At 33.2% G+C, this 247,891-nt stretch overlaps 3 protein-coding genes across 6 annotated transcripts; 1 reads left to right on the forward strand and 2 right to left on the reverse strand.

Annotated features, from left to right (window-relative positions):
• Nucleotides 1-5,765: 5,765 nt before the first annotated feature.
• LOC114329281 (WW domain-containing adapter protein with coiled-coil homolog) lies at nucleotides 5,766-67,255 on the reverse strand. The gene is made up of 10 exons (XM_050661721.1): nucleotides 66,948-67,255; nucleotides 66,799-66,832; nucleotides 49,339-49,558; nucleotides 45,057-45,208; nucleotides 36,726-36,942; nucleotides 35,002-35,267; nucleotides 30,345-30,747; nucleotides 22,654-22,832; nucleotides 19,762-19,889; nucleotides 5,766-8,980 (listed from the first exon to the last, which is right to left on the reverse strand). Exons 1-10 carry the CDS (start codon nucleotides 66,986-66,988, stop codon nucleotides 8,902-8,904), a joined length of 1,719 nt encoding a protein of 572 aa, XP_050517678.1. The 5' UTR covers nucleotides 66,989-67,255; the 3' UTR covers nucleotides 5,766-8,901.
• Nucleotides 67,256-68,333: 1,078 nt separating this feature from the next.
• Nucleotides 68,334-225,970, forward strand: LOC114329288 (uncharacterized). 4 transcript variants are annotated; one of them, XM_050662080.1, is made up of 14 exons: nucleotides 68,334-68,514; nucleotides 97,032-97,182; nucleotides 111,723-111,834; nucleotides 114,371-114,476; nucleotides 122,577-122,866; nucleotides 125,705-125,891; nucleotides 142,021-162,355; nucleotides 165,468-166,508; nucleotides 194,986-196,044; nucleotides 198,297-199,375; nucleotides 206,291-207,365; nucleotides 211,248-211,473; nucleotides 212,763-213,035; nucleotides 225,552-225,970. In XM_050662080.1, the coding sequence occupies exons 2-13, from the start codon at nucleotides 97,038-97,040 to the stop codon at nucleotides 213,025-213,027; spliced, it is 25,920 nt and encodes an 8,639-aa protein (XP_050518037.1). In that variant the 5' UTR covers nucleotides 68,334-68,514; nucleotides 97,032-97,037; the 3' UTR covers nucleotides 213,028-213,035; nucleotides 225,552-225,970. The 4 variants fall into 4 exon arrangements, with proteins under 4 accessions (XP_050518037.1, XP_050518038.1, XP_050518039.1 ...); XM_050662081.1 differs by having other exon boundaries at nucleotides 212,763-213,001; XM_050662082.1 differs by having other exon boundaries at nucleotides 165,501-166,508.
• A 14,567-nt stretch (nucleotides 225,971-240,537) lies between these two features.
• LOC114329283 (cathepsin L-like proteinase) lies at nucleotides 240,538-244,097 on the reverse strand. The gene is made up of 2 exons (XM_028278327.2): nucleotides 243,818-244,097; nucleotides 240,538-240,806 (listed from the first exon to the last, which is right to left on the reverse strand). Exons 1-2 carry the CDS (start codon nucleotides 243,902-243,904, stop codon nucleotides 240,588-240,590), a joined length of 306 nt encoding a protein of 101 aa, XP_028134128.1. The 5' UTR covers nucleotides 243,905-244,097; the 3' UTR covers nucleotides 240,538-240,587.
• Between the last annotated feature and the right edge of the window lie 3,794 nt (nucleotides 244,098-247,891).

A 247,891-nucleotide genomic window follows, 5' to 3' on the forward strand; every position in this document is an offset into this window, starting at 1 on the left:
GAACCATATTCACACAAGATGCTCGAGTCTAAACAAAGAATCTGTATAGGTATGTTGAAGTATCTATTCGTCAAATTATTCATGCTCATGTTGAGTGTTTCTTGTTACATTTTTAACCAGTTATACGTCTAAAAGTGGTAATCTGTCAATATAATGTAAATTTATACGTTTCTGAACTTACCGCATATGTTCTGAACTTACCAATAGTGTAAAATAGGCCCTCTGAACTATGTAGATCAGAAATTTCTGACCCAGTCAACATCAGTTAATAAAAACTTGTTTATTCATATTATTGTTGTGAAATTTTATATTGTACATATAAACCAACAATATTTTTAAAGCTTGCATCTATTAAATAAAAATTTATCTAAATAAAAGTATAATCTAGGGGTAAAGAGGGGTTTTAAAGCCGATTGAGATCCATGAGATTTTACAACCTATTTTTATGCATTTTGGCCCACTGAATCGGAATCTTTAACATTTATATTTATAATATTATATTTATAGTTGTTTAAATGTGTATAACTAATAAACTGATAAAGATATAAACTTTTTTAAAATAATGTTTTGTTTGTTTTAAAAAACAAACCAAACAAACTTTTAAATATTAAAATCGGTCCATTAGAAGCGAATATATTACAAATGTATTATTAATAATAACAAATTATCGACTATATCAGACATGTTTGTTCATAATTTTGCTTTTGCTTAACGTAAAAAGATTTAAAGCACCTCATTTTAGAGCTATGATTATAAGCATTAAAATGAGTTTTGAAAAATTACGTTTTATCAATTTTTGACGAAGTTATATCAGTTTAAAGTATACAATGTAGCTGTAGAACATAATTTAAAATGATTATAATGATTTTTAGGTGGTATGAGATCGAAAAATTTAGTATCACGTTAATGATGACTATATTACAATGGACAACGAATATTTCGAGCTTTACTAAATTCATTTTGATGCAGTTTTCGCTCAAATATAGTAATTTGAAATTGACCCAGTGTAGTGATATTATGACACTCTGTATAATTCATATAAAATATGTTTAAACTTCACTCGAAGTCAATAATCAAGGTATTATACACTGTTGAATTCAGTAGCCTCTAAGAACATTGAAATGACATGCTTGTTGTTAGTAAAGGCGATGTCGACATGACGTTGGGCTAGGTCGCGATATTATTATTGTAAACAAGTTGTTATGGTTTGGTTACCGCTTATGAATTGAAAATATAATGTATCTGAACTGAAATATAGTTTTATTTAAATAAGGACCAAAGGAGCAGAGTAATTACCATCCCTTCTGCTTCTTCAGGACACCAGCTGATGAGCTTAACTCACACATGGCGCAGTCCTGTCCCAATTCCTGTCCAAAAATTGGGATTATCATGTTGAAGATTTTGATTCAGCGGGTCAAAATACACAAAAATCAGTTGTAAAATCTCATGAAACTCAATCGGCCACGAAACTCCTATTTGTCCCTAGACTAGTATGCAAAAACGTCGATAATACGAGTGTAAACAAGGATATCGCAAACCAAATATAAAATAGTACATTTTTCCTAACTAACTGCATACAGGGTTGCGAGAAAGTCTGGCAACACGTTATTTTCTCGAAAACGGCTAGAACGATTTTTATAGATTTTACTGTTTCATCATCATCAATGGTGCTACAGCCCTATGAAAGAGCCTCGACCTTCCCAAGTCTATTACGGCAGTCAGTCCTATCCATTGCCAACCGTTGCCAGTTTGCTGCGCAGATTTTACTATTTACTGTTTAAAAAAAACTTTACACAAACTGGCATATAATAGAATCGGGTTGTACTGGCTTTGTCCCCAACTTGCGCTTTCCAAGTACTTTAACACTAGCTCTGTCAGAATTTTTGATATTGAAATTTATTTCCTGGATTGTTTTAACTGGATTGAGTGTTATTATATCATTTCCTCTTGCTAGGCTTACTAAGATTATTTTGTTTGTATGTATTCGTAAACATATATCTTCACTTTGCTGGTTTTTGTTGTATATCGGCAAAAATTTCTGTACATATTGTTTCTCATGAAAAAATTTAAAATTATTTACCATGTCAGTTGAAACAGACTGTAAAATGGGTACACTTAATTCATTTATTTTATCTTGTTATTATATCATTTCCTCTTGCTAGGCTTACTCAGATTATTTTGTTTGTACGTATTCGTAAACATATATCTTCACTTTGCTGGTTTTTGCTGTATATCGGCAAAAATTTCTGTAAATATTGTTTCTCGTGAAAAAATTTAAAATTATTTACCATGTCAATTGAAAGAGACTGTAAAATGGGTACACTTAATATATTTATTTTATCTTGTTATTACATCATTTTTTCTTGCTAGGCTTACCAAGATTATTTTATTTGTATGTATTCGTAAACATATATCTTCACTTTGCTGGTTTTTGTTGTATATCGGCAAAAATTTCTGTTCATATTATTTCTCATGAAAAAATTTAAAATTATTTACCATGTCAATTGAAACAGACTGTAAAATGGCTACACTTAATGCATTTATTTTATCTTGTTATTATATCATTTCCTCTTGCTAGGCTTACTAAGATTATTTTGTTTGTATGTATTCGTAAACATATATCTTCACTTTGCTGGTTTTTGTTGTATATCGGCAAAAATTTCTGTACACATTGTTTCTCATGAAAAAATTTAAAATTATTTACCATGTCAGTTGAAACAGACTGTAAAATGGGTACACTTAAGGCATTTATTTACCCTTACCCACCAAAATCCATAAAAATCGTTCTAGCGGTTTCCGAGAAAATAACGTGTTGCCAGACTTTCTCGCAACCCTGTATATAACGTATCTACATAGTCCCTTTTTGCTTAAAAACGTAACACCGCCTTTCATTCTCACTATTTACCAAGCAAAAGTCTAAGAGTATGTTTTTATCAGTGTAGTTTTTAGCGTTACATTTTCGCGGCAAAGGAAAGACACCCAATCTTTCTTCTTTACAATTGTAAACCTGTATCACAAAAATTAAAAAGAAACAATATCAGTAAAATAATTAAGCGGCCACAGTGCCAAAAATGCTAAAAATATGTACAAAATACAAAAAACTGCTTTTTACAAATATACTTTTGTAGTAAAAAGTAAGATTCAACGTTGGAAAGTTTTTCATGAAAAAGAAGGCGTTTTGTTTTTCGTCAGTTAACAAGAACGTCTACGTCTTTCATTGAAAATTGAAAACATTCTGTTATTATTATTAGTAGTCAAAAAAGTATAGGCCTAACATGTTTCGAACATCTTGTGTGACCACTCTCACCGCCCTATAGTCCAAGAGCTGGGAGCGGATTTTGTGCGTGATAAGCAATATGAAAAAACTATACGGGGATATGTTGAATTAGTTGTGTAAATGACTTTCCCCAACGGCCGGAAACCAGAGCGGGGGACGAGGGTAGTTATAAGGGGTCAAAGTTGCGGTTTTAATTATTTTTTTTTGTGACGCTCATGTCCGCATGATAGTGCACCAAAATTTGGGAATAAGTAGGTCATGACGTAACTAAGTAAAATCTCTAGGGGCGGAACGCTGCGTGGCCGACAAAGGGGTGGGTGTAGGGGTGAATATAAAAAATATAAGGGTTTTTTTGCGACGTTTGTGATTGAGATAGTGCATCAAAATTTGGGAATAAGTAGACCCTGACATAACTAAGTAAAATCCCCAGAGCCGGAAACCAGAGTGGGGGACGAGGGTAGTTATAAGGGGTCAAAGTCGCGGTTATTATTTTTTTTGTGACGCTCATGATCGAGATAGTGCACCAAAATTTGGGAGTAAGTAGGTCATTGTTTATAAACAAATTAGCACTCCGAAATCTTTTTTCAATTATTGCTCTGTAACTCAGAAGATTTTAACGTTAAACCAAAAACACTCAACATAAAAATTCACTGTAATTTAATTTTGCACATAGATATTTTTTTTTCGATTTCCTTCGGCGGAAATTTTCCTCGGAAAATTCGGGTTTTCCAAACAAAATCTTTATTTTCAACTAAAATTTTAGGAAAGTATATAATTAAATAACTTGGTGACATAAATCTTTTTTGTTATGAGTGTCTTGAAGATATGAAAATCTGTATGTACAAAGAGGACCGGAATAAAAAGGTAATGGTTCAAAGATTGAAATCCTGTTGTTTATAACTCTGTCGCAAATGCCGGTCAAATTTGACCGGTTATACCTAGAACCACTCAATCCGACTTTTTGAAGTTATACTTCTTTAGGCGCGATTGGGAGTGAATTTTCATTATTCTGCGCGCATGCTCACAGAGACAGTATGGCGTTAGTTGCTAAATCTTTCAAGTTATGATAAATGTATCAGTGCAAAAAATAGGTGTGAAATAAATATATTAGTGTTTTTAGTAAATATATTTATAACTTTTGTGTCTTTGGACTAGTCTTCCTCGGGAGTAAGATAAGTATTGTTAAAACATTTATATTTATTATACTTCACTTCGTCTGTTTGTTACCGTGAATTGTCATTATGTCCGAGACTATAAAAACAGAGAGCTCGTAGCGTTATTGGTATAGCATTCGGCTAGAGATCGAGAGGTCTTGGGTTCAAATCCGGACCATTCCTATTCTTTTTTTTATTTTTGGAAAGTGATAGGCATTAAAATTAGTTTAATATTTAAATAAAATTAAAATAAACTGTTTAAAGTATATTTATTTCGTTTGAAATTATATAATAGAAGTATAACTTCTTACGTGCATACAAAGTACACACATTCTTTTTTTTCTTTGAAGAAGCCGTGCCCTTTTCAACAGCGTTAACTTAATTAGTTTAATCTGATATTTTCTGAGGGGTTCCATTTGTTTATAAGCCAAAAAATTGTTTCTTTGTTCCTGAGACCGCTCAAATAGTCCAATTTCAATTCTGTAAAGTACGTTGAATAGGTATAATGCTTTTTTATACGAAAATCATAGTTATTCTGGTGTATCATAATCTTTCTGGTTATTATTTTGACCAAAATTATTTAATTAAAATTTTAATTATTGCTAAACTATTGGTTAGGTTGTCGCCGGCCTCCTGATATATAATCTACTATAAAAAATTTTCATGTCATCAATTTAATTATTGATAAATAATTATATATATAGACCGGTCACTCTAGTAGAGTATAGGTCGCTCAGGTTCATGAGCTCTTTTAATCCATTTCATGCGGTGGATTGGTCCGCATAAGCCCTCTTCATTATCCTTTATAGATTTTCGTGTTTTTTTTGCTTTCTCTGTGATCTGTTTCCATTCTTTCCTATTCTGTATTTTTTCTCTCCAGCCTGTAATTTCCATATTGGATATATCCTCTCGCAGTTGATCTTCCCATCTTATTTTCGGTCTTCCTCTAGGTCTGTTTATTACTGGCGTCCAATTTGTTATCTGCCTGATTAGTTCATCCACTCCTCTTCTTTGGATGTGGCCAAACCATTTTAGTCTTTGTGCTTTAATGAATCTCACTATGTCTTCTCCTTCCATTAGATTTCTTATTTCGTGATTCATCAGAATTCGTATTTCTCCTTGATCTGTTTTAATTGGACTTCTTTCTATTATTCTCAGTTTTTCTTCATCTTTTTTTGTAAGGCACATTGCTTGTGCTCCATAGGTGATGACTGGTCTAATTGCCGCTCTATATATCTTTGTTTTTGTTTTCTTGCTCAGGTTTTTATCTTTAAGTAGCTTGTGGTATTTCCAGAATGCCCTATTCCCTGCTTTAATTCTTTCATTTATCTCAATGCTTCTTCTGTTTTGACCATCTACTATCACTCCTAAGTATTTAAAGCAGTCAACCCTTTGGAATACATTATCACTAATTCTTATTTCTTTTATTCTTTTTATTTGGTCTTGAGTTCTCGTACTTATTAAGTATTTTGTTTTTTTCTGGTTAATTATTAACCCCCTGATTTTTGCTTCTCTTGTCAATGTTAGCAATGCATCTTCTAGGCTTCTCTTGTCGCGGGCTATCAATCCTAGGTCATCTGCATACCCTATTATTTGTGTAGAGCTTTGGATTATTGTCTTTTTTGTTAGTCCTGTGTTTCTAATTACTCCCTCCAAGGCTATATTAAAGAGAGTTGTTGATAGACTGTCGCCTTGTCTTACCCCATGTTCTATGTTGATATTCTTTGTTTCACCATCCACTGTTTTAACCTTTGCTGTTGAGTCCTTCATTGTCATTCTGGTCAATCTTATTAATTTTGCAGATATATTCATATTTTTCATTTCTTTTAATAGCTGTTTTCTGTAGATGCTGTCGAAAGCCTGTTGGAAATCAATAAACAATATGTGCAGCTCTATGCCATGTTCGTAACTTTTTTCGATTGTTTGCGTGATAAATAATTACTTCCCTAAAATTTTAATTGAGAATTGCAGATTTTTTTGAGAAAACTCGGATTTTCAAGTAAAATTTTTGTTGAAGGAAATCGGAAAAAAAACTTACTAGAACTAAATTACGGTGAATTTTTATTTGAGTGTTTTTGGTTTAAAGGAAAAATCTTGGGAGTTACAGAGCACTAATCAAAAAAAAGAAGATTTAGGAGTGCTAGTTTATTTATAAATAAAATAACACACTTTCTACGGACTTGTCATACCCCATATTACTAATATATGCAATCTTAAGATTCTATTTTAGCAATAAAATAGCTGGTAAATAACTTTTCCCAAAAATGGCATTTTTTCGATAATTTTCCCAGACTATCAACAAATGTTGTGGTGGTTGCGTAGCCAATAAATCCAATAAACCGGAGCGCCAACCCAAATTTTGAGCAGTGTCAAAATGATAACGTTAATATCCCCAGTTGTAACTAATGTCGAAATTAATAAGAATCGCTATAACTTGCGACCATCATGGCGGAGTCGAAATTATATTGCGACCTCGCAATTAATTAGAATCAGGCCCCAGACTGAGGTTTTTGCTTTGGTGGCCTCCATTGATGAAGACCCTAAAGCTAAGAGAATCAACATTTACACAAATAACCAAGCGGTTATTCTGGCACTAAGGAACCCACTCACGAAATCAAAACTGGTGAGAAACTGCAAAGATCTCCTCAACAACCTGGCAAAAGACAATAAAGTGTCTTTAAAATGGATGCCGAATCATGAAGGGGTGCATAGGAACGAACGAGCAGATATGTTGGTAAAATGCCAGAACCTTTCTATGGCATCACTAAAGATGCTACGAAACACGAGGTTCAGAAATGGCTGATAATGAATCATCCAAAGAAATGTAGAACCACTCAAGGGCAAATCCAGACTAACAAAATAGTCAAGAATATTGATAAAAAAACTCTCGAACAGTTTGATGAACCTCAATACACAAGATCAAAACGGTCAATGAAATGATGACTGGACATTGTCGTTTAATAATCCATCTATACAAACTAGGTAAAGTGAATGATGAGTGAACCAAGCGAAAGAAATATAGTCGCGTAAAGTCTTTGTCCTAGACTTTTTTGAACTACTAAAATACACAGACCTTTCTTTACATGTCGTATATATCGTAGGAAAAGAATTTCGTTCATTGTTAAATTAAATTATCATCAATACGACAAACGCTATAAATTTCCGACAACTATACACCGATTTGCATGATCAGGAATTTTTATACTTATATATATTTACAATACTACTTACTATGTCCTTTAATATTTATATACACTATCCAAAATAATTGTTGACAATAAAACTGTTCATTCAGACATATGAGACTAAAAAAGGTCTGTTAACGTCAGTCTACACAGAGTAAAAGCCATCTTTAATATTACAACAAGAGAAAATACGTTAAAATGGCGAAAAGAACATAAAGATTGTATACATTCACGATGTGATGCAATACAATGGAGTGATGGGTCCAGATTTGAAGTGTTTGTTGGAGAAAGTAGGAGTCAGCAAAGTATGAGTCGGTTGAGATAGACAGCCATGACGTCACTCGCCCACCAAAACCTCCACCCTCCACAAGCCACGTCCGCCAATGAGAACGACGCTCAATGACGTCACAAAGGCCCACGCCTATTCTTTTCGGTCTGTCAAATCTTATTTTAGGTTCTCATCAAGTGACGTATGAGACGTCGAATGAAAGGGGAAGGGATATTCGCAGTTAAAAATAAGGCTTTTTTTGAAATTTAAACGTCAACGAAACTTATTTTCAAGAGTGACGAACACAGTGACAGAACTGTCACACAGTGACTGTCTTTTATTATAAAATCAAAGTATACAGGGAACATAGAAATGTCAATGTCAATATTTTAAATAGTCTATATGCCATAAACTTTCCGCACTGGTATCCATATTAAAAATTAATTGCCACTAAGCACCTCGGCGCCTGTAATTGTTTTATACATAAATAATAAGATAAAATTAGTGTGCACATAGAAACATAAAATATAATTTTATATGTACACAATGGTACTTTACGAACAGTGACCTAATATATGAAGAAGTTATTTAAAATACCCCTTTTAGTCTGGAAGCCAGAGAGGGGTTGAGTAATACAATGCATACTCAACCCCTTGGCTCTCAGACTATTTCACTCCCAACCATGCAAAAGTCTTATGACTTAAAAATATTGAATTTGTTTATAAATTAACATACGTAAAGTGCTCAGTAAGCGATATCCTCATTAAAGGCTTAAATCTAAAGTTAACCCCGTCAATAACTGCTATATTTTCAACAAAAAATCGAACATTACACTCTAAGTTGTTTTCTCTTTTTGTTTTTACAAAAACACCCTACTAGTAGGACTTAAACTTATATCGTAGAAATGGACGCCGATCAAAAGAAGATCTGATCGGCTTAAAAAACAACACAAATGGTTTTTTTCCACTCAAGTTAACTTGTTGACAATAATGACTAAAATCTTGTGATATTTGACTACTAAGTATCGTCCGACATAAACGAATTTTGTGACTTTAACTCTTCTAATTCCTTTATTTGCTGACGTAAAAATAATATTCTGAAAATAAAATAGTATAATTAGAAACATACAACACAGTCACGGTTCTTAGACATTTACTAAGGTTGCCTGCTCCGACTAACCAATGAACATTAAGCCCGCGTTTACTTCACGAGAGTACAGTAATTTGAATCGTTATATGATTAATCGATATTTTTATATCTTTGATGTGTGGAAAATAGTAAAGATAGTTGTGAAATAAAGATGTTTAGTGGATTATAATACCTAATTATGGAAAACTGTTAATATTTGGGTGGTTTGGTACTTAAAATTAATCAGGACCGGTTGTTCACGTTTATCCAACGGTTAATGCAAGATTTGCGGAAATCTAGGACTTCAATCTCATTCTACACTGAAAATTTATCGCTTATACTGAATTTACATCAATACCGGATTAACTATTGAATACATACCGTCCTTAGAGGTCAGCTAGGATTATGTGAATTAGAATTACTTGTATAATTTATTGTAAGAATTTAAATAATAGGACATAAATTTGGCCACACAACAGCCTGTACCTAGCATTCTAAAATTTCATCAACATTGTTATTACGTTAATACATAATTAAATTTCAACGTTTTAACCTACCCTATAAATATACAGAGAGAGTCTGTAATTTGGAATAAATTCAATATCTCAAATACTAATTGTTTTTTTAAAAAATGCTCAGACCCGTCGATTAGTATTTCAAATTGTCCTCTTTGACATACAATAATAATGTATACAGGGTGTCCCAATTTAGAGATATGACGTCATCGTTATTTTTTTTAAATGGCAACACTGTCATTTTGACAGCTATTTTGATAGGGTGTGTAAAGTTACACATAACTGCTAAATATAAAAATTTTATTTTCTACCATTTACAAGATAATAAAAAATAACAAAGTTATGTCTGTAATTTGGAATAAATTCAATAATTCAAATATTAATTGTTTTTTTTTGAAAAATGCTCAGACCCGTCGATTAGTATTTCAAATTGTCATTTTTGACATACAATAATAATGTATACAGGGTGTACCAATTTAGAAATATGACGTAATCATTGATTTTCCTTAATGGCAACACTTTCATTTTGATAGCTATTTTGATAGGGTGTGTAAAGTTATACATAACTGCAAAATTTCAAATTTTTATTCCCTACCATTTACAAGATAATAAAAAATAATAAAGTTATGAAAAACAAGTAATCAAATAATAATTTAATTATTTCAATTAAGCAAAGGCTCATAATGTTGCCCTTAATTATTGTCAAATAGTCAATGGGCAACATTATGAGCATTTGCTTAATTGAAATAATTAAATTCAATCTTTATTCGATTACTTGTTTTTCATAACTTTGTTATTTTTTATTATCTTGTAAATGGTAGGAAATAAAAATTTGAAATTTTGCAAATATGTATAACTTTATACACCCTATTAAAATAGCTATCAAAATGACAGTGTTGCCATTTAAGAAAATCAACGATGACGTCATATCTCTAAATTGGGACACCCGGTATACATTATTATTGTATGTCAAAAATGACAATTTGAAATACTAATCGACGGGTCTGAGCATTTTTTAAAAATACAATTAGTATTTGAATTATTGAATTTATTCCAAATTACAGACATAGCTTTGTTATTTTTTATTATTTTGTAAATGGTAGAGAATAAAAATTTGATATTTTGCAGTTATGTATAGCTTTACACACCCTATCAACGTAGCTATCAAAATGACAGTGTTGCCATTTAAAAAAATCAACGATGACGTCATATCTCTAAATTGGTACACCCTGTATACATTATTATTGTATGTCAAAAAGGACAATTTGAAATACTAATCGACGGGTCTGAGCATTTTTCAAAAAAACATTAGTATTTGAGATATTGAATTTATTCCAAATTACAGACTCTCTCTCTGTATATTCTTATTTAAGCTCCTACAATAGGTACGATGTACAACTATAATAAATAACTTTTCATGGATAATTAAAAATAAGTTTTTACGGGAAACAACACCAAAATTTCAAATACAAAAATATAAAGTAAACTAGATAATATAAGATAAATAATATACATACATACACATTCAAAGATCGAAGATCATTACCGCAACAAATTTAAAAATGGGCTTGTGTACTCTTGTGTCGTAAGTCGAACATTTAAGTCTCCCACCACAGTCGGAGTAGGCAACCGTAGTAAATGTCTAAGAACCGTGCAACACAATTTTGTTTTATATATATAATGGTATTTGATAGAGAATGATAATGTTAAAGATATCATGTGATACCGTCATGTTAGGTCTCGTTCAGATGAAAGCTTTATTAACGCCAGTTAAAAAAATCGTTTACAAGAGGCTATAGCGGAACAAGATGGTAAATTGCAATTATTCTTATTTGGGATTGATCACTCGAAAGTACAAGATTAAAAACTCTTTTGACCATATTTTTAGCTCCCTAGGTGGCCCCAACGGTCCCCTATAGCAAACAAGGTTTTTCAGAAAAAAAATTTTTTTCTGAGCGATTCTTTGCTTTAGAAAATATAAAAAAATTCATAAAGCTACATTTTCATGCCCACAAACACTCGGATTTATTTCAGATTTTTGTTGCATCAAAATTGAGTTCAGCAAAATATTTTAATTTTTCAAAAAAATTTTAGGTTATGTAGTTGATTTTTGACAAACTTACTTGGAAAAAACCCATTTTTTGCGATTTCCCCAGCACATACACTCAACTGCATGTCAATAAATAACGATTTTTGATAATTTTTTTGTTATTTCTAATAATTCTCAACCATTCGTTGGAGAAGAGCCTTTATTAGTTCGATGCCTAGCTCCTGGAGGAAAATAACCCTTCTATTACGTTTTTCTTATATTTCATTGTGGGTTGTTAATTGTAAGTAAGGAAAATGCGTTCAAGAAAGCAATGTCTAATAATGCAAAGAATGTTTATAACAGTGCAAATAGCAAAAAAACAATAAAAAATTAATAGCAGGATAAGACTAATTCCAAATGAAAGTACACATATTAGATAAGATGTGGAACATTTTTCACCAAATCTGGATGAGGGGAACATGGGTTGGGGGAGCGCTTTTAGGGGTGAAAACGGTTTATTACGATTTGCGGCAAAACGGCACATCCTATCGAAAAAAGTTAAATCACAAAGTTTTAGGCAATAAAAAGATCTACAACTTTTGTAAATAAACATTTTTCACATAACGTCAAAATATCCGAGAAAATCGGAAAATTCGATGTTTTTGATTTTGTTTTTTTTTCTCACTGAAAAAAATATTTTTTTTTTACCAAATATGGTGGATTATGTCCCAAACACGCTGTAATTTTTTTGTATAAAAATATTTTTTAAAACTCTTGTTTTTTATGTTTAAGGGAAACTGTAAGCATTTTTTCAATTGAAAAATCTCCCGAAATTTTTTTAGCTTTTTTAAAGAAGTTGGCATTTTTTTTTGTTTATTGAGACCTCTATTTTCTGATGGTGTAAAAAAATATATACGTTACTGTGGAAAATTTTGCCACAAAATGCAAAAATCGGAAATTTATTTTCAACCCCTCACCATTTTCAGATTCTCAGACGTAATGTAAGTTGCATAGCGAGTAGGTGCAGCCCAGCCGGACGCCGCTCCGCGGCCATTATGTGTACCATGATGACACATACAGTGAATCAAACGTACGTTTTAAACATAATTTTGTGAAAAGAATTTAGTGAGACTGGATGCAATAGTCAAAAATGTGGGTACCGAAAGCATGGTTTGAAATGTACCAATTTATGTTCAAATTGTACTTCTGATAAATGCTCCAATGTCGAAAAACCATTTTTTATTTGATATTAATGAATATGATGACATTATGGATGAGAAACCAACGCCAAATGAAGAAAATTTAGACGAAGACCATGATGGTCTAGAAGATTTAGAGGAAACTGCAGAATCTGTAAGCATTACCGAATGTGATGAAGAAATGCCATCAAAGAAGCAAAAACTTAATTAATTGATGAAAAATTGGCTATTAAAATTATAATAATTACTTTCTTTTGTATCAAATAAACTTTTCCGTTAAAAAAGTTGTTGCGACTTTTAATTTGGTTCATGAGAAAAAAGTTTAAAAAAAAATGTAGTTTATAGGTAAGTAGGCCGACTTAAAAAAAAATAGTTTAAAAAAAATAAAAAACACGCTTTTAAAGCACTAAAAATTTAAAAATAATTTTAAAATTAAAGCTAGTAATATTTTATTTCTAAATTTTTAGCTTTAAAAGCGTGCTTTTTATTTTTTTTTAACTATAATTTATTCACAAAATTAAAAATCACAGACAACGGCATTAGTGTAGTAAATTTTTAACAGAGGTTCGTTGGTTCCTGCTCGCTATGCAACTTATATTACGTCTGAGAATCTGATAATGGTGAGAGGTTGAAAATAAATTTCCGATTTTTGCCTTTTGTGACAAAATTTTCCACAGTAACGTATACAGAGTGGCCCAAAAGTCTGGAAACGGCCAATTATCTCGTAAATTGCTAGTCATAATTGTACAAAATTTGAGGTACACCTATTTTCGGATACGGAGATTCCATATTTGATATTTGCAATGTTGCCAGATTTGCCGTTTCTCTCATATTATTAGTAATTTTGGTTTTTCAAATTCATCATCCTGTATATTCAGTCATTATTGGAATCTCCTATTCAATACGAGTTCAACCATATGTAACACTTATGATTTTATGTAGTCTGGAAGGTCTTAAATACATAAAACAGTGCAAAATATGTAGATTTTAATAATTTTAAATATTTAAATGTAGAATGTCTGATTTTGACATTTGTTCACCATTTACATTATTGACTAAAACTGACAGTAGTTATGTTTTGAAAAGTCCTGCAAGATAAACTGCTTCTCTAAAATGGCTCTTAACGAAAAATAACGAATTACTATTCTAATGAAAAGAGGGTATGGTGACAGAAAAAGATGTTTTTCTACGAGCGTGCAAAAATGTCTACTTTCGCGCACGCATTTTAGTTTAGAAAGTTTCACTTTTCCACACGCGTGTTACTTTTCCGCACGCGGCTTTTACTTTTCCGCACGCGGCTTTTACTTTTCCGCACGCGTGTTAATTTAGATATGTTAATTAATATGGCCTTAAAGTAATTATAATACATGCAATAAACTAATATTTAGATATTATTTACTAATTTATTTCAAATATATCTTAATGTGTTCCTGTTTTAATGAAATTAACGCGACAATTCGATGAAATAAAATTATTTTGACATAATATTCGAAAGTCAAATCGGTAGACAATAACAGTCGTTTTGAATCATCGTCATGGAAACCAAGATCGTCGTCATGCTAACTAATGATGTTGAAAGTTTGGTTTTGACAACCTTGTCAAAGAATTAATTTGTGTATGTATTTTCATATTAATTAAATCATTTGATTAAGATTTGGTAATTTTTTAAAGACTCTTAGAAAAAATATTGTTCCTAACTCTTGCAGAAAGTCTCTTTTCCGCACTTGACTGCTTGCCGAACTCCCTCTTCGCGTCGTTCGGCAAACTGCAGTCGCGTGCGGAAAAGAATGACTTTCTGCACTTGTTAGGAAAATAACTATATTGTGAAGTAGCCAACTTGTTCAATGATACTTTCCCAAACCGTTCTCCTATTCATAAGGCGACGGTACAAAAAACTGTAAAGCGATTTGAGGAATCTGGAGAAGTAAAAGATAGATACCGATCAGGTATACCGAAAAGAGTTATGAATAACAACAAAACTTTAGACATAATGCAAAGTTTGCATGATGTAGGTCGCAGGGTTGCACAAGTACATGATGTAAGTCGTTCTTCAGTCTTACGTGTACATATTACGTAAGAATAAATTTAAACCATACAAAATTAACTTATTGCAAGAATTAAGTGAAGATGACTTCGATCGTAAATTACAGTTTACTGAGGTAATGATGGATAAAATTGAAAATGATGAAAATTTCGTTACAGAATATGTTTTTCCGATGAAGCAACCTTTACACTGCGTGGAAGTGTAAATCGACACAATTTAAGGTACTGGAACGACGTAAATCCACACTGGATGCGTGAAAACCATACTCAAAGACCACAAAAATTAAATGTATGGTCAGGTATAGTAGGTACTCATTTAATTGGGCCATTCTTTATCGAAGGAAATTTAACGTCAGATAGTTACGAAATGTTACTTAGAAATGACACTACACTAAGAAACTTGTTTGGGGCCAATTTTAATCAGATATGGTTTCAGCAAAATGGAGCTCCAGCTCATTTTGGTGTAAATGTTCGGCGTTATTTAGATGAGATATTTCCCGGACGATGGATTGGTAGACGAGGTAGAATTAAATGGCCTCCACGTTCACCTGATTTCAATCCTAAAGATTATTTTTATTGGGGATACTTGAAAAATTCAGTTTACAAAACTAAACCAGCAAGTCTTGCTGAGCTAAGGCAACGAATTATCGATGAATCTCGAATAATTTCTAGACAATCATGGAGAAATGTGGTAGACGCATTCTACCATCGATTAGGGTACTGTCAACTCACAAATGGAGTACATTTTGAACACTTGATAAAGTAACCATTATGTTAAAAAATGTTGTAATCTATCAATTGTTACGTTTTAATGTAGTTTAAAATAGTTAGTATTAAAAAATTTATTGAGACAATTAGGCGTTGCCAGACTTCTGTTTTATGTATTTAAGACCTTCCAGACTACATAAAATCATAAATGTTACATATGGTTGAACTCGTATTGAATAGGAGATTCCAATAATGACTGAACATACAGGGTGATGAATTTGAAAAACCAAAGTTACTAATAATATAAGAAAAACGGCAAATCTGGCAACATTGCAAATATCAAATATGGAATCTGCGTATCCCAAATTATGTCTAGCAATTTACGAGATAATTGGCCGTCTCCAGACTTTTGGGCCACTCTGTATATTTTTTTACACCATCAGAAAATAGAGGTTTCAATAAACAAAAAAAATGCCAACTTCTTTAAAAAAGCTAAAAAAATTTCGGGAGATTTTTCAATTGAAAAACTGCTTACATTTTCCCTTAAACATAAACAAGAGTTTTAAAAAAATATTTTTATACAGAAAAATTACAGCATGTTTGGGACAGAAAGAGGTGTTTCCACCATATTTGGTAAAAAAAAAATTTTTTCAGTGAGAATAAAAAATAAAATCAAAAACATCGAATTTTCCGATTTTTTCGGATATTTTGAGGTTATGTGAAAAATGTTTATTTACAAAAGTTGTAGATCTTTTTATTGCCTAAAACTTTGTGATTTAACTTTTTTCGATAGGATGTGCCGTTTTGCCGCAAATCGTAATTAACCGTTTTCACCCCTAAAAACGCTCCCCCAACCCATATTCCACATATTATCTAGTATGTGTACTTTCATTTGGAATTGGTCTCATCCTGCTATTAATTTTTTATTTTTTTGGTCCATTTTAGAGCTATCTGCACTGGTCTATAAACGGTTCGCTAAACTCAGACACAACTGGCTAGTGATTTTAATAGGTATTTTGTTAGTAATTATTAACTATTTAGTAGTCAGCGAAATCACTAGCCAGTTGTGTCTGAAGTTGTGTTGAGCCAGTTGTGTTGAGTTTAGCGAACCGACTATAACAAGTTTTACCAAGGGTAGACGTTTTGTGCCCACCCATTTATTTAACTCAAGATATTATTTTTTTTTCTCAAAAATATAGGTAGAACCACATTAACATTCGATAAAGGGTCGTCTTTTTAACAATAAATAAGTTTTGAACAATTTTGGAACACGAAATAAATATGTTACAAGGGAATACCTATTGGGTGGACATTTTTTACCCACCCTTGAGCGTTTAAGGGTTAAATGTGACAAAATAAGGATTTTTGTTTCCCTCCATCCCCTCATTCAAATGGTGATTGATTACCATTTAAACGTTATAGTTAAACGTTATGGATTGAATTAATAAAGTAATTACATTTAATTTCATAGTAGACCTTTTTTTGTTCAAATAATGAAATTTTATAAAATTACAAGGTAGTATATTTTAGGGAAATACCTATCATACTTTCCACTTGTCTTAACATATTCGTGGCATTCACGCAGCACGTCAAAGCTGTCACATTTCATATTATTTCTTAAACAGAAATGTATCCATCGTATTTCGATTAAAATACTCAAAAAGTATTTTGTGTCTAACCTGTAAACAATAAAGGTGTTAAAATATAAGGGAAATGAAACAACATTTGCAATGCGGACGACCTAGAAGACCTATAAGTTCTTATGAACAAAATCACATACCACAGTCAACAATATAGACTCAATATACACCCCTGATAAAAGAGTGACGCTATACAACTATCTCATCATCATCATCCTCCTCCTCCTCCACCACCAGCCCTTTGCGTCCACTGCTGGACATAGGCCTCCCTCATTTTTGTCCATTGTGCTCTATTTTGAGCACTTTGCATCCAATTTCTTGACATTTTCTTGAGATCGTCAGTTCAACGAGTAGGTGGTCTTCCTCTACGTCTTTTGTCTAATCTCGGCCTCCACTCAAGTAATCTCTTCGTCCACCTCCCATCACTGATTCGGGAAATTACATTGATAACTCCTGTTCTTCATCTTAAGTCTTCATTTCTAACTCAGTCACGAAGCGATATACTCAGCATTGACCTTTCAATTTTTCTCTGGGCTATTTGCAGCATTTTAGAAGTTGTAGCTGTCAATGTCAAAGTCTCGGCACCATAAGTCATCACAGGCAACACACATTGGTCAAATGTTTTACGTTTTAAAGAAATTGGTATAACGCTTTTAAAGATGTCTTTGAGTTTTCCATAGGCTGCACATGCTAGGTTTATTTTTCTTCGTAGTTCACATCTTTGTTTGTCTCTTGTGATCTTTATTTCGTGTCCAAGGTATGTATATGTATTTTTCCATTAGCTCTACTTCGTTGTCTCCAATATTGATATTTCCGCTAGGTACTAGGTTTGTCATGAATTTTGTTTTGGAGATGTTTATTTTAATACCTACACTGGTACACACTAACTGAAGTTCATGTAGCATTGTACATATCTCCTTGAGGTTGTCAGAGAATAAAACTATGTCGTCTGCGAATTTCAAATTTGTTAATCTTCTACTGTCAATATTCAGGCCTCGCTCTTCCCAGTTAAGTTTTTTACAAGCATATTCTAGTACTGCGGTAAACAGTTTAGGCGATAAGATATCGCCTTGTCGGACTCCTCTGCCGATTGGGATATGGTCCGTGTTTTTATGTAGATTCACCGACATAGTTGCGTTCTTGTATGTATTGTAAATTAACCTTGTGTATCGGTAGTCAATGTGGCATGCTTATAGTGCTTCCAGAATTTTGTCAAATTCTACCGTGTCAAAGGCTTTATGGAAATCTACAAAAGCCAAAACGAGTGGTCGATTGTATTTTTGATTTTTTATTACCGTTTTAATGCTCTGTAGGTGATCATTTGTTCCAAATCTATTACGAAATCCCGCTTGCTCCCTTGGCTGGTAAAAATCAAGTTTTTTCTCAAGACGATTCGTTATTATTCTTTGTTAAGGAGACAACTATCTCGGCACCATAATAAATGAAGAATGGTCCGACAACCAACAGATAAGAGTGAGCATCGGAAAAGTTAGATCCAGCGTCAACCAGATGGGGACCTTCTTCAAGAACCCCAACCTCTCTTTTGGTATAAAAGTAAGGATGCTGCGATGCTACGTCTTCTCTGTCCTCTTTTATGGTGTTGAATCGTGGACCTTGAACGCAGACAACTGGAAGCATTTGAGATGTGGCTATATCGAAGAATACTTAAAATCCTGTGGACTAACCAACACACAAATGAGGAGGTCTTCAGAAGAATGAAGAAGAACCGAGAGCTACTGACCACCATAAAATCTCTTCTTCTTCTTCTTCTTCTTTTTGTATAGACATGACTGTCTGTTTTTTCAATGTGCCTCTAGTAAGTTGTCGTTCCATCGTTTTCGTGGTCTTCCCACTGATTATCTTCCTATTGGGGAACTGTCTCTTGCTGTCCTGACTACCCTATTTGTTGTCATTTGGCTTATGTGGTCATTCCATTCTACTGTTCTGTTTCTTACCCAGTTATTAATGTTATACACCTTGCATATGGTATCTCCGTAGTACAGATATACAACGGAGATACCATAAAATCTCGAAAGTTATAATACTTTGGACACATTATGCGAAATGAATCCAGATAGTCCTCCTACAAGCTGTAAGGGAAAATTATTGAAAAGCGAGGTACAGGAAGAATACGAAGATGTAGAACATCCTGGTTAAAGAACCTCAGAACCTGCTTCAACATAACATCTGTGCAACTTTTCTGCGATGCTGCAGATAAGATAAAAATTGCCATGATGATCACCAGCATTCGTCATGGATAGGCACACCAAGAAGAAGACACAACACCGACCTGTTCTATAAAACTAAATTCATACAATTCCAATAGGTCATTGTTCTCAAGCTTAAGCTAGAATCATCTATTCAGGTTTGTCTATTTTGAAATATTAATTTGTTGGTGAACTACCTATCCTTTGGTTGTGTTCATGTCAAATTAATTGATAGTGGTAGGTCACATACTAGTCATACAAACAGGTTATTACTTTTACTGTTACTTTTGCTTTTTGTTCATCGTGTAGACTATTATACAGAAGCAGAGGAAGAGGGAGAAAATGATCGCAAACTATTAATTGTTTTCAATAAAAATTACCTGGTATATAATACAAAATTAAAATTACCTCTGTTCTTGTAAAGTTGCTTGTATTTCTGTAAGTCGAACTATTGACCTTGCAGATTTGAGTTCGGCTGAAACCTTGGAACATTGTATACTGCCCATTATATGCGCTTCTTCTGCCAACTTTTGAGCCTGGAAAACAACAAATAATCAGAATTGAATATTTTTAATAAAAGGTGTCTACTACAATTTTTTTTGTAAAAAAGGGTGAAAATCAATATATTTATTATTGTTAAACAAAAATAAAAGAGAGAAAAGAAAGCAAAAGATTAGATTAGATGTATCCGAGATGAAAATAATAAAATACTAGTTCACGAAAAGGATGTCAAAAAGAGATGGAGAAAGTACTTTGACAGCTTATTAAATGAAGAATTTCTCAGACAGCCTGTAGAGTCAATGGAGACAGTAGCAGCAATGGTCACCAAAATAACAAACGAGGAAGTGGCTCAAGCGGTTCAAAAAATAAAGAAAGGAAAAGCGGTAGGACCAGATGATATTCCTGGGGAACTATGGAGAGCATTGGGAGAGATAGGAACAAGGTGGCTAGCAGGTTTATTTAATAGAATTATGGAAGTTGGACAAATGTCAGACGAATGGAGAAGCAGTATACTACCTGTCTACGTAAACAAGCGAGATATACAACAATGTACAAACTACAGGGCTATAAAACTGCTTAGCCACACCATGAAAATATGGGAAAGAGTAATTGATAGACGGATACGTGAAGAGACCGAAATATCCGAGAATCAATTTGGCTTTATGCAGGGCAGATCAACAACAGATGCAATTTTCATTATAAGGCAGTTGATGGAAAAATACAGGAGTAAAGAAACAAACGCTCATATGGTATTCATTGATCTTGAGAAAGCATATGATAGAGTTCCTCGAGAGATTCTGTGGTGGGCACTCAATAAGAACGCTGTGTCTAGAACGCTGTCATATTACAAAATTACTAAAATTAGTTAGAATGTTACAGGGCGTTCGATAATATACTGGCGGACCAAACTTATGTTTTTTAAATGGAACACCCTATATTTTATTTTATGTTCGAAATCTTCTTAACTTCCATATCACAAAAACATAAAGGTTTATTATGTTATACGGGATATTTACAAAGTTATAACCAATTTTCTATGAAAATCGTAACAAGTTCAACTCCCTGTATAAATAAAAATAAACACCAAATAAAATGGTATAATTAACTTACGTATAAAAATTATTTTAGCAGTATTTTGTATATATCATGTTAACTAATATTTATTTTGCTTAACCTGAATATATACTTTTATACGCATATTGTTTTATTACAATTAAGTTTGAAACATCTGAATAATTTTGCTTCCCTTCCCCTTCCCTTAATAAAAATATTTTCTATCAAACAAACAACAAATACTAAAAATATCAAAATAGCGTGTACCAAAATATAAAGTCACCGCGCACGCTTAATAATGACGTCACTGGCTTGATGAAGTTTAATTCGCGTGTACCTAACTTTTTTATTTGCGTACACGTTAGCGTGTACCTAGACACAGCGCAATACGCTAGGAGTCCCTGGCGAATATGTAAAGATTGTGAGAGATATGTATGAGGGAGTAACGACTAGTGTTAGGACAGGTGTGGGAGAGACTGATAAATTTCATGTGAAAGTAGGATTGCACCAAGGCTCGGTGCTGAGTCCGTATTTATTCTCATTAGTTTTGGACCAGATAACAGCGAACTACAGGGTAACATTGCATGGTGCTTAATGTATGCTGATGATGTCGTATTAGTAGGAAATAGTGAAAGAGACTTAGAACAAAAACTGGCACAGTGGAGACCTGCTCTGGAGGAAAAAGGTTTAAAACTTAGTAGGAAAGAGACAGAGTATTTGCAATGTTCATTTAAATATGGAGTTACTACAAATAAAATGGTATCTTTGGATGGTGAACTGATTGTAAAAAGCAATAGTTTTAAGTACCTGGGATCGGTATTACAGAGTAATGGAATAATAGATGGAGATGCATGCAGTAGAATTAGGGCTGGATGGATGAAGTGGAAGGAAGCGAGTGGTGTGCTGTGCGACAGGAAAATTCCAATGAAGTTGAAGGGAAAATTCTATAAAACAGCCATAAGACCGGCTATGATGTACGGAACTGAATGTTGGGCAGTGAAAAACAAAGAGGAACAACGAACGCATGTGGCGGAAATGAGAATGCTTAGATGGATGAGTGGAGTGACAAAAAAGGATAAAATTAAAAATGAGTATATTAGGGGAAGTCTAGGTGTGGCATCAATTGATGCCAAAATGAGAGAGCATAGGTTGAGATGGTTTGGTCATGTTCAACGTCGAGACGCTAATCACCCAATACGAAGAATTGCTGAAGTGAAGACCTGGGGGGAGACGATTAGGCACGACATGTTGGTAAAGGGGATTAATATTGATATGACCCAAGATAGAATTGTATGGAGAAATGCAATTAGGGAAGCCGACCCCTCATATCGATAAGGCAAAGAGAATGATGATGAAGTATGTACAAAACAAAAAATATCTCGACAGTGTTACCTCACGAAACGTCTAAAGAAAATTTATGCAAAATTTCAGGTCGATCGGTTAGGTATTTTTGAGTTACAGTGTCCACCGCCTTTGAAAAAAGCAGTTTTGATTGAGAAAAACGCGTTTAATGTTTTGAGTTTTGTTTTCAATTTCTTTTTGTCTTTCAAATCGTAAAGTGATGCACACCAGAATATGTTTTTGAATCGCGGAGTAATTTACAAAAAAGAATGGAAAGAGCTGTTAAACGTTTCTCACTACGCTCAAGCGCGCTGGCGTGAACCTGGCGTGAATTTTCAGGGAGTATTCTCGAAGTTATGAAAAAAAAAACAATAAATATGTAAATAGTATAAGCTAAAACCTCACCTGTTTTTCTAACAACTCGGCCGGCCATCCCCTTACATGATTAACTAGATCATCTCTATAATGATTAACTAATGAAGGTGTAATTGTGGGCCCTTGTGGTCGTAAGGCTTGTAAAGAACTAGATACACCCTGCAGTGTTTGTAAAGTTCCAGGGGGACTACTCACAGGTACTACTGCAGCTACAAATATTTACGTTATTAACATTTGTCTAGAATTTAATGAATTTAGTATTATAATAATATCGCTAAAAACTATCAAAACTACCGGGTGTCCACTTATATTTTCCCCCATTTTAACTGCCTATAACTTCTAAACGGCCCAAGATAGAAATATGCGGTTTTCGCTGAAATGTTTTATTTTAGTAAAAGTTTTGTCTGAATGGACTGAATTTTTATATCGCTTTCAAATACGAAAAAAAAATGGCGGATTTTTGAAAAAAACGTTGTTGACTTTTTTTTAATGGAACACCCAGTATATTTTTTGTAAATTGAAAGAAAGGTCATTCACCTATCCAGTGATATAAAGTTTTTCAAAATCGGTTGTCAAATCACTGAGTAATTAATTTTTAAAATGAGAGGTGCAACGTGGATATCACATACCTAAATAACATAACTAAGCAAATTGATATTATGTTATGTGATTTCCACATTGCATCTCTCATTTTAAAAATTAATTGCTCAGTCATTTGACCACCGATTTAAAAAAAAATTATATCGTTGGATAGGGAAATGACCGTTTTTTCAAGTTTTTAGGTAAATGACCATTTTTTATGTCGCTTTTAAATAAACAATGGCGGATTTTTGGAAAAAAAACGTTGACTTTTTTATCGAAACACCCAGTATATTTTTTGTAGCTTGAAAAAACGGTCATTTACCTATCCAGCGATATTAAATTTTTTAAAATCGGTTGTCAAATGACTGAGCAAACTTTTTTTAAAATGAAAGATGCAATGTGGAAATCACATAACATATTATCATTTTGTTTGTTATGTTATTTAGGTATGTGATATCCACGTTGCACCGCTCATTTTAAAAATTAATTACTCAGTGATTTGACAACCGATTTTGAAAAACTTTATATTGCTGGATAGGTGAATGAGCTTTCTTTCAATTTACAAAAAAAATATACTGGGTATTCCATTAAAAAAAAGTCAACAACCTTTTTTTTTCAAAACCCGCCATTTTTCTTTTCGTATTTGAAAGCGATATAAAAAATTCAATCCATTCAGACAAAACTTTTACTAAAACAAAACATTTCATCGAAAACCGCATATTTCTATCTTAAGCCGTTTAGAAGTTATAGGCAGTTAAAATGGGGGAAAATATAAGTGGACACCCGGTATAATATACCAAAGCCCATACAGTTGAGTCCATGGTTCTTTACTCGTCCGTCGTCATTTAAAGCATACGAAATAAGCCGGAAATTTACTAAACGCAACAGTAAATGACAAAGTGGCTACTGCTCCGATCACGGGTTATATTAGAAAATTTGACGTTATCAATTAAATAGAAATAGAATATCAAATGTTTTGCTTTAAAATTTTGGTGTAGAATTACAGCTACATTTGAATTTGTCAGAAAGCGGCTCACAAGTAAAAGATAAGTCATAAGTGATAAGTAGAAAAAGGATTATATTTTATACTTGAATAAGTAAGTGTTATAGCTTACAATCCCATGTAAATCATAAATATCAATAAAATAATTGTTTTTTTTTGCTTTCAAGGCGGCGCCAGACATGCGGTATTTGGCAAATACTGAACAAGTGCTCGCTATTTGCATATTAGTGTGGAGGGGTTGCTTGCTATTTGGCATTTACCAATTTTAGTGCTTGTCGAATATTCGTCGTGTTCCCGTACGTTGTCGGTCTTTTCAACACTTCAAAGTAAACAAATATTCGCCGTGGTGAATCTCGAATATGTGGTGCAAGGTGCTTGCCGTTTAACGAATACTTTCATGAGCACTCAAATATTTGATATTTAGCAAGCACTTGTTCAGTAATTGCCAAATACCGCATATCTGGCGCCGCCTTCACATTATTATTTTCAATTCTCGATTGCATTTAAGTCTATAAAATTATAGCAACATAAAGTACAGTGCCGCTCGAATTATCTCGAGTGTGTACAGTTTGGCTAGTTTAGCGCGCTCAAGTTAACTCGAGTGTGCGCGTTAAGGGGTTAATAAATAAATAAACAATTTATAAAAAAATTCAATAACATATTATGTATTTTCTTCTTGTTTATTTACTTTGGCGGAAACTTGAACACAACCATTCCTTAACTGTGTGAATGAGGTTAGCTTTGTATGTTGTAAAAATTAATGGCAAAATAAAATACACTTACCATAAAATTTCAAACTCCAATATAAAATTAGTTGTGAAGGCAACTGTCTGTGTAATATAAAGAACTTCAAAATGCAAAAGTTCGACAAAAACAGCAAAAAATTCAACAGACTGACAGCCACAAAAGTAAACAAACCAGAAACGTCACAAATTGTACTTAAGCGTTTTTTTTTGTACGTATCTCTTTTCAGTGTACTGAGTCTAGAGCGTTCATAAAAATAACATGTGTTTTTACTTCGGTACACAGGTAAGGAATCATGGACTCAACTGTAAAATACAGCTATAACATGTATCCAGTATATTAGTTTATTTTTGGTAAGTATTTCCCAGGAAATTATTTTATGCTGTGTTAAGAAAAAATGTCCTCTATATTTTAATCTCCCATCGTCGAACAAAATAACCATTAACTATTTATTTCCAACCACCTTCGATAATTATCTTAGAACATTCCACTTTTATTATATGACCCTGTTATACCCTATTCCACGAACATACCCCTGTTTTGGATTACTTCGACAACGAATATTTTACTGTGCAACATAAGAAGTACGAAAGTAAATGGCGCTAATAATTATTCCAATAAACAACAATGTAATGTGCAATTTACTTTCGTTCTTTTTATGTTGCACAGTAAAATATTCATTGTCGAAGTAATCCAAAACAGGCATACGTTCGTGGAATGGCCCATACAATACTTGTTTGCAAATATTCTAGATAATCTCTTATAATCCTCTCCTAAAGTATTGCCGAAATGCCTCAAAAACATCCGTTTAACTTGAGATCATCCAACATTTTAAAGCTTCTTCTTGTAGGGTGAATCTTGGCTGACTGCACAACTCGCTTCCATCTCTAATGATCGTGCATGATAGTTGGGTCAGTGGGTAGCCCCATTGTCCTTAAATCTCTTCTTGTTCTTTTATATAGGCAGAACTACCTGTTTATCTTCAACAGTGCCTTTTATTTTGCCCCTAAATTGTCGTTCCATCTTTACCTTAGGCGTACTATACTTCTTTTGCCTAATAGTGACTTGTCCATGGCTATTCTTACTATCCTTGATTCAGGCATCATGCTTATATGTGTTGATTCCAATCTTATTTTCTGTTCTTTACCCAGGTATTTATATTGTCTACCAGGGTTGGCAGGTTTAAACCAACATGCTTAAAACCTTGGTTTAAACCAAGGTTTAAACCAACTGGTTTTTTAAGAAGAAAACCTGGTTTTTTTATTTAGCCTCCAAACTAGTGTTTTCGTTTAATGTTTTTAATACAACTGCCACAAATGAAGAAAATTAAGATAAATAAATTCTATTTTTTACTTTCAAACTTAGATATTTTAAATATTATTACGTTTGAAGATGTTTTTTTTTGTTATTAGTCCAGAAAGCCACTGCGGATCCGCTAGGAAAAATATTCTGATTCTGATTTTTTGCACAATCTTACTCAAAAAGGACCACTTTTAACAAATTTGCATGTTGCCAGGTCTAAAAGTGGGTCAAAAATTTTTTAAACGTTTTTTTTTTGTTTTTTCCCCAAATTATTTTTTTTTACATCGAACAAAGTTTTTTTTTAGGTTTTTTGGATCATTCCAAACAGAAAAGGTCTTGAGTGACTTTTCTCTAAAGTTGGTAGTTTTTGACATATAAGCGATTAAAGATTTAAAAAGTGCGAAATCGGCCATTTTAACCCTCAGAAACTATGTGAAAAAGTGAAAATTTTAATGTTACCAAAGTAAGTAGATATTCTTTAAACATCGATTGATGACATCCCTAAGAGTTTTTTTGCAAAACAATATCGAAAAGCCCTTTGTTTTTTAATTGATAATCAAGCGGCTGCTACACTATTTTCAACCGTTGCATGTATACAACATTGTATGTAATATGCGTAAATATATCTGTGGAAAAATATTCTGATTCAATTTTTTTTCACTATCTTGCATGAAAAGGTTCCCTATTAATAAATTTGCATGTTGCCAGGGTCAAAAATGGGTCAAAAAATTTTTTAAACAATTTTTTTTAAACAACTCTATTCCGATTACATATTATACCTACATGCAACGGTTGAAAATAGTGTCGCATCTGCTTGATTCGCAATTAAAAAACAAAGGGGTTTTCGATATTGTATTGCAAAAAGCTCTTAAGGATTTCATCAATCGATGTTCATAGAGTATTTACGTACCTTGGCAACATTGAAATTTTCGATTTTTTATATAGTTTTTGAGGGTTAAAAATGGCCAATTTTGAAATTTTTAAATTTTCAATCGTTTATATCTCGAAAACTATCATATTTACAGAAAAGTCACTTAAGATATTTTCTCTTTGGAATGATCCAAAAAACCTAAAAAAAATTTGTCCGATGCAAAAAAATTAGTTTACGGAAAAAACAAAAAAAAAACGTTTAAAAAAATTTTTGACTGCTTTTTGATCCTGGCAACATGCAAATTTGTTAAAAGGAGACCTTTTCAAGCAAGACGTTGAAAATAATTGAATCAGAATGTTTTTCCTCACAGATATTTACGTATATTACATATGCATACAACGCAACAGTTGAAAATAGTGTCGCGCCCGCTTGATTAGCAACTTTAGAGAAAAGTCACTCAGACCTTTTCTGTTTGGAATGATCTAAAAAACCTAAAAATTTTTGTTCGATGGAAAAAAAAATAATTTTACGAAAAAAAAAACAAAAAAAAAAAAGTGTAAAAAATGTTTGACCCACTTTTGGACCTGGCAACATGTAAAGGACCCCGCACAAACCTTATGGAAAATAGGTCCCAGTGGATTTCGTTCATACTTTGGGATTTGAAGCATCCTGATAAAAAGTTCTCATGCGCACAACTCAATCGTATGAAGGATTTTCAAGATATAGAGGCCCAAACTCGGAAAATTATAAGATTTACGGGGTACATATTCCAATTCCGTGAGTTACTGGTTATTTGGCAACATGTAGAAGTTTGGATCAAGGAAAAGTACTAGTAGTCTAGGATTTCTTCCTGGCTATCCAATGGCGACCTTTACATTGAACTTGACCTTCAACGGACATCATCTTCTAGAGTTTCGAGGGTTTTAGGTATTAAATTGATATAAACAGATTACTCATGGGTTTTTGGGATCGCGAAACAAGAATATGCCATCAGAATTGACCTCTGGATGACGTGGTGGCCACTGCAAGGGACGTCATCTTCTAAAGTTTCGATGGTTTTCGGCATTTAATTGATGCAAATGAATTACTGGAGGGTTTTTTGAGGTCGCTAAACGCGAATATGCCACCAGAACCGACTCCCGGAGCACCTGGTTTCCAAGGTCAATGAAAGGGGCTCCTGGAGTTTCGAGAATCTTTGGTACTACATTGATGCAAACGGATTACTCATAGGTTTTTGGAGTTGCTGAACACGAATAACCCATCAGAACAGACATCGGAGTACCTGGTGCCAAAGGCACGTCATGCTTTGGAGATTCGAGAGCTTTCGGTACTAAATTAATGTAAACTGATTACTCACAGGTTTTTGGGGCTGCTGAACGTGAATTCGATATCATATCCCATCCGCGGAGCACCTGGTGCCTAAAACAGGTCTTTTTCTGGAGTTTCGACAGGTTTCGACATTAAATTGACGCAGATGGGTGTTACTCATTAGTTTTTGGGGCTGCTAAACACAAATACACCATCAGAACAGACACCATCAATTTAATGCTGAAAACCCTCGAAACTCCAGAAGATGACGTGCCACAGTGCATGTTCGGTAGTATGCATGTATGCAGGCAACCCCAAAAACCTAAGAGTAATCCGTTTGATTCCTCCGAAACTCCAGAAGATAACCTGTCTTAGGCACCAGGTGGTCCTGTGTCTGTGCTGATCACGTATTCGTGTTCAGCAACCCCAAAAACCTATAAATAATCCATTTGCATTAATGTAGTACCAAAGAGCCTCGAAACTCCACAAGCCCCTTTCATTGACATTGGAAATCAGAAACTCTAGAAGATGACGTCCCTTGCAGAGGCCCTGGCCACCACGTCATTCGGAGGTCAAAAACCCATGAGTAATCTGTTTATAACAATTGAATGCCGAAAACCCTCGAAACTCAAGAAGATGACGTCCGTTGAAGGTCAAGGTCAAAGTAAAGGTCGCCATTGGATAGCCAGGAAAAAATCATAGACTACTAGTACTTTTCCTTGATCCAAACTTCTACATGTTGCCAAATAACCAGTAACTCACAGGATTGGAATGCCCCGTAAATCTTATAATTTTCCGAGTTTGGGCCCCTATATCTTGAAAATCCTTCATACGATTGAGTTGTGCCCATGAGAACTTTTTATCAGGATGCTTCAAAGAGTATTATCCCAAAGTATGAACGAAATCCACTGGGACCTATTCTCCATAAGGTTTGTGCGGGGTCCTTTGTTCAGTTGTTAAGAGGGGTCCTTTTTGAGTAAGATTGTGCCAAAAATCCGAATCAGAATATTTTTCCGGGCGGATTCCCAGTGGCTTTCTGGACTATATATTAATTTTTTGTGTGCGTAAATAAAAACAAAAGTTGTCTCGATAATTTTTTTCATTGTCTATTACTATTATTTTATAAAAAAATTTACTCATTTTTAAAGTATTTAGACTTATTATACTTTATATCAAAAAACCCGGTTTAAACCAAAAAACCTGTTTTTTTAAAAAAAAAACCTTAGTTTTTGCCAACCCTGTTGTCTACCTTGCGTTTGTTTTTCCAAATTGTGTTGTTTAGGCATCCGGCCGTTCTACTGGCTTTAATTATTTGGTCTTTTACCTCTTCTTCAATATTGTTGTCGGCTGATAGATTAATTTCCAGATATTTGAAAGTCATTTTGTTGTATAATTTGAATGTCATAACTCCAATTTGCATCTTAATGGTTCTTTGGCTATTACTAAGCTTTTTGTTTTTTGGGCTGATATTTTCATATTCATTTCTTTCGCGTTAATGTTGAATTCGTGCAGTAATCTTTGTAGGACGTCTTAGCCTCTAACAAGGTGTAATCAGCATATCAGCAGTGTCAGTTCCTAAATCTGACTGTACATTCTGTATCCATCGCATTCGTGGGCGTCCTAAGAGCCTTCTTCCTGTGGGGCTTCCACCCAGATAAACTTGGCAAGGCGGTTATTACGAAGTCCATGGACATGGCCAGCCCGTGGATTACACCTGAATCCTTCAGCAGTTAATATGACATCTTTTTGAGTTCTAACTTGAATACAATATAGACCCAAGTATATTGACTGTGGAACCGGAAAAGCGCGAGAAAACTGAAATTTACTACCTGCTGTAAACAATTAACCACAGAGTAAGTTTTTCTGTAATTGAATACAGCAGATACTTATCAACCTTATATAAATCCTCACCCTTTGCACAATCCGGTGTTTCAGAGTGAGTAGGCGTAGGTGGCCCCTCAACAACACTTCCCGAATGATTAGTGTCCACACTTAGAGTAGTAAGCACTGCACTGTCCCCGATGGATGTAACGGTAGTTGTCATAATTGGAGGTCTTTGAAGTACTCCTTTCTCAGAATTTTCAGAAGTCGGCGTACTCTGGGATACCATCCTTGGTAAGGATGTAGTCAATGTTAGACTCACTGGTGGTCCTGGGGTATTTGAGATTGTTACAGTTGATGGAACTGGCGTGTTTTGCGGTGATAACTCCGTCCTCACTAGTGGATTTGATGGTATATGGATCGGATGGGAGATAAGCTTCGGTAGGGCGTTTGCTAACAGTACTGGCCCTATTGTATTTGTTTGGTCTGGTGCCTGTAACAACACAAAAAATACAGTTAATGCACAAGTTATTTGTTATTTATATGAAAGCAAAAGAAACATTGGATGTAAAACTTATCAATTTTATTATAGGCATGGATCCCGCATAACAAAAAAAAGTTTATTAATAACAAGCTGAAAATTTGTTAATAGCTTAACAGTGTCTAGTAGGACAAACTTTGATGTACAGGAACACTGGAACAGGGGAAGTTTTAATTGTGGAACAGGTTACAGCAGCGGTTCCCAAACTATTTTAACCTTAGGCACACTAACTTGAAAACTTGTCAGTCACGGCACACTTGGGTAAATAAACTGTATGAGTATAATCATAACGTATTGTTACGTGAATTTCGCGGCACACCTACAGGGACTTCAGGGCACATTGGTTGGGAACCTCTGGGTTACAGGTTTCGAACATCAGACTACAAAAACTTCCCATGTATTTTGTCAGACAGAACTTCCATTTGATTTGTTACCCTTTTATTAAACTCTCATGCAAAAATCAGACTGCTATTTAGCACTAACATAATTCATGTCATTTGACATGTTCTACATGCCAGACTTATTAAAATGTCAAACATATTTGTCAGACAAACATTTTTTCATATATTATATAAAGTTATAGTTAAGTCATATGGAAGAGAAACTGCAACAAATCGATGCCTCAGAAGCCAATCGGTGTAAGTCAATAAGTGTTTAAAATGAGATACTAAGATGTTTCAGAATGTGGTTGCAGAAATATAAGTAATTATTAAAAACAAATAAACCGTCTTTATTTATCATAATATGAGTAACATATTCATAAATACAAACAATAATAATATATGTGTGTTAAACACATAATATATATAATAATATATGAAGGGCCACGGGAAAGAACGATCAGAGTCACATTTTGTTCATTTTATACAAATCCAATTTGAAAGTTTTAGTTCGTATACTTTGGTTCAGGAAAATTAAATAAAACATTTTTAATTGTAACGTACGGTGATCGTTATTGGACAATCGAAACCATGCTTGGGTTCTTTCCACGAAAAGCTAAAATATGGTGGCAATATTTAAATTTCGACCAAAAATGGACTCTGATCGTTCTTTCCCGCGGCCCTTCATATATAATAATGTGTGTTAAACCTCAATAAGTCATTTTTAGGGAGAATTGACTTACACCGTTTGACTTCTGAGGCATCCAAATAATAAACGTTTATATAAAAGAACTAAGAAAAATGAACATGGAAATAAACACCGCTAAAAGTAAAACAATGGTTATGACAAATACAAAAAAAGTGATAAAAATTAAGGTCGAAGTACAAGTGTTAGAACAAGTAAACAGCTACAACTACTTAGGTACAATTATTGAGGGAGATGGTAAAATAGGCAAAGAAATAAACAATAAAATAGAAAAAGCAGGCACAATTTATAATACACTAAGAAATACGTTCTTTGGAAAGAAAGAGATACCAAAGAAGTAAAAACACAAGTGTACCAAAAAGTGGTAAAGCCATCAATCGTCTATGGGAGTGAGTTGTGGACGCTAACAAAGAACAACAAGAGAAAAATCAAAGCTACAGAGATCAGATTCCTCAGAAAAATAGAAGGGGTCACAAGAAGAGACAAAATTTTGTTTGCGAGCCATTTCTCTAGTGTCTATCGCTCTGACAAAGTTAATTTAAGTAACTACAATTTTAAATTAAAAAATTCGGTCACCATTCCGTTTATTCAATTTTCACTTTCTGAAGTTTTTGAGTCTATAAATGGTCTCAAGGATAAACTCAGTTATGGCCCTGATAACATTCCAACATATTTTTTAAAAAGATGCGTCTACAGTTTATCTAAACTCTAAACCTTTACATGTATTATTTAATTTATCTTTGAGACTACATACCTTCCCTAGTAAGTGGTGTGACAGTTATATAACTCCGGTATTTAAAACGGTGACTGAGACAATATAAAAAATTATAGACCTGTTGTTATGTTATCTGCCATCCCCAAACTTTTTGAATTAATTTTAAACAAATATCTTACTTGGCACTGTAGAAATCTCTTCATTAATGAGCAACATGGATTTAGGCAGGGTAAATCTACGTCTACAAATCTTGTTTTATATAATGATTACATTGTCAGGGCTTTCGAAGATGGGTACCAAGTGGACTCCATTTATACTGATTTCTCGAAGGACTTTGACACAGTGATCCATTCTTTACTCATCTTTAAATTAAGATGTATTGGTTTTCCTGAGTGGTTTCTTCCATGGTTGAGTAGTTATCTTGATGAAAGAGTTCAGTTTGTTTTTATAAAGGGTTCACTTTCGATTCCTATCTTGGTAAGTTCAGGGGTCCCACAAGGCTCACATGTGGGTCCTCTTCCCTTTAACTTGTTTATTAATGATAATTCTGAGGTAATAAAAGTTTGTCAGTTTTTGCTATTTGCTGATGACCTTAAGCTATATTTCAAAGTTTCAAATCTGTCTGATTGCCTAAGGATCCAGGAAGACTTGACTTCTTTCCAATTGTCTCCAGTTAAATAAAGATAAGTGTTTTGTTATATCCTTTAGCAAATCTAAAAATAATGTTGTGTTTGACTATCACATTAATACAAGCGTTCTATCAAGAGTGACTGAAATAAAAGATTTGGGGAGTTATTTGACAGTTCCTTGTCATTTATCCCACACATTAACAATTTGTCAAATAAAGCATACCGTAATCTAGGTTTTATCACAAGAAATTCTCGAGATCTTTCCGTACTCACATACAGAATTTTATATCTTACTTTCGTCCCTAGCGTCCTGTCTTATTCTTCTATAGTATGGTCACCATACTATTTTAACCATATTTACACCCTTGAAAAAATTCAAAATAAGTTTCTCCGGATTTGTGCTTATAGATTAAACTTAAAGAAATGTCTTCGGTGGAATTAAGGTCAAGGCTAAATATCAGTTCCTTAGAACACTACAGAACTAAATGTGATTTAATTTTTTTTCTATAAACTACTTGACCATACCACCGACTCTTCCGATTTATTAAGTTTTATCAACTTTAGATGTAGCACTAGAATTCTTAGAGACATGCCCATATTTTCTATAAAACACTATCACACCAACTATGGCAAATCCTCTCCAATTAACAGGATTCAGACACTGGAAAATGACTTAAGTCAATCTTATGATCTGGTGGATACAAGATCTGTAAGATTTAAGCACTGCCTGACTGAGTATGTAAGGAATCGAAGATAACCTTTACCTTGGAGTCTTCACTTCATTTGATTTTAATTGTCAGAGATATTTGAATAATATTTTCAGGAATTTTAATTTACTTAAATTATAATAATTTGTTTAACAATATTTATTAATTATTTTATACTTAGTTTAGTATTTGTGTCATGGTTAAGATACATTATTTTTGTTATTTGTAAAAATGGGGACATCCCGTAATAAATAAATAAATAAATAAATAAAATAAGAAACGAAACAATTAACTCTAGCTCTAAAGTTAAAACCCATAGAGACAATTATAGGGGTACGATAGTTAGGATGGCTAGGTCACATCTCACATCCATAAAATGAACGACACAAGAACAACAAAAAAAGGATATGAAGTAAGGGTACAAGGCAAAAACAAAGTAGGCCATCCAAGAATGACATGGGAAGAACAAGTTAGACAGGAAGCAGAGAAGAGAGGACTGCAATGGAGTCTGGTAAAACAATTAGCACAAAATAGAACAGCATGGAAAAGAAGTATCAAAGAAGCACCACAAGACTAAAATATATGGACAGAAAGATGTGTCAAATAAGTACTTTATATTCAGTAAACTTGTATTGTTAAAAATAAGTATTTTATAATTTTTATAATTATTAAAATGTATTGAAATGTAGGTATTGAACTAGATGTAAACAGCCCAACACCGAAATGTACAAATGGGCTTAATTGATTAAATAAAATTATATAAAGTTTGCTATTGAATACACTTAAAAACAACCTGCTAGTTTTCACAATTATAAACATATCAGGATGACACATTCCACGTGTTTAAAATTTAAAGTCACGTTCTAAAATTAAAATTTCCCCTGTTCCAGTGTTGCCATACATCAAAGTTTGTCCGACTAGACACTGTTAAGCTATGAACAAATTTTCAGCTTGCTATTAATAAACTTTTTTTTTGGTGTACACAGGTTCCAGGCCTATTATTAGTGTTAGCAAAATATTTGTTAGCAAATCGTAATATTAATGCTGTAATAATATAAAAAGACTGTACCTGTTGAGATGTACTAGTTGAATATGAAATTTCTGATGTGGGTGTACTGTCTCCCGGCGATATATCCATATCTTGCGTAGCCTGAACACTATCTTCGGCATGTTTCTGAGACAATCGAGAAGAATCCTTAGAGGATGTGTCCCCGTCATCTCGGCTACTGCTACTACTCCAATGTCGACTGACAGTTGCACTTTCACGACTGTGTTCTTTAGTGCTCGTGCTGCTACTGCTGTTAGCCGCCCGTGAGTTGGAATGTTTCTCATGTCCTGTAGTAAAAACACATATGTCAAATATTTCAAATCATGGAAAAAATTCATCAATGCACGAAAGCAAAAAGTCACAGCTATACTAGAACCTGGTAAAGACCCAGAAACGCCAAAGAGTTACCACCATATATCGCTTCTCTGCCACCTATATAAGCTGTATGAAAGACAGCTTCATACCACAGCAAGCTGGTTTCAAACCTGGGAGGAACTGCACCAGTTAAGTTCTAGCTCTAACGGAACACATCAAGAATGGATTTGAAGAAAAAAAGTTACAGCCACATGGCGATTGAAAGATTTTCAAACTTGTTCCTAGGTTGGACAAACTGTAACAGGCCTAGCTCTCATCGACCTAAGCGCTGCGTACACCCTCAACCACAGAAATCTGTTGCAGAAAGTCTATACCATTCTTAAGCACTACAAACTTGTCAAAAAATTGGAATCACTACTACAAAATAGACGATTCTACGTGAGTCTTGTAGGAAAAACGTCGCTGGCGAAACAAAACAAACAGCTTGGCTTAGGGTAATGTGCTAGCACCTATACTTACACCAATGATCAACCAACGCCAACTTTTAGTAAAAACTTCTGACACGCAGACGACTTAGGCGTCACAGCCCAAGCTTGAACCTTTGAAGAGGTCAGACAAAAATTGGAAGCTACCCTGAATTTGATGCCTAATTATTATAAAGAAAATTCGTTAAGACCAAATCCGACCAAAACTCAGGTGTGTACTTTTCACCTTCAGTCCCGACTGGCAAAAGGAAACTCAACATCACCTGGAACAATATGTCACTAGAGCACACCGAAAAGCCAATGTACCTTGGAGTCACACTAGACCGCTCATTATCATACAGGTTCCACTTAAAAAAACCCGAAAGAAGGTGAGAAAACTTAGCAATAGTAAATACGGCGGCAAACCTATGGTATTAAGCTTAACATGACATGCGTTGGTTCTCAACAGCGGAATATGCATGCCCGGTATGGAAGAAACCCTGTTATCCACCCACAGAAACTCCACAAAGCGAGATTTCAAGCCACTAGTCAACATGGCGCATGCTGAATCGTTTAAGAACTGGCGTAGCACCGACCAAGTCAAACCTCATTAAATGAGGTCTGCTGAACAGGAATGACAAGTGTGACTGTGGAGTCATAAGGAACATGAAACATCTCCTAGCTTGCCAAAACTGGCCGCATAGATGCACACTCAATGACTTAAAGACAGGAGATCAACTAGCATTGGACATAGTCCAATACTGGGCTCAGAAACTATAGTTGTCAGGACACGAAAAAGTAAAGTAAGTCAAATCAATGCAAACCAGTAAATATCGAAGGCAAAACAGGTAGGTACAAACCCCACAAGATTCACACATTTATTGTGTACATAGCAAATAGTACAAAAATATTTTATTTATACTATAAAAAAATATAATAAAATAAAAAATATGTCGAAGTACTTACTCAAATTTGAACGGCTACAACTGCTGTAACTCCTATCTGAATCTCTATCTCGATCCCTATTTCTAAATCGATCACGATCTCGTTCCCTTTCTATCCATTCTCTTGGTTTCTCCCACTGGGATACTTCTGTTTTGCAATTATAATAATACTTCTTACCAGATGAACTGACATGTTCAGACCAATCCCCTACTCTTACTATTCTGTCTCTGTCATCTCTCTGAAAATTAAACGTTGCATCATTAAGGCAAGTACAACTGTACAGAAATATCTGGAACCGCGAAGGTGACTCAGGTAGCAAATCAAGGGGAGGGGACTTAAATAGGGAACTTACATAAAATGTTAAATTCGAAAAAATGGTATAAATCACAACAGAACATAATTTAGAACCTGTATCAAAGATAAAAAAGTTTTGTTTGTCTTTCGTTTGGCCCCTAAAGACGACTAAAAATTCAACTTATACCAGCCACCCCAAAACGCGTCGTGACGTCACGGGGTTGTATGTTTACATTCTACACCAATTGTATATATAATTTTAAATTAGACATACACGTCAGTAAAAAATACAGTTATGTGACGTTAAAAGTGTTTTTGATTGTTTGAACTATTCATAGAAAATTTGTACTTTTACAAAATGGTTTTATTTTCAATAGTAAACCTTCTTTCCTTTCCTTCAAAAACTGTATCAAACTCCAATCTCAACAAACTGGTATATATTATTACAACAACATACGATAAATGTCATTAGAATATAAATATTTTTCCTTTATTCCCCGATGACGAGCTGGCCAAATATCCAAGTAGGTGGAGGCCAATAAACTAAAGAAGAAGAAGAAGAATATACGTAAATATAACCATAAACGGAACCACATAGTTAAACTCTGTGACGTCACGGGTCGTTTGAACTATTTTAAGATAAAGAAGACTTTAAATTTGTACTTCTAAGTTATTATGCGTTTTTGAAGCGTGAAATTTTGCAAATGCTATTGAATGCGTTGGGGCAAAGGGTAAACATCCAATTAAAATACATTGTGCACAAAATAAGTGGTTTTGTGACATTGCCAAATAAAATCGACGAATAGTTCTTTATTTAGAGTACATTTAATATTTATTTAATAAACATGAATGTTACAAAATAGTGAAGTGAAGTGCCGTGAAATATAGGACACTAATGGCCGGTATTACCAACGACAAATAAAGTTATTCAACCAATAAAACTGACACATATCTATGTTTTACCAACGTCAAATAAGACTTATTTTATTTATTTATCAAATGAAAATTTTTCTTCGAATAAATTGAGAAGTTAACCTCGATTTAAATATATATAACAAAGAAAATTCGTGAGTTTAACTTTCTTCTTCTTTTTCTTTTATATAGGCAACACTGCCTGCTATACTTCTGCTTAATGGTGACTTGTCCCTGGCTACTCTTACTATCCTTGATTCAGGCATCACGCTTATGTGTTGATTCCACTCTTATTTTCTATTCTTTACCCAGCTATGTATTTATATTGTCTACCCCACATATGCGTCTGATTTCCTCACTTCTTACCCTGTCCTGTAGTCCTTTTCCAACAATCCTTCTTAAGATCTTCATTTCATTTGTCTCCTGATGTCTTTTTGTTTTGCTTGTATCTGGTCTTGTTTCGGCCGTGTAAGTCATAACTGGCCTAATAACTGACTTATATATTCGGGCCTTTGTTTCCACTCTTAGGTGTTTGTTTTTCCAAATTGTGTTGTTTAGGCATCCAGCCGTTCTACTGGCTTTAATTATTCGGTCTTTTAACTCTTCTTCGATATTGTTGAGAGTTGATAGAATAATTCCCAGGTATTTGAAAGTCATTACTTGTTGTATAACTTGATTGTCTAACTCCAATTTGCATCTTATTTGTTCTTTGGCTATTACTAAGCTTTTTGTTTTTTGGGCTGATATTTTTATATTCATTTCTTTTGCGTTAATGTTGAATTCGTGTAGTAATCTCTATAGGTTGTCTTCGCACTCTGCTATCAACATGGTGTCACCAGAGTAACAGAGTATTTTTATCTCTCTATCGCCCATTTTTTACCCTCTTTTTTTCTTCACTTGTATTATTATTGCATCCGACATAAACAGTAGAGGTCTTAGTGAATCTCCTTGCCTGATTCCCGTGTTTGCTTCTATGGGTTCTGTTATTATTCCGTTGACTTTCATTTTTATTTTATTTCTTACATATCGCTGTCCCGGTGGAACAATGACGCAACTACAAAAGTGTAACTTTTCAGGAGGGCCAAAAACATAAAATTATTTTACTTAATACCTCATGCAATGAAGCATAATGGAGATACTGGATTAGTATTGCAGTAGTACTTGGCCACCGTGATATACTGTAACTCTACTACACATTCGAAATGAATTCTTAATTTTTCATCCCTAAATTTGATCCCAATTGCAATTTCGTCATTGTTGCCACAGTCATTTTGTGGCAACAATGACGTAATTGCAATTGGACATCAAAAGGGATGAAAAATTAAGAATTTAGAATTTAGTTGTAGAAAGAAAAATTTAGAATTTAGTTTTAAAGATAATATCTTTAAAATAAAATTCTAAATTTTCATATAAAATTCTAAATAAATTTCACAGACATACTCATTTTATAAAATTTTTGGTTATCTAGCTAGTTCTGAAAGGTGGCGTGGAAATAAGGACAAAAAGTCATTGAACAACTTTATTAAACAAATTGAAAATTGTAGTAACATTAGTATAACAAAAACATTTTTAATAAAAAAGAACTTAAAAATAAAATTGAAATTACAAAAAAAGTATCAATGAAAAATTAAATCGTAAAAGGCTTAAAAAAATCCGGGAATTATGTGTTTTGAAAGCAATTGTTTCAAATCTTTTAGTTTGTTATCACCTAAAGGAATTTTTGAAGAGTAAGCCCTACGCAGCTGGCATTTTGGTGAAAACTATTCGGACGAACTCTGACTCTTTCTTTTTTGGCAAACATCAACTTTCGTCCATGTTGGTTGTTTATAACATAACTTTCTTTATACAGGAAGTAATATTTCCCTTTTAAGATTTAAACTAACATTACTTCAGTTATCATTAAGTTAACATCCAGTACATTTCATTGTACAGCGTTTTTTTACATCGTAAAACTCAGTGAAATCCATTTCTTTAACCGTTAAAGGAGCTCCTGTTTGTTTAGCATTCCTAATTAATTCCTTCTTCACCAAGAGAGCATTACCAAGTATTGGTGTTTGGGGATCTTGGTGTATATTTATGTCTGCTTCTTCTTCTTCTGATGATGATGATACCTCAGTAGTGGAAGGATGATAGTGTTCACTGGAACATTTATCATGCATTTAAATCTAATAATATCATAAAAATAGTACTTACATAAAATGCACTTACGTCAATGTTGCCCCACAATAAGGAGAAATCCAGATGAAAAATAACACAGAATACAGTTACGTCAAGGTTTCAATAACATAAAATACAACTGCGTCAATATAGCACCGTAGGTACAAGCACATACTCGACTTATCGAAGCACAACTGTACATTATGTCATTGTTTCTCCGAGGTCGGCTGATTTTTCAACTATGACGCATCTGCTCCCTGGTGGCTAAAAGCTGAACAACACGTCTGGCAGTGATCTGCCGAATGGGGTAACCAAGTTTGGACCCAGTGACGACATAAACTCATTTTCTATAAATTTGCAGTTACGTCAATGTTCCACCGGGACAGCGATATATGTTTGAGTTTAACTTTAAATTATCAAAATTATAATGAAAAAATATAATCAACTAATAAATTTTATTTGGCGAATAACTATTCACCAATTTATTTGTTGTTGGTGAAAGTGCACAATACTGTGAAATTATACACAATGTTTTAAAATTTACGCAGGAGGAAGCAGAAGAAAATTTTACTGTGAAACAGGTAAGGGTCATTTCATATGAAATCAACCAATAAAATGGTGACTTTGGATTTTCATCTTCCCGATTTTGATAATTTTTGGTACACTTATTCTACTTATAAAGTAGATGAAAAATCTGAATTTTCAAATTTTTTGGTCCAGTAGTTTTTTTGTAATTAATTTTTGAAAATTACAAAATTACCAAATTTTGCTCTTACATAGGTATAGAAAAATAGGAATATCTGTAAAACTACTTATTGGATATGCATGAGCGATACCTTGTTAAAAAGGTCTTTTAAAGGCCTTTCAAACGATGTGTCACATGACACATTTTCAAAATAAAAAAATTGAAAAAAATTTTGAAAAAATTTTTTTTTTTTATTTTTTTCAAAAACACCATTTTTATTTTTTTTTCAAAAAAATATATATTTTTTGCCAATATTTTAGTGAGATACTGACCAAATTTTAAGATGGAGAAATCATGGGTTTAGGTACAAAAAATAAATAAAGTTTTCAATACACATGATTTTACCTTAAAAAATTAACTTTTTATTAAAGCTAATTTGGTTTCTCTTGGTTTTTGTAAAACTTATTTTGTTTCTATGAACCACTTTTTAAACTAGATACAAAAACTTGCATGTTCACGTTTTAGCTAGGCCACACCTCAATTTCCCTGATTGGTCAGTCTTAGAAATAAATTAGAATGCATGTTTTTGCAGAAAAAATCCTGCATAAAAGAAGCACAGGGGTAAACTCATTTTTAATTTATTTGAGCTCAACAAATAGACGTTGGCGTATCTATTGTGGTGTAAGAGTACGTGTTTAAAACTGTAAAAAAATTGCAAGTGTTGTTTTTTGAAAAATAGTGATTTAGGGGTTACGGCAAAACAATGTCTGAAAACCAGGCAAAAGAATGGTACAAGTATTCAACTAAGTGTTGTGATCCATTTAAAACTGGAAAACATTCAGGAAAACTTAGAAATGTTACTGAAGCCATGTGCAATCGCGTCGACATAAAAAAAGGAATGAAGATTTGTGATGGGTGTAGGCTAAAGTACATGAAGCCTTTGAAAAATGCTGAATCTCCTGAAGCCGGGTAAGTTTTAATTTATTATTTTTTTTACAAAAGTAAACATCTACATTGGATTTTTTTATTATATAGACATGAACTTTATTTATTTATATTAAAAAATATTTTTTATTTATTTTATAATTTTTTTGTAACTTTCAACACTTATTCAGTTCTTTTTTTTTCAGACCTTCAACAGAAAATCCATCCCCCAATTTTAAAGCCGAACCTAAGGTTGGACCAGACCTGTCTTTAGAGCTACTTAACCAATCACTTGAGCTTTTAGGAGAATCACCAATTAAAAAGAAACGATTGACAATGCAGAAAGCGGAAAAGGTAAAAACTGTTATTGAGAAAAAATTAAGAGAGGAAAGACGAGCTGAAACTGAAGAGCCACCTGTTGAAGCTGTAAAAGAACATGAATGCGAGATGGTACAGCAATTAAAGAAGAAATTTAGGGAACTTACAAAAAGGAGCGAGAAAATGCATTTGCTATCCTGCCTGCCTATTAGTTGGAGTAGATCAAAAATAGTGAAAGAATTCGGAGTCAGTCAGTATATGGCAAGGGCTGTTAAGCAGATGGTAAAAGAAAAAGGGATTCTATCCACCCCAAATCCAAAGCCAGGAAAAACGGTTTCCCCTGAAATAGTCAAGTTAGTTACAAAATTTTATTTAAGAGATGACATAAGTCGTATGATGCCAGGAAAAAAAGACTGTGTTGTGGTCAAGCAAGAAAACCAGAAAGAACACGTTCAAAAACGCTTACTTTTAGCCAACTTAAAAGAAATTTATGCCCTATTTAAACAAGAGAATTCTGAAGTTAAAGTTGGATTTACAAAATTTTATGAGTTAAAACCAAAAAATTGCATATTAGCAGGACAAAGTGGAACACACTCAGTATGTGTTTGCACTATTCATCAAAACATTAAATTAATGATTAATGGTTCAAAACTGAATAAAATAATTGTTAATGAAAATAACAAACCTAGCTATCCGGATTACTATGCTTGCTTAACCAAAATAATGTGTAATCCCCCAAATATTGATTGTTATTTGGACCGATGCTCAACATGTCCTGGCATAGAAAATTTGAAAAATCATCTTATGGAAAAGTTCAATGAATCCTTCATTGATAATGTTTCCTACAAAAAGTGGATTTCTGTTGACCGGTGCAATATGGAAACGGTGATTAAATCTATAGAAGATTTTGTTGAAGACTTTGGTGAAAACCTTTTAAAATTAAAAACACACTCATTTATTTCAAACATTCAAAAGGAATTTTATAATGAGACCAAAAATAATTTAAAAAATGGAGAAGCGCTCATTACGTCAGATTTTGCAGAGAATTACTCATTTGTTTTACAAGATGAGGTACAATCGTACCATTGGAATAATTCGCAAGCCACCCTGCACCCATTTGTGATTTACTACAGAAATGAGCAAGGAGAAATAAAGCATATGAATTATGTTTTCATATCTGATTGTTTAATACATAATACAATAGCTTTTCATTTATTTCTAACTGTGTTGATAATGGAATTGAAAAATGAAATTATGAATCTATCAAAAATATTCTACTTTTCTGACGGATGTGCCGCTCAATATAAGAACAAAAAAAATTTTTTAAATCTGTCCTACCACGAAAAAGATTTTGGTCTTACAGCTGAGTGGCATTTTTTTGCCACATCACATGGTAAAAGTGCCTGTGATGGTCTAGGAGGCACAGTCAAAAGATTGGCCACTAAGGCCAGTTTGCAAAGGCCTTACGAGAATCAGATACTAACACCAGAGCAATTATTTCAATTTGCCACCGAAAATATTCACGGAATCACTTTTAAGTGCTGTTCAACTGAAGAATATAATGAACATACTCAAAAATTAGAACCAAGATTTGCTAAAGCCCAAACAATACAAGGGACACAAAAAGTGCATGCGGTTATTCCTTTTTCAGAAACACAAATCATAACCAAAAATTATTCATTAAGTTCTGATCAACAAAAACAACTAATTCAGAAAGATTTGTCAGAATTAAATCAAATAGAACTTAAACTAATTGAATCTGGATTTGTAACAGTAGAGTATAACAATGCTTGGTGGGTGGCTTGTATTATAGGCAGAAATGATGAGACAAATGAAATTAAAGTTAGTTTCTTGCATCCAAACGGGCCAGCCCCCTCCTTTTATTACCCCAAACCTAAATCAGATATTCTAATTATTGAAAGAAAAATGATTTTAAGAAAAGTTCAACCCATTACCGCTACAGGTCGGACTTACACACTGACAAAGGAGGAAATGTCAGATTCCACCCACATTTTGGAAAGAAAAATAACTTTAAAAAATATTTAATTTATTTGAAATTTAGAGAAGCGTTTGTGTTACTTATAAAAAATTATTGTTTTCTATATTATAGCATGTATCTTTGACTTTTATGTGTTTTACTTAAAAAAGCTACCATTTTTTACATGTTTGAATATTGTTTTATTTTTTTTTTCATATGGAACCCATCATTTCTCCATCTTGAAAATTGGTGTGTGTCTTAGTAAAACATTGAAAAAAATATATATTTTTTTCAAAAAAATAAAAAATGGTGTTTTTGAAAAAAAATAAAAAATACTTTTTTCAATTTTTTTGAAAAAAAAAATGTAATTTTAAAATGTGCCATGTTATACATTATTTAAAAGGTTTTTAAAAGACCTTTTAAACAAGGTATCGCTCATGAATTTCTGATAAGTAGTTTTAGAGATATTCCTATTTTTCTATACTTATGTAAAGGCAAAACTTGTCAATTTTATCATTTTCAAAAATTAATAACAAAAAAACTACTGGACCAAAAATTTTGAAAATTTAGATTTTTCATCTACTTTATGGATAAAATAAGTGTACCAAAAATTATCAAAATCGGAGAGGGTGTCTGCCAAACCCCTGGTTGATTTGATATGAAATGACCCGTAACAAATAAAAATCTGGACAACCTTTGAAATCCTATTGATCTGACGACCTTTAAAATTTTTCTTTGTATTCTGATTACTTAATTGTATTACAAAGTTAATGTTTAAAGAGTTTCATAGTCGATATCTGTATCATAGTAGAACTTGCAAAACTGAGTGACCCATATGATTCAACTTATTTATTTATTTAATAAAATAGTAAATTACTACAATCGAACCCGCTTATTAGAATACCGGTTATGGGAATATTCCGGTTTAAGGAATAGAAATTTGAGGTCCCGAAATGATTCTACTAGCCCCCAATGATCGGTTATTAGAATATCTCAGTTATAGGAATACTTTTAATTGGCACGAAGGCTATTACAATAAGCGGGTTCGACTGTAGTAAAAATTCGGAAAAATGAGGATATTTACCTTATCTACACAATTATTATGCATCGGCTTTCTATCCCTTGACGATAATTGAGAAGATTTTATCGGATGCAAGATACTTTTTTCATCATTTCTATCAGATCCCATCCTATGTTCATCTCTACTACGCTTGTCCTTTGGTGACCTGGCACTATCTGTAAATCGAAACATTTGTTAGTTACCATTCAATTAGCTAATTGCATTTTGCAGATGAAAATTGAACTGTATAGCTATCAAGATATTTTGAACACCTTACTCATAACCTTACTCGTAAGCCTTACAAAGTCAGAGAGAAAAGATTAGCCCACAACCTTTCCACCCATGTAGTCTTTATAGATCTTACAAAGGCATACGATAGTGTACCACTTTCAATGCTCTGGGCAGCAATGGAAAAACAAGGGATAAGCAAAAAAATATACAAGCAGTACAACAGCTTTACAAAAATATGACAGTAAACATTAAAAGCACCTACACTCTTTAAAATATATTTAAATGAGGCACTCTCACAGTGGAGAAGAAAGTGCTGTAATATGGGCATCCCAATCGATGATTATAGATTGTACACAATACACTTCGCTGACGACCAAGCTATTCTAGCTGAAGACGAGAGTGATATAGACTATATGCTCAGAAAACTGGAAGAGGAGTACACTAAGTGGGCCTTACAATTAATATACAAAAAACCGAATACTTAGCTGTAGGAGAAACACCAGAAAACCTACAAATTGAAATGGGAACTATAAACCCAACCGAAACTTATAAATACTTAGGAGTCTAAATAACTTCAAAAGCAGGGAGTAACAACGAAATACATTCCAGGATTGGCCAAGCAAGATCAGCCACCAGACAGCTACATGTGCTATTACGGAATAAAATAACAAAAGAAAATAAAAGAAGAATATATAAAACAATAATAGAAAGTATTGGGTTGTACGGCGCCAAACTTTCAGAAATAAACAAAAGAAATAAATCAAAAATTAAGGCCATGGAAATGAACTATTGGAGACGATGTTGCCGGTTCACTAGACTTGATAGGGTGAGAAACGAAGATATAAGGAGAAAAATGGAAATCAATCTAGATATAATAGACACAATCGAAGCCAAAAGACTCAACTGGTATGGACACCTTCAGAGAATGCCTGAAAGAAGATGCCAAAAAAAATAGAAAAATGGACTCCACCCACAAGAAGAAAACGAGGTAGACCAAGATGATCCTGGAGAGAAAATGTCGAAGATGCAATGACCGCCAGAGATTTAAAAACTGAAGATTGCTTCGACAGAAAACGCTGGAAATTAGGATGCGAGAAGCGGCGTCAGCTGTAGAAGACTTGCTTATTATATTATACAGGGTGTCCCGAAAAGATTGGTCATAAATTATACCACACATTCTGGAGTCAAAAATAGTTCGATTTAACCTAACTTACCTTAGTACAAATGTGCTCATAAAAAAAGTTATAGCCCTTTCAAGTTACAAAATGAAAATCGATTTTTTTCAATATATCGAAAACTATTAAAGATTTTTTATTGAAAATGGACATGTATCATTCTTATGGCAGGATCATCTTAAAACAAAATTATAGTGAGATTTGTCCACCCCATAAAAATTTTATGGGGGTTTTGATCCCTTAAACCCCCCCAAACTTTTGTGTATGTTCCAATTAATTCAATATTGTGGTACCATTAGTTAAACACAACATTGTTAAAACTTTTTTGCCTCTTAGTACTTTTTGATAAGCAAGTTTTTATCGAGATGCAGCTTCTTTTTTAATATATTTACATAAAATTTTTATGGGAGTTTTGTTCCTTTAAACCCCCCAAATGTTTGTGTACGTTCCAATTTAACTATTATTGTGGTACCGTTAGTTAAACACAGTGTTTTTAAAACTTTTTTGCCTCTTAGTTTTTTTTGATGTCACCTTTTATCGAGATGTGGCTTCTTTTTCAAAATATACCTAAAAATGTAAATTATAAATACATATTTTCAGATTATTAACAGGTCTCTATAATCGTATTTAACCATATTATACAAATATGTGGTGGATTCGATAAATATTCAAAATATCTCGATAAACACTGGCTTATCGAAAAAATCCTACGAGGCAAAAATGTTTTAAAAACAGTGTGTTTAACTAATGGTGTCACAATAATAATTAAATTGGAACGTACACAAAAGTTTGGGGGGTTTAAGGGAACAAAACCCCCATAAAATTTTTATGGGGTACACAAATTTTACTTTAATTTGTATTTAAGATGCTGCTGCCATAAGAATGCCACATGTCCATTTTTAATGAAATATCTCTAAGAGTTTTCGATATATGAAAAAAAATTGATTTTCATTTTATAACTTCAAAGGGCTGTAACTTTTTTTGTGTGGACTATTGTATACAGGTAAGTGAGGTTCAATCAACCTATTTTTGACCCCAGAATGTGTGGTATAATTTATGACCAATCTTTTGTATATTGATGCCTCAGAAGTCAATCGGTGTAAGTCAATAAGTGTTTAAAATGAGATACTAAGATGTTTCTGACAATAGTTAAAGAAATATAAGTAGTTATTAAAAACAAATAAATTGTCTTTATTTATCATAATATGGGTAACATATTCATAAATACAAACAAGGAAATAATAATATTATTATATATAATAATAGTTATATCTCATAAGTCATATTTAGGGAGAATGTGACTTACACCGTTTGACTGCTGAGGCATCCATATATACAAAGTCATTCTATTTGAAGGGTGTGGTTCAGTTTTCAGCCCAGGTAGAAATTAATAAATTTTACTCTAATGTACTTTCAATTATTATACAGTAGAGTGTCGATAATCCGAACTAATTGGTAAAGGGGTAGTTCGGATTATCAAATTGTTCGGATTATCGAACATATGTTCAAAATACATACAAAGCTCATAAACATAGTACATATTTACATATGTACATACGTTTTAGTTACAAGGAATAAAAACCTACATAATATATTGTATGTATTTCTGCATAAACAAAACAAAAATCCGCGGTCACATTTTGCCCATATTGTCATATTAAACCCAAAAATTCGGTCCCCGATCTTTTTTTAAATTTTATAATTTTTTTTTTCGTTCGGAATAGCGATCGTTCGGATTACCAGGGTTCGGATTATCGACGCTCTACTGTACTTGCTATTCAGTATATTCACCTCTCAAAATTTAACGATACTACTCCAATACAAATCAAATTACTTTGTAATAGGATTAAGATACAGTTTCCTAAAATATCTTGATATGTAGGGGAAGGTTGTCAAGGTTGGCCACTTGTCAAGGTTGGCCACTTTAAATATTTAATAATCAACTAGTAGTGCCATCTGTCTACAAGCGTAAAATGACTTATGTGAGTAACTTCAAGCTTTTCATACCGCGACTAACTTCATGACTTGTCTCTTGTCATGTTTTGTTTTTGTTGTGGCCAACAAGTGACGCAAAAAGTGTTCCCGCAGTAAAAGTGATATAAATTGGTTTGGAGACATGTCATCAAAGAGATAAGCATATGAATACAATCTGTGTTCCTCATAGGATAAAATACTGAAAACAATTAGTAATCCCGTGGACAGTTTGGTTATGACACTGTGCAAAAGCAGTATGATGCTTATTGTCAAGGTTGGACACTTTGTGTTGTCAAGGTTGGACACACCTCATTTCTGTCGTACATCCAAGTTTTTTTTGCGATTTTTGATGCGATTTCTAAATATAAATTCTATATTTTTTGGACATAGTCAGACAGCATTGTTAGCGCATGCGCAAACAACGCTGCCTCTATCTTTAGCGAGGCTTCTTTTAAATTTGAATATTAAAAAATATTTTTAACGAAAAGTTATTTCATTTGTAAAAACTGCGAATCTGATTAAATTGTTTTTTGAAATTTAATTCAAAATTGTGTTTTACTTTGATAAACATGAACATGTGACTAACTACAGTTGATTCTATTCCAGGGTGTCATAAAATCATTTTTTTTTAATTTTCAAAAAGTGGCCAACCTTGACTACAAATTTTTTTTCTTTTGGTAATGCCCGCAAATCGTTTGTAATTGATATATTTTATAGCATGACAAATCAATGATTCCTCTTTCTTCAACCTTTCCAACACTTACTGAAAATTGAAAAAATTTGTATTCAAACGATAGTTATAGGATAAAGTTAAAAAAGTGGCCAACCTTGACAACCTTCCCCTACTATATGTTAATTTTTATTATAAGTCTAGTATTCAAAAGAATCTTTTGAACACTTTTTTGTCATTTCTACTCGTTCCTTACCTGAATACTTATCCCTCGACATCTTATAGTCTCTATTTTCTCTCTCCTTTTCACGGATTTTCTGTAGATAGGAGTTTTTCGATTGATAAGATCTGTCACGGTCCCTGGGCGATTGAGAGTCCGGACTGTCCGACCTGTAATTGCCATTGGGTGAATCCCGAATCCTCTCATATCTGTCACTACTCGATCCATAACTCTTCGATGAACTGTACTTCGAACTCTGAAATAAAAAAAATATGATTAAATAAACATTAAAAAAAGTTATTGCACTAAATTTTAGGAAACGAAAGACATCTCTTTTATTTGCTAATTGTGATTGTGTTGCGAGTAATAGTCCAAGAGGCAGCGCTGAAAAATGTCTCTGAATTTACTAAAGCTAAATTTTTCACAGTTGATTACAGTGATTGTGTAGAGAAACATACTGCGGTCGGTCAAGCAAAACGTAGAACAGGGGTTACTGAGAGAGCATCAAAGTTGCTTTCCTGCGTAGGTAATTAAATCCATTTACTAATGCTGAAAATCAGTACACACATTCTAAATTAAATATAAATAAAAGTTATTATAGTCGGTCAGCTGTATGACGGGACAGAGCCGGTCGATGGGCCTCAGTGAATGTACAGGGTTATTCAATATATTTTGACCCCCTTGTAAACTGCTTTATTTGCTTTCTGACATATATACCATACTAGTTACGTCATCCATTTTGGGCGTGATGACGTAATCGACTATTTTTTTTAATGGGAATAGGGGTCGAGTGCTAGCTCATTTGAAAGGTTATTCAATTCCCTATTCAGTAATATAAACATTAACATGATTAATTATACAGGGTGTCCAAAAAATTTTTTTAATTCAATTGTTTAATTAATAATTCAAAAAAATTTTTTGGACACTGTATAAATAATGATCTTAATGTTTATAGTACTGTATAGAGAATTGAATAACCTTTCAAATGAGCTAGCACACAACCCCTATTCTCATTTTAAAAAATAGTCGATTACGTTATCACGCCCAGAATACGATATATATGTCAAAAAATCATAATTAAAAAATCGAATAACTTTTGTATTTTACATTTTTTTCTAATTCTGTAAATAAGCAGTTTACAAGGGGGTCAAAATATAGTGAATAACCCTGTACATTCATTGGGGCCGACCGACCGGCTCTGTCCCGTCATCCAGCTGACCGACTATAATAACTTTTATTTATATTCAATTTAGAATGTGTTTACTGATTTTCAGCCTTAGTAAATGGATTAATTACCTTCGTAGGAAAGCAACTTTGATACCCTCTCAGTAACCCCTGTTCTACGTTTCGCTTGACCGACCGCAGTATGTTTCTCTACACACTCACAGTAATCAACTGTGAAACATTTAGCTTTAGTAAATTCAAAGAGATTTTTCAGCGCTGCCTCTCCGTCTATAATGTTGACATAAACGATATGACGAAAAAGCTAACAAAAGACTTAACAGAGAGCGCTAAAAATGGCTTAAAAGGAAAAACAAAGAAGGCAAGTTACCACAAGAAAAAAAATGACAAAAGGCAGGTCACTATAAAAAGGGAAAAAACATAGAACAAAATAAAAATATTAAATAATTAGGAAAAAAAGGAAAGATAATAGAGGTAAAAGATGAAAGAGGTAAAGAACACAGAAATAAGGGAATTGCTAATAATCAAAAGGGGAGACTGCACATTAGTAAACAACTACATACCAATAAGCCTACTATGCCATGTCTATAAATTACTTTAAAAAATTATCACAAACAATAAAAAAATCTGTGGACTAGTCCACAGGTTTAACATAAGAGGAAAAGAATTCAATACGACAATTTTATGTCAGAAAACTAAAACAATAGTAATCAGTACAGAACCAATCAGGTGTAAAATGGAAATTGATGGCATCAGTATTGAAAAAGTAATGAATAATTACACTTTTATAAAAAAGAACTTTTTATAATAAAACGTTTTCATTATTTATAGGACCCAATTTAAAATTATAAACTATTTTGTTGTTTCAATTTCTGCCATAACAGAATTTTGTAATCAACTATTTTAGAGGCATATTTTCTCTAGCAGATTTAAACTCATATAAACCAAAGAAAATATTTAAAATGGTATATATAATATTTATACAGTGCTAGTCAAAAGTCCGTACCCCCCTCGTATCTTTTGAATGGTTATACCTATAATAGTGAAATTTGGAGGGAGGAAATAAACGGACGTGAGCTTCTTAACTAGTCATGACAGGTGACGTAATAGTGACAGATGACGTTGCAGAGCCACTGTGACTGACAATTTTAAATGGGACCCTATGGCAAGTGATACCTCGTTTGAAAGGTATTCAAAATACCTATTCAGTCATACTAATTTTTTTGGGTTTTAGTTGATTTGAATTTTGGTGAATAAATTAAATGAATATAATATTTTAGTTTCGCATTTAATTAATAAAAATTCAACTGTCCGCCTACGGTTTTTTGTCAAAAAGGTTGACGTTTTTCAATTCTCTAGTAGTTTTAACGCCAACGTCAACCTTTTTGACAAGTAATTAAATGCGGAATTTTGAATTTTTATTAATTAAATACGAAATTCCAATTTTATATTTATTTCATTTATTCATCAAAATTAGCTTAAACTCAAACACAATTAGTATGACTGAATAGGTATTTTGAATACGTTTCAAACGAGGTATCACTTGCCATAAGGTCCCATTTAAAATTATCGGTCACAGTGGCTCTGTAACGTCATCTGTCACTGTTACGTCACCTGTCATGACTAGTTAAGAAGCTTACGTCCGTTTATTTCCTTCCTCCAAATTTCACTATTATAGGTATAACCGTTCAGAAGATACGAGGGGGTACGGACTTTCGACTAGCACTGTATATAATAGTTACCTTATAAAATATGAACTTTAAGTATATTAACTTTTAAGTATTTATTTAAAAAATTAAAAAAAGATATGCAACAGCCGGGACCAATATGAACTCGGGACATCTCGATCTGCAGTCTAATGCTCTACCACTGAGCCACCATCAATTTGTAATATAATTATCGATTTTTTCACGTACTTTAAAATGGAACCTAAATGTCAATGCATTAGTCACATTTTTAAAATAGTTTGAAATTAAAAAAAATCGATTTATCCATAATGAAAAACTGGAACCAACATGTTAACCGAATGGAACCATATAGATCAGCGAACATCTGTAAAAACAACAAGCCGTATAGCAGAAGACCCGTTGGAAGGCCGCCGAAAAGGTGGAAAGACAATGTACAGTCAACAACAACTGAAACAGAATAAGAGGTAAACAAACAGGAGTAATCCTAGTCGCACGAAGAAGAAGAAGAAGATTTATACATATAATAACAGTTAAATATTGCATTGTTAGCAAGTTCTGAGCTATTCTGAAAATTTCAGGAGCCTCTAGGTAGCCTAGAACTCTGTTTAAAATGGATTATAAAATTTGCGGAGACAGTGACAAAGACGAAGCCAATAGGGCAGTCAATGAGGGTATTTGGCTCCGAATTCCATCCTACTACATCGATTTACTTGATATTTTCACAGTAAGTAGGGAATAGATCAAGAAACAAAGTCTACCCTATGCCGATGTGCGCTTTTATCTTGGGGGTGGTTCCCACCCCTTCTCGGGGGGTGAAAAATGTTTTGGTTAAAATAGCCACGGAAGAGGATAGACAACCTAATTTTAAGCAAAAACTGTTCTATAATTATTTTTTAAAAACTCGATACTTTTTCAGTTATTCATGGTTGAAAATTAGCCATTTTCATTGAAAAATGACACCTTTTCGGACGGATTTTTGCGAATACCTTAAAAACCATGCATCTAACAAAAAAGCTATATAAAATATTTCTGTAGGTTATAAAAAAACAAAGAGATTCGTTCCTTCCTAAATCTTCTAGTTAAAATACAAAGAGGGATATGGTAGGTAAGAAGAGTTTGTTTTTTTGCTGCATGCTCAAATCGGTGTATTGAACTAGAAATAACAGAAAATGTAGATTTTAGGTGTAAAAGGATACTAATGTCTTTTGTAGTGCTTAAAAAGATCTTTAAAATGAGCAAGCAATACTAAATGTCGATTATGTTCAAACTAAGTGAGATATTCTGCAAAAAAGTTTATCGATTAATGTATTTTAAGAAAAATGAGAAGTATATTTAACCCCTCATCCATCAGAATTTAAATATATCGTTTTCCTTCTACAATACTTTTTATTATAGTGTTATTTCTATGTTCAAAAAGTTGGACTGAATTAAAGTGAATGGTTTTTGAAAAAAATAAGATCAAATTATAGAGCGCATTTTTAAATTTTCTTAAAAATCTTCTTTTTCCTCCATGTAACTCGAAAAAATAAGAGATACGAAAAAAAGATACCACCCAAAAATGTAGAGCATTTTCAGATAAAAATTTCCTTTTTATTTTTCATTACTGTATCTCTTATCATTTTCAAGTTACATGGAGAAAAAGGAAGATTTTAAAAAAAAAATTAAAATGCTCCTATAATAAATTGTATCTTTTTTTTCAAAAACCATTCATTTTAAACCCGTACAACTTTTTGAACATAAAAATAACACTATAATAAAAGGTATTGTGGAAGTAAAACGATGCATTTACATTTTGATGGATGGGGGGTTAAAATTACTTCTCATTTTTTCTTAAAATACATTAGTTATCAATGTTGTTTGCAGCATATCTCGCTTAGTTTTAATGTAATGGACCTTTAATATAGCTCATTTTAAAGGTCTTTTCAAGTACTACAAAAGTTATTAGTAGCATTATACACCTAAAATAGACCGTTTCTCTGTTATTTCAAGTTGAATACACCAATTTGAGAATGTACCAAAAACAAACTATTTTCACCTACCATATCTCTTTTTGTATTATAACTAGAAGATTTATGAAGGCAAGTGTCATGTTTGTTTTTTATAACCTACAAAAATGTTTAACCCTTTGACTGCGGGAACCTCATTCCGCTCGAGGTACTTTAGGTGGGCGGTTCACGCCCATTCATTCAGAAACCATCTGATGACATTATATATTTTATATTTTGTCTATACGCAAATAATCGCTAACCGCAGCGAAACGGTTAGCCCTGTTGCATATATGCGTTTCCCGCACATCTCGTGCACTACTGAAATTACGCAAATATGCGGTTCCCGCAGTCAAAGGGTTAATATAGTTTTTTTTAGTTAGATGCATAGTTTTTAAGGTATTCGCAAAAAATCGTTCGAAAAGGTATTATGTTTCAATGAAAAGGGCCAATTTTCAACCACGAATATCTCAAAAAGTATTGAGTTTTTAAAAAAATTATAGAACAGTATTTGCTTAGAATTAGGTTCTCTAGCGAATTCCGTGGTAATTTTAACCAAAAATGTTTCTACCCCTAAGAAGGGGTGCGAACCACCCCCAAGATAAAAGCACACATCGACATAGGGTAGACTTTGAATTAAGAGATAAGTAGAGGCTAGGCCCAAAATTTCATTAAAATCCATGCAGTAGGATAGAATTCGGAGGTAATATCCTATTCTTGTTCCCACTGACTGGAGTACAAGTATAAGGTTTGTTCGTAGTACGATCCAATCGATCAGCAATCGTTGCCAACCATCAGAGGCATGCGCAGTTAACAGTTAGCGCTGCGCAGTTAACAGTTCGAGTTCGTAGACTACGAACGCGCTTGCGTCTGACGGTTGGCAACGGTTGCTGATCGTTCTACGAACAAACCTATATAAAAACGATTTAAAATAAAGTACATTGTAATACATTGTCTAGCTACGGAGACGTGGACAAAGAAGTGAGAAATCAGGTACAAAAAGCAAATATACTGCCAGGATCCCTTAATAACAACACTATATGGTTAAGCCGACATCGACATATTAACACTTAGATGAAGTCAAGAATTTATAAAGCCAGTGTAGACTAATAATGACATATGCATCAGAAACAAGACCTGATCTGATACAGCCACAACACAAAGACTACTGGAAACGGCAGAGATGAGAGTAATGAGAAGAATTACACTGTATGTTAACTTACAGTACAGGAAATACACCGAGAGATCGAAAGTGGAGTGAAGACAATAGATGAAAATGTAATGTACAGTGTATAAACAAATGGACACTAAATAGAAAAAAGAATGGAATAACCACATAAACAGATTGGGGACAGAATGGCCAAAATAGCAAGAGATAGATTACCAATCGGTAAAAATATCGGCTGATTGCGCAAAAGATGGAGTGACAACCTTCCATAGAGGTATCAATCCGCCAATGAACAAGCAGAATTGCTTATAAAGAAGAGGAAGAAGGTATTAAAAAATGAACTTCACTTCTACTAACCAGTAAAACAGGCAGTATTCAGAAAGGGATACAGCACCTGTGACCACCTTCTAACAATCAAAATTCTATTGAAAGGGTGACAGAATACAGCCTACCGCCACATATGGCTTTTTTCAACTACAAAAAAGCGTTTGACTCAAACACTGCGTAATCATGGTAGAGTTAGACAATGCACACATAGACTACATACAGGGTGTCTGCGTAACTTTGCACCATATGAGAAACTTTTTTAATATCAATTTTACAAAAAAAAAGTCATTCTTTATAAAGTGCTCTGCATAGTCTAAAACCTAAGGTGCAATCATCAGATATCAAATTTTGTCAACAGTATACGAGGTATGTCAAAAAATATTAATTTCGCTCAAGAGTAAACTACATTTATATTTCAAAATATCAAAAAAATTTGTTATGAAAAGTTATTTGTAATTAAAAACCATATTCAAATATGCAATAACAGCAATCTATGAGAAAAAAAATTTCTGAGATTTTCCTAAATTACTGATTCCGAACATAATTTTTATTTATTAGACCTGTAATAACTCTTTTATTAATAATTTTAGGAAAAAAGGTATTCTTCATAAAAATCTGTGCATGGCCTAAACCTCAAGATGCAACCATCAGTTATTTAAGTTTGTTAATTTTATACGAGGTGTATCAAATAATATGAATGTAGAAAGAATTCTTTCTAAATTCATATTATTTGACACACCTCGTATAAAATTAACAAACTTGTAAAACTGATGGTTTTATCTTGAGGTTTAGACCATGCACAGATTTTTATGAAGAATAAATTTTTTTCCTAAAATTATTAATAAAAGAGTTATTACATGTCTAATAAATAAAAATGATGTTCGGAATCAGTAATTTAGGAAAATCTCAGAATTTTTTTTTTCACGTAGAAGGCTGTTATTGCATATTTGAATATGGTTTTTAATTACAAATAACTTTTCATAATAAAATTTTTTGATATTTTGAAGTATAAAGGTAGTTTGCTCTTGAGCGAAATTAATATTTTTTGACATACCTCGTATACTGTTGACAAAATTTGATATCTGATGATTGCATCTTAGGTTTTAGACTATGCAGAGCACTTTATAAAGAATGACTTTTTTCGTAAAATTGATATTAAAAAAGTTTCCCATATGGTGCAAAGTTACGCAGACACCCTGTATATAAAACTCATCAAAAAAATCTATGAGACAAACTTCACGACTACACAATTAGAAGAAGACCAATCCATTATCAATAAGAGAAGTATTGGGTAATCAGAAAGAAGATTTTTAAACAGCTAAACTGAGGGACTACAGAATGAATATAAATGGTGAAGGATGAATAATCTTACTTGCTGAAAACAGAGAAGAAAAATCAAGAGATAGATCTAAAAATGAATATGGAAAAAATAAAAGTGATGAGACTGAAATGTAACTGAGTACATTTATTTAGGCCAAAAAATAACAACAGGAAAAGAAAATAAAGATACTTATTGAAGTAACAGGAGAGTGAGATTGGAGTGGCAGCCTTTGATATAATGAAATATTTATTTATTTATAAAGCTCAACAGGCCCAGGCCTGAAAAGTTTACATTTTCCATTATTTATTTATTTACAATTACTATTTACCTTTTTGTTTTAATTATATAAAATACATTTAATATTTCTTATCTTTCCATACTTTCCATAATGATGAGCAAAAGTTGTGAAGCCTCAGTGATGTTGCCAACATGTTTGGTAAATCAAAATCGAAGTTCCATTGTTAAATATTGAAGAGCAACTGATGAATATATTATAAATCGAGATCAGAATAGATAACGCTCAACCACAGCTGTAGATGATCAAACATGTGGTTAAGTCAAACGGGAAAAAGAAAGCACCAAAACTCACAGATGTCATCCACCAGAATTCCTTGTGGATAATCTCATTTATCTTTTTGGATATTCCCTGTATGTTTCATGTACCTATAATCATTATGGTGACAACCACATAGGATTAATTTTACAATGAACAGGCAGAAAAGCCAAGGGCCTCTAAGGCCTGTAGGGCTGTTATATATATGAACAGGCAGAATTGCTTTAAAGGGGAAGAAGTGGAAGAGCATGGGATATGACATGATTAGAGTAACGAAACCAAACAAACATTAAACAAATTCAATAGTACACTGGGGTGCAAAATTAACCGGACACCTTAAAAATGGGTCATTTTTGATGTCTCGAATTTCCTAAACCTGTTGTCCGATTTAAGTGATTTTTTAATATATTATAGGCTTATTCTTTAGCAATATCGCTGTAATAGTGTTGTTGCTAAACAGTTAAATTTTCATTGTATACCGGGTGTATCAATCAAACTGTTTTTTTTTCTCAAAGTTCGCATCACCCTGTGAAATATTCTAGCCTTTATAAAATATTGAAATTAAATTCCAACTATAGCGTCATGTTTTCTCAACATTTTGTTTTTTGATTCATGTTGGATTATGTTGGATAATAAAAAAGTTAGGTATTTTAACCCTTAACTTGGCGGTGTGTACTCCAGGATACGTTGTTTATTATAATTAATTTCTCTATATATACGTAAAGTTGCCGCGAGATTTTAAAAGTACCCTCTCCACAAAGTATTCGCCTAACCAATAAATTAATTTGAATGTCATACACAGAGATTTCCACCAATGAGAGAGCGTTTTATGTAAGCGTGCTAAAAATGGCTTCCAAAAAAGGTGTTAGTTTGTGTCATTCGGAAAGTAAATTCATTTTTTAAATGTTTTAAGTTATTATATGAATTGGTAAACTATAGTTCTAGATAAATAGGCCTGCAACAAACAATCGTATAAAATAATATTCAGGATTTGTTTATAAACAAACAGATAGGATCACTTTGAAAAGTAGTATCTCTGAAAATACATTGCCAGGTTAGCGGCAATTTAGATAGTATCCTTGAATATACATTGGCAGGTACTGATGAAAATTGAATGAGTATCTTTTTGGATACATCACCCGGTATACGGACAAATACTAACTGTTTCTTATTAGCTACTTTGCCCATTAGAGAATTAACAGAAAAGTGATAAAAACATTGGGTATATTATGTTGTAATGATTTATCGTATGTTCTTATCTACTCCAAAAGCTTGTATGTATGTCCCAGCTTGTATGTATGAATCATATATGTATGTCCCGTCAATATTTCTTGAAAGTATTTGTATAAAAAAATGTTACAGTATGTTATCATATTATCAAATTCTATTTTTTACATATTAGGTATATACAGTGCGACTATAAAGTAACTAAGTAACGCATAAATTCATTAGATATTATCTAAATACACATAGAAATTCCCGAAACATATCGATTTTTATTTTTAAATTACGATTTTTTGGCATAATACTAGTGACGTCATCCATCTGGCCGTGATGACATTATCGATGACACCATTATCTACATTCGTAGAATATACCTGGAGAAGATGTCAGAAGAGATCTTTTCGGACACTTTCCAACTTTTACAACCAAAGGACGATGCCGAAACTGTTGCAAAGGACAAACAGCAATGAGTTGTACAAAATGTAGGGCGAGATTATGTTTGACGGAATCCCGTAATTGTTTTTATGATTTTCATAATAACTAAATTTTGTAATTTTTTATACTTATAATTACTTTCTACTTTTATTTTTTGAGTGTTCCAAGTTTTATTTGAAGTTTTGAATTTAAGTTTTAAAAATAAATGTTTGATCATCATTGTAGTTTATTTATAATTTATAAATGTACATGATTATATATTAATTAATACAATACTATGTGTATGGTTGAAACTCCTACACAAAAAGACATCTATTCATAATTATTGAAGTAACACAAAATTCCACAAAATAAAATGACAACATTAAACAAATCTACAAATGTTTCGCTAAAAGTCTTGAAAATTCTAAAGACTTTTAGCGGAACAATTTATTGTAGATTTGTTTATTGTTTTCATTATATTTTGTGGAATTTTGATAATTTTGCTTTAATTCAATGACCCAATAATATTTAATATATTGGTCCAAACTACAAATATACATCTTGGCAATGTATCTTTCTAGATACGGAGGTATTTTTTTAATAACCTGGCAATGTATCTATGGGGCATCAGTACTTGTTTTATAGTGTTCCTGGCAATGTGTCTTGCGAGGTACATTGTAATGTACGGTACGCCTAGTAGTGTATCTTATGGGATACAATGTCAATAAAATGTCAAAAAATTTAAAATAGAAAAAAAACTGTAATTGACTCTGATAATGGAGCCCTCCAAAAATGATATCCAGTAAGCAAAAACATTTTTCCCTCAGCGGTTATAGGCGCGCCAAGTTAAGGGTTAACAACTAGCCATGTTGTTCATTAATACAGCGTGTTATTAAACAATAATTGGCAAACTTTAAGGGGTAATTCTGCATGAAAAAATAATGACAGTTTGCTTTATCAACGATATGTCTGCAAATGCTTCGTTTCCGAGATAGGGGGTGTTGAAAGTTTTCTTACAAACTGACGATTTATTTATTGCTTTAAAACCGGTTGAGGTATGCAAATGAAATTTGGTGGGTTTTAAGAAGTAGTTATTGCACATTTTTTGACATACAATTAAGAATTTAATATTCTTCATTGGCGCGCATACGGGTAATATGAGGGCTTATATTACCCGTATGCGCGCCAATGGTGAATATTAAATTCTTACTTGTATGTCAAAAAATGTACAATAACTACCCCTTAAAACCTACCAAATTTAATTTGCATATCTCAACCAGTTTTAGAGCAATAATATATCAACTGGTTTTTAAGCAATAAATAAATCGTCAGTTTGTAAGAAAAATTTCAACACCCTCTATCTCAGAAATGAAGCATTTGCGGACATAGGTTTATAAAGCAAACAGTCATTATTTTTTCATGTAGAATTACCCCTTAAAGTTTGTCGCACTTATTTAGAAACACCCTGTGTTGATAAAGAACATGGCTAGTTGTTAAATTTCCTAACTTTTTTATGGTCCTACTTAAGCGAATGAATCAAAAAACAGAATGTTGAGAAAACATAAGGCTATAGTTGGGTTTGAATTTGAGTATTTTATAAATGCTAGAATATAGTATTTTATAAATGCTAGAATATTCCACAGGGTGATGAGAAGTTTAAGAAAAAAACACAGTTTCATTGGTACACCCGGTATGCAATGAAAATGTACCTGTTTAGCCACAATATTATTACAGCGATATTGATAAAGAATAACGCTATAACATATTAAAAAATCACTTAAATCGGACAAGTTTAGGAAATTCGAAACATCAAAAATGACCCATTTTTAAGGTGTCCGGTTAATTTTGCAACCCAGTGTATATCTGGAGTTATCAATAAAAGTCTAGGAAATGATACAAAAGAAGATACACAGATAAAATTTTATAAAACAATTGCTATACCAACCCTGGCATATGGAAGTGAGATGTTGACAAGACTAAAAGTCGAATAAAAGCAAGTGTTCAATAAAAGAAACGAAATTGATGGGACAGCATGTTAAAGGTTTTACTAAACTAATCTGGATATAAAACAAAATGATATAATAAAGAGTTGAACTGAATATTTATGATCTATATGAGAAAATAATAATATACAGAAATTTTCAAATTCAAATATTACGAACAGCCACTACACTTATTTAAATAAGAATAAAAAACAACATATATGTTTTCCTGGATCTCCCATACAGTAAATGAATTCATTAGCATTTATAGTACAACTTCTGTACAATTTAATATAATAACTTAAAAGCATACTGGAATAAGTTTTGTTATTTACATAAACGCAAGTTACAAACAAATACAAATAAATGAATAAGTTTTACTTAAAACTTATGTTCAACCAAAACAACTAATTAACAAAAATTATATAAACAAAATCGAAGATAAGGTTATCAAAATTTTTAACCACCATCTGTTAGAGAATGTTGTTGTGAATTTATGTTACTGACAGTATGCTTTATCATAGGCATCCTATTGTAAGATTTAGAACATTATAAATATAAACTATATTTCACGAATTTGTGACAATTTTGGATTACCCCTTGACACTTGACAGTCAATGGTCACACTCTACCGTACAACAGAAGAAGTACAAAAGTAAATTGCCTTAGTAATTAAAATATAATACAAGTAATTTCTAAATTTAGTTTATCCTTTTGAAATCCCCTTTTACAGTATTAATAAGAAGTTATCTATAGTAAATCCATTTCATATATTTTACGCGTAAATGTTTGTTTGCCTAACAGCTTTACCTTTTATGCTCAACATTAAAGACAGTTCTACATTAACAAGGTTATGAAAAGGTTTAGAATTTTAAAATATATTTTTATTTTATATTTACCTGCAAAATATTTGTTACAACCAGATTAATCATAATAGTGATTGGAAAGAGTTTGTATAGGACGACTGAAACCACCACTTTGAAATGTTATCAAATTTTGTTAACTATTTTGTTAATAATTGTTTTATTTATTACTCAATTTTGATGTTTGGACAAGTACAAGGAAAATCATCCAAGGTTAACTCATATCTTTTAGTTTTTGAATACCTTAAATGCAGCTGTTAGCTTTTCAATACAGAATCCGAAATGAAAATCAAATAGAAAAATCAATCAAGAAATAAATGAATATCAACTAAAGAAGAATGTTATCGAAATGAATACAAAGAAAAAAGAAAGTAGCAGACCAATGTTGCAAAAACAAAAACAAGAGCTGTGGATGGAAGAGTTGTTAAAGGACCTAGAAGAGAATAGTCACGACAGCACTAAACTATTTGGATATCTAAAAGTTCAACAAAGGAAATTATGTAGAACAGTAGAACAAATGTAGAACAGTCGATCATGGGAAACACACTTTTAATGATTATACTAATAATAAATAATACTAACTATAATGGAATTATATTAGTATTTAAGAAAGGAGAAGTAATAGACTAAGAACTATAATAGATGAATCTCTCTAGTCTCTAGTAAGTACAACATACAAAATTCTCATAGCCCTCATCAGACAAAAACTCACTCAATTCACAGAGAAAAATATTGGGGGCTACCAGCAAGGCTTCAGGGAAGGCAGATTCACTACAGATGTGATTCACATAATTATATAAACAATCGAGAAAGGCCATGAACACAACATAAGACACCTCTTCATAGACCCCAGACAAGCCTTGGTTTGTATTGGAAGAAATAAATTACTTATTGAAATGAAAAAGCAAGATTAATAATAATACTAAATTAATCAAGAAAAATAAAGCTAATCAGATTAACAAAAAGAGTATGAATAGATCTCAAGCTAAAATAACAGGAGAAGGTAGCACAAACCTAATTGCAATAGAAACAGGAATGCGACAAGGCGATTCCCTGTCATCCACATGATTCAACATAGCAGTAGAACGAACAATTAAGGAGAGCTGAAATAATAAAACTATAAGCCCACTCCTCAACACAAATAGTAGCATATGCAGATGATATAGTTCTTATAGGAAGAAACAGAAAGATTAAAAGAAGCGGTAACAATCCTAACAAATGAAGCACAGAAAAGAGGTTTAGAAATAGAGAAAAACTACAAAAAGGATAAACAAAATATCTACTCTGCTCTAGAAGAGAACATAACAAGACTGAACAAGTGTTGATAAACGAAAGGCTGTTGTTCTAAACCTTTTCATGGAAAACTTTGAATACCAAACCCTACAATTAGGAGAAAAAAGCCAGTGTGCTGTTTCCATAATGTGGATGACACTTTTATGATCTGGAGCCATAGGAAAATTCTAAACTCGAGATCCAGCGTGTCGCTGTTTACTGTGTCTTCCCAGCACTTCCTTGGCTTTCCAACCAGTATCTTTCCCTGCACTTTAGCATTCAGTGCCCTTTTTGGTAGCGTGTCCTCTCCCATTCTTATCACATGTCCAGCCCATTGCCATCTTTGTATTCTAAAGAAGGCTGACAGGTGTGTTTCCTTATAAAGTTGATAAAGATCGTTGTAGTATCGAATTCTGAAGATTCTGTTTTCCCTCACAGATTCTAGTATTCTCCTCAGTACTTTCCTTTCAAATGTGTCAAGTTTGTTTTTGATGCTTCTTTCAGGATCCATGCTTCACTGCCTTAGCTTGCTCTTGGTTGAATTAAGGTTTTATAGATTCTCATCATTGTATTTTGGTGGGCACTTTTAGACTGAAATATAAGGTTGGGTCCTGCCTGAATAAAATGAGTACCTTGGGTAAAACCAGGGGTAATAATAGAGGGTTGAACCGTAGCACTGGCCCTGTTACCTTCCTTGTATACCGTAGGCCCTAGAGACAGCAGACTACCCAGCTATAATCCCAAAGCCACGTTAGCAGTATAAAATGGAGACTATTATTACTATCTCTTTCTAATCGGCAGGGTCGAAGTGGGAAAGTAATGTGGTCGATAAAGCCAATTCAATCATTCAATTAGAAAGAGATGCCTACCCGAATATTACAAACACTTTTCTCTGTTTCACTGGGGGAACAGTTTGCAGCATGCAGTCTATGTATTATATGTCTACAGAAGAAACTATCAGCTGCAGCACCACCACATTCTTATAAGGACTATGTTTATGTAGTCATTATATTAAAAATACAATGAATATATTTAAATATTGATATTACTTTCATTAATTTGTTATTTTACATGATCTATGAAAATTAATTTATATACAGTCGGAAAAATGAAAGAATACCCATGAACGATCATATCAAGCACACATTTTGGATTTGCTGCCTTTTTCTATAAATAACAAACGAGAGAGATAGATTATTAAGTGTTGTCTACTAACCAAAAACGTTATCCAAGACATACCCAGTTACATATTTATAATTGACAGAGTGAGACGGCGATACAACTGTTCAATGTAGTTATATTAATTTAGTAGAAAATTTAAACTCGCACTTTACTATTTCTGTACTTCTGTCATTCTTAGAAAAATATTCAACATGAGTAGAGATAATGATTGTATAAACTACTATTCGAGTAATCGTGCTGGTCAACTATAATCTGACAGATTCGATTTCTGTCACTTTGACAGTGAAACTGGGTTAGGTTCGGTAGAGTTTATAAATCTTAATAATCAGTCGTATTTACTTAAAGTAACACAGTTCTTTGAAGAGCTATTTTGATATATTATATTTTTGGTTTGGTAAGTATTTAGTTAATTAAAATACGTCAATAAAATTTGTAAGTAATCATCTGTCAATATGGTTAACTTCTGTCTATGAATTCGCCAAACATGTACATATTACTCTGACTTTTCAATCATAATGTATGAAATTACAGATTAGTATATTTTTACGAAAGTACATTTATTTGCAGATAACGTTTGAAAAATGATCTGAATACCTAATGATCTGAATACATTAAGTTTACTTTCATTTTAAATCACTTAATGCAGCTGACATAAATGACATTTTTTAAATTCCTGTTACTATTTACGTCCACTGGCAACTTTAACATGGAGAAATTCATAATCCTATATTTGCTTACTCATTATTTTTGTATTATTAATCTATATCAAATAATTAATTACAATAGTAATAGTAACACATTTATCACCAATAAATATATATTATCAGAAAAAGAATAACATCACAAAAATTAATTTTTTGACACATCCTCACCTAGCGAAAAATCATACAGTGTATTAACTTGGTTTAGACTTTGTTTTGACTAGAAATTTTTGATTTGATTCGTATGCATATCATCGATGACGCATGGGTATTCTTTCATTTTTCCGATTAAATAACATTTTAGTAACAATTAGCACACTCATTGCTAATTATGTTTGTATTTATCATAAATCTATGTTGAAACATTCTTTAACCCTATAATAATAAACTTTAAAATAAAATAGCAAATTTACATACAGAGCAATGTTTATGTTTATCTCCCTGAACATTTTCGATAAAATAAATGAGTTAGTTATGGGCCATTCCACGAACATACGCCTGTTTTGGATTATTTCGACAACGAATATTTTACTGTGCAACATAAGAAGTACGAAAGTAAATGGCGCTAATAATTATTCCAATAAACAACAATGTAATTTGCAATTTACTTTTGTTCTTCTTATTTTGCACAGTAAAATATTCGTTGTCGAAGTAATTCAAAACAGGCGTATGTTCGTGGAATAGGGTATAGCTCTCGGACAAAGATTTATTAATTTGACATTTAATTCTCAAATTATGACAACTTATATTAATGTCAATTAAATTTATTAGTGTTTTGAGAGAATTTTGACAATTAAATTTATTAGTGTTATGAAAGAATTTTGACAATATTTTCTGCATTATTATATTTCCATTTAAAAAAAATTAGTCTGTCATTACATTTTTCAGTATTATTTTGATGGCAATGACCTCATTAGGTGGGTATTCATAACCTAAATGTTTATTTAAAATTACAATCAAAACACTGGTTACCTTAACTTAGAGTAGAATACTGAATAACAAAAGGAGACAATTTCCAAATCAATGTAAAAGGAAACTTAGATCAAACAGAATATATAAAGGTTGATGCTGAATATTTCTGAACAAATACATGACCGCATTACTCCATTATATAGGAATAAACAGAGGCAGTAACAAAAAAGACATAAAAGCTGAATATGGAGCCAAACATTCCTGATGACACAAAAAACAAAACTCCGTGTTTTACTTACGAGTAAAACATAATAGAGTTCATAAGGATAGTGAATGAGTGAAAAAGAAAAGAAATTACACAGAAAAAGGACTGAAAGTGTTTCAAGAGATAAACAATATTAACATCCTGAATTAGTGATAAAGACAGTTAGGTAACCAAGAAAACCCAATAAAAACATGTGGATGAAAATTTACTAGAAATTTTGGTATGTTGATTAAAACAATGTAATTTTTTCTCCAGGGTGTGCAAGGCCTGTTGAGCATTTTAATGAACAATTACAAGTTCATTCCTTTTCAAAACCTCATAAATTGCAAATAAACGTTTTAAAAACGAATTATATATTGATTATACGGAATAATACGAGGGAATTTATAAGTGTCTTGAACCAATAATTTTAGACAGCAATGGAAGTGTAATCTTACTCTTTACCAATATTTACCTGATACGGATGGGCTTGGTGCTTCTCGAAGTACCTGTATAACAAAAGAATAAACTATTAGAAAAACGTATAAAACATAGATTAACGAAAATAAAATACTTTAGCTACAATGTTACATCGAATCTGTAGCCAAAGACCTTAATGCCTACCCATCGTTCATCCGCTGAGTTTTCCTTGCATGCATTACCATCAATGCAAATCTCTAGAAAATACTTGTGGCTTCTACGATAAGCCGTTTTTCCAAATGATGTCATAAAAACAATAATAACGCTTCAATTTCTCTACGAAGAAACTTTTCTATCAGACGCCATGTCACATAAGGGAACAAATCGCCAATGTTGCCATGTCAACTTTTCATAGTTTTCCGATAGTACATTGACATTTGCCCGGTTTTCAATCTTTTATTTATCGCAGTCCTGCAGTCCATAAAAGCAAAAAAATTGATTTATACTGATAGTTTACATAGAGTACGTTTCATAGATGTCTTATACATTATATTAAAAGTTTTTATTCCTATTATAAGTTCTTTCGTAGCTACCGCATCTGCGTTTATTCGCTTTTTATCGCGTTTTTTCCTTTTTTTTACTTCTACTTCTTATATCTTGTTTGCCGATCTATTTTACACAAACGGGCAAAAATATTTGCCTTTATTTTGATACATTTATTCAGTTATCTATCACCAAAATTATTATGTATCTATACATACCTTACTGTAGGATTCAAGCCACTGTTTTGTTGGTTTTGTATGAGCTACAATTCTTAAATAGATACTGGCATCATAATTCTCGATTTGTTTTTAAATTTGATAGTTTATCTCTTTATTTTTTACCAATGATGGTGTAATATCATGTAATATTATGAATGTACTGGCTATATTAAGATACTTTTTCATATTTTGTTATTATTGATTTTAGATATTCGTAGTTTTCGGATATTGAATTTTATTAAATAATAATATAGGTATCTTTTTTTTAAATTATTATTTCAAATCTTATTACCACAACCATTTTTTTGATTAGACTACTTTACATTATACTTACGTATATTAAATCAATTTTGGTCAGTATTCAATTTGTACCTTTAACCCTGTTCTATTCTCTATTAAAAAAACTTTTATGACTAAACTTTATGTCCAAAAAGCGGCCAAAAATAAATAATTCGGTTTGTTCAGGTATTTTTAATGCGATGTACTCATAAAATATTATTATGATTCACAATTGGCAACGGTGTAATTTTTAACTCATTTAGCAAATTACTGGCTTGGCTCATTGGCTGCACTACATGACGTAAGGAGAATGTCAGGAAGCCAACAATAACAAACGAAAAACCCTATACAAATATAATCAAAAAACTCTCTACCAGATGCTTAATTTGCTTATTTACAAATTTCTAGCTTATTAAAATTTCTGTTGGAATATATTTGTAATGTGAAATTCCAAATAGCTTGTAGATTCTTTATATAGGTTTTGACATATATAATTTGTAGGTTGGTAGTAGTGTTGGAAAAACAAATCTACCTACTGCAATGTTGGTACTTCTGATTTTCTGATTGCAATAGAAGATTTTTACTGCGACAGAGAAAAGAGAATGAATAATTTCTCATTTCCATGGAAAATGGTAGTAAAAAAATACGTTTTCAGTTTAAACAATCTAAGATTAAGTGCTTAGTGAATCAATTTATATCCTTTTGAAACACCAACTATTAGATAATAAAAAGTAAGTACACTACAGTTATCTCCAATGTTGCTATGAGGGAATTGGTGTGTTCAAATGTGATCTAGAAATTGAGCTACTTGTGTACATATTTGGTTTTTATTTATTTTTATATAGAACACCTTGACATGGAAAACCAATTTTCATACCTTATTATTTACAGGACATGGAAATTGAACTGTTGTTGTTATTAATAACTATTAAATTTTGTTTGTTGTGATTATTTGTTATCATTATTATTGTCTTCACAGTAAATCAAGAGCAAAATATGATAACTTTGAACCGTTATTTTAAATTAAAAGGGGGTTAATTTCAGTGAATGGTCCTATCAAGTATATGACCTTGTCAATGAAAGTATCCCTTTTAATACAAACGATATGTTTATAAATATTCAGTATTTTCATGGTTTATTTTTGACACTTGTATTGATAAAATTGGTTGGACAATAGATTATTTTTAGCCTTCTATAATGTTATGCAGTTTTTATTCTTTAATTTTCTGTCTCCCTGTTCCAAATTATTTTATGTTCATCTTGGTTCATGGTCCCTATCGAAATAGTCCAGTTGGGAAGGGAAAATTCATACATTTTAAATTATCATTGCAGACTTCTTTCATTGTAAAAAGAAGAATTATTATAAATAATGGGAGTGTATACTACACCCCTAAAAATTTTCCATATATCAACACTCTTACAAGTTCCACCAAAAAGTTGCTCACCACTGGTCTAAACTTTCCACTACACCTGGGCTACAGTGGTGCTACACCTAGGCTACATTGGTGTCCAAGATTGTTGGAAAATTCTCGAGAATGAAAAATCAGAGAATATTCTCGCTATGGAGAATTTTCTGAGAATTTTCTGAGAATGAACCCTATGACACACTTAGGGATATTGTTGAAGATGAAATAGGGTATTAAAAATCATAAAATGTTCAAAAATCATGAAATCAGTGTTCTTTATATATAAACAAAATACAAAAACAACAGAGAACATAAAATTTATTTGATAAAAAAATGAAAGTTTCCTCTTAACAACAAATAATGCAAGTAATGGATGTGGTGATTTAATCAGAAAAACATGAGGCCTCAGGTTCAGAATCTATTTCTATCATTAGCTCATTCTGGTCATCTACATTCTGCATTTCAATGTACTGATGAGAAGTTGTGGGATTTTGTTTTTCACGAGTCGCCAGCTCAGTCATGGATTGGTCTATGTCTAAAGGGGCATTTAGACGGGCTACTTTTTGAAGCAATATGTTGCCAAAAATATATATTTTAGCTCTGGATCCCACGTATGAAAAAAAAGTTGATTAATAGCAAGCTGAAAATTTTTTAATAGCTTAAGGGTGTCTAGTTGGACAAACTTTGATATATGGGAACACTGGAATAGGGGAAGTTTTAATTGTGGAACAGGTTAAAAATTTGGAACGCTCAGACCACGAAAACAGCACATGTATTTTGTTTGACAGAACAGACTTATACTCTCCGAACAGAGATTAAACTCTCATGCAAAAATCAGACTGCTATTTATCACCAATTGGGCGTTTTAATGAGTGGAACATGTAGAATATGTCAAATGACAGGAATTATGACAGGTGATAAATAGCAGTCTGATTTTTGCATGAGAGTTTAATCTCTGTTCGGAGAGTTTAAGTCTGTTCTGTCGGACAAAATAAGTATGCCGTTTTTGTGGTCTGACCGTTCCAAATTTTTAACCTGTTCCACAATTAAAACTGCCCCCGTTCCAGTGTTCCTATATATCAAAGTTTATCCGACTAGACACCCTTAAGCTATTAACAAAATTTCAGCTTGCTATTAATCAACTTTTTTTTCATACGCGGGATCCAGACCTCTTTGGTATGTTCCTGACAACATTACAGCCATCTAACCAAAATATCGCCATTTGGCTGAGCCATGTGGCCAAAATCTTACTGATATTTGAACACTATTGCAGTGCCTGATGCGTTGCCGATAAAGTCGAACTGCTGTGGAAAGTTTTGCATGGTGCTCTGTATTTCTTCTTTATTTCCTGTACTCTGTTGAAATTTAATTTGGTTTTGTCAAAATATACAAAGAAAAGATGAATACGTGGTCAAATGAAATCACAATAAGGTTTAATGCAGTACATCCAGAGTTGTGGAACTTGGCATACATCTGGAACCGGAATGGGACGTTTCGATGCCGCCGGTTCATCGCCGGCCGTTTCGATGCCGCCGGTTCATCGTCAGTCCATTTCATCGCCGTCATATCTCGCATTTCCTAGAATTCCTAATTAATACTAAAAATAACTAATAATTGTAACTGTCGAAAATTCGGAAATATATCAGATAGCGATTAATTGACTGGCGATGAATCGGCCGGCATCGGCATCGAACTGGCGGCGATGAAACGTCCTAGACCCTCTGGAACTATGAGACAAATGGAAGAGTAGTGCACCCTGAATAAATATATTTAACTAAAACTTTTAGTATATATATAAATGACAATTGCTAATCTTGTTGAAATTGGTATTCTTGGCCCTATCATAATTTATTGTTAATAGTTCAAAATCACTTTTTGACATTCTTGGAAAATTCTTAAACAAACAATTGTCTAGCATTATTTCCATAGTTAAATTACTCATTGTTTCGCATTTACTTAGGAAAGCCGTATCCACATTTTCCATTTTTTATTTTTCATTTTTGTGTATCGTCTTAGCACGATTAAGGACGCAGCAACTGTCAAGAGAATATTCTCGTGAGAACGAGAATATTCTCTTCTTACATCACTTCTTAACTTCATTATTATTCTTATTATTATTATTATCCAGATTTAGCCATACGGCTCACACTCCCTCTAAGGGGAAAATTGACTCATCCTAGATACCTACGGTATCAAAAGGATTGAGCTCTGGTGGGACTCTTTCCGTGTTTTCGAGCCCTAGGTGACTTGGTATGCTGGAGTTTCTCCCAGAAATTTTCGTATGCATCTGGCCGTCGCAAGTAGTACAGCTTTCTGCATGGTCTTATAAAGGTGTTCATTTAGACCCAGCTTTTTTATGCTTTCGAGGAGGGTCTTCGGAATGACTCCAGTAGTAGAGATAATAATTGGTATCGTCTGGGTACTTTGCATTCTCCATTGCCTTCGTATTTGAATTTCCAGATCTCTGTACTTGGCGATCTTTTCAGTAAATTTACTACGTAGATTATTATTGTTAGGTATCGCCACATCAATTAGTGTTGTCTGTCTTGTTAATTTATTAACTAGTACGAGATCTGGTCTATTATTTGCCAATGTTTGGTCTGTGAGCACAGTGCGGTCCCAGTATAGCTTGTAGTTGCCATCCTCAAGCATACTCTCAGGGACGTATTGATAATACAGGAGATGATCTGTTTGGAGAAGTCCCAGCTTGATAGCTATCTCTTGATGAAGGATTTTTCCCACTACGTCATGCCGTTCCTTGTATTCAGTTGCAGCAAATGCCTGGCAGCCCCCTGTAAGATGTTGGATGGTTTCTTGGGCTTGACATCCATATCGGCATCTGTCGTTTTGAACCTGAGGGTCTTTGATAATATATTTCAGGTAATTTCTGGTTGGTATAACCTGATCCTGAATGGCCAGTAATGAACCCTCCGTTTCAGGGAACATCTTTCCTGATGTCAACCAATAGTTCGACGCTGTATTGTCGACATAGTCTTGGCTGACCTCATTGGGATGTCGCCCGTGCAGAGGTTTACCCATCCAGGTGCGCAGTTTTTCGTCTTTAGTGAGGTGGTTTATGCGCATTTCTGGTTCCCTCAGTTTGATCGGTGTTGTGTCATCTACTGCGCAAATAGCTTGATGTAGAGTAGATGTCTCAGCTTGCATCTGAAAATAAGTTCTTAAATTAGCAATTTGTTTATCTAATTGCTCACCTATATCCATAAGTCCTCTTCCTCCCAGATTCCGTGGTAATGTTGTTCTTTCTACTGCACTTTTAGGATGGTGTTTTTGTGCCTTTGTGAGGTGTGTTCGTACTTTTCGCTGAAGATTTTCTATATCTGTTTTTGTCCACTTAGCAATACCAAATGAATAGCTAAGTGCGGAACAAGCGTAGGTGTTTAGTGCCTTAAACAAATTTTTACTGTTAAGCTGTGAACGAAGCAGCTGTTTTATTCTTCGTATAAACTCGGTAGTTATTTCAGTTTTCATTTGCTTATGGTCAATTTTCCGCGCCTGCTTTACTCCAAGATATTTGTATATATCGTTTTCACCCATGGCCTCGATGTTCTGGCCATTTTGCATATCGAATCCACCGGGCTGTACCTTTCCTCTGACTGTATTCAAAACACGGCACTTGTCTAGGCCGAACTGCATATTAATATCATTAGAGAATGTTTCTACTGTTTTTAGCATCTGCTCTAGATTGTCTCGAGTAGAAGCCATTAATTTCAAATCATCCATATACAACAGATGATTAAGCTTCGCTACTACAGTATTGTTGTTTTTAATGCTAAAACCTGAGTCAGTGGAGTTTAATAGCTGTGATAGAGGGTTCATAGCCAAACAGAACCACAATGGACTCCGCGAGTCTCCTTGAAACAGGCCCCGGTTGATTGCGATATTTTCCGTTTCGATATTGTTTTCACCAGGTATTTGGAGGTGAATTTTAGTCTTCCAACTTGTCATTATATGCCTTAAAAAAGTCACTATGTTATCATCAACTTTGTATATTCTTAATATATCTATAAGCCATTCATGCGGCACTGAATCAAAGGCCTTTTTGTAGTCAATAAAGGCAGTAAAGAGGTTCCTTTTTTTGGTGAATGCCTGGTTAGAAATGACTGAGTCGATGATAAGTTGTTCTTTACAACCCATAGAACCCTTAGCGCATCCTTTCTGTTGAGGCTCTATGATATTGTTTAGAGCACATTGTTGGTAGATACGCCGGGTTATACAGGATGTGACCAATTTATACAAAGTTGGAAGACAAGTAATTGGGCGGTACTTGGCTGGATCTTGGGTGTTATTTTGATCCTTCGGTATTAAATAAGTGGTTCCCTGAGTTAGAAATGATGGTATTTCCTGCGGGTTAGAAATAACATGATTAATTAATGTTGATAAGCACTCATGAATGCTCCAAAACTTCTTAAGCCAGAAGTTCTGGACTCTGTCTGGTCCAGGAGATTTCCAGTTGTGAAGCTCTTTGATGTTATTTGAGACTTCTTCAGTCGTGAATGGTTCGTAGTTAGCAGTGACGTAGTGGTGACAGTTGTGCGTAGTATCTTCTATCCAGCCAGCATTGTTGTTAAGAGCAGCTGGTGTGGAAAGTTGATTTCCCCAAAACTCATGAATTTCTTCTTGGCTTGGGTAAAACCTGTCGACACTTTCTACGGTGGAATTGATTTTTCGGTAGAACGCCTTCTCAGAGTTCTCAAAAAGTGCATTGTCACATTTTCGGTTGTTACTATCTTTATACCTTCTTTGAAATTCTTTATTGAAATAGAAATCCTACTAACAATATTTAAATATGAATTTGCTTAATTAAATACAATATACAATACATGCAATATTATACAACACATACAGATTTATTAAAAATTATTTTTTTATCTAGGTAAAATATATGTCTTTAGTAATTTTTTAAAAATTTGAACTGTCAGTGCATTCTTAACACTGGGGGGAAGATGGTTAAATTCATTCATACATTTGTAAAACAGGGATGTCATTGTGCTATGTTTATTAGTTTTTTGAATATCAAAATCTTCAATATTTCTCATGGTATATGAATGAACTTGACCCCTCAATGTAACATATTCATTAAAATATGCAGGCAGCATTCCTTTTTTTAATTTAAAAATGAAAACCATAGTAAGGTAGTAAAGCCTTTGTTGAACTGAAAACCAACCTAAAGTAGAGTACATCATCTCAATTGGCGTGTAGCGATTGCATCGAAGAATTGTTCTCATACCTCTGTTATACAAAATTTGCAATGATTGAATTGATCCTTTATCACCTAAATATAAAGCACTTGAACAGTAGTCAAAATGGGGCTGAATTATACTTCTAAATACAGTGATCCTTGAAAATAATGATAGATCTTTGCTAATTCTATTAAAGAAAAATAATTTTTTAGATATTTTCTTGCAAATATATTGAAAATGAGGTTTCAGAGAGAGTGTGCTATCCAGTAGAAATCCAAGATATTTAATTTCATTGACCCATTTGATGCATTCATTATTAACTTTTAGTTTCAAATTTTCCATACTTATATTATTTAATTTATATCGGCTAGAGACTATCATTGACTTTGTTTTACTCGCATTAAGTTTTAACTTGTTAGCATCCAAAAATACCTCAATTCTTTTTAACAAACACTGCATCCTTCTAACAACCTCCACAATATCATCACCACTGCATACAATTAATGTGTCATCTGCAAAAAGACTAATAAATTCCAGACCCTCAACATAATTTACATCATTGATGAAAATAATAAATAATAATGCTCCAAGTACACTGCCTTGTGGTACACCAAAACAATTAGGTAGCTCTGTTGATTTACTTTGGCCTAACTGCACATAATGAGTTCTTTTTGTGAGATATTCGTTAAACCATTTTATAACACTTTGTTTAAAACCGTAGTACCTCAATTTTTTAATTAACAAATCTATGTCTATAGTTTCAAAAGCTCTTCTAAAGTCTAAGAATACAGCTACTACAAATTTATTGTTATCAATAAGTAGTTTCCACTTCGAGATGGTAAGTTGTATTGCTGTTTCACATGAGTGACCCTTTCGAAACCCAGACTGATTGCCGAGAAAAAGATTATTTTTATTAAAGTATTCAATTATTTGGTTGTAAACGGCTTTTTCAAGTACCTTCTCTATACAAGGCAGTGTATTGATTGGTCGATATGCAGATACTTCTGATTTCACTTGGGTTTTTGGGACCGGTGTAATAGAGCTAATTTTTAAGTTTTTAGGAAAGCTTCCATTCTTTAATGAAGAATTAACAAAATTAAGAACAGCATAGCCAGTTGTCTCAAAAGTTTTCTTTAAAAATTGTGAATTGAGTACATTATCTAAATTTTTGCAGGTTTTTAAAGAAAATATTATTTGTTTTAGTTCACATATTGTTAAGGGCTGAAATTCACTCATGTAGAATTTAACTTCAGGTAAACTATTATCAGACCATTCATGAGAGTTGGTAAAGCTAGATACTATCTCCTCAATACTCTTTGTAAAATAAGTATTAAACAAACATGCAGCCTCCCTTTCATTCTTTGCATTCACTCTACTTTCATCCATTCCAAAGTTAATTTGTTTATAATTTATATATTGGTCTTTATTTTTTATTAATTTCTTTAAGCATTTCCACATTTCCTTTGAATCATTTTTATTGTTATCAATCATACTTTCATAATATTTAACTTTTTTTTGCTTTAGCAAGTTTACAACTACATTTCTCTTCATCTTATATTCGTTCCATAAATTTATACTATTACCACCATTACTATAGTTTACATAATTTTTATATACCCTATCACGCTCAAATGCCTTTGCCCTAACATCATTATCATACCAAGGAACATTTTCATTCTTACAGGTTATTTGTCTTATAGGATACTTATTTTCTATCACAGCTTTACATTTATCATATAAATCACTATATATCACATTAACATCAGTAGAGTCGTAATTCCAATCACAGTTTATAATCTCAATATTTAATTCATAAAATGCCTGATCACTTAAACACCTAGTTAAAATTTTTTTCTTATTACTATTTACACTATCAATATTCTCTAGCCTAATACCTATAATTAAGTGATCAGTGATCTTTGGTGTATAAAATACTTTATATTCTAACTTATTAGTATTTGTAAGGACAAGATCAATAAGAGTACTCGACTTTTCACAAATTCTTGTACTTTCCTTGATCACCTGCTCTACCCCCAGTGATTGTATAAGAGTTATTAGTTTTTTACAGTAAAATTCATCTTTATTAAAATAATTTATGTTAAAATCTCCTACCAATATACATTTTTTATTTATGGTCATATTTTCTTCAATAATATCCTCCAACTTACTTAAGAAAGCTGCCAAACTACCATTAGGTGACCTATATAGACAACCGATCGACAAACTTACGCTATTAATTTTCACATGTATAAAAGCACACCAACAATTACTATCTTCAGAATAAATACATCCATTTTCATAAATTGTATCATTTCTTATAAACATTATCACTCCTCCTGTATAGCGGTTAGGGGCATCACATCGAACACAGGAATAGCCAGGTACATTGATCTCATCATCATCCATATCCACAGTAGTTCTTGTTTCTGATAGAGCTAGGATATATGGTTGTTTACTAAGTATTTGAGCAGTTATTTCATCTTTGTGGGCAATCAAGCTTTGAGCATTGAGGTAGATAATATGACATTGATCTATTGTCTCCAGTTTCTCCCTCGATTCCTCATGAAAAAATTTCTACGATTTCCAAAACTACCATTGTTGTTATAATGATTGTCTGAGTTTTGCAAATTTGGTCTACGGAAAACAAAATTCTTACAATTTATAAACGGAGGCCAGAAGTCTTCAGTCTCTAATTCCGTACTATATTTGCTTTCAATACCAACTTTGAAAGACTTGGTGTTTCCTTTTGTTGAGAGTTGACTCACAATAACGGTTTCATTGTCAGCTATCTTGGCTTTTTCTTTAATATATTTTATGACTGCTTGGTTTGTAACATTACTTGAAACCTGCCCTAAATAATACCACTTCTTATTAGGGACCCCGCTGAGCTGAATGTTTGCGTTTTCCTCCATATTTTCTATATTTTGCTGCACACCAATAAGTTCTGACTGTACCATTCTTGAATTACTTCTATTGGAAGTCTCATCCACATCTACCACAAGGGCTGAGTTAACAGCTCGTTGCACTTGGCTCAAAGTGATCTCATAGCCATTATTTTTTCCATCACAGTTATCAGTATTCTGCATGTTGTTTTTTATGGATGACGAATTTCCATGTAGATTATTGGGCAACAAAATTTGTTCATCACTTTTGATGGAAGATTTTTCCTTTTGCATAAACTCGTCAATCATTACAACTTTAGATGCCATGTCGTCCACCACTGCTTTTATTTTCACATTTTCTGATTTCATTGTGCCAACTGTTTTATTCAATGTATCTATGTGTTTTAATATTTTATCATTTTTGTCATTTCTGCTAAATTCGGCTCTTATATCATCAAATCCCTTTTGCATAGCTTTGAGAAGGGATGATTCTAGATCTACTAATGATGTCTTAGTTTTCCCTTTATTTTCACCTTTTATGGATTTTAGACACTCACAACAACTGTATCTGATACATGGTGACCTTTTTTTCAAACAGACTCCTTTGTGTTCAGATGCCGATAAGTTGGAGCAATTAACACACAGTAAGGCATTACATTCATCGCATTTAGCGTGAGCATACGTTTCAGTCTCCTCAGCACTACATTTACTACACATAACCATCGTAATATTCTTAATCGTCCTGAATAGACGGAGAGTTTTTGTTTTAATGTATCCAGACACTGTTGGGCTGTGTTATTTTCTGGATCGTATCTCGAGTGTCTTGCAGTGCTCCGCATTATTTCTTCAGCTCTCTTAATGACTTTTCTACTTGTTACACCTCTTATATATTCTGTGACTTGACCAATATCCCTACGCAGTAATTCAATTTTTCCGAGAAGTCTTTTTTCCCAGGGTGCAATTCTGTTACCAGTCCTTCCGTTATTAGTACCCCGTCGTGTTCTGATCTTAACTCCCATTACATTGACAATTGCTGTTGCTGCACAGTAGATTAGCATATGCAGATATTCCAATGTGTGGGCTTCTACGACATAATTGGGTAGGACTTCAGTGTTCACAATTTGTAACAGCGCACCTAGTTTCTTACAAGAGTTTATTCGTGGTAGCGGTGGTCTGCTAAGTGGATTTGTTCCATTAAACTCCTGTACGGCACGAGCCATTTTGTTTTCTAGACTATCGCACAACTCGTTGTTTTCCTGCTGTGTATTGTCAGGTTGAGTTTCTGGTATGGTAATCTCAGGAATCTGCTCATCAAGGATTTCATTAGGGACTTGATCTAAAACTAGCTCTTGGTTATTAATCTCCCGTTCGACTTCGCTTTTGATCGTATTGCGTCTAGTCTCTGGGATAAGGTTGTTTCTTATGATTACCCGGTATTGATCTGATACTCTTTGCTCCGATACTTGAGTATCTGGGTATTCCCTGCAAAATTCGGCATACAGCTGTTGTCTGTAGCCGATCGTTTCTTGACCGAGGTTTGTCACCTTATAATAGAAGCGCAAAATGCTTTCGTTAATGCACACAGTCCATTTCATGCGCAGTCTCGGTCGTCCCGCTTGAGTGAGCGCCGGCTGATGTTCCAGCGCAGCACCTTCAGCGAGTGGAGCTCTTGCTGTTGTTTGGCTCGCTTGTGGTTGTTGTTCTTGTTGTTGGGCTGTAGCTGTTTGTGTGACAGGGGCCCGCCTCCTCAACACCCTGCCACCGATGTCCCGCATGCTGTCACGTCCAGCGCCGGCTCCAGACGTGCCCTGGCGATCCCCAGGCAGCGATCCTAAACATAAACGCAGTAAAACCTGTGTCAACAGCCACCTGTCAAAAACGGCCACTTGTAATAATGGCCAGTTTCAAAATTTCCCAGACCGATTATAATGTAGATTTTCTTAAATTTATGGCCTGGTATTTCTATCTCTCAAATTTATGACCTTTATAATACCGACGTGGCCAAATAATCTCTTAAATTTTTAATTTTTTAAGTCCATTTCATAGAAATTTACCTACATCAGCCAAAATATTTTTGTCTATTTGTTGTTAGAAATACACAATGCTATGTATTACATAACAGGAACTGAAGCTTTTCACCTCGCAATTTTTACAGAATGAATCGATTTGCTTGAAAATTTGAGAACAAGTAGTGCATAGTCCAAGGATCAAAATCTATATGATGCGGAAAGGCGCTTTTACCATGGGGGTGGTTACCACCTCATCTCGGGGGTAGAAATTTGTATTATATTTTGGCCGCAAAACTTATAAAAACGTTGATTCTAAGCAAAAAATAGTCTAAGCATACATTTTTTTGATAAAATTAATAGTTTTCGATTTATTCGCTATCGAAAGTGTTAGTTTTATATCGAAAAAATCAATGTTTTACCAATTGTACTCATTTACGATTCACTCAATTTTTACCGTAGATAAAATTTTTTCAAACCAAGTTCTTCGGAATTAAATAACCTACAATTTCATATTTAAACATTTTTTCGTATCTCTGATGCTAATCTTTCTATTCTGAAGAAAATTGTTATGTTTCTATTTTGTTTCTATTCTGAAGAAAGTTGATATGTTTGTCAAGAAAAATAAAAATTCAAGACATTTGAAAAGTCAATCTGGCAACAGTGGAGCTGTCTCACCTTTGACAGCAACTTTGACATATGCCAACGTGACACAACAAAAACAAAGCAAAACCCCTAACAAATCATCGGGACAAGCAGCAGTACCCCAACAAAATACATCAAAAAATTCCACTCTGGGAAGTCAAAAACAAGTCTGGACATCCAATAAATTCATTTCGTCCCAGCAAGTAAGCGCGGCTGTAATGCAGGCCCAAACAGCTCACAAAATATATGAAATTCAGCAGCTAAATGAAGAGGTTCAGGTCGCAAACATTAATATGTTTGTTTGTGACCGATTCCTCTGACTCATTTGATTATGATATTTGTTAAATAATTGCTAATTAATGGTAAACATATAGACCGGACAGTATCGTCGCCCCCGCTAGCGAAATTATTCCGATTCGATTTTTTTTGCACAAACTTACTCAAAAAGAGGTCCTTATAACATATCCACAGGGTGCCGGGCGGTGCCGTGGTCGAAAAATTGTTTAAACAATTTTTTTAAACAAATTCACAAAAATATTTTTTTCATTTCGAACAATTTTTTTTAGATAATTTGGGTCATTCTGAGCAAAAAAGGTCTCCTGTCATTTTTCTCTAACATTGATTGTTGTCGAGTTATATGCGATGAAAAATGCGAAAATAGCTATTTTAAAGGCCTAATAACTCGATTAAAAATTATTATTTTGAAATTCAAAATGTAACTAAATCAAGTCTCAAACCCCTTCTTCAAGGTCCTGAAGAGACTTTTGTCATTATTTTATTACAAAGCTGCTATTTTTAATTATTAACAATTAGCGCTATAGTCCAACTGTACCTATCCCCCGTTAGCGAAACTATTTCGATTATATTTTCTTGCACAAACTTACTCAAAAAGAGGTCTTATAACACATCCACAGGGTGCCGGGCGGTGCCGTGGTCCAAAAATTGTTTAAACAATTTTTTTTAAACAAATTCACAAAAATAATTTTTTCATTGCGAACGATTTTTTTTTTGGAAAATTTGGGTTATTCTGAACAAAAAGGTCTCTTGTGATTTTTCTCTAAAATTGATTGTTGTCGAGTTACATGGCCATTTTCGCATTTTTCAAATTTTAAATCGCTTATAACTCGACAACAATCAATTTTAGAGACAAACCACAAGATACCTTTTTTGCTCAGAATGTCAAAAACTATCTAAAAAAAAGCATTTCTCGAAGTAAAAAAATTATTTTAGTGAATTTGTTTAAAAAAAATTGTTTAAACAATTTTTCTACCATAGCACCGCCCGGCAACCTGTGGATATGTTATAAGTACCTCTTTTTGAGTAAGTTTGTGCAAAAAAATCGAATCGGAATAATTTCACTTTAACGGGGGCGACGATGCATCCTGGACTATAGCGCTAATTGTTAATAATTAAAAATAACAGCTTTGTAATAAAATAATGACAAAAATCTCTTCAGAACTTTGAAGAAGGGGTTTGAAAATTGATTTGGTCACTTTTTGAATTTTATAATAATAATTTTTAATCGAGTTATTAAGCCTTGAAAATGGCTTTTTTCGCATTTTTAAAAATTTTTAATCGCATATAACTCGACAACAGTCAATTTGAGAGAAAAATGACAAGAGACCTATTTTGCTCAGAATGGCCCAAACCCAAATTATCTAAAAAAAAATTGTTCGAAATTATTTTTGTGAATTTGTTTAAAAAAATTGTTTAAACAATTTTTAGACCACGGCACCTCCTCCGGCACCCTGTGGATATGTTATAAGGACCTCTTTTTGAGTAAGTTCGTGCAAAAAAATCAAATCGGAATAATTTCGCTAGCGGGGGCGACGATACTGTCCGGTCTAATAATATATTAGTATACTTCGGTACATTAATATTTACTAATTTGATTTTAATTGTATTTTAAGTTGTAATTACTTGCAATAATTTAAAAATGATTGTGTGATATTAATAGAAAGTTTACATTATTTATAGTGATAGTACACTTCCTGTAAGTACAGATTCAAATAGCTGATTTTAAGATGCACAAAGCTGAAAGCAATCATAAACGATAGTCACTGTCTTTTAGTCTTTTGTTATTAAAATTAAACAGTATACCGATAACAGTACTTTTTAATCCGTAAATAATATTTGACCAGGTACTTAGTTCTTCCACTGTAGAGTAGATATCTTCGTGAGTTGATAGGGGGAAGATTGATAAAATATTGAATATTTTGTGAATTTAATAACTAAATTAGATGGGAAGAATAAAGGTAAGTTGTTTTTAAGAAATATTAAATGTTTAAAGATTAATTTTGATCCAAAATCCTTCGCTTAGGTTCAAAAAATGAGGTTATTTATTTACAGACTTAAACTTTTTTATAATGTTACTTATTCTGTATTTAAGGTGCAAAATTTTTGATTACGTTCATGAAGGTCTTTATTTTTTTTTACTAATTGTTTTTTATGTTACGTACCATCGTGTTTGGCCCATCGGTTTTCTTAAGAAGTTGTTATTCTCTTTTCTTCTTCTTTTATTTAGGCATATTGCTTCTTTTCCTTTAAAGTTGAGTTTCCTCTGGGTATTCTAATTATTTATTTGTGAGGAACAATCTCTTCTTATTTGCATTTCATGTGCAAAATAATATTTCGAAATATATCATTAATTTCCAATGAAATAAAAATATTCTATTATTGTAGTTAATTATTTTTATGTGGGGTAGTTGTTTTAGAAATAAATATGTTTTATGTCAAATATTGCTGTTTTTCCTCAAAGTTGAGTTGTTCTTTTCACGCATTTTATAAAAAATGTCTCGAATTTCAAACGTACAACCCTCAGGAAGATCTTTAGTCTTAGGGCGTGGTCTAGGTTTAGGTTTATATTGTGCAACCTCTCCTTCTCTATTTACACTTGTTCTGTTTTTAAAACTGACTTTTTAGTACACAATACGAATTGAACTGGTCGCAAAAGACCTCCATTGCAGGGGCGTCATTTGATAGGGGGCAGGGGGGCATTTGCCCCCCCCTAACCCTAAAAATTACTGAAATTTACAAAAAATAGATCAATTTTGTATTATGTTTGCATATTATAAATGTATTGTATATATAATGCTTGCCCCCCCTATTAAAATTTCAAATGACGCTCCTGCTCCATTGGCTTTTTCAGCAGTAAAATAAGCCTGCAAATCAAATACTACTTGATTTATATCTAAAACAGTCTCATCATTTTCGCTGTCAATACACAATAGGTCTGGATCCCGCGTATGAAAAAAAGTTGATTAATAGCAAGCTGAAAATTTGTTAATAGCTTAAGGGCGTCTAGTCGGATAAACTTTGATATATGGGAAATCAGGTGATTCCATATAAGTTTGGGTGTGTATGTACATAAAATACATTTTGATATAGGTACATAGTAAATTATTTGCGTTAATTCTAATACCCCAGTAATTGATTTTCTCCACTTTCAAGTTGGATTGGTACCGTAGGCGTTGGTTGCTTTTAGTTGGGAGGTGAAAGTCACCTCTTCTCCGGTGTGAAAATACAAACGTTTAAAATAAGCCCGGAAATGAATAAATTGACGAATCCTATGCAACTTTTGTTCTATAGGTAGAGTTTTTTTAACTATGTCAATACTTTTCGAGTTATTTGTGAGATAAAATGTTTATTTTTCAACAAAAAAAAAACAGAACATAACTCCAAAAGTAAGTATTTTATCGAAAACTTACCAAAATTTAGCAAATAAAAAAACGAAAAATTGTGTATTTTTAGTCTATAGACCCAATAAAAGCAAAGTTGTAGCTCATGAGATTTATCGAAAATATATTTTTAGAAAAAATGTAGCATATAAAACGAGAAAAATGGTATATTCGTAAAGTCTGTACATACTAAAGACTCTGTAGAACCAGTAAAAGCGCAAAAGCTAATTTGTAGCTCATGAAAAAGACGTTCTTATTCGTCAAATTCCAAATCAAATATTTTATCGTGAAATAACCAAAAAATGAAGCACTTTTCGAGGAACATCCATTAAAACTTTTTTTTAAAGTGTTTAAAAAAAAAGATTTACTTTTGTCCAGTTGGCCTATTTTTTGGTAAAAAGAAATCGTGAAAATCCTCCTTACTTTAACACCTTAAATGAAATTAATCGTTACCGGTTTACCATTTATTTGATGTGCTTGCTGCACTCTCTGCACTGATTGAACTGGAATAATGATGCGGCTGTAGTTTCGTGTTGCAACGAAATTGAAAATGGTTATTCATTTTTGATTCACATGTTTACTCTGATTGGAGTACGAAGGGAACCGTTCTCGTTGGAATTTTACCGCGCTGAGCATATGGAACGTGAATTATAAATTGTAAAATTCCCTCATCTTCCTTAGTCTCAGCATCCGTTATGGCTTGCAAATTGTAGAAGCCTTGGAGGTGTTACCAGAGAAGATTCCCATTGTTTTCAGTCTGGTAGGATGTAGAGTAACATCTTTGGATGTTGTTTTATATGCTATTTGATTGAAAACTTAGTTTTTCAACGAAAACTTTTCGTTTATAAATTTGCAAAAGTCTGTGTGTTATTGCGTTGCCGCTCCTGCAATACTGAGAGCAGGTGTATCGATTGATTCTTATGTAGTTTTGCCTTCTGAATCCACATCTGAAAACGGCATTTCGATATATCTAACCGTCTTCGAGATAATCGACCTCAAAGTCTAAAATGTGACGTCACAATTCGGTTATCTCCTACAGACGCACTAAACGTCAGCTCAAATAGTTGATTAGGAAGTAGGCTACTTTTTTTTAAATCTCGATTTGCCAAGCATAGGTTATTTACATTTGAGTTTGACACTTCGTGAATGTCAAACTAAATTTTATAAATAAGTATTAATAAAACATCAATGACATTTGATAGTGAATTTAATTATTATATGTATAAAATAAATAAGATGTTCAAAAATACAATTTGAGTATAAATATTTTAAAAACAATAATTTATTAACAGTTTTAAAAAGGTTTATACCAGTATAAATACGGCCTCCCCTTTATGATAAATGGACTGTTCCATTTGCTATAAAATAAATATTATGTATACCTAGTCGTTCCCTAAACTCGACACAACTGGCTAGTGATTGTAGAAGGTAATTTTTTTGTTTTTTGAGAATTTTGCCGAAATTGACAAAATTACTAATTATTTAGTAATAATTATTAACTACAGTGGAACCTCGATAACTCGGATTAATCGGGACCGCGACCGATCCGGGTTATCGAAAATCCGAGATAGCCGGAGAATATGGTAAAAATTAATAAAATACGGTATACTTACAGATAAACTCCGTTAGAATTGAAATAACATGAAATATATTTATAAATATGCACAGTATTACCTACTCATTAAAATTACTAAAAAAAACCAAACCCAAACGTAAGCAAATGGAAGCGAACAATACAAGACACACAATACTAAAGACCATTGTTTATAAAAGAATTTTTTAAATAGTCTTTCCTAAACAATGCTGACAGTTTGAAATAAAAAGGAATAGATACTACAGACAGGTGGCTGTTGTTTCTGCGGCGTGTGCTATGAGTCATTTTTAATATCGTATAGTTCAAATTACACACATAAGTACACATTATCTCTCAAATATTATATTACATACATTTTTATTGTTGAAAGGTTTGTCTGATAATTAACTATTTTGATTGGAAATAGGCCACAATTAAATTGAAAAATACAAAATATTGAAAATCAAAAAGTTTATCTGATGAAAATCGGTCCGGGTTATCGGGGGCCGACTTATCGGGGTTCCACTGTATTTAGAAATTATTTTTTTGTCGAATTGGCAAAATTATTGACTAAAATCACTAGCCAGTATCGTGTCTGTGTACATCCTTCTAATAGAAAAAAATATTTGAAGATTTTTCTCAAATTATGGATACCAAGAACATTTTCATTTATAACTCTTTTATTTTTAATTTGACAAATAAAAGTTATTCTTCATAAAAAGCTCTTCTTGTTCTAAGATTTATGATGCAACCGTGTCCCAAAAGTAGGGGAACGGTCGAATATTTCGCGAACTAAACATCGGATGGAAAAACTGAAAAATACGTGTTCAATCATTTTCAAAAATCTATCCAATGACACCAAACACCAACTCCCACTACACCCCCTGGAGGTGGGGTGGGGGGTAACTTTAAAATCTTAAATGGAAACCCCTAGTTTTTCTTGCAGATTTGCATTCGTTACGTAAAAGTAAGCAACTTTTATGCAAGACATTTTTTCGAACTGTGGATAAATGGCGCTATAATTGGGAAAAACGATTTATCCTGATACCATAGGTAAATTATAGAAACGGTCTAATATCTCGAGAAATACACTTCCAAATAAGAAACCAAAAAACAGGTTTTTAATATTTTTCGAAAACCTATCGATAAACACTAAACATGACCCTCCAACCCACCCCCTGGAGGTGGGGTGGGGGGTAACTTTAAAATCTTAAATAGCAACCCCCACTTTTTATTGCAGATTCGAATTCGTCATGAAAAATTAAGTAACATTTATTCGAAACAATTTTTTAAAAATGCTGATAGATGGCGCTAATAAATCGTATATTTCCAATTAAAGCGCCATCTATCAACAATTCTAAAAAATGTTTCGAATAAATGTTGCTTAGTTTTTCATGATAAATCCGAATCTGCAATAAAAAGTGGGGGTTGCTATTTAATATTTTAAAGTTACCCCACCCCACCTCCAGGGGTGGAGGGTCATGTTTAGTGTTATTCGATAGGTTTTCGAAAAGTACTAAAAAATTTTGTTTGGTTTCTCATTTGGAAGTGTATTTCTCGAGATATTAGACCGTTTCTATAATTTACCCATGGTATCAGGATAAATCGTTTTTCCCAATTATAGCGCCATCTATCCACAGTTCAAAAAAATGTCTTGAATAAAAGTTGCTTACTTTTACGTAACGAATCCAAATCTGCAAGAAAATCTAGGGGTTTCCATTTGAGATTTTAAAGTTACCCCCCCCCCCCCACCTCCAGGGGGTGTAGTGGAAGTTGGTGTTTGGTGTCATTGGATAGATTTTTGAAAATGATCGAACACGTATTTTTCAGTTTTTCGATCCGATGTTCAGTTCGCGAAATATTCGACCGTTCCACTACTTTTGGGACACCTTGTATAAAATTTTATTAATTTTATACGAGGTATATAAAAAACATGAATTTCGATCAAGAGTAAACTACCTTTATAGTTCATAACATTTAAATTAGAATGATATAATTGCACATTAAAACATAATTATTAATTCTAAACTACTTTTCATAATAGAAATTTTCCATATTATGAATTAAAAAATATACAAAGTTTTCGTTATGACAATGCTCGCATTTTCAGCTTGTTTATATTAATTTCGTTGAAATCATAATAATTGAAGTGTAACTTCTTACGTGCGTACAAAGTACACACGCACATTCTTTTTTTTTTTAATGTTCAGTTGAGAAATCACTGGTGTTATATTTTCTTTACTAGAGCAATTTACTTTCGTACTTCTTGTGTACTGGAGAGTTATCATTGACTGTGGAGTGTCTAGGGATAATCCAAAACAGCCGTAAATTCGTGAAATATAAATCATTAGAAATTTTAGATCCGAAAATCTTGGAATAGAGTTTTCTATTCCATCTCTTCTATTGTTGGAACCAAGTTACTGGTGACAACCAGAATTCATGCCTTCAAAAATTTGCAAGGCAAACGAACGATGGGTAAAGCAGACTAGGGGGAATTTAAGATTGCATTCCGCAACCCCTCAATAATTCATCTAGGTACAATTTCATCGAATCTTGGTTCCTTGTACTCAGATAAGAGTAAAACCATAGCCATTTTTACTTAACAAGCCATGAAGTTGAAATTTGGCAACATCTATTGGTAGACCGATTAATTCTGACAGTTCTCATTTGTTTTTAAATAATTTTCACTGTATTTACAGAGAAACTGAAATATTTTACAATATTTCGTCCTCCAAATTATAAAGAACATTTAAAGGTATGTTATTAAGATGATTTTAATTCAATATAATATATTTTTATATAAACTTGCGTGCATATAGAAATCCGTCCACTTAAAAATTTTGTCATTTTTAATGTCTTATATTTCGTAAATCTGTTGGCAGATTTAAGTGATTTTTTAATATGTTATAGCCTAATTCTTTTACAATACCGCTGTAATAATATTGTTGCTAACCAGTTAAATTTTTATGGTGTACCGGGCATTTATAAAATACTGAAATTAAAATCCAACTATAGACTCCGGTTTTCTTAACATTCTGTTTTTTTGATTAATTCGCTTATGTTTAACAACTAGATTTGTTCTTTATCAATTCAGGGTGTTTCTAAATAAGTGCGACAAACTTTAAGTGGAAAGGAACAAAATGTAAAATTTTGACGCCTGTATTTTAAATGTAATCATTTTTTTCGAATCCTGAGAAAACTAATAAGTATTTTTGAAAAATTTAAACGCAGAATGAAAGATTACTTTATTGCCGAGGGTAGAAAGTCCCTTAGAATGAATAAAATGTTTTTTTAATGACATATTTGAAACTAAAAATCACATTAAATTTTCTTAATTTTTCACCCCTGTAACTTATTAAAATAAACATAGAAGTTTTCAGGGACTTTCGGCCCTCGGTCCTAACGTAGTCTTTCATTCTGCGTTTAAATTTTTCAAAAATACTTATTAGTTTTCTTAGGATTCGAAAAAAATGAATCCCGTTTATATTCTTGTTATTGCTTTTTTTTTTTGTATAATAAACGTTACTTACAAGGAATTACTTTTAATATTATTTTGCACAAACTTCTAATTAATAATATTTTCGTGTTCGACTCAAAAAATACTATAAATTTTACCAGAATTTGTACTTTAAAATCGTAGTTTCGAAAGCGGTAGTCCGAAAGTCAGACTACGGACGTCATCAATTGCGACGTTGCCTTTTTCTCTTCATGGCTTGTAAAGTAAAGGTGGCTATGGTAAAACTAAAAGAAAATGAAAGACACTTAATATTTCATGCCGTTTCAGAGGCAACCACCATCCTCTTAAGTATATACGTTTCACCCTTTTGGGATCTTCAGAGAGGTCTGAATATAATTTTTCTCTAAAGTTGATCGTTTTCGAGTTATAGGCAATTTAAAATTGAAAAAACGAAAAATGGCGATTTTCAAGGCTTGATAACTCGATTAAGTTATTATGAAAGTCAGAAAGTGACTAAATCAAAGTTTAATCCCCCCCTACAAGATCCCGAAGAAATTTTTGTCATTATTTTATTACTAAGCTGTTATTTTTAACCCGGCACCTGCCACGTGGCTTTGCAAGGCGCCGACTGCCACGTGGGGTGCTCACAGCACCCCTTAAAAATTTTCTGTGATCTACTTGTTTAAAAAACAAAATAATGTGTTGAGTAACACAAGAATATAAAGAAGCATGTTTTATTAACTTATTAACCACTAATATGTTATAAAAGTTAAAAAATAAAATGAAAAAGGTGTTATAAGCATATTAGCATAGACCAGGGCGCATCTGTAAAAATATTAGTACATTTGGACGTTGAGAGGTGACTCAAATTTTTTTGCAGAAATTGCTTGAAAATAAATCAAATAATAATATTTGAGTTATCCTCCCTCTCAAAAAGGTCCGGAACATTGTTTAAATAATCAAAATGTCAAAAAATGAAGGAAAAATTCGATTTTTTTCTTCGTTTTTTGATTATAACTTTAAAAGTATTCATTTTCGAGAAAAGTTGTACTGGCATAAAAGTTGCGTAATTAAATTTCCTACAATATAGAGTTGGCTAACAATTTAAAAAATAGTCACCCTTTTTGCAAAATAGCAATAATTGCGAAAAAAACACAAAAACAAGTGTTCGCATTTTACGTTTTTCAACCATTTATGCTACACTTAGGACCTTCATATTTCACTCAGAAAAACTTTATGATACAGTAAAACAATATTGTAAATTTTGTTAAGATCGGTTTCATAGATTTTTCAAAATAAATTTTGCAATCCAGCTTTCGCAAAAAAAATTCATTTTTTCAAAATGTTACAGGACAGAAAATAAAGCAGATAGCAAGTTGAAATTTTTTTTTGCGTATAGAAGTTTACTGTACCTTTCATTTGCAATTTTGCAAAATTTAAATCGATCAAGAACACGGCGTCAGGAATTTTTTTAAATAAACATTAATATTGGTGCTACGCGCAGGACAGCGGATAGTTTGCTCTGATTGGACACTCCAATGACCTTTGATAATGATTAATACATTTAATTTTTATTACATTTCGATATAAATAAATAAATTTGTTTATTGCAAAATAAAAACACATACTCTATCCTTTGAAATAACACTTTAATTAGCAAAAACTTTCTTTGTTCATATATTTTAACTAAGACAATAATAGTACATTGTTTACCGGGTAGGAAAAGCTTAACATTCCTGGACGACTGTGAAGATTGCTAAGTCGAGGCGCAAGCCGAGACTTAGCAACACAGAGTCCAGGAATGTGGCTTTTCCTACGAGGTAAACATACTATTTTTCCGCAAATCGTTTAAAATTCGACAGATATTGATTGATTTAAAAAAAAAACGCGATAATTTTATTCCCAAATAAATGGTGCTTTGAAATTCCTAATAAAATTACTTAGGTTACTATGGAAACGTATTGAGGTTTTCTATCATTTATGTAGAACACTAACAACTGTACGGAAATATCATTTCCTTACAGTAAGGAAATGACATTTCCTTACAGTAAGGAAGTCCTGACTTTTTCTTCAAGAAATTTTGACAGGAATGTCAAAATTTCCTGGCGATTTGCGGAAAAAGTTTATTATTTTTAAACATAATATGCAATTGTTTAAACAATATTTCACAAACAATAATAAAATTAGTTTGATTTTTGTGGAATTAAAATATTAAAATACAACAAAATATAGAGTAAGAAAATAATATATTGGATAAAGATTGGAAGAAATGTTGGTGGAAATCAACTTGTGTGAATCGAACACCGCTGTCCTGCGCGTAGCACCAAAAACTAATGTTTATTTAAAAAAAAATTCCTGACGCCGTGGTAATTAATCGGTTTTAATTTTGTAAATTGCAAATGAAAGGTACAGTACACCTCTATAAGCAAAAAAAATTCAACTTACTATCTGATTTATTTTCAGTCCTGTAACATTTTGAAGAAATGAATTTTTTTTGCGAAAGCTGGATTGCAAAATTTATTTTGCAAAATCTATTAAACCGATCTTAATGAAATTTATAGTATTGTTTTACTGTATCATAAAGTTTTTCTGGGTGAAATGTGTAGGTCCTAAGTGTAGCATAAATGGTTGAAAAACGTAAAATGCTAATACTTGTTTTTGTATGGTTTTTTCGCAATTATTGCTATTTTCCAACTAGAGTGACTATTTTTTAAATTTTTAACCAATTCTATATTGTAGGAAATTTAATTACGCAACTTTTATGTCACTACAACTTTTCTCAGAAATGAATAGTTTCAAAGTTATAATCAAAAAACGAAGACAAAAATCGAATTTTTCCTTCATTTTTTGACATTTTGATTATTTAAATAATGTTCCGGACCTTTTTGAGAGGGAGGATAACTCAAATATTATTACAGTAGACTCGCGATTATCCGAGGTAATTGGGACCGTGACTACCTCGGATACGGAAAAACTCGGTTAACACTGTGCTTGGTTATATTGATAGAAAAACACGTAAATGACTATAACTGTGGACATTTTAATGACAAAACTGATACTTACAGTACTTTCTATAAAAGATAAAAACATTTGCCTTATCAATATTACTGTTTAAAAAAGTCTGATTGATTATTGCCTAAGCTTCATTCCTCTTTTTGAGGCGACGATGTTGCGCCATGGTTGAAAGTTGTAACTCACAGGTTATGACTTTTGCCTCGGTTAACCGAGGGGCTCGGATAACCTAGACTCGGATAATCGCGAGTCTACTGTATCTGATTTATTTTCAAGCAATTTCTGCAAAAAAATTTGAGTCACCTCTCAACGTCCATCTCAAAACAGATGCGCCCTGGACTAAAGTACCAAGCCATAATAAATGAAGTCAAGTAAAATATCTTAAAAAATTAATATTTAGTGAGTATAGAGTCTATATTAATCAGTTATTTCAATAAAAAATGTAAATTTGACCTGTTTATCAAAAATACAAAAAAAATTTAAAACTTAAAGTGCCAGATGATGACATCCCAATTCGATTTTAGAGCTATAAGTTCAGAATGACACTAAATAACCACTTCAAACACTAACACATCTATGCTATATAATATTATAGAAAGCTACTATGACGCACAGCTCCGTTACCAAACTTGAAGTACCAAAAATATTTGATAAAAATGTGTTATGGGGTGCTGGTAGTGCCGGGTCAAGTAACAATATTGAGCGCCATGCACGTGGTAGGCGGCTGTAAATGTGAGTGCAAGTAAGATGCACAATTGGACTGTCGGAGTGGCATCTCTCTCGCACTCAGCATTTACGGGCGGCTACCACGTGCATGGCGTTCAATATTATTACTTAAAAATAACAGCTTAGTAATAAAATAATGACAAACATTTCTTTTTTTATGAAAAGTTTAACTCACTTTTAGTCTAAAACGAAGTTTAATACAAATTATTGTTAAAACAAGACTATTATTAGCTTACATAACAACTGTCACTGTCAAACAAGGTCCATAGGCAACTTGTCGTACAGTAAATTATCAATAAATAAAGATTATTGAGAAAAATATGAGTGGTGCGATAATTTTGTCCAGGAGCAGTGTCGGATTTACCACTAGGCCGACTAGGCCGCGGCCTAGGGCCGCAAGCAAAAGGGGGCCGCAGCGTTTTGTAAAAAAAACTTTTTTGGTAAAAAAATTTTACTAATTGAATTGAAATCAGTAAACAATTTTTCAAATAAGAGAATGGCTATTCTACTAAACACGTGGTACGTTATTTTACAACGTTTTGACAAGAGTAGCAAAACATTAACTGCTACAGATTTGAATGTGACTTGCAACATACAAATCTCTAAAGGAGTATGCATTGAGAGACAACTTTGATTCCTATGAAAAAAGAGGAAAAGAGTTTTTTTTTTATTTTATAATGGCTTTGGCTTAGCCAATTAGCCAAGGAAAAGAGTTGTCTAGAAATGAAACCTATGTATATTCTTGAAATAAGAAGACGCCCGAAAAGAAAAGCTCTCCCTGGCTAAGACAAAGAAGATAAATCCACTGAACCCCACCTGAACCCCACTTTAATGGCAAAGAAAACTTAAAGATTCAATGTTGTAATTGACACGCTTTATTCAGAATTGAATGAAAGGTCCGAAGCTTATTTCAGTCTTAATGAAGAATATGGATTTAAAACAACTTATCATCAATTTCCAATAAAGAAATTGGGGTAAACGTTTCTATTTTGACTAAAAAGTATCGAATCGACATAGATGGTGACTTTGTAGAAGAGTGTGTACAGTTCAAAGGCTTTGTTGAAGGTATATTTCATGAAGAAAGAGAACCTCATGACAACAAGATTACCATGCCTCCGAGAAATACACTTTTGGAGTATCTGAAAATCATTCATGAAAAACAGTTAACAACATTATTTCCGAATATGAACACGGCTTTGCGCATTCTACTATGAATGATGACATCTAATGTATCTGGAGAAAGATCATTCAGTGTGTTGAAAAGAATCGTTCGGCCATTTTTGTTTCAAATGCTGAGCTTTTTCAAGCCTTAGATGTTAAAAATTAGATTAAAGATTTTGCAGCCAAAAAAGCTAGAAAAGTGAGTTTTTAGAGTTTAGATATGATATTTATTATAAGGGAATAATGAATAATGAATTGAACGATCTAGAAGTTTATTTGTTGTATTCTTATGCCTGGTTGCACCAACAGATCTTAAGCTTAATTAATTAATAAATTAATCTGCATTAACGAAACATATGCGTTGCACCATTGAGTCTTAGATCAATTTTCAGCTTGCCACAATGGATTGTCATGTGGATTGCTTTGATAAGAATTGAAAATTATGGTTCAACGTATGTGACACTTAAATCGGCCCTATCTATAAGCTGAGCTGGGTTGTAAGACACGATTAATTTTATGAAACAGCCCCACGAATGGAAGCCATTTTAATGAAGCGCGACTAATTGGATAAACATGAAGATATATAGATCTGACAAAATTCGTGCTACAAAAATTTATTAAGTACCTCGGTTGCTCAAGTCATCAAGAGATTTAAGGGAGTGGATTCTTTAATAGATGTTATGATATACTCTTATTAGCTTAGAAAAATTAGAAAGATAGAAAAATCGGAATATGGATGTGAAATAAAAAATAAAGAAAAAAAAAAAATAAAATATTGGGCGCCACTGGTTACCTAAGGAACCAGAATTTATACTAAAAAAACAGGTATTAAAAGAAAAATGGTATTAAATCAAAATAAAACAGAAAATAGTCAAATAAAAAAATATACATAATATACAGAATATTATAACGTAACTTACCTTATTTATTCAGAATTCTATACTCAGTCAATTTTTTAATGTTCTTACGATTCAAGAGAGAAGGGAAGAAAATAAATTATATGTTGAAAATCAAACATTATTTATTAAAAACAAAAAAATTAATCTCTGATCTCTCTGTTATAATTAGAGACCAGATTACCAATTAATCAAAGATGAAACGAACAGTTTTACAAATATAAAAATTATACCTTAACAATTAGTGTCCTGGCTTCTTCCTCGTAGCTTGATTCGAAAGTCCAAGGCGCTATTGCACTCGCGAAACACTTCACTGTCGTTAGTTACAGCAAACAGTACATTGTTTATAAACAAACATTATTATAGAAAAATTCAGCTTTCACTTGAAGATAAATAGTTTAAAAGTTCGTTAAACTGGATCAAATTTTACTTTTACTCGAATAAAATTATTTAGTTAGACTCGAACGTGATTATTGAAAGTTCATTAACTTTGACCAAAATAAAGTATGTGAGCATACTACATGTTTTAACTGCACTGTTAAACATAGTAATGAGAAAATTGAAACTCTTCTCTCCTACTTCTGGTTCTGACTGCTTAAAAGAAATTAGTGGATACCAAAATTGGTATAAAATGATAACGACGATTTGCTTAGAAACAGCGGGAAAATCGCCGGAGTTCACGATACACCATCACATTCGCCGGGCTGGAATCATCCTAGCCGGCTGAGAAACTGGAAAACTACATTCCGAAACCTCAATGGAACTTAACTCCTATGACGATGGCCCTAAAGGAACCAAAACTCAACTTCACTTGATGGTGACTTCTACCGAACTCAACTGAACATGATGATGGCTTCTACGGAACTGATCTCTAGGACCGCTAACTCGATCCTTCTAAAACTTGGGTTCCTTCTCCCAAAAAAAGTGACTTCCTACTTAGACCAATAGGAATCATACCAGATATTTCTCTACCAATCAAATGGTCAGAAAAACTCTCAAAACATCCCTCGAACGCCATGATGGTTTTACTTTCAACCAATTACAAATACTTAAACTTCGCAATAACAAAATCTCTTGAGTTTACACGAAATGCGATGACTCACTCATACAATTACAGTTAGTTTTTAGAACCAATATTTAAGAGCTTTACTAAAAGCAATCGACTAATCCTTCCTGCTCTAATACAACCCTCAATAAATTTGTGTCTGAGAAAGTCATAAACCTAAGACTCTAGTCTACAAATGCCATAAAAACCTTTATACTCTTGAGTCTTTACTTAACGTGGAACCTCTTTGAAAAATATTCCGTTTACAATTGTGTAGGATATAAACAATTTGGGGCACCTTTGTACACCAAATTTCAAAGAATCGCAAGAACCGAAATAAACATCCAAATCCCGTGAGAATTGAATAACGCCATACTCTGCCTATGCGGAAGATCGATATACAGGGCGTAGCGAAAGTATTACTGGGTCGGAATTTCAAATATTTAGACGGGGGTTTTTTAGACTGTTTCAGGGTTAAGCTGGAGCTTAAGATTTGTTGGTGCAACCAGGCATTAATATTTTGATTTTTCAGTACCGTAGCCTATTACACAATGCTAGTACCTACAGTTCATATTATTTTTCTTGTTCTTTTACTTATAATGTCTTTTCTACTTCGGCTTTTTCAGTTTTTTGTTGTCATCTAAACTTTTCCCTCTGAATGAAACAAATGGTATTTAATTTTAAACTACATTACTAATTATTTATAATATAATCATTTTAGCAATATTAATAATTTTCCAAATAACTGCTGTTTGCTAACATTTTGAATTTTATATTTTCTATTTTCTTCTTAAGAAATTGTTCTCTATCTTGAGCAGTTCTTAGTATCGAATGTGTGTACATGCGTGTCCAGTCTCTCACGTTCTTCAGCCAGGAGCATTTTCTTCTTCCTGAACCTCTTCTTCCTTCCACTTTCCCTTCCATTATGAGTCGTAAAAAGTTGTATCTTTCTCCTATGTAAATTATTTCCTAGATAACTCGTTTTTCTGTTTTTTGCAATATTTAGGAATTCTCTCAGTCTCCATTCTTCTCACCACCTCGTTGTTGGTCACGTGATCTGTTCAAGAGATCTTCAGCATCCTTCGAAAAACCAACATCTCAAAGGCTTCTATAAATATAGAATTCTTTCTATAAATTTTCTTTTTCAAAATTTCTATAAATATAGAAATTGTTAGAGCTGTTTTGGGGTTTTAGCCAAATTTGCAAACCAAGATTATTTAATTAGTAAATACATTTCAACCTATTTATGTCCTTATTCAAATAGAACATTAGAGGCATTTCTATTAATTTATGTTATACTTTGTATTACGAATTTTAAAAAGTAAAATTGAAATAAACGTTTTAATTATTATTATTTTTATTAAGTCTTTATGCTTTAATTACATAATCGTGAAGTTATCGGGGGCCGCTGGGGGTAATTTGGCCTAGGGCCGCAAATACCCCAAATCCGGCACTGTCCAGGAGTTTATTGACTGTTTTTAATTTTCGTGAACTGTACTTTAAATCTGATTACCTTTAATGCCTTACGCAATAAATATACTAATGAATACCTTTTTTTAAGGTCACAATGCCGGATCCACTTCCTTTGGATACGGGACCATCTATTGAGTCAAATTCAAAATCTTCGGAGCAGCGACTACTTGGAGTAATTAATCTATCAGAACCGTCCGCTTTGAGCTATCAAGAACTTAGGTCTATACACAGTCCGAAAGGTAAGAATTAGATAAAACGTTATACAGGGTGTCCAGAAACTCTACCGACAAACGAAGACAGGAGATTCCTCAGATAATTTTAAGACAATTTAACCCAATTCACTTAGTCCGAAGATGCTTCATAAGGGAGCTAGAGCTCTTTAAAGATGACGTCATGAAATTAGTTTTTCTTAAATACCTCCAGAACGCTTCTATTTAGAAAAACGAAAATTGGTATACATATTTACTTTTCAGAGTTGAATCGATTCCATCCATTGCAAATTTCTAGTACCGGTCATAGGCGTCCGTTTTGGGTAGAGCAACGGGTGTTTTATCGCATAACTTTTTTGTCCTTAACTTTTATGCATTTTTGACACCGGATTATTAAATTGTGAGGTATTCTAGTACTAAAAGGTACTCTTGCTTTAAGTCGGTAGGACACCCCGTTTTCTAGAAAAATCGATTTGAAAGTTTTTCGTTTTTGGAATTTGAAAAAAAATTGAAAGAACTTTTCAACAAAAAACGAAATATTTTACCAACATAAAGTAAGAGTAACTTTTAGTACTCGAATACCTCATAATTTAATAATCTAGTGTCAAAAATGCTCAAAAATTCAAGACAAAAAAGTTATGCTTTAAAATAACTGTTGACCTACCCAAAACGGACGCCTATGACCAGTACTAGAAATTCGCAATTAATGAAATCGATTTATCTCTGGAATATAAATAATTGTACCAGTTTTCGTCTTTCTAAAAAATTTTTTTAAAAATTTTAAAATCGATTTTTCTAGAAAACGGTGTGTCCTACCGATTTAAAACAAGAGTCCCTTTTAGCACTAGAATACTTCACAGTGTCAGAAATGCATAAAAGTTAAAGATAAAAAAGTTATGCGATAAAATAACCGTTGCCCTACCCAAAACGGACGCCTATGATCGGTACTAGAAATTTGCAATATATGGATTAGATTTATATCTTGAAAATAAATACGCGTATCAATTTTTGTTTTTCTAAATAGAAGCGTTCTGGAGGTATTTAAGAAAAACTAATTACAAGACGCCATCTTCAACGAGCTCTAGCTCCCTTAGGAAGCATTTTCGGACTAAGTGAATTGGGTTAAATTATCTTAAAATTATCTGAAGAATCTCCTGTCTTCGTTTGTCGGTAGAGTTTCTGGACACCCTGTATAGGGTATCCTGAAATCAATCGGGAAATAATTGTGATAGAAAATACAATGGCATTCATTAAACAAGATAATTTTTTATTTATTCATAAACTGTATAGTATTAGTTCAGAGAAATAAGGAAAAAAATATCCTGTTTGTGACACAACCCCCTCCAGACCGAAATTAAATTTTTTGAGTAGTATGTACATCTATAATAATAACCTATATGTTTCCTGCAGCTGATTTTGATGATATACATAGTTATAAACAAATGAAGATGAAAAAACGGTAAATTTTCTATTTTTTCGTCTATTTATCAAAAATTTAAGCATTTTAAACAAATTTGAGAGTAAGAAACTCATAAATCATATAAAAAACATCTAATACGGCGTTCGCTGAATATGTCTATCCTCATTGGTTGCCTAGAAAATTGCAAAATAAGTCATAAATTTTGAGTTTTTATAAATATTCATAACTTTTGTAAAAATTAACTTAGAACCTTCTTATTACACGGAATGCTGACTTCTGGTGCTTAAATCATACCCTAAATTTCAAAGCAATTGGTCAAATAGTCGATGAAATGAAGCATTTTGGCTCGCAATTTTTTCGTCCAGCATGGATTTACTTAAAATTTTTACAGAAGTTAGGGAATAGTCCAAGGATCCTTTTCTATATCATGCCGCTGTACGCCAGAACCTTGGGGGTGGTTGCCACCCCATCTCGGGGGCGGGAATTTTTTATTACATTTTAACCATGTAAATCGATGTAAAAAGTAATTCTAAGAAAAAAATGTTTTTTAAATTTTCTTCGTAAAACTAATATTTTTCGAGTTATTCGCGCTTGAAAGTAACAGTTTTTCGATAAAAAAATCGACTTTTTTAGAGGGGTTTTTGGGAATAACTCGAAAATATGCATTTAATCAAAAAAACTGTAGATATCAAAATTGTATCTTTTAGTAACACAAACCCAATTATTTTTCTGTAATACCTTTAAGACCAATACAAACCGAGATACGCCATGTTAAAAGTTAGCTTTTTTCGTCAAATGCATAATTTAAAATATTCAAAGTAAAATAACGGTAAAAACTTTGCATTTTTCGAGAAAAACTTTGCATTTTTCGAAGAAAACTGAAATAATCCTTTTTCAAGTATACAGTTAGGCCTTTCAAAAAATAATAATAAAAAGTCTCTAGCCTAAAAATTAGGCGACTTATGATCAAAAAAAGGTCGGTACCTGCTTTTCTCTATGAAAAAATCTGTGAAAACAACCCCCTAACTACCCTCCTAAAAAAAAATTGGTCTTCACCTTTCTGTAATTCCTTTTATATTTGTATTGTCAATACAACAAAGAAGTTTGACCAATTTAAGAGGCCTAATTGTAGAAAAATTGGAGTTTAAAGAAAAATGATTTTTTTGGAATTTCCCATTGTTCACCTTTTACTTCAAAATATCTCCGAAAATACTGAAGATACTAAAAAAATAATGGAACAGTAAATTGTAGCTTTTTTAATAAGTAAAATTTCCTTGTACACAGATTTTCATTACAGTGAACAGTTAATGAGATATAGCTGTTTGAAACCTCTATTTACGAGCAAACACCCACTTATTCGAGCCCTTTAAACCCACCCTAATTAAAAACTAAGGATCTTATGGAATTTAGTTTACAAGTCTTATAACTCTTCAAAAATCCTACAGTCATTTTTGAAAAAACTTTTTATCGCCAAAAATGAAGGAGCTATGTTTATAAAACGAATTTTTTTTTCTAAAAATTCGGATATTCCGCTTATGGATAATTTTCAATGTATGTATAATACCAGGAACCGATTCGCATACTGAAAGATGACTAAAAAAAACTATTTATATTTGTATTTGTACATATTTGTAAATTCTTATTTTTATGTAAATAAATGTTTTTGTAATTCTTTAATTCTACTTTTTTTCTGTATAGATCCATTAAAATTTCTACTTATAAAAACTGTAATGTTATTAAGGCTGGTTTTTAAGGGTTGAAATATTATGATATTATATCCTAAAGTATAAAACAATCATTATTCAACCAATCAAAACCAAATTTTATCCATATTAAAGTTTACAATGTTTTTATATAATTTTTGAAAATAAGGGGTAGTTTACACCCCTAAAAATAATAAACGCCCTTAAGCATGATATAGAATATGAAGTACAGGGTAAGACGATCCTAATCCCAAATTTTTATGTAAATCGATGCAAGCCGAAATTATTCTTTTAGTATTTAGAATTTAGTAGTAAATTTTTTATATATAGCTCCAACAAGGTTGGTTTTAAGGTTATTATGATAGTATATCTTAAGGTGATACAGTAGCGATCAACAGGTAGCCAAAACGCGTTCCAAGATTGCGGCTATAATTTTGAATATTTTTTCGAGATATTTGGCACACGTATTCGTAATATAATAAAGAATGGCGTTACAGAGCGCAATTTGAAAAATATATTAATATGTGGAAATTACTCTGTAATTAAATACAATATTAAAAAAACGAGCCTGTACCGCCATTAAGAAGAACAAAAAAATACACTTTCTTCAAATAAACTTTTTTATCCAATGCCTAGATTTTGTGTCATTTTGGAACTACTAATGAAATAAAAAATTTTAGTAGTTCCAAAATGACACAAAATCTAGGCATCGGATAAAAAAGTTTATTTGAAGAAAGTGTATTTTTTTGTTCTTCTTAATGGCGGTACAGGCTCGTTTTTTTAATATTGTATTTAATTACAGAGTAATTTCCACATATTAATATATTTTTCAAATTGGGCTCTGTACCGCCATTCTTTATTATATTACGAATACGTGTGCCAAATATCTCGAAAAAATATTCAAAATTACAGCCGTAATCTTGGAACGCGTTTTCGCTACCTGTTGATCGCTACTGTTTCCTCTTAAAGCACAAAACAATCATTATGTAACTAATAAGAACCAAATGTTGACAATAGTAAAGTTTAAAATGTTATTTTATAATTTTTTACAATTAGGGGTAGTTTTCACCCTTAAAAAACCAAAAGCGTACAACGGCTCAATATAGAAAATGAACTAGAGGGTGTAATGAGCCTAATCCCAAATTTTTGTTCAAATCGATGCTGGACGAAAAAATTGCGAGGTTTTGCCATTTTTTCAGCTTTATTTCCTCGACTAAAATAGTTTAAAGGTTATTTAATTTGTTTATCCCAAAGTATTTTTTTTTTGCAACACTATAAGTCAGAAAATGAGGAACTTAAAGTAATATTTTGGATAGTTTATGAAAGAAGAAAATTTACACTAATAATTTAATTTAAAAAAATGACAAAAATAATTATAAATACATATTGCAAAATTATTTTGCAAGAACATGTGAATTAAAAAAAGGGGGGGGGCTAACTTTGTCCCTAATTGCTCTAGGACAATTGGTTTTTTTTTCTAAATGTGTATAAAATTCAGTCTTTCTAAATATGAAAAAATAATTTTTCTACGGTTAACGGTTAAAAAGTTATTCTAATTGTTTATAAGTAAGCAAAAAAAATCGACATGTTTTTGCAAAATAATTTTACATCGTTTAAAATTACTTTCCGTTTAAAATTACTTTTTGTCAATTTTTTTAATTAAGTTAATAATATAAATGTTCTTCTTTCATAAACTGTCCGAAGTATTGCTGTAACCTCATACTTTTCTGACTTATAGTGTTGCAAAAAAAATGAATTTGGAAAAACAAGTTAATTAACTTTTAAACTATTTGACCAATTGCTTTGAATATTAAAATATAATTTAAGCTCAAGAAGTCTCAGCATTCCGTGTAATAAGAAGGTTCTAACTTAATTTTTACATTAATTATGAACATTAATAAAATCTCAAAATTTATGACTTATTTTGCAATTTTATAAGCAACAAATAAGGATAGACATATTCAGCGGACGCCATATTGAAATTTTTTATATGGTTTATGAGTTTCTTATTCTCAAAGTTATTTAGAATGCTTCACTTTTTAGTAACAGACGAAAAAAGAGAAAATTTACCGTTTTTTATCTTCATTTGTTTATAACTATGTATATCATCAAAATCAACTGCAGGAAACATATAGGTTATTACTATAGATGTCCTTACTACTCAAAACAATTGGTTTCGGCCTGGAGGGGAATGTGTCACGAAAAAAATCTTATTTGTCTGGACTATATAATATGGTTCTTGTACAAATATATCTTTTTCTTCACATACCATATCAGAATTATCCGACATTGGCGACAACTATTGCAAAGGCTTCTCCATCTTCTGCAATATGGAATAATTATAATTGTCCTGAATTTGATATCTGAGTCCATTCACGAAACCTGGGAGCAGTCGCGCCGTTAGAAAAAATCTAACATTTTACCCTTTTTCGTGATAACTCGATGAAAAATTTTGCAGCATAATTTTCCACTCGTAAGTGCCTCGAGGAAGGGCGTAGGTTTATTTTTTAAATTTTTTTGTCTTCTTTTTTTTTTGTGAAATTTATGGCTTTGGTCAGAACCAATTAGCATTAATAATTATTGTTAGAAATAATATTTCTAACATAACAAGTAAATAAAAATACTATAAAATAAAAATTTGTTGTAAATTCAAATTTATATTCGTATTGTTAGATAAAATCCAATGCGAGACTGCTGACGTGACAGAAGTGAGCGCGACTGTTCCCGAGTTAACCAAGAAACTTGATTTCTTCATTTACCTGTACGGCTCTATTTTGCCTTTAAGGATCAGTTGTAGTATTCTATATCGATTTCCCCTCACTATATGTCCCAGATGAGATAGTTTCCGGTGTTTTTAACAGTTTTTAGCAGTTCTTTCTTTTTTGGCCCTCTTTAGTACTTCCTCATTAATTTTTCTTGCTGTCCAAGGTATCTTCAGCACCCGTCTTCCCGTTTATGAATCTACATTTCTAATGCTTCAATTCTGTTCATGGTCGATACTTTTAGGGTTCACAGTTCTGCTTCATTCAAAAATACAAACCAAACATAGCACTTAACCATTCTTTGATTTAGTTCTAAACTCAGATGATTATTGCAAAGAAATGAATTTATTTTCATAAAAGCAGTTTAAGTCACTGCTATTCTACGTTTTATTTCTATGTCTGGATTTAGTTGGTCCGTTGTCACAGTTCCCAGATATGTCATCTTGTGAAGTTTCTTAACTTGGAATCCATTTAATTGAAGATCTGCATCTGACTGTGGGTATGGACTATAAAATTGCGCAATTTGCATCTGTGATTTTGCAGACGCAGATCAATTTTTTTCCAAATATTTCTGGTTTCTTTGGTACTGTCTTTAATTCCATCTTCTGAGGGTTTTCATGGACTTACCCCAATAAAACCTTCTTCTTAGGGTGCCGGTCCGTTCCGAACGTTGGCGATCATTCTGCCTATGATGATTTTGTTGGTTGCTATACGGAATAGATGTATTGAGGTCTTTCTATTCTATACCATGCTCTCAGGTTAGCAAGCCAGGATATTCTTCTTTAAATAGTCTAGTCTCAACAATGGGGGGTCCCTTGAGCACTTTTAGCTCGCCGTGATTTGATGGTGGTATTATAGGTTTTTTTGGGTCGCTGAATCCAATGGAAGTGGTCTGGAAGCCCAAATGTGCTGCGTTTAATTGTTATTAACAAATTATGGTAAAATTATGTGTTTTCAGGAATTATTAGAAGCCCTGTAAATAAATTGATAGTGTTAAGGTCTTCTCTGGTCTATTTTTGTTCGCTGAATCTAGTGATGAGCGAGACTGGTCTTGGTCTTGCGGTCTTGGTCTTGCAGCAAGACCAAGACCAAGACCGCCTTTTGGTTGCAAGACCAAGACCAAGACCAAGCTTGCAAGAACAAGACCAAGACCGAACCTTGCAAGACCACGCAAGACCAAGACCAACCTGCAAGACTCTTGCACTTTTTTTGAGAAAAATTGGTTTTTATTATTTAACTTTATTCTTTTAGTTCAATAATATATACTGACATTGTAAGAAACCTTAAATCGAATTTTTAAAATACATAATATTTTGGTTATATTTTTAAGTCGTTTTGATTAAGTCAAACGGTTTGCATTTTCTCAACCTTCAAAGTGTCCAGAAGGCAAGTTTTCAAACGGCGACAGTTCAAGGACAATTGAAATTACTTGTAAGACAAAAAAATGTAATTATAGATAGGGTAATCCATTTAAAAAAAAAATGCAATTAAAAACGGTTTTTATGTACCAGTAGTTTTCGCTTTTTTGTCTAATAAAAATAAAATACTGACACTTATTTCAATTCTTTTCGCATAATCGAGGAAAAATGTAGGTCGCTAAATTTAAAATTAATACAAAAAATATCATAATAGATTTTGAAAAGGGATTCACAATGCTGTGAAAGCATTGTGGCCTGAATAAAAAATAACTGGTTTTCGATTGTAATGTGTCAAGCTTGGTATCGCAAAATCCAAAGCTTAGGTTCAGTTTCTGAATATAATGACAAAAATTCCGATACTGGGAAATTTTTAAAATTATTTTTTGGATTAATTTTTTACAATCAACGAAAGTTGGAAGTTGAATTATTTGTGAAAATCCCGGATGACAAACGCGTAAAGAATTTTACTGATTTCATAGTTGAAAACTATTTGGAAGAATCTAGGTTTTCCCCAGAAAGGGCCAGTACTACAATTATTAGTATGTGCCGCACTTGAAATGCATGCGCATCATTTCAGTGTGTTTTAAATTCTAGTTTTTACTACCCACATCCGAATATTTTCAACTTTTTAAATGTCATAATGGGTATTCAATCCAAAAATATGTGAAAATAAAAAGTGCGAATAACTCGTGTTACGAGAGCAACGTAGATTAAATAAAATTAAAGAACTGCAAGATAACAAATTACAGAATTATTTAAGCGTTTATAACTCCCCATTAGGTTTAGTTATTATGTTATAGTATTCCCTAATAGCACAAGGACGTCCATAGGACGTCCTTCACGGACTTTAAGGACGTCCCTTGGACGTCCGTTTTCGTCCAAAAAACGTCCTTTATACGTCCTATTTTGGTCCAAATGTCGCGCTACCGAACGTCCATCTAAGGTCCGAGGGGACTTAAATTGAACCTTAATCGGACGTAAATTGCACCTTAATCGGACGTCCTAGGGGACGTAAATTGGACCTTAATCGGACGTCCTAGGGGACGTAAATTGGACCTTAACAGGACGTCCTAGTTTGGTCCAAAGCCACATTGCCAAACGTCCAATGGACGTCCAGCTAACGTCCGAGGGGACGTAAATTGGACCTTAATCGGACGTAAATTGGAACTTAATCGGACGTAAATTGGACCTTAATCGGAAGTCCTAGGGGATGTAAATTGGACATCTTAGTTTTTAGGGAAAAGGAACTTTTATTACAAATTACATTATAATATATTAATTTATTGATATTTATTTATTAATAACAAACGGGACAAACAAACTTTCAAAATTATACATGAATGCAGCATTAAAGAAATACATAATATACAAATATTACCTATTACTATCTATATAAAATTATAAATAAAAATAAAATAATAAATTAATACAATAAAGTAGATACACATTTATTGAAACAATGTAACATTTTGCATTTTAGTGCTTCAAATAGTACCTAAAGATATTGATATTGCTACTGTAACAAATCAACAATGGCACAGTATATATAGGTCCCTCTTTATACTGTGACAATGGTACCTAATTTATTATACCTCCGAGTTACAGAAATAAGCAAATTTCTATACCAAATAAATAACATACAGTTTGTTAATACCGTTTCGTATTATTCTATGAACGATGGGTGGATATTGACCATCAAATACGGAGAATTGTTTGAATTCTGCACTTGAAGACAATAACGACGCTTCCGCAGGTAAAAAGATTTAGTGACAAATAAGTCAGAAAATAGGAAAAACATTGTGAGATGTATAATAATAAATAAATTAAAAATTCAGCAAAACTGCGTAGAAGATCGTAAATTATCAAAAAAAAGTATTTAAAATTGGATAGAAAATATACATGAGGTATAAAAAAGTATCAAATAATCGAAAAATGTGCTAAAATGCAAATATGTATAATGCAAAATTGTAAAGAAATTTTTTGTTTATTAAAATAAGGTTTGGACAACACAACACAAAAATTAAAAATCTCACTGTTTAAAATGTTTGGATGTCATCCTCCTCGGCGTTTGTCCTCCTCTAGGTCATTAAGAATCCATAGGCTATGTCCAGACGGTGGTAGCAGAGTCTGAATGCTCTTCGGCGTTCAGTTACCAGAAAGTGACAGGCTACCCCGGTAAACTCCATGAGCTGTATGGGGTTGATGACTTCCAAAACTCCTCATCCGGTCGAGGAATCAGGAACATGGACTGCTTAGGCACTTCAGAAAAACTCCAGGAACAGGAATCCTCAGCGTAGTTGATTAAAATGTTGGGCGCCTCATAGGGGCACATTATAATCCATTGGATTGACCTATTCATTGATGCTCTAAATGGCCCGATGAGGCAGTCGGACGCTGTGTTATGCTGTGAAACAGCGTCTTCATTTCTTTACATAATAATATACAATGTAGTATATTTATAATATTATACAATTCGTATAAATAGGTATAATATAATTCCTTAAATTATGAAAATAAGTGGTTGATGAATAAAACTCTAGGCGGGAGCCCTAACGACGACAACGACTGAGAGATCAGCTCTCGAACTTCGAATTGATATGGGTGAATCGAAAATCTATCGCCTATCGTTATAGTTTTTTGAACAGAGAAACCAGGTAGTGGGGGCGATTTTCAGACGTCCAGAAAACGTCCGTATTTCGTCCAGTAGAAGGTCGTCCAACATCGGACGTCCGAAGGACGTACATATTTAGTCCACCGAAGGACGTCCAAAGGACGTTCATATTTATTCCACCCGAAGTACGTCCAACGTCCATGGACGTTAGGACCAAAAATGGACCTATTTTGGACGTCCAGAGGACGTCGTGTGCTATTAGGGTTAGGTCTATAAAAAGGTAAGGTAAATATGTACGTATTTACTAAAAAGTATGTTTTAGTTAGTTTATAAAAAAAGTTAATTATATTAAATAATGATTAAATAGAGTAAAAATATTTGATTTTTGTGTTCTCTTAAAAAAATTTAATTTATGTTCTTAAATTTGACCCTCCTAGGATAAATACTACACTGTTCGAGTGAAAGGAGCAGATCATTATCTGTTAACAACTATAAACCGTTTATCCATTTTCGTAAAATCCGTGAATTGAAGGTCACCGACCATTTGTGGCACCTTTAAGAAGCTCTTTTTCTTTAACATTTTATTAAAATACAGGGGCAATAAACAATAATCCACACTCAAGACGTGGTCTGAAGGCAGGCGGCAGGTATCGACAGCATGCAAAACACAACGTGACACAACCGAAGGCCGGCAATTGCAACAAGGGTTGTAAATGCAGGTTTTTTCTACTGATAAACATTACCATTATAAAAATATACTCTAATCTCTTTATATAGAGAGAAATAATTAGGTCATTAGGTGAATGTATAATGTTAAAATTGGTATCCGTTTGAAACTACATTCTACATTCTGTTAAAATTTTAAAGCAAAAAATATAGTTTCATTCTTCACATCTTTATTTATTTCAATGTATATTTTATTCGAAATTGTTTGGTTCAAATTATTACTACCAAAAAAGCAAGACCAGCAAGACCAAGACCAAGAACAAGACCGGCTAGTGCAAGACCAAGAACAAGACCAAGACTGCCTTTTAGCTGCAAGACCAAGACCAAGACCAAGCTTGCAAGAACAAGACCAAGACCAAGACTAGCCTGGTCTTGGTCTTGTTCTTGTTTTGCTCATCACTAGCTGAATCGAATGCGACTAGTCGCGATTACTCAAAATGTGTTCTTATTTTCTTATTTTGTTAATAGCAAAATAATTGTTTATTCGCCGAAAAGCTCGAAATGCGTTATTTACAGCAAGTTTGTACTCTTTTTCCTAGTATTTTTATACGCTAAATCGATTGTCATTAGTCGTGATAGCTTAAACCACGTTCCGACTTTGTTATTAATAAATTATTGCAAAAATAACGGTTTATAGTACGTTTACTCACGGTTTTTGCTCTAAATTTTAAAAAACCACTTGGAATGACATGAAATTTGGCATGCATGTAGCTAACATGTCAAACAAAACAAGTGATATTGTGCCGATGTGTGCTTTACCCTGGGGGTGAATTTCACCCCGTTTGGGGGGTGAAAATAGAAACCTTTAAAATAAGTCCGGAATTGAATAAACTGATTAATTCTAAGCAACTTTTGTTCTATAGAGTTTTTTCACTAAGTCAATACTTTTCGAGATATTTGCGAGTGAATATGTTCATTTTTCAACAAAAAAACCAAATAACTCGAAAAGTATTGACTTAGTCAAAAAACTGTATAGAACAAAAGTTACTTAGAGTTTATCCACTTCCGGACTTATATTAAAGGTTTCTTTTTTCACCCCCAAAAAGGGGTGAAAGTCACCCCCAGGGTAAAAGCAGACATCGGCACAATATCACTTGTTTTGCTACGTTTGTGATGTTTGACATGTTAGCTACGTGTTTGCCAAATTTCATGTCAATCCAAGTGGTTTTTTAAGATTTAGAGCAAAAACCGTGAGTAAACGTACTATAAATCGTTATTTTTGCAATAATTTATTAAAAACAAAGTCGGAACGTGGTTTAAGCTATCACGACTAGTGGCAATCGATTTAGCGTATAAAAATACTATGAAAAAGACTACAAACTTGCTGTAGATAGTGCATTTCGAGCTTTTCGGCGAATAAACAATTATTTTGTTATTAACAAAATAAGAACATATTTTGAGTAATCGCGACTAGTCGCATTCGATTCAGCGACCAAAAATACACCAGAGAAGACCTTAACACTATCAATTTATTTACAGGGCTTCTAATAATTCCTGAAAAACACCTAATTTTACCATAATTTGTTAATAACAATTAAACGCACCACATTTGGGCTTCCAGACCACTTCCATTGGATTCAGCGACCCAAAAAACTTATAATACCACCATCAAATCGCGGCGAGCTAAAAGTCTCCACGGGACCCCCTTTGTTGCGACTAGGACGAGACTAAAAAAGCCAGGAATAAAACCAATTAGTCCATTCATTAACGGTAAAATATTGCAAAACCTTTAAATTTTAAAGAACCGCTTGGATTGACATGAAATTTGGCATACACACAGCTAACAAGTAAAAGAAAAAAAGTGATATTGTGCCGATATGTGCTTTTGCCCTGGGGGTGGTTTTCACCCCCTCTTGGGGGTTAAAAAATATTCGTCCAAACAAAGTCAGGAAATGGGTAAACTGGCTAATTTAAAGTAACTTTTGTTCTATAGAGTTTTTTCACTAAGTCAATACTTTTCGAGTTATTTGGCAGTGAATATGTTCATTTTTTCAACAAAATAACCACGCTTTTAGACGGTTTTTCGCAAATAACTCAAATTGTAAGTATTTTGTCGAAAAAGCATTCTTAGCAAAAATATAGCCTATAAAAAATTTAAAAAAATTGTGAATATATCACGTTTTTTTATTTAGTAGAAGCAGAGTTATAGCTAATGAAATATAGGTTCATATTCGTCAAATTCCAAGTGGAATAGTTTAACGTGAAATAACCAAAAATGAAGCACATTTCGGGGAAAACTCATTTAAACTTATTTAAAGTGTTTAAAAAAAGCTGCATTTTTGTTTTATAAAAAAAAATTTCTAGCATCAAAATTAAACAAGTTACGCTCAAAATAAAGTTAGTCCCTTTTGGTTTTGGTAAAAAAATCGAGAAAATCACCCCCTAATTAGTATCTTAAATGAACTTAATCGTAACGACTTCACAAGTTTCTTGACTCGTGTATATATTGTTTATATGATCTGTAAGTTTCATCGGTTCAAAGTCCTTATTATTGAAACGGCTGTAGTTAAAAGGGGTTGAATCACTGATCACGAATGTATGCAAATTTAGAAACACCAAATCTTGATCAATTTTTGTCTAACAGTAAAACAAAAAAATACATGATATTCAGAAAAGCAAATCTGACTTTTTTTGTATTTCGAGACTTTTGGTATCTCTAACAATTTTTAAGTTATTTTGAAAAAAAGCATATTTTTCAAAATTTAAATTTTTAAAAATTTTACTTTGAAACCAAATTTTTTCAAAAATAAACACTTTGAATCGATGAAACTTACAGATCATATAAACACAATATAAGTAAAATAATTTATGGAGCGGCAACGATTAATTTCATTTAAGTTGCTAATTAGGGGGTGGTCTTCCCGATTTTTTTTTTGCAAAAACAAAAGGGACCAACTTTATTTTGAGCGTAACTTGCTTAAATTTAATGCTAGAAACTTTTCGTAAAAACAGAAATAAAGCTTTTTTTAAACACTTTAAAAAAGTTAAAATGGGTTTTCCCCAAAAAGTGCTTAATTTTTTGGATATTTCACGTCGAAATATTCTATTTGAAATTCGGTGAATATGAATCTATATTTCATTGGCTATAACTCTGGTTCTACGAGATCCAGAGACCTAACGCGTACACCATTTTTTTTACTTTTTTATAGGCTATATTTTTGCTAAGAACGGTTTTTTCGACAAAATACTTACTTTTTGAGTTATTTGCGAAAAACCGTCTAAAAATGTGGTTATTTTGTTGAAAAATGAACATATTCACTCGCAAATAACTCGAAAAGTGTTGACTTGGCGAAAAAGCTCTATAGAACAAAAGTTACTTAAAATTAGTCAGTTTACCCATTTCCGGAGTTGTTTTGGACATATATTTTTTCACCCCCAAGAGGGGGTGAAAGTCACCCCCAGGGCAAAAGCACACGTCGGCACAATATCACTTTTTTTCTTTGACATGTAAGCTATGCGTATGCCAAATTTCATGTCAATCCAAGCGGTTCTTTAAAATTTAGAGCAAAAACCGTGAAAGAATGGACTAAATACAAAGTAACTGCGTTAAAGCACATCAACCAACAGCCATTGGATTACGTAAAAGGTACATCTGTACCTATATTAGCTTGAAATGGTTGTATTATTTGTATGATGCAGTGCATTGCATATCTAAATATCTAAAGGCACGTATCTACTATGTTCGCCAACCTCTTGCGCTCCGCGCTCCCTTCAACTGCTCCAATGAATACGGCATGCGCTCCTCTACATATAAACCGCCACCGATTGGAGCACACCGTTTCACAGTCCGGGAGCTTGAACGTATCCAATATGTGAAGCAGAAGATATACTAAATATACAAGCCTGCATACCAAATTTTATTAAAATAAAACATGTATAATCGTATTAGGATTTATATTATGTAACTTAGTATATTAAATATATCCGTAGGGCGAGTTGTAAGCAATGTTAAAGCGTTATCTAAAGAAGAAATTCTGGAATCATATCTCGAAAGTGAATTCTACGCAGCTTCTTCCAAAAAAATCACTCTTGATTTTGTAAGGTATGTATTTAAATGCATTCGATTCGTTTGGAGTACTCACCTACTGAATTTTTAGCAGAAATTTACAGATTAAGAAAATTTTTGTATTTTGTTGAAGTGCCTTCAATATTAAGTCATTGTTATAATCCCTAGAGTTGCAGCAGTTTATTTAAACTGTGTTTATATGTACATAATTTTGTCTTCTTAAAAGTAATAGTTATGTTTATACAGAGTGGGTCAAAGAAAACAGTCAACCTCGATATTTGGCAGTATTTATTAGATTTTAAAGAAATGACTAAATAGGTCGATTTTTGATCTAACACATGCTTACGATACATGCATCTGACATTTGTCAACCCTCTCCCTTCCATCTCCCCCACCTCTTATTTTAAAATAGGGAATAGGGGTCGTGTGCTACCTCATTTGAAAGGTTATTCAATTCTCTACTCAGTAATATTAACATTGACATAATTATTTATACAGGGTGTCAAAGAAAAATTATTTTGAATTAAATTATTTGACATAAAAAGAAGAATGTATGCAATTTATTTAACTCAAAATACATTCTACTACTGACAGAAAACAGAGAAAAATGTTTATTTGACAAATACATATTGTTTTTCGCTTAAATTCAATATTCAACCTACAAAAACGCAATTTTTATTTGTCAAAAAACATTTTTTTCTGTTTTGTGACAGCAGTAGAATGTATTTTGAATTAAATAAATTACGTACATTCTTCTATTTGTGTCAATTAATTTAATTAAAATATTTTTTCTTGGACACCCAGTATAAATAATTATTTTAATGTTTATATTACTGGATAGAGAATTGAATAACCTTTTAAATGAGCTAGCACACGACTCCTATTCCCTCTTTAAAAATAAGGGGTGGGGGAAGTGGAATGGAGGAGGTTGACAAATGGCAAATGTATGTATCAAAAATCGACCTGTTTCGTCATTTCCTTAAAATCTAATACTGCCAAATATCTAGGTGGACTGTTTTTCTTTGGCCCACTCTGTATAATTCTTATATAGATTTGTTCATATAATATGGTTGTGTGTGAGACACTGTGTAGTGCGAATTGCAGTTTTTGTAATAATTTTGACTTTAAGTACCTACTTGAAAGAGTATGTATTTTCTTTGTTTTTATTTGTTAGATATTATATTGCAAACATGTGCGGGCTATGTAATTTAGTTGATTGTTACAAATCGTAAACAATAATTCGGGCAATTGCACATTTAATTTGATGATCGAATATATTTCTTCGTTCTCAATATTTTGTAAATATACTCAGCGCGTGGGTTGACCCAGAAAATACATACTGCCGCTAAGAAAGAGTATACAATTTAGAATGATTCCTTCGAGTCAATTCAAACAGTTAAGATGAGCCTTTAGACTCATTCGAGTCACTTCAATCAATCAGCAATTATACAGTCGTTCTCAAGTTATTGCAGACATATAGATGGATAGAGGGCATATCTGTTTATTTCTCATAATGTGTCTTGTATTGTAACTATCGAGATTGGATGTTGATCATCCCCTATCGGTTCTTCTTCATTCTTCTCAGAACCTCATCATTTGACTCGGTCAGTCCATGGGATTTTAAATTTTCTCCGATATAGCCACTTCTCAAATACTTCCATTTTTCTTCACATTCAAGGTTCACGATTCAACGCCATAAAAAAAGACACAGAAGATGTAGCATCGTAGCATTCTTACTTTGATTCCAAGAGAGAGGGTGTGGCTCTTGACGAAAGCTCTCATCCCCCATACGGTTGAAGGTGGATCTAGCTTTTCCGATGTGCGCTATTATCTCTAGGTTGTTGGCTCATTCTTCATTTATTATGATGCCGAGGTACATAATTGTAATGTGTCCCTCTTTTTACAGGAGTTTGGTCGATGCAGAGTTGACCTTCTCTTATCTTTTTCTTGCTAATGATCATAGGCTTTGTCTTAGTTTAGTAAAAATTCTTAATCTGTTAAATTCTGCTAAATTTATTGTTGTTTTAATATAATTTTTACTCACAGCACACCTAGAAGAGAATATTGTACAATTCATTTGCAATTTATAAAAAACTATTTACTAAATTGTTCACTTTTCGTTTTATCATCAAATACAACTAGACTCGAGGTAGCATTTTATTATCATTTTTTTTATAAACTGTGAAGATTTGGAGAGTTGAAAGAAATAGAAGATGAAGAAAGAAGCAAAAGAACAACAAGAAAAATGAAGATCAGAAGAAAGAAACATTGAAGATGCCTGAAATATTAATTTGGAGCTTTTCGATATAATCATTAATTTAATTAAAGTTTTTATTTAAATTATTAATTTAAATCAGTTTAAATTCAATATTTATCAAATATCATGAAGAAAATGTAATTTTTGTTATGAAAAATATCAGTTTCACTTCATTAATCGTTATCAGTTAATTTTAAATAATTTCCATCGACCAAATTTGAAAAACTTCCAAGATCAGAAGAAGTTTCTATGGCAGGAGGAGTATTGTTTTTTTCCAAAGTAAAATGAGTATGCTAACAGTTCGATTGTTTATAGGAAAATCAAGTCAAGACGAAAAGTCCTTAAAGAGACCAAGGAATACCTTCATCTTGTGAGGAGTTATATTTCCTATGTGCACAAATACAATTTAAAACTATTTTGGGTAAGTCATATTACACTATTTTTTTACCACGATATACTTATCACTTATTAGGAGGATTGCCTTTTTAGTCTTGCATATAGCCCTAAAGACAAAAAATATGTACTTTATTGCTTTTCAAAATATGTCCCACCTATACACTTTTGCACACGTTCAAACTAATTGGTAAAACAGTTACTCCAGTGTATAAAAAAAAGGTAAACAGTTTCAATTTCTTTGCAACACAAAAATGCAGCAGCCGCATAATACTCTGGTTAAATCGGAGAGTGCAGGAAGAGTCTATACCGGTTTCGGAGGTCTTTTCCCCCTCATCAGTAGTCCCACATTCTCTTCTCTCCGATTTCTCCAGGTATCACACTTTGGGCCTTTCCGAATTGCAAAGAAAGAAATGTCACGGATGAACTAGAGCCATCTACCGAAAAACAAAGTAAGTTATCAATCGAAGTAGCACACCAGATTGACAACTGGTGGAATACTTTCTTTGGTTAAAAATCCACAAGGAAAAAGTTTTCCTGTAGTTGGCTGTATACCATGTAATACAAAAAATAGTAAATCCTTTATAAAAGGTATATATTTAAAATCCCTAAAAAGGGCTACATCACAATCACATAACTAGTTTTCGACTGGTTTACCAGTCATCATCAGTGCTTACGTGAAGTTTAAATGCTAACCACCAAGATATAATTTAACAAAAATATGTGGGTCAAAACCCTGTATAAGTGGTCCGTTAAGGAAACATCAGTTAAAAATGCCAATTAAAGCATGGATGTTTAAACTATTTTAATATTATGCCCCAGGTAACATCTGAGCTGTGGTGTGACTTGATTACATGGTGAAAGTCTGGCAGCAAATGACATAGCTCAGATGTTACCTGGGGCATAATATTAAAATAGTTTAAACATCCATGCTTTAATTGGCATTTTTAACTGATGTTTCTTTAACGGACCACTTATACAGGGCTTTGACCCACATATTTTTGTTAAACTATATCTTGGTGGTTAGCATGTAAGCACCTCCACGTAAGCACTGATGATGACTGGTAAACCAGTCGAAAACTAGTTATGTGATTGTGATGTAGCCCTTTTTAGGGATTTTAAATATATACCTTTTTTTTCTTTGGTTACACCTCCTGAGATTTTCAAAATTTATAAATCAAACAGGATACCGAAGAAATTAAGATGAGAGAATTTTAAATAATTCTCAACTCATCTGCTCAGCGTGGTAAAATTCTCTCATCTTAATTTCCTCAGCATCCTGTTTGATTTATGAATTTTGAAAATCTCAGGAGGTGTAAAAAAAGAAAGTATTCCACCTGTTGTCAATCTGGTGGTATGGGAACGATATTTATTGTCGTTTTCTAAGCTACTTCGATTGATAACTTACTTTGTTTTTCGGTAGATGGCTCTAGTTCATTCGTGACATTTCTTTCTTTGCAATTCGGAAAGGCCCAAAGTATGATACGTGGAGAAATCGGAGAGAAGAGAATATGGGACTACTGATGAAGGGGAAAAGACCTCCGAAACCGGTATAGACTCTTCCTGCACTCTCCGATTTAACCAGAGTATTATGCAGCTGCTGCATTTTCGTGTTGCAAAGAAATTGAAAATGTTTATACATTTTTAATTCATTTCTCTTTTGTAGGAGTATTAAGGAATCTTTCTTGTTGGAACTTTTACCACGCTGAGTAGATGAGTTGTGAATTATTTAAAAATCTCTCATCGTAATTTCCTCGGCATCCTGTTTGATTTATAAATTTTGAAAATCTCAGGAGGTGTAACCAAAGAAAGTATTCCACCTGTTGTCAGTCTGGTGGTACGGAGACGATATTTATTGTCGTTTTCTGTGCTACTTCGATTGATAACTTACTTAGTTATTCCAGTCTTCAGTTGACATCTGCAAAATCGTTGTTTTAAAGGCATCTATGGCTTCTTCTGGCGACTGGAATCGCTGCCCACGCATCGAATTCTTGATCTTTGGGAACGTGAAGAAGTCGTTGGGACTTAGGTCGGGGCTGTACGGTGGATGGTTTAACAATTCGATGTTTTGAAGCTCAAAAAACTATTGTCGTTTGGGCAGTGTGTTGATTGCATTGTCCTGTGGTTCTGAAGCTATTTCCTTGTGGCATTTTTGTAATAAGCCATTCTAAATGGGAAATAAGCGACAACTTAACTAAAAAAATTAATTTTATTAACAATTGATGGATTCGACCGTTACTTGATGGAAGTTCATTTTATATAACAATAAAACACTGAAAACGTTTGTTTTCTATACTTCCACAAAATTTATTATAACTAAGTGACTACAGCGGTTTCGGCAGAGTGCCTTTCTCAAGTGATATAGTTTACAATGTGTTTGCCTTTTTAAGTCTTCAACTGAAGAGGTTGAGGAGTGGGGAGCTGTTTGTCTCGAGTTGGTCATTCAGAATTATATCTGTATTTTTCAGTTTATTAATTTCCATAAATTCTAAAAAAGATAGCTTAAGGCCTTTATTTTACAACTATACACAATTCATCATCCCATCCTACACAACACAAATTAGCAGCCTACCATAGCATGATACATAGACTGACAGAAATTCCCATGACAAAAAATAACTTCGAGATAGAACTAAACATCATTAAACAAATAGCAGTAAACAACGGCTATAACGAACAAACAGTTAACAAAATTTTAAACCAAAAACTCCATAAGAAAGCCCTGAAATTAGTGTATCCACCACCACAGAAAGAACCCAGTACCTTCTGCTCTCTCACATATACTAGCAAGATAACAACAAAAATAGCCAGATACATAAAAAAGAAAGGAATAACACCAGCTTTCAGAACTAACAACAACTTAAGCAAATATATTAAGAACAATAAAAACCGAAAGAGAAAGCAACTACAGAGTGGTGTGTACAAACTAACTTGTGGTGACTGTCCGAAAACGTACATCGGTCAAACTGGCAGAACTTTGGACAAACGGATAGCAGAACACAAAAGGGCATTCAACAATAGAAAAACAGACACTTCTACATACGCACTTCACCTTCTAGATCATAATCATTCTTCAATGAAGAGTTTCAAATTCTGCATATTCAAAATAAAGGCCTTAAGCTATCTTTTTTAGAATCTATGGAAATTAATAAACTGAAAAATACAGATATAATTCTGAATGACCAACTCGAGACAAACAGCTCCCCACTCCTCAACCTCTTCAGTTGAAGACTTAAAAGGCAAACACATTGTAAACTATATCACTTGAGAAAGGCACTCTGCCGAAACAGCTGTAGTCACTTAGTTATAATAAATTTTGTGGAAGTATAGAAAACAAACGTTTTCAGTGTTTTATTGTTAGATAATTTTATTAACGTTTCGATATTAATGTAGAATTGTAAATATTTTACCTTATGTTTTTAAATTCCCCTGTATATATTTTTTTCCTAATTATTATTACGAGCACGGAATAAGAGTCTCACACATATGGACCTGCGTCCCGTCGGCCAGATGGGTGGAACGAATTGGGATTACTACGGTAGCCGGTGCGAAATACTTCTAACTTTGAATCTTTAAGACCTAATTAAGTAAGAATAACATTCGCAACTTCGAACCAATTTTAATAGGTTAGTTCTCAAGAAAGCGAATTAAACCACGAGAAGAGGAAATTAGCAGAGAATTTTGGTTATTGTGGGAAGAATACGGTAGTCGATTTTAACATCAGAGCCACGACGGACGTGTTTTGGGGTAATCAAAAAGACGCTTTAAGACGTACTTATATATTGACAATCCGGTCATATATTAAGTAGATAAACGCGATTATTTCAAAGACATTTTCTTTTGTGGGAACTCGTAAAATTTTAGTCGTAATTACACAAACACCATTTCGTCAATTTAATAGTATCTATAATTTAGTTATCTATTTTATTAATTAAAACTGTTAAAACATCACACGGACTTTTATTACGATTGTCTTTAATGAATACTACATTAATATTTTGTATTTTGACAACGACATCCGATGTGGACGTCGAAACGTTAATAAAATCAATTTTGTTAGTTAAATTGTGGCTTATATCCCATTTAGAATAGTTCCTTGCATTGTCCTGGTGTAGGATGATTAGCCGTTGTGTGTTGCTTTGTCGGAATTTCGCGATAACTTCTCATAAACAAACGGTTTCATGTCAGCTAATGTATTTTTTATGTTTCAACAATTTTTTCTTTAACTCTGGACCGGGTTACCGGGGGAATTCGCCTATTCCTCCCGTAGATCCGCCACTGTTCAGGAGTTTTCTAAAGATAAGGCGTACCTGCAGCTATGCTGGCATTTTATAAGTGTTAAACATTCATGAAAACATGATAATTCTTATGTCGTTCTAGCAGCACATTTTCTATCTTCTTCTTCTTCTACGGCACTACAGCCCAAATTGAGCCTTGGCCTCCTTTATTTTTTGCCTCCACCCTTGCTTGTCTGTGGCTGCTCTTCTCCATACACGGACTCCTAAAAGTGCTTGTGCGTCGCTGTTTACTGTGTCTTCCCAGCGCTTTCTTGGCTTTTCAACCGGTCTCTTTCCCTGCATTCTAGCATTCAGTGCTCTTTTTGGTAGCATATCCTCTCCCATATTTTGGTAGCATATTCTTATTACATGTCCGGCCCATTGCAATCTTTGTATTCTAATGAAGTCTGACAGGGGTGCTTCCTTATAAAGTTGATAAAGTTCGTTGTTGTATCGACTTCTGAAGATTCCGTTTTCCCTCACAGGTCCTAGTATTCTCCTTATTACTTCCCTTTCGAATGTGTCGAGTTTGTTTTTGGATGTTTCTTTCAGGACCCAGGTTTCACTGCCATAGCATGTTATTGGTCGAATTAAAGTTTTATAGATTCTCATCTTTGTATTTCGGTGGACACTTTTAGACCGAAATATATGGGAGAGGGTAAAATAAGCTCTGTTTACCTGCGCTATTCTCTTCCGTATTTCTCCATCTTCTGATTCGTTGACATATATTTCTACTCCCAGGTATGTAAACTTTCCAACCGCTTCAATGTCATCTTCATGTATAATGTTTTGTGAGACTATATTTCTTCTCGTCTGAGTCATTATTTTTGTTTTTTGTGTTCTGTATGTTTTTTGTGTTCTGTATTCTGTTTTGTATGTTTCCTGTGCTCCTGTTGATGCTCTACTCATAATATTAATATCATCGGCATAAGCGGCCAGTTGAACCGTTCGGTTGGTCAGTAGGTTTCCTCGTCCAGTTTGCATTTGCCTAACCGCATACTCCAGTGCCAGGTTAAACAATGTTGGGGCCAGCCCATCTCCCTGCTTTAGTCCCTGCGAAATTTTGAAAAAATCTGTCGGGTGGTTTTGTATTCGTACACATGCCTGAGTTTCATCCATTGTGGCTTTAACGAGTCTTATTAGCTTGTGTGGTATTGCCAATTCAGCCAATATATAGTATAGTTTGTTCCTTTTGACTGCGTCGTATGCCTGTTTGAAGTCTACAAACACGTTGTGAACATCAATATCGTATTCCCATGATTTGCTCAAGATCTGTTTGACTGTAAATATTTGATCCAGTGTCGATCTTCCCCGTCGGAAGCCCGTCTGATACTCTCCAATAATATTTTCTGCTAGTGGTTGGAGCCGCTGGTTTATAATATACGTGAGGACTTTATATATATGCTGTACATAGTAGAGATTCCACGGTAGTTTTTGCACCGGAGTTTGTCTCCTTTTTTATAGATCGGGCATACTATACTTTTCTTCCAATCGTCGGGTATTTTCTCTTCTTGCCATATGTCTTTGATGAGCGCGTGGATGTGACTTGCTAGGTGGTCGCCACCTACCTTATACAGTTCTGCTGGTATTTCGTCAACTTCAGGAGCTTTATTGTTTTTCTGGGCCTTAATAGCTTAGAGAACTTCCTCTATAGTTGGACCTTCTACTCCATTATCTACTGCATTCTCTTCTACGTAGTTCATACCCATTTCACCTTCCATGTCTACTTGTGTTCCAAGTAGGGTCTGAAAATAATGCTTCCAGGTTTCTGTGACTTTCTGTTGGTCACTGATTATTTGCCCACTTTCATCTTTACATAGACTTGTTTGAGGTTTATGCCCACTTCTTATCTTTTTTAGGTATTCGTATCTATTTTCTATTTTTAACGTTGTTTTCGATCTATTTTCCCCTATTTTCTATCGCATTTCTTCAATTTTCTGAAGGCTTTTCGGAGGTTTTCTGAAGACTAAAATACGATGCATCTATTGTTGACTACAAATTCATATGCAACACGCAAATATGTATGAAGAAATTAAGTCTGTCTTTCAATAATAAATATATTCGCTCATTTGATCGTGAATTATTGCACTTAACGTAAACCGAATACCTGAATCCAATAACTTCAGAAGGCTGTAGCTTCAGAATAATAGTTTTTCAGACCTAGGTCCCATGGACTTTTTTAATCTACGCACTGAGAGCTATCGTTGACCGAACTTTCGTTAAATTTGACCTCGGCCACTTTTCTATAAGGAGTGATACGGGGTCCTTTAACCTTTAGAATAAATAAATAACATCTTCCAAATTGCTCCTGAATTATTTTTAAATTGACTTCTTAAATTCTCTTTTCTTTCCAAAAAAAAAACGAAGAATGAACAATTTTTTATAAGTGTTCCGTGAATAAAACAAAAGAAGAAAGCTTAGCAACGCCAATACACAGATCATCCAGCATCCAAGATTCCAGCATCCTAGATCCTAGCATCCAAAATCCAAGCCTTCAAAATCCAAGTGACCAAAGGGTCCCAAATTATTAACAGTATAATTAGAAATATGACCACAGAACGTGAGTAATTATTACCCCTTTTTTATTTATTAATTTTTTAATATCCATTTATTTATGTCCTTAGACATTTGTACCACCATGCTGCAAACCTCGTACCTGTTATATACATAGTCCATTCACTCACGGTAAAATATTGCCAAACCTCTAAATTTTAAAGAACCGCTTGGATTGACATGAAATTTGGCATACACATAGCTAACATGCTAAAGAAAAAAAAAGCCATATTGTGCTGATGTGCTTTTGACACTGACAGCGAATTTAATACTTTTCGAGTTAATTGCGAATGAATATCATTTTTCAACAAAAGAAACACGTTTTTAGACGGATTTTCGCAAATAACTCAAAATCTAAGTATTTTATAAAAGAAAATATTTTTAGCAAAACTATAGCTTATAAAAAAATGAAAATGGTGTATGTATAAAGTCTGTAGACCCAGTAGAAGCAGAATTGTAGCTAATGAAAAGTAGGTTCTTCTTCGTCAAATCCCAAATGGAATATTTCAACGTGAAATAAGCAAACAATTAAGCCCTTTTCGGGGAAAACTCATCAGAACTTTTTTAAAGTGTTTAAAAAATGCTTTATTTTTGTTTTTTAAGTTTCTAGCGTCAAAAGTAAGAAATTTACGCTCAAAATAAAGTTGATCATTTTTTTGGTAAAATAAATTGTGAAATTCACCCCCTAATTAGCATCACAAATGAAATTAATCGTTACCATCATCGATTTATTTCATTTGGGATGCTAATTAAGGGGTGATTGGCACAATTTCTTTTACAAAAATAAAGGGGACCAATTTTATTTTGAGCGTAACTTTCTTTGATGCTAGAAAATTAAAGAAAAAACAAAAAAAGCATTTTTTAGACACTTTGAAAAAAGTTATGATGAGTTTTCCTTGAAAAGTGCTTCATTTTCGGTTATTTCACGTTGAAATATTCGATTTGGAATTTGACTAATAAGAGCCTATACTTTTCATTACCTACAACTCTGCTGCTACTGGGTCTACAGTTCTACAGACTTTGTACATACACCATTTTTTCACTTTTTTACAAGCTATATTCTTGCTAACAATATTTTTTTCGACAAAATACTTACTATCTGAGTTATTTGCGAAAAACCGTCTAGAAACAAGCGGTTCTTTAAAATCCGGAGGTTTTGCAATATTTTACCGTGAGTGAATGGACAAGTGTCAAAATATGGAAAACTGCCAATATCGCATTTTTGTAAGCATAACCTCTGACGATTTTAATTACAAAATTCCATTACACATTTCTATAACATACCTTTGATATTTTAGTCCACACAGACGTACCCTTTTTGTGAAGAATTTACGCAACTATTGGTGCAATATGTGCTTCTGGAATGTAAAGTACTGTACAAGAGGGAAAACTATTCAAAGACCACGGAAAATTTGACGGCCCTCAGAATAATAAGACTGCTGCTCAACCTCTACGATGAATATTTTACAACTAAACAGTTTCCAAAAAGCAAAGTTTTAGGACATTCGGTCGAAGCCATCATCAGGATCTTCGTGACGATCAAGTGTCAATATAGCGCAAATTATCCAATTTTAGAAACTATGACAGTGTAAGTATTTATTTTATTTATTTTTTCGAAATAGTGCAGTAGTTACCAAGAATCTGTACTAGAAAAAAATGTTTCAAACAAGAAAAATGTAGCCGAGAAAATTTTGAACAAAAATGTTTATTAGCACTTTTTGTATAGGATGAACCGTTCTTTAATTTTGAATGACACGTTATAATGCCTTTTCAGCAATGCCACCATATTTGTTTTTTGTTTCAAGATATTCGCTATACCCTCCCCTTTCATTCGACGTCTCGTACGTCACAATCGGCTCCGGATTTATACCGGAGATACGATATAGTGCCCGTTTGGCAATGCCGCCATCTTTGTTTTTGTCTCAACATATTCATCGTCCCCTCCCCTTTCATTTGTCGTCTCGTACGTCACGATCCTACGAGTCGTTCCAGAGTTATACGACTTTCCGATCAATTTGGTATTTTGGACCTTGGCATTTTTCAATGTAAATCTCCATAAGGTTTTGAAATCAATGTTTTTGACCTTGGCATTTTTTCAATGTAAATCTCCATAAGGTTTTGAAATCAATGTTTTAAATAAAATTTGTATCAACTCAACGGTAAAAATTCGATATCTTTTGATCAGAGTGTCCTATTGACATAAATCAAAATGCATTTTAAATGTAAAGAGTATAGATTTCGTATTTCATTTTTGCATTTTGCCACAAACGAGGTCAGTATCTATAAAGCTGTTAAATAAATATTTTTTTTCCATTTTTTACAATTCTCATAAGATCAATAAAATGTATCACTTCCATTGACCAGCCGCCGTGGAACTTCCATTGTTAGAGCATATCTAATTTTCAAGCTGAGGTTACGTAAAAGCGTACGTGTGCAATTGCAAAAAAAACAGTTTTAAACGTTGTATATCAACGAATCAAATGAAAATAACAATATTTTCGGGTATAATATCACGAGAGAGTGAGAATAAATTGACAATAATGCGACAGTTTTTCGAAAATTTGTTGCCTGGCAATAGACACGAGAGCCTGCAGGGTTCGAGTGGCTATTGCCCAATGACAACAAATTTGTGAAAAAATGAAGCATTATTTTCTTATTTATTCTTACTGTCGTGTGATATTCGTAAGATTATTTTTTAATACTTACATATAAAATTCAAGTCTTTATATAAAAACAGTCAGTGACATTGATCCCAATTAATGTGACACACATTTTTCACCTTGTCAGAAAAGCACAGTTTAGCAAATATTTAGATGAAGATATTAATAAAATATTAGTTAATTTATTTATAAATACAGTTTTATTCATGAAATAATCTTACCGAAGTAAATCGAGCGCTTAAATTTGCCTATTTGTGTTCTCGTGACAATTTGACATTAGATGCAGAACTAAAAGTATATTATGGATATTTTCTTACATGTGACAGTTGTCAAAACTAGGAAACTGGTTGCAATTAAACAGAATCTACTTAAAAAAATGCTCACTGTAATTTTCTACAGCAGAAAATTACCGATGAAATAATAATCTGATTGGACAGAATTAAACACGTGATCAAAAATCTTATTATACGATTGGAAGTTAAAATCATTAAAAAATAATCACACAAAATCATATATGCTTCTCGCATTTAATTGCCATTATGATGCTCGTATTCTATACGACATTCGCCGCTTCGTGGCTCACGTCATATCCGTCATAGTCACATCATCTTCTTCTTCTTGTGCCACTCCTATAGGAGATTGGAAATCGTCAAGGCTACCCTGACCTTGTTTACAGCTGACCTAAAAAGTTCATTAGTGGTGCAGCCAAACCACTCTCTCAAATTCCGCAACCATGACATTCTTCTACGGCCTGGATTCCGTTTTCCTTCTATTTTTCCTTGCATTATATTTTGAAGTAATGCGTATTTATGACCTCATCAGGTGACCCAAATACGCGAGTTTTCTTCGTTTTATCGTTAACAAAATTTCTGGGTCTCTTCCTATCCTTCGTATTACTTCAAGGTTTGTGATTCTTTCAGCCCAACTTATCTTCAGCATTCGACGGTAGCACCACATCTCGAAACTTTCAATATTTGTTATGTTCTGTTTGAGCGTGTTATAATACGTAGCGTGTTAAATACGTAGCCTCTTAGCATTCTTAATCGTAGAGGGATGCTTATATCTCTGTTGCAGAAGAATTTTCTCATCTTTATGAAGGTGACCCTGGCAATTTCGATACGTCTTTTTATTTCGTTGTTTTAGTCTCCAGTTTCGTTTTTTAAAGTTCCCAAGTATTTGTTACTTAATACTTTTTCAATTTGAATGCCGTTTATACTAATATGTGCTGGTTGTGTCATGATTTTACTGAAGACCATATACTTGTTTTTTTTTTTTATATTAATGTTTATGCCATAATTGTAGCAACAAATATTTATGTTTGTAAGTAATCGTTGTAATTCTTCTACTGTTCTTGCAACTAATACAGTGTCGTCCGCGTATCGAATATTATTTACAACGTCTTCATTGATTACGATTCCTTCATTTGCTTGCAAAAGGGCTTCCTGGCAGATGCTTTCACTATATACATTAAATAGCAGTGGTGACAAAATGCATCCCTGCCGTACTCCTCTACGTATTTCTATTGCTTTTGATATCTTATTTTCTATTTTGATGTTAGCTTTCTGATTTCAATATAAGTTGAGAATTATTCGCAGATCTTTATTATCTATGTCTTTTCTTTCAAGAATGTCTCTTAGCCTATCGTGGCATACTCTGTCAAACGCTTTTTTGAAAAAGCGTTTCACTCGCATCATAATGAGCATTATTAAACGCTCGTTGCATAATATACTATTCTGAGCGGAAATTAAAAATTGTTGACGTTTTAGGAACCTTTTGAAAAAGAGTGGCCGCTATGAAACAGTCACTAAACTTCAAGAACAATACGCCTCAAGTTACGTACATACATATTCAGACATAGATCCCTCACTACGAGGTTTATGTAGGAATGCAAGTAGTGACTATGGAACCGATGACGGAAACTCCAATGAACCTGTTGTTATTGATGATAGTGACGTAAGTATTGGTAAAATATATAAGTTTTAAGGTTAGCAATAGTCTTTTTCTTCTAATGGCGCTACAGCCCTTTGTGAGTTTTGGCCTGCTTAATAATGTTCTTCCATTGTGCCCTGTCGGATACTTTCCTTCGCCACTGTCTGATGTTCATGGTTTTAAGATCTTCCTCTACGTCTACGTCGTCTATCCCTCTTTTACGGTAGTCCAAGCTGTGGGTGAAAAATAGGTCGATTTCAGGATATAATTCAGGAATTTTTGAAACCTACCAGGTGTTGTAAAGAACGATGGCAGGAATAACTTGTACTAAAATGTAACCAAAAATTTCAGGAGCTTTTTTATTTATGACGTTTTTCATTTGTTAAATTTGCAATTTTTAAAGATTTGTAATTTTGCAGCTTAGGATATTCATTTTAGAGAAAAACTTTTAAATAGAAAATTGTAGTATATTAATAAACCTACAATTTGAGCTATAACAAGTTGAATTTTGTTAATACGTTATTGCAAAACAGCCTGCGAAATGTCCAAAATGACCGTTTTTGCAATTGCATTGATATTATAACTTGTTTATCCCAAGGGGTCAATTGTCGAAGGCTATAACTTTTTGAAAAAAAATCGTAGAGAGTTAATCCAAGATCCACTCTCCTTCTAAAGACTTATATTTTCATATTCTGATGTAAATATATGCGTAAAACATTTTTCAACCTCTTATTTCGGGTTTGAAAATAAGGGGGCAAATTTCGTTATAAACATTTAGAACTGAAGCCGCCCCTGTACATCCTATGAGTTTGTAACTTGCAGATTATTGTTGCTGAAGACAAAATAAAGATTCAAAACAAAGTAAAACTTTCTACGGCCAACTGATTTTTTTTTTCAAAATAACTTAAAATTTATTAGAGTGACCAAAAATCACAGAGTAAAAAAAATGTAGTTTTTGCTTTTCTGAGTATTTTGGATTTTTTGTTTTTTTTTTTGTAAGGCAAAAACTGGTTAAGATATGGCTGTTCTAAATTTGCGTACACTCGTGATTATTGACTAGTTCAAGTCATTTCAACTACAGTCCCTTCAAAAATAAGCACTTTTAACCAATGAAACTTGCAGACGTAAACGACACATACACGAGTTAAACAACTTATGAAGTAAAAAAGAATTCATTTCATTTTTGATGCTAATTAGGGGGTGACTTTCCCGAGTTTTTTGACCAAAAAAAAAGAGACCAACTTTGCTTTGAGCGTAACTTGCTTACTATTGATGCTACCAAACTTTTTTAAAGAACGGATAAACATATATTTTTAAATACTTTAAAAAAGTTGTAATGAGTGTTCTTCAAAAAGTGCATCATTTTTTGAGTATTTCACTTTGAAATATTCACTTTGAAATTTGACGGATATGAACCTATTTTTCATTAGCTAGAACTTTGCTTCTGCTGGGCCTAGTAAGTTCATACATACACCATATTAATTTTTAATGGGCTATATTTTTGCTAAGAATGTTTTTTTCAATAAAATACTTACTTTTTGAAAGTAGAAAGGAAGCCACTTCAGGACACTTTGACCTTTGAACCCTAGCGATACAACATCGCGCGTGACTACAGCAGACCGCGTGACTCCGGCGTGGGTGACGTCAGTGGAGTAACTTGTCGGGACTTGTCGGGTGACGTCAGTGGGGTAACTTGTCGGGACTTGTTGGGTGACGTCATTGGGGAGCTTGTCGGGTGACGTTAGTGGGCCACAACTCCGATTAATTATTTTAATTATATTTTAAGTCATTATAATAGTCTAAGTATGTCAATAACCATTAATATTAAACAAAAAATTTTTCCTTAGGAGGGAATTGAAGCAAGTACTAACACGATAGTAACTAGATACACATTCCGCGAACCCACGCAAACGCTTGCTAGACACTGGTAATATAAGGTATAAAAAAAAAACAAATAGATAGGTAAAAATTGTAAAGAAAATTACTACATACTTAAATGTATTATAAAATTAATATATTCCTAAATTTTAGAAGAAACATTCGTAAATAGGTACATTTATACAAAACACAAAAGCATGTAGGTACCTACACATAGGTATTACTGTATATGCAGAAGGAGCAGCTGCTATAACAGGACAAAGGGATATCTTCTAAGCAGCTCAATGTACATGCAAGATATCGCTTGAAAACTTATTGCGAATAGATGAAAAATCAAACACATCATACCGCAGGTCATCCTCACATTATGACCAAACCACCGAACGTGTCTAAGTATAGGTACCTACACGGCTCTCGTCTCTCACACAGATACACACAGATGACCTACAATATTCCTATGTAATTATGGGTATTAACCAGCGAATTCTTACAGTATGACCAAACCAACAAACATCCACTATAATATTAAAAGGCAATATACAATATTCTTTTTGTGATTTAATTAATGAGCATGAACCAGTCTTACAGTATGGCCAAACAATAAAAACGTATCTTACTCGATAAAGATATCAGCTGAACGATCAGTGCTCAACATGGATCTTATATGAACGATCACTACTATACATAGGTCTCCATTGAACGCGCACCACTATTATTCTGTATATGCCTATCATTTGTATGAAAATTACTAAATCGAGAGGGTATTGTGAGCTGCATACTTTATTTTATCTACGACAATTCAGATAATATTCTCTACTGAACGTACATTACTATACTCCGCTATTATTCTGTATATGCCTATCATTTTTATGAATATTACTGAAGTATAGTGATTTGCATACTATATTTTATCTACGGCAAGTGGGTAATATTATGTTTTTACAGGTTGATATTGAACATCTTCGATAAGAAAGATATGTTGGTCATAGACGGTTCTTCGATAGCTATCAGGCAACAATTTTCCCCTGATCATGTTTATAAAACATACGGAATGCACTGTATATACTAACCCAAGCTGACAACATACTTTGCAGATATGGATCACGATCAGCTTATAGGTTTATGTACGATTCCCTTCGTAAAGGTACATAGGCGTGCATCCGCGCGGGATAAAAGTCGACCATCCTTTTTATACTCCAAACAGGAGGACCATCAAATATTTAACGTTAAATAGTGAGAAAGAAAAATAAAATTATATATAGTTTATGTGCGTAGAATATAAACGGTAATACAGGGTAATAACGAAAAAAAAAATATGTTAATGTACAAAAACGATATCCAACATCATCGTCCTAAAGAAAAGGGACGTCATAAAGGTTATACCATCTAAATAGCTTAATTTAGCGAGACATCGCTGTTGACATTTACGTGACAGTCGACTGTCATGTAAATGACACGTCCTGTGTTACACGACAATTTAAAACATTGAGTTGACAGACCAATACTTGACGGTAGCGGCAAAGAAGAAGTTGACATGAAAAACGAAAAGAAGAAGAATTGACAGCAACATGACAAACGAAAAGGAGAAGAAGAAGTGACAAACGAAAAGAAGAAGTGACAAATCGAAAAGAAGATGAAGAAGAATTGACAAACCGTAAAAAAGAAGAAGAATTGGCAGTTAATATTGAACGTTGACAGACCGCAAAGAAGAAGAAGTAAACGTGACAAACGAAAAAAAGAAGAAATGACAATGGCTCAGCACAATGAAGAAGTGACAAATCGAAAAAAGAAGAAGAAGAATTGACAGAAACATGACAAACGAAAAGAAGAAGAAGGATTGACAAACGAAAAGAAGAAGAAGGCTCAACACAATGAAGAATAATTTAAAAATCGAAAAGAAGAAGAATTGACAACATGATAAACGAAAAGAAGAAAAAGAATTGACGGCAACATGACAAACGTAAAGAAGAAGAAGTGACAATAGCTCAGCACAATGAAGAATAATTGACAAATCGAAAAGAAGAAGAAGAAATGATAACAACATAACAAACGAAAAGAAGAAGAAGAAGAAGAACTGACAGACCGAAAAGAAGAAGAAGTGACAATGGCTCGACACAAAAAAAGAAGAAGAAATTAAATACGATTTAATTAATTATAAAAAGTTACATTTCACATCTAATACTAGTATTAAATAGAACTTCATATATATATAAATCCCGTTCACAGCGTAATACGCCTTTGGGTTCCCGTTCGCCAAGCCTGTCTATTCTGCCAGTCTTCTTCAGATAGATTTCTTGCTGACATTGCTTTTGAGATTCCTTGGATCCATGTTGTTGGTGGTCGTCCTCGTTTTCTTTTCTCTGGTGGTACCCATTCTAATATCTTTTTGGGTAGTCTTTCTTCCCCCATACGTCTAACATGTCCGTACCATATTAGTTGTTGTTTTTCGATGTCTTCTATAATTGATCTTTGTACTTTCATTTGTCTCCTGATGTCCTCATTTTTCACATGTTCTAATCTAGACTTTCCCGCTGCTCTCCTCCAAAAATCCATTTCAACTGCCAATAGGTTACCTTTAAGTTTTTGTGATAACTGCCACACTTCTGAGCCATAGACGATTACTGGTTTTAATATGGTATTATATATTCGTTTTTTCGTTTCCGGTCTTATATTTTTTTGCCATAATACTGAATTCAACGCACCTATAACTTGTTTTCCTTTGGTTATTCTGTCTTTTATGGCTTCATCACTTCGTCCTGTCTTTGTCAGTTTTACCCCCAAATATGTACATTGGTCACATTTCTTAATAGTTTCATCTTCTAAGTCGAGGTCATCTGGATTATTTTCTCGAATATTCTCTATATTCTAGAATTTCATTAGTCACACAAAACGAATGTGTCAGCGGTCGTAAGGCACATTCCTCATCTCATATTACACCTGTAACATTATATTGCAATAGTAAGAATGTAGGGCAATGACCGCAAAAAAGCAACGATTATATTTTTTGCAACATCGCCAGAAACACCTTGCAAATTTCAATAGCGGAAATTAAAACTGCAAATTCTAGAAATAATATTCACATGTCGTTTAATCCGATGGTGCAAAATTAGCAAAAATGTATAATATGACAATGATGCATTAAAACCGCAAGTTCGAACAAACAAGCATCGATTATATTTTTAGTATACGATTTTAATCATTATGACATAACATTGTAGACGAACGAAACGAACAGGGAAATCAGTGTAGAGCGAGCACATCTTAAATAAGGTAAATGATTCTTATTTCTGCAATTCTTTTTTAGTAAATATGTAGTGATAAATATAATTTTATTTCTTTTAACATTTCCATTTAACATTTATTAAGATAATAGCATTTGATTTTTACGGTCTATTTCTAAATTCGGCGTTGCACCTATCCGCATATTGTTGATTGATTTTACGTTTTATTTAAAAAATAATAGCTTTAATGACACATTTCTAAAGTACTCCTTCTTTTATCGTTTCCTTGTTATGCAAATAAATGAGAGAGGTTGTTGCTATCCACAAAAGGATAATAATATTTTATTTTATGGTTTATTTTTTGTTTCTAATTTAATCTAAATGTATTTTTATGTGTTGTTTTTTTTTATAAATTGTATGTTTCATTTGTCCTTATATTTTTGATCGATTTTACGTTTTATTTAAAAAATTATAGCTTTTTATCCGTAATACTTCTTCTGTTTAGCAATATACTATCAATCACAACTAATATTTATTTTTTAATAGCGTGATAATAATAATGTTGCATTTGTACACGTCCCAGCATATTTTTTTACTTTATAAAAATATATTGACCATCCTACTAATGCATTGGGTTAGTAAATAACACTATGCGTTTTTTATTATTTTTATTTAAATTATTTCATACGAGTACATTGTTAAAGTTAGTAATAATTAAAAAACTAGCCAATTTATTTTAACATTTTCATCCATGGATCTAACGGAATAACGGTTAAATGAAGGTGTCTCGTATTCTATGTCTGTGCGCTATTTAAATTGTTGGCAGATTATTCATTACTATTACGACGTTTTTTCTAATTTTTCTATGCATTTTCAAAACGACGTCGACGACGTGTTTGCTCATTTTTAAACAAAGGTTTGATGGTTTTATTACATTTATCCCGGAATGCTTGATATGTCAAATATCCTGGAGAAACTCTATGAATACCTGTGACCTCTTATATTTTTTATAGTTGAGGCTGTCCTTTGTCGTAAAGTCTTGAGGATTCTTATAAAATAGTAAATTGTTTAGCCCACAAGTAATTTTGTGCTTGTTATCGTTAATCAGTACATTTTTAAGAGCAAATTTGATGTTTTTTTCCCATTATCCTTTTATCAGTTTTCCAAACACACTGTGGACCTTAAGCTCTATCAATATCTGGGAATAATACCAATATTTTAGAAGGTGTACATCTTCTTCTTCGTCTGTGCTCTCATCACCCTTCCATTTTTATATCTTCACCGCTTTTACGCATAAACATTCCTTTTTTCATCGTAAATTTTATTTAATGAGATAGAAGTTCTTTTTCATCAGCTTGCATTTTCCGAGAACTTTGTACTTTTCTCTCACTATTGCCGCACGTTTGTTTACCTGAACCGCTCTACTGAAGACATGTTAACAAATGAATTCTCACATGAATGACTTTGAATCTTTGTATATTTATACTTCTGTGCCCTTCTGTTAGTGTGTCTCTGATGACGTCTGAACGTCTCAGGTAATCTTTGTGGTCGTCTGTGCCTTTTGTTAGCGTGTCTCTGATGACGTCTGTACGTCTCTGGTACACTTCTATGGTCGTCTGTGCCTTCTGTTAGCGTGTCTCTGATCACGTCATATTTAACGCCAAATGTCATGTCCTGTGTCAAACGACACGTCCTGCGTCGAATGTAACGTCATTCACGTCACGTCTTTCACGTCATATTTCACGACAAATGTCAAGTCATTAACGTAACGTCATTCACGTCACATCATTCACGTCACATCATTCACGTCACGTCACACACGTCACGTCATTCATGTCACGTCATTCGCGTCACATCATTCACGTCACGTCACTCATGTCACGTCATACACGTCACGTCATACACGTCACGTCATTCACGTCACGTCCTTCACGTCACATCATTCACGTCACATCATTCACGTCACGCCAAATGTTAACGTCCTGCGTCAAACAAAGCGTCCTGCGTCGAATGTAACGTCATTTACGTCAAGTCGACTTGACGTAAATGACATTACATTCGACGCAGGACGTTTCGTTTGACGCAGGACGTTAACATTTGGCGTGACGTGAATGATGTGACGTGAAGGACGTGACGTGACTGACGTGACGTGTATGACGTGACATGAGTGACGTGACGTGAATGATGTGACGCGAATGACGTGACGTGTGTGACGTGACGTGAATGATGTGACGTGAATGACGTTACTTTAATGACTTGACATTTGTCGTGAAATATGACGTGAAAGACGTGACGTGAATGACGTTACATTCGACGCAGGACGTGTCGTTTGACACAGGACATGACATTTGGCGTTAAATATGACGTGATCAGAGACACGCTAACAGAAGGCACAGACGACCATAGAAGTGTACCAGAGACGTACAGACGTCATCAGAGACACGCTAACAAAAGGCACAGACGACCACAAAGATTACCTGAGACGTTCAGACATCATCAGAGACACACTAACAGAAGGGCACAGAAGTATAAATATACAAAGATTCAAAGTCATTCATGTGAGAATTCATTTGTTAACATGTCTTCAGTAGAGCGGTTCAGGTAAACAAACGTGCGGCAATAGTGAGAGAAAAGTACAAAGTTCTCGGAAAATGCAAGCTGATGAAAAAGAACTTCTATCTCATTAAATAAAATTTACGATGAAAAAAGGAATGTTTATGCGTAAAAGCGGTGAAGATATAAAAATGGAAGGGTGATGAGAGCACAGACGAAGAAGAAGATGTACACCTTCTAAAATATTGGTATTATTCCCAGATATTGATAGAGCTTAAGGTCCACAGTGTGTTTGGAAAACTGATAAAAGGATAATGGGAAAAAAACATCAAATTTGCTCTTAAAAATGTACTGATTAACGATAACAAGCACAAAATTACTTGTGGGCTAAACAATTTACTATTTTATAAGAATCCTCAAGACTTTACGACAAAGGACAGCCTCAACTATAAAAAATATAAGAGGTCACAGGTATTCATAGAGTTTCTCCAGGATATTTGACATATCAAGCATTCCGGGATAAATGTAATAAAACCATCAAACCTTTGTTTAAAAATGAGCAAACACGTCGTCGACGTCGTTTTGAAAATGCATAGAAAAATTAGAAAAAACGTCGTAATAGTAATGAATAATCTGCCAACAATTTAAATAGCGCACAGACATAGAATACGAGACACCTTCATTTAACCGTTATTCCGTTAGATCCATGGATGAAAATGTTAAAATAAATTGGCTAGTTTTTTAATTATTACTAACTTTAACAATGTACTCGTATGAAATAATTTAAATAAAAATAATAAAAAACGCATAGTGTTATTTACTAACCCAATGCATTAGTAGGATGGTCAATATATTTTTATAAAGTAAAAAAATATGCTGGGACGTGTACAAATGCAACATTATTATTATCACGCTATTAAAAAATAAATATTAGCTGTGATTGATAGTATATTGCTAAACAGAAGAAGTATTACGGATAAAAAGCTATAATTTTTTAAATAAAACGTAAAATCGATCAAAAATATAAGGACAAATGAAACATACAATTTATAAAAAAAAAACAACACATAAAAATACATTTAGATTAAATTAGAAACAAAAAATAAACCATAAAATAAAATATTATTATCCTTTTGTGGATAGCAACAACCTCTCTCATTTATTTGCATAACAAGGAAACGATAAAAGAAGGAGTACTTTAGAAATGTGTCATTAAAGCTATTATTTTTTAAATAAAACGTAAAATCAATCAACAATATGCGGATAGGTGCAACGCCGAATTTAGAAATAGACCGTAAAAATCAAATGCTATTATCTTAATAAATGTTAAATGGAAATGTTAAAAGAAATAAAATTATATTTATCACTACATATTTACTAAAAAAGAATTGCAGAAATAAGAATCATTTACCTTATTTAAGATGTGCTCGCTCTACACTGATTTCCCTGTTCGTTTCGTTCGTCTACAACAGCGTTTCCCAACAGGTGGGTCGCGACCCACTAGTGGGTCGCGGGCGGATTTCAGGTGGGTCGCGGAGTGGCTCTTACAGTAGCTGAATAACGCACATTATGGATGAGGGATGGGTCGCGAATAGGAAAAAACATCAGAAGGTGGGTCGCCAGATATAAAAGGTTGGGAACCACTGGTCTACAATGTTATGTCATAATGATTAAAATCGTATACTAAAAATATAATCGATGCTTTTTTGTTCGAACTTGCGGTTTTAATGCATCATTGTCATATTATACATTCTTGCTAATTTTGCACCATCAGATTAAATGCGACATAAATTAAACGACATGTGAATATTATTTCTAGAATTTGCAGTTTTAATTTCCGCTATTGAAATTTGCAAGGTGTTTCTGGCGATGTTGCAAAAAATATAATCGTTGCTTTTTTGCGGTCATTGTCCTACATTCTTACTATTGCAATATAATGTTACAGGTGTAATATGAGATGAGGAATGTGCCTTACGACCGCTGACACATTCGTTTTGTGTGACTAATGAAATTCTATTTAATACTAGTATTAGATGTGAAATGTAACTTTTTATAATTAATTAAATCGTATTTAATTTCTTCTTCTTTTTTTGTGTCGAGCCATTGTCACTTCTTCTTCTTTTCGGTCTGTCAGTTCTTCTTCTTCTTCTTCTTCTTTTCGTTTGTTATGTTGTTATCAATTCTTCTTCTTCTTTTCGATTTGTCAATTATTCTTCATTGTGCTGAGCTATTGTCACTTCTTCTTCTTTACGTTTGTCATGTTGCCGTCAATTCTTTTTCTTCTTTTCGTTTATCATGTTGTCAATTCTTCTTCTTTTCGATTTTTAAATTATTCTTCATTGTGTTGAGCCTTCTTCTTCTTTTCGTTTGTCAATCCTTCTTCTTCTTTTCGTTTGTCATGTTTCTGTCAATTCTTCTTCTTCTTTTTTCGATTTGTCACTTCTTCATTGTGCTGAGCAATTGTCATTTCTTCTTTTTTTCGTTTGTCACGTTTACTTCTTCTTCTTTGCGGTCTGTCAACGTTCAATATTAACTGCCAATTCTTCTTCTTTTTTACGGTTTGTCAATTCTTCTTCATCTTCTTTTCGATTTGTCACTTCTTCTTTTCGTTTGTCACTTCTTCTTCTCCTTTTCGTTTGTCATGTTGCTGTCAATTCTTCTTCTTTTCGTTTTTCATGTCAACTTCTTCTTTGCCGCTACCGTCAAGTATTGGTCTGTCAACTCAATGTTTTAAATTGTCGTGTAACACAGGACGTGTCATTTACATGACAGTCGACTGTCACGTAAATGTCAACAGCGATGTCTCGCTAAATTAAGCTATTTAGATGGTATAACCTTTATGACGTCCCTTTTCTTTAGGACGATGCTGTTGGATATCGTTTTTGTACATTAACATATTTTTTTTTCGTTATTACCCTGTATTACCGTTTATATTCTACGCACATAAACTATATATAATTTTATTTTTCTTTCTCACTATTTAACGTTAAATATTTGATGGTCCTCCTCTTTGGAGTATAAAAAGGATGGTCGACTTTTATCCCGCGCGGATGCACGCCTATGTACCTTTACGAAGGGAATCGTACATAAACCTATAAGCTGATCGTGATCCATATCTGCAAAGTATGTTGTCAGCTTGGGTTAGTATATACAGTGCATTCCGTATGTTTTATAAACATGATCAGGGGAAAATTGTTGCCTGATAGCTATCGAAGAACCGTCTATGACCAACATATCTTTCTTATCGAAGATGTTCAATATCAACCTGTAAAAACATAATATTACCCACTTGCCGTAGATAAAATATAGTATGCAAATCACTATACTTCAGTAATATTCATAAAAATGATAGGCATATACAGAATAATAGCGGAGTATAGTAATGTACGTTCAGTAGAGAATATTATCTGAATTGTCGTAGATAAAATAAAGTATGCAGCTCACAATACCCTCTCGATTTAGTAATTTTCATACAAATGATAGGCATATACAGAATAATAGTGGTGCGCGTTCAATAGAGACCTATGTATAGTAGTGATCGTTCATATAAGATCCATGTTGAGCACTGATCGTTCAGCTGATATCTTTATCGAGTAAGATACGTTTTTATTGTTTGGCCATACTGTAAGACTGGTTCATGCTCATTAATTAAATCACAAAAAGAATATTGTATATTGCCTTTTAATATTATAGTGGATGTTTGTTGGTTTGGTCATACTGTAAGAATTCGCTGGTTAATACCCATAATTACATAGGAATATTGTAGGTCATCTGTGTGTATCTGTGTGAGAGACGAGAGCCGTGTAGGTACCTATACTTAGACACGTTCGGTGGTTTGGTCATAATGTGAGGATGACCTGCGGTATGATGTGTTTGATTTTTCATCTATTCGCAATAAGTTTTCAAGCGATATCTTGCATGTACATTGAGCTGCTTAGAAGATATCCCTTTGTCCTGTTATAGCAGCTGCTCCTTCTGCATATACAGTAATACCTATGTGTAGGTACCTACATGCTTTTGTGTTTTGTATAAATGTACCTATTTACGAATGTTTCTTCTAAAATTTAGGAATATATTAATTTTATAATACATTTAAGTATGTAGTAATTTTCTTTACAATTTTTACCTATCTATTTGTTTTTTTTTATACCTTATATTACCAGTGTCTAGCAAGCGTTTGCGTGGGTTCGCGGAATGTGTATCTAGTTACTATCGTGTTAGTACTTGGTTCAATTCCCTCCTAAGGAAAAATTTTTTGTTTAATATTAATGGTTATTGACATACTTAGGGCCGGTTGTTCGAACGCTAATCAACAATGATCATTATCAAATAATTAATTACTGTCAATGTCAATTGTTAAAACATAATTAATTACAATTCTGAGACTATAATCAATTAATATAACAATAATTATTAACATAATTAATAATAAATCTCATAATTGTAATTAATTATGTTTTCAGCGACCCAAACAAAGTTGACATTGACAGTTTTGGTGACAGTAATTAAATATTTAATAATGATCATTGTTGATTAGCGTTCGAACAACCGGCCCTTAGACTATTATAATGATTTAAAATATAATTAAAATAATTAATCGGAGTTGTGGCCCACTAACGTCACCCGACAAGCTCCCAATGACGTCACCCGACAAGTCCCGACAAGTTACCCCACTGACGTCACCCGACAAGTCCCGACAAGTTACTCCACTGACGTCACCCACGCCGGAGTCACGCGGTCTGCTGTAGTCACGCGCGATGTTGTATCGCTAGGGTTCAAAGGTCAAAGTGTCCTGAAGTGGCTTCCTTTCTACTTTTGAATTATTGTCCAAAAACCGCCTAAAAACGTGTTTTTTTCTAGTTGAAAAATAAACGTATTTACTCGGAAATAACTCGAAAAGTATTAACTAAATGAGAAAATGTCGTAGAACAAAAGTTGCTTAGAATTAGACGTTTTATCCATTTCCTAACTTATTTTGAACATATATTTTCTCACCCATTCTAAGGGGTGAAGGTCACCCTCAGGGAAAATGCACACAGAGTCTCAATACAATTTTTATTCTTTGACATGTTATCTATGTGTTTGCCAAATTTCATGTCAATCCAAGTGCTTTAAAATTTGGAGCAAAAACGGTGATTCAATGTACTATATAGGTTGCTAACCGTTGCTAAGGGCAACCGACACAATAAATCACATTGGTACAGAATAATAAATCTACAGAATTAAATGTAATTTTCCTTTAAAATAATTTTTATTTTAAGATAATATAAGTCTTTCTTTAGTTGATGACTGTGAAATAATTTCTTAATTGTTATAAAGTCACTACGATTTAAGAAAACAAAAGCAATTATCTTGGCTTCAGTTGGTCGTAGAAAACTTTTATTTTGTTTTGAATCTTTATTTTGCCTTCAACAACAGTAATCTGCAAGTTAGAAACTCATAGAATGTACAGGGACGGCTTCAGTTCTAAATGTTTATAACGAAATTTGCCCCCTTAATTTCAAACCCGAAATAAGAGGTTGAAAAATGTTTTACTCATTTATTTACATCAGAATATGAAAATATAAGTCTTTAGAAGGAGAGTGGATCTTGGATTAACTCTGTACAATTTTTTTTTTTTCAAAAAGTTATAGCCTTCGACATTTGACCTCTTGGGATAAACAAGTTATAATATCTAAGCAACAAGTTTACCAATCGGGCTCTATACATTTTTTTATGTTTGGTATTGAAGGATCTTCATTTTAAAGCCTTAAAAAATAATTACAATAAATAATGCAATTGCAAAAAACGGCCATTTTGGACCTTTCGCAGGCTGTTTTGCAATAACGTATTAACAAAATTAAACTTGTTATAGGTCAAATTGTAGGTTTTTTAATTTACTACAATTTTCTATTTAAAAGTTTTTCTCTAAAATGAATATCCTAAGCTGCAAAATTAAAAAATTTTAAAAATTGCAAATTTAACAAATGAAAAACGTCATAAATAAAAGTTCCTGAAATTTTTGGTTACATTTTAGTATAAGTTATTCCTGGCATCGTCCTTTACAACACCTGATAGGTTTCAAAAATTCTTGAATTATATCACCCACAGCCTGGAGTACGGGGCCTTCCTCTTGTTCTATTTCCTTGGGGCTTCTATCTCTGGATGACTTTTACAACTCGATTATTAGACATTATTTCTAAGTGCCCTTGTACATAGGAACGGTGGCGGCCGGTCAGGGTCGGCAGGGTCGGCAGTGCCGACCCACACATTTATAGATATAGATTTTTTAAATATTTGTATCTGTGAAATAAAAAAAATCTATCAGATAATACAGACTAAATTTTATTCATGGTTTTTAAAAGAATTTGATCAATCCGAGCGTTAAGTGATCCCTGCGCATAACAGACTTCTCAAAAAATGAATGATCCGAGCCATTTATCTGACTTTTCGGCTAGCCGTCCCTAACATCTGTAGCTTGACAATTTACACTTAAAACTCAACGACATAACAAGTCGATGAGCAAGCGAACATTACTTCTCTCCGTGGGCAATAGCAGATACGGCATGGCAGGTTAAGAGGCAAGTACGGCACATTTCGGTCTGCCGGTCGGTGTTTCATTTGGAAGCATGCATCGGTAGAAATTGTCAAAAATAATCACGCCGTTTTACGTCGTTTAATTGATATTGTAATTTTTTTAAGTTGTCAGGCATTATCATTTAGTGGACAAGATGGATCGAAGCATTTGTTAAAAATCAAAGTAATTATAGAGAATTAATAAAATGGTTTTAGAAATACCTATTTACTTTCTGATTCGAAGTGTATTCGTAATACAGAATGAACTAATACATATAATCAAATAGTTAAATTTTGAATAACGTTGTTGAATCTGAGATTTAGAAAACCATTTGCTTTTCACTGAAAGTAGATGAAACTTCTGATTATCATGTCATTCACAATTATCAATTATTTTGTTCGATACGCGTTACGTGGTAATATTTATGAGAGGTTTTTAGGTTTTAGAGATGTGAGTAAAAGCAATAAGGCAGAATATATTTTTGGTGTTTTAAAGAACAGATTCAAATTTTTTGATACCAAAAATAAATTGGTAGGGCAAACTGGGGCAATCTTATGACGGCGTTGCTGTGATGAGTGGTGAATTGAATAGTCTCCAGGCAAAAGTTAAAACTATTGCATCACAAGCTTTATTTACTCACTATTATGCGCATATAATGAATTTAGTTTTACATGATACGTGTAAAAAAATAAAGAATATCGTCTTTTCTTGCCAGTTTAGCTCACCTAAACGGATTACTGCTTTAGAACAAATTTGTTTCGAAAAAAAAGCGAACAGTTTGTCAGACGCGATGAAATTTTAAATCTCGGTTAGTTTTATCTAAGCAGATTATCTCTTATAGTTTTAGTATCTGTAGCAGATTTTCGTGAACAGCTTTTGGAAGTTTTTGATTTTATTATCGAAGGCGATGATTTTGAAAGTGGCGATACCTCGATCCGTGAAGCAATCGGTTTGAGAACTTTATTAAATACTAATGACTCTTTCAATATTTTTTTAAATATTTTTAAGACAGAGTTTGCCCAAGATATTCCTTGTTGTTCAAAATCAGTCAACTGACATTATTTATTCTAAAAATAGAATACGAAAGCTGGTGAAAAATCTCAGAGATTTTCGTAATGATAGTAGTTTCCAATATATACGCAGTGACGTTTTGGATTCGCTTGATATTTCCGAACCACCCCAAAAAAGACAACGACATGATACATATCTCGAAAAACGAGTAAGTATATCTTGAAATTTTGGATACCTACTATTATATGCAAATAGATACTCGTTTTTCGAATTTTGAAGATTTGCAAATTTTTGACCTATTTGATGATTTAAAATTTAAAAGTTACGTTCGCCAAAGAATTTTCAAGATATTTATTATTACAAGTTAGGTACTTAAAAATTATGCTGGTCCAAATATTTTCAGAAAGTGATATAAGTTGCACAATATGTATGTATTGTACTATGTAGTAAGTACTGCAATTCATTACAACAAACTGTTTATCAATTTTATTATTACCACCAATTTCTGCCTAAAAAAAACGGGATTTACCTTGTCTCAAAAGAATCAACACGTATTGTCGAAACACCATGAAACAAGAGAGAATGTCAAGTACATCAAATAAAAAAAAAGCAAAAAACAACAAAATCTCCTATGATGAATTAAGCCTTTTAGTTTGATGGTATACCTATATGAGGAGACAAAAAAACCTTGCCGACCCTGTCTCCAAGGCCACGAGCCGCCACTGCATAGGAAGTATGATTCCTACTTTCCAATCTTCTGAAATGACTTCTAGTGTCGATATGCGGTCAATTAGTTTATGGATACGCTTCCACCATTATTTATCAGTTTTGCAATTATTCCATATATGTGCCAGGTGCTTTGTTATTTTTGTTTACTGGTACCTAATATTATAACTAAGTTATTCTTAATCAAATAATCAATATCGCTTTTTAGGAAGAATTACAAACAATAGACGAAGAAGCTCCAGAGGAAGACGATCTAGAAATCAAAGTAGAAGCAGTCGCCCAGTCGGAATATGAAGTTAACAATTCAAAAAGTAAAAATCTGGTTTATACAATTTGCTTAGACGAGAGTGGATTAGAAAGCGATGAAGAACTTGTATATTTAAGCAAAGAGTCAGAAACGAGAAGAAAAAGGCCTAAAAGAAGACCTAAAAACGGAAGAATTAATAATATACGTTCAGAACCCAGAATTGTCGATAACGATGAATTAATAAGGGAACTGGATGCTGTAATAACGCGAAATAGTAATGTGAATATTATAGAACTGAGTGATGGGGACTCACTGGATTGTTTCACTGCGACTAATGATCAACATGCTTCGTGTACGGAGGTGAAAAGCGAAGAAGAAGATTCAGGCGACGACATAATTTGTGTTGAAGATAAAACTAAAACTGACTCGGTATCCCGAGAAACATCTCAAACATTGGTGCATAATAAATCAGACCCTGCAAAAGATTCTGAAGTATCAAGCAATGCAGATTCGACAAATCAAGTAGATACAAATGAGTGCAAAGTAAGTCGCACGAATGGTGATGAATATCTAGTAATTGAACCAAAAACAACAGAGTCAAAATGTATTGAATTAGATTCAGGTATAAGTGTGCCTGATTCTGAAGCCACTACTGATGGAAACCACTCCACAAAATCAGACAAACCAGAGTCAACGTCTAGTAAAATATTTTCAATTAAAAGTATATGTGACTCGGAAGCCGTTAGTGATAAAAGTCACTCCAAAATACCGGTCACAACTGAGTCAACGTTTAGTGAAATATCTTCAACTAAAAGTGTATGTGACTCTAAAGTCACTAGTGATAAACATCGCCCCAGAAAATCTGACGCGACAGAGTCGCCATGTAGTGAATTATCTTCAATTAAGAGTATATGTGACTCAGAAGCCATTAGTGACAAAAGTCACTCCAAAATACCGGACGCAACTGAGTCAACGTTTAGTGAAATATCTTCAATCAAAAGTATATGTGACTCTAAAGCCACTAGTGATAAAGATCACTCCAAAAGATCGAATATGACTGAGTCAACATGTAGTGAAATGTCTTCAATTCAAAGTATATGTGACTCTGAACCCATTAGAGATAAAAGTCACTCCAAAAAATCTGAGACGACAGAGTCAACATGTACTGAAATAGATTCACTTAAAAGTATATGTGACTCTGAAGCCACTAGTGATAAAAATCACTCCAGAAAATCTGATACGACTGAGTCAACCTGTAGTGAAATATCTTCAATGAAAAGTAGATGTGACGCTAAAGCCACAAGTGATGAAAGTAATGTACAAAAATGTGATGAAATATCTGACCGGAATACTCCAGAAGGTTCAATATTTCATGAAAATAGTAAAACTGTAGACGTGCTAGTTTCTGCTGAGTCCCATTGTGATAATTTAATACCTCAGCTTCAAAGTAGTGCTGATAAAACAATTAGAAAAAAAGTAGGTAAACAATTAATGGTACGACTAGAAAAAATTAAACGTTTAGAAACGACTACATCCAAAATATCTGATATTAAAACTAAACCAATTAAATCGTCTGTTGAGTCTGAGTGCGACAGTGACAAACAACTGAAGAAAAATACTGAGACTTCTACTACATCTAAAAAAGAATATTCTTTGAGTTCATATTCCGATTTTGAGAAAAAATACTTAACCAATCTAATGCTATCTTCAGATTGGGAAGGAAATACTGCAAGTTCTCCTGAATCATCTGCTGAAAATGAATTAGATGCTCAGAAAATTTGCGCTGCGGAGAAAATAGAACCATCTGAACAAATCGAAAGTGGATCTAAAGGTTCAGCAGCTGATGTTCCACAGATCTTAAAGGATTACGAAACCGATGTCATCAATGAGAAAGCTGATGGTTCCAACACTGATTTAATACAAGGCATGCAAAGAGTAGAAGGTGAGGAATGGGGTATTACACATGCAGAAATAACTCGAATAACCCAAGAAATGATTGATATTGAAATCGCTGGATCAAGTGTTCAAGCTGTCCAGAGTCTGGTAGTTCCAGTGAATTCAGATTCAACTGAAACATTTCAGAATGTAGAAGTTGGCGAAGTGAGTCATCTCATTGACGAGGATAATGTTGATTCTGGTACTAATTTGACTAAAACTAGTCAGGAAGAAGTTGGTCTCATTAATGCTAAAAGTACTGATTTTCAACCTGATTCAGTACAAGCGAGTCAGGAAGAGCACGATATAGGTGTTGGTCATATTGATCACGAAACCAATAATTTGATTCAAACTACACATCAATTAGTTGAAGATAAAGACATTATTATCGAAGTTATGACAAAAACTAATAATATCCTAGAAGAAAAAGACAGTACCGTTAATGATGATAATAATAGTGCATCTTCAGAGACTGACACAGTTTGTTCAACGCAGGAAGACCATGAGGACAAATCTACCACCGTTATTGACCAGAAAACTTCTAAGTTAGTAGATGATCTGATTCAGGTTAAACAAAAAGGAAAAGATGTTGAAGAATCTAAGGTTACAGTTGAAAATACGGATCATTCAAGTAGTGACGTGGTCTCTTCAGTTCAAAAACACGAAGATAAAACGATTAATCTCATTGAACAGGAAAGTTCTAATACAGATAGAGACATGGTTCAGCTTAAACAAAAAGTTTATGGTGATGAGGATAGCAAGGTTACCAATGAAAATAGTGATGATCATTCAGATATTCACGTTTGTTCTACACAAGAACATGAAGATAAAAGTACCAATCCCATTAACCAAGAAAGTTATACTTCAGAAACTGACTGGATTGAGGTTAAACAAAAAGTTTGTGGTGATGAAGATACTAAAATTAGTGATGAAACTAGTGAACATGAAGATAAAAATACCAATATCATTGACCTAGAAAGTTATAGCTCAGAAAACGACCGGATTCAACATGAACACAATGTTTGTGGTGATGAAAATAGTCAGATTAGCGATCAAGATAGTGATCCAGTGAATGAAAATAAAGATAGAAGTACAAATCTCAGTAACCAGGAAGATTTTAATTCAGAAAGTGACCTGATTCATCTTAAAGAAAAAATAGTTGATGATGAAGATAAGATTCGAGATGAAAATAGTGATCATTCTGATAGTGACATGATTTGTTCAACACAAGAACATGACAATACCGATCTCACGAATCAGGAAGGGCCTAATTCAGAAAAGGACCTAATTCAGCCTGAACCTAAAATTACTGACGATGAGGATACTAAGGTTGAAAATAGTGATCATTTAGTTACTGATTTGGTTTGTTCACAAGAACAAAAGGAGGACGTAAATACCAACTTAAATGACGAAAGCTGTTCTAATGCAGAAAGTAACTTGAATCAAATTAAACAAAAATTAGGCGATGACGAAGATAATAAGGTTGGCAATGAAAATAGTGATAATTCCGGTACTGTCACAGTCTGTTCAACCCAGGACCAGCATGATGAAAATACAAAGGTTACCAATGAAAATAGTGACATGGAATCTTTAAGACAAGCACAAACAGTAGGTGATGTTGAAGATACTAAGAAGAGCGATGACAATAGTGATCACGTAGATAGTGACATGGTTTGTTCAACACAATCGGAACATGAGGAACTGATTCAGTTGAAACAAAAAGTAGATGATGTTGAAGATACTAAGGATAGCGGTGAAAATAGTGATCACTTAGATAGTGGCATGGTTTGTCCAACGCAAGCACAACATGAGGAAAGAAGTAACCTAAATTCAGAAAGTGAACTGATTCAGTCCAAACAAAGCCTAAGTGATATTAAAGATACTAAGGATAGCGATGAAAATAGTGATCACATAGATAGTGACATGGTTTGTTCAACACAATCAGAACATGAGGAGCTGATTCAGTTGAAACAAAAAGTAGGTGATGTTGAAGATACTAAGGATAGCGATGAAAATAGTGGTCACTTAGATAGTGACATGGTTTGTCCAACACAAGCACAACATGAGGAAAGAAATAAAGTAAATTCAGAACGTAAACTGATTCAGTCCAAACAAAGCCTAAGTAATATTGAAGATGCTAAGGATAGCGATGAAAATAGTGATCACATAGATAGTGACATGGTTTGTTCAACACAATCAGAACATGAGGAGCTGATTCAGTTGAAACAAAAAGTAGGTGATGTTGAAGATACTAAGGATAGCGATGAAAATAGTGATCACATAGATAGTGACATGGTTTGTTCAACACAATCAGAACATGAGGAGCTGATTCAGTTGAAACAAAAAGTAGGTGATGTTGAAGATACTAAGGATAGCGATGAAAATAGTGATCACATAGATAGTGACATGGTTTGTCCAACACAAGCACAACATGAGGAAAGGAATAAAATAAATTCAGAAAGTGAACCGATTCAGTCCAAACAAAGCCTAAGTAATATTGAAGATACTAAGGATAGAGATAAAAATAGTGATCACATAGATAGTGACATGGTTTGTCCAACACAATCAGAACATGAGGAAAGAAATAAAGTAAATTCAGAAAGTGAACTGATTCAGTCCAAACAAAGCCTAAGTAATATTGAAGATACTAAGGATAGCAATGAAGATAGTGATCATTTAGATAGTGAAACGGTTTGTGCGTCGATTGAACAGTACGAGGACATAAATACTAGCATGATTGACAATCGCATGTCTAGTTCTGAAACTGACCCAATTCAACAACCAACAGTACACGATGATGCAGATACTCAGATTAGTGATGCAAATACTGACATTATTTGTGCATCACCTGAACAAATTGAGAACATTAACACTAAAACAATTGCCGATGACCGTTTGAGTTCAGAGAGTGATTCGATTCAGCAACCAACTGTACATGATGATGCAGATACTCAGATTAGTGATGCAAATACTGACATTATTTGTGCATCACCTGAACAAATTGATGACATTGACACTAAAACAATTACCGATGACCGTTGTAGTTCAGAGAGTGATCCGATTCAGCAACCAATAGTACATGATGACGAAGATACTAAGGTTAGCGATGAAAATATTGAAAATTCAGTTTTGTCAACTCAGAGAGAAAATAATTTTGACCTCACTATTGACATCGACAGTGAGCTTCTCCAAGTTACACAAATGGAGGATTACGAAAAAAACACTAACGTAGAGAATAATGATTTCTTAGATAGTGGTGGTTCTTCAAGACAAGAAGTATTACATGATAATACATCTGTCAGCACGGTTGATGATCAAAATGCTCTTCCAAGCACTAATTCAGTTCATCCCACACTAGAAGTAGTAGATGATGAAGGAGCTGAGCTCATTGTAGAGGAAACTATGGAATTAGAAAGCGATTTCATAGAAGTATCACAGGAAGAAGTTGCCACTGATTGCTACTTAGAAGGTGCAAATGAATTTGTAGATCCTGGAAGTGATGATATTAAACAAATTTCTGAAGACCTTCAAACGACCAGTGTTGAAAAACAGCTACAAGAAACTGAAAACTGCAAAGATAATGACTTAGCTACTTTTTCATCTTTTACCGAAGAAGTTACTCAAGAATTTAAGGATGAACACTCTTCAGAGATGTCTAAAACACAGTCACAAGTTGAAGAGTCAAAAAAAACAATATGTCTACATGAAAAAGAAGTATTAGTTGCTTCACAAATGCACGAAACAACTGAAGATGCAGTCGAATATATACCGCACATGAAAGATAACATTGAGAAGAGTACAGGAATAGAAGAAATAAATGAAACAGTAGAACAAGCCGATTTTAACGTAATCACTGAAAATGATGAAATTATCTCTGAAGCTGAGTTGGATATTCAAACAGATGTAGTTGTCGAAATATATAAGCAAGATCCTGAAGATAACATGAATGCAGACGAACAAGAGGTGAATCCAAGTAAAGACAGTGTAGCTACTAGTAATTTGCAGCACAATACCGAATTCGGATCTGAAGAACTATTGAATCAAGATGAACAAGAAAATGTGGTGGAAGAACCAAGTCCAGAGTATGAAAGCATTATCTCACCGCAACAGGACTCGGAAAAAGAAGATTCAGATCTTCAGCAGGTTACTAATGATCTTCAATGCATTAACGATAATATCAATAAAAACACGCCAAATACGACTGTATTGGCAGAAATCGATAATAACGAAGAAAATCTCCCTGCGACTCTTGCTGACGCAGTTTTAAGTCAGAGTAACAACGGAAGTCAAGGAATAGAAGTTGGTGAGAAGTCCAGCGAACATATAGAAGATAGTTTTGTCAATGAAGTTATCGTTGGTACAAATATGGAGAAACAAGATGACATACCGTTGGAAATTGAGAATGCTTCAAACCAAATTTACACCGAAGTGACAGCAAAAGAAATCATGCACCCTGAAGATAAAGCATCGATTATATTCGAGACTCCTACCCCAGTGGTGGTCAATGAAGAAGTTTTTCCAACTTCTGCAGAAGCTGAAGGTGAATCATCGATACTATTTGAGACCCCTCATGAGGACCTTTTTCCAAGTTCTGTAGGATCGCAAGTTCACACTGTGCAGTTGCTACATGGCGCAGTCACTAGCGATTGGTCGAAAATTAACAGCCTAGATAGAAGTTTTACTTTGGAGAAACAAAACTATAACCTCAATTGGGATATATACAAAGAGGCGGTGGTGACACAAGAGGCAAGTGGCGGTTTGGATCTACTAGCCCAAACGGCAGAAAGAATACGAGATCAAGAAACAGAGATGTATGTGCCAAGTACCAAGAAAGATAATATGGCAGAAAGAATACTAGATAAAAAAACAGAGATATATGTTCCAAGTACCAAGAAAGCTGATTCGGCAGAAAAAATACGTGATCAAGTTGTTCCAAGTACGAAGAAACAACGAAAAAGTATACCCCGGAAGTTGGATTTGAAGGAGCTGGGAGAGAAAAATGTAAAGGAGAGAAAAATTGTAAGTCGTAAGCAGAAAAAAGATGTCACAAAGGAATCTGAAAATGAAGAGAAACGTGTGACCAGGAGCGCCTATAGAAGGCATTTTATCGATGATATTCTGAAACCACAGGAATTTAAGAACACTCCTCCGATCAATAATGTTAAAATTCACCAATTACCCGATATCATTACTACTAAAGACACTACTGATACCGATAGTAATGATAGTGAATGTAATAAATTGTTTATTGATGACAAGAAAGACAATGACATTAGTGTCTATGAACAAGACACAGAAGAAGAACATCTCGAGTTTCGTAGTAAGGTTCCTCCTAAAACTACTACTACCGTTTCAAAGAAAACAAAAACAACCGTAAAAATTAAGAAAGTAATTAGAAAAGCTGACAAAAAGAAGATTTCCCGCGCAGATGAAAGTGGCACTAAGCTCATGGTCAACATACAGACAGATCTCATCTCTGAAGAGACCCGAGATGGGTTTTTTGAAGAAAATACCCCCTCTAACAAACTACAGACACACGTGGAGTTACAAACTGTTAAAACAACTGAAAGTTGTAATAAAACAAAGATAGAAACTCCACGTATAACCGCTATCAAAAGTGAAAGCTGTAATAAAACCACCGAGACAAATTTTAGAAGTGATTATCAACTTTTAGGAAACCAATCATTGCATTATTCAGTTTCTACTCCACCAAAATTACGCTATAAGTTGGCTTGCAAAAACAACGTCAAATCAATTGTTGAAAGTATGGAACGAGTTAAAACTGAAGAACTACATCACCAAGTGAGTTCGTCACGCGAAAATATCCGTGAGGTTCCTGTAGATACACCTTTGATTAAGATAACACCAGGTGAAGAAAAGTATCTACTGAGGGATCTTTCCACTGTTTCATCGGACCATAAAAAAAGTATTGCTGATTCGATGAATTTAGTGGAAGCATTTATAGCGTCTGAAACTAATAAATCTATTGAATCATATAATAAAGTTTTTATTACCAATGTTGACATGGACCCTATTGTTCCAGTATCAAATATGGATGCTGTATCTGCTCAGATACCTAAAACAGAATTACGGAAACAAGAATTGGTTATAACACACAAGAATGTTAATAATACTGTTCTTGAGAAGATCACAGATGATAAAAATGCTGAAGTTACTACTAAAAACTTGGAGAAACGATGTAAAAGTCAAATATCGCAACAAGACTTGATTATGGTACCTCAACAAATCGATGATATTGATAAGATCGAAACTAAAAAACAGTCCCATGATCCAAACGTAATTTTTCAAGAACCGCATCTGGAAATTCGTTGTAAAAAGCTGGAAAGACGGCGTGAAACTGAAGTACTGGAACCACAATCAGTTGCTGTAACTGATGCTATCAATGATAGTGCTTCTCGTCAAGAGTTAGATACAAAAACACAGTCAAACGTAACTTTTGAAAAACCGAATTTGGAAATTCATTGTAAAAAGCTGGAAAGACGGCGTAAAACTGAAGTACTTGAACCACAATCTATTGCAGTACCTGACACTGTCAATGATAGTGCTTCTCGTGAAGAGTTAGATGCAAAAACACAGTCAAACGAAACTTTTCAAAAACCGAATCTGGAAATTCGTTGTAAAAAGCTGGAAAGACGGCGTAAAACTGAAGTACTCGAACCACAATCTGTTGCAGTACCTGATACTGTCGATGAGAGTGCTTCTCGTGAAAAATTAGATGCAAAAACTGAGTCAGACGCAAGTTTTCAAAAACCGAATTTGGAAATTCGTTGTAAAAAGCTGGAAAGACGGCGTAAAACTGAAGTATTCGAACCACAACCTGTTGCAGTACCTGATACTGTCAATGATAGTGCTTCTCGTGAAGAGTTAGATGCAAAAACACAATCAAACGAAACTTTTCAAAAACCGAATCTGGAAATTCGTTGTAAAAAGCTGGAAAGACGGCGTAAAACTGAAGTACTCGAACCACAATCTGTTGCAGTACCTGATACTGTCGATGAGAGTGCTTCTCGTAAAAAATTAGATGCAAAAACTGAGTCAGACGCAAGTTTTCAAAAACCGAATTTGGAAATTCGTTGTAAAAAGCTGGAAAGACGGCGTAAAACTGAAGTACTTGAACCACAATCTATTGCAGTACCTGACACTGTCAATGATAGTGCTTCTCGTGAAGAGTTAGATGCAAAAACACAGTCAAACGAAACTTTTCAAAAACCGAATCTGGAAATTCGTTGTAAAAAGCTGGAAAGACGGCGTAAAACTGAAGTACTCGAACCACAATCTGTTGCAGTACCTGATACTGTCGATGAGAGTGCTTCTCGTGAAAAATTAGATGCAAAAACTGAGTCAGACGCAAGTTTTCAAAAACCGAATTTGGAAATTCGTTGTAAAAAGCTGGAAAGACGGCGTAAAACTGAAGTACTTGAACCACAATCTATTGCAGTACCTGACACTGTCAATGATAGTGCTTCTCGTGAAGAGTTAGATGCAAAAACACAGTCAAACGAAACTTTTCAAAAACCGAATCTGGAAATTCGTTGTAAAAAGCTGGAAAGACGGCGTAAAACTGAAGTACTCGAACCACAATCTGTTGCAGTACCTGATACTGTCGATGAGAGTGCTTCTCGTGAAAAATTAGATGCAAAAACTGAGCCAGGCGCAAGTTTTCAAAAACCGAATTTGGAAATTCGTTGTAAAAAGCTGGAAAGACGGCCTAAAACTGAAGTATTCGAACCACAACCTGTTGCAGTACCTGATACTGTCAATGATAGTGCTTCTCGTGAAGAGTTAGATGCAAAAACACAATCAAACGAAACTTTTCAAAAACCGAATCTGGAAATTGGTTGTAAAAAGCTGGAAAGACGGCGTAAAACTGAAGTACTCGAACCACAATCTGTTGCAGTACCTGATACTGTCGATGATAGTGCTTCTCGTGAAAAATTAGATGCAAAAACTGAGTCAGGCGCAAATTTTCAAAAACCTAATTTGGAAATTCGTTGTAAAAAGCTGGAACGACGGCGTAAAACTGAAGTATTTGAACCACAACCTGTTGCAGTACCTGATACTGTCAATGATAGTGCTTCTCATGAAGAGTTAGATGCAAAAACACAGGAAAACATAACTTTTCAAAAGCTGAATCTGGAAATTCGTTGTAAAAAGCTGGAAAGACGGCGTAAAACTGAAGTACTCGAACCACAATCGGTTGCTGTGCCTGATACTGTCAATGATAGTGCTTCTCGTGAAGAGCTAGATGCAAAAACTGAGTCAGACGCAAGTTTTCAAAAACCGAATTTGGAAATTCGTTGTAAAAAGCTGGAAAGACGGCGTAAAACTGAAGTACTCGAACCACAACCTATTGCAGTACGTGATACTGTCAATGATAGTGCTTCTCGTGAAGAGCTAGATGCAAAAACACAGTCTGGTAGCAAGGTTGATTCAAATATTAATAATCAGATATCTAATGCTGATATTGTTACTAAAAGAGTGGGAAAACGGCGCCTAACACAAGTATGTGACGATATTGCTTCAAACATCAATCAGGTACCAAATGTTGAATTGACCGCTAAAAAGGTGGGAAAGCGACGCAAGACGACACACGAGTTTCAACTAACATCTAAGAATATAGGTATTTCTTCCCCTGTAGAATTAGAAGCTAAAAAACAATTTGATAACAGTATTGATCCAAGTATCAGTCATGAGGTACCAAATGTCGAATTTACCCATAAAAAAATAGGAGCACGACGTAAAACAATTGTATTGGAACTAGAACCAATTAATGCACCTGAGAATATAGATGATGTTTCTTCTCGTGAAGAGTTAAATACCGAAAAACAACCTGATACCAACATCGATTCAAGTATCAGTCATCAGGTATTAAATGCAGATGTTACCCCTAAAAAGGTAGGAAGACGACGTAAGACACAAGTGTTGCAAGTAGATTCAATTATAGCACCTGAAGACATAGATGCTATTCCTTCTCTTGAAGAGTTAAATACCAAAAAACAGCCTGATACCAACATCGATTCGACTATCAGTCACCAGATATCAAATGTAGATGTTTCCTCTAAAACGGTGGAAACACGAAGCAAAACAAAAGGATTACAACTAGAATCAGTTACAAAACCTGAGAATATAGGTGCTATTTCTTCTGTTGAAGAATTAAATACTGAAATACAGCCTGATATCAACAGTGATCCAAGTATCAGTCATCAGCTACCAAATGTAGAATTTACCCCTAAAAAGGTTGGAAAACGACGAAAAACTCGAGTAGATTCAATTATAGTACCTGAGAACATAGGTGCTATTTCTTCTCTTGAAGAATTAAATGCTGAAAAACAACCTGCTATCAAAATTGATCCGAGTATCAGTCATCAGGTACCAAATGTAGAAGTTACCTCTAAAAAGGTGGGAAAAGGATGTAAAACAAAAGTATTGCAACTAGAACCAGTTACAATACCTGTGAATATCGACAATGTTTCTTCTCTTAAAGAATTAAATGCAGAAAAAGAACCTGATATCAACATTGATCCAAGTATCAGTCATCAGGTACCAAATGTAGAAGTTACCTCTAAAAAGGTGGGAAAAGAACGTAAAACAAAAGTATTGCAACTAGAACCAGTTACAACACCTGTGAATATCGAAAATGTTTCTTCTCTTAAAGAATTAAATGCAGAAAAACAACCTGATATCAACATTGATCCAAGTATCAATCAACAGGTACCAAATGTGGAGTTTATCCACAAAAAGGTGGGAAATCGACGTAAGACATTGCAACTAGAACCAATTACAGCACCTGAGAACTTAGACGATGTTTCTTCTCTTAAAGAATTAGATGCTAAAAAACAAACAGACAACAAAATTGATCCAAGCAGCAATCGTCAGGTGCCAAATAAGGAATTTAATTCAAAAGAGGCAGGAAAACGACGCAAGACACGACTGAAATCAGTTGCAGTATCTGAGAGTACTTTTGATGAAGACACCATTCAACAAACGAATACTGAAGTTAATCCTGGCAATCTGGAAGAAAAACTTAACACTGTATCTATGCAGCAAGAATCAGTTGGATCGCCTGAAAGCGTTGATGATGTTCCTTTAGATATCCGAGTAAAAAGAGGAAGTCAAGAAAAGGAAAATTTCCAGGGAGATATTTCTACTCACGAATATACGACTGACGATAATATTTCGCAGAATTTAGAGGAAATACCCTGTACTGAAAAAGGGATATTTCAAGAAACCCCTAACGAAGAAATTGTGGAAAAAGTACAACAAACCAGTGATGATACAGATACAAATCTTCAACAACCAAATATTGAAGTTTCTCCTGATAACTTAAAGGATAATCTTACAGCAGAACCAATCGGGTCACCAGAGAGTGTCGATGATATTCCTTTAAATCTTCGCGTAATGCAAGTGGAGCATGGACCTGAAGAAAAAAATCTTTCACAAGATTCTTTAGCTGAGTTACATTTAACGTCTAAAAAAGGCTCTAATGTTTCTAACAAATTGAAAGAAGCTCTTGCACAGCTAGAAGTGGTTAGTAAATCCATTGGAGAATCACAACAAACAGTTGATGAAGAAAATAATCTTTCCAAAGACGCCAAGTTGCAACCAATAACTGGCGAAAAGAAAATTAAAATATTATCTGATGTATTAATTTCCCCAAAAAGGGAAGCTATAACTTCTTCTGCTATAATCCAAACACAATCGAAGTTAGATTTCGATGTAAGTGACGTTAAAATCGTTATGGATATCAACCAAGACAAGAGTGAGCACCATAGCATAAAAGGAAAAGGGAGAACGAGGCGACCAACTAAGAAAAATGCGGAAATTCTTCATGAGAGCGTGAATAAAGCGTTGAGAAATGAAGATAAACCACAAATACATTTGGAAGGGGAAGAGAAACACGAAATCGTTAATCAAGAAATTAAAATAATAAAAGATAGACAGAATATTAATAAAAATAAGAAAACATCTGCTGCTATTAGCTTTGAATGCGTGTCTAGTGAAGAATCCAAAAAAGTTTCAAGTAAAACCAAATGTAACATTCTGAAACCAAAAGATATTGAAAGTCAGGATGCAAACACTAACAAATCACATTTGGAAAGAAGTAAAAGACGTAGTTCACTGGATGATGTAGTGGTAAAAACAAAAGACAAACAGGTGACATTCTCAAGTCAAATTGAGGAGATCGGAAAGAAAGATGCAAGTTTAGATAGAGAGCAAGGAAAAAGAAGTGAAAAGAAAAACCAAGCACTAAAGAATCGGAATAATGAAAAAGAAGATCAAGCCGCAAGTTTAGATACAGAAAAAGCGACAGATTCTCTGAAGAACAAAACGGAAAAAGTATCTGATGATGTGGGTTCAAATAAAAAGAAACTGAAATCGACACGCAATGACAATATTCTTGACAAGAAAATAGAAGTATTTGAAGAAGTTGAAATCGAAAGTCAAATATCACACGAAAGAAAACCGAGAAGAATATCAGTTATGTATGATGACGAAGAGATAAATGATTTAATTAAGAAGTATGTAGAAGACACCTCAATTGTAGAACCCCAACTGAATAGAACAGCTGTGGAAAATAAATGTAAAACTCATAGACGCAAATCGGATAGTAAAACGGCCGTACAAACTCAAAAATCTGAGGTACAGCCATCTGTTACCCAACGAAGAGTACGAAATGACAGGTCAAAATCTTGTACAGAATATGACATAAGATCGAAAAAATCTTCAAATGAAAAAGCATCCGAATCCAAAAGATCCAAATCAGTATCTACGCCTGAAATTGACAAAAAACTTGCACTTGATAAGCCGAAGATGCTACAAGATAGTATGCTACCAGCTGGACCAACAACCAAGCTACGATCAAGGTCTGCTTCTAAAGATGACAAGGAAAAAATTACGTCTGAAGAATCCAATAAACTTTCACAATTAACTCAGCTGCCAGCTGAACATACAACCAAGCGACGATCAAGATCTACTTCTAAAGATAATAATGAAAAAATTACGTCTGAAGAATCCAGTAAACTTTCACAATCAATTAAGGATCCTGAAATGCAACCAAACATTAGAAAATTAAGATCAAAATCTACATGTATAACGGAGCCGGAAAAAATGTTAAGGCAACCTCAAGAATTATCTGAGTCCACCTTAAAGAGATCAGACTCAAATGAAAGACGACTAAGATCGAAGTCTACAACTGAACAGTCCAAAATTGAACAAAATGTGCCAAAACAACCTAAAAATAGCCAAGATGTGATTACTTCTACATCAGAAATTACTGAGCAGTTACCTAAAAGAAGACTACGTTCAAAAACAATAACCAATGAATGCTCGACCGACAATAAACAGGATGACACTAATTCTGAAAAACAGACCGAGTCATTACTGACAAATCTGCCTGAAAAGAAGTTAAGTTTGAAGACAACACTGAACACGGAAGTTCGAAAGGATCTACCAGAAACTAAACATATTACAGCAGATGTTGATGAGATCGAAACCAAAAAACAACCCGATGATCCAAACCTAACTTTTCAAAAATCGAACCTGGAAATTCGTTGTAAAAAGCTGGAAAGACGGCGTAAAACTGAAGTACTGGAACCACAATCAGTTACAGTACCTGATCCTGTCAATGATAGTGCTTCTCGTGAAGAGTTAGATGCAAAAACACAATCAAACGTAACTTTTCAAAAACCAAATCTGGAAATTCGTTGTAAAAAGCTGGAAAGACGGCGTAAAACTGAAGTACTCGAACCACAATCTGTTGCAGTACCTGATACTGTCGATGATAGTGCTTCTCGTGAAAAATTAGATGCAAAAACTGAGACAGACGCAAGTTTTCAAAAATCGAATTTGGAAATTCGTTGTAAAAAGCTGGAAAGACGGCGTAAAACTGAAGTACTCGAACCACAATCTGTTGCAGTACCTGACACTGGCAATGATAGTGCTTCTCGTGAAAAGTTAGATGCAAAAACACAGGCAAACGTAAGTTTTCAAAAACCAAATCTGGAAATTCGTTGTAAAAAGCTGGAAAGACGGCGTAAAACTGAAGTACTCGAACCACAATCTGTTGTAGTACCTGATACTGTCGATGATAGTGCCTCTCGTGAAAAATTAGATGCAAAAACTGAGCCAGACGCAAGTTTTCAAAAACCGAATTTGGAAATTCGTTGTAAAAAGCTGGATAGACGGCGTAAAACTGAAGTACTCGAACCACAATCTTTTGCAGTACCTGACACTGTCAATGATAGTGCTTCTCATGAACAGTTAGATGCAAAAACACAGGCAAACGTGACTTTTCACCCGCTTTTTACAGCAGAACTTAAGTCACTAACAGGTAAAGAAAAATTGGAAGCAACTACATTGTCTGACGATAAACAGCTTGTATGTATTTCCAGACTCAAAGAGACACTCAAAAAAGCACTCGAAGTCAATAAAGAGACTGTTCCAACTAAAACGACAAAGGTCCTAAAAGAAAACCCCAAAGAGGGCACTTCTTCAGCTTCAAAAGTAGCAGAAGAATCGGTAAAGATAAACACACGATCGCATGATTCAAAGTCAAAGACGAAGAAATCAAAATATCACAAAGAACACAAGCCTCTTTCAGATACCACAGCAACAAAATCGAAATTAACCAACGAGGAAGACCAAAATTTACCAATACCGAGTGTATGTCCAAGTGAAATTGAAAGTTCTGTAACTGTACCAGACGCTTCACAAAAGATTAGAGAAACGAGGAAGAATAAACAGGAGCCAATCAAAGATGCCATCATCGATAAGAAGAAGACAAAGGATCCAACTTTTATAGACAAAGAACTGAGAGTAATTTTATACAGAGATAATCATGAAAATAAAAAGACTTCAACAGAACTACAAGAAATTTCTGTGAAATCAAAAGGGATGGAAGAAAGCATTGTCAAAACACCTGATACGATATCAGAATCCAAAGATTTAGATATGAGTAGTGAGAAGGAAGATACTAAAGTAGCAGAAACTAAAGAAAAAATAGTAGATGCTGAAGAATCTACAATGATAGAACACAAAAACATTCTTTCTTCGTCCATTTCTGTCGCCGATGACACGGAGAACTGTAAATCTGATGGATCAATTGATCAAACGTCATCTGAAAGCCAAAGTAATGTAACACTCATAAAGGATCAACTCAACGTATCAGAAGTATCTTCTTCTATAACACACAATGACACCCAAAAAGATGTTGAAGCTAAACTCACAGTAGTTGAACAACCGGCACTAGAAAATCAAATTAATAGTGATATAAAGTCAAAACAGAATGAATATGAGACAATATTAGAAGTAACTTCGTCAGAATCGAACAAAGATCAAGAAAATCGCATAAAATCAATTGAATCTAACGTTGAACAAACCTCACAAGATACTGATGTGCCTGCAGTGAATAAACCTGATGTAGTGTCGGAAGTATCTTCTTCAGAATTATACAATGAGATCCAAGCAGAACATACAAAACCTGTTGAATCTGTGGACCGACTAGTTGAACAAGTGCCAATAGAATCTCAAATAATTGAACATACATCTGAGATACCAGAAATTTCGTCTTCAGAAACATGCAGTGAGATCCAAGATAATCAATCTAAACCTATTAATGAACCAGTTGAAGAAAATTTGCTTGAAGATCAAACCAATACTGATATTAAAACCACAGAGAATATATCTGACGGAATATCAGAAATATCATGTTCAGAAACATACAATAAGATTCAGAAAGATGTAGTAAAATCTACCGAAGTACCAGATGAACAAACGTCAACTGAAACTGAGATTAGTGATAGTGCAATGGTCACAGAAGACAAGTCTGACGAAATATCTTCTTCAAAAACTTCGGATGAGGTACAAGACATGAAAATTAGACCTGCTGATGTACCAGATGTATCTGCTGATATAATAGATGTATCTGCAGATGTACCAGATGTATCTACTGATGTACCAGATGTATCTACTGATGTACCAGATGTATCTGCTGATGTACCAGATGTATCTGCTGATGTAGCAGATGTACCAGACGACCAAATATCAACCGAAAGTCAGATCAATGATAGTATAATGGTTCAACTAGATAAATCTGTCGAAATATCTAAAATTTTCAATGAACTACAAGAAGTGAATGTAAGACTAGCTGATGTGCCAGATGACGACGAAAAGTTAACCGAAAATCTAATTAATGCTAGTATATTGGCTACTACCGAAGATAATTCAAACGAAATCTCTTCTTCAAAAACTTCCAATGAGGTACAAGAAGTGAATATACTGTCTACTAATGTAGCAGATGACCAAATCTCAATCAAAAGTAAAATCACTGATAGTGTATTGGTTACAGCAGATAACTCTGTCGAACTATCGAAAATTTCCAATGAGATACTAGAGGGAAAAGAACGATCTGATTCACCAGTTGAGGTAATGGCAAATGTTAACAAGATTGACGATAGTATAAAGCAATCTGAGAAAATATTGGAACCTTTAGATTATGTAAAAGAAGATGCAATAGCAATTCAAGAACAACCTATACCATTAGAACAGAAATCTAAATCATCTCCATATGTTGAAGTTGCATGTTCATCAAGAGGCGACTTAATTATTTCAGAAAAACCAGAAATTCTCGTTGCAGACCAGAATTATTTGAAACCTGATAAAAAATTGAAATCGAGAAAGTCTGCTTCAAGAAAAAACAAGGTTTCAGATGGAGTGATTACTAGCACAACATCATCAGGCAATAAACGTGTAAAACTGGATAAAAGTGTTGTCAGAACAAAATCGGTAAAGAAATCTACTAGTGTTTTAGATAACAAAACTAAAGACAACAAAGAAGAGAAAGTAGGATCTGATGTGCCAGTTGAGCCAATGGCAAATGTTAACAAGATTGACGATAGTATAAAGCCATCTGAGAAAACATTGGAACCTTTAGATTATGTAAAAGAAGATGCAATAGCAATTCAAGAACAATCTATATCAATAAAACAGAAATCTAAATCATCTCCACATGTTGAAGTTGCATGTTCCTCAAGAGGCGACTTAATTATTTCAGAAAAACCAGAAATTCTCATGGCAGACCACAAATCTAGAAAGTCTGCTTCAAGAAAAAACAAAGTTTCTGATGGAGTGATTACTAGCACAACAACATCAGCCAATAAACGGCTAAAACTGGATAAAAGTGTGAAGAGAAATCAAGTGATCTCCAAAAATGTTGACAGAACAAAGTCAGTAAGAAAATCTAGTAGTGTTTTGGATAAAAAACCAAAAGACACAAAAGAAGTGCCAGTAAATTTGGAACCTATATCTCAAAAAGAAATACAAGAAGAGAAAGTAGGATCTGATGTGCTAGTTGAGCCAATGGAAAAAGTTAACAAGATTGGAGAAAGTGTAAAGCCATCTGAGAGGATATTGGGATCTTTCGATGATACAAAAGAAGATCCAGTAGCAATCCAAGAGCAACCTATATCAATGGGAAAGAAATTTGAATCACCTCCATCAGTTGATGTTGCAAGTTCAGTAACAGGCGACTTTATTATTTCAGAAAAACCACAAATTCTCTTGGCAGACAAGAATCATTCGAAACATATCCTAAAATTGAAATCAACGAAGTCGGCTTCAAGAAAAAACAAAGTTTCTGATAGACTGATTTCTAGCACAACAGAATCAGACAATAAACATCTAAAACTGGATAAAAGCATGGAGAGTACAGAAACAGTAAAGAAATCTAGTAGTCTTTTAGATAATAAAACTAAAGAATCCAAAGAAGTGACAGTAAACATACGAGTTCTGAAACCGATATCTCGAAAAGAGAGAAGAAAGAGTACACCACAAAAAATTTTGAAGATTAAGTCAGGAGATAACTTAACTGATATTATTGCCACTAATGCTGAGCTATTAGAAGATAAAGATGAAAGAAAGTTGGCAGCTGAGAGTAACTTCAAAGTTGATACTACTGATCTGACCACGTTTGGTCAACAACAAGAAAATTCTGAAGAACGACTGACTACTGATGTTGCTAAAGATCATGAAGATGTAAAGATTCAATTACAAACGCTTGCTTTAATTGGTAATGAAATTCCAGATGTAGAATTGAGGTTAATAAATATTGAAGAAAGCAAGCTATCTACAGCGATTGTAAGTCAACAAATGGAGTCTGTTATAGAAGCTATCGTGCCTCCAAAGAGCAAAACAGACAAGCTAGCTGCATGTGAAGTCACCAACAAAGATTGTCTAGAATTAAACATTAGTGAACCAAATATCTCATCTTCGTGTGAACCTATGAATGAACGCACAAATACTGAGCACAATAGCAAAGAGTATCTTTCAAATTTTGATTTAATACCAACACAAGAAAAGCTAGTTGTAGAAAAGGTCTCAATTGATTATACAGAACAAGAAGAAGTAAATACTGAAAATAATAGTGGATTGGTAGTAAGCGATTTAGATATTTCGTCTTCAACGCCGTCAGATGAAGACATGAGTATTAAATCGATCAAAACTGCTAGCGAAAAATGTCCAAATTTGGATGAAATAAAATCTCAGCCCACATACTCTTCAATTCCAGAAGACCCTCAGATATTTTCTGTTGTCAAAAATTTGGAAGATGACACTGGTAAAACGTTGGAAAATACAATCTCTCCTCGAATATTCCCAGCAAGTTTACCACAGATTACACCAGAGAGTATGGAAGTCACAAGTAATGAAAATCAAGACTTTATAAGTACCATATCCAATATTCCTAATAAAGTAGAGATACATAGTGATGATTACAACACCTTCGAAGATACTGTTCAACCACCAGCACATTTTGCTTCAGATATAGATTTCACTTGCAGTAAAACTAGTAAACCTTCATTAAACATAGATACAGACGTGGATAGTGGCATAAGTAACAACAATGCATCAGTATCAAATATAGATTCCCGTAAAACACAGGTGGAAACAGATGTACAACCTTCAGTAACGACACAAGATGAAATAATTCAGAATACACCTCCTACAGAAGCTGTTGTTACACAAAATCCAATGTTAAATCTTTCATTACAAAAAGTAGATAATGCTCAGTTTTCTAGTGAGTCCCTTGAAACTCCAGATATAGAAAAATTCCTGGACACCGTTCCTTTCTTCAGCAATTCAGTACAGCAACAAGAACCAACCAGTGTTGCCGGTTTTCAAGATAAGTTTTTTAGTAACGAAAAGCCAATGGTTCAGGCAGTAAACCAAGAAAGTATTACTAGGATTCAAGACCAAATAACGCCACCAGAAATAAAGAAAGATTCATTAATACTTCATGGCAGAGGCTACCGAACTGATCAGCTACAGGAAAACATACAAAATACAGGTAATTTACATATATGTTGATTTTTTTTGTTCTGAAATTTGATCTAATTAATGAAGCAGTACTTATCCCAACAGGCCTTTTTGAGACGCATTGTCTTTTTATTTTATCACAATACTACTTGTCTACACTTTAAAATTGAGCAGCACCATGTATGTCTTTTGATACAGTTCGAAGATTGTTTTCTGTCTGTGTTACATGCGTTATCTATTTCATCTCCAGTTTTTATTTGCCACGTTGCTTTTCTGCTTACCTGATCCTCTACATCCCTGCCGTGTTGAAATTTAAGGCTGTAAAACTTCACAACAGAATGAGACGCAAGAAGATGAAGAAGATCTCAATGAAAGCCAATTTGGTTTTAGAAATGCTAGGGAGACCAGGGAGGCACTTTTTGCACTTAACATCCTATTATAAAAATGCCGTGATTAAAGAAAATATGTATTTCCATGCTTCGTGGATTTCGAAAAGGCATTCGATAATGTACAGTATGTAAAATTAATGCAGATGCTAAATATAGGAATATCTGAAAACGATATTCGTGCCATTAACAATTTGTACTGGAATCAAACTGCTATTGCAAAATTGAAGGTAACTATACCAACGAAATCTCCATACAACGAGGAATCAGACAATGTTGCAGTTTGTCTCCAACATGGTTGAATGTTTACTCGGACCAGTTATTTAAAAAGGCACTTGAGAGACAGCCGTATGGAATAAAATTCAACAGGGAACTACTTAATGTAATAAGATACATGCACAGTAGTAGGCTATTGATTATGTTCAAAATAAGAGAGCTAAAAGGAACTACAACGTTAATGGGATTTTATTGTCTCATATGGTCAATGGACATGTATATATGAAAAAACCGCGGAGTGCTACCATTTAAAGGGGTGCGTTTTTGAGAAAGGGGCGAATTAGTCCCTAGGCTCAGGGTGAATTAGGGTGAGTTTTATGCACTTTTGTTACAAACACGCCTACAGGAAAATTATTCCAGGTTAAATTTACTATCGAAATATCACATTTTAGAGTCAGCAATATTTTTTTTGCAAAAATATATTCAAATGAAAATCAAGAAAAAACACCAAAGAAAGCAATTTTGTTTTTGCCTCATAACTTTTTTCCTCAGGGATATAGGTATAGGTATTGGGTATTACTTCAGCGAAAACTAACTTCAGTCCTTTCTCTTTAAAATGACGTTTAGTAGAAGTCACCAGGATTTATATTTTCCGAAATAGGATTTTTCAAAGTTCGCCGCTCACAGCATTTTTAGGGCAATTTTCCCCATTATTTCGCAAACATTGTTCTGTAACTTTTTTCTACGCATTTCTAGGTATGTGTAATGGTACATTTAGTAGAAATAGAAGTCAATTACCTTTAAAATGATCTATTGTATAATTGCGACTATTTTTAAGCAAGTTATGCTTTTTCAAGGTTTTATACTTTTAACGATTTTTAATATTTTTTATGATTATAGTTTAAATTTCTTATTATGACTTTTTTCTTGTACGTTTAGGTATATACACTGTGCATTAAGAAAAGCTTATTTCCTTTACTTTAACTTGGTGTATTGCAAAAACTTCTAGGACTATGTATTTTTAAACAAGATATCCGTAGGATATCCAAGGGTATACGTAATTTGAGAAAAATTTTAAAATTTTTAATTTTTTTCAATTAGAAGAATATAGTTGCATATTATAACATAATTTTTAATTCCAGATAAATTTTCTTAATAACAGTTTTCGATATTGTGAAATATAAAGGTACTTCACTCTTGAGCGAAATTCATATTTTTTGACACACCTCGTACACTATTGATACAATTTTATATCTGATGATTGCATCTCAGGTATTAGATTATGCAGAGTATTTTATAAAGAATAATTTTTTTTTTCATAAAGTTAATAATAAAAGAGTTTCCATATGGTTCCGGCTTAGTGGGACCTGTGGCATGCGTATATGTCACATTTTGAGAACGCATATCTTGTTTAAAAATAGTCCTAGAATTTTTTACAATACACCATTTTAAAGTAAAGAAAATAGGCTTTCGTTTTCATTGAACAATGTATATACCTAAATATACAATAAATATAATGAGAAATTTAAAAACAATCGAAAAATATATCGAAAATTATTAAAAGTATACAATTTTCAAAAACCATATCTTGCTTAAAAATAGTCATGAATCCTTCTACACTAGACCATTTTAAAGGTAATTGACTTTTCTTCCTACTAAATGTACCATTGCATATACCTAAAGCTACGTAGAAAAAAGTTACAGAACAATGTTTGCGAAGTAACAAGGAAAATGTCCCAAAATCGCTGTGAGTGGCGAAGTTTGAAAAATCATATTTTGGAAACTGTAAATTATAGAGACTTCTACCAAACACCATTTTAAAGAGGAAGGATGGAAGTTCTTTTTTCTGTGAAGCAATGCCTATACCATATCCCCATGGAAAAAAGTTATGGGGCAAAAAACAAAATTGCTATCTTTCGTGTTTTTTTCTTGCTCTTCTTTTGAATATATTTTTGAATATTTTTGAATTTTTAAATATATCCTTTATGTTTGTCCATCCAGTTTTATTTAACATTGCTATATTATAGCTTGATGTTTGAACTGGGAATCCATGCTTTTAAAAATGTTTAGTGGCTTGCCTTTTTTGATACGCCTAAATTTGTTCTATACTAATAATAACATGATCCCATTCTAAATCCCATTATTTGGTATTGATTGAGAGTACTAAATAACTGTCAACTGGTCATTTCTTAGATGTTCCTATTTATAGATGTACCAGTTTGATATATTTATGTTTTAATGGCCCATATGCACTATAACTGCAGAACTGCAGAAGACAAATAAGGAAAGTGTGGTTCGAATTGCATTGTACATGTGTATTGTGTAGAAAGTTATAAAAGTATAGTGTATATATCTCTCCCAATATCAAATAAAGTGTAGGTTTTACAAATTTTCCTATAAATTCCATCAACCCAACATCTTTTAACCCTGTTTTCTGTAGTTCTCCATTAGCTGCTTTAATATTTGGCGAAGTTCGGACCTTGATTCAGCTTGTAACTTAACCGTACATATGACCTACTAATGAACTTGAAAATATTTTAGGTAATCTATCAGAAAATATTTCTTTACTTTTAGAAATATTAGCTTCAGCGGAAAATCTAGACGCCCTTAATGGATCAGAAACCACACCAAATAAAAATTGCGATGTTGTTGCTTACAATCAAGACCGGTGCCCAGTGATTCCAGCTTCGGTCGAAAAATTTATGAACGAATTCAAATATCCTCAAAGCCCAGTAAAAGTCCTGCAAAAAAGAAAAGTATTACCAGAGAAATTCCAGTCACTGTCACAATCTTTTCCTGCTGGTTATCCCAATTATGATTCAGAACCTTCAACTAGCACTGGTATTTATGCTTCTAGGAGAAAAGTTAATAAGCCTGTGATATCGTTAATTAACCAGCAGAGCAACTCTTGGGACACTCCAGCTGTTTCTTGTAATGAAGAGGTTGTGTCAACAGCATTGACACCTCATGACTACAGTTCCTTGGAAGATATATCACAATCTTTAGTTCTAGCTAATGATAATCCTCAAGAAAACCAAAACCAAGCATTAATGACGTCTGCAGAACAGGCGATGTCTTACAGAGACCTAGATCCCGAAGCTTTCCCAGCTGATTTCGCAGATTTTTGTACGAAGATGTCTGTAACAGAAACAACTTCTTACGTCGTAGAAAAAAGTTGGATACCATCACCTTTCAGTTTGCCCAACCAGTTCAACCGTCAGTTCTTTAATCACTTCAATTTCGTTCCGAAGTATAGGGATCTTCGGTCTCAGCAAATATCCATATCTCGTACTATTTCAACCACTATTACTGACAGTAGTAATATGTATCCCTATCCAGACATTATGCCAACTGGTGACAGAAGAATAACAACTTCCAAGAAGGAGATCAAATTCGATGCGTTCAAAGTCAATCGATTTAACCAAGCTAATGCAGATGTCGCTGTAAATTGTAACGAGCTGACTGCGAGTAATAATCTAGCTTTGGAAAATTATGTTGCCCAGGGAAATCAACAGAGTGGAAATTCGCAAATGAAAGCTATAACTGACGGAAAAAACGATCATAATTACTCCTATTTCGCAGGTGAGTTTTTTATGTAATATTACTACAGGTCGATAAAATTTGTGATAAAGTCTATTATATGGTATGGTATGGTGCAAATGTAAGGAATAAATTCGTTATTTTTTAAGCCAGTGACTTTAAGGAATCTTCTGAAACAGGTCGATTTTTATTTTTAAATTATGATTTTCTGATATATGTATCATACTAGTGACGTCATCCATCTGGGCATGCTGACGTACTCTACGATTTTTTTAAATGAGAATAGGGATCGTGTGCTAGCTCATTTGAAAGGTTATTCAATTGTCTATTCAGTAATATACATATTAACATAATTATTATTTATACAGGGTGTCCAAAAAAAATTAATTAAAGTAATTGACACAAAAAGAATAATGCATGTAATTTATTTAATTCAAAATGCATTACTGCTGCCAGAAAACAGAAAAAATTGTTTAGTTCATAAATAAACATGTTTTTAGCTTAAATACAATGTTCAAGCTGCCACCCACCTGCCTCTTGGCAGTTTGAACATTGAATTTAACCCTAGAATACGGGACCGTTTTTGCCAAACGTAAATACGGGACTATCGTAAATTTTACTATTCCATAGAAAAGAGCCTATATTTTTTAGTTTGAATTTTTTATTCAGTGTATAGAAAACAATTAAGATTCTTAGAATAATAATAAAAGCATAAAATTATGAAACAGACATAATTTGGGTATTTTTAGGAACATATTTTACAAATATCTCGTCGGTGTTCTCCGCAAATTGGCTTCTTGCACTCCTTGCAATAGTTGGTGATCATGCGCCTTTTTTTGTCTGGACAGTAGAAACAAGTCTTCCTCATCTTTTCTGGGTCATATTCGCATCATCTCCTTCAGTTATGTTGAGGATTTCAGCTATGTTTTGGCGAATATTTCGACGTAAACTTGCGGGGTTGTATCTGTTTATCGCCATGACTATGACTGCTATCGGAGCCATAGGATTCAGTTTCCAAATTGTCCTCTTCCCAGTCACTATCACTATCTTCAATCGGATCTGGATCACTCTCTTCCCCTTTCATAATAGGTGCCGCTTCCTCCTCCAGTTGTTTTGCGGACAAAAACTTTGTATTTGACATTCTAATAAGAAAAGCTCAAATATTAAATAGTATATTATGTAATGAGAATGAAAAAATAATTTACCTTAATTTTTTGTTACTAAAACACTAAAAATCAAAATACAAACGATAATAGCCAGCTGATTTATTATATGACATAAACACGGGACTTTCGTAAAATTTACGAATTAAGTGACGAAAAATGGTCTTAGAATTGGAAATTATAACAACCGTCTGCTACATTATCAAGCTCAATACTAATGTGGAAGGTATTCAATTGGGGAAATCGTTAAAATAAACGAGAGTGAACAAAAATGCCCAATGTATTATGAGCGTCGTAAAATTTACGAATGTCCCGTATTCTAGGGTTAAGCGAATAGCAATGTCTATTTGTGAAATAAACATTTTTTTTTTTTGTTTTCTGACAGCAGTAAAATGTAGTTTGAATTAATTAAATAAATAAAGCACGAAGGAAAACGAAAGAAGAAATGAAACGTGTAACCAAAAATAGAAAAGCGTGGAAAAAATGGGTGAAAGAAAAAACGGACCATAATCCGACGCCGTAATAGGCATAAGGAAAAAAGATAAGAAAAAGAAGAAGAATTAAATAAATTACATATTCTTTTTGTGTCATTTAATTTAATTCAAAAAAGATTTTTTTGGACAACCTGTATAAATACCTGTATACCTGTATTGGTAATTATGTTGATGTTCATATTTCTGAATAGAAAATTGAATAATCTTTCAAATGAGCTAGTACACGACCCCTATTCTCATTTAAAAAATCATTGATTACGTCATCGCAGCCAAATGGATGACGCCACGAGTATGATATTACAGGAGAACGATATGTCAGCCTTTGAATTTTAAATTGGAAGCAGAACCGTATATGCATTTCGAACTCACTAGTTCTCATCAGCTACAGTCTCTGTTCTGTTTTCAATTTAAAACTCGAAGGCTCACAAATCGTTCTCCTGTAGTCTGGGCTGATTATCGGAGAATAGGCCATTTTTGGGAAAAGTTATTTACCAGCAATTTTATTGCTGGAATCGAATCTTATGATTGTATATATTAATAATATAGGTATGCAAAGTCCGCAGATAGTGTGCTACTTTTTTTATAAACAAAATGGCGCCCGAAAATCGTGTTTTTTTCAATTTTTGCTCTATAACTCCAAAGATTTTAACTTTACACCAAAAACACTCAAATAAAAATTCAGCGCAATTAAATTCTGTATAGAGACGTGTTTTTTCCGATTTACTTCGACGAAAACTTTCCCCGGAAAAAGCGGGTTTTTCCAACAAAATCTTTAATTTTCAACTAAATTTTTAGATAAGTAATTGTTAATCAATAATTAAATAACTTGGTAACGTGAAAGCTCTTTTCGTATAGATTATATTTCCAGAAGCCGATGGAAATTGAATGAACAGTTTAGCAACAATTGAATTGTTAATTAAAAATTTACGGTCGCTATAATAACGACAATAATTAGGATGCATAAGAATAACTATAATTTTTTCATAAAAAGACACTATACCTATCTAATGTTCTCTACAGAATTGAAATTGGACTATTTAGGCGGCCTCAGGAATATTTTAAAATTATAAAGAATTTTTTGGCTTATAAACAAATAGAATATCTCGGGAAATATTAAACTAAATTAAATTTTAAAACCGGTATTCGAAAAACAGTGGCAGGATGCTTCTTCCAAAAGAAAAAACGTTTAATGATGATGAGTAGTTCCTGAGATACAACCGGTCAAAGTTGACTGGAATTTACGGCAAAGATATAAACAATAGGATCATAATTTTTAAACCATCACCTTTTTATTTTTGTCCTCTTTTTCCACACCAATTTTCATATCCTTAAAATACTCATAACATATATTATTATAATAAAAACTATCGATAATACGTGTGAAAATTGCCAAAAATAGCAAAATTCCAATCAAAAATTAGGTTAGAGAAAATGTAACCCTTAAAGTTCAAAATCGGTATACGTTAAAAAAATGCATTTTCTCGGCTTCCCATGGAGCAATTTCCTTCATTCTTTTTTTGTTCCCAAGTAACTCGAGTAGAGCCATCGAACTAACGCATTATTAAATGTCAAACTTGCTTTTGTTTTGTTATAATAAATTAATTTATTTATTATAACACAAAATTTTAATTTGTTTAAATAAAAATTGTTTAAATAATTATACAGCTTTCAAATGAGAAAATATTTCTGTTTTTAACTTTAAAATGTACACTTGTAGTAAGTTTATCTAAAAAAGCCTACAACTGGAAAAAATATGTAGTTTTCTGTTCTTATAAATAAATTAATCTATTATAACAAAACAAAAGCAAGTTTGACATTTAATAATACGTTAGTTCGATAGCTCTACTCGAGTTATTAGGGAACAAAAAAAGAATGAAGAAAATTGCTCCACGGGAAGCCGAGAAAATGCATTTTTTTAACGTATACCGATTTTGAACTTTGAGGGTTACATTTTCTCCAACCTAATTTTTGATTGGAATTTTGCTATTTTTGGCAATGTTCACACGTATTATCGATAGTTTTTATTATAATAATATATGTTATGAGTATTTTAAAGATATGAAAATTGGTGTGGAGAAAGAGGACAAAAAGAAAAAGGTAATGGTTTGAAAATTATGATCCTATTGTTTATATCTTTGCCGTAAATTCCGGTCAACTTTGACCGGTTGTATCTCAGGAACCACTCGTCATAATTAAATGTTTTTTCTTTTAAAAGAAGCGTCCTGCCGCTGTTTTTCAAATACCGTTTTCAAAATTTAATTTGGTTTAATATTTTCCGAGATATTCCATTTGTTTATAAGCCAAAAAATTGCTTATAATTTTAAAATATTCCTGAGGCCGCTTTAATAGTCCAATTTCAATTTTGTAAAGTACATTAGATAGGTATAGTGTCTTTTTATGAAAAAATCATAGTTATTCTTATGCATCATAATTGTTGTCGTTATTATAGCGACCGTAATTTTTCAATTAACAATTCAATTGTTGCTAAACTGTTCATTCAATTTCCATCGGCTTCTGGAATTATAATCTATATGAAAAGGGCTTTTACATTACCAAGATATTTAATTATTGATTAACAATTACTTATCTAAAATTTTAGTTGAAAATTAAAGATTTTGTTGGAAAAACCCGCATTTTCCGGGGAAAGTTTTCGTCGAAGTGAATCGCGAAAAACACGTCTCTATGCAGAATTTAATTGCGGTGAATTTTTATTTGGGTGTTTTTGGTGTAAAGTTAAAATCTTTGGAGTTATAGAGCAAAAATTGAAAAAAACACGATTTTCGGGCGCCATTTTGTTTATAAAAAAAGTAGCACACTTTCTGCGGACTTTGCATACCTATATTATTAATACATACAATAATAAGATTCGATTCCAGCAATAAAATTGCTGGTAAATAACTTTTCCTTGTATTTTGCTAATTAGCCCAGAGTACTGTAATACATACAAGCAATAGAACTCTGTCCTAGAAGAAGTAAACATTTACATTAATATTAAAATATAATTTAAAAATAAAATCGACCTAAAAAACAGTAAAATCCTTTAAATCCCTAAAAAGGGCTACATCACGATAACATAACTAGTTTTCTGGTAAAATAATGCAAAGATTTTGAAATTTTGACTACGGTTAAGAAAGTTGTAGGTTATACTCACGTGAAATTTACATGCTAACCACCAAGATATAATTTTATAAAATATGTGGGTCAAAGCCCTGTACAAGTGATCCGTCAAAGAAACATTGGATGAAAATGCTAACTTAAGCATGGATGTTTAAAGTATTTTACTAATATGCCCCAGGTAACGTCTGAGCTGTGGTTTGACTTGTTCACATGGTGAAAGTATGGCAGCAAGTGACAGTGAAATGGATAGAGACTTCGAACGATGACATGACAGAAATGACAGTTCCACAGGAAGTTGAAAAATTAACCTGTCATATTTAAAGACTATAGTGTACAGCTAGTTAAAAATTAGAAATGATATAACAACACTCACTCCATTGTGAAAAATACTCATTTAAAATTCAGTAAACTAGATGTTGTAGTTAAAAATGTATTCACGTATATTGTCAGTGGAGGTGGTTAGGCAAACCACATTGCACAAATGTTTGTATTCGAGAACTAAAGTCAGTAATCAAATCTTGTTGTCAAGAGACCTAGGATTTAAAAAAGCAATTTTGTGTTAATTTAAAGTTATCGAATGCTGTTTCAGGACTTTTCCTAAAAGTCACCACAGGCTTAAGAAATAACGAATTTATAACTTACATTTGCAACCAAGCTGTACAGGGTAATTGACTAGTGTGATATAAGTTTCAGTAGATCCGCTATAATAATATAAAGCAATAAAAATTAATAACCAAAATTGTAAGCAACTTTTGAGGTTCACATTATAAAATTTGTAGAATGTTTCAAGGTGTTCGATAATATTATGGCAGATCAAACTTGTGTTTTTAATGGAACACCCTGTATGTTATTTTATATTCGAAATTTTCTTTACTTTCCCATTTATAATCGTAGGTTACTACGGGTCTAATTAATGTTCTTTAGATAATCATTTTGGTTGTTTTGTCTAATAACTTCAATGTCATCAATCTTTTATTAGAATAGTATGTACGATCCCCCTGAAAAGACATGCATTAATTTCGCTACTTACGGAATTCTTTTGATTGATTTCTGTGCCCAGATAAGTAAAGGCGTTCATATTTTCGATGGTATAGTTCTTTCATATAATTTATATTAATATGTAGTCCAGTACCTACTACCGCACTAAGCACCTTCACTGCAAGCAGATAAAATCTTATAAACTACATTAGCAAACTACACATGAGATCGTTGATGCCAAAAACATTTGCACTGCGAGTACCTAAATGTCTTTGAGTTTAAATTTTTGAACAATACATGACACATACATTTTATTTGCATATTATCATTATGTCGTGTGACTTACAAATTACAAACATGATGTTGACATAACCACATAATTACTATCTACAGTAAGTATGTAGTTAGTAATTCTGTGATATGTCAAGAATAGATCTGGCTAGGGATATGCTAAACCACAGAATAACTAACCACACAGAAGCGAAACTCAGGCCGAAAACGGTAACACAATTTTCACGCTCATGCGTCACGTAACTGGTGCAACCTCACTTTTGCGACTGACAGTGACAGTTGTTTTTAGTTAAATTTTATATTTATATATGTTTTATTTTATATTTTATAGTTAAATTTCATATTTCATATTTAATTAATAATTACTTGTCAAAAATATCACATCATTTGGAATGGTCTATTTCTTAGAACATCAAGTTCTATTTTGTAACTGGTGCACAAAGTCAAATATTTCGGTCCCCACAAAATCAATGGAAACGACAGTCAGATTCGCTTCTGTGTGGTTAGTTATTCTGTGGCTAAACAATGCATCGGGGTGTAACGTCGATATCAAGTACGGTGGTCTAGCTATCTTTGTCTGTCGTGCGAGTGTGAGCGTATCTACCAAGAGATGGGAGTAATGGAACGACAGTTACACAGAGGCGGCAGCCATCATATGCTAGAGAGAGAAAGCTAAGCGCCAGTAGAGAGAGATAGATAGACCACCGACGCGAACTGCTCCGCGTTACGCTGTTTTTCGTAGTTGGCCAAATCTATGTGTATAAGATCTTTGGACACAACTCATAATGGACCGTGATAGTGTGACGTCAAAACGTCAAAAAGTTTCCAAAACAAAGCAAACGTTTGACGTCTGTCATTTGATTATACACATGGTTTGTGTAATCATTTTTAATTTTATTTTGTTTTAAAAATCATCTGCACATTTTTTTTTAAAGACAATCCTTGTTAGTCGTATCAGTCATATTGCTTTTAATTTTAATAATGTCCCTACACAAAATCAAGGATTTACACACTACATAGTACTTACTGCGTTTCTTCAGGTTCTGAACCAGTTCTATTTGGAAATATGGTGGGAAATATACTATGAGCATTGATTACAATCGCGGGTACCCAACACATTACCATTTTGTAAAAATTAAATATCGTACAAGCAATATATTCCAATTATAAAAACGAAAATAAACACCACCCATGATACTATAAATAACAAGATAATATATTGCACATCCGGAAGTCATGACGTAACTGGAGACCGGAAAGTTCGTAATGGTTCGTAATCATTCGTAATGTTCGATTACTTTGAATTGTTCGCGGTTGTATTTTATATTTTATCTTTGTCAGTTATTTTGACTGGAATCTCGACACTAAATTCTTTTCGAATACATTGAAGTTTAATGTTATTTTGCTAATTGAATAATTTCATCACATAATGCATACAAATCCCATTTAACTTTAACAATAATTCAAATTCAACTTCCGGTCTCCAGTTACGTAATCAATGCGCAAACTCGGACGTATTTGAGCTACGGGAAAATACTATCTCTTTATTTATAGTATCATGACACCACCTGTGAATTTTTGACAGATTTTTGTTTTGTTTGGGAAACCTTTTCAGAGTAGCCAACATTGATTTGACGTCACGACTATCACGGTCCATTATGCAATCGCAATAGCCAACCCACTTATACTAGCAGTACCAACCTATAATTTAACGATCTTGACACTGTCGAATTTTGACGGTTCCAATTTTGCAATCCACTGCTAGGACAAAATTTTGAATGCGCGAGGATAACGACCAATCGCGGTAAACGTAGGATGCCCTTAGTTGTCATTCATCTGCGCGAAGGACTAAAATTTTTGGAATAAAATGGAACATAGAGAACAAAGGATTTTTCGAGGAGTGATCCTCAGGGATATCTTAATGTCAAAAACCGATGTTACCACTTCCATCGAATTTTAATTTTCCCTATTCTATAAAATTCCTTTTTTTAATGGCAAAGGATAATAATTAATTATTAATTTGTTACTGAGAAGGAATTTTAAGATAAAAAAAAAAAAAATTTGAGTTGCAAAATTTTGATTTGACTCTATCTCTAATTAATATTTAATAACGCCCCTTTTAGTATGTGTTGTGATTTAAATGTCTTGGTTTTCAGTACAAATCAGTTATCAGTTTCATTACGGTCGGCCTTAATCTAAACATCCAGAAAGATTAAGTTTCACTTCAGAATATTATACACACTTATTTTTGTTTTATCTTTTAACCGCCGAATACCGATTACCGATTTAATTATGAATCCCAGTCTTTATTATTCTTTTGAGCATTCCAAGTGGCTTTCAGCCTGTAAACAAAACAAACCATTATATTATTATTAGATAAACACCTGTATAAGACCTGCACACACAGCACATTTTTTCGACCAATCAGGTGTTATCTCTGAGTCATGCGCCTTGAAGTCGTGCCGTGCGCTGTTTCACTTTTACTGATAAAAGTTTTTAATGTGTTATTGTTTATGTTTAGTCATGTTTTGTTTTCAATTATTATTGTGATGTGATTGAATTTAAATATGGCATTCCTGTTTCGTAAGTGTTTTATCTTAGTCATTTGATGATTTAACTTTTTATACGTTTATCTAATTTATTTCGTCTAATGTAAAGGAAAAACTTAAACGCGTTAATATAAACAACACTGTTTTGAGTATTGCGAGATGTGAGAATTAAGATGAATGCATCATATTATTATTTTGTTACAATTTTATTGCTTTCCTTAAAGTCTGAGTAATGATACATACCAAGCTTTGGACGTGTTGTGTTGCATTTTTTAGAATGATTGTTTTTCAAAAATCACAATCCCTTGTGTGTAATTGTCATTTAAAAACAGCAAATAGTCAATGTTATGTGTTTTCTTGCATGTCAAAATATACGAAACACATTCTAAACAATTTTCTAACTTACCGGCGATTAACACATCGTAATATTTTGTATTTTTGCAAAAGCTGGACATTTTCGTTCATAGTATAGGAAGTATAGGAATGTGCTTTATCTTCTTCTTTTGGTGCCTATTCGTTTCGAATATTGGCAATCAATCTGGCTATAATTATTTTATTAACTGATGCTTTAAATAGATTAGTTGTTATGGAGAACCATTTCCTCAGGTTCTTTAACCATGATAATCTTCTTCTCCCAATTCCTCGCTTTCCGAATACTTTGCCTTGAAGGATCTGAAGGTGTTTTATCTGGGCACGCCAGGTTTCCCCAACACGACTACGACTCTGCCTTATCGGCAGAGTCTAGGAGAAGTGTACGGTAAATTGAAGCTGTAATTACAAACAAAGAAATATGTATTTATTTCTCTGTACTCACTACTATAACGCTTAAAAATTACCGGATCTGGATTTCAATGCATATTTTTTATAATTTTTGCATCAAAGTTACGCGTGAAGTTAGTCGTATTGATGACAGTTGGGGAAACATGAGCGACCCATCCAATACAATCACTGCACAAGAATAGAGCTTTTCATCAACTGTCATTTGTTTCGAGCTTCTGTCATATGTTGTATAATCTGTGTATAATATTAATATACACGGATTATACGACATATAACAGAAGCTCGAAACAAATGACTGAATGAAAAGCCCCATACGACAGCTAGATAAAACGGGTCGCCCATATTTCCCCAACTGTCATCAATACGACTAACTTCACGCGTAACTTTGATACCAGAAATAAAAAAAAATGCATTGAAATCCAGATCCCGTAATTTTTTGAGCGTTATAAAGTGAGTACAAAGCAGCGTTGCCAGATTTTTTTTTGCCAAGTCGGGATTTAGGAACTTTTTGAGTGAAAAAAGCGGGATTGTTTCGTTGAAAGCGGGACATAGTGAAAAAAGGTATATAATCAAAAATATTTGAATATTTATCTTTTTATTTTAGTTCAAATTACGTTTACGAGACATTAAGATAGTCACCTAGTGAAAATATCAATAGAAAATAAATTTTAATAAAAATATGGTATTTTAAATCACATTTACCTTATCATTAAAATATTGAGTCTTATTCGTCTTCTGAATAAAAAACAAATCAGATATCAGAATCAAAAACGTTTTATTCGTTAGAAAAATGTGGCGTTTCAAACAAAAGTCATAGAAGTTAGAGTTACAAATTATAAGAGAATAATTTTATATATTGTAGCACTTAGAAATAAGGGGGAAGATAAAAGCTTGGAAAATTTAGATACTGCTTAAATACAAAAGGGTCGAGAAAACTAGGGGATATTTCTAAAAACTACTTTGCTACGGCGGCTCGTGTTTTGGTTGGAGAGCTAAGGTTGTGAGTTCGTTAAGAAGAAGTTAGGGATTAGGGAATATTTACTACTATCAAAAATTTAAACAAGGGTACTTACAGATATCCTGGGGTGTTAAATATTAATCCTGGCTATATTTTGTTAGGGCGCCTTACCAGGAGTTTTACTTTCTATGATCATCCAACATCTTAAAATTTGACTCTAAAAAGCTTTTAAAGTTTGTGGTTAAAATTTTGCCAATAGGTTAGCGGTAAATAAACAGGACAAAATACACAGTTATGGCATTTATTGAAAAATTATTCCTTGACATAACAAAACTTTCAGATTACATAAAAGATTACCTGTAAAAAAAATACATCTACTTTTCTGAACATAGGTTATGGTGCACCAAAAGATAAACAATAATATTATTGCATTGAGGATTTGATATCTGACTTAATTATGACTTGTATAACTGACTGACTGACCTAATTATGACATATATTATAGCATTTGCATTAAAACAAAAATTTATATTCATTCAGGGAACAATGTTTACATTAAAGAATTACTGACTACTCCTCGTAGTACTTAATTATTGAAAATAACAACAACTATGTCACCTGTCAAATATCATTCCGTAAATCTTTTATTTTTAACTATTTCAAAAGGTTTCAAAAAGGATTTTAACATTAACTTACAATTATGTCTTTACAATAATATTTTAATGATGGAAGCAAAATTATTCTTTGTTCTGTTCAACAATTTACTTTTTCATCTTTGTATTTTAAGTTCCAAAAAGATTTATTTTTTTTTATGTTGAAAGAAATTAACGTTATTAGTTTGAGAATTTTATAATTATTAAAAGTCACTATACCTTAAAATTCAAAACTTCACCATTGTGAAACTTGACATGACACTTGACAGCACGTACGTAGTTCATACGTCACTCGAAGGGGAAAATGTCAATGGAAAATTACTGATTGCACCATATACCATTATACCATGAAAATACCATAAAACAAAAGAAATTTGCTTATTTACCTCGGGAAATAGGTTTTCTAATCCAGGAGACGGGAGGCTTGGGTTTAATTCATCACTACGATATTAGTACTATGCCGGCTTTCATAAATACATACGCAGTATTTTTACAAAGCGTATATTACACTTTTACCATCAAAAAAGGAACTGCTACACCATCAAACTGATGGTACACCTACTTAACAACAACACAGAAGAACTTTGATAGATCCCATTTACTTGGAAATTCTTTTTGCGTCACAAAAAAGCCGGTAACTCACTATCGATGTTTACTGATTCACTACCATTGTAAGAATGCCTGCTTTCTTCTCCGTCTCCTGCCAAAATTCCTTGATCCTGTCACTACGCAATTTCCGGCTTCCGTTCTTCAGAGCCAATTACGAGCTTCGATCTTTGTACCAAATTCAAACAAACCAATCAAATTGATTTTCAACATTTATTCTAGAAAGTTCATCAACGCATTAGAACTGTACTTTTGTCAAAACTTCTTACAAATTCTGTTTTTGCGTCTCAAATAAACAGGAATCTTGTAACACATTGAAATGTTGCGGAATACTTCGTAGATGTATACAGGTGCGGTTTTAGAAAATTCCTTGCAATCTGAATTTAAGTAAAAAACTGAATAAAAAAATTTGGACTTCTTAGAGAGGGATTGTAAAATCTATACAAATCTAAAGATCATATTTTCACTGGTTTTTTAAACGCTACACAGCCTCCTCCGAAAAGAGAAAGCTCGGATAGCTATCCAGTTTTCGATAAACCAAACAAAAATCAACCATGACTCCTTGAGTGAGGCTAAACAATCACATCAAAAATTTTTTTAGATGATGGCTAGTGGGGATTAAATTAAACAAACAAACGTTAGGGATTGGGCTAGCGTACCATCGATCGCCAGACTCTTTAAAGTCGAGTAGACTTAAATGTGTAATGACTCTAAAATGAACTGTAGGTGACAAGAGTTTCTGTGCCTTGGGAAAGAAACTAAACTTGTGCCCTGTGTGGACCTCGCTGACATCCACAGCAGTAACACAAGTGACATACCAGGGCAGACACAGCCTTGTCACCTCGTTGCCTAACCGCGAGCGGTTCTCAAAAACTAAACAAATCATTTGAGCTCTAGGCTCAGCAGATAGGCATCTGCCTAAACTCCACTAAACGCCTAGCGAGTTTCAGGGAATTTTGTTGGCAACGGTTCAGCAAAAATGAGGATTTAGAATCTCCATTCTAAATACCTCAATGAGACAACGTAATCTTAACATTTGTCTCAAGTCGAGATCGGTAACTTTATGTTAAACGTCTCACAGGGAATATACTCACTTCAACAACTAGACTAAAATAAAAGAAGACTAACAAAGGGGGATACAACAACAACAAGGGCCAAATCACAACAAATTCATACAAGGGGGTATACGACAACAACAGGGACCAAAAGACGACATACCAAAATCAAAGAGAATATCAACTTCTTATCAAGACTAAGGGAACTGAAGAACAATACAGGGGGAACATGGAATAGGGGATCAGGACTAAGGGGATGACATATTATCTCCATCAGATACAAAAGGTTTTAAGTCTTTAACATGCCATTTACCAAGATCAGAACCATTTAAATCAGAGAGACGATACACCACTGGTGACAACTTTTCACGGACTGTAGCTTCAATGTACCTCGGTGCTAGTTTAGACATAAACTTGTTAGCAGCATTAGACAGGACTTTATTCCTTTTCCATACTCTATCTCCTACTTGGAATTGGACTTCTCTTCTTCGTAAGTTGTAACTTCTAGCGTTACGTTCATATCCTTTTCGAAGATTAGCCCTGACCTTTTCGAAGACTTGACTTAATCCTTTTACTTCTGAAGCATACATATCACGGTTACCAGGAATAATTTCTAGATCTTGCTTCCGTTGATCGTTTTGATCAACACCATAGTAGTTTCCACTCAGGGGAACATGACGGCCATAATTAAGGAAAGCTGGGGTGTATCCAGTTACTTCGTGCTTTGCGGTATTAATAGCTTGTCTGATCTTTGCTAAATTCTTGTCCCAGTCTACGTGGTCTTTTATATACATACGGATTGCTGTTCCAATGGTTTTATTATTTCTCTCCACAAAATTACATTGTGGTGCATACACGGGGCTAAACCATACTTTCTGAACATTATACCTACTACAGAGATTAATTAGAAGAGGGTTGTTCAGATTTGAGGCATTATCACAAATCACATACTGGGGAACACCAAACATCAGGAAGACATTATCTTCCAAAAATTCAGTAATACTCTTAGCCGTAGCCTTCCTCAAAGGATGGACTAAGGTATATTTACTAAACCAATCAGCAACCACTAATAACCATGTATAACCTTTTTTAGAACGAACAAAGGGACCTATCAGATCAATGGCAACTATTTGCCAGGGGAATTGGGCTTCTCTCTGCTTACCCATTTTACCTAAAGGAGCATGATTTGGTGTTTTCTGAGCACCACAAACTTTACATGATCTGACAAACTTAAGCACATCACAACGCATTTTGGGCCAATAGTACCTTTCTTGAATACGGGACAAAGTTTTATAGAATCCAAAGTGAGCACACGTAGGTGGCTCATGACAAGATTGCATTACTTCTAATCTTTGGGGTTTGGGAACTAAAATTTTCCATTCAATATCATTAGTCTTGAAAGAATTGGGGGATGGGGCATACTTGTAAATGAAATCATTTTCCACTTTCCATTGTGGAAAATCACCAGGGGAACGGAGTATCTTTGATCTTAAATCATCGAACCAAGGGTCTATTCTGTCAAGATCTATTTCTAGATAATCAACTTTTTGGGCATCTTTGGGTGTATCATTGGTATGAGCTCGAGATAAAGCATCAGGGACTAAATGGGATGTTCCTTTTCTATGAATCAAATCGAAAGTATGTTGTCTTAGGCGCATAGCCCACCTGGCTAATTTGCCTGTAGGATTGGACAGTTTATTCAACCAGAGAAGTGAATGGTGGTCAGTAATGACCGAAAACTTAACTCCTTCAATATAACCTCGAAATTTCTCGATAGCGAAGATCACTGCGAGACATTCTCGCTCTGTAACTGAATAATTTCTTTCAGCTCGGGAAAGGGACCTACTTGCATAAGCTATAACTTTTTCTTCACCATCAATAGTTTGAGTCAAGACACCACCAAGACCAGTGTCAGATGCATCACATTGCACAACAAAGGGAAGTTCGAAATTGGGTTGGGCTAAGATAGGGGCAGAAATTAGGAGTTCTTTAATTTTCAAAAAAGCTTTTTCAGCTTCACTAGTCCAAACTACTGGTTGTTTTTTCTTTCTATGACCTTTAAGGAGGTCATTAATAGGGGAGGCTAAACTGGAAAAATCTCTAATGAAACGACGATACCAGGAACACATACCTATAAATCTTTTAATTTCAGTAGAATTAGATGGCCTGGGATAATTAACCATAGCTAAGATTTTTTCAGGATCTGCTTTAAGGGAATTGTTACCAACTACATAACCAAGATACTTCAATTCAGATTTAAAAAAATCACACTTATCGATGTTAATGGTCAAGTTTGCTTCTTTCAGTTTATCTCTTATAATTTTCAACAATCGGATATGTTCTTCAAAAGATGGGGTACACACTATGATGTCATCTAAATAACAGAATATATAGGGTTCAAATTCAGGGCCAAAGATAGCATCAACTAATCTTTGTTGAATCTGTGCACTATTACACAAACCAAAAGGAACAGAAGTGAATTGAAAGGAACCTCTACCAGAAACATTAAAGGCTGTCTTTTTCCTAGAGTCAGGATGCAGCGGGATTTGCCAAAAAGCTTTTCTTAAGTCAATGGAACTAATGCATTTAGCTCCTCTAAGTAACGAAAGAATTCTGTCTATTTGGGGCAAAGGATATGTATCATGAACAGTGACTTCATTTAATGAACGACCATCAAAACAGAACCTATATTCACCTGACTTTTTCTTGACTAATAATATGGGACTTGACCATGGGGATTGGGCTGGTTCGATTACTCCTAATCGTAACATATCGTCTAACTCTTCATGTAGTATTTTATTCATGTATGGGGATAAAGGATATTGTCTTTTCTTAAATGGCTTTGCATCACCAGTGTCAATAACCATTTCAATTTTACTGGTTCTTCCAATGTACTTGGAACTAGAAATTTCCTCAAAAGAAGCGACTGTGGAATCTACTAAATTTTTTTCAGTGGGGGAAAATGAGTCTACAGAATACAAAGTTTCTGTTTTCTCTTCCTTTTGGGAAGAATGCCATGTTCCATCTCTAAAATTCAAGAACACTGAAAATTTATGCATAAAGTTACTTCCCAAAATAAAACTATGGGGAACGGAGGGTACGACAAGAAATTTCACTACTTGGGAAACACCATCAGCCTCAATTGGAAGATCAATAGTACCAACAACTGATTTTTGAGAACCATCTGCTAAGCAGACGTGTTTACAGGGGGTAGAATTATATTTAATTCCTTGGGAATCCAAAAATTTAACTCCAGCGGCACCTACTACGGATGTGGTGCAACCACTGTCTAAGAGGGCGACAAAGTTTTTAGAAAAGATAGAAATACTAACATGAGGACGACTGTCACAACCTTTCTTTTCAAAAAGAGGGTTAAGTATGTTTTGGGGGAATTTGTCGGGCTTAACTCTATATGGAGTGCAACTGCCGACTGGCTGCACACTACCTAGTTTTTTTTGACACATACAGGAGGACGTTCTCACTCCTTTATTACCACAACGAGAACAAGACATTTCTCTGTTTGTACAATTGCGAGAAATGTGGTTGGGCTTACCACAAGTAAAACAAAAAATAATTTTTCTAGGGTTGTCATGTGTTTGGTAGGGTTGTGGAGGGGGTTGCATTGAATGAGGTTGATAAGAAGAAGACTGATTTCCATACGGTCGATAGGGAGGGGATTGCATCAATGGAGGTGGATAAGAAGACTGATTTCTGTGGGGTGGATAAGAAGAAGAAGACTGATGTCTTTCATCAGTATCTACTGGAGGATTGGGTCTCTCATTTCTCTGCGTAGACTTGGATTTCTTAAAGGGACGATCTTGCTTTTCTCGTTTGTCTCCTTTGGGGTTATCAGGCTTGTCTTGTTTATCAAGTACCTGAAGCTTCTCTTGGGGTTTTTCTGAATCCTCTAATGAAATACCAGCAAGACCTTTTGTAGTTTGAAGCAGGGGCAAAACATTTTGCTCCAAACGTTTAACAGTTATGACTAACATTTCGACAGTGGGAAAATCTTGAAGGGCTACGAGTGGAATATAATCCACCAAAATATTTTTTCTTAAAATCTTTACTCGTTGGGCTTCAGATGGGTACTCTTCTAAACGTTTAAAGAGATTCTCCATGATTGCGGAATAAATAGTGATTGACTCAGACTTTTTTTGTTTTCGACCTTTAATTTCATCAAGGAGATTATCATTATAATCTGGGGGTAGGAAAGCAGTTTTGAGAAGGGTTACCAACTCATTCCAACTGTTAACTGTATTTCCAACACTCCTATACCAAATAGCAGCGTTTCCGTCGAATAACTCAAAAGCTGATCTAAACAGGACATCATCAGAAATATTTCTGGATCTAGCAGAATCTCTTACTTTTTCTAAAAATGTGGGAAGGGCTTTACTCTCACCATTAAATTTGATATTTAAATCAGAAACTCTAACAGGAGTTGAAATTTGTATAATAGGGGCTGAAACTGAACTAATAGGGGCAACGGGGACTGAAGTTGTACCACTAGTCGATGGGACGGACACATTGTCAGATGTCTCTTCCTTTTCTAAGACATCTCCAGTCAACATCAATAAATCCATCTTATAGTTGTCAATAACTTCTTTTATAGCTTCTTCTACATTATCAGGGAAATTTTCCAATCTGAAATCCAGATGACTGGACCTTGTTTTGAAACGAGCAAAGTCAGCCTTTGATGACTGTGCACTCATTGCCCGCGCAATACTTTGCAAATCTGCTAATATTGACTGGATTGTAGGTAACTCTTGATCAGGATCGACTACATTTTTAGTCAAATTAATGGAAGATGAGATGGTCTCTTTACTTAACTGACCTCTCAACAACTTACGTTTTTCTTCAACAGTCCTATTTTGGACATTAAAACCTCTTATGAAAAGTTCATAAGATAACTCATCGGTTTTCAGATCATTAACTTGGGTAGACTTCATTTTTAAAACTGGGGTGAAAACAACACACAGGGGAAAGACCAAAGGGAATAGTAGAAAGTATGACTTTCGGACAAAAAACCGTTTCTATTTATCAAACGAACACAAACCTCACTTGCACTCTCACGCAGCCAGATCCTAACCTCACTGACTTTGTTGCAACTTCTGCTCTTGGTCTGCAATCACTCAATAAACAAAAGAGGGGTCAATAAACTATTGGTCAAAAAATTCACACTCCACCACTGACACGGACTAACAGGGAATAACACAAGGGTACACAAAACAAACAGGAAACAACAGACTCAAATATTTTCAGACAAAACAGGGATAGACAAACACAAATAATATTGAAACTTGCTTCTCGAATGAGCTTACACGGGATAACACCAACAACGGTTCTTGTTCCGATAACTATTGGGAGCGTTCCTAGACAACTAAGCACACTTCCTTTATCACGAGTATTACACTTGCGATCTATTCTGGTACAAGAAGGGAAAGACAAATAGTAATTGGACTGACTAACTACTTTACTTCACGGATACACTCAAACTACTTCACAGGCAGACTCCAACTAACCTTTGGTATCTTTATGACACTGACAAAGCTAGATTAGTTGAGAAAAAAATAATGGGACAACTAGACAACATTGGGAGTAAAAACTCAAACGGAAACTACACAGACTATACACATATACTCAAATGACGAACAAAAAAAATCACAAAAACAAGTTATTCTGTAAAAAATTGTTAATCAATTATGAATAAATGCACAAATACAACTAAAATGTTATACTTTATCAATAGTTTCAATATTGGAATGTTCAACGCTACTTATATAGACTACTTGTCTATACAATCAATACTTTTTTAAAAAAAATTTAAATATTGCTTTCACCATGGGTACTGTATTAACATCTACTATAAGTACATACATAAAAACAATGTTAATACACTACTATGAGTACATATTTACACATCCTATTGAAAATTTTATACCACTTCGTAACGTTCTAAAAAAATGTAGGGGCTCTTGGGCTAAACTATGTTGCGATACTGGTTGTGATAGTAGAATCGGTCTCAAATCTGGGGCAAGGAGAGGAAATTAAGTTGAAAAACAGTTGGGACTAACTAAAAAAATGTAAACTGCTTGGGAACAACTTAACGATATGACTGGGGGGTGAAAAGAGACTGGCCTCACGTCTGAGGGTGCTATTTTGTAGCGCACAACTGGACACTGAAAGAGGCAGAAAAATGAATCGGCCCCACGTTCTAGGGCGACATTTTGTAGCACTTAGAAATAAGGGGGAAGATAAAAGCTTGGAAAATTTAGATACTGCTTAAATACAAAAGGGTCGAGAAAACTAGGGGATATTTCTAAAAACTACTTTGCTACGGCGGCTCGTGTTTTGGTTGGAGAGCTAAGGTTGTGAGTTCGTTAAGAAGAAGTTAGGGATTAGGGAATATTTACTACTATCAAAAATTTAAACAAGGGTACTTACAGATATCCTGGGGTGTTAAATATTAATCCTGGCTATATTTTGTTAGGGCGCCTTACCAGGAGTTTTACTTTCTATGATCATCCAACATCTTAAAATTTGACTCTAAAAAGCTTTTAAAGTTTGTGGTTAAAATTTTGCCAATAGGTTAGCGGTAAATAAACAGGACAAAATACACAGTTATGGCATTTATTGAAAAATTATTCCTTGACATAACAAAACTTTCAGATTACATAAAAGATTACCTGTAAAAAAAATACATCTACTTTTCTGAACATAGGTTATGGTGCACCAAAAGATAAACAATAATATTATTGCATTGAGGATTTGATATCTGACTTAATTATGACTTGTATAACTGACTGACTGACCTAATTATGACATATATTATAGCATTTGCATTAAAACAAAAATTTATATTCATTCAGGGAACAATGTTTACATTAAAGAATTACTGACTACTCCTCGTAGTACTTAATTATTGAAAATAACAACAACTATGTCACCTGTCAAATATCATTCCGTAAATCTTTTATTTTTAACTATTTCAAAAGGTTTCAAAAAGGATTTTAACATTAACTTACAATTATGTCTTTACAATAATATTTTAATGATGGAAGCAAAATTATTCTTTGTTCTGTTCAACAATTTACTTTTTCATCTTTGTATTTTAAGTTCCAAAAAGATTTATTTTTTTTATGTTGAAAGAAATTAACGTTATTAGTTTGAGAATTTTATAATTATTAAAAGTCACTATACCTTAAAATTCAAAACTTCACCATTGTGAAACTTGACATGACACTTGACAGCACGTACGTAGTTCATACGTCACTCGAAGGGGAAAATGTCAATGGAAAATTACTGATTGCACCATATACCATTATACCATGAAAATACCATAAAACAAAAGAAATTTGCTTATTTACCTCGGGAAATAGGTTTTCTAATCCAGGAGACGGGAGGCTTGGGTTTAATTCATCACTACGATATTAGTACTATGCCGGCTTTCATAAATACATACGCAGTATTTTTACAAAGCGTATATTACACTTTTACCATCAAAAAAGGAACTGCTACACCATCAAACTGATGGTACACCTACTTAACAACAACACAGAAGAACTTTGATAGATCCCATTTACTTGGAAATTCTTTTTGCGTCACAAAAAAGCCGGTAACTCACTATCGATGTTTACTGATTCACTACCATTGTAAGAATGCCTGCTTTCTTCTCCGTCTCCTGCCAAAATTCCTTGATCCTGTCACTACGCAATTTCCGGCTTCCGTTCTTCAGAGCCAATTACGAGCTTCGATCTTTGTACCAAATTCAAACAAACCAATCAAATTGATTTTCAACATTTATTCTAGAAAGTTCATCAACGCATTAGAACTGTACTTTTGTCAAAACTTCTTACAAATTCTGTTTTTGCGTCTCAAATAAACAGGAATCTTGTAACACATTGAAATGTTGCGGAATACTTCGTAGATGTATACAGGTGCGGTTTTAGAAAATTCCTTGCAATCTGAATTTAAGTAAAAAACTGAATAAAAAAATTTGGACTTCTTAGAGAGGGATTGTAAAATCTATACAAATCTAAAGATCATATTTTCACTGGTTTTTTAAACGCTACAATATTTATAAGAATAAAAGTTATAAAAGATATAAGAATAACAAAATAAGAACAATAAGAGAATATTTTAATTATTTATAAGAATTACTTATTCATATTTTTGTGAGGATTTAACTTCTTTCAAAATATCCCTTTTCTCTTTAGTAAATTTAAAGAACTCTTCACAGGATAGCTGTAGATTAAACTGGACGAGTAATTCTGCTTTAATTAACTTTACGGAACATTTATTTCTCGCATCTGACCATTTCAAATTCATCTGCGAAAAAACTCGTTCCGGAAAGCAGTTTGACGTTGGAGTACTTAATATAAAAGATACGAGTTTAAACATATTCCTGGTATCTTTTTTTGGAAACTGTTGAAAGAGCTGTTGCCATTTCTGTGCGGTGGTGGCAGTGGTGTCTTTGGAATTTCCCACTAATACGTCCAAAGATGATTTCAACAAGTTAAATTCTTCATATAGGTGATCTACCGAAATATTGTCTGTCAATTTCAATAAAGCGATAGCATTTTCAATCATGTCGAAACTAATTTCAGTTTCCAGATTTAGGAATTTAAGTCTAGCAAAAATATTCTCATCTGAAAAATTATAACGTTTTTCTATATATTTTTGGCAATTTGTGTAAAATAGTTTAAAGTCTTCGATGACTTTGATCTCTTCAGATTCAACTAATTTATTTAAAATAAGTTTCGTCTGGTAGCCGAAAAACCCATCCTTCTGTCTTTGAATCAGTCTTGAACGGAAGAGGCATAATGACTCATGCATTTCGGTTATGGCAATGTCATTTCCCTGAGACTCTTTTATTAATGTACCAAAAGCACTCATCACATTATAAACAAAATTCAAGTAGGCTAGAGTTTTTGTTTCCTCTGCTTCAGAACCAAAAATTTTTTCAATGGCTTTCGCACATGATTCTTTTTTATCAAAGTAGCTTTTCAAAGCAGGCCAAACCTTGATTATTCTCTCAACAGCAGGACAGAGCGACAAAAATCTTGTATTTACGTGACGTAATAACTCGACCCACTCCATTTCCGTAGTTTCAAATATCTCCATCAATTCCGCACGACGTTTAGCTGAATGTGAGAAATGGCCATATATTTTTAAGATGGTAGCTTCTACATCGATGTCTAATCTATCACATGCAAATTTGCTCATGTTATGCAAGATGTGAACTGAACAGTTAGCTTTTAATATTTTTTCGTTTTTGGAATGAAGATTAGTGAAAACAGAATGATTTGAACCAAAGTTTACATTTGCATTGTCTGCACCATATGATGTTACTTGCGATAATTTTAAGTTATGTTTATCCAGTGTTTCACAAAGTACCTTTGTTATTTGGTTGGCAGTTTCGTCATTACTCTCCACAAAATCTATTAATTTGTTTTGTATTCCTTTGTCAAAACTGAAATATCGCACACATATTGGAAACATTTTCCGGTTTCCTTTATTGCTGGCATCCGTAGAAATCGAAAAAAATAAATCTTCTTTTAAATTTTGAACTACGTCCTTCAAAGCTTCTTTTGCCAATACTTCACAAACTATTGCTTCGCTCTTTGTCCTACCACATTTAACATTCTTAGCTATCTTAGAATCGGCGTACATGAGAGGTAATAACTTTTGAAAACAATCCAGACTATTGTAGCTTAACGAATGTTTAACGGTGTGATATACAGAAGTAATTTCTGCAGCTGACGTTTTGTATATAATATCATCGCGATCACGATCAGATGTTGAAGTACCCGGTGCCTGGAAATAGCTAGTTAAGTTTCTTGCAGCACGAGAACTAGTGATCTTCAAGTGACTATTTGTTTTGGAATGCTTCACTACGTCGTTTAATCCGCCATGTGAAATAGTAAACTCTTTTTTACACAGTGTACAGTAAGCTTTATACTCACCCGACGCCACAGAACGCAACCAATTGTGATCATTCTGCCAATTTGAACTGTATTTGGTGAGGCGATGTTTTCCTAGTTTGATTTTCTTCTTGGGTGTAATGTCTTCCGGTTTCGAGCAATCCGAAACATCACTATCGGTTTCATAAGTTTCATTCATCTTTCGTAAAAAAACTGGAACTTTTGTTTTCTTATTGCAATTACACTAAATTTCGCACCTAACGCAACTCACTACCTCACTGATTTCAAGCTCGAAAACAAATGGTATTCGTTTTTCTTTCGTAAGTAATCACAGCTACTCGCTTACGATTCAAATAAGAACAAGAAAAGAGCAGAAGAGAAAGAGAAGATGTTAGCAGTCGCATGCACCGATTGCGTGAGGCACAGAGGCACCCTCTCTCTCGCCCGCGCTTATATTCATTATGCGCTGGACAGGCACAGGCGGCCGGTCCACACTTGTTTGTGCCAACCGCTGCGCTTTCTCAGTACGCTGCACGCAGGGTCGAATTATTCCCAAAAAGCGGGATTGAGCCTGTCCCGCGCGGGACATTTAATTTTGAGTTAAAAATCGGGACGTCCCGCGAAAAGCGGGACGTCTGGCAACGCTGGTACAAAGACATAAATACATATTTCTTTTTTTGTAATTACAGCTTCAATTTACTGTACACTTCTCCTAGACTCTGCCGATAAGGCAGAGTCGTAGTCGTGTTGGGGAAACCTGGCGTGCCCAGATAAAACACCTTCAGATCCTTCAAGGCAAAGTATTCGGAAAGCGAGGAATTGGGAGAAGAAGAATATCATGGTTAAAGAACCTGAGAAAATGGTTCTCCGTAACAACTAATCTATTTAAAGCATCAGTTAACATCGGGTCTAGGACATTTCGGCGTCGCCGTTTCGGCGTGGCCATTTCGGCGTGGCCGTTTGGGCGTAGAGCCGTTTCGGCGTAGGCCGTTTCGGCGTCGGCCATTTCGGCGTCAGAGATTTTATTTTAGTTGACTAAATACCTACATTGGAGTCTATTAGTAAGACATTAGATTATACCTACGTTACTTTTTTAGAAATTTAAGAGGCTCTTGATTTATATCTATACCACACTAAAAAAATATATTAAATGTTATTTTTTCCAACTTTTGTAAATGTAAGCTATTTAATTGCACATAATTAATTAAAAAATTAATATATTATATATATTATATATTATACAGTACAATTTTCAAAGGAGGAAGACCTAACCCTTCGGTCCAAACCTAACTTTCGGGTATTATTTTACATCTTCTAAAATTAAAATGTCGAAAATTGTTCTCCTGACTCTACATTTTTTGTTAAAGAAAATTTCAGACTATCATACATTAACAACTATTTTTTTTCTCTCTCACTTTGCCAAAGTATCTGTCGCCGAATCAGCCGGCGCCGAATCGGCGGGCGCCGAATCGGCGGGCGCCGAACCGGCAGGCGCCGAAACGCCGACGCCGAATCGCTGGCGCCGAATCGCCGGCGCCGAAACGGGCCATCCCCATGTAGGGTTATAAAAATATACATTCTGCAAATATTTTTGCTTAAAAAAGATATTTTAACAATATTAAAATTCTCCGTCTATATACCATATAATGTATGTCTAATTAAAGTTGAAAAATGTCAGTTATCATCTAATTAGCTCTGGGACAATTAAGAGAACAGCAATTATTATTAATATGCATTAATAAAAAATCCAATATAGGTATTTGCAGAATAAAATATAACAAAATGTTTATAAAAGAAATATATTTAGTTTATTTTTCTACTTGACCATTAATGTTAAAATTGTGTGACCAATGAACTCCAATGTATTTAAATAACTATATTAAAAGATTTTTTTCCAAAAAATTGCCTGACCAATAAACCTCAATGTAGGTATTTAGTCAACTAAAATAAAATTTCTGACGCCGAAATGGCCGACGCCGAAACGGCCTACGCCGAAACGGCCTACGCCGAAACGGCTCTACGCCCAAACGGCCACGCCGAAATGGCCACGCCGAAACGGCGACGCCGAAACGTCCCATTCCGGTTAACATCAGTTAAGCAACATATGACAGAAGCTCGAAACAAATGACAATCGATGAAAAGCTCTATTCTTGTGCAGTGATTGTATTGGATACATATAATATTTTAATTGTAGTGTAAATCGCTAAGCTTTTTGAACTGATTCAACATTTTAATTGATTCAGCTTTTCTAAAGGGTACCCTTGTTAAGGGGCTATCCTACATAGTGTAAAAGAACGAAATTCACATACTTTTTTTGGGAATATCTAAAATAAAACTACTGGACCCATTGTTTTGAAAATTTGCATGAGCATTTATTATAAAAAGAAGTACATGTAAAAAATTCATAAAAAAATATTGAAAATTAAACGATTTATGCGCCATCTACGGCACGGTGAAAATAAAAACATGGCTCCACTGCTGCAGTGATTGGGACTAATAGAGATCCTGAAACATAAAATTGCAAAGTGATTATTGAAATATAAGTTATTTCCTATACCATCAATTAGGATTTTTGAAAAATATTAAAATTTGGAAAAATGACGGCAGTGCTGAATTTTTTTTTTAAATTAGCTAGAACATTTTCAGTTTCAAAAACCGCCAAATTGACATTTTTTATCCGATTAAAAAACCCCTAGTTGATGGTATAGAAAATAACCTATATTTCAATAAGAACTTTGAAATTTTATGTTTCAGGATCTATATTAGTCCCAATCACTGCAGCAATGTTCTTATTTTCACAGTGCCAGTAGATGGCGTATAAATCGTTTAATTTTCAATATTTTTTATGAAAATTGTTTTACATGTACAGCTGGTTCCTAAAAAAACTGATACGACTCTTAGTAAGATTTGATCATTTTGAGCAGTGTATGATTGGTCTGACATTATATTATATTTATTATGACAGACAAATAATAAAATAAAAAAACAAACAGCCATTTTTTAAGGTTGAAGTTATCTGACAAATTTTAAGATTTGGCAGTGACAGTGACAGTATGTAAATAATAAGTATTTATCCTTTAAAATATAATAAATTAAATATAATTAAACTCATATTCATTATATCACACCTCATCAAAAGCTTTTTACAAGAACATAGTCAGCGATTTTGATATGGCTTAGAGCCAGACTACATCAATATCGCCTATAAATCGTGCTGGAAATTGCCTTGCAGCGAGACCAAAAACAAAAAGAAGAAGAAGAAGAAAGTACACTGCTCAATTTTATATAAAATACGATCTAAGAGTCGTATCAGTTTTTTTTGGAACCAGCTGTACTTCTTTTTATAACAAATGCTCATGCAAATTTTCAAAATAATTGGTAGAGTACTTTTTATTTTAGAAATTCCCGAAAAGGTATATGAATTTCGTACTTTTACACTAGGATAGCCCCTTAAGATAGGCAAGATGATTTCACTCTAAGAATTAAATTTTTTTACATTTTATGTGATTAAAAAAATAAGACTGAATGCAATGTTAGACCACCACCTCCCCTTTCAATACAAAAAACGTAAATTTTTTCGCTTTTATTTTTTTTTTCGGGTTGAAATAAATTTAAAAATTTCAAAAAATTCACACGCATACCTGAAGCTTTTACAAAACTTTATATTTTTTACAGACCTGTAGGTTGAGTGTACATAACCTAAAATGCAGTTTTTTTTCGAAAAAAAGCGTAAATTGTTTGGAGATGGTTGCAATTCTTTTTTTGTATTGTGTATATTTTATCAAAATGTATATTTCTGATATTTTTCAGGTGTTTCCATAATGTGTGCCCCCTTAAAAAACACGAAAAACTTGTTTTTGGGGGTTTTGGCTTCCAAATAAATCCAATCGAGGTTTTTTATACAACATCTTCTCCTCTTCCTCCTCTTTAGAAGCATTTCTTCTTGTTCATTGGCGGATTGATACCTCTAGGCAAGGTTGTCACTCCACTTTTGCGTGGTCGGTCACGTGAGGACATTCAAAAATTGGGCAAAACATTTTTAAAACCACATAAAACGTGTTTTTTAAGGGTTTTTATCAGTTTTGATGAAACATGTTTTTTTGTGGGTTTCGCCAAAATTTTGAATGTCCCTAAACAGATCCTATTTTACCACTAGGCCCGTGAGGCACTTGCCTCGGGCCCGCATTTTAATGGGGCCCGGCCGGAAAGACCACCAAAAAAAATTTATTACATTAACAAAATTAATTTTCAAAATTCTTTCTTTTTACGAACAGGAAATGATAAATGATAACAATAAAAGCTATAATCATTAAACAATGTTTAATGGTTTAAATATAAATTTCATTTATTGTTAATAAAAATTTCAATTTCTGGTTTAACTACATATATTCCTATTAAATAATTAATACATTTAAAAAAGTGTTTATCAATATTAAATTATGTTTAGGGACCCGAAAGTTTTGTAATGGCTCGGGCCTGATTTGAAGTAAAATAGGCTCTGGTCCTAAACAACTAATTTACTTAAATTTACATTGATTTGATCTATTCTTAAGAGTATAAAATGGGAAAAGAGAGAAAATACCCAAAAAACCCTTTTTTCGAGTTTTGAAGATGATGCACCTTACAGAGAAGTCTGGAAAAAATGGTAAATATATTTTTTGGTAAAATACTAAAAAAAAAAATGAAATCAGCAGCCATCTCAAAAAATTACACGCTTCTAAGAAAATGTATTTTTAGGTTAGGTACACTCAAATTATGGGGAGGTATTAAAACAATACACAAGTTTTGTAACATCCTCAACTACAGGGTGTAACAAAAATACAGGTCATAAATTAAATTACATATTTTGGGACCAAAAATAGTTCGAATGAACCTAACTTACCTTAGTACAAATATGCACATAAAAAGTTGCAGACCTTTGAAGTTACAAAATGAAAATCGATTTTTTCGAATATATCGAAAACTATTAGAGATGTTTTATTGAAAATGGACATGGCTGTAACTTTTAAGTACAACGTCCTCCGGAGGTCAATTCTGATAGCATATTCGTGTTTAGCGATCCCAAAAACCCATGAGTAATCTGTTTATATCAATTTAATGCCTAAAACCCTCGAAACTCTGGAAGATGACGTCCGTTGAAGGTCAAGGTCAAAGTAAAGGTCGCCATTGGATAGCCAGGAAACAATCCTAGATTACTAGTACTTTTTCTTGATCCAAACTTCTACATGTTGCTAGATAACCAGTAACTCAGGGAATTGGAATACCCAGTAAATCTTATAATTTTCCGAGTTTGTGCCTCTATATCTTGAAAATCCTTCATACGATTGAGTTGTGCCCAAGAGAACTTTTTATCAGGGTGCTTCAAAGAGTATTTTCCCAAAGTATGCACGAAATCCACTGGGACCTAATTTCCATAAGGTTTGTGCGGGGTACTTTACTTCAAAAACCCGAAAACCTAGTTTTTCGGTTTTTGAAGGTCGGTAGCACCTTACGGAAAAATCTGAAAAAAAATTAGAAATATATTTTTTGCTAAAATACACAATAAAATACACAAAATAAAAAAAAGTTATAACCTATGATTTTATAAAAAATATACAAGTTTTGTAAAAGCATTAACTGTGCATGTGAATTTTTTAACCTGATTATCTAGAGGTTTGGTATATCTCTTTTATCTCGTTTGTTCATATTTTTGTTGCTGAGAATTTGTATTAGGTTCTCATGTTTAACCATATCGAAAGCTTCATTGTAGTCCATGAAGCGGACGTTTTGGTATTAATTATTAATGTATTTGGATATAACATTAAAAACAAATAGTGCTTCTCTTGGGCCTACACCATTACAGAACCCAATTGCCTATAGTTGGTGTATCTTTAATTTGCGAATTTAATATCCTAGTGTCCATTGCTTATATTTTATTACCTATATCACCAGAGTAACATACTTTTTCATTTAAAGGTGATCCTGTTATGAGCATTGCCGAGGAGGGAGGTGATATGTCCCCAAATGCTAAGGAATTCGGAAACGTCATTCTCAACTGCGAAAATGACAACGAATTCTTAGACTCAACAGCACCATTACTGGACCTGGATCTATCTGACGAAAATTCCACCAGACGAGGAACTGAATCTTTCCCCTCTTGGGACCCTGAGCCCAAAGTCACTGTAGAGAATAGTGAACAATATGACGACGAGACCAATTCTGTTATAATGGAGTTCATCGTTGACCACTCAATAGCAGACGCTTGGAATCAACAAGAAACTGTTGATAACGAAATTCAAACTTTTCCTGTGTCGAATTTGGATTTATTTTCCCAGGAAAGCTTAAACCAAGGGGGAGATACGTTTAATAATGCTACTACGCTGCCAGATGAGATCTCCACTTCTCAAACCTGTTGTGTAGAACCATTAGATGATGAAGTAAACATAAACATCTGTTCAAGTTTAAGCCTTAGTCCTGATGACGACGAACTACCTCTAATGAACACCAATGCTGCCCCTCTTTACCAAAAACCAGAGACTACGAATATCGATTTATATTCTTCTTTTGCTGAATTAAATCAGGAAACCACACCACCCACAACTTTACTAAAAGTGGACGACGTAGTTCCTGACAAACCCGCAGATATACCTAAACCCGAGAGCAAAAAAGACATACCAAGTAAAGAAGACATACCAAATAAAGCAGACATACCAAATAAAGAAGACATACCAAGTAAAACTGACAATAAATCTAAGAGAGTGGCACAACAGTTAGCTCTCTACAAAAAACTCAATGCTAAGAAAACAAAGGAAGTCCACCAGAATGATTCCAAACAAAGTAGCTTGGAGATTCCGAGTAGACAATCTGTCAGAATTTCTCCTAGAACGTGGACTAGGCAATCTGTATCTCCAATGTCTGCAAAAGCAAGTCCAAGTTCACTGGAGGGATCTCCCAAAACAGTGGAACAGTCGCCTACAGAATCGCCAGTACCTTCTAGTCCTTCTGAACCTGTGATTCTGAACTTCCAGTTAAAAAGTAAGTACCCTTTGTAGTGCTATTGTAAGACGTATTGAATTATTAAGAGAAATTGTTTGACATTATTGGCAATTTTTGTTCGCTAAGCTACTCATCATCATCATCAGTGGCGTTACAGCTCTTTATGAGCCAAAGCCTTCTTCAGAACAATCCTCCATTCGCCCCCTGTCTCTGGCAACTCTTCTCCATGCTCTAATTCCAATAGATTTTAAATCAGTTTCTATGTTGTCTTGGTACCTAAGTCTCGGTCTAAGCTGGTCTAAGCTACTAGCTTAGAAATTTATCGTGACCATATTCGTATTCGTAACTTATTCATATTGTACAACCACCTAACATTTGCTTCTTTTATCAACCTAATTTTTCTTGTGTAGACATCATACAAGAATAAAAAACCGCTAAGCGCCGTAAAAATGAGTGGCGCATACAATATTCCAGCTACAAAAGATCTGATATGAATATAACGTGGCGCGAAAATGTATTTTCATTTTGATTCAAAACAAAATTCTAGTTTTATTTTAATAAAAGATTTTTTCATAATATTTGCTCAATTTGAAGTAAAACGCGCCACAAAAGAGTAACTTTGATACAGTTTGAATTTTGAAACTCTTTTGTGGCGCGTTTACTTCAAATTTAGCAAATATGGAAAAATCTTTTAAAATAAAACTAGAATTTTGTGTTGTATCAAAATGAAAATACATCTTCGCGCCACGTAATATTCATATCAGATCTTTTGTAGCTGGAATATTGTATGCGCCATTCATTTTTACGGCGTTTAGCGGTTTTTTATTCTTGTATCAGGAGTTTTTCAAAGTTATTTATAAATTAAATGTATGAAGTTGAATGAAATGTTTCTCGATTACACGTTAAGCTTTATAAATGGTCGCCTTTGTCGCATTATCTCCCAAATGATCTAGTGTCCATCGAATGTACACTAGATTTTTTTCGATTCGAAATAGATTGAAAAAAATATTGGGATGGTCGGTAAATATACTCGGATTGGCCGTTGCCAGATCAAATTTAGCGTCGTAACCACTACAACTACATAAACCTTTTCGGGAATACAAATTGTTAATTGGATTATACTTTTGTAGCTTAATAACTTCTAAACGGCCTAACCAATTTTGATCACTAAACATGAGTTTGAAACGTATTGACAAGTAGTATCTGATGCATCTAAGCTTCTACATTGCATGCTCTTCTTATGTTGTCGCTTCTCTCCCTATCCAGCAGACTTTTCCCTGATATTCGTCGAAGTATTTTCATCTCTGTTGTTTCTAGTAGTCGTCTCATTTTAGATGTGTCAGGTCTTGTCTCCGCCGTTTATGCCAATATAGGTCTAATTGCTGCGTTATAGATTCTTGCTTTTGTGTCTTGTCTTAGGTGTTTGTTCTTTCAGATTGTGTCATTAAGAGATCCCGCCGCTTTACTTGCTTTTAAGCTTTGTTGTCGTACTTCTTCTTCAACATCTCCGTAACTAGTTATATCTATTCCCAGATATCTAAACCTTCCGTTCCTGCTTTATTATTTTCCCATAGATTTCGATTTTACATCGTAGTGGGTATTTAGATGTTGTCATACATTTGGTCTTTTCTGCTGATATCATATTGTATTTCTTGGCTGTTGTATTGAAGATGTTGTGTGTTAATCATTAGTCACCTAAGTGTATTGGGATATTAAATACTACCATGGCTTTATATAGTGCGTTTCTATCTCCACTGTCGTAGGCACATCTTGTGCCGTTCATCCAAGTATATTTTTGTATTTTTAATGTTTAATTAGTTAGTTAGTTAATTTAACACATTTAACTTGTTTGGGGTGCACATCCATCTGTAATGCTCTACTATTATGCTTGCTTCTTCGCCATACTTGTCCATATTTTTGTCGTTTTTCTTTTTCCATTTTATATGTTCTCCAGATTCTTGCGTTAAAATCTCGTAATAGTAATATTTCTATTGAAGTCCCTATCTTAATTATTTCATTGTTTAGTTATTAATAAAACATATCTTTCTCGGCAACAGGTTGTCACCGTTTACTTATAAATTGACATATTTGAGTATTCTGTGAGTAATTCTTTTGATGGAATATGGATACTTATAAAGCGATCTTACAAGCTTTATTTAAATTTCTTTTTCTTTTCTTTTCTTTTTTTAAATTAGATTTGTACCTAAGTTTATCATGCCCTACTTGGTCACTATTTTTTCTAAAGAATAAAGTCAAAAACTAATTATATTTAATAAAATATGTTTTCTTAGGTTTGCTGCAGGCTGCTATAACGACAGATAGCTTGAACACTCTAGAAAAAGTGAAAAATACCAAAGTCAATGTTACACCTGAAAAATCAATAGAAACTCCATCTGTAAAAGCTACTATGAAAACTGAGGAAATCGTACCTGTCAAAACCGTAACAAAAAAACTCGACTCTACTAAATCTGATACTGTAAAGAAAGAACACATTAAAGTTGATAGTACTAACGTTAAAGCTGACAGTACTAAAGTGAATATAAAGGAACCCAGTAAAACTGATAGCAAAACAGATAGGAAAAAAGAATACAGTAAAGTAACGTCCAAAGCAGAAAGAAAGATTGAGGTAAGTGACAGTGATACTAGTAAGATAGACACTAATAAGAGAACAAGTAGACATGACACCTCTAAGACAGAAACTGATCGAAATGGCCAGTCAGAGAACAGGAAGGAAATGACCAAAACGGACGTCCATAAAGTAGAAACCAAAAAGGAAGCAAATAAAAAAGATAGCAAATCAGATAACAAAAAAGGAGTCGCTCAAGTTGACAACAGTAAATCAGAATCCAATAGAAGTGATTCGAATAAGACAGAAAAGAAAAAGGAACATCATAAATCTGATATTTCTAAAACAGAAAGCAAGCGGGAACGCAGCACAACTGATATTAGTAAATCCGTAACAAATAAAACACCAAATACAGAAGATAATAAAGCTGATATTGCTAAACAATCAGCTAGATCAGAAACTAAAACCAGTTACGATGAAACTAGATCGACTAAATCTTCTCGACCGGATCGCACTGATTCTTCATCACGAAAAAAGTTTGCTGAAGATCCTACAAGCAACAGTCTTAAACAACATTCCACGAGTGAGTCAAGCAAGTCGTCCAACAAGGAAGAGAAGAAATTTAAAGAATATCCAAAAAATCCTAGGACCACGCCCATTAGTATTCCGGTAAAAACACCTGCAGAAAAGAAGGTTGAAGTGTTCGTGAAAGAGGATGTTACTAAGCTACAATCCAAGTCAACGCCTAAACCTATTCTGTCAGAAATGGTACCGGAAGATTGTCTTCTATATGAAAATTCTGAGGTAAGCGTTTTAATTATGTATGTATTGCAAAGCCATTTCACAATAAGTTCAGAATATAGTACACACACAATATCTTCTTTTTTTGGCATCATAACCCTGGATGGGGCTTTGCTTGTCTGGTTATGCCTTTCCATTCAGATCTCTCTTGTGCCCTTCTCGTCCATTGTCTTATACAGGGTGTTAGTAAATAAGTATGAAAAACTTTAAGGGCTAATTCTACATGAAAAAGTAATGACAGTTTACTCTATAAACGTATGCCCGCAAATGCTTCGTTTCCGAGATACGTGTTAAAATTTTTATTTCAAACTGCCAATTTTTTTATTGCTCTAAGACCGGTTGAGCTATGAAAATTAAATTTAGTGGAAAAAATTAGTAAATCCTTTATAAAAGGTATATATTTAAAATCCCTAAAAAGGGCTACATCACAATCACATAACTAGTTTTCGACTGGTTTACCAGTCATCATCAGTGCTTACGTGAAGTTTACATGCTAACCTCCAAGATATAGTTTTACAAAATATGTGGGTCAAAGCCCTGTATGAGTGGTCCGTTAAGGAAACATCAGTTAAAAATGCCAATTAAAGCATGGATGTTTAAACTATTTTAATATTATGCCCCAGGTAACATCTGAGCTGTGGTGGGACTTGATTACATGGTGAAAGTCTGGTAGCAATGACAAATTTTTGTATTACATGGTATACAGCCAACTACAGGAAAACCTTTTCCTTGTGGATTTTGAAATTTAGTGGGTTTTAAGAGGTAGTTATTGAGCATTTTTTGACAAACAAATAACAATTTTGTATTCATCACTGGCGCGTCTACCGGTAGTGGTCTGAATTAAAAAAAATGGTACGCCACTGAGATAATTCAAATTAAAAATTATTTTTGTATTTCACGTTTAATTTATGAAAAAGAACCTTTCTCTCTCTTTTTTTTTTCATATGGTGCACAATAAAACATCTTCGCGCGTATTTTTCATTTTAAAACTTTTTTATATACTTAGCTTGGTCGGTGTCACGGACTCCGCAAATTTTGTAATCCATTTTAAAAATAGTTCTAGGCTACGTAGGTACCTGAAATTTTCAGAATAGCTTTGAACTAGCTAACAATACAATATTTAACTGCTATTATACAGGGTGATTGATTGGTAGGGTAAAGCTCCGTAGATCCGTTATAGTAATGGATAGCGATAAAAGTTAATAACAAAAATTGTAGCCAACTTTGAGCTTCACATTACAAAATTAGTTAGAATTTTACAGGGTGTTCGATAACATAGTGGCAGATCAAACTTATGTTTTTTTTTTAAATGGAACACCCTATATTTTATTTTATATTCGAAATCTTCTTAACTTCTCCATTACAAAAATATAAAGGTTTGGTATGTTATACAGGGTATTTACAAAGTTATAACAAATTTTATATGAAAATCGTAACAAGTTCAACTCCCTGTATAAATAAAAATAAGCACAACGGCAATGGTTTATTGATGCCATATTTTTTTACTTATTGAAAAAAAAATTCATAAATGATTGATATTCCTGATTTTCTTTATATTGAATAAAGGGTGAGTCAAACGCAAGTAGGTACATTATTTTCTAAGTAATTTTAAATGAAACACCCTGTATTTCACTATCGAAAAGTACTATTACCTTACTTTAATTTATATATAACATTCCCTATATCTGAATTTATTAGTTTTTGAGATATTTTCATTTTTCAGAGCAAATTATTAATTACGGGTCTAAATCTTTCCAAATTTTAGGTAAGCCATGTAAGCCAATCTGTAATCAAAGTTGGCTACAATTTTTGTTATTAACTTTTATTGCTACATATCTATTACTATAACGGATTTACGGAGCTTTTCCCCACGAATCAATCACCCTGAATGGATAAATCGATTTTTTTTTATTTCAAACTATTTTAAAAATGTGGCTAATGCAATGATATTTTAAAGTACGTTAATAAATCGATATCTACATGGTGTGTCCTATATATAACAAAACCGTGTTATTATAAAAAGTACTTTTTTATTATAGTGTGATTTTTGGAATTTTAAGCATTTTATATCGTCAAATTATTTTATATTCTCTCCTATAAATAATAAAAACGTTTTATTATAAAAAAGTTCTTTTTTATAAAAGTGTAATTATCTTAATACATTATCAAGAACTCTCCAATATAATAATACCAAAGTAGAACAATAACAGAAAATATTATTAAAATGATTTTAACTAAGTAGATACAAAGCTATAACAAATGTTCAAAATTACCTCCTTTAAAGGTGACATAATAATTTAATAATCACCATTGACGCCCGTACAGGTAATGGTCTGAATTTTTTTAAAGAAAAAAATAGTACGCCACTGAGATACGTCAAATTAAAAATCATTTTTGAATTCCTCGTTCAATTAACGACAAAAAATCGTTCTAGCCTTTTTTCATATGCGGCGCCGTTTGCATACCAAAAAAAAAACATCTTAACGCTTACAAATTATTCGAGGTAGATTCCATGCATAGAAACTTATTTTAAATACATTGTAAACGTTAAGATGTTTTATTTTTTTGCATAAAAACGGCGCCTCTTATGAAAAAAGGCAAGAAAGATTTTTCGTCGTAAATTGAAAGAGGAATTCAAAAATGATTTTTAATTTGACATTTCTCAGTGGCCTACTATTTTTTTCTTTAAAAAATTCAAGCCATTACCCGTACTCGCGCCAATGGTGAACATAAAATTACTCGGTCACCTTTAAAGGAGGTATTTTGAACATTTGTTGTAGCCTTACACATCGTTAAAATCTTTTTAGAAATATTTTCTGTTATTGTTTTGTTTGGTATTATTATATTGGAGAGTTCTTGATAATGTATTAAGAAATGAAAAATACGCGTGAAGATGTTTTATTTTTTTGCAAAAAACGGTGCATCATATGAAAAGAAGACAAGAAAGGTTCTTTATCATAAATTGAACGTGGAATAGAAAAATAATTTTTAATTTACAATATCTCAGTGGCGTACTATTTTTTTCTTTAAAAAAATTCAGATCATTACCCGTAGGCACGCTAATGATGAATACAGAATTGTTATTTGTATATCAAAAAATGCGCAATAACTACCTCTAAATCCCACTAAATTTAGTTTTCATAGCTCAATCGGTCTTAGATCAGTAAAAAAATTGGCAGTTTGAAATAAAAACTTCAACACCTTGTATCTCGGAAACGAAGCATTGGCGGACATACGTTTATAGAGCAAACTGTCATTATTTTTTCATGTAGAATTACCCCGATCAAAGAACAATCTGACCTCAAAAAAAATAAAGGAAGGATGAAAATTTGGGAACAGTTAGTTGAAATTGTCTATTATTTTATAAAAAAAAGTTTACAATTCTACACCCCCTCCATTTTACAAAAATAGGGAAATAAGGGTTGGTTTTTCATTAAAAGTGCTGTATTTCGGAAAATAAGGCAATAATAAAAAAAATTTTATTTAAAAATCATCAAGGTACTTTTATCCTAACATTTTGACTAAAAACTTTGTTTGCATCTTGATTCGTTTCTAACCTATAGCCCTTTTTAAAGTACTTAACAGGGGCGCTTATTTGAATTGCGCGCGCAACAAAAATGTCAGGTTTTAAAATTAACTAACTTTTAAATCGATAATTTGGGGCATTTATCAAACAATAAAATGTACGAAAAAAACACAATACCTTTAGAAAAATATCAATTTTAACGTGAATATATTTTCATTGTGAATTACAAATTATTTAATTTAGAAAAATATGTTTTAAAATATACTAATACAAGTTTTGAGAGCAGCACATATTTTTTGTCACAAAAATTTACATAATCATTTAAATTAAAATTCCTTTTAGACTTACGTTTTAAGATGGCTAATTAACATTTGGATTTAAAATTGCACAACGTTACTTTAAAGGATAAAAATTTGTATGGCGATAAAAAATGGATATTTTTTTGATTTTTATTTGAAGTCAATTTTCAAGATTTCAATCAATAATATCTTTGTTGAAAATTCATAATAAACTTTAAAAATATGCTTGTAGGTACTTGAAAATGTACTCTTTCGAAAGCGATATCCATTTTTCTTATGCATAGAACACTTTTTAAATAAGGCTCACTTATTATAAACAACTACAAAAAAATGTCATGTTTTAATAAAATCGATGCCATTCTTTTCTGAAAGCCTTTTTTTAAATGAAAATATGGGAACATATTAAAAAAGGCTTGAATAACATATTACATATATTTACAATAGGCCTATTGCAAAGATAAAAATATATGGGGCACGTAAACACAGGTGAAAAAATTGCTTACAAGAGAAAACGGCGCGCTTCCTAAACACAGTAGACCATCAGTAGACTGAGTAGACGAACATAACCTAAAAAATTGGAGCAATATTCACGCTGCAATGTTTTGTTATCGTTTTCGGCTGTCTTTTGAATTTATAACTTATTATCAATAAAAGTGATCTGTTTGTTATAAAATAATTGTGTAAATATTTACAATGAGTGCGAACAGTGAAACAAATAATAATAATTCTTGTTTTATTTGTGAAAAACATTTAGAATGTGATAACGAAAAAATTGTAATTGTCAAAATGGAATTAAAACATTAAAAAGTGTAAGTTAAGAAAGAAAAGATGATAGACACAAAATGCTTTTGGACTGTGATGAAATTAGAATGTAAATAGACAAAAATATGTATTAAAAAAAAAGGAGAAACGTTTTCATGCTGCATGCGGAAGTTGTCAAACTGGTAATAATAGTTTAGATGGTAGCTGCCAAGAGACCCAAAATTATGATTTTACAGTTGATTCTATTATAAATGAAGTTGATTCAGACACAAATTTTACATCAGACGAAGATGAAAATGAACTTTGAATAATTTAGACTAATTAATTAAATGTAAACAGTGACGATCCAGTTCGATATACAATAAACGATTTTTCATTGCACCTTTTATCATTTTAGTACTTCATACTCATTTGATCCTTTATAACTTAGGAGGCAACATCAGCGCGCGAAAAACGCGTTCCAAGATTGCAACTTTAATTTTGAATATTCTGTAGAGATATCTGGCACATATATTCGCAATATAGTAAAGAATTGTGGTACTGAGCCCAATTTAAGAAACATTTTAGTATGTAGAAATTACTCTAAAATTAAATTAAATATAAAAAACGAGTCTGTGCCGCTTTAAGAAGAACAAAAAAATACAGTTTTTTCAAATAAACTTTTTTATCCCATGTCTAGATTTTGTGTCACAATGAAATTACTAAAAAACGATTATCTATAACAAGAAATCGACCTTGACTGACCTGGCAACATTTAGCGCGCCTATGAGTATAATAATTATTGTTATCACAATTATGTGCCTTTGTTTCTGATAGTATAGTGTATAGTGTCACTGACACTGTAGTACTGCCGACACACTGTTGCCGCACTGTTGAAAGTTCGGAGAACTATCGAAAAAAAAAATATTGACGCGCTGATGTAGCCTCTTAATAGAGTACATTTATTTTTAATTAAGTTAATTTAATTTTTAAATGAACTTTAGAAAACCTAATAAATATTTAGTAAAAGAAATATTTTTTTGAGAAATTTTTATATATTTTCATTTTATAGGTTTATATTGAAATAATTAACTTAAAAATACAAGTATGTACTTTAAAATTATAGTTTTTCAAATTATTAACTTAATTCAAAAACAAAATAATATAGGATACGTGCACGCGCATGTAATTCGTTCAGGTAAGTACATACTTACAAGAAAAACCAAAGTTTTCAGTTCTTTTTCCAAAAATTCAAAAAAAAAATTGCAAAATTTTTCCACTGGCCGTAAATTTTTTTTGAAAATTTTTGGAAAATGTTAACTTCAAGCCCTTAATAGATCTGTAAATAGTGTGTTCACCAATTTTCAGATTAATTGATACAAAACTAACCGAATAAGACCGTTTTAAAAAATTTTGGTTTTCAACCCTTATTAAAAATAGGCTATATGTCATAAAATAATCGAGATCTAAAAAAAAATTTAAAGACCAATCTTTAAGGTTAAATCACTCTGATGACTATTTTATTTTTCACTGTTACATTTTATTTTATTATTTTTAAAATAGAGCACTTTTAATGAAAAACCAACCCTTATTTCCCTATTTTTGTAAAATGGAGACGGTTTAGAATTGTAAATTTTTTCTTATATAATAATAGACAATTTCAACTACCTATTCCCAAATTTTCATCCTTCCTTTAATTTTTTTGAGGTTTTTGTAAAGTTTTGTGTTCCTTGATCGGGCTATTAAGGTTTTTATCTACTCTAACTGCTGTTTTTGAACCATGCAACGTCATTTTTATGAGACTGATATATTTTATTGCTATACCTAGATTACAACCATTCCTTGTAAAACTCAATTGTTGCGAATAAAATGGCCAATGAAATACACAAAATATAATATTTCATAAATAAAATAGTTAAAACGTTATTGTTTAAACAGAACAGTTAACAAATTATTTACTTGTAAAACCTAACATTTGAATATTCAAAATGGTGCCCAGTTTTTACATAACGGTTAATTTTGCACAGTTGTCTTATTGACCCCGATAATTTTCGTCAGTCTTTCGTTTCTCACCCTCTTTCGCCTGGTTATTTTACATGACATTGTCTTCTCTCATCCCATATCCTCTCTCTCTCTCTCTTTCTCTCCCCTCCTCCTTTTCTTACTCACCACTCTTCTCTTTCTCTACCTAACCTCTCTTTCTTCCCTGTCTCTTTCTCTTTCAATGCTAAATATAGTTTAACCTAAATAATTGGTATAGTAAGATAATATAGAAGCAATTTGATGTAATCTGTAATTGTACCTCATTTTTAATAGAACTTTCGTAACTAATGTTTCTATTTCAATTTTTAGGCTAGGTCGAATTTATATGACACTGTAAAATCAAGAAAAAGAGCAGCGACGAAAAGAGAACCTTCAGTCGAACGTGGCGGTGGTACAAGTCGATATTATCACGATTTTAGGCCTCGAAAATCAAAGAGAAAGAGCCCAGATGAAGACTCAGATTATGTCAAACCTCTTGAAAAGATTCCTCGTCTTGACGAAGAAAGATCAAGTAGTTCGAGTGATTTAAAAGTAAAGATAAGACGCGATAGCTCAGGTAGACAATATACTACAACGCCAAGTCCTCAAAGTAAAGAAGCAGACAGTTCAAGCCGACAGTACACTACAAATGCTGGCAGTTCTGTTAGTCAAAACTCTCAAAGATATATACATGACAGTTCAAGTCGACGATATGAAGTGAGTGCTGGCAGCTCTGATGTCCAGAATTCTCAAAGATATGCAAGAGATAGCACCAGCAGATCGTATTCTGGGAACTCCAACAATCCGGGTTCTCAAAGCACTGGATCAGACAGTTCCAATAGGCAATACACAAGTGATAGTCCTGCTAGTAACCAGAATTCTCAAAGATATAAACGAGACGGTATGGGCAGACAGTATGTTTCTACTTCTGGTAGTTTTAGTAGTCATGGTTCTAAATCAAGTAGTTCAAGTAGACAATATTCATCTAGTTCCGGTAGTTCTGGAAGCCAGAGGCCTCAAAGCAGTAGACAGGAAAATTCTGATCGGCAACATGCTTCATATCAAAATTCTGAAAGCCAGAGATCTCAAAGTAGCAGATTGGAGAATTCAGGTAGACAATATCCAGCATACAGTAGCACATACCAAAACACTCCAACTGAAAATACGACGGGTTCTAATAAACCAGCTTCTCAAAGTTCTTTATCTACTGGATATACTGTTGATGAAATCTTGAAATCAAGGGAACCTAGAGAGGGTCCGAAAGATAAGATTAGGAGTAATGGTTATAAAAGATCCTCTAATGGATTACCCGTTAGCAGTAGTAAAGCTTCGAAGACCAGCGAAGATGCTTTTGATCATTTGGTGGACCAGGGCAATGTGAATCCATTCTTCAACAACCAACCCAGTAAGTATTTTGATTAATATTGTTATGACTTCTAATTTATAATTAATTTTTGACACTTAATTTATTCAGTTTTCATTTTAATTTATGTACATTGACTATTTACACTAAAAAATATAATTTTCAATATATTTTCTCACAGTACTGTGTAGTGCGATCAACCAAAATTTAGAGCCCTCTGCTGTCCGTAAGAAGTATTATATCGTTTGCATATCTGAGACTATACTAAATTTAGAATCAAGATGCAGTAGAAATAAACAAACCAAGAAACGTTAAATGCTACTAGGTGCACTCCCGAATCATAATTTACAATGTATTGTTGTGATTTGCTCAAAATGTGTTTTAATAATACTTATTTTAAACTTCTCTCTACTTGAACTTATGTTTTCTTTTTGACAAATAAATATGATATCTCCGGGATCTTTTACTAATTAAAAACAAAACGTGGCTTCAAAGTATTTTTTGCTGGTTGCCTTTGAGGAAAAGGATAGACAATAGGAAAATAAATTTACAGTTTTATTTACAGCCACCGTTAGTCCAGAAAGCCACTGCGCAGCCGCTAGGAAAAATATTCCAATTCGGATTTTTTGCACAATCTTACTCAAAAAGGACCCCCTTTTAACAAATTTGCATGTTGCCAGGACCAAAAGTTGGTAAAAAAATTTTTAAACTTTTTGTTTTTTTCCTAAAATTATTTTTTTGCATGGAACAAAATTTTTTTAGGTTTTTTGGATCATTCTAAACAGAAAAGGTATTTAGTGACTTTTCTCTAAAGTTGATAGTTTTTGACATATAAGCGATTAAAAATTGAAAAATTGCAAAATCGGCCATTTTTAATCCTCAAAAACTATGTGAAAAACTGAAAATTTGAATGTTGCCAAGGTAGGTAGATATTCTTTAAACATCGATTGATGAAATCCCGAAGAGTTTCTTGCAATACAATGTTCAAAACTCCTTTGTTTTTTAATTGCTAATCAAGCGTGCGCGACACTATTTTCCACCGTTGCATGTGTATGCAGTATGGTGCAAATGAAAGGAATAAATTCGTTATTTCGTAAACCGGTGACTTTAAGGAAAAATCCCGAAACAGGTCGATTTTTATTTTTAAGTTATGATATTGTGGCATATATGGTATACTAGTGACGTCATCCATCTGGGCGTGATGACGTAATCGATGATTTTTTTAAATAAGAATACGGGTAGTGTGCTGGCTCATTTCAAAGGTTCTTTAATTCTCTATTCAGTAATATAAACGTTTACATAATTATTTATACAGGGTGTCCAATAATTGAATTTTTTTGTCAATTTGCCAAATGATCTAATTTAATAAAAAATTTTTGGACACCCTGTATAAATAATTATGTAAATGTTTATATTACTGAATAGAGAATTGAAGAACCTTTCAAATGAGCCAGCACACTACCCGTATTCTTATTTAAAAAAATCATCGATTACGTCATCACGCCCAGATGGATGACGTAACTAGTATACTATATATGCCACAATATCATAACTTTAAAATAAAAATCGACCTGTTTCGGGATTTTTCCTTAAAGTCACCGGTTTACGAAATAACGAATTTATTCCTTTCATTTGCACCATACTGCATACACATGCAACGGTGGAAAATAGTGTCGCGCACGCTTGATTAGCAATTAAAAAACAAAGGAGTTTTGAATATTGTATTGCAAAAAGCTCTTCGGGATTTCATCAATCGATGTTTAAAGAATATCTACCTGCCTTAGCAACATTCAAATTTTCAGTTTTTCACATATTTTTTGAGGGTTAAAAATGGCCGATTTCGCAATTTTTCAATTTTTAATCGCTTATATGTCAAAAACTGTCAACTTTAGAGAAAAGTCATTAAATACCTTTTCTGTTTGGAATGATCCAAAAAACCTAAAAAAATTTTGTTCCATGCAAAAAAAAATAATTTTAGGAAAAAAACAAAAAAAAACGTTTAAAAAAATTTTGACCCACTTTTGGACCTGGCAACATGCAAATTTGTTAAAAGGAGCCCTTTTTGTGTAAGATTGTGCAAAAAATCCGAATTAGAATATTTTTCCTAGCGGATGCGCAGTGGCTTTCTGGACTACGTTGGCTTATTTTTCAATATTTATCCTTGGATTTTTTTTAGTATTCTTTGAATTATCCTGAATACGCTTATTTACATTTAAAATCAATCAAATATTAAAAGTAAAAATTATCAGAATAATAAAAATTTCAAACATCCATCAAATCATGCACCCAAAATTATCAATAAAGATTAATTAAATTTATATCCAAATCAAAGATTTCCTAATTTTAGTGATTCAAGATAAGTTATAATTTATTTCAATTCTCAATAAAAAACCAACAAAACGAATAACTCTAATGTAACTAGGTGGTCATGGTTGATAGTCTCTGTTTACTAAAATTGACAAAACTAACATTTTTTCCCCAAAATTGTTGACTTCACCGCACTCTCCTTTGATTGTGCCTTGTCCACCTTGCTCGTACTTTTCAGTGTCTCTAAATACTTCTGCTAACTCCTCTGCTCCAAATCTTAACTGCATGAACAAACTCCTTCTCTCCAGACACAAGGATATCTCAACTAATCGACTTGGTGCAGTATAAAACTATACATCTGTTTATTACTTGCAGCATGGCGGTTATTTCTTCTGTCTGCTACCACAGTTGAACTCTTTCCACAAACACAACTTTTCACAACATATACTTTTTTCTAAACTTGGCTAATTAGCAACGTCGTCTCAGCAGAAACTGTCGTGTTCTCGCCCAGTATTCAATTCACAATGCCCTTTCCTCTTTGTCAAAACTCCATCCAAATCATTAAATCTCCTTCCTCTTATACATCTGTTTATTACTTGCAGCATGGCGGTTATTTCTTCTGTCTGCTACCACAGTTGAACTCTTTCCACAAACACAACTTTTCACAACATATACTTTTTTCTAAACTTGGCTAATTAGCAACGTCGTCTCAGCAGAAACTGTAGTGTTCTCGCTCGGTATTCAATTCACAATGCCCTTTCCTCTCTGGCAAAACTCCATCCAAATCATTAAATCTCCCTCCTCTTTTTATTGAACCAATCAGGACGTATCTCCATCCAAACAAATTTTACTGTCTTCTCAAAAAAAAAACAACTTTCTACTATCCTATAATGACTATAAGTCATTCTTAGTAAACACATAATAAACATTTTCAATTTCTACGGAAAAAAGGATAATTACCTATCCCCGATGACCATTCACTAAACCTACTCTTTGGTATAATTATTTTCATTGTTTCGTCGTAATCCATACAATAGAAAGTTCCACGTTAAATGTTTACAAAATGTCTATCTAATTAAACGGTAGAAAACCAATATATTGTTTTCTTATTTTCTGGGAATGTCTTTAACCGAATAAGATTCACTAATTCCGAAAAACACTTTCTACAGCTAATGCTTAATAGTACAATATGCAGAGTGTTGCGATTTTTGTTGGTCGGTGATTTGATTCTTGTCCTAATATTTTCTGTTTTATTTATAAAAATTGAGGAACCTTATTAGTATATACATTGTAAATCATGATTTGGAATTTACAATGTATAATATACATTGTAAATTATGATTCGGAAATGCTCCTAGTAGCATTTAACGTGTCTTGGTTTGTTTATTTCTACTGCATCTTGATTGTGAATTTAGTGTAGTATTCACTAGTGTGTTGCGTTAATTGATATGCCTTCATTAATGTATTTTAGTGCCTCTTTAAACATCTGTTCTCAGCACTTATAAAAGTAGTAGAGGGGATAGTACGCATCCTTGTCATACTCTTAGCTAATAACACCATTTATAAATGTTTTGTTTATCATACCTATTCTGTCTATTATTAAAAATTCATTTTTAGATGATCCAAAATACCCAATCAACAGGAGACTAGATGATCAAGGTAGTCCGTGGAGCAAGGGTGAGAGAATTAGGAGAGATTCTTCGCAGCGATATTCCAGTTCCAGGTCAAGTGCAGATTTTAGTAGATCTACTCCTGACATGAAATCACCAAGATGCGGACAATACCGAGAAATGCGAAGTCCCATATATCTTGCAAGAAGACCCTCAAACAGTAAATTCCCAGGGTGAGTAATGTTTATTTTAAATGAAAGTAAATAACTTCAAGAATACTCTCTGAACATTTCAGATTTATCTGAGCAAAATTACTGGAAATACAGTATGTTCAATACACCTACACTAGTGGCCAAAATTCTGGAAACTTGACAAAAATTTTAGTTTTGTTAGCAGCATTCATCTCGATGAAACTTGTTGCATTCGATTCGCAAAAGCCTTAGGAAACTTTATGAACTAAAGTGATGATGACGAAATGAAAATTGCATTGTTGAACAAGAAAAATCCATTTTCCGAAGGGCATTTCTCTTAAAAGACCTAGAAAAAATTTATACATATTTTAAAGAAGCGGCACAGACTATGGGTCTAGAAGTTAATGTCTCAAAGACAAAGTACATGGTAACAACTCGGGAAAAAGTACAAACGAAAGGCAACATATCTCTGAGCGGGCAAATATTTGAAAGAATAGACCGTTTCAAATATTTAGGATCACCAATAACAGAAGCAAATAAAAACAGTGATGAGGTAACAGCAAGAATTTCACTTGGGAACAAATGCTTTTACAGCCTACAAAATATAATAAAGTCAAAATCAGTATCTATTAATTCAAAAGTAAAAATATACACAACAGTAATGAGACCTGTAGTAATGTATGCATCAGAAACATGGACCTTGACTAGTGAACAAGAGGAACAACTTCTTAGATGGGAAAGAAAAATATTAAGGAAAATATATGGACCTATACAGGAGAATGGAGAATGGTGTATAAGAATGAACTACGAAATAGATAGAATGTTTAACAGACCGACTATCATAAAAGAAATACGAAGTAAACGACTGAGTTGGTTAGGACACGTAGAAAGGATGGACGATAAGAGAAATACAAAAAAAGTACTTAGGAAAGAATTAAATGGGAAGAGACCGAGAGGTAGGCCTAGAAAGAGATGGATTAATGGTATTAATCAGGATTTGAAAGACCTAGGAATACGAGAATGGGAAAAACAAGCAAAGGAAAGAAAAACATGGGGATGCTATAGTCAAACAAGCAAAACACACATAACGCCGAAAAGACCTCCTCAAAAAAGAAACAAGAAAGTAATATTTCAGATAAATATCGTTTAGAACTTTTGAGTAGTTATGCGTGTGGCTGGCCTCCACACCATGTAAAACTTTAGAGCCTAGAAACCTCAACGGGCGTCCATGGCCCTCCATGGGCTGTCAGCGGTCACCGATGATGATGATGATGATATTTTTAACACCAAATAAAATTTATTGTCTTGTATTAACTAATTATTTGTTTTAGTCCCCCAAACGTGTTATCCGAGAAGTTCCAACGAATCAATGACGGTCAAAAAGCTGCTCCTTCCCAGGACACACATCACTACGCAGGAAACGGCAGTGGCTTGTCAGACGAAAAGAGAAACGAGCTGTTGGAAGATCTCAGAAACATGGTCCAGATGCAACTGAATAAGAGCAACAATCGTAACTCGGATTACGATTGGTACCAAGGAGTCGAACCTCTTCTATCTGACAACCCGCCGGGTAATTACTTAAATTGTTCTAGATAATGTGCACGGTATGTTGTCCTTTTTTGCTTTTCGTTATTAACAGTTTAGAAAATACAGTTGTTCCAACCGATCTTTGCGCTAGTTATGTTAAACAGTTAAAAAGTAACGGGTACCGTTACTTTTTAATAAGGTCCATAGGGTTTCTGGGGGATAGACGTTCGTGGTGGCATCGGCAGGAGGAGCTTAGATTTGCAGACCCTGTTGATTATGACAGACATGATTTTGAGTATTGTATCTATTTGGTTGATGTCGGACCGGTATTCCACGAGTGTTCGGTATCAGTACCTACAGTTAACTAAAATTTTATGTATGAAGGGCGAAGGCTATGAAGAGTTTTACAGGATTACAGGGCGCTGAGAAGTAGCTGAAACAGAGGGAGGTATATCATTTAACAAAGCATGCACCCAGAAACAGATGTCTGTACGATTTGTCGTGGTAGATAATTCACAGAATTTTACAGATGTTAGTTCCTTTGAAAATAAAAATGCAACACATTAGATTTTAATAATAATTACACACTATTCTTATCAGGCCTAGAAAAAGATAATAAAAATGGTAAAAAATGATAATATTTCTAGACTATGATCATGAAGTTTACATGTAGGTATGGCATTGTTTTTATTAGACCAGGGCATTTAACACTAAAAACACAGGAATAAATCTATTTTTAAATATAGTAGGTACCTAGAGACTTGCAACTTTTTGCATTGTATTTAGGATTAGGATGACGTATGGAAAAAAGTCTACAATAAAAAAATAGGTGGAAAGGCATTATTACATTTTAAAGTGTATAAAACGCATCGAAAAATGCATAAACATGTTAAAATCAGTATATTAAGGGCCAGATTTTCTTATTTCGGGGCATTTGGGGTCACTGAACACGAATTTGCAATAAGAACCGACCTCCGAAGCAACTGGGTGCCCAGGGTTACTGCTAAGGTACGTCATCTAGAGTTTCGAGGGTTTGTTTTTGGCACTTAATTGATGCAAACAGGTTACTCGAGATTACTGATATTGTGGAGCAGCAATGACTGAACCATTACATATCATTTAATTTCTATCCATTAAATAGATCGGTGAAGGTCGTTATATCGAATCTTATACTTATACGAAATACTGAGAAATGCGATTCTCGATATGATTACCGGTACTCAAATACAAGAGTAATCATAGTAATCAAAGTATCCTACTAATACAAATACAATCAAGGTAACGAATACTGTAAATGATTACTTTATACAAAATACCTACTTACTGAGAAATGCGATGCTCGATATGATTACCGGTCATAGATTTAAGAAGCCCGAGATCTAACATGAACCTATTTAGATAGCTGCGCGAATGTTGCCTTGTTTCTAAACAGAATTGCAGGGGTGGGGAGCTTCTACATAAATGAAACAGAGTTGGATTCAGAATAATTAATAATATTTATTTAATTAGTTCCGAATATAACACAAATTAATATACACTTATTTAACTAATTACACTAATCGTATTGATTAATCACAAAAAACAACATAAAGTTTTACAATAAAAATAATCAATGATCAAAAACTGAAAAATATTTTCGTTGTCCAGAAAATAATGTCATTTTATTATGAAAAATTCTTTTACTTTTACTAGTATCTATAATTGTTTTATTATAATGATGCATTCGGACGTTAATGTAGGTGAAAATTATTAATTTTAATAAATTGGAATAATGTGACTCTAAAAAGGAATAATGTTTGAAATGGTTGTTTAAGTTCTTAAATAATAATTGTTCTGTTAATTCTTTTAATATTTGGACATTAACAATATTAACATTAATACTTTTATTAATGTTTATGTGGCACTGTAGCACTTTTTCGGTAGTAGAGCAAATAATAACAACATCGTTGGATGGATAAGTTAAATTGAATGTATCTCTTTGGTTGATGAATGATGTCAACAAGTCTGCTCGGTCTCCTATAAGTGCGTTTACACAATCTTCACATTTCAAAATTTTCGATATTTTATAAACGACATATCCTGAAATGTATATAATAACTTCTCTCTTGTAATGTGTAAATGATAAGTTCCTTAATTGAAGTGATATCAAATTCGTATTGGATATGTCATCGTTTTCATCAACACATTCGTCTTCAACAATTCGTTCTCTGCCACAAGACTTATTAATTATTTTTTCAGGAGCCATAACTGTAATCAGTTCTAAAGGAATACAATTTCCTCTAAAACTATCCTTTAGTTCTAAATGTTTTAACATTTTTTTATAAGCTGCCTTAAACTGTTTAGCAGTTGGATTATTGTTATAACCCCCCATTGATCTAATTAACCCAAAAAAAAGTTCAACGTGATATTGACTTAATTTATAGGTTGGAATATACACTAATAAATTTGTTTCCACTAATTGTTTGTACAAATGTTGAAGACTATTAATACAAAATAGAAATCCCAAAACTCCCATTTTTCTCTTGCTTTCGCAAAGCTGTACCCCGTTAACTAAAGTTAATGATTTTAAATATTCAGCAGTTTCGGTTAAAAAGTCATTAATTTTGATATAATTCTCTGTATTTAAAGGCTTTTTGCACTCGATTATACACCATCAAATTAAAGTAATGTATCAAAAGTAACTGTATTAATCAGTAATAATCACTAACTTATTTTTACATGCTTTATTTACTTTATCACCCTGTATAATGATTATGTGAGAAGTTTGATGAAATATGGTGTCTAAATTTTTGTAATATTTTTTTAAGTTATATTACATTGCATTAATATATATTTAGAATAAACAATTAACAGACTACGACATCTTGAGCATATACATATATAAAAAAATAAACAAAGCAATACAATGCTAAAATAAGTAACTCGGTACTTTTTACAATTACAAACAATCGGGCCTAATACCACCCTGGCCCTGGTGTCGAATGTAAACAAACCGGCGCGGCATTTGAATTTAAATACTGTTCAATACTTACATAAACAAATGAATACTTCTTTTATCACGTCGGCATACTTTAGTTTTGTTGTATACACACTGTTTTACAATACAGCGACTCATTTTGACACTAAAATCACAAAAAAAAAACAGAAACTATTTCGATATTCACAATTTAATTGCTTGCGTTAACCTTCAACGGCACGAAACAAAATATGAGCTTCGAACATTATCGGCGGTTCTCGTCACGATACGATGCTAATAGTATCGTTCGCGGTACCTGTTCCGTACTTGTCCAGGATTACTTCGCATGCGCACTTTAAAAAAGAGCGTTCTTTTTATTAAAGTGCGCATGCGATTTTTAAAGTGCGCATGCGAAGTAATCCTGGACAAGTACGGAACAGGTACCGCGAACGATACTAATGTCCACTCCAATTGGTGAAATAGCGTAGGTAGGGATAAAGAAGAATTTGGCACGCTGCGCAATGAACCATGTTACATCTCGGTGTTTTCATTAATCTAAGTTACCGGTACTCAAATACAAAAGTAACAAAAGTAACAAAAGTAATCAAAGTAATCAAAATAACGAATACTTTAAATGATCACTTTATCAAAAGTAACGATTTGTAACGAATACTCGAAAGTAACTATAATCAACATCACTACTTAGGAGGTCTAAGTGTCTGAAGGGCTCACAAGTGGTCCCTGCCCTGATGTGTCATAACCATAGCCATAAAAAAGACCACACGCCTCAATAAAATAAATTTGTAAGTCCATCGGGATAATCTCTCGTTCCATCCCTCCTTGTGGAGTATTGGGCGCTTATGCGTTTCTTGGCCAAAAGTGTAAGATTGCTGTCTGGCCGGGACAGCGCATCTTCTTTTGTTTTTATTCTCTGGATAAATTGTGAACTAATTCCCTCCACTCTCTTCTATCTTTTGCTCTCTTTTTGACTTCGCCCCATCTTAGTCCAATTTTTTCGTGTTCTCTCGTTGTTGTTCTTTTCCAGCTGTTGTCTGGTCTGCCCCTCTTTCTTTTCCCCTCTGGTTGGTATTCAAGTGCTTGTCTTGCTATGCTGCTTTGGTCTTTCCTTAAAGTGTGGCCGATCCATTTCCATTTTTTTCCTTGACTGTAGTAGATACGTTAGTTTGCTTTGTCCTTTCCCATAGTTCTGTATTAGTTATTTTATTTGGCCAGTATATTTTCAGGATTTTTCTTAGAGATTTGTTTACAAATGTTTGTAGTTTTTTAGTTGTATTTTCGTCCTGTTTCCATGTTTCTGCTCCATAGAGCAGTATACTTTTAATGCAACTGTTAAATATTTTAATTTTTGTTGTTTCCGATATTTCGTTTGTTTGCCAAATTTTATTTAAAGCGTTGAATGCGTGTTGCGCCTTTGTTATTCTCGTCTGTATATCCTTTTTACACCCCCCGCTCCTTTCCATGACAGATCCCAGATATGTGAACTTGTCTACCTCTTCTACTCCATCGGGATAATAGTATTTCCAAATACTATTGACTGTAATACATACAACTCTTGACATTTCCCATTACATTTGAGGAAGCAAACAATATAGCGCCATCTAGTGGTGTGCGGTGATAACCAGAGCAATCTAACCTTACATTTATAAAATTGCTTTGTTATTGTTTTTGTATAAGTGTTTGAACTATTTTTATTTTAATTTAATTTAGCAAAATTAGCTCGTTATTCAAAAATTTATAAAATTAAATTTGAATTTTTACGTCAAATTTTACATTTTCAAAACGTAGTTTCACTTCAAGCCGACAGTGGCGCTAGCGCGCTAGTGGCAACGTGCTTCCAGATTTCTGTGGGAGTTGGATGTATTACAGTCAATAGTATTTGGTATTTCCTAATAATTAGATTGACAGTACATGCTGACGTACGTTTCACATAATGTTTTGATTGAACTTGTTTGCAAATCAAACATTACGTTTGTGCAAAGACCCGTTGGAACAACTGTAGGTGTATAGGCGTTCGTTTTTACGAAATCTCCTAAATCAACTCATTAACAGCTTACAACATTTCTCAAATGTACAATTTTTATGTCAAAATATTACATTTTAATCCAAATCACTGTAACAATGTCATTATTGTAATTACACCAGGGCGGATCTGTGAAAAAACGTCTACATTGGAATGTGAGAGTTGACATTCTGATTTTCGAAGAAAAAGTTGAGGGATAACTTAACATTACTGAATTTATAACTCATACATTGCTATACTAAAAGTAAACTGCTCGTCAAAAGTTAGGGAGAAAATTATGCTGATTTTTATAGTTGATTTTTTCGCGAACAGACGGAGGCCGCTATTTTTTTTATTTTAGATTTTTCTTTAGTATTTACACAGTTGTGAAAAGGTTTACTCCAACTTATTTTTTGAACTTATACCGGGTGGAAGAAAAGAAATGTTTTCTGTTGTTAAGTTTGATACACCCTGTAGGGAGAACGAGGTACAAATGTGAGTATACATCAGAATCGTATTGTAGTCTTATGTTTTGTGAATATGTTGTTGTTTGAATGTCCCTGATATCTTTAAAAACAAAAAAAAAATAGACGGTTTTGTAATTTAACATGTGTTTTAACCGAAACAAAAGTTTGAGACACCTTGTAGGGAGAAAAAGGCACAAAGGTGAGTATACCTCGATATTATGTTGTAGTCTCGTATTTTGTGAATATTTCATTTTTTTAATTTCTCTGATATCTTTAATAACAAAGAAACTAGACGGTATTACTCTTTAATATGTGTTTCTATCTTTCACATGCGTGATGTGATGCATGTCGTCAGTTAAAACACATATTAAAGAGTAATACCGTCTAGTTTCTTTGTTATTAAAGATACTAGAGAAATTAAAAAAATAAAATATTCACAAAATATAAGACTACAACATAATATCGAGGTATACTCACCTATGTGCCTTTTTCTCCCTACAAGGTGTCTCAAACTTTTGTTTCGGTTAAAACACATGTTAAATTACAAAACCGTCTATTTTTTTATTTCTAAAGATATCAGGGACATTCAAAAAACAAAATGTTCACAAAACATAAGACTACAATACGATTTCGATGTATACTCACATTTGTACCTCGTCCTCCCTACAGGACGTCTCAAATTTAACATAAGAAAAACATTTCTTTTCTTCCGCCCGGTATAAGTACAAAAAAAGTTTGAGTGAACCTTTGCATAACTGTGTAAATACTAAAGAAAAATCTAAAATAATAAAAAAAATTTACGGAATCCGTTAATCTGTTCACGAAAAAATCTACTATGAAAATTCAGCAAAAATTTTCTATATCCCTAACTTTTCACGAGCAGTTTATCTAATGCTTTTTTTAAGACCGTTTCTTTTTAAATACATTTCACTCATGTTTTGCATATCATGTTCTTGTTAATAAGACAACTAAAGAATGCAACAAATTCATTCAAATTTCATTCATTGCTATTAAAGGGCAATTCAAACAATTAGAGGTGCACGTCATAAGTTTAATAACATCATAACTTACTGATACAAACTTACGGCAAATAAATTCAACAAATTTTTCCTCATATATAAGTTTTTTTTTTCTGTTTTTTTTACTGTCAAGTTTAGCAGGAAAGCGCTGTTGCCAAATAAAAAACATATTTGTATTTGCCACATCAGCTACCGGCTACACTGTTTCTCTTTGTCTTTAAGAGTATGAAACAAAGATAACTACAGTCGGGTAACTGAAAGAATACCCATGAACGATCACATCAATCACTTATTTTGTATTTGCCATCTTTTTCTATAACAAACGTTTGTTATTTATAGAAAAAGACAGCAAATACAAAATAAGTGAAAAATATACATAAAAATTCCATTTTTATTCAGTTGCAATGCGAAGGCAAAACAATCTTATTTTTCACTTAGAATACGGAGCGCAGTCCAGCCCTCTAAATCGAAGATTTTCGACTCGTGTTGGAGTCTCATCGGAGTGAACGTAGGCCTGCTGTTCCATACTCTAAGTGACCAATACCGAGAGTTTATCCCCCACACCGCAACTGACGTGAATGGACTAGGTGGCTAGCGTCATCTGGCAATTGAAAGATGAAGTAGTTTTCAATTCTAATAGCAATATTAATAATATTTAAAAACATTAAAATATTACTAAAAGATTTTTAAATTGAAAACTTATTGGTCCATTTTCTTGGTAACACCTCCAAGGCTTCTAAAATTTGCAAGCCAGATGGATGCTGAAGCGAAGAAGACAAGAGGGAATTCAAAAAACTTGCAATTCACGACCCCGTTGTCTTCTTCGCTTCAGCATCCATCTGGCTTGCAAATTTTAGAAGCCTTGGAGGTGTTACCAAGAAAATGGACCAATAAGTTTTCAATTTAAAAATCTTTTAGTAATATTTTAATATTTTTAAATAATATTAATATTGCTATTAGGATTGAAAACTAGGATTAGAGTATGGAGCAGCAGGCCTACGTTCTCTCCGATGAGACTCCAACAAGAGTCGAAAATAAGATTTTGCCTTCCGAAAATAAGTCCGAGAATAAGATTGTTTTGCCTTCGCATTGCAACTGAATAAAAATGGCATTTTTATTTTATTTTTATATTGGTCGTTACTTCTTTGAGTAACTAGGTCCATTTTCTGTTGGAATTTACCAGCTGAACAGACGGAGTCGTGAATTGTAAGTTTTTTGAATTCCCTCTTATCTTCTTCGCTTCAGCATCCATCTGGCTTGCAAATTTTAGAAGCCTTGGAGGTGTTACCAAGAAAATGGACCAATAAGTTTTCAATTTAAAAATCTTTTAGTAATATTTTAATGTTTTCAAATATTAGTAATATTGCTATTAGGATTGAAAACTCCTTCATCTCACAAAATAAGTGATTGATGTGATCGTTCCTGGGTATTCTTTCATTTTTCCGACTGTATCTGTACTAAAAGAGCCAACTCCATGTTGTCCTATAGAACAGAGGTCGGCAACGCGGCGCCCGCGGGCGCCACTGCGCCTTTTATTAAATTTCAGTGCGCCCTTAAACTATTGTTAATTTAGACAAGAAATTCAAAGGTATATTTTTTTATACGTTTATATTTATATATTTGTTAGGTAAAAAAGTAGTTGGCGCCCGCCATGAATTTTTAATTTATTATTTCGCTCTTTACATTAAAAACGTTGCCGACCTCTGCTATAGAAGGTTATGTAAGATTTTGTGTTTATAGTTGTGAAGTGTTATTTGACTAACATTTAACCAGCCATTACAAGCAAATAATTGCAAATTAATAACGGTGTAATTACAGTTTTATAATTTAGGTTATTGTATTAACCTAGAAATTGATTCCAATATAATGACATACGTCAGTTACAATTTCCCATCTCACAAATCTAATAATAACGTCATATAAACTCGTCACTAGTGCTAACCAATGAAATGCTCGCTGTAATAGGAATGGCAAATCAAGAAAATCTGATTATTCCTTATATATTTTTTCAAATTTAAAATATGGCAACATGAGGAGAAAATTGCGTGCAATCTATATTGTTTGACTTGTCCTATACTGATTGTTTTTTCGTAGTGTAAGAAACTAACAAATGTTTTTATTTTTACGCTGTTAGTATGAAACTAACTTGGGTTTTCACATAAAGCTTTGATATTTGGAAGATATTCAGGACTATTTTGTAAAGACAAATGGAATAGAAATGAGTCAAATCAAATAGTGGTCAGCAATTTGGATCGGAATTTGTAGGAATTGGTATTCTGTAACTCATTTCGATCTCTACTATCGGAACGTTGGGTAGAAATTGATTTCGACTACACAAGCCCTATCGAGATCACATTTCGACATCGTAATTGGTCTTTACGCTTGCGCATTCGCGTTATTATTGTTGTTTTGACGTTATGGTCTGTGTTGTTATTTATTTAGATAATTGTATATTTAATTTTATACATATACCAATAATTTTACAACATCAAGGTTAATAGACATTAAACATTTTAAGAATTGCTACTATAATAATTAATATGCTGGTAGAATGTGTAGATTTGAACGAATTAGGCCTGGATCCCGCGTACCAAAAAAGTTGATTAATAGCAAGCTGAAAATTTGTTAATAGCTTATGGCCCGATCAGGGAACACAAAATTTTACGAAAACCTCAAAAAAATAAAGGAAGGATGAAAATTTGGAAATAGGTAGTTGAAATTGTCTATTATTATATAAGAAAAAGTTTACAATTCTACATCCCCTCCATTTTACAAAAATTGGGAAATACGGGGTGAAAAATATTTTCTTGCGAGTCAAAAAATATACGTTCAAAATAGGCCCGGAATTGGATAAAATGACTAATTCTAAGCAACTTTTTTTCTATAGAGTTTTTTCACTAAGTCAATACTTTTCGAGTTATTTGCGAGTGAATATGTTCATTTTTAACAAAAAAAACATGTTTATGGACGCTTTTTCGCAGATAACTCAAAAAGTAAGTACTCTAGCGAAAAAAATATTCTTAGCAAAAATATAGCTTATAAAAAATTTAAAAAAATGGTGTACGCGTGAGGTTTACAGACCCAGGATAAGCAGATTTGTAGCTAATGAAAAGTAGGTTCTTCTTCGTCAAATTCCAAATCGAATATTTCAATGGGAAATAACCAAGAAACAGAGCATTTTTCGGGGAAAATTCATTACAACTTTTTTAAAGTGTTTAGAAAAGGTTTATTTTTAGTTACGCTCAAAATATTGTTGGTCTCTTTTATTTTTTTCGCCCCCTAATTAGCTTCTCAAATAAAATTAATCGTAACCGCTTCACAAGTTACTTTACTCATGTATTGTTTATAAGTTTCAATGGTTCAAAGTGATCAGTTTTGAAAAAAATTGGGTTTAAAATAAAAATTGGGTATTTTTATAAAACATTTTTTTTAATTTTGAAAAAAAAAATGGAATTGTTCATGGAATTAACTTAAAAATTATTAGTAATACCAAAAATCTTAAAGAGTAATAAAATGTACGTTTTGCTTTTATGAATATTTTTCCTTTTTTGTTTTCTTGTTATACAAAAATTGATTATGCTATGGCTGTTCAAAATTTGCCTAAACTCGTGATTAGTTACTCGTTCAAGCCATTTTAACTACAGCTTTTTCAAAAATAAGCACTTTGAACCGATGAAACTTACAGATCATATAAATAATACTTAAGCAAAGTTACTTGTGAAGTGGTAATGATAAACTTTATTTGTTATGCTAATTAGGGGTTGATTTTCGCGATTTTTTTACCAAAAAAAATAAAAGGGACCAACAATATTTTGAGCGTAACTCACTTACTTTTAATGTTACAAGTTTTTTTAAAAACAAAAATAATCCTATTTTTACACACTTTAAAAAAGTTGAAATGAATTTCCCCGAAAAGTGCTCCTTTTTTGGGTTATTTCACATTGAAATATTCGATTTGGAATTTTATGAAGAAGAACCATTAGCTACAACTCTGCTTCTACTGGGTCTATAGACCTCAAGCATACACCATTTTTTTTTCAGTTTTTTATAAGCTATATTTTTGCTAAGAATATTTTTTTCGCTGAAATACTTACTTTTTGAGTTATCTCCCAAAAACCGTCCAAAAACATGTTTTTTTCTGTTAAAAATGAACATATTCACTTGCAAATAACTCGAAAAGTATTGACTTACGGAAAAAGCTCAGAACAAAAGTTGCTTAGAATTAGTCATTTTATCCAATTCCGGACTTACTTTGAATGTATATTTTTCACCTTCGAGAGGGGGGTATTCCCCTCTATTTTTGAAAAATGGAGGGGATGTAGAATTGTAGACGTTTCCTTATATAATAATAGACAATTTCAACTACATACCTATTCCCAAATTTTCATCCTTCCTTTATTTTTTTTGGGTCAGATTGCTCTTTGATCGGGCTATTAACGGTGTCTAGTCGGACAAACTTTGAAGTACGGGAACACTGAAACAGGGGAAGTTTTAATTGTGGAACAGTTTAAAAATTTGGAACGTCAGATTACGAACACGTCCCATGTATTTTGTTGGACAGAACATCCAGTTGATTTGTTACCGTTTCATTAAACTCTCATGCAAAAATCAGACTGCTAATATTAACCAACACGATTCCTGTCATTTGGCATGTTCTTCGTGTTCCACTCATTAAAATGACCAGTTGGTGATAAACACCAGTCTGATTTTTGCATGAGAGTTTAATGAAATGGTAACAAATCAATTGGGAAGTTCTGTCTGACAAAATACATGGAACGTTTTTGTAGTCTGACGTTCCAAATTTTTAACCTATTCCACAATTAAAACTTCCCCTGTTCCAGTGTTCCCATACATCAAAGTTTGTCCGACTAGACACCGTTAAGCTATTAACAAATTTTCAGCTTGCTATTTATCAACTTTTTTTTGGTACGCGGGATCCAGGTCTATATCTAGTGTGTTTTAAACGAAAAACCAAAATTTTTCTTAGGCAAACAAATTACTTTTTCCGTGCAATCATATTTTATGTTCATTGATGAAGTCTACTATGTAATTTCAATGTTCAGCAGATGTTTTTTGGTGTTAGTGTTTCCAATCGGTGTTCCACATGCCATTTTTTATTCTTGTTGTGTTGAATTTGTCAAACTTAACCAAAACCACGGTTATTAGACATTTACTACGGTTGCCTACTCCGCCTGTGGTAGGGAGACTTGACTTACGTCACAAGAGTACACAAGCCTATATATTTTTAAATTTAAAAAACGTTCATTATGTATATGTAATAATAATGTTGATGAAATTTTAGAATGCCAGGTATAGGCTGATGTGACCACATTTATTACCTATTATTTAAATTCTTACAGAAAATAATGCAAGTAAGTAATTCTAATTCACATAACCCTAGCTGACCTCTAAGGACGGTATGTATTCAATAGTTAATCCAGTATTGATGGATTAAATCCAATGGATGGATCCAATTTAGTATAAGCGACAAATCTTCAGTGTAGAATGAAGATTGAAGTCCTAGATTTCCGTAAATCTTGCATTAACCGTTGGATAAACGTAAACAACCAGTCCTGATTAATTTTAATTACCAAATCACCCAAATATCAACAGTTTTTCATAACTAGGTATTATAATCCACTAAACATCTTTATTTCACAACTATCTTTACTATTTTCCATACATCAAAGACATAAAAATACCGATTAATCGCATTACGATTCAAATTACTGTACTCTAGTTATGTAATCGCGGTCTTAATGTTCATTGGTTAGTCAGAAATAGGCAGCCGTATTAAATGTCTTAAGAACCGTGAACCAAAATCATCCAAAAAAACCAAAATATCTTCTTTTTTGATGAATTCTTCACACAGAACACTTATTTCACTTTGCAGTGCGGTGTTGCCACCTCCTCCTGACCGCGACAAATAAAAGTTGGCGTTTTCGATTTACACTGATTACGATGTGAGTTACGGAATACCAATCCAAACACGATAACGACGCGATATATATCCAACATTCCGATTTCGGGTAATTAATTCGACTTGGTCATTTCTATTCGATTTGTTAAAAGTTACAGAATAGGGTTGATTGTGATATTACGATAAAAGTGACATTTTTTTTTGTTTCCAGGTCCTCGGAGAGAATAAAACTTGTGGAACATGTGTATAGCTACAGGAAGGGAAATGTTTGCAATCCACGTACTGTGTTCTCAATTGAGAAATCGCACTGTATATAGGTATCGAATGTACATACACAATAGCCTCAGAGCGCTTTCGACAAAACTTGTAACCAGCAATAACGTAATTAAGGAATATTTAAGAAGAAGGTCCTTAATGATGATTTTGGCGCGTTTTCAAGGACACTCTATATCGTGATAAAGATTCGTTTAAAACGGACTTTGATTTTAATAGACTTTGTATAGTGACTTAGTGTTACATCTATTTATTTTATGTTTATTGTGTTAGTGTAAGATTGATTGTAAAAAGTTTTATAAATTTGTTTATAAAAATGTACATAATGTTGATAAATAAAATATTAATTAATCTTTATTATTTTTTTTTATTTTAAAAAAATACGGAAACTATACTAAAGGGCCTAGCCGGGTAAGATGATGAAAAGTGCCCCCAACTCGATTCAAATTCCATATAGGTCACCGTTTAGCATATATAGTGAAACTAACTTTCTGAAATTTTTAGCCCCCTAGGTGGTCATGTGACCCACCTAGAGCCTAATTAGGGTTTTTAGGTTTTTATTTGTTATCTCAGCCGCATCGAGAACTACCGAAAAAATTTAAATAAAAAAGTTGTAAGCTTTAAAAAGTTCTGTCGGAATTTTTTTTTTATTTTTTGGCGGGAAATTAAAATTTTAGAATGATTTTAAAATTTTAAATGAGTATAAAAAAATTACTAAGGCATTCGTTTTCACGAAAAAAATATATAACGTGTATTTTTGCATAATGTTTCACCCTGAATTTTTTCAAATTTTTAAAATTGGTGAAACGCACCTTTAAAAATAAAACACCGCATTTTTTCGGTTTTTTTTTTCGTTTTTTGATACAATTTTATACATATTTTTCAAAAAAGGTAACACCGTTACTGGAGTAGGTAAAAAACTGAAAAATAATTGGGGTTTGCTTAATAAAAATTTTTTGTAACGCCATCCATTTTCACGATACAGGGCGTTGAATAAAACACAATTTTACATATTTTTTACGATTTTGGCGAAACTACTGGCAACATTGTAATAAAACTTGGCGGGTTTTAAGAGGTAGTTATTGTGCATGTTTTGACATACAATTAAGGATTTGATATTCATCATTGGCGCGCTTAGGGATAATGGTCTGAAATTTTCAAAGAGAAAAAGATAGTACGCCACTGACATGTTTCAAATTAACAATCATTTTGAATTCCTCGTTCAATTTGCGATAAACAAACTATCTTCTCATTTTTTCATACGAGGCGCCGTTTTGCTGCAAAAAATAAAATATCTTAACGCTTCCAAAGTATTCGAATTAGTTTTTATAATGGATGTACGAGTTTATGTAGATGTAGAAACTACTAAAGTAGTATTTTATTTCATAGAAGTTCGAATACTTTGTAAGGGTTAAGATGTTTTATTTTTTGAATAAAAATGGCGCGTCGAATGAAAAAATAGGAAGATAGATTTTTTGTTACAAATTGAACGAGGAATTCAAAAACGATTGTTAGTTTGAAATATGTCAGTGGCGTACTATCTTTTTTCTTTAAAAAGTTTAGACCATTACCCCTATGCGCGCCAATTATAAATATAAAATTCCTAATTGTATGTCAAAAAATGCACAACAACTACCTCTTAAAACTCGCCAAATTTTATTACAATGTTGCCAGTAGTTTCGGCAAAATCGTAAAAAATGTGTAAAATTTTGTTTGATTCAACGCCCTGTATCTTGAAAATGGATGGCATTACATAAAATTTTTATTAAGCAAACCCCAATTATTTTTCAGTTTCTTACCTATTCTAGTGACGGTGTTACCTTTTTTGAAAAATCTGTATAAAATTGTATCAAAAAACAAAAAAAAAACCGAAAAAATGCGATTTTTTATTTTTAAAGGTGCGTTTCACCAATTTTAAAAATTTGAGAAAGTTCAAGGTGAAATATTATGCAAAAATACACGTTATATATTTTTGTCGTGAAAACGAATGTCTTAGTTATTTTTTTCTACTCATTTAAAATTTTAAAATCGTTCTAAAATTTAAATTTCCCGCCAAAAATTAAAAAAAAAAATTTGGACAGAACTTTTTAAAGCTTATAACTTTTTTATTTAAAGTTTTTCGCTAGTTCTCGATGCGGCTGAGATAAAAAATAAAAACATAAAAACCCTAATTAGGCTCTAGGTGGGTCACGTGACCACCTAGGGGGCTAAAAATTTCAGAAAGTTAGTTTCACTATATATGCTAAACGTTGACCTATATGGAATTCGAATCGACTTGGGGGCACTTTTCATCATCTTACCCGGCTAGGCCCTTTATATTCAAGATGAGGTAGAAATAAACAAACCAAGATACGTTAAATGCTACTAGGAGCACTCCCGAATCATAATTTACAATGTATAAACTTTGGAAATCATGATTTGGGATACACAATGTATATTAGTCCAGAGTAATAAGGATTTTCTCGGGAGACTCAAAGATCTAGGTAGCTGACTGCTTTTTTAGTTATTGTAGACCCAGGGCCCCCGTAAGCGGGCGTGCAACGCGTGCGGCGCACGCGGGCGTAACCCCAAAGGGGCGCCAAACCGAAGGTTTGGTAAATAAGAAATATTTATTTTAAATGAGATAATCATTTTTTATATACAATTTTAATTATTTCATGAACAGCTAGAGAAATCTCAAAAATGAAATATTATGTTATTACTGAAAAAAGAATTATCCCCGTCCTGAAATGTTGAACTTACTCCGTCAAGAATATATTTTGTTGTTCCTAATTTTTTTTGAAGTAGATTGAATTACGCTTGGCATACCATCCAATCGATTTTATATTGTAAACTAAAGCGACACTCAAAATAGTGAAATAAACATCAAATCACACTTCTTGACGAGTAGAAACATAAATTAACACCCATAAAACGCAACTTAGCAGTTTTACTCCAACAAAAACACAACTTGCTGGATCAAGCAGGTTTACTCGTATAAAGTGAATCTTTTACTTGAATTTATGATAATTACCCTTAAGTAAGCAAATACTCTATGAATTATGATTATGTATTTGACTTGAGTATCTTTTCCCTTCTCGTCTATGCGTTTATTAGGCAGGCACAATCATTATTTACTGTTACTGGTGAACGGGTGGTTTCCTGCAGTGAAAGGTTTAAAATTTTATTTTATATTGGTGTTAATAATAATTACCTACGACCATTATTGCAATATCTGTTGGGTTTGTTCTGCCCTGATTTTAAACTCTTGTTTTCGTGTAAAAAATATTGGACAATCTTTTTTATTTGTTGTTATTTTAAGTGGTGTGGAAATTAAATTAATTGTGAAAATTGTAAGTATCATAATCATTGCATAGAATAATAATAATTCATTTTAAATAGTTATAATCGGGTTTCCTCTAATTAAATCCACAATTTACAATTTATTAAAAAAAAAAAAGAAAATAATGAAGGCATTATGTCTGCGTAACTTGGAACCATATGAGGAAACTTTTTTATTATTAATTTTAAGGAAAAAATTTATTCTCTATAAAATGCTTTGCATAGTCTAAAAACTAAAATGCAACCAAATATAAAATTGTGTCAATCTTTTGAGTATCAAAAATATGAATTTCGATCAAGAGTACCTTATATTTCAACAATATCGAAAATTATTATTATGAAAAGTTGTTTGGAATTAATTAAAAACTATGTTTTAATATGCAATTACATCCTTTTAATTGAAATTTTTTTTCTCAAATTACAGATACCCAACGCCCTCTTTATTTATTACGAATAATGTGATAACTCTTTTATTGTTATTGATTAATTAATTAATAATAATAAAAGAGTTATCACATTATTTGTAATAACTGAAAAGGGCTATATTAATAATAAAAGACATCACATTATTTCTAATAGATGAAAAGGGTGTTGTTGAAAAGTACAATTAATGTACGATAAAAAATTCTTTCTAAAAAGCTTTGCATGGTCTAAAATCTAAGATGCAACCATCAAATCCTATCAATTTTTTTTAATTTTATAGGAGATATATGTAAAAAAATATGAGTTTCGATCAAAAGTAAAGTGTTTTCTAGATCACAATATATTTCAATTAAAAGGATGTAATTGCATATAGAAACATAGTTTTTAATGCTGAACAACTTTTAGGCCTGGATCCCGCGTATGAAAATAAAGTTGATTAATAGCAACCTGAAAATTTGTTAATAGCTTAAGGGTGTCTAGTCGGACAAACTTTGATATATGGGAACACTGGAACAGGAGAAGTTTTAATTGTGGAACAGGTTAAAAATTTGGAACGGTCAGACCACGAAAACGGCACATGTATTTTGTCCGGCAGAACAGACTTAAACTCTCCGAACAGAGATTAAACTCTCATGCAAAAATCAGACTACTATTTATCACCAAATGGGCGTTTTAATGAGTGGAACATGTAGAATATGTCAAATGACAGGAATTTTGACAGATGATAAATAGCAGTCTGATTTTTGCATGAGATTTTAATCTCTGTTCGGAGAGTTTAAGTCTATTCTGTCAGACAAAATAAATGTGCCGTTTTCGTGGTCTGACCGTTCCAAATTTTTAACCTGTTCCCAGTGTTTTTAACCTGTTTTTAACAGTGTTCCCATATATCAAAGTTTATCCGACTAGACACCCTTAAGCATAAAACAAATTTTCAGCTTGCTATTAATCAACTGTTTTTTCAGACGCGGGATCCAGACCTATTTTCATAATAACGTTTCAATATTGTGAAAACTAAACGTACTTTGCTCTTGACCGAAATTCATATTTTTTGACACACCTCGTATAAGATTCATAAAATTTGATATTTGATGGTTGCATTCTGAGTTCTAAACAATGCAGAACTTTTTATGAAGAATAACTTTTTCTCCTAACTTTTTCTCTCTGAAGAATAACTTGGTTCCTTGTTATTTAGACACCCTGTATAAAATTTGTTTGGAAACTTTGAAATGACAAAATATTATTGTTTATTTACTTAAATGTATATTTTTAATTTAATATGCAGGATGCTTCATTAATGTTGCAAAAAATTTAAGGGGAAAGTCGCAAAATGTCGCCTGTCAAAATTTGCAATGTGTTTTAAACGTATTCATTTTTTTCGAATCCTGAGAAAACTAATGAGTATTTTTTAAAAATTTAAACGCAGAATGAACGATAACGTTATTGCCGAGGGCCTACAGTCCCTTAAAATAAATAAAAAGTTTCTTTTGAATTAAATGTTTACAATTATTAAAAATCACACTAAATTTTCTCTTTTATTTTCACCCCTGTAACTTATTAAAACAAACATTATAAAAGTTTTCAGGGACTTTCGGCCTCAGTAATAATGTAGTTTTTCATTCTGGGTTTAAATTTTTCAAAAATATTAGTTTTATACAGGGTGAGTGGGGAGGAACGCACCAAACGTTAAGGCTGTATAATATACGTAAAAATAATCAAAAATAACTCATATATATGTTGTTATTCGATTTTCATTTGTTTCCGAGATACGGGGTGTTAAAATTTTGCTTACAAACTGACGATTTATTTATTGCTCTAAAAGCGGTTGAGGTGTGCAAATGAAATTTGGTGGGTTTTAAGACATAGTTACTGCGCATGTTTTGACATACAATTAAGAATTTTATATTCACCATTGGCGCGCGTACGGGTAATAGTCTGAAATTTTTTAAAGATAAAAATGGTATGCCACCTAAATATTTCAAAAATAAACATCTTTCTTGAATTCCTCGTTCAATTTGTGACAAAAAATCTATCTTCCCTTTTTTCATGCGACGCTTCGTTTTCATGCAAAAAATAAAACATTTAACGCTTACAAAGTTTTTGACGAAGTTTCTATAATATGAATGTGTAGAAACTTATTTCGAATACTTTGTAAGCGTTAAAATATTTTATTTTTTGCATGAAAACGAAGCGTCGTATGAACAAACATGAAGATAGATTGTTTGTCAGAAATTTGAACAGGGAATTAAAAAATAATTTTTAGTTTAAAATATCTCAGTGGCGTACTATTTTTTTTTGTTTTAAAATTTTAGACTGTTACCCGTACACGCGCCAATGGTGAATATAAACCGGTTTTAGAGCAATAAATAAATCGTCAGTTTGTAGGAAAAATTTTGACACCCCGTATCTCGGAAACAAATGAAAATCGAATAACAACATATGAGTTTATTTTTGATTATTTTTACGTATATTATACAGTCTTAAAGTTTGGTGCGTTCCTCCCCACTCACCCTGTATAGTAGATTTAAAGGGCGCTAAAATATGTCCCGCACGCGGGCACCAATCAGCCTTGCGGGGGCCCTGTGTAGACCTATAGGAAGAAAAGCTACCTGTTTCCTGCCTAGAGTTCGCTTCCGTTTTTTAATTATTAACAATTTAGTGCAAAAATCGCGATTTTTTCGATTTTTTGCACCCCATTCAAAAGCTAAATAGTTGACATAAAATTACAAAATTTAATTTCTTAGAACATTGAAAAACCTTCAAAATGCCGATTTTTGAAAGTTAAAAAGTTAATTTGTTGTTACGCAAACTGCAAAATAAGTGAAAATCATTATTTGTTAATAACTTTTACTAAAACTACCTTAGAAGTTTAGTGTTTCACCAAAAGTTGGGTATTGGCGTACTTAACAAAAATTTAAAATTTGAGACCGATCCATTAATTAGTTTAAGAGTTATTCTATTTGTTTATCCCAGAGACCTTTATTTTGCAATAAGATAAGACAGAAAATAATAAAGATAGAGCAGTTCTGAGTATGCCAAATGGAAGTAGAAGAGTAATAGTATCAAAATGTATTAAAAAAATAATTAATATAGTCAAAAATCCTAATGCCAAATTTTTGAAATTTTGTAGTTTATAAACATTTAGAATAACTTTAAAAATGTTGTCCGTAGAAACAATCTTTTTATATATTCGAAAAGATAGTATTTTAACACGAATTTTCAAATAAAAAAAATTAGCCTGGGTTTATTTGGGAGAAAGTTAGCCATATGTTTTTTTTTTAATTCACAGCTAATTTGTTTATAATAATTAAGGGATCTCATTAATGCCATTTTAAAGAATGGAATTTGCATTTTTTCTTAAAAAAATTGCACAAACGTACCTTCACAGCACCCTCTACGATTTTTCAAAAATGTAGTTCAAAGGATTACTAGGGGGAACCTACAAATCCACCGAGTTAAAATACCGAAAATGCAAATTAAAACGAATATAATTTTCTGTATCTCCGGATCAACTCAGAAAACTGCAATATCTGGGACATGTTATGAGGGGCGAGCGTTATAACTTGTTACAATTGATAATGCAAGGAAGAATACAGGGTAGAAGGAGTCGCGGAAGAAGAAGCATCTCCTGGTTAAACAATTTGAGAGCTTGGTTTAATTGCACTTCTGCTGATCTCTTTAGAGCAGCGGTATCGAAAGTGCGAATTGCCGTGATGGTTGCCAACCTTCTTAGAGGAGATGGCACATGAAGAAGAAGAAGAAGGATCAACTCAATGGATTTTGATCTTTCTTTTTTTAATTCGTATGTAATTTCTACGTACATTACAAATATGCAATTTGTTTATAAATTTATTAATAAATAGTCTAATTTGTTTAAACAATTCTTGAAAAAATATTTTTTTTACAAAAATCTATTTTTTTAATCATAATATCATTAATGATCATAGAAAAAGTTAAAGTGCACTGTAATAAATACATTATTTTTATAAGATAATTATTTATTGAAGATAATTTATTCATTAAAGTATACCTTAACTTTTTCTATGATTAATAACGATAGTATGATTAAAATAATGGATTTTTGGGAAAAAATTATTTTTTCAAAAATTGTTTAAACAAATTAGACTGTTTATTAATTAATAAATGTCTAGACAAATTGCATATTTGTAATGTACAGAAAAATTACATACATATTAAAAAAAGAACGATCAAAATATATTCAGTAGATCCAGAGAAATAGAAAATGATAGTATGTAGTTTTAAGTTGCCTTTTTTAGTTTTTGAACTCATGCATTTGTCGGCTCCCAGTTCCCCCTTCACTTACCACGACTAGTCACCAATTGAACTACATTTTTAAAAATTAGTGTAAAATACCAGCTTTTCTAATACGTAAAATGATTTTTTCTGCGGACAATATTTTTAAAGTTATTGCAAATGTTTATAAACTACAAAATTTCACAAATTTGGCATTAGGATTTTTGACTATATTAGATAATTTTTTTTATCTTTCTTAGTACATTTTGATGGCATCCTTTTTATACTTTCATGTGGCATGCGCAGAATTGCCCTATCTTCATTACTTTCTGTCTTATGTTATTGCAAAATAAAGGTCTCTGGGATAATTCTTAAACTAATTAATGGATAGGTCTCAAATTTTGAGGGTTTGTTAAGTACCCCAATACCCAACTTTGGGTGAAACACTAAAGTTCTAAGGTAGTTTTATTAAAAGTTATTAACAAATAACGATTTTCACTTATTTTGCAGTTTGCGTAGCAACAAATTAACTTTTTTAACTTTCAAAAATCGGCATTTTGAAGGTTTTTTAATGTTCTAAAAAATTAAATTTTGTAATTTTATGTCAAGTATTTAGCTTTTGAATGGGGTGCAAAAAATCGAAAAATTCGCAATTTTTGCACTAAATTGTTAATAATTAAACGGACGCGAACTCTAGGCATGAAACAGGTAGGTTTTCTTCCTGTAGGTCTATAATAACTAAAAAAGTAGTCAGCTACCTGGATCTTTGAGTGTCCAGAACATGGTCTATTTCTAGCTTATTACCCTGTACATTGTAAATTACGATTAGGGAGTGCTCCTAGTAGCATTTAACGTGTCTTGGTTTGTTTATTTCTACTGCATCTTCATTTTAAATTTAGTATAGTAAAGTCGTTAGAAACGAAAATACCACTGAACTACTAAAAAACATAGGAATAGGCCGAATTTTGTGAGAATGTCAATTTTGGGATCCCAAAAAAAGATGCAAAAAAGTTTGCCACTTCTACGCTCGGGCTTTCCTCTAAAACCATACGGTGGAAAACAGTAACAGATATCTTTGAACAAAAATCTTTATTAGCAATTTTTGTGTAGAATGAACCGTCCTTTCAGAAACGACCGGCAATTTTTAATGTCTGTTACGCGCGGTAAATCAATTTTTTTTTAATAAAATTTGTATCAATTCCACTGTAAAAATTCGGTACCGTTTAATGAAAGTATCCTATCGACAAAGTTCTAAATGCGTTTTAAAGCTGAAGAGTGCCATTTTCGTGTGCAATTTTTGTATTTTGCCTCAAATGAAGTCAGTTTTTATAAAGCTGTTAAGTAAATAAACGTTTCGCGATTTTTGCCAGTTTTTATTCCCGTGATATTTATCCCACGCTATTAGCGTCTAGATTCGTTGATAAAATTTTGTTAAAACCCAAATAAGGGAATAGGGTATAGAAGAAAAAGGGCTATTGCTAACTTCAGACCAGTTTATATACCTATTATATGTAATTTTTCTTCTATATTATAAAGCTACAAGTAAATAAAATGCAATTAAAAGAGAAGGATATTACATTCTTCCCATTATTCACTATAAAATGCGAAATAGAAACTAGCGAAGAGCATTATGAACATATTCCGGAGTTGGTTCAATATGAGTTTAAGACAGAAAAGCCTGTTACTGGTGATTTCTTTTTTTTTTTTGTATAGACGTGACTCTATCTGTTAGTTCAATGTGGCGCCAGTAAGTTGTCGTTCCATTGTTTTCGTGGTCTTCTCACTGATCGTCTTCCTCTTGGGAAACCGTCTCTCGATGTCCTTACTACTCTATTTGTCATTCGACTTATGTGGTCATTCCATTCTACTCTTGTCTTTATTATCCAGTTATTAATGTTCTCCATCTTGCATCTCCGACGTATACCTATGTGTATTCTTCTCGCTTTGTTCCATAGTGTTTTACCATCGATTCTTCATAGTGTTTTCATCTCCGACGTTTCGAGTACTCTTTTTGTCCTCTCTGTGTCAGGTCGTGTTTCTGCCGCGTATGTCATTATTGGTCTGAAATACGATCTGACTATTCTGACCTGACTGATACTAAAACCAATATTAAATACCGGATGTCCACTTTAGTGATGTAACGAATATTCGTATTCACATTCGCATTCGCGAATATTCGCATGTTTTTGCATATTCGCATCCGCATTCGCGAAATGTGTGCGAATGTTTTGCGAATATGAAAACCAGAAAAAAAATAATTTTAAGATAATATTAGGTTAATAAAATCAAAATCTATTCACGTCTCATCTTTTTTTATTAAGAAAAGGTAACTTAACCTCAAACATGCAGCTACTCTCAAATGGAAATATGCAGGACACAACAGCAGACAAAGAGACGGAAGATGGAATGAAGCGATAACTCACTGGAGACCTTGGGACTATAAAAGAGGAAGGGGTAGACCACAGACGAGATGGTCGGATGACCTAAAAAGATACGCAGGGACCAGATCGACAGCATTAACAATTAACACTGAACCGAGAAGAGTGGAAAAATAAGGGGGAGGCCTACGTTCAACTTTGGACAAATGAAGGGCAATAAATAGATAAAACTTAACCTTGTATAATCACATTATCAGCCTTCACTTTTTTTAATTATTTGGTATTATGTAATAAAGCTTAAGATTCAGATTCTTCTTGTTTAGGAGCCATCTCCGCTACGGAGACTGGCAATCATCATAGCTATTTTAATTTTTGAGGCAGTAGCTCTAAATAGTTGTTTTGAGCTGCATCCAAACCATTCTCTCAGGTTCTTCAGCCATGAAATTCGTTTTCTTCCGATGCTTCTTCTGCCATCTATCTTTCCTTGCATTATAAGTCGCAGGATGCCATACTTCTCACCCCGCATCACATGTCCGAGATACTGTAGTTTTCTTTCTTTAATTGTAAGTTCAACTTCCTTCTCTTTACCTATTCTTCTCAGTACTTTGTTGTTCGTAACTCTATCTACCCAGGAAACCCTCATAATTCTTCTATAGGTCCACATTTCAAGATTCACATTGATTTACACTAAATATCAATTAATTTTCATTATAAATTTAGGAAACATTACAAAAATAGAAACAAATTAAAAAAAACTGAATATTCGCATTCGCATCCGCATTCGCGAATGTCGGTAACCGATATTCGCATTCGCATTCGTATTCGCGAATGTTCAAAAAATGACATTCGTTACATCACTAGTCCACTTATATTCTCCCCATTTTAACTGCCTATAACCTCTAAACGGCTCAAAATAGGAATATGCAGTTTTCGCTGAAATGTTTTATTTTAGTAAAAGTTTTGTCTGAATAAACTGAGTTTCTTTATATCGCTTTCAATGACGAAAATAAATGGCGGATTTTTGAAAAAAAAACTTTGTTTACTTTTTTTTAATGGAACACCCAGTATATTTTTTTGTAAATTGAAAGAACGGTCATTCACCTATCCAGCCATATAAAGTTTTTTAAAGTCGGTTGTAAAATGACAGTAAATAATAAATTTTTAAAATGAGAGGTGGAACGTGTAGATCACGTAACTAAATAACATAACGTAAGCAAATTGATATTATGTTATGTGATCTGCACATTGCATCTCTCATTTTAAAAATTAATTGCTCAGTCATTTGACAACCGATTTTAAAAAACTTTATAACGCTGGATAGGTAAATGACCGTTCTTTCAATTTACAAAAAAATATACTGGGTGTTCCATTAAAAAAAAGTCAACAACGTTTTTTTCAAAAATCCGCCATTTTTCTTTTCGTATTTGAAAGCGATATAAAAAATTCAGTCCATTTAGACAAAACTTTTACTAAAATAAAACATTTCAGCGAAAACCGCATATTTCTATCTTGGGCCGTTTAGAAGTTACAGGCAGTTAAAATGGGGGAAAATATAAGTGGACACCCGGTATTATAGGAATTTTAATATTATTTTGAACCAAATTAACAAATGTTAAGGGTGTTCCATTAAAAAAAAACACGACTTTGGTTCATACCGTCATTTCGATTGACCCTTGTGACCCTGTATAATCGAAAATAATTTTAAATTATAGACTGATACACATTAGTTTTTTTATAAACATTTTTTTGTATATCCTATAGTTTAGCCGTAAACAAAGAAAACCAGAGGTTTGGCGCACGCTACCATTACAGGGTGTATCCAAAAGGCAGGTAAATCAGATGTTCTGGGAACAAAACTAGTTTGATTGAACCTATTTTACCTCAGTACAAATGTGCACATAAAAAAGTTACAGCCTTTTGAAGTTACAAAATTAAAATCGATTTTTTCCAATATATCGAAAACTATTACAGATTTCTTATTGAAAATGGACATGTGGCATGGCAGGAACATCTTAAAAAAAATAACAGTAAAATTTATGCATCCCATAAAAATTTCTCTTAAACTCCCCCAAATGATTTTGTATATTACAATTGAAATTATCATTGTGATACCATTAGTTAAACATAATGTTTTAAATTTCTTGTGCCTCTTAGTACTTGTTCGATAAGCCAGTTTTTATCAGGATATTTGTAAAATCCACCACATATTTGTAAACGGTTAAGTAAGATTATAAAATATTATTTTCATAATATTACCAGGTCTTTATAAGTTTACTTAACCATTTACAAATATGTGGTGAATTTTAAAAATGTTCAAAATATCTCGATAAAAACTGGTTTATCGAAAAAGTACTCAGGCAAAAAAGTTTTAAAAACATTATGTTTAACTAATGGTAACACAGTAATAATTTAATTGGAATGTACACAAATATTTGGGGGTGGGGGGGGGGGTTGAAGGGAACAAAACCCCCATAAAATTTTTATGGAGTGCACAATCTCTCTGTTATTTTTTTTAAGATGTTCCTGCCACAAGAATGCCACATGTTCATTTCCAATGAAAAATCTCTAATAATTTTCTATGTATTGGAAACAATCGATTTTCATTTTATAATTTCAAAGGGCTGTAACTTTTTTTATGTACATATTTATGAACCATTTTTGGTCCTAGAATAATGAGATTTAATTTATGACCTGCCTTTTTGTTACACCCTGTATAATAATCGAAGAAAGTCGAAAAAAAACTACATTTCGAAATTTAAAGATTGCAAGCTTTCACACGAAAATTCATTTACAGAAAATTTTTCTTTTATTTAGAAACGATCACAAAGCTCACAAGCTGTCTTGGAAAACCCATAAAAGCCAAATGGACACAACTAAACAAAAGTTAGACATATTATGTACTGGCTACTTGGAAATATGTTGCAACTCTCACTCGAGAATAAAATACTGATTTACAAGATCATCCTCAAATCTATTTGGTCTTATAGAATTGAACTCTGGGGTTGCAGTAAACCTTCCAATACCAAGGTTCTACAAACTTTTCAGTCGAAAACCCTTCGAACAATAGCCAATGCTCCATGGTACCTTTCCAAACATACAATACACAACGATCTTGGTATTTTATTCATAAGAGAAGTCATTGACTTTCAATCAAACAGAGCCAAAGAAATTCCACAAATACAGTAGAACCCGCTTATTACAGTACCGGTTATAGGAATATCCCGGTTTATGGAATATAAATTTGAGGTCCCGAAACGTTTCCATTTACCCTTTAATAAATTTATCCGTTTATTGGAATGTGGTTTAGTAACCTAATATCGCTTTTTAGAATAATTTTTTCAGGTAAACAAATACATTTTTACGTACAATTTCCTAAAAATTTTAAATTTGCCTGATATAATGGTTTGTCGGTAAGAGCTTCGAAGGCCTGCTGTTTTGTGTATTATTACGGTTTGTCAGGTACCTAATAAACACTTTATTACTGTGTTATGAGTAAACGCTCCTTTCCCACAGAAAATTCAATCGTATACCGACAAGGTCATAAAATAATTTTATTTGTCTACATATTTCTATAGGTACATTGCCACACACTTGGCTGTTTTTAGAAACAGCATTTTTGTATAAGATTATTTATTACCAATAGTTGATCGTTTGTTCGGAAGTCTTTTCTAAAACCCAATTCCAATTTATTGTCTAATCGTTTCATAATTATTTTTGTAAGTAGATTATAAATTTTTATTGACATAAAAAGACCTAAAACCATGTGCATATACATATTGACATGTATGTACTATTATAACGTATATTCGGTACACTTATTTCAGCTAGCCACCAATGATCGGTTATTAGAATATCCCACTTATAAAAATATTTTTGCTTGGCACGAAGGCTATTCTAATAAGCAGGTTCAACTGTAATTGAGAGAATAATTTACAATCTACTTAGTAGTACAGGAGTATTTAGTAAATAACATGATGTGTGACTTGTAGTGGGTAACGTCCATTAACGATTCTCTAAGTCTTCACCTACTCCCCAAGGTTTTCGGGCCAGGATCTGTTTAGACGTCTAGTAGGTAGTAGTGTGGTGGTTGGTATAATAATTATACAGTGATGAGAAAACATAATGATCAAAAGATGGAAAACATAATACATTGCGAAACAAAAGAGATGAAACTAGTGGAGGTGGAATATTTTCCCACCTTTAGACGTATCAGAGGAGTATGACAACTGTCATTGTGACAGTAGAATTTTATAGAAAAAACTCCTAAAGGTCTAAAGGTGGGAAACTATGTAATGTAATGTTAATTTATAAGTTTATAACGATACTTTTCCACCTCCACTAGTTTCATCTCTTTTTGTTTCGCAATGTATTATGTTTTCCATCTTTTGAGCTATTTTGCCGGTTATTATCGCGCTCATCACTATATAATATATAAGCTACTACAGTAGGTACTATGTAGCACTACAAGCCACACATCATGTTATTTACTAAATACTCCTGTACTACTGAGTAGATTGTAAATTAGCTGTAATAAATAAATAACAAAAAAAATCGAAATTGATCACTTTATTTCAGGTATAAAACATTCAGGTAGTAATAGGTTAATGGAGTCCAGCGGCGTTTCCCTCAGGAACCCTGATACCATGGAGGTGTTTAAGTTCTTCGGGTTTTCTGTCAGTAAAGTCGTTCACTCCTGCTGTCCATGTTGATTTACCAGCTGCGTATTGCCTGTTTTGTTCTTGTATTTGGTTGTACTTTTCCTTGAATATGGCGAACCTTTCGGCATCTTCAGCGGCGTCGTACGACCTGTTGAAATCTTTCTGCAAAACACAAAAATGTACTTGTTAGGGGTTTATTTTTTGTGCGCAATGTAGAAATTAAAAGCAAACTTAACACATACAAAACGGAGTTAAGCACGATATTGATTATAATCAATTCTAAAATTTATTAAATTCAAATAAAAGGGTAAAATGAATCTTTCAAAGTTTTTTGTAGTTTAGATTTAGCTTAGTTTTTTGCATATAGATATTTTCTTCCATATTTCTTTCGACAAAAATTTGCCTTCGAAAATCTGAATTTTCAACTAAAATTTTAGATAATTATTTATGAATATTTAAATAACTTGGTGACGTAAAAGCTTTTTTAGTACAGATTCTATTGATTCTATTTCCCGAAGCCGGTGGAAATTAAACGAACAGTTTAAAATCAACTTAATTGTAAAATTAACAAATTACGGTCGCAATAATACCCATAATATCTATGATACACCAGAATAATTGTGATTTTCGTATAAAAAGGCACTATACCTATCTATTCTACATTCACAATCAAGATGCAGTAGAAGTAAACAAACCGAGACACGTTAACTGTTACAAGGAGCACTCCTGAATCATGATTTACAATTTATAAAATTTATAAATCATCATTATGTGATTTATAATGTATATACATTTGTAACGTGTCTCGGTTTGTTTACTTCTAGGGCATCTTGATTGTGAATGTAGAGTAACGTACTTTACGAATGTTTTAAAGTTTTAAACAATTTTTTGGCTTACAGGCAAATATAATATATCTCGGCACTTGTTAGATTAAATGTAATTCAGAAAACGATATTGGAAAGTTAAAAAAAGTTTAATTCCGATGAGTGGTTCCTGAGAAGTTATAAACAATAGGATGGTAATTTTCGAACCACTACCTTTTTATTTCGGTCCTGTTGCTACATACAAATTTTCGTAGCTTCAAAAGACTCACAACATATATGTTATAATAATAAAAACGATCGGCATTTTGCGTGAAGTGAAAACTACCAAAACTTAAATAAAAAGTAAATTGGAGAAAATAGAATTTCAAAGTTCAAAATCGGTGTACGTTAAAAAAAAAAGAATCCTGAAAAATTTAAACGCAGAATGAAATATTACATTATTATCGAGGACCGAAAGTCACTGAAAACTTCTGTAATGTTTATTTCAATACGTCAGTGTGATTTTTAATCTCAAATATCTCATTCAAAAGAAACTTTGTTTATTCTAAGAAACTTTCGGCCCTCGGTAATAATGTAATATTAAATTCCGCATTTTAATCTTTCAAAAATATTTATTTTTCTGAGGATTAAAAAACTTAATGCATTTAAAAAGCATTTGCTCGAAATTTTGCGCCTACGCTCTTTACTTAATTATTTAAAAATAATTAAACAAGACGAGTCTTATTTGATCGAGTACCTACCTACCAAATGCTTTAACAAAATATGACTAACTTGGCAGGATGTTAATAATTTTTGTTATGTATGTTCTCAAATACCGTAAAATTAAAAAACACCGCATATAAAAGTCTAGCAAACATGCTAAACATGAGTCTTAAATTTTATGCGCTGAACGAGTATTAGAAGAATACCAGAGTGGGTTCAGACCGGGAATGTCAACAATTAATTCCATACATACAATGGAGCAAATAATTCAAAAATCGAGAGGATAAAACAGAGAAATGCACTTAATATTCATAGATTTCAAAAGAACTTTTGACACAATCAATGGGACGAAAATGATGAAGGAGCTAGAGAATCTTGGAATCCCAGAAAAATTTAAACATATGCTAATAGTGAGAATAAAGAATACTACAGCAAATATCAGTTTTAACGGAACAACTTACGGAGATCAATGTAAAGAAAGGCGTGAAACAAGGTGACTCTATCTCATCGACACTATTTAACCTTATAATGGAAGTAAAAATTAGGGGGACAAACTTTGCAAACAAAAACATTATTATAGATCAACTTCAACTAGTAGATGACACTTATAAGGTGAAGATGACTCTTATAAAGGTAGTTGAAAAATTAGATAAGGAAGCGAAGAGAATAGTGCTAGAGATAAACCAGCACAAAACAAAATATATGACGATAGCGAAAGATGACACAACAACTCATCAATCATTTGAAACTGTATCCACCTTTAGCTACGTGGGAGTAACAATAGGGAAAACCGGCAAAGAAACAGAGGAAAGAATTCTGAAAGACACAAAAACATATGGAATGTATAGAAATCTGCTGAGAACCAAGACTCTAAGTAAGCGAACAAAGATGAACCTATATAAGATATTAATAAGACCTGCTGTTACATATAGGATGGAAACAACGACGATTAACAAGAAAGCGGAAAATAACCTGAAATTCGAAAGAAAAATAATGAGAACAACACTGGGCCACAAAAGGCCATAGAGAGGCAGAAATAAGAATGAAAATAAATGCCTAAATGAAGCAGAATTAAAGAGAGAAAATATAGTCAGATACATAAAATCTCTTCGATTAGAATGGATGGACATATAAAGAGACGCATACAATCAGATATGTTGATAAGGATAACTAACTCGACACCACTATGGCTCAGGTGTAGAGGAAGACCTAGAAGAAGACGGCTGGATGATGTAGGAGGAGACATAAGAGCAATGAATGTGGAAGACTGGAAAGTTCAGTGCAAGGACAGGCAAAAATTGAAAAGAGTCACGACACCAAATACACACAGCAAGCTATAAATGACAGAGAAGTAATCCACCTCACCCAAGAATAAGATTTTGATCGCCGTGGCGTAACTATAATCCCTAGGGATTGTAATGCTTAATGAATTAATGAATGTTAACAAAACCAATAAAAAAAAACAGATTAGGGATAACAATTATAAATATTGCCTAATTTCCATAGATATCTGTCTCATAACGTTATCGTCTAATTTCTATATTTATAGTTATATATATCTAGCTCAGATAACGTAAACTGAGTAACTAAAGTGACATTAACTAATTGTTCTAACTATACCTTAATTAACAAAAAACTGAACATTACCTTATATTGTGGCCATGCCTCTTCTGCAGTTTGTTCCGCCATTACCACTGCTACGAACAACGCAAACAAAAATACTTTAAAAATCATGATTGTTATTTGTTATTATCTATGTAAAACACCAGATAATGGTTATCGATGGGGATACGAGTACTATTCGAGCTCAAATTACTAATAATTCCAAAAATGTTATCCTAGTGTTTATATACACTCTGTTGCACTTGTGCACAACTAGTTTTATAGGTCTGGATCCCGCGTACCAAAAAAAAGTTGATTAATAGCAAGCTGAAAATTTGTTAATTGCTTAACGGGGTCCAGTCGGACAAACTTCGATGTATGGGAACACTGGAACAAAGGAAGTTTTAATTGTGAAACGTAATTTTAATTGTGGAACGTGTCATTATGACAAGTTTATGATTGTGAAAACTAGCAGGTTGTTTTTAAGTTTCTTCAAAATCAAACTTTATATAATATATGAAACAAATATGTTGGGAATTTTAATATGTCCTTACCAAAAAAACGTTTATTAATAACAAGCTGAAAATGTGTTAATAATTTAACGGGGTCTAGTCGGACAAACTTTGATGTATGGGAACACTGAAACAGAGGAAATTTTAATTGTGGAACGTTATTTTAAAATTGAACGGAGGGCAAGTTTTAGAGCTGGAAGATTTTGCGTAGACCACATATTTACCGTAACACAACTTAATGAAAAGAAAGTTGCAAAAAGCCAGGAAATACATTTGTTATTTGTGGATCTCATAAAAGCATATGATACGATTCCTGTGAGAAAGCTGGGGCAGTCTCTTGAACGTATATATACTAAGAATTTCCACAGTTTTCACTGTATTCCTTCACTCAACCGTTCGCTCCAGCTCTTTCTGTCTTGCCAGTCCCATTCCTGTAGATTTTTTCTCTCCATTGCTTCGTCCACTTCATCTCTGAAGGATCTTCGGGGTCTGCCTCTCTTTCTTTTTCCTATCGGGCTCCACTCTGTTATTCGGTTTATCCAACGATTTTGGTCTGCCCTTCTGACATGTCCGTACCAGGTTAATTTCTTCTGTTCGATGTAGTCTGTTATGTCTGTGTTCACTACCATTCTTCTCTTAATCTCTGTGTTATTTATTCTATCTCTCCTTGTTACTCTGCAGCTTCTCTTAAGGAATTCCATCTCTGTTGCTCTTATTTTGTTTTTGATTTTCTTATTTATTGTCCAATTTTCACACCCATAAGTGAGGATACTTCTTGTCATGGTATTATATATTCTTCTTTTTGTTTTTATGCTGATATTCTTATCCCACAGTATCGGGTTCAATTTTCATACGCAGTCTCTTGTTTGTCCTAGTCTATTTTTTATATCTTCCTCAGCTGTTTCTTTGTTTGATATTATAAAACCTAAATACTTGTACTTATCTGTTCCTCTGATTTGTTTACCTTCGTCTATTTCCAGTTGTGTTATTTCTGTATTCTCCGTTGTTCGGTATTCAGTTTTCTTTAGGTTTATTTCCATCCCATTCTTTGTATATTCCTGTTCCAGTTTCCTCATCATACAACTGAGGTTATCTTCGTCTTGTATGATCACTATTTGGTCGTCAGCAAAACTTATGGTACAGTGGAACCTCGATAACTCGGATTAATCGGAACCGCAGCCGATCCGGGTTATGGAAAATCAAGGTTAGCTGGAGAATATGGTAAAAATTAATAAAACAACGATATACTTACAGATAAACTTCGTTATAATTGAAATAACATGAAATATATATGCACAGTACACATCTAAATTACTAAAAAAACGTAAACACAAACCTAAGTAAACGGAAGCGAACAATACAAGACTATACTACACACAATACAGTCACAATCGGTACCATGTTTTGTTATTTTAGAACAGTGAAGACAAAGATCATTGTTTAAAAAAGAATTTTTTTAAATAGTCTTTTAGTCTTTTTTAAACAATGCTAAGACATTTTGATTGAAATAAATAAAGGAATACTACTACAGGTGCCTGTTGTTTCCGATAATTCAAGCCAATGAACGTCGCTCTGCCATGCCGCCGTGTGTCATGAGTCATTTTTATTATCGTATAGTTCAAATTACACAAATACACATTATCTCTCAAATATTATATTACATACAATTTTATTTTGAATTGTTAAAAGGTTTGCCTGATGAAAATCGGTCCGGGTTAGCCGGACTTCCGGGTTATCGGGGGCCGACTTATCGGGGTTCCACTGTATATAGATATTTGTTCCTTACTGGTATACCTTGAACGATCTTCCTTAAATATCACGATCACCGCCGCAGTTAAACAATTATACAATAAAGCAATCGAAACGTCCACCTCTATACTGTACACACTTTTAAATAAAATTTGGAGAACCGAAGAGCTACCCAGAGAATGGACGCAAGGCTTAATTGTAAAAATTCCTAAGAAGGGCGACACATCCAAATGTGAAAATTGGAGGACGATCACCTTGCTATGCACAACAAGCAAAATAATGACCCGAATCATGCTTGAAAGAATGAAGAAGGAATTTGATAAAGTTATAAGAGAAAACCAAGCTGGATTCCGGGCACGAAGATCCTGCATTGACCACATTTGTACGATGAGAACGATTATAGAGCAATCATTAGAGTGGCAGAATAAGCTATATGTGAACTTTATAGACTTCGAGAAAGCATTTGATCGTGTAGATCGCAAAGCCTTATGGAAATTGCTAGAGAAATACGGAATGCCTGGCATGCCTGCCAAGTATATCAGAATTATAAAACTGTTCTACGAAGGGTCCACAGCACGCATAGTCCACGAAGGCAAGTTAACAGAACAAATAGATATTGGTACAGGAGTAAGGCAAGGCTGTGTGCTCTCTCCAACCTTATTCCTGATAGTAATCGACTGGATCATGTCTAAGGCTACTAGTAATAAGAATGGAATAAGATGGAATGTTTTTAGCCAACTTGAGGACTTGGAATTTGCAGATGACATATGCCTTTTAACAGAAAAAAGACAACACATGGAACGCAAAACTGAAAAAGTAGCAGAGGCAGGGAAAAAGGTCGGACTTAACATAAACGTCAGAAAAACTAAGATAATAAAAATAAATACACCAAGAGAAATGGGAATATCACTGGGAGGCACGGAATTAGAAACGATAGAGAAATTTAACGACAGAGACAGTTTCGCCATGTTAATCGCCAACGTCAAGGGGACTTGATAGGGCACGTTAAGAAGAAGAGAAATTTAACTACTTGGGCAGTATTTTGAATAACAAAGGAGGGACGGAGGAGGACGTAAAACGGAGAATAGGAATAGCTCAAAACGCATTCAATATGCTAAGGAAAATGTGGTCTTCACGTCAGATGACAAGTAAAACCAAGATAAGATTATTCAACAGCAACGTGAAGACTGTGTTATTATACGGAGCAGAAACTTGGAAAGTGTCAAGAAAATGTATTGGACAGATGCAAGTGTTTATAAATAAATGCCTAAGGAAGATTCTTAACATTTACTGGCCAAACCGCATATCAAACCAAGAATTATGGACAAGAACTAACCAGGTACCTATATCTAAGACAGTATGCAAAAGGAATGGTGTTGGATGGGGCACACACTAAGAAGACCTGATACAGACAGCGAGGCAAGCCCTAGAATACACACCACATGGCAATAGAAGACCAGGTAGACCCGTAGAAACGTGGAAAAGAAGTGTGGACAAAGAAATTAATGCTATTGGGAAAAGCTGGGCGGAAATAAAGATTAGTGCAAAGGATAGGACAGAATGGAGGCAGACAGTTGACGCCCTATGCTCCGCATGGAGTGAAGAGGAATAAGTAAGTAAGTAAGTACAATAAAGCAATATCAAAAATCAAACTAAACAACACCTTATCAGAAGAATTTCTAGTAACAAAAGGATTACGATAAGGATGCTGCCTCTCCCCAATACTATTTAAGATCTATTTAAATGAAGCACTAAAACACTGGAGACGACCTTGTTCAGGGATGGGGATTCAACTTGACCATGATATAACGTTGAATACTCTACATTTTGCGGATGACCAAGTCGTAGTAGCAGCGGA

Source organism: Diabrotica virgifera, chromosome 9 (assembly GCF_917563875.1).
Source record: "Diabrotica virgifera virgifera chromosome 9, PGI_DIABVI_V3a".
In the NCBI taxonomy this organism is placed as follows: Eukaryota; Metazoa; Arthropoda; class Insecta; order Coleoptera; family Chrysomelidae; genus Diabrotica; species Diabrotica virgifera.

Excerpts from the sequence above, each read along its gene's own strand:
- LOC114329281 (XM_050661721.1), bottom strand. The coding sequence starts at position 66,988 with ATGGTAATGCATGCAAGGAAAACTCAGCGGATGAACGATGG. Across the intron at positions 49,559-66,798 it reads ACCAAGCCCATCCGTATCAG|AGTTCGAAGTACAGTTCATC; the intron begins GTAAATATTGGT and ends TTTTTATTTCAG. Across the intron at positions 45,209-49,338 it reads GTCGAGGGATAAGTATTCAG|ATAGTGCCAGGTCACCAAAG; the intron begins GTAAGGAACGAG and ends TTCGATTTACAG.
- LOC114329288 (XM_050662080.1), top strand. The coding sequence starts at position 97,038 with ATGCCGGATCCACTTCCTTTGGATACGGGACCATCTATTGAGTCAAAT. Across the intron at positions 166,509-194,985 it reads TAATTACTCCTATTTCGCAG|GTGATCCTGTTATGAGCATT; the intron begins GTGAGTTTTTTA and ends TTTCATTTAAAG. Across the intron at positions 207,366-211,247 it reads ATTCTTCAACAACCAACCCA|ATGATCCAAAATACCCAATC; the intron begins GTAAGTATTTTG and ends ATTCATTTTTAG.
- LOC114329283 (XM_028278327.2), bottom strand. The coding sequence starts at position 243,904 with ATGATTTTTAAAGTATTTTTGTTTGCGTTGTTCGTAGCAGTGGTAATG. Across the intron at positions 240,807-243,817 it reads AGGCATGGCCACAATATAAG|AAAGATTTCAACAGGTCGTA; the intron begins GTAATGTTCAGT and ends TGTGTTTTGCAG.